The 253,101-nt window shown below is 40.9% G+C and overlaps 2 protein-coding genes, 1 long non-coding RNA gene and 1 other non-coding gene across 5 annotated transcripts; 1 reads left to right on the forward strand and 3 right to left on the reverse strand.

The window, feature by feature from the left end:
- Positions 1–19,953: 19,953 nt before the first annotated feature.
- LOC136794603 (uncharacterized) lies at positions 19,954–62,971 on the reverse strand. The gene is made up of 7 exons (XM_067039512.1): positions 62,774–62,971; positions 61,367–61,844; positions 49,952–50,073; positions 48,897–48,969; positions 30,688–30,853; positions 27,252–27,374; positions 19,954–20,137 (listed from the first exon to the last, which is right to left on the reverse strand). Exons 1-4 carry the CDS (start codon positions 62,969–62,971, stop codon positions 48,952–48,954), a joined length of 816 nt encoding a protein of 271 aa, XP_066895613.1. The 3' UTR covers positions 19,954–20,137; positions 27,252–27,374; positions 30,688–30,853; positions 48,897–48,951.
- MPPED2 (metallophosphoesterase domain containing 2) lies at positions 60,641–238,673 on the forward strand. 2 transcript variants are annotated; one of them, XM_059070869.2, is made up of 7 exons: positions 60,641–60,995; positions 66,414–66,663; positions 109,412–109,593; positions 149,656–149,881; positions 229,674–229,789; positions 233,343–233,456; positions 236,283–238,673. In XM_059070869.2, the coding sequence occupies exons 2-7, from the start codon at positions 66,536–66,538 to the stop codon at positions 236,399–236,401; spliced, it is 885 nt and encodes a 294-aa protein (XP_058926852.1). In that variant the 5' UTR covers positions 60,641–60,995; positions 66,414–66,535; the 3' UTR covers positions 236,402–238,673. The 2 variants fall into 2 exon arrangements, with proteins under 2 accessions (XP_058926852.1, XP_066894169.1); XM_067038068.1 differs by lacking the exon at positions 60,641–60,995 and adding an exon at positions 62,374–62,604.
- Positions 125,245–125,355, reverse strand: LOC131760703 (U6 spliceosomal RNA). The gene has a single exon (XR_009336803.1). It is a non-coding gene; the product is annotated as a U6 spliceosomal RNA (small nuclear RNA).
- LOC136794490 (uncharacterized) lies at positions 237,657–242,220 on the reverse strand. Its single transcript, XR_010841341.1, has 3 exons — positions 242,072–242,220; positions 240,821–240,919; positions 237,657–238,357 (listed from the first exon to the last, which is right to left on the reverse strand). It is a non-coding gene; the product is annotated as an uncharacterized lncRNA (long non-coding RNA).
- Positions 242,221–253,101: the final 10,881 nt, after the last annotated feature.

The following is a 253,101-nucleotide window of genomic DNA, read 5'->3' on the forward strand; positions in this document are numbered from 1 at the left end:
AATCCAACCCATTTTTGCCCTCTCCAAGAAAAAGTTACTATCGTAATGGTGGGAGCATAAGACTGTCTCAGCTTTTTTTTTTTTTTTTTTTTTTCGGTACGCGGGCCTCTCACTGCTGTGGCCTCTCCCGTTGCGGAGCACAAGGTCTGGACGCGCAGGCTCAGCGGCCATGGCTCACGGGCCCAGCCGCTCCGCGGCATGTGGGATCTTCCCGAACTGGGGCATGAACCCGTGTCCCCTGCATCAGCAGGCGGACTCTCAACCACTGCGCCACCAGGGAAGCCCTGTCTCAGCTTTTTGATGAATAAAAGGATCATAGAAAACCAACCTCACTGTGGGGCCTGCCGATGGATGCTTGACTGAGGAAGAAAGACGAGCAGGTGAAAATGGCTTGCAAGGGAGTCAAAACAGTTGATATGAAAAATAAGACAGGGGCTTCCCTGGTGGCGCAGTGGTTGAGAGTCTGCCTGCCGATGCAGGGGACACGTGTTCGTGCCCCGGTCCGGGAAGATCCCACATGATGCAGAGCGGCTGGGCCCGTGAGCCATGGCCGCTGGGCCTGTGCTTCCAGAGCCTGTGCCCTGCAACGGGAGAGGCCACAACAGTGAGAGGCCCGCGTACCACACACACACACACACACACACACACACACACACACACAAAAAAAAAAAAAAAAAAGACAGGACTTCTCTGGTGGCACAGTGGTTGGGAGTCCGCCTGCCGGTGCAGGGGACACGGGTTCGGGCCCTGGTCCCAGAGGATCGCACATGCTGCGGAGCAGCTGAGCCCGGGCGCCACAGCTGTGGAGACTGCGCTCTACAGCCCACGAGCCACAGCTAATGAGCCCACGTGCCACAACAAAAGCCCGTGCGCCTACAGCCTGTGCTCCGCAACGGGAGGGGCCCCCGCTTGCTGCAGCTGGAGGGGGCCTGCGCGCAGCAGCAAAGACCCAATGCAGCCAAAATTAAAAATAAATAAATAAATTTATTTTTAAAAAAGACAATCCTAGGAGCGCAGTAAAATTCTTCAGCTTTCATAACCCCACCACAATTGTGTCACATTCACTGGGTCATATAGCTGCCTACTCTATTTTCCTCTACTGTTAATAATGGGCAATATCCTCTCCCTTTAAAGAATGAAAATGAGGGATTTGTGGTTATAGTAAGCTATCATTAAAAGCACATGAATTCCTAAAAGCCTCTGAAAATAAATTAGTCTTCACATTACCATCTGCAACAATTTTACCTCAGCTAGTGATCGCATTAGCTCTGTGCACTCTAAATAGGAGAGGGCTTGGATATTACTTAAGGAAAGTTCTCCAAGGGAATCAAGTGGTTGCAGAGATCAAAAAGAGAAATTCCAAAGATGGCATCTGCACTCTCACATCGCTCCAGAGCCAGGACCCCAGTGCCACGCAAGGGACACCTACTGAGCCATCTCTCAAAGATGAAGACAGACTCTCTAGTACAAGTCATCAATAAAACTTAAGGATGACTGAAAACAAGAAGGGAATCTGTACATTCAGATTTAAGGATAACTCACTATAATTGTATCTGCAGATCTCCGCTTTCCAAGAAACCAGGACAAGTTTGAAACCATTCTCTGGACCTCTCTGCAGCATCACATGCTGCTAACACTGCCTCCTTTTGGAATTTATCTTTTCCCCTAGTGTACTGGGTTGGATAGTGTCCCCCTAAAATTTACGTATACCCCAAACCTTGACATGTGACTTCATTTGAAAATAGGGTCTTTGCATATGTAATTAGTTAAGATGAGGTCATACCAGTGTAGAAGGGACCCTTAATCCAATATGACTGGTGTCCTTATAAGAAGAGAAGAAGAGACACAGAGACAGAGACATATAGGGGAGAACTCCATGTGACAACAGAGGTAGAGATAAGAGTGATGCGTCTACAAGCCAAGGAACACCAAGGATTGCTGGCAATACCGCAGGCTAAGAAACAGGTATGAACATTCTCTCTCTGAACCCCTAAGAAGGAACCAATTTCTGCCAACACCTTGATTTCAGACTTGTGGCCTCCTGAACTATGAGAGAATACACCCCTGTTGTTTTACGCCACCCAGTTGCTGTGGTTGCAGCCCCTGGAAAATAATACACCTGGCTTCTGTAATGCCACATTCTTTGGTGTCACACACTGTCTAACCACTAAACTACCTGACCTTCAAATGGTAGAGTTTCTCCAGCCTCTGTTCTAGGCACCTTCGTTTTCTTTCTCTAATCTTCCCGCAGCTGACCTCATCACTTTTCATGACTTCCATTACAACCATCATACAGTTGATTCGTATTGGATGTTGAGTTATATTAGTTCTTTCCATATTTTGGATATTAATCCCTTATCGGATATATTGTTTGCAAACTTCTTCTCCCATTCAGTAGGTGGTATTTTCGTTTTGCTGATAGTTCCCTCACTGTGCATAGCTTTTTTACTTTGATGTAGTCTCAGTTGTTTATATTTTCTTTTGTTTCCCTTGACAGAGACACATCCAAAAAATATTACCAAGACCTGATGTCAAAGAGTGAACGGCCTATGTTTTTTCTAGAAGTCTTATTGTTTCAGGTCTTACATTTAAGTCTTTAATTCATTTTAAATGTATTTTTTGTGCATGGTATGAGAAAGTAGTCCAATTTGATTCTGTTGCGTATTTATCCAAGAAAAATGAAAACACTAACTTGAAAAGATATATGCACCCCTATGTTCATTGCAGCATTATTTACAATAGCCAAGATATGGAAGCAACGTAAGTGCCCATCAATAGATGAATGGATTAAGAAGGTGTGATATATATATATATATATATATATATATATATATATATATATACATACATACATACATACATATAATGAAATATTATTCAGACATAAAAAAGAATGAAATCTTGCCATCTGTGACAACATGGATGGACCTAGAGGGTATTATGCTTAGTGAAATAAGTCAGACAGAGAAAGAAAAATACTGTATGATCTCACTTATATGTGGAATCTAAAAAACAAAGCAAATGAACAAATATAAAACAGAAACAGAGTTATAGATAGAACAAACAGGTGGTTGCCAGACAGGAAGGGGATGAGGGGAGGAAAGAAATAAGTGAGGGAGATTAAGAGTTACAAACTTCCAGTTGCAAAATAAATGAGTCACAGGTATGAAATGTACAGTGTGGGGAATACAGTCAATAATTATGTAATATCTTTGTATGGTGACAGATCATAACTAGACTTACCATGGTAATCATTTAGAAATGTATAGAAGTAACAAATCACTATGTTGTGTAACAGGAATTAACATAGTGTTGTAGGTGAGTTATACTTCAAAAACAAACAAACAAACTCATAGAAAAAGAGATCAGATTTGTGCTTGCCGGAGGACAAGGCAGGGGAAGAGGCAATTGGATGAAGGTGGTCAAAAGGTACAAACTTCTAGTTATAAGATAAATAAATACTCAGGATGAAATGTACAACATGAAAAATATAAGTAAACTGCAATATGTTACATATGAAAATAAATCCTAAGAGTTCTCATCACAAGGAAAAAATTTTTTTCTATTTCTTTAATTTTGAATCTGTATGAGGTGAGGGATGCTTGCTAAACTGCTTATGGTAATAATTTCATGATGTATGTTAGTCAAATCCTTATGCTGTACACTTTAAACTTACACAGTGCTGAATGTCAATCATATCTCAATAAAACTGGAAGGAAAAAAAGAATGTCTCAATATGATTGACAGCCGTTAGCTAGAAATTTCTTTACCTCTACAGGGCTTCTGGGTCTAAAGCCAAAGCTGAGTCAGCAGACACCCATGCAGGAATGTCATTTCTACAGAAAGCAGCTGTGCTCGAAATTTGGAAAACTCTTGCCTTTTGTTCATACTACAAGAGTGTAAATTTTAAAATTTGGATTCTATTTTTTTTACCTCCTAATTTAATTTTTAAAGGCATGACAACTTTCATATTGATAAGTTTTTCACAACTACGAAAACATTACAGAGATTTTTTTTCCTACCCTAAAGGTCAAATGTCTTACTGGACACGGAATGACATTAGACAGTTGCAACAGTACAACACTTTTGAGAAAAAAACTCATGAAGAAGTTGAAAATATGAAGACAGGCCAAGGTGAACAGTGGGGATAAGATTTGATCAGATATTGAGGGAGATCAGATATCCAGAGTGGGATTTCTTGCTAAAGTGACTTAGCAAGACTCTTGCTACCATTGGGTAATGTAAAGAGGAACACAGAATTCCAAACATTGAAGCCTCCAGGAGAATAGGATTCGGAGGAGACTGACAAAGCTTGGTCAAGGAGGTAATATTGTCATTTGAAACATACACATCTAAGTCAAATGCAGAATACTAAGGAAAGATTGACAGTTGTTTGCTAAAATCTCAAGAAAACCACAAATGCCACTGTGAGCATTCAGTGATATCAAATGTTAAACATTCATCTTTGGTTTATATTTAGATATTTTTATGGAAAGTTTTTTTCCTGTCTTTCTGAAAGGTTCTATGAGTCTTAAGTAATTAAAAGCTGATCAATCATAAAAAAAAAAAAACTATCATCTTTCCGTGACGAGTTAATTTGTCCACTGTGCTTGCTTTGAAATGTCTATTTTCAGTGTAATGATGAAATTATGCACCTTTCCTCATAAAATCCTGGCATCATATCAAAATTAAATGTGTTGAGCCTGACAAAGTGGAAAATTCTACTGGAGTTCACTTTTTAACATTAAATATTATACATATGGTGATTTTTTTAAAAACTGACTTTTTTTCACATATTTATGAAAGCTTTTGAAGTGTCCAAGAAAGATCTCTGAATAGGAATTGAGACACTCATTCTCCACCCTGCCTATGCCACTAACTAGTTGGCTGGCCTTAGAGCCTCTTCACATATAATAATGATTAAAAGAGTACATTTCCTACCTCCGTACTTGGAAGGGTTGCTATGACACTACAAGAACATAACATGCGTGGAAGGGTTTAAAGAGTTAAAGTTCTATGCAAATACAAGGAATAATTATTGTTACTATTTTTCAGCAAGATTTTTTAAGAAGGCAAAGCATTAACACCAAGTTCATGGATACAGTGAACAGATTGGTGGTTGTCAGAAGCTGGGGTGAGGGGTGGGTGAAATGGGTGAAGGAGGTTAAAATAAAATGATTAAGTCCTGGGGATGTAACATACAGCATGGTGACTATAGCTAACAATACTGTACTGTGTATTTGAAAGCTGCTAAGAGAGTAGATATTAAATTCTCTAATCACGGGCTTCCCTGGTGGCGCAGTGGTTGAGAGTCCGCCTGCTGATGCAGGGGTCACGGGTTCGTGCCCCGGTCCGGGAGGATCCCACATGCCGTGGAGCGGCTGGGCCTGTGAGCCATGGCCGCTGAGCCTGCGCGTCTGGAGCCTGTGCTCCGCAACGGGAGAGGCCACAACGGTGAGAGGCCGGCGTACCAGGGGAAAAAAAAAAATTCTCTAATCACACACACAAAAAATTTGTACAGATATTAAAAAAAAAAAAAAAGAAGACAGAGCATTACATGAAGAGCAAGAAGAGCAAGGCAGGCACAATCTACAAAATATGGCTGAATCATAGTTAATTAATAAAAGGTTTCAAGTTATTGATGGATAACAGTTAATTAGTGGTCATGATCACAACCCTCAGTGATCACCAGTATGCAAAATATGAAACACTTCCAAATAACTGAACAATTGCCATAATAAAGGCAAAATATCCAGATGTTGGAAACCATCAAGTGAATGATTTAGAATAATTTAGACTTGTCTAAAAGGAAATGAAAAGCCAAAGTAAAAAGGATTCATATCACTGCTGATAGCATAAATCAGCATAACATTTCTGCAGTGAAGTGTGACTACGCATGTTAGGAGACTTCAGAATGGACAGAACCTTGTACACAGGAACTATGTTTTTAGAAACTTCACCTAAACACATAATCAGGGATATGTTCAGAGTTATGTACAAAAACTCACAAAGTGGAAACCACAAGGAGATTCTGCTTCATACCCAGTAGGATGGCTATTATCCAAAAACAAACAAACAGAAAACAGTAAGTGTAATAAGTATTGGCAAGGATGTGGAAAAAATGGAATCCTTGTGCATTCCACAGAGTAAAAAAGTAAAATGTGGCAAACAGTATGGAAGTTCCTCAAAAAACGCAGCATAAAATTACTGTATAATCCAGAAATTCCATTTCCATTCATACACCTAAAAGCGTTGGAAGCAGAGACTTGGAATAGGTACTTGTATACCAATGTTCATAGCAGCATTATTCACAGTAGCTAAAAAGGGGAAACAACTCAAACACTCCTCAATGAATGAATGGGTAAACAGAATGTGGTGTAGACATACAATGGAATATTATTTAGCTTTGAAAAGGAATTAGATTCTGATCTATGCTGTAACTTGGATGAACCAGAAAACACTATGCTAAATGAAATCAGACACAAAGGAACAAATATTCAATCAAAGTATGATTCCACACATATGAGGTACCTAGAACAGTGAAATTTACAGACAGAAGGTAGAATAGTGGCTACTAGGGGCTGGGGGATGGAGTTATTGTTTAATGAGTATAGAGTTTCAGTTTGGAGTGATACAATATATCTGGAGATATATCTAGGTGATGGCTGCGCAACAATGTGAATGTACTTAAGGCCACAGAACTACACAATTAAAAAGGTTAAATGGTAAATTGTATGTTATGTGTATTTACCATAATAAAAAAGGGGGGGCAAGAAAACTCACAAAGGTTTACACTGTAGCATTCTTTATGCTAGTGAAAATAGGAAATAATTTACTGACCAACAATAGGGGTTGAATTAATAGGAGTTGTATATATAGTGTACAGATTCAATGGTATACTACGCAACCACTGACAATCATTTATATGTTCCAAAAAGACTTGTACAAGAATGTTTCCAGCAGCTTTACTCAAAATAGCAAGAAACTGGGAAATAACTCAAATGTTTATTACCTGGAGAATGGAAAACCTAACCAAATTGTGGTATATTCATATATCACATGAAGTTCCACTCAGCAATAAAAAAGATGGAACTATGTGTAGCAACATGAACAAATTACAAAAGCATTATGTTGAGGAAAATATGCCAAACCTAAGACTAAAAACTGTATGATTCCATTTAAATAAGCTCAAGGACAGGTAAAACTAAACATGAGTTATCTTTGAGGTAATGTTAAGAACTGACTGGAAAGAGGATAGTTCTCTGTCTGCATTGTGTCGATTATGTGGTTGTATACATTTATAAAACTCATCAAATTGTACCGTGCATTGTAAGATTTACTTTAATACACTTATTGAGAAGGAATGTGCATTTATGTGGAAGCATTTTCATAGTATGTTCCTGAAGGTAAAACAGAGACAATAAAAACAATAGATGCTTCATGATGCTGGAAGGAAGGACAGAAGGAGAGAGGGAGGGAGGGAGGGAAGTAAAGGAGGGAGAAAGACTAAAGGACATAAAAGTGTGATAAGCATGGCAACTTTGGGGTGGAAGAAGTCACTTTTTCCCTTTCTATTTTCTGTGTTTTTGAAGTTTTCCCACATTACGCATTGATGATATTTTTGAAGAGAACAAAACAAATTTTTAAAAGTATGAAATGACCCCCAAAAAAGTGTGAGTTTAGGAAGATAGTCAGATTTTTCTTATAATTCAACTATGTATTCAATATATATTCAATACTGGCTTTTTTCTAGACTGTTTGTTGGAACAAAATTCAAAACATGAGTTAGCCTACATTTCTGCAAACTTTGATGTCATAGGCAGAGGGTAAGATTGTTCAAGCTATGTTAATAAGCTTTAAAAAAATTAACTGGGTGTCACCCTACTACAATTTTCAACATGATGCATAATTTGGGAAGTGCAACTTTCTGTTAGAACAAAGAGGAGAGATGCAGATGATCTTTTAGAGAAGGGTTGGTTTTTGTGCTTTGAGGAGACTTGTTTTCCAGGCTAGATTTGGGTTCTGCTTTAGGAAAAATCCAATGAAACAACAATAAATTTTTTTAAACTGTCATGGTATCTTCAAAATGGATTTACAGGGCTTCCCTGGTGGCGCAGTGGTTGGGAGTCCGCCTGCCGATGCAGGGGACACAGGTTCGTGCCCCGGTCCAGGAAGATCCCACATGCCGCGGAGCAGCTGGGCCCGTGAGCCATGGCCGCTGGGCCTGCGTGTGCGGAGCCTGTGCTCCGCAACGGGAGAGGCCACAGCAGTGAGAGGCCCGCATACCGCAAAAAAAAAAAAAAGGATTTACAATATGACATTTATGGGAAAGGAAAAAAAGCTCATGAAATTGAATGTTGGTTCCCTGAAATCTATATATCTGATAATGTGGTGTTTAGCCACATCAGAAATCAATTTTCCCCTTCATCTTGAGAAAATTCAATTTAAAATTTTTTTTTGGTTTCCCATGTTTAGAATTTTGAAAAGCAGATTAAAGAGAACAAATATCTCTCTTGACTTTTTTTCTAGAACTTGAAGTAATTTGATGTGAGTGGCCAGGTTATATGTAATATGCCACTGTTTGCGTCATCTCCTAAAGCAGAGATGGAAAGAAGCATTTAGATTTTTCCGTATTAAGCGTGATGAATTTTAATATTCCAAAGGTTGTTTGCGATAATTTAGTCTAGGGTAAAGGAAGAGGTTTTCATCTCAGATGTTACCTCTACTGTATTGATGGCTTTCCTGGATTGCTAGACCAAAAGAGATTCAGAAGCTACATCCAAGTTGAACAGGACAATGGGCTGTAACTGATTATCAAACTCTGAGCTGGTCATGGAAAGGGAGAGTGGTGGTAAGCATGCCAAAAACTTGCTGTCCCAGCTTTAGCCTAACTCACTGATTTTACAAAGGAGGAAAACAAGGCCCAAAGAGTTGAATTTATTGATTCATAAGATGGATGAAATGCCCAATAGACTCCATTCTTTTCAGCATCTTCCTCCACTGTTAATGCCTATTCTTCAACAATTTACGAGCTCGTAAAATTTATCTCCCTTCCCCATTATCCCCATATTATTTCCTTCTTTTTACCTCTACCACCACTTGAAGATTATCATTCCTATATCTCTTCTCTGGAAGGCACTGAAGTAGATCTGTTGGCATCTCATCTCTTCAGAACTCAAGGTGTCAATTATTTAAAAATGAAAAAAATTGATCATTGTCACACAATTGTTAGATTGAGTCCCCACAATTATAGACATTCTTGAATTACAGCCTATTTGAACCAAATCTTGTTCATTTTTTTGGCTTGAGTATTTATCAATATTTGGGGGAGTATGGCCCATGGTAGATTGAGGGGAAGATATTTTTTAGACAGAGAAGCTTGATTAAATTGTCTAGATTTGACTATCCTTCAACAGAAGGTTTCCAACTTGCCTGTCATCACTTCTGCTGTCCATCCAAAAAATATTTTAACTCTTTAGATTACAACTTTGAGACTTGGTGCCACTTCCCCTTATCCTCTTCTGCCTCTTTCTCCATGTCCTAACCATTAATGTTAGCGGTACTTTTTTTTTAAATGAAGGTAAAGTTCTTCAAAGATGAAGAAGCCAAAGCATGTAAGGAAAGCATGTCTGTAAAATATCTATATGGACACTGAAATTTTCAAGGATAATGATAGAATTTATATATAAAAAGGAAAAGATGATCCAAGTACCCCACAACCTAGTAGCTAAAAACCACAATTATTTAATATCTAGCTCATGTTCTGTGAGTTGGCTGAGATGACAGGGACAGCCAAAAAGGCTGGGGCAGCTCTTCTAGTCTAGGTGGAATCAGCTGACTTTTGTCGTTGGTTGGCAGCTCTGCTGGGGATTGATGGTCTAGAATGGCCTCACTCACTTGTCTGTGGGTGAGACAGTTGACAGAGGCTTTATTACCTATTAGAGAATGAACAGGAGATGAGAAGTTGTCCGCAGAGAAGGGAAGAGTGTGGTAAAGACACAGAATGGGCTCTCATGGGATTTGGAAGTTACAATGAGAATGTCCCCTCTGTGTCCTCGCTCCATAGTTCTTGGAGTGACTGACAGAGAGTGGTCTCCACTTAAGACAGCTACAAAGGAAGTAAGATCCTCAGGGAAGAACAGTGTTTCCATTAAGAGAGGAGGAAACTCAAACATGTAGTTAAACAATAATGAACTGTGGACTCCTGGACACACAGTGGGAAGAGTTGAGAGAAGGAGAGGAAGAGAGTCACTAATAAGGAGGGCAGTAGAAGGACAGAGGCGTTGAGGTATTAGAACACGAAAGAGAAAATATCTGCGGTGGTATCTAAAGATGACAGGGGTAAGAGGCAAGAAATGAACAAACCTCAAGGCTCTTAGCAGGAATTTGACCAAGGGGCAATTTTCAGACGGACACTGACATTGGCCCCATGTTTACAGAACCTCTGTATCTTCCTGCACGAAGTTCCAGATACCACTGTGGGTCAGGGTGATAGAGTTGCCAGACCTAGCAAAGAAAATACAAGATGTCCAATAAAATCAGAATGTCACATCAATATGGAGTACATTTTTTAGTATAAGTATGTCTCATGCAACACTCGGGCCATATTTTTACTTAAACATTATTCTTATTTGTCTGACATTCAGAGTTAACTGTGCACCCTGTATTTTACCTGGCAACCCTGGGGTGAGGGAAGGAAATTAAGCAGGTGCTGAGCAGGACTGATCACAGCTATCACCCCTGGCAGCTAGTTAGGACAGAACCCGATCTAGAACCACCAAGTCCTGTGATTTCTAGCTGGGTGCCATTCCCTGTTTCCATTTACCAAAGAGGTTTTCTTTTTCTTTTCTCCACCTCCACCCCGACCTCACCTCTCTCCCATTCGTCCCATCAACACTCCCACATTTTCTTCCTTCCCTTTTCTTAGCCTTCAAATCTCCGGGTGCCAAACCACGGCTCTCCCCTCCTCTCCACCATTCTCTGACCTTGCCAGTCAATTTCATGCTCCTTCTGAAATGAGCATTTCTACTCCACCATCCACATGTGCAGATTTGTGTCTCCAGAAGAAGGGGAGGGATAAAATTGCCATCTACTATAAATAGGAAGAAGGGGTACTCCTTCAATCACATCCTCAATCCCCAACCCTGATGCCAATGCTGAAAGGATATGTCCCTAATTTTGCAAATCAGGAATGAAGGTGACACCCACTAAGAAACATCAAATAAAACATTTAAATGTATTTAAATTTCATATCCTCAGGTTGAGGAAAGTTATAATATAACTGATTATGTAAACCCTCGGGGTTTGTAGGAAAGGCTGCTTCTTTTAGGAAGCAGCGAATAAATAGCAAAATGAAGTACTTAAAATTGGTTTACAATACACCTCAGCACAGAGCCAATAAATTAATAAAATCTGATAAGTTTTCAGATCCCTTGAGGGGTGAAATGCAGCTTGCAACACAGCAAATTTGCAGCAATATCACCGAACAGGGAAAGTTAATTTTTTCATTCTCTGTGTGGCAAGGTCTAGCTAATTTTTCACTGCCAACTCCCCTTTTAAAAAATATATAGTTCTTAGTACACAATGCTTCATCGTGATCTTCACATCATTCTTTTTTTTTCCAATTGTTTTCGAGGAATTCCAACTTACAAACGAGGTGAACAGCAGATGACTTTTATCTTTTTTACTCAAGTATTTTCAGTGCAGTCCGTAATCAGTGGGGTACACTTATTCTGGTGTTAGGCAGGGAATTGCATACCCAGCTCCTATTACTGTACATAAATTATTGTTCCCATATGCACCATCCTGAAAATGTACCTCAGTGGGCTTTGTTTGGGCTGTGTATACTCCTGTCATCAGTGGTGGTAGGAATCTCACCAGAAATCTGGAAAAGACCAATTAAAAGGCAAATCCACTCTTCCCAATCCAATAACACTGACCAAAGAAACAGAACATAAGGAGATAAATGTGAATTATTTTCCATGTTTTGCATAATTGTTGTAAATTTTAAAATACATTTCAGCATTGAACACAACATAATGTCCCCTGGAGAGTTCTGCTTACAAACCTTTTTAAAGGTACAATGATCTCAGATATTTTGCATCAAGGCAGTTCTGATGGTTGGTGCTTCAATGGCCACAAAATTAAGTAATAACATAAAGAACTCCCATCTTTATTTAGAGCACAAATCAAACACTTTGACACAGCTAAGAGCCATCACATAATGCCACAGCAGGACATTTTAGTTAACTGCCTTGTCTGATTAAATAATGTTACTATATGGTTATTGAGGATTTCCAGGATCTCAACTTGGGAGTGGGCCCATCTCACAGAGGCCCACAGGGGCATCCTATAAAGGTCTGTAGTATAAGATAGTCTTCAATTTATTGGCTTTTGAGTACAACGGATGGAGTAGGACACCATCCCTATCCTTAAGCAGCTCCCAATCAAGTGAGGGAGCTTGAAAGATGCATCTTGAGCAAAAAGGATAAAGATGCCTGGAGTACAGAGGACTCCAGTAAAAGAGGCACATGTGACCCAGGTTTTCTTTTTTTCTTTTTTCCCCTCTTTTAGGAGCACTGATCTTAATCACTATTTATAATTTATTTATAATTTGAAAATATTTCAAATGTTTTTCCTTTTGTTTTATTTACAAAAATTTTCTTTTCTTCACAGATAAAGATTTCTTTCAGAATAGGTGTCTTCAGTAAAATAGCTACCACTTCAATACAAAACAAAACAAAATAATCTCATGACACAATAATATACAATGGTTGGTCAAACAAAAATAAACACCCTAGATGAAAAATGAAACAGTTGTCACTCACATGGAGGAAGAGTGAGTTAGTTCTGTAATAGTAGCAAACCTGATGATCTAAAATATGCTGCCAGATTCTTGAGCAGTTTGCTTCTATCTCCGTATCTATTTTATCTTTATTAGGGAAGTTGATGAAGCCTTTGATGTTCCAAAAATGCAATATGGGATGAATTAAACATCATTTTCATAGTCATGTGTGAAGATTTGGACTTTTTTTTTTTTTTTAAACTCAGCCGACCAGTGTCCAAAGCAGTTTTCCTTATTATTAACATCTTCTCCCACCAATTTCTTTCCCAGCCTGATACCTCATCCTGATTAATGGACTAGTAGCAGGGACAACTTTTTTTAAGTGATGTTTTGCTTAAAGCATCTGTTTATGTTTCAACAAAACAAATAAAGTCAGGCATATTAAGGAATACGGTGTTTTAGAAACAAAGAAAACAACCAAGATTAGAGGAAAGTTAACTGTTCCCTCTGGAGAAACCCTGGTGGTTAAACTGATTCATCAGCAACAATACAGAAATTGTTTTAATGGTGTTTTGAACATCTTATTCTGGAAAAAGTAATACGCAGCCTCACAAACACAAAGGTTGAAATCAAGGCTATCCACTTGGAAGATTGACAGTAATTGAGAGCGATATTTCATAAAGTCTGTTAAAGCCAGTAGGGTGAGCCTATAGACACTTAATGAAGTACCTTCATCCTATCAAACATTTTTCATGCTAAACTGGTTAATACCACTGAGAACAATTAATAATGATTCAGGAAGGGGAGAGAGGTTTACATTTTAGGGCTGGGTTCTTTGGGCAAAAACCATACTTCAAAGCTTGTTTAATAACAATTGAAGAGAAATCACACAGGAAACAAAACCAAAGTCTTCTGTCTATAGATGAGCAGAAAGGCACCTATGGAGTTTATCTTAGATTTCTCTTCCCAGTTAAAAATACAACATTCCTGGGACTTCTCTGGCAGTCCGGTGGTTAAGACTTTGTTCTCCCAGTGCAGGGGACACAGGTTTCATCTCTGGTCGGGGAACTAAGATCCCACATGCGGTGTGGAGCAGCCAAAATAAATAAATAAATAAAATAAAGTGAAATTTTAAAAAAATACAACATTCCATTCTTTCTGTTTTTATTTCCCAGGCTCAATTTAAAATTTTAACTCTCCTAAATATTCTTCTGAAGGGTAGGGAGAGGTCCTTTCTTCACAGAGTGAAATCTGTGGCAGCTTTTCTCTGTCCTTTAAAAACTGTAGTCATTAAATACACACTGCCATCACTAGACTACGTCAGAGAAACTTCAAGATTTGTCACAGCAGCAAACTCCATCATGAGCACGGGAAGGTATAAACAGGGCAGGATCCACCTCAGGCAGAACATCCATATTAGAGGCTTTAAATTTGTTTTTCTCCCTTCGCCCAAACTACAGATTAGTGTCCTTCTATTAAAGGCTTTGGTTTGCCTTGATAAAGGCTGTTTGTTACAGCCCGTGTTGGGGGCAGAAGTTCTTTAGTAAAACTTGTCATTATTTATGTACCAGAAAGGAAAACCTTGTCTATTAAATTAATTAGAATGTGACCTGAAAAGGAATATTTTTGATCAGTGAAAACAGAAGTCTTCGGGGAAAGGGGAAAAAAGGCAGAAAGGTTCATAATACAGAGCTGCATTGTTTGCAGAAAGCCTGCTGCTTCCTTTATGCCTAGCTGAACCATGCCAGGAGCCCTCTTGAATTTCTACAAGAATACAGTTTCAGATCATCTGCATTCAGGGCCAGAGTCATGGCCCTGGAACCGATAATTGCCTCTGACAGGATTTAATTACCTTCTCTAGGACCTTTTCTCTGTGTGATTGGAGACCACCCCCTGCCTCCGATCAAATCAGACAGTAATAACACGCTGAAGCGCAGCAGCCAATCACGAGTCAAGTCTGAACAGTGACCTTGCTGAGTCGAAGCTGATTGGTGGTGTCAGCCTTGTCAACGGTGTCAGGGAACCGTCAGACAAGAAAGAGCGAGGGGGGAGCTGAGGAGAGTGAGGGGAGATAAGAGAACAGCATTAATGCTAATGGAGGTTGTCAGCATTCAAGACTCCAGGCCGCCTTGCAAGCGGCCTTGCACAAAAACAAAAATATGAGAGAACTCATACAAGTCTAAAATATTCAGAAGGGGGACATTTGCGCTTCTCCAATTTGGGGAATCTATTCAGATCCAGCGACATACACACGCGCTTGATGTGACAGAATAATTTTCATGAGAAGAAAAAGCCCCACAAAACTTAGCCAGATGAATTGGGGGCGGGTGGGGGGGAGGAATAAACTACTGCTCCATGACTTTCTGTTGTCTTTTTTTTTTTTTTTTAACTAGACCCCTGAGAATGCTGGTATTTAAGATGCACCACAAAACTCTGGTTTTAATAGTAACCTGCTTTTAATATTAGCAGTCGCTGTATTATTTATGACCACTTTAGTGTGGGATATAAGTCCACCTATAATGTTAACAAAGAGTAATACATTCATTAAATGGCCAATCTTTATGTACATATAGTTTTAAGATAATTTATAGCAATGGCATAATTCTGGTCATCTTCAAAAATTAGTTTAAGCTATAAAATTTGGTTAACCTTTATTCCATCAAAAAAGAAAAGAAAAAAAGAGTTCTTTGTCGCAGAAAACAACACCAAGGCATCCGTGAGTTATAATATGCAGAAAGTCTGTTACAAAATAGTAATCAATCGAGATTTGGAAGAGAAGTAGAACGCGTTATTAGGGCTGTACTAATTTGGAGTTTAGTTTATTCATTACATTTGTCTATCAATAACCTTCCCCATAGCATTTATTTTGTTTCTGACTCACCTACCTCTTTACAAATGTAGCAACTACTATGAAAAAATACATTTACAGAGGTGTATAGAAAGACAATGTTTATAGGGATTAACAGTATTTTTCATAAGTCTTTCAGTCATTTAAGAAAACTGGTCTAATTTAACTTCTCTCACAGCGAAAGGGACACTTTGTTACCTGATTCCTGGACTTTACCAAAAGGAATATTGTTTTAAAAAATAACACCAAATGATTCAAGTTTAATACAGACTCCTCCACATGCATACAAATACACATTTCTTCAAGTGGTTTCCAGCTTCACCAAGGAATTTTACCTAAACAGCCATTGCACAAGTGGATTCAGTGTTTTTGACTCCTATTCTATTCTTTACATACATCTCCCCAACAAAATATGTTTTAAAATTAAGAATGGAATCTTTTCCTATATATCTACAATTCTTTTCCTTTACAGCCATGGAATTTAAAACATAGTTAACATATAAATATAGCATATTTTTCTATACCAGATCAAAATTTATAATGGACTTGTTAAGATGATCATAGTTATTTCAATTTTTAAAAGAGCTATCTGCAACAACCGATAGAGATGCAGAGTTACTTTGAAAAGACTGAGTATTTTCAGAGACCCATGGTTAAAATAACTCATTTAGGGGGAAAATGTATCTTACACAGAAAATCAGAGGCTTAGAGTCTGATTCCAGCTTTGCTATTGACAAGCTGTCCAGTTTGAGCCAACTCACTTTGTCTTCATGTGTTTTGGTTTCCTCAGCTATAAAAGGCAGTTAATAGGAGGTTACCTAAAGAATCAAAAGTGTGTAGAGTATGCATGTAATTAGAACGTAGACAGGATAACAGAGTCTTTTCACTTCTTGGAAACACTCTTCAGGGTTGGTTTCTCTCTGCCTCTATTCCCTCCAGCTCCATCCTGTCACATGTGCTCACCACCACCCGACACACACACACTGACAAATATTTTGACAAATATTGAGAGATATGTAACATGTAGTCTAGGAGAGTCAGGACTAGAACCCAAATTTGCTAAATCTTATCCCTAGGTTCTTTCTGACTTCACTTTTTGCCACTTGGAACTAACACATTTTTTGGTACTCAGATAAGTGCTGATCTTTTACTGCACTGGTTTTAAGTATAGTTCATCGGTAGACTCCATATGCAGCATATGCATCATGCATCCTACTTGGGCAAGGGAGCAGATGCTTAACAAATGCTTTTAAAAGAGACTGCAGAAGTAAACAGGTCTAGTCATTGCGTGACTATCATCAACTTGAATTTTTGGCCACTTTGGCTATTATCTCTAATTCTAGCATATATGTAACTCTGAAAATTAGGACAAACTTTAGCTATTTTTCAAGTGTTAAAAAGAGTATAACAAATGAGTGTGTGTATATTCCAGACATAAGAAAGAAATATAAGAAGGTTTATTATGTCTCAAAGTGGATAGTCGATAACATTTTATTTCAATGGAAGATACTATGCTTTTCAAAGACAATCTACCCCCAGTTGTGAAGGGAAGGGGAAACTTTCATTCTGTCCCCCTGCTATCACATCTTCAGCCCGTTCAGATCAGAGCAGCAGCAACAGAAAGGAAAGGAAAGAAGCCAGTAGCATGCCTTATTCATTTCTTTAGCAACGCTATTCTCGCCTTGGAAAGGTGAATAATTAATATCCATCTGATTCCACCTAATTAAATCCACATTTGCTTGTTCTGTTCATTTGAAAATGCTTTCCTTTAGAGAAAATAGCCTTTGCTTATCTTCACAGTTTATATTTCTTAAATGGACACTTTTGGAATTAAAGAGATTCTGTCTTGGTTTTGAAAAGCCTTTCCCTTTTTGTGCTAATCATTAGGAATAAATGACAAAGCTTACTATTTTTTGAAATGGGAGACAGGATATTAACCAATTGCCAGGTTTAGATTCTTATAAAATAGATAGTCAAGCCTAGATTATGTCCTTTTTTTTTTTTTTTCTAGAGAGATGAAAAATAGTCTTTTGGTCTTTTAAAAACTGAATACACAACAACAAATAAAGAGAAATTAAAGAGAAACCATGCACTACATCCTGGGTTAAATCTCAGTTGCTGTTTCGGAATGATCTTTGCATAATCTGAGTTATACAACAGAGTGACTCTAATTGCAAATTCAATCACTCCTTGACTGAGCCTCAGAAATCAATTCCCAGTAACACATGACACTCAGTCATTCAAAACAATAGAATAGTCAATATTTCACCATCAACAGTCTAGTTAGGACCTATTTCAATACAATACAAATTCAATTTTTTTCTGTGCCTAGCAAACCTCTTCTATTCCATGTAAACTTGCGTAACATTTTTAGTAATTCAAACGATGATGGAAAGTTAAATAGAATCATGAGATTTCCAAGACTTGTAGAGAGAATTTCACTCAAAGACTTCTGATCCAGACTTCTGATCTTTTCCTTAATTAGTATTGATTGTCAACTTTACTTGCGTCCTTGTGGCTGGTCAATTTAAATTTAGACAGGGATAATCCAAGTGAGGCAGAGAGTACTGTGGACTGGGGGGAAGGGACATGGAGGGTAATGAAGATCCAGGTTCAAGTAGATGGTCCAGAATCAGATCTGAGACTGCAGAGTCCTAGAGTTTACTGCATTTACAGCAAACGAATGGAAATTGCAATACAATTTTCCAATAGACCTCACTTTGGAATCATTTTCTCTAGCTCTGAAAGACTAGGATAGAGGAAAGAGAGAACTCAGGTACAGAATTAGAAACCAAATCTAGATAGAAAACAGGTAAACAGTTTTCAGTCAGTCAGTGTTTCCAAGACTAAAATTCCCCACTTTTGACTTTTAGCACTAATTTTACTTCTCACTTGGTGATCTTATCAATTCATCTAACTGCCAAAAACTCTATTTCTCTTTTTCAACCCTGGACTCCCAGATATTAAGGCATGATTCTCATTTTTCAGCTTGAATTTTTACTATCCCTAAATAAAATACCCAAGGTTTAAATTGTTTTGTCTCACTATTGTTGTTACTATGAAAACAATATTGGGGTTTGTCTGTATTTGGGAAGGGGGTGTTTCTAAAAAAGAATACATCTGATTAAGTGCACTGTTTATTTACATTAGAATCCACATTTTAAAAGACCAGCACACAAAAGGCTTGGAAATGCATCCAAAATGAGAAACTCCAGTCAACGGATTATTCAGCTGGCAAAATGGAAATTTCAAGTTGCACAGACAGCTAATTGTGGCCTGCCTCTGGAATGACAGGTCTATAATTTTTAGTTTTGTGTTCATTGAAAGCCAGTCACCTTGACACTCAGTGCTCCATTATCCACCGGCCACCAACCATATGACGATATTCAAGAAGTGACGGGCACTTTCCATTATGGGTGGTGAAACACACCGAGTTTTATTTGGATAAAGCTGTCCTGAGAAAAAAAGAAATCCAGGTGTCCACTCCGCCTCATCAGCAACAATGACACTGAAACACCTTTAATTCCAGAGAATCAAACTTCTTTGTTCTTGTATCATAACAACCATCAGTTATTCTTGGTATTCATTGCTAACCTCCTGAAAGTGCTTTAATGTGTCACCATCCTAGCCTTTTAAATACAAATTTTGCCTTTTAACGTCAAGAGCTCTCCTCATTAAATTATATTATCTTAGAAGATCTTGAAACCTAGTTAAAGCCTGCATCCCAGAGAAAGTGCAAGATGTTTGTTCTTTGCCTTTTTTTTCCCTCCAAGTTATCATTTCAATTGTTCCAAGGCTTCATGGGTAGGGGAAATATTGTTGAACCAGGAGCCAGGAGATGAAATTGTAATCCTAGTTATGAATGAATTTTGGCTGTTGACTTTGCAGAAATCTATCAACTCTCTGAGCTTCAAATTAGTAATCTTTAAAATAAAGAGGCTGAACCAGATGTTCTCTTCATTCTCTTCTGTCTGTGCAAATTTCTGGTTCTATATTAATATTAAGGTCTATATTATTAAAGTCTGATCCACATAATATTGAAATAATATAACATTTTCCTGGCTACAAACAGCACTGAACTTCATTTGTCAAACGGAACCATGAGGATGTATTCAGCTGTAAGTAACAATACTTACTAACTGTGGCATCAACAGAAAAGTCAGTTAATTGTCTTCACTAAAGGAAATTTGGAAGCATATTGTTCAAGGTTCTGTGCAGTAGCTCAACATTGCTATCAAGAGCCCAGCCTCTCTCTGTCCTTAGTGTGGGGTTTTCATCCTTTGATGTCATTTACCAGTTATAAAATGGCTGCAGCAGCTCCAAGCATCCGAGCCTCCACAAAAATGAACGTGGGGAGGACATTATGCTAAGTGATCAAAGCCAGGATGAGAAAGAAAAGTGCGGTATGATTTCACTTATGTGTGGAATCTTAAAAAGTCACACCCAAAGAACCAGAGAGTAGAATGATGGTTGCCAGTGGCTCAAGGGTAAGGGAAATGGAGAGCCTGTTGGTCAAAGGGTACAAATTTTCAGTTATATGCTGATTAAGTTGTGGTGATTACAGTGAATAATACTGTATTGCATACTTGAAATATGCTAAGAGAGTGGATTTTAAGTGTTCTCAACACACACACACACATACACTCACCAAAAAAGTAACTGTGTGAGATGATAGATGTACTAACTTAATTGTGATAATCATTTCACAATGTATATGTATATTAAATCATCACATCTTACACCTTAAAGAAACATCACACTGTACAGTCTAAATACATACAATTTTTATTTTGGTCATACCTCAATAAGGCTGGAAAAAATTTATAATAAGAAACCATAGCTACAAAAAAAATCTCTCCCACAAATTCTTAGCAAGGAACGGGGAGACTGAAAAGAGAGCTCTCCAACGATCAGAAAGCAAATACTTACCCAAAGACCTGGTAGGTAGAATAATAGCCACCATATCCTCATCTTAGTCCGAGAACCAGTGAGTGTTACTTTATACGGCAAAAGGACTTTGTGGGTATGATTAAGGATCTTGAGATGGGAGATGATTCTGGATTAACTAGGTGAGCCCTATATGTAATCACAAGGGTCCTTATGAGTGGGAGGTGGAAAGAGTTTGACACAGAAGAAAAATAGGTCATATAATGACTGGCAGGAGGTTGGAGTGATGTGAGGAAAGAATCACAAGGCAAAGATGCAGTTGGCCTCTGGAAGCTAGAAAAGGCAAGGAAACTGATTCTCTCCTAGAGTTGCCCAAAGGGACAGCCCTGCTGACATCTCAAATTTAGCCCAATGAGATTGATTTTGGACTTCTGGCATCCAGAACTTTAAGAGGATACATTTGTGTGCTAAGGCACTGAGTTTGTGATAGTTTTGTAATAGCAGCAACAGGAAACTAATGCAAGCCCTGAGCATACTTTCCTTTACAACTGATTGGCCAGATATAGGCCATCCCTGGACAGGAGGGAGGCTAGGAGAATAAGTAGCTGGCAAACAGGAAGAAAACAGACATGATTGTATTAGACCTATTTTGATTCATGCCCTGGGGTTGGGCATATTGCTAACCTCAAACAAACTGGAGATCTGTTAGCATGTAAGTAGGGTCTGCCATATCAAGGTTCAAGGAAATTTATGAACTTTGAGATTATTTCTCAACTTTGAGATTATTGTGATATTCAATCACAATATTTATTAAGTGCCTAGTCACTCAGTTTAAAACTTCAGTGACTTCTAAAGTTCTCCTTGGTCTAAACCCTGCTTATCTTCCCAGCCTATCTCCCATCATTCTCTAGGGATCTAGCCTTACTGGTTTTTCAGCTTTTGTTACAAATTAGGCTTTCTTCCTCAAAGTCACCCCAGTATGCATTCAATTTGCTTTCCATGAAAATCTCCCCCACTCAACCCAACTCCTATATTCTTTACTTTGCTAAATTCCCCTGACTTTTCAATTCTCAACTTAAACAGCAATTCTTCAATGTCGTTCCCCTGACCACCCCTAAGTTAGCAGCCCTTATTACCTGTTCACTTAGCATCTTTTATGTAATCATAAGACTGACAACTACTCCTTTGATGTTGTATTCTCCACTAGTCCAGGGTACCCCCCTGGTTCTAATAGGAGAACATCCTTGGGTCTAGGCCAAGAAATGAAGTCAGCCCTATTGGCTTGCAAGGGAGAAAAACAGAAAGAAGGCAACACAGTTTTTCCTATCTGTCTCAGTGCTATGGTCTGAATGTTTGTATCCCCCCAGATTTCGTAAGTTGAAATCCTAATGTCTGATGTGATGGTATTAGGAGGTGGGGCCTTAGAGAGGTACTTAGGTCATGAGGATGGGGCCCTTGTGAATGGGATCAGTGCTTTTCTAAAGGGCCCCAGAAAGCCAGCTAGCCCCTATGAAATATAGAAAATACATCAGTCGGTCTCTGCCCCTGGTTCACGGCACAGAGCTCTTAAAACCCTCGTAATTTCCTAAGTGATAAGAGTACTAGGAGCATCTAGAATAGCATCTTCCGTTCTAATATTTGGTATTTCCAAGGAGGGGGAGTCATGGGAATCTCTGATTTGTAGCCAAGTCAGACAGAAGTTGTGGGTGACCTGGGGACCTGCTACTTGCCATTGGCATCTGAAGGTGGGGGGGGCTGTCTCATGGGACTGAGCCCTTAACCTATGGAGTCTGTGCTAACTCCAGCTAGTGGCAGAGTTGAATTGAATTGCAGGACACTCAGCTGGTATCACAAAGAACTGTTTGGTGTAGGGAAAAGACCCATACATCTGGCATCAGAAGTGCTGTCAGTATGGCTGTAGCATGAGAGTTAAGGAGAAAGACAGGATAAGTCAGTTTTTCCTTTCTACCCCACTTCCACCATGTGAGAACACATTGAAAAGTCACCCATTATGAACCAAGAAGAAGGCCCTGACCAGAACAAAACCAGCTGGTGCCTTGATCTTAGGCTTCCAGACTGCAGAACTGTGAGAAATAAATTTCTGTTGTTTATAAGCCACCCGGTCTATCGTATTCTGTTATAGCATCCCAAACAGACTGATATTTACCCTGAAAACACCAATGTCTCCGTTGTGCATTGAACAGTCTAACTCTTGGTTTCAACTATTTTCTTTGACATATTTCTATCATAGTCCCCACCAGAATTTCAGCCGTCAAAAAAGAGCCACTTTGAGAGAATGTCCTAAGAGATGAGGTGTTGAAAAGTGCTCCTTCCACCCACACAGTCAGAGCTCTGTCTGCCTTACTGTCCACTCTGTGCACAGACCTAGGCTCAAGTGCTCTTTGGAGAAACGATGTTTGCTCAGTGAAGGCACCAAGCTAAGTTTAGAGCTATACAAATGAACAAGACAGGGACCTGGCTGATGTGGTGGTCAAACACATCAAACTGCACAGGCCTGTGCTTCTTAAAATTTGGTCCACTAAAAACTTGCATCAGAAACATCTGCAGTGCTTATTTTAAAAGAATATTGTTGGGCTTCACCCTAGACCTATTGAATCAGATTTTCTTTGGGGATAAATGATCTGAGACCAACCAAAATTCAAGAATCATTGCCATAAATTGAAAACCAAAATAAACAGTTCTATTCTTTTAACCCAAGAATTTTTTTGTTCTCATTTAGTTGCTTCACATAGATACTCAACCTTTCTTCCACATATATTTATCACAATGCTTTATACACACCTACTCCATTAGCTATCACATCAGCTGAGCAATTCCATAATCCTCATCTATACAACTATAGAACTAACACACCATTTTTGCCACAAAATAGCTTGCACGTGGGGAATTGTGTTTCATCTAATTTCTTAAAATTAACGAACAAGTCCGATCAGTTTTAGTGGCGTTATCTCAGGCCTCCCTTTTGACATAAATTATTTATCCTACTAATTTAATGGCAAACAGTCACCAAGGTAAGCTTAAGTCAGTGATTTCACACGTATATTGGTTATAGTTTAATTATTTAGGTGCCACAACTAGCTTTGTGATAATGAACTCTCCTGGGCAGACCCCATAAAATACATTCCTCAGCTTTAAAAAAAAGGAGGTTTAATGTTTTAAAGTTTTTCATGCTGAGGCTTATGTAACTTCTGAGTTATAATGAAATTTTAGGGAAGAGGCAGGAAATGTTTGTGTCAAGCAAAAGACAGAGAGGAGGCCAGGATCAGGGAAGAAAGAGCAAGCATATTAGCAAAATCTTTACATGAAAGTTCTGAAAATTAGTGGCTGCTTAGGTCAGACAGTTATGGGACTTGAAAAATTAACTGTCCACATTTTAGAGCATGCCATATTTTTTTAAAGTCCTTTAAATTCTTCCATTTGTACTATATAGACTTAATATTTATAGTATCTTATGCTCAATTCAAATGATTCATTCATTTAACTGTAATAGTAAAAAAAAAAAAAAAAAGCCCAACGATTTTGATAAATCAGTGGTTCTCAGTCACTATGAGACATTGGTATACTCTGAATCTTCCACAGGCATGTGCCAAAGTTTGAGCACTTAAATCTTAATTTATTACCAAGTAGGATATATACAATGAGATGAAATAGGGGTTGAACAGTTTATGCAATGTGGCATATTGCAGGAAAAAAACCATGAGGAGTAAGAGATGCGATATTAAGCCATAGCTGTTGAGAAATTGTGCACTTTACTGAAAAATTTGAGAAGTTTTCCTCCTGAATGTATAAATCAGCAGGTTAAACGTCCCTCTCAAATAGCAACACAAGACTGAAGTGCTACCCAATGAACACAGTGATGTTGATAGATACGTGTTAATGTCTTCAAATATTCTGGCAAAAATTCTATGCTCAAAAACAAAAAGTTGAAACCTACTGCCATACAGAGTGATAAGGGCTATGACACAGATATGCACAAGTATTTAGAGACACAGAAGAGAAATTCATATTCTATTTGAGTTTGTGGACAGAGGTTTTGCCTTGAGGAGTTGAAATCAGGGAAGAGCATAATGCAATCTATGTGGGTAATTAACTTCTTTTCCAAATAACCAGGAAAATAGTGAGCAGAAAGTCAGGCAGTTCCCTGGAGAAGAGAACAGACACTCAATGTCCTGGGGAGGAAAATGAATGGCCGTCACCCCATCACTTGGATGTCCACATCATCTCCACCTGTTTTCCCTGCATAATAATTAGGCATATATTCCCTTGTCTTCTGAAGCTAAGAGACATATTAGATTAGCAGGCTGACATTTCACCTCTGCAAATCTGGGTCCATTTAGACAATGTGTGATATGTAAACTTTTCAACAGCTGATGTCACTATAAATCCAAAAACACCCATATCTGTGTCATTCTCTTGACCCATAATCTTCAGGAAATCCTTTTAGTTCTTCTTCCCTGGTGAGATTATTGTTTTCTTCGTTGTGCCTTTGCTCCACTAAACACTTAGAATGAATCTCAAACCTATGAACCCCCCCCTTTAAAAGCCCAGCTGCCTTTCATGCCTCTATACCACTCACTCATACTTATAGAAGTTTCTGTGAAGGTCTGATATAGTCTCAGTTTTCTGATGAGCAACAGATGAGCTCTGTAGTTTGTATGGTATCTTTGGAGCATTCTATATTCATACCTTGTTTTAGTTTTTTGTTTGCTTTGCTTTTTGCTCATGGGAAAATTTATGTTTTTCAGAAACTGTTTAAAGTGTTCTTAAAAAATGAACTATCATTTCAGTTCTCTGTGTTTTCTAAGACTCTCTCATTGTGACTTACTATAGAATTAACTATCTATGTAATTTTTTCATCCCATTAAATAACAACTGCTGTACGTTGAATATCTTATAATGGGCAGTAGGATCACATAAGATTTCAGCATTTATGTAACTTTAGACCTAAAATGAACATAGTTCTTTGATGAGCAACTATTGGTCTCAGAGAATGAATCCTGCCCAGCTTCTCTGTAGGATTTAAGATCTAATTTCGGCATGAATAATTGAAAAATTGCCTCCATATTTGCTTCTCTTTGGTGTATTCAGTTTAAATTATAAATGTATACATTTTCCATGAGATGAGATAAAATAATTTTCATTTTGAATGAAAAACAAATGTGTCTTTAACATAATTTTTTGAATGTCCTATTAACTTTGAAAAAGTTAATTACTATAGAGGGTGTAGATGTATTCATTACTGTATAATGAAACTGAGCCTCTGAAAATTAAATGTAAGGAGATTGAAAATCTTCATTCTAACAACAAGTAGAAAAACTGAACAAACTGAAAAATCAACAACTCTTCTTAGATCCATCAGAGAAGTAGAGTGACAGGGCAAACTACTGCCCCCAAACTGGAGAGACAAACAGGCAGATACAGAGAGTCATAACTTACCAGAGCAGACACTTATAAGCAGGAACCAATATTAGGGTAGGAAAACCTGAAGTATAATTGACAAATTGCTGGAGGCATTAGAAATTATCAAAACTGAAAAATAAAGGGAAAGAAGACTGAAAAAGAAAGAACACAATATCCAAGAACTGTGGGACAACTACAGAAGGTGTAACAATACATGTAACAGAAGGAGAAGAAAGATGGAAAGAAACAGAAGCAATATTTAAAGCAATAATGACTGAGAATTTCTCCAAATTAATGTCAGACACCAAGTTAAAAACAAAACAAAACAAAAAACAACTCCACCTAAGCATATTGCATTAAAACTTCAGAAAATCAAAGATAAAGAAAAATTTTTGAAAAAAGCCAGAGGAAAAAAACACCTTACCTAAAGAGAAGCAAACAAAACAGTTCTGTCTGACTTCACCTCAGTAACTGTACAAGCAAGAAGAGAGGGAGTGGAATCTTTAAAGTGTTGAGAAAAAAACTAGCAACATAGAATTCTGTACCCTGGAAAATTATCCTTCAAAAGTGAAGGAAATATAAAGACTTTTTCAAAAAAATTAAAACTGAGAGAATGGGCTTCCCTGGTGGCGCAGTGGTTGAGAGTCCGCCTGCCGATGCAGGGGTCACGGGTTCGTGCCCCGGTCCGGGAAGATCCCACATTCCGCGGAGCGGCTGGGCCCGTGAGCCATGGCCCCGGAGCCTGTGCTCCTCAACGGGAGAGGCCACGACAGTGAGAGGTCCGCGTATCACAAAAACAACAACAACAAAACAAAACAAAAAAACTGAGAGAATGTGTTGCTAGTAGATCTGCCTTGAAAGAAATGTTAAAAGAAGTTGTTTAGAGAAAATGAAAATTATATAGGTCAGAAACTTGGATTTACATAAAAGAAGAACACTGGAGAATGAATAAGGAAAAGTAAAATAAAACTTTTATTTTTCTTATTCTTAATTGATTTATAGAATAACTGTATGTTCAAAATAATGATAGCAACAATGTATTTGATTATGTATGTTCATGTATGTATATATGCTTATACATAAGTGAAATGAATGACAGCAATTATATAAGGGATAGGAAGGAGGAACTAGGAACATTTTGTTTTTATAAAGTACTTACACTCTATGTAAAGCAATATAGTGTCATTTGAAAGTGGACTTGGATTAGTAGTAAATGTATATAGCAAACTCTAGTGCAACTACAAAAAAAAAAAGAACAATTTATATGCCAAGAAAGGAGAGAATATGGAATCATATAAAATGTTCAATTACCCTTTCTCTCTTTTCAGAGTATCTGATATTTCTTCTCAGGTGCACGTTGCCTTCAGAAGCTTCAAGTAGATCATTCCCATGCCAAGAGTTGTTCGGTGCCATAAATTTTAATTTCTTGATTATCTGTTTAAGCATAATCTGTATTTCATTAGTATTACTTATTTCTCCCTAGAGAAAACTCCAGACATCTTACATCTGTTTCTCATAGTCTGATATAAATAATGATGATAAACCGTACATATGAAAAGACAGTATACTGTTTCACAATATTTTCTACTATAAGTCTTGTCAATTCAAGCTCTCTTTTATTGAAGTTAACATTCTATCTTTTATAATCTTAGCTGCAGCAGGAATAGTAGACAAATATTGTGAATGGGCATTATTTCCTATCTTTCATATTCAGCATCTGCAGACTGTTTATCCTCCAACAGGAAGTTAGCTAATGTAAATGTCTGGTGATTTGGATAGAGTTCTCCAGAATTCTTTCAACTGAGATTTGAATAATTAAACTAACCTCTACCTTAAGGCAGGGACATTATTATGCTGAAACTTGAGATAATGGGCTAAATAGAAATAATGTTACTTAACATCCTCCTGAACCTAAACACGAAAGAAAGAAATGTGGAGTCCAAGTAATGTTTTTTTTTTTTTTAAATGAAGTAAACCACATTTGATATAATTCTCTTTGAGAAATATTATCTGTGTGATTTCACTGCATGCTTAAAATTGCAGCTTGTAGGAATATGGAGAAAGGGTAAAGGAAATACAAAAGAAAACAAAGAATCTTGGTTTGTTTTTAATCCTCTCAGAAGTCATTAGTTTGGTCATAAAGCATAATAGGATCATGAAACAATCTGAGGGATAGTATTAGGGGAAAAAAAGATGAGCAGAAAAAATCCTGAGGACTGGCCAGTGTTGATTTCCAGAACTTTGTTTCCTGGGACTCAGCAAACCAGGAGAAAACCATAATTTGCCTTGGTAGAGAAGATAAGAGTAGTTGATAGGTTTAGGTTTTGTTTTGTTTTGACTTGTCTTGTTAAGAGGGTATAGAATAAGGTGTTTCATCTGAGATGGTGTCCAACCTAGAATTAAAATAGCTTCATCCATTCATTCAACAAAATGTCTATTTAGGAAATGGTAATTAAGCTGAGATCTACAGGATGAAAAGCAAGAATAAAAGCATTCCAGGTAAAAGAAACATCACATGTAAAGGCCCTATAGGTATAAAGAGTTTTGAGAAGGAAAACGATCAATGTAGCTACAAAATAAAGTCTAAACAGAAAATTGGCATGAGATGCAGTTAGGAATGTGAGAAGTAACCCTTGTATATAAGGCCTCGAAAGGCTTTACAAGAAGTTTGAATAATTGCGTCACAGCCACTAAAGGGCATTCAATGATGAGGTGCTAATGACTTACATACTTTTGAGGTTGAACTTTGTCTCTGTATAATGAATACAGTGGTTCTCGATGGAGGGTGATTTTGTTCCCAGGTGACATTTGGCAACGTATGCAGACATTTTTGATTGTCATAACTGGGGAGGGAAGGAGGAGAGTGCTACTAGCATCTAGTGGGTAGAGGCCAAGAATGCTGCCAAATATTCTATAATGCACAGGACAGCTCCTCTGCACCCAGCTCCCACAGTCCACAACAAAAAAATTATCTGGCCTGAAGTGTCCATAGTGCTGAGGTTGAAGAACCTTAGATTCAAGGAGTCAACCAAGGATACAGGAAAATTAAGTTAAATGACTATTTCAGTAGTCTAGGTAAGAGACAATGGTATTTACTCAAGGATGTTGGAGAGAATTGGATGGATTCCAGATACGGTTTGGAGAAAAACTGATGGAACTAGACTTCTGGTTTTGGTTATGGCAGACTTGATCATTTAAATCATTACTGAAGACTACTAATAAAGGTGGAATACAGGGTTTCTAAAAAAATCTTTGAAGGATAACCAATGAGCTAACAAGTAAGTGAGAAGTCAGTAGACTAAGATCAAAAGAGGATGGAAATCCAGAGAGGTAAGCCCAATATTTGAGGCTATTTTTGCCCTATATTTGCCCAGCCAGAAGAGGAGGTCTGGAGGTTGAGTTGTTCTTTTAACACCCTCAAGAGGATTAGAGAATAAAAGTCAGAGTCCAAAGTTTGCCAAGACTTGGAACTCTGCTGAGCCATTTCTACCTCAGCCTGGAACCCCAAAGAACTGTATTATAAGAGTTAGGTAAACTTGAAGTAAACCAGCACTTGCACAGGTAGAACCAGCTTCCAGTCATCTTGGAGACACAGAAAAATTTCAGGCAGGGAAATTGAATTAAAGATGATCTTCAATTGCTAATGCATAAGTGCCTGTGTAAGACAAATGACAATGCTCTCTAGAGAAAAACAGTGTCCTCTACAAATTTTCTACAAATACTGCTTCAAGCCCAGCATTAAATGAGATCTGATTAGACACATGAGAATACAAGACCAGCAGATGTAAAGTGACTAGAAATCGACCAACTGATACTCTAAATCCTGGAATTTTCAACCACAGACTGTAAATCAACTATATTCAAGGGGACAAAACTTAGGCTAAATAATTTCAAGTAGGAAATCAGAAGCTCTTAAAATGTGACAAGACAAACTTGAGAAGAAACCAAATAGAAATTCAGCAACTGAAAATTCCATCAAAATTAAGAATTCAATGGACAGTTGACATAGCTGAAGTAATAATTACTGAACTAGAAGAAAATATCCATAATGAAGCAGGGAAAGACAAAAAAATAGAAAATGCAGAAGACAGCATATGTGATATAGAATACAGTAGGAGAGGTTTCACATACATTTAACTGTCATCAGGAGAATAGGAAAGAGATAATAAGGAAAAGCAATATTTGAAGAGAGAATGGCTAAGAATTTTTCAAATCTGATGAAAGATCAGTCTACAGGTTCAAAAAGCCCAACTAATCCCATGAGGATACATGAAAATGCTTCATAGCTAGACACATCACCAAAGACCAAATGAAAGCCTAAATGCCATTCACTGGCAAGAAGAAAATTGGGGAAGGACTGATGAGAAGTAAGAATCTATTCCTCCCAGTATTATACAGCTGGAATATACTGAAATTCTTTAGCTAAGTCTGCATCATGACCAAACAACACAAGATTTTTCTTTAAAATAATGCCCCACATGAGTTTGAGTATCCCTCCAAAGTGCTCTCCTAACACACTAAGCACACATTACACATTATTATAGTCCTCTATTTGCTTGCAGTAGACTAAGTACTTTGAAAGCAAGAGTGATGTATTTCATTTATTATCTTCACAACAGTGCCTGGCAAGAGAAGTTTCTCAATAAATTTTCATTATGTTCCTTGTATTACTTACAAATAGTATTTAGTTACTAGGAACAAAGACCTCAAATATGAACAACCTGAACAAGATTCATGTTTACCTTACCTCATGAAACTGAAGTTTAAAGGCAGGAAGATTCAGGCTGCTCCCATTTTCACAAATTTTCCAGGCTTACTCTTTCTTCTTCTACATCTTTAGTACATGGATTCTATGCTTAAAATCAGCTCATGGCTATGAGATCATCACTGCAGCTTCAGCCATCATATCTGCACTTTGGGCAGGAAAAACAAAGAAAAAGAGCAAGTAGAATGTTCCTTTTCCCTTTCCTGGAATAGCTTTTCTGGAAACACTACTCAGTTAATTCTATTCACATCCATGGTTGCAACTTCTGCTGCCCCTGCCAGAGTCCTACCCTTGCAATTTCCTCTGTCTCTACTTCCTTCTGTTCCTCTAGTTTGAGACGTGTTCTTCATCTCTAAGCCTAGAAGACTACTAAAGCCACCTCCTCGATTAAGGAAAATGTATTTCTAGATTTCCAAGGAAGAGAATAGAATGCATTTTCTTGGAAACAACATTATCAATAGTGATTACATTGTATAGTATGATTATGTTATCAAGTTGTTAACTATTAAGTGGGTTTCTCTGGTATAAACTTAGAACACAAACACCTTTTATAACATGCTTAAATTAGCAAAGTTATTTCTGATTACACATATTTGCCCTAGAAACTAATTTCTGAAACACAAACCTTTGTTAGGAAGTGTCAACATTGTTAGGTGTGCTAGAACTCTGGTAGTGCAGAGTGGGGGCCAATGCACTTTTGCATATTTGGTCATCTTTTCTTTTCCCCTTGTGCTTTATTATCTTTCTTGCTATACTCTTATTGCAATGTGTTTGTTTTGTTTCATTTTGTTTGTTTTTTTTTTAACCCAAGGACATAACTGGGTGCCTCTTATGATCAGAGCCATTATTATTTATTTCTCTTGAGACACAACAAAAAATGATTCGCTGGTGTCTTTAGAGCGGCATACGATCCAAACTTTGGTTTCATGTCACAGAACTCAGCTAGTTTGAAATGACACCTGTAACATTTTGCATACCTTAGTAAACCCAGTAGTGAGAGTTTAGCTTTTCAAAGCAAACTGAATACTCTGCATAGTTCTATCTTGAAGTAGTGATGAATGAGTGCTAGTTTGATTGTGATAATTTCCCAGCATCTGAGCTGAGTACTTGGGAATTATTTGAAATAAAGCTAATCCTATATCTTATCAAGTCATCTGACATAGAACTTTCTGTCTTCATCTTTTTATTTTTACCTCATCATTAAGGCACATTGTCAACTAGTAAAAATCTCAGTATAAATGCTGAAAGCACAAAGTTAAAGGCATAATAACAAGTGGATAAACTACTTGTGATTAAAATAACAAGTGGATTATACACTCAGTATATTTTATCATTTTACAAACATGATACTATATTAATATTAGATAAATGCTTATACACATTGCTGTGCTTTGGAATGTAATTCTCCATTTCAGATGCTCTTCCATGGTTGAGAGCTTTGTTTTTATCATAAGTTCATAGAATTTTTGACTTTTTAAATTATGTAGTGTGACATATTAATTTTTATTTTCTAAAAATGGTATAAAAATAAACTGTTAGAATTTTTCTTAATATCTTCTCATAAAATTAATGGAAATAGTATGGATTTGGGAGCAGATGGATTGGGTTTGGTCTTGATTTTTCTTATCTATTTGACTTTAAATGTGTTATTTATTTTTCTGACATTCAGGCTTTTTGTCTACAAATTGGAAAAAATATTTCAAAGAGTCCTGGTGAGGATTAATGACATTATTATCATTAATGTCATTAAACAAAAAAGGTCTAGTAGAATGTCGACCCTTGAAGAATGTCCATTTTCTCTGCTTTTTCCTTGGGTATGTTGTGAGCTGCTTCATAAGAATTTATTTAATTCCTTAATGTTTGGAACAACGTGAGGTACACAGTAAGTGTTTACTAAATTCTCATTGAGATGGAATACCCTATAGAAATTTTGGAAGTGAATTGAGATTTTTTTTTTTCTTATTCATTCTTTGGTTTCTTAAATACCTCTGTGCTTTTGCTTAAAGGATACCTTTTAAAATAAACTTCTTACTTTAATACTGCCAGGCTGGGTTCGATAGCTGTGCCATGCGCTCCCACAAAGCCTCTAATGCAGGGGTCCCCAACTCCCGGGCCGTGGGATCGTACCAGTCCACGGCCTGTTAGAAACCGGGCCGCACAGCAGGTGGTGAGCGGCTGCCGAGCAAGGGAAGCTTCGTTGGCTACTCCCCGTCGCTCTCCATCACTGGCATTACGGCCTGAACCATCCCCCCTGGCCCCTGTGCGTGGAAATACTGTCTTCCATGAAACCAGCCCTGGTGCCAAAAATGTTGGGAACCGCTGCTCTAATGTGTCTCTATTATACTGTTTATCATGTTACTTTATATTTGTCTATGAATTGGTTGTACTTTTTACTAGACTGTGGGTTAGTCTTTGCAAATCTTACTCATTTTTCTTACATTCCTAGAACTTTGCAGAGTATCTGGCATATAGTAGGTTCAATAAACATTTACTAAGTAAAAATATGAATGAAGTTATGCTTCAGCATTTGAATCCAGCATTGCATATGTCATGGTCTCGCAGTTCATCAAATGAAACATCAAAGGAGGGACATTTAATACAGAGAGTTTTTAAGCACTTGTTCTTATCTTCCTCTATTCAAAAAAACATTGACGGGCTTCCCTGGTGGCGCAGTGGTTGAGAATCCGCCTGCCGATGCAGGAGACACGGGTTCGTGCCCTGGTCCGGGAAGATCCCACATGCCGCGGAGCAACTAAGCCCGTGAGCCATGGCCGCTGAGCCTGCGCGTCCGGAGCCTGTGCTCCGCAATGGGAGAGGCCACAACAGTGAGAGGCCCGCATAAAAAAAAAAAAAAAAAAAAACATTGACAACAGTGGGAGGGGGTACTTAATAAATTTTATGATGTAAAGAATATAGTGGCAAATGTATAAAGATTTTATATTAAAATCAGAGTTTATAATAATAGTAAAATCATAGAATAAAGCTAAGTAAAATGTATTAATAAAGCTAGGCAGAAATGTCCCAACATTAATCAGATTCCAGTAGAAAAAGAGAATCCACTCTGAGTATTTCAAACAAGAGGATTCTGAGGCAGCGAATTTTTTACACAGGTGACAGAGGAGCTGAGAAGCCAAAGGGGGAAAAAATGAGGTAACCCAGAAATTGACAACAACCGGGAACGTCTACCACCTCTGCTAGAGAGACAAGTGAAGGGGCTCAGAAACTGAGCCTAGGAGCTGAAGTCTCCTGTTGGAAGTTGGATCCGTGAAGGGTTATCCTGTGGGAGCTGGAACCACCAGGGAGATGCAGCTGCTTCTGGAGGTGCCACCCAGACAGAGAGGGAGGGGGAGAAACTCCCAAGCTTCACCCCTCCTCCCATCACCCACCTCCACGCAGTGGCTCCCATGAGCCAAAGCCAGCTGACATGGGAACCTGGGAAACTCAGGCTGCAGGGGATCTAAGAATCCTAAGGTCTAAGAAGAGGATTACCCCCAGAATGAAGTAGATAATAAAGGGAAAAATATAAAACTAGGCTTTGGCACAAAGCCTGTGCTTCAGCCTCTATCAACTCACTGAACTGGTCTTCAGTTTCATGCTTGATATTGTAGTAAGCGCAGATGTTTAATGTCTAAATGATTGCTTATAGGGCTTCCCATCTTCCTCGCTCCAATCAGAGGAGGATTTACAATGGAGCTAATGAGTCTTAAACCTCAGGGCCCTACCCTTGCTTCCAATGTCTTCTAGTGCTCTGAGAAAGATCTTAACTATTTTTTAAAATTTATGATTGTATATGCTTTTTGAAAACAGAGGATCCAAAGGGTTAAAGCATCTTGCCCCTTGTATAAAATCTGCCTATTTCCTACCTGCTCTCTCCCCCTCCCCTTATATCTAAGTTAGCTTCCTTTCTCAAATTTTCTTCTTTAACTCTTAGTTCAACAATTAAACCAGGACCCTGGATCAGGGGAGCTGGAAAAATTCTAATTCCATTCAGCAAGGTAAAAAAAAAAAAATTATTCCGCTTATGGAAACTTTCTTTACAATACGAATCACAAACTCAAATTCTTCCAGGGATCCAAGCAAATGACAAATGAATGAAAAAGGATCAGTGAGGGCTAGAATGGCTCACGCCCAGGTTGAAATGAGCAACTGTTACTCAGCTCCATCCAACGGTTGCATGAAATTGAGCTCACTGCATCCAGACTGTCTTCTTTTTTCTTTTAAAGAGAAATTGAAAATATAATCTCTTTTTTCCAAGTCAAACTGTGAACTCTTTTGAGTTTTAAATGTACACTGAAAAAAACTTTAATACAGTGCTGAGCAAAACAAATCACATTCAAGTGCTATATTGAACCCCTGGGCTGCCAGTTTACAACATTTGCTTTTTAGGAGATATGCATAACTTGAGAAATGTAGAACCAATCTTTGCAAGAAATCTGATTCTTTCTTTTCCCAAAGTCAAAATCAAGAGAAAGACAAGGATAAAGCTTCCCCAAGGGCTTCTCTGGTGGTGCAGTGTTTGAGAGTCCGCCTGCCGATGCAGGGGACACGGGTTCGTGCCCCGGTCCGGGAGGATCCCACATGCCGCGTAGCGGCTGGGCCAGTGAGCCATGGCCGCTGAGCCTGCGCGTCCAGATCCTGTGCTCCGCTACGGGAGAGGCCACAACAGTGACAGGCCCGCCCGCGTACCGCAAAATAAAAAACAACAACAACAACAAAAAAGCTACCCCAAGAAGTCTGTCTGAGCTCTAGAACAGGTTGATTATTATTTATTGTAGTAAAAAACTAGATTCAACAAAATCATTTTAGTGTCAAGCATATTGCTGATGCTGGTATATGTAAGTGAGAGAAATGGGGCAAAAAAATCGGGAGGCCAACAGATGTACAACTAGATAGAATACTTATGATAAAATAGCTAACAGACATTGAGGACTTACTATGTGTCAGCCACTGTGCTCAGTATTTTGTCAATCAGACTGTCAGTCAACAAACATATGTTCAACCAGGCACTGTTCTGTGTGCTGGGATAAAGCAATGACAAGACAGAGGAGCCTGCCTTTCAGAACCTTAGAGTCCAGAAGAGGAAGAGAGTAAATAAATGTGTAAACAAAGAGATATGTGCAAGATGATTGCAAGAGTTCTGTGATATAATAAAGAAAATGGGGTAATGGTATAGAGATTGACTGAAGTAGGGGAGAAAAAAGAGTTTTCAAAACTGGTCCAGGAAAGCCTTTCCGAGAAGCTGACTTTGGATAAAGACATGACTTAGGAGAAGAAGGCAGTCATGAAGCAAAACTTATGAAGTTTGTTCCAAGTAGAAAGAAGAGCAAATGCTAAAGATCCTGCAGTGGCTTCAAGTTTGGCATAATTGAGGGATGGAAATCAAGCCAGTGTGACTAGAGCAGATGAGCTCAGAGGGTGGGCAGGACCATATCACACTGTAGACCACGATCAGGAGGTTGGATATTCATCTATGATGATGTGCAAGGAAGCCACTGAGACTTTTCCGCAGCGCCCTAGTATGGTTTGTTTGTTTATTTTATTTATTTATTATTGGCGGTGCGGCATGTGGCATCTTAGTTCCCAAACCAGGGACCATGCCCCCTGCATTGATAGCGTGGAGTCTTAACCACTAGACTGTCAGGGAAGTCCGCCCTGGTACGTTTTGATTTAAGCATTAAGGTCAGTCTGGCTGGTCCATGGAGGGTGATATATTGATGTGAAATCTGGGGTGATGGAGGGCTAGACTGGATTGTAGCAGCGCCGAGAGTGAGATACTGGTAGATTTTTAAATCTATTTACTTATTTTTAATGGACTGGATGTGCGGTCTGAAGGCAAGACCTAAAACAAGAATGATATCTTGGTTTGGAGCTGACAGGAGCTGCACAGGCCACCACCTCTGGCATCACCTCCATTACCTTCACCCCTTAGCAGTCACTATCGACCACCTACATTCCTGCCAGCATTGTTCCTACGCCCCATTACTCTCTGCCGTAGCTGACCCTGCACTAGATCATTAGGTCTTTATAGAGTTAGTAGATTATTCCTCTTTACAGGCGGTGTGGAAGTATTTTAATATTCTAAAAACTGATACAGCCATGCCAGGTGATACCAGTTGAATATCAATCTGAGACTAAAAAGTCTGAAGTTTATCCTGTTGGCTGTAGAACATCAGCGGCGGTTTTGGCCAGGGGAATGACATGATCAAAGTAGAGTTTCCAGAAGGTTGAACTGGCAGCTGTGTGCAGGATGAGTTAGAGGGTGGAGGGAAAAGCGAGAGGCAAAAATCAGTTAGCAGGTTATTGCAGAAGACGCACAAGATCAGGAGAGGAGAATACATCAACTCCCTGAAGGATTTTGCTGCGAAAGTTAGACCTTGCCTTGATAGGAGGAAGGTAATATACTCCCTTCTCCCCTTTAAATTGATTTGTTGGAGCTTTGTTTTGTTGCTGAAGGTACCAAGTGAATATATCTTTGTCATCTACATGCCTTGTGGGTAAATGATAGAATGACCATCCCAGCTTCCTCTTTCCTGAAGGAATGAACTTTAGAACTCTATGGTATGAAGTGGGCTGGATTAGGAGTGAATTCCTGAGGTAACTTGGTACTTTCCAGAGACAGAATCTCTCTATGAATCTTTAACACATTGGTTAAACTGGGGAAAAGGAGAGATTCACATCCCACATGAAGAACATTCAAAAATCCTTGAAAATAACCCTAAAATATATCTTTGCTTATTTATGACTGTCAGAATAGATAGAAAAATTGAGGGAGGGAGAAAAAAAGCAGAGGGAGAGTGAACAAAATCATAACATTTGAGCAATTGGAGAACCTAGGTGAGTATATGGCTAATCACTGTACTGTTTTGCAAATTTTCTGTAGGTTTAACATATTTCAAAATAAACAATGGGGGAAAATATTTCATTAGTTTGCTAATTGTTCTTTCTGGGAACTAGCTGACCTTTGATTTTTAGTAATGATGATTTTAACGACTCACTTTATTTTCACTCTTGGAGACGTCTCTCTATATGTCTAAGTCAAGGGATTAAGGTCTTAAATATTTCCTAATGTACAGTGGTCTTTTTCTTCTTGTTTTAATTTCCCTAATTATTACTGATATAAGCAAGGGACCCTTTACAGATCTTCCTCGGAGGAAAAGCTATCTGTGTTTCTCTTTGCCATTTAATTGCTATTCAGGTTGACACAGAAAGCACTCAACCCAATAACTAGATGTTGTGCCTTATCTATTTATAATGTTTGTTTGAGTCTCTGATAATTTTGAAAGTGTCTGCTGTGTTGAACAAATCTGATATAGTATTTAAGAATGTGAGAGGACACTAAATTACAGTTAGACCTCTGTATCTGCAGGTTCCAAATCTGCAGATATGTAGGGCCAATTGTACTCTGCCATCTAATGTAAAGGACTTGAATATCCATGGATTTTGGTGTCCACAGGGGTCCTGGAACCAATCCACCATGGATACCAAGGGTTGACTGTATTTTTCAGTCCATCACATCAAAAATCCAATCATGAAGTAAAAATGTTCTAATCTCCATAGCTTCTGTAAAGTGGAACAAATTCCAGTGTAGCTCCAGCTATTGTTAGAATCCAAAAAATAATATCTTTGCCTGTGGTTTATTCACATATTAAAATATTAGGTTGTACCATATAAAATTGACATTTCATAGATCAAAACCAGTCAAATACTGGCAATACCATATAGTTAATCCTATTAAAATCAACACATTTTCTGTAATGGTGACATCAGGTAAAAATATGATTCATGGGCTTCCCTAGTGGCACAGTGGTTGAGAGTCTGCCTGCCGATGCAGGGGACACGGGTTCGTGCCCCGGTCCGGGAGGATCCTACATGCCACGGAGCGGCTGGGCCCGTGAGCCATGGCCACTGAGCCTGAGCGTCCGGAGCCTGTGCTCTGCAACGGGAGAGGCCACAACAGTGAGTGGCCCGCACTGCAAAAAGAAAAAAAAAAAAAAAAATTCATATTGCCTATTATATATTATTTCCTCCCTGAAGAAAGCTCACAGTTTAACAGACACATGGAGCTTACAGTTCATAGAACTTCAGAACATGTGCCCAAAGCAAGTGCTAGAATAAATATAAATTCACACATAAACTTACAAATGGTAGAGTTCCGTGTCATCTTATTATTATTGTGTTCCAGCATCTCTAGGCTGGCAGCAATGGAAGAAAGAAACTTTTGATTAAGGTTAGCTGGGTTTTTTGCATATTTTGCACATATTCCATACAAATTCTAAAAGTTATTTGAATGCCTTTGGATTTCCAAGATTGTCATCATCAAAATGTGTCACTTTTTTGGCTATCGAACCCCACTAAGGAGGTTGAAATTTCACTAAGTAGTATTAAACTATTGGGCAACCTACATATTTTCCTTTCATTTTTTTTCCCCCTGAATTGCAGCTTCCGGTAACCTCTGATAGGTGAAAAACAACTCATAAAATTCTCTTACTCCTTCTTTTTAACAGTGGGTATTTTCAATTAAGCATGTATCATACTTAAATACCAAATCCTGAATGTACCACAATGATGTAATAGAGCATAGATTATCCTAACTGCTCTGGTAAGTGCTATACAAAAATAGTCTGTGAATAATTCTCATAATTTGGCTCACAACACAGGAATACCTTTTCCTTGACATAGAAAATGTATTTTCCCCCTCAAATGACGAGGGTTTCCCTTGGATATTCCTCATTAATATCCTTTGATACTGTAGTCCTGAGAAGTGCCACTTTTCTAGAAGCAGAAAGTTATATAGACTTTTTTAACCAAACTCTCTTAACCGAAAATAAGAGCTTCTGTACAAATAGCTTCTCTTTCAGTTACCATTTGAAAATTATACTAGCAAAATGAAGAAAGAATTGAGATTCGGACTTCTTTACTCAATGAATTCACATAACAGTTTTCTATTCCAGTTGCTTCAAAAGTTCACTATTCCAGTAGATAGAGGTTGTTGTTTTTTTTTCTTTTTTGTCAGAAAACCCACATACTTCCTAATGCTACATAAAGTATCCCGATAATAAAAATACGCAGAGGAGAAAAGGAATTGGAGTCTAGAAGGACAAAAAGTCAACTGGAGAAAGAGAGGCATGAAGAAGAAAAATATTACGGAAGGAGGTAGCAAAAAGACTCAGGTTATGATAGGGAAGCTGCTAGAGAAATCCCTGTGTCCAGAACTGACCGATGCTCGGGCCTCACAGCAGTACTACCAGCCTGAATGCAGGTGTCACATTATCTGGGTCTAACTCTTAGCTGAATTTGGGTGATCTTAGATAAATTGTTTGCCCTCTGTGCCCCAGTTTACTTGTCAATGAAATGGATGTAAGAATGGCTTGGGGCTTCCCTGGTGGCGCAGTGGTTGAGAATCCGCCTGCCGATGCAGGGGACACGGGTTCATGCCCCAGTCCGGGAAGATCCCACATACCTCGGAGCGGCTGGGCCCGTGAGCCATGGCCACTGAGCCTGCGTGTCCGGAGCCTGTGCTCCGCAACGGGAGAGGCCACAACAGTGAGAGGCCCACGTACTGAAAAAAAAAAAAAAAAAAAAAGAATGGCTTACATAGGATTGGATTGAAAGGATTGAGTGTGATATTCCAAGTAAAGCACTTAGATCCTTAGATCTTGATTCTGATTAGTTGCCAACAAACATTAAGTATAAAAGCCATAGCTATATCTTAGTAATTTCTTTTCTAGCTTTCACAGCAGAACCCTTCAAAACATAAAACAAAATCATAATCCTTGGCAATAGTTTTGGGAAAGGAGTCTGAATAATTATATAGATTCAGCTGAAACCAAACTATAAGGTAATGGGTTTGTATAATGATTGAGCAGCTATCAAAACTTCATTAGATGTGCCTTCAGAAATGCATTGTGTTATAGTGGAAAGACGGCAAGCTTTAGAACCAGGTAGGGGTGGATTCTACTTTTAGGTGTTTGACCTTGGACAACTCATTTGACCTTCCCAAGGCTGTTTCCTGATCTTTACAACAGGAATAACAGCATCTCCACTGTAAGGTTGTTATGAAATAAGCAATAATAACTAGGCAGGTGCTAGGCATGCCATATGCTCTTCATAAATGGCAACTCTTGTTATTCTCAAGGGAGGGAGGCTATTTGATACAATCAGACCAGAATATCAGAAACTTAAACATATGACAGACTCAATTCAGCAAACCTTCACACTTGCTTTGAGATCCAACTTAGAATGCTTTTGTCATGAAGTAATATTTTTAATTTACTCACAGTTTCTTTTGGTCACCCTACAATTTTTTATTGTCTTAAACATTTCAACTTTCACAGCTCCAAGAAATTTGAAACTGAGGTCAAGAAAGATTAAAGAAATCCACCCCCAACAACAAAAAAACTCTCCTATTCTCCTAGTTATTGAGCTCTTACTATACATCCTATACTTGGGTCTGGTGGCAGACCAGAATGAGATACATCTGTACTCAGAGGATCTTAGACACCATTAAATTAAAATTCAAAAGCAACTACTGAGTTTCAGAGACTTGAAACAAATTACTAAAGCTAGTTAAATATATTTCTAATATTATTAAGCTCTTTTTCTGTACCAGTACTAAACTAAGTACTTTATGTGCATTATCTCATTTAATTCTCAAACTACACTCTGAGGCAAATAGTATCATGATCCTTATTTTACAGATGAGAAAACTGAGCCTTGGAGCTGCACAGTCTAAGTCACCACTAGCTACATGTTGCTATTCAAATTAAATTAATTTAAACAAAATTTAAAATTCTGTTCCCCAGATGTTCCTCAGGCCAAATTTCAAATGCTCAATAGTGGCTACTGTATCCTTCACCTCAGATTATACAGACATAGAAAATCATCACAGAAATTTCTATTAGACAGGGTTGCCTTAAAAGTCTAAGTAATCATCTAAGTTAATACAGCTAACACGTGGTAGAACCAGGACTCAAATCGAGGTGACCTGACTTCTGAACTTGTCCTTTTAAGCCCTCATTGCCAAAGTCAGAACCAAGATTTCCCAATATCCACACGAACTTTCTTCCTATTGTCCACTATTTCTTCTTAAGAATATCATTACCTCAGTGAATTATATGCTTCATGGTGACATAGCACTGATATTCATAAAACCAGAGTTTTCCAAACCTCAAGCATTCATGTATCACTTCATGATTTTTGGTACATGTACACACAGACTGTACTAGTATTACTTACTTTTAAAAATTTACTCATATTTTTATTTAAAGCTATTTATTAAAAAAATTTATATTACTATAGTAAATGATTTACTTCTATTACTTGCCTATATTTATGTTTAGAAAAATAAATACAAAGAAAGCAAAATATTTTGTTATGTTCTATCCAGATACTAAGAGATTTTCATTTCTATGTAAGGAGGAGTGTGTGTTATATAGGTATTAAATATAGACTAGTACAAAACAGATATGTTACTTGTCCTAATCCCAATTATTGAAAAAGAGTCAAGGAAGGAATACATTTCTCACAATGTGATATGATGCTATTCATTGCTACATCTGTAAAACCACCTAAAACCTCCTCTATGCTCACCAGGAGTTTGTGTCGCACATTTTAGGAACTCTGCACCAAACATTTAGGGAAACACCAAAGCGGCATATAATAAAGAACAACTACAACCACGTGCAAAAACTATCACACAGACAATGGGTAATTTAGAAAGGAAGTTGACTTTCAAGGAATAGCTTCATGGAAGGATGTGGAAATGGGCTTTAAAAGTGGAATAAAATGAGTAAGACTATTTGGGCCAAATGTGCACTGAAGTGGGAAGGCAAAAGAAGTTTTGGGGACAGTAAGACTATCAGAATGACTAGCACTACTGGACCACTTTGAAGAACTTTAGGAAATATAGCTAAGTAAGTTTGAAGAGGCTCAATTTGGAGACTTTTGATGCTAGATTAATACAAACTGAGAGGAAATCAGTTCAGAGTAGTGGCTTCAACTTGTGCACAGAAGGCTCAGGATGGGAGTGGCTGTGTTAATATCATTATGGAAATGAAGAGCAAGGATGAGCTGTATAACTTCATAGAACCAGAATATTCTAGCCTTCATCAGTTGTGAGTTGAAATTCAGTCCCCTTTGCATGGATATCCCAGTATCCCTCCATAAGCCAAATCCCCTTCACTTGACTTAACAAAGTCCAGGCTTCTAAAGAAACTCTTTCCCCAATCTAGTTCTAAGCCTCAGAGGTCTTATATGTCAACTTCTACCCCACTAGCCCCAAGTCTGGATGCCTGGCTCTGGGTTCGTTGTGAGAGCAATTCACAGCATCTGCTAACTGGAGGCTGGATGTGTGGAAATCCAGCCACAGCCTTTCCATTTTCATAATTGGTGCCCAGTGCAGTGGAGAAGAGAATGCACCTCCCACTGTGGTACACCCTGACACAGGCGTGGTTTTCAGAACGAAGTTAGCTGAGAGGGCTCTGGAGCCACACTGCTTGAGTTCAAATCCCAGTGTAACAATTCAATTGTATTCCTTTCTCTTATTTAAAATAAATTAATAATAAAACATATCTCATAATTGCTGTTAATGTTAACCAAAAGTATTCATAAAGCCCCTGACTGAATTCATACCAGATGTCTCCCTATTATTAACCCCAGATTATTATAGCTCTAAGTCACTCATACAGGCAAGTAAGCAAGCGCATACACACACATACCCATAGACCCCAGAAGGCTCACATCCCAGCGGGGTGACTGTTTTGGCATGTTTCCCAGTATTAGCCATATTAGTTACCCAAATATATCTTTAACCATCACCACCCTCTGATACCTGAGCCTTGGTGCCATCTTGCTGAGGCAGATTGCTTCACCTAATTGCCTTCTCACTCCCAGACACACTCCCTACATAGACTATCCTTTGCCACCAGTGTGCCAAGCTTTTTCTTATCTCAGGATCTTTGTACCTGCTAAAACTTCGTACTCTCCCTTCTCTGCTTAATTTTTACTCAATCTTCAGGTCCCTGAGAAGCCTTCCCCAAACTTCCATCTAAATGGGACACTTATTTATCCATTTATATGTATGTATGTATATCCTTCCTTTGTGAAGTACAACTTAAGAAATTCATAGACATTTGTATACACAAAGTTTTGCCTTGGAACAAAGCCAAGTTAATTCTGTTTACCAATGACTCAAGACAGACATGGTCATGTACAGTCATTTTAATCTTAGTCATCTTGTTTTCATTTTTTCTTGGTTCTCTGGAGCTTGCTATGTTTGTGTGTAATTTTGAGGTGTTTTATGAGCATTATTAATCTCATTATGCTCAATGAATGTACAAGCAGTGAGAATGATGAAAACTACTAATTAGTGGCATAAGATTATGATGAAAACAAAATGAAACCTAACATTAATTGACATGCATATTTTCATCACTTTTATGGCATCATTTTGGACTTAGGAACAAACAGACTTATGAATAGTCTTTGGAAATTTAACACATTTGTACCCAGAGGAGGTTCTATGTTTGGTTTTCTGGTTATATTTTTATCTCTCTCTGCCTGTCTCTACTCTAAACTCCATGAGGCTAGGAATCAATGTTTTGCTCACCATGGTATTGCAGAGTGCCTCAGGGTGACTGTAATGACACCAACTACCTAGAGTTAAGCCAAACTTCACAGATTAAGGGCAGAATCCTCCACCAGACTGCCCTCACTTCAGACACCAGTCACAAGTTCAGGAGTCCCCAGGCCACACTCACTTCTGACCAGCTGGCTGCAAATTCAAAATTTCCCACTACCCTCTCAGATTTGATAATTCATTAGAATAACTCCAGTAACTCAGGAAGGCACTATACTTCATCATTATAGTTTAATTATAGCAAAAGGATACAAATCAGAACCAGCCAAAAGGAGAGGCACATAAGATGATGTCTAAGAAGGTCCCAAATGTGAAGCTTCCTTGTCCTCAGGGTGCATGTTACCTCTGGTACACCAATGTGTGCCAGTACACAGAGTGTTTGCCAACCAAGGAGGCTCACCTGAACTTCAGTTTCCAGAGTTTTTATACAGGCAGGGTTGTTTGAATCATTGCCCATGTGACTCAATCTCCAGCCCCATCCCTCTCCTCAGAAGTCAGGCTTACATTACTTTTGGGGCTCAAAGCCCCAAAGTCTAATTGTGTGGTTGGTCTTTCTAGCATGGCCAGCCCCTCTCGTGACTCATCTCATTTACATCAACTATCTAGGAGTCCACCATGAGTCTCCTCATTAGCATAAACTTTTAAATGTGGCCTGAGGGGTGCATAATGAATAACAAAGATCACCTGTCACTTGGGAAATTCCAACTGTTTAGAGGTTACTTCCAGGAACCAGAGAGAAAGGCCAGTAAAATTGTTTATTACACAGTAATACATAGTAGATGCAATAAATACTTGGTAAATAAATGACACACCTGAGAGTTAGGTCACATGAAACAGGATACTGTGATGATTATATCAAGAAGAAAGATAAGAGAAAACTGATTGAATCTAGCAGTGAGGTGACTGTATTCAAAGCAGTTTCAGATGTTAATTGATTAAAGAAGTTGAAGTTTTATAGATTACTCTATTAAGATGTTCACTGATGACTAGAAGGTGGAAGATATAGGATATACAGACATGAACATGTAGAAGATGATGGGAAGGAGCCAGTGGACTAAAAGAGCTTAAGGAGAGAAGAAATGATAGGGCAAGTTTGAGGTGGCCTTACGGGTAACTGACTTACCAAACACTGCTGGTGGCCAAATACAGGTCTTAGGGATGAAGTAGAGATCATTTACTCAACCAGATGGCTTCAAATGTCCCTTCTCAACCTAAAAGCCCATGATTCAGTTCTGTGGAAATACCATTGTTCAAAGATGTTCATTCCTTTAGACAAGTGGTTATTAATCGCGGGTGATTTTGCCCCTCAGGGGACATTCAGCAATGTCTGGAGATATTTGACCCAGCAATTCTACTTCTGTCTATGTATTCAAAAGAATTGAAAGTAGAAACTCAAGCAAATATTTGTATATCCATGTTCACAGCAATATTATTCATAATAGCCAAAAGGTGAAACCAACCCAAGTTCCATTCAGAGATGAATGAATAAACAAAATGTGGTATATCCATACAGTAGAATATTATTCAACCTGAAAAAGGAAGGAAATGCTGACATGCTACAACATGGATAAAGCTTGAAGACATTACAGTAGTGAAATAAGCTAGTCACAAAAGACAAATATTGTGTGACTCCATTTATATGAGGTACCTTGAGTAGTCAAATCCACAGAGAAATAAAGTAGAATGGAGGTTAGCAGGGGTTGTGGGGAGGTGGGAAAGGCAAGCTGTTGTTCAATAGGTATGAAGTTTCAGTCTGGGAAGATGAAAAAGTTCTGGAGATGGATGCTGGCAATAGTTGCACAGCAAGGGAATTGTACTTAATGCCACTGAACTGCACACTTAAAAATGATTAAAATGGTAAATTTTATGCACATATATTTTACCACAACTTAAAAAAAGACTGAAGTGCTACTAGCATCAGGTGGGTAGAAGCCAGGCATGCTGCTAAACATCCTACAATGTACAGGTCAGCTACTTCAACAAAGAACTTTCCAACCTGAATGTTAATAGTGCTGAGGTTGAGAAATCTCACTTTCACAAATTATTGAAAGAACAGCAGTAAGAGACTGTACAGTGATACTGGTCTTTTCACTTTTACACTGCTTTTCCACACTCAAGTCACTTCCCTTATTTTGCTAGATTTCACTGCCCAGATCAAGCTAAAAAAAAAAAAAAAAAAAAGCAGAAGTAGTTAAAAAAAAAAAAAAGGAGAAAAACAATCACTTAAACCTCAAAACAGAATTTTGGAATTCTCAATTTCTGAGGTACATATTTCTCTCTCTCTCTCTCTCTCAAATAATTTCACCAATAAAGTTTGAAACTACGTAAGACTCCCAAGCTTGGCTTGAACCCTTCATATTTTGTTGTATTCCCAAGTCTATTCTATGCATGGTCAAGAAAAAGATAATAAACTATTTTAGCAATGATGTATACTTTCAGTATATATTGTGTGTAAATATATGTAATCTGATTTCAATTCTTGTGAAAAATCATGAGTCTTCTACAGATGTCTTTTCTACAGCAAAGAAGGCATCCTGGTTTAAAGGATGTCTTTATTTCTCATTTAAAGGCTTAGAGAAATCTCAGTGACAAAGGATCATTTTTTCTCACTGCGTGTATTATCATTTAAAAGGGAACAATGCCTCTTGTTAAATAACTAAAACAAATTAAAACTTGAATGAACCATGACAGTAAGGGAAAATTATCCTTTGCATTTTCTATCATGGGGCCACTGGATCAATGGCCTTTCAATTCAGTCAAATAAACCACTGATCCAGTCGAACAATCAGTGAGTCTTACTATTTTCAAGAAATTGAGCAGCTTATTTGATTGAAAATGATTGAGGCAATTGTGTGTGTGTGTGTGTGTGTGTGTGTGTGAGTGCATGTGTCATGCATGCATATGTTGAGCCCCACATTTGATACAGATTAAATACAAGTGGAAAAGGACCATAGTTTGAGAAACAATGGTGTTCAAAAATTTTTTAGTATTTTATTAATTTAGTATTTGTTTATTTCTCCATCTTGTTCCAGAAAAGGTTTAGGGCAGCTCTGAGGGCTTTTATATATAATCTGCAGGCTCTTGTCTTATGTTTGTGACTATTTTGTAGATTGAGTGCTAAATACTAAATTATTAAAGATTATGAAAGAAAGAAAGAGAGAGAGAAAGGGAGCAAGGAAGGGAGGGAGGGAAGGAAGGAAGCTAATATATAACACCCAATGAACTACTTTATCTTGAAGACTATTTCAATGACTTCAGTCAATAAAACCACTAGCAGACAAGACATCCTTGCCATTAATTTGTATTCAAGGATACTATAACTATAGAAAGTTGTTTATTTAAGTAGAATGAAATGTGACCTGAGCATACTCATTGTCTTTTTACTTTCTGTCTCCATTTACCCTTCTGAAAGACATCTAAATTCTTTTTGGAGAATTTCTTTCCCCTCGAGCCATAGTCTTGGTGGGGATGATGAATCCAGGTGCCTGCCTTCCTACTATGGAGTCACACCAGCTGCTGGGGACTCTTTGTGCCAAATCTTTCCTGAATCACTCAGATATAGGCAGGAGGTGGACTTAACAGTTTCAGCTTGGTCCAAGGAGTACACTCTCCAGGACTTTGACTCTTGAACAAGTGATACAGGATTGAAGAGACATTTGGAGTTGAGTCATCCTGGTGGCAGTACTGCAACCACACTATTCATGCTACAGTGTATTTCTCTAGTTCCTCCTTCCCAGCCCTTTCCATATTCTCTTCTTGATTCCTGCTTCCTGACCAAGTATTACAATCCATCTCTAATTTAGTGGTTTAAAACAACAAAAACAATAACGTCATTTTGCTCAAGACTCTGCATTCTGGGCAGGACTCAGCAGGGACAGCTTATTTCTCCTCTACTCATTTTTATCTGGTAGAATTTTAAAGGTAGGACTTGAAGGCATGCTCACATGTCCAATATCTGCTCAGAGAAGGCTGAAACAGATGGGGACCAGAATAATTGGGTCTCCTTGGGCGTGTCTTGAAACCTTTATATGGTCTTTCCATATATGATGACTTTAGGGTGGCCAGACTTCTTACATAGCAGCTCAAGGAACACAGATGCACAGCGAAGCCCTATCTCTTGTCCTGACCTAGCCTCCAAAGTCACGCCATGGCACTTCTGCTTCACTCTTGATTGAAGCAATGTGAAAGTCCACGCACATTCAAGGGGAAAGAACTTAAACCCTCTCACCTCTCAACAGAGTACCATCAACATCACATTGGAAGAAGAACATGTGGGATAGTATATATATTAGTGCAAAATCATTTTCAGAAAATTTAATCCACCACCCTGAGCCTTCGGATTGATGTAATCCTGTTAATGTTTCAATAAACTCCCTGTTGCTGATCTTAGCCCGGGCCAGATTCTATTACTTATAACTAAAGAATTCCAATCTAATAGAGGAAGGATCTGTTTTATTAATCCCTTGGCAATTAAACGCCACCTTAATGTTGGATATTTAATTAATATCACCATCCAAAGGTTGGTACTTATTTGTTAATTAATTAATAGACACACCTGCGTGACTCAGAAGCCAGCTTTGCTTCACTGATGAACGATTCCAACTATTTTATCAAGCTTCACTCCATCGCTGCAAAACAGACACGGTTATAAGAAAATAGCTGAGGCAGAGAGAGGTTATTTGGTTTATCACAGATGGCAATGGGGAGTGCAGTGCTTCTAGAAACAGATCCAGAAGTTTTCATTCCCTTGGCCAGGCTGGAACTATTAAATCACATAGAAATACCAGGAAAAGATAAGCTGCATGAACCAGTGATTGTTGGCACTAAATACTCCAGTGAGTTCAAAGAGCCCTAAGGGCCTGCTGTTTATTTGGAAAACCAGAAAAAAAAAAAAAAAAGTGGCGAGAGAATGGCAGGATAGAAGCCTAGCTACATATTAGATTATGATTTTATCTTCAACAGGCTTGTTTGAAGAATTTACATATTAGGGGTGCATGCGTTTATACATATATATATATGGGTTTAGAGCACTTTAATCCTTTTTTAAAAAAGCTCCGGGGCATGCATACACATATTAAATAAAAATGTATGTTCCATTAAATATTATCAGTCAGTCATCAAAATATCATCCTGAAAAGAATTTTAACATAAGAGCACATAAATGTCAAAAAACAAGTTAGAAAAAGAGCTAATGATATAATTAATATATAGACTATGATGCTGCTTTACTAAAGGTGAAGATGTTAAAATAAAAAATGAAGTAAGAGAATAAGCATGTTGTTTCTAGGAATATTCCATCCCTCCTTCTGGAACTTATTAGTCAATTTCCCTAAGATGCCAGAAGGTTCTAGAAGATTTTTTAAATGTAATTGTGTGATTAACCACCTATACTTACTCTTTTATTAATGAAGTCCTTGGAGATAGAAGAGAAAAATATATGCCTGTGGTTTTAGCCACTGATGTTTTTCAGGGTTCAAATATTATATTTTAGTGTTCAAATATTATAGTGTTCAAATGTTATATTTTCATCTTCTCTCTCTCTCTCTCTCTCTCTCACACACACACACACACACACACACACACACACGCACACACACACTCCATTTCCACCTCTTTTCCTCTTTGGTTCTCTTCCAGAGGCTGCTCTTTCAGTGACAGACATCTCCATGGGCTGTTCTTTGTGACCACCGGCTGCGCTGTGAGAACTGTTTTGGTCTGGCTTTTCTTCATGCCTGTCAAAGGCCACAGAGTGTTGGAGTCTGAAAACACAGCCCGAATCAGCATGGTCCCCAGAGACTCCCAATACATCTCAATAAAACTTTCAATGATCTCCATTTTACACATAGCATTTCTGTTGTGGATGACACCCCTCATCTGAACAAATTATATTGAATAGTACCTTAAGTGAAAAGGATCGTTCAAATAGGGATGATACAGAGAATTACCTCTAATACCTTGTTTTTTTAATTTCCCATTATGAATAAAACCACTACTAAAACCCAAGAAAAAATCATATACATTCCTTTCAAAAGCACAAAGGTCCTAAAACCTTTGATTTGAAAACCCCTTGTGGCCCCAGCACTTTAAGCCATCTTGCAGAATGTTTTATGTGTAAATACACTTGTTAGGACTATTTTTCCAAAGAAATGATTATTAAGGTCCATTAGTGAAACACCTTTCTATTGATGAATTTTGGAGGTATTGCTTTACTCTTTATTTGTTGGGTCTGTTTATCTAGTTTTAATAGCAACTTGTTGCTGGATTCTTATGTATTAATTCAGTGCAACAGTAAGGATTTTTTTGTGTTACATTAGTATGAGGCTACTTTTAAAATATATTTTTACCTCTGTGTAAGTACAATACTGAGGAACTAAAGGACATACATAACTCTCAATCTATCATCTACATTCCCTTTGCATTAAGTGTAACACTGGCACGAAAATCAGAGCCCCAGCTGCAATTTTTCCAGCTGTCTCTGTCACCCTGTGATTTTTCGGTACAAATTTTCTAGCCTGTTTGAAAAGGCAGGCTTCTACCCCCTTCTTTGATTGTGCTTAGGCATTTGTCCAGCCTGAGACATGGATTAATATGAACAGAATCACAGACTTTTCTGAACATAAGTCATTTACGTGTGTTTAGTGGCAAATACCGAGCAAGAAAAAGGCAGACCGCAGTTGCCTTTGTGCAGAGTCTGGGTAGGTTTTGATTTCACTCAGAGTCAAGAACAAAGCAACCTCTGACTTTTCCTCAAACTCAGCCCGTATGGAATGACTTCTAATGACTTCACGAACTGCTAGCCTTCAGATGACTGGAGCGTTTTCCGCTTTTTAAGTTTTCCTCCTTCTATGACGTTTTATGATTATACCTTATGGTGCAGTTCTATTTTTGTTCTTCATGATTTTCTGAGTGCTTAAAGTTTAGAGGGAATTTTTAAAAATCATTTGGCCACCATCAAACGTGCTCTTCAGTTTGGGGATGATGTGGAGCGAGACTTTAAGCACCGTGCCAACACCAAACATGGCATTCCCTATTGAATGAGCCAAATCCATCCTCTGAGTCTGAATAATTTAGAGGAGACGTGATGTCATTGTCTACTTAGAGATAAATGGAAAGGAGTCTGGGTGTAGACTTTTGGAGTGGCTTTTGTAATAACAGTAATTAAAAAGAGCATTACCTCATATATTTAAACTTTTTGTACATACCATGTGCTTTTCTCATTTTTACCCAATATTACTCAAAAAGGGCTAGCAGTCCTGTTTCATTATTTTTGAAGCACTGTTCGATGATACTGGTTTTAACAGTTTCTCACAGTTCACTGCTTCAGTTTTCATCAAATTATATTTCTAGTTACACTAGACACTTTCATCATCAATTTCCATATGCCTCAAAGATATGCGAGGACCAGTTAGCTAACTGTGAATCCGGATACCAGATAATAGCTGCTGTAGAACATGTTTTTCTCTTAGTACAACCTTTTCTAAAATGAAAATCTTAGACTCCACTAGGCAAACTCCTTGACATCCAAACACACTCATATTTCTTTACCTAAATTAGTTTGTGCGTATGGGGAAGGTTGAGGATCACCACAGACTATTTAATTTTGACGTGTGAATCTTGTAATAAGATAAACACTAGTCATATACACTTCCATACACTTCATATCCCAGCTGGTGGAAACACAGCAGTCATACGATTTGCCAAAGAAATGCCAAGTTCCAAAGAATTGCCAAGTTCCAAACAATTCTTAAATCCTTCCTCCTTTAAGTTCTACAACTTTCCCATGTTATTGCCATCACGTTTTGAACCTCCTGTTGTCAAATGAACACTACAGATTAGGGCCCATTATATATTCTAGACAACTCTGAAGTATGCAAATAAGTGTTATATCAACAATTGGTAGTAAAGTTTAAATATCAATTAGTCATCATTCTCAACAAACTATCAGCTTATTTGTTTTGCTTATGAATTTAAACAACATAACCAAAAACTGACTGCAGCTAGCAAAACATAAAATCCCTAATTTGCTTTTTAGAATATTGCTTTTGCCTCAAAAGTTATTTTTTATTAATAATATGACAATAAGACCATATCTCTTGGTCTTTCAAAGATCAATTTAATCATTCCCATAAATGTGAATATCAGAGAGATTTTCTTAATATGTTTTAGGACTATCGAATCCTTAAGGGAGCATCTTTTAAAGTAACCTCTATGGTTATAATATGTGTGCAGTGTCCTGAAATGGAATATGGACTGTTAGGTATTCTAAACTTATAACATGCATAGCACTTCTTTTAATGAAAGTTCTATAGAGCTATAGAAGGATGTTTAATGACATGGAAAGATGTTCACAGTTATCTATTCAGTTGAAAGAACAGGTTATATAGGTAATGGGATATGAGGAAGAAAGAGGAGAACTTTTACTTCCTAATGTACTTCAGTATTTATTTACAATGGCAGTATATTAATTTTGTATTAAAAATATTTAGAAATGTATTACAAAACTGTATTAATAATTTCTTAAAAAATACTAACTCATTTAATCCTTGTAACAACTCTACAAAGTAGGTACTTTTTTTTTTTTTTTTTTTTTTTTTGCGGTACGCGGGCCTCACTGTTGTGGCCTCTACCGTTGCGGAGCACAGGCTCCGGACGCGCAGGCTCAGCGGCCACGGCTCACGGGCCCAGCCGCTCCGTGGCATGTGGGATCTTCCCGGACCAGGGCATGAACCCGTGTCCCCTGCATCAGCAGGCGGACTCTCAACCACTGCACCACCAGGGAAGCCCAGGTACTTTTAATATGTCCTTTTTACAAACGAGGAAACCAAGGCACAGAGGGTTTAATTAATTTACCCAAGGTCACGCAGGTAGTAAGAGGCAAAGGTGGGATTCCAATCCTGCTTTGCTCTCAACTACTACAATATACGCTTAACTGTGTTCCCAATTTTCTTCCATTTTTGTAAAATACATTTGACTGAAACACTATATAACCAAGTGTTAACAGTAGATATTTCTGAATGATGAAATTACAGCTATTTTAAAATATTTTCTTTTTGCTTATTTGTATTTTCCAATTTTCACAAAACAATGACTAGAAAAAGAAATAATATTGAAAAGGAAAAAAATAATCTTTTTACAGTTCCTTCTCTACTGAGCATGAAATAGGGATTTTGATATATCACTGTAATTTTTTTAAAACTACCCTCCTGTAAACCTTCCTTTTATTTTAGAATCTAGTAAAACCATGTCCCGTAGACCTTGGCTATTCATCTTTTTTCTTGTGTGCAGATTTTGCTTTGTTTATAGATGGTCACTATGGGGAATCATGAGGACAGAAGAAGAAACTGATGGAACTTTCAAAACGTAGAAATTCCAAGAAAGGGGTAAATTTTGAAAACATGGTTGCCATTATAAATGTCCTTAAAAGTTTATATATGTTTCCATTGCAACTTTTCTTGGCAGCCTGACTTGCTAAGAGGGGCCATAGTGACTTAGTTTCCACCAATCAGGAACCCAATAATCAGAACGCCTTCACAGTGGGTTTGTGGGTTTGTGATTGGGTCCACATGGAATAATCCTGCACCAAAAGAACAATATTCTTACTTGTAATCAGTGTCTATGTATTTCCTCTGAGAGCATATCTGTTTCTTTGAATGTTTCACTTAAAAAACAACCATTTTTAAAGAATCACTTAGAATATTGTTTGGAATATTAAATAGAAGTGAACTAGCTACAATAAAGACAGATGTGGAATTGACGTAGCATCTAAAAACTTTAAAGGAAAACAGAAATACACTTATTTCTTGCATTTATATTTCATACAAAATAAGACAAGTCCACATGTGGACCAAAAATAGGTGTGGGACATTGAATGAGGGATAACGTTCTAGAATCTGCATGTTTGAAAAAAGTTAAAGACATTTTATGCCAGTACTGTATTTCATACTGCAGTTCTTCATGACAAGATGGGATTCCAAAAGGTGTGTATAGAATAGAATGAAGTTGCCTTGGAGACATGGGAAGGGTGCCCTGTAGAATGAGGGGTTTAAAAAAGTTAGTTGTTGGGTAAGTATAGCTCTCAGCCTCTCTGGCTGGGTACTACCACACCTTCAGACAGTATTTCAAGATTCTGGTAATCTTTGTTTTTATTACGTAAAATGTATTCAAATCTCTTAAATCCATTCACATCTCTCCATGTCTCATCTCCTCCAAACTGTTCTGCTGGAGGCTACCATCACCTCCAACCCAAAGACTGCAATAGCTTCCGAACGGCCTCCCAAAGTTCACTCTAGCCCCCTAAAATCCATTCTCCACGCTGGGACAAGAGTGACCTTTGCAAAACAGAAATCTAATCATGTTAGCCTTTCTACTTAAGATCCTTAAACAGCTTCCAGTTGCCCTCAGAATAAAGTCAAACATCTTCAACAAGACCTTAGTTGTGACCTTCAAATGTTTTTAACTTGGCCCTTCAGTTCTGGCCTCTGCCTACAGATCCGGATCCAGACCCCTCTGGAACTCAGGGACCCGCCACACTGCTTTTCTTTTTCCTATAACATCCTTGTATTCCTTTCCTCCATCAGGGAGTCTTCACTCAGAGGAGGAAAAGTACCCCTGTTTTAAGTTTTCTTTGTACCAGTTGCCTCTCCTTTTCTTAGATGCAACTTTTCTTTATTTATGTGATTATTTAAAGTCAGTCTCTCCCCAGGCTCATTAGATGACCTGCTTCATATGTGGGAGAAAACTCTTGCTTTTCGCATCGTTACACCATCAGCATGGTTTGAGTACTCTGCCTGTCACAGAGCAGAGCTTAAAAAGTATTTTTTGAATAACTGAACATTATTAATACTGAGAGAAATGGGGTTTAGATTCTGTTGGTCTCTCAAAGTCAATTTTTAAAAAAATGTATTCATTCATTTATTTATTTTTGCTGAGAGGGAAAATTACATTATACATTGCTTAATCAAAATATTGATATATCTTATACTAGCTTGTCAAACTGAATTATTAAACTTGAAAAACCCCACGTATGTTTTCTCTAATCTCGTTATTATGGGTTTTCCACACTGCTCGTCTTTCAAAAGAGATTACTTTGGCTTTTACTTCAATGAGATTGCTCATCTTCCACCATGACAAGCCTATCCCAAGTACCACTAAATTCTATCCCACTTTTCCAGAATTGGGACCATGATATGATATAGGGAAGGACTCAGCAAACACTAATTGGTAACAGAGATCATGCAAGTCTGTTAGGCTAGAAAGCACACTGGCACATGCTCAGTATCTTGTTAAGATTTTTTTTTTTGAAACTGATTATTAAAATTATTACGTAAATAATACTTGTCTCTTTTGTTGATACATGCTAAACATTAGCTAGTAAGTCTGCTAAGAATTAGTGAGTGTTTTGTAAAATTTTAAGATTTCCACTCTCTCCATGTTTATTATTTAAGCTGCTGGCAAAGCTGGATCAAATTTAGTCTTTCTAAGATAATGCCTATAAAATATATTTTATGAAATAAAATTTCATGGGTTCTAGTGTTTCTTGAATCTTTCTTAGTCATACACATTTTTATTGGATAACCAAAAGGAAATTTTAAATAAGAAGGACAAAAACCATAATTTATATATTTATTTTGAGCACTTCACAAAGGATCTATCAGAGAATCAGGTTAATCACATAATTTTCTTTTGAGACTATATTTTGGTATATTAGATCTGTAAATTTTGAGATACAAATTCATTTTTTTCTTCTGCATCCTGCTGTGTTTAAAAAGAAGGCTGCCTTTAAATGGATGGGATACATAAAAATCTTCAGCTTCTCTATGAGAAAATCAACTTATGAAGCAGTCTTATGTACCATTTCATGCTTTTGAAGACAGTAACAAACCCCTTTAATTGTACTATTTGAACTCTGTAGGAAATCCTTAGCTCTTATCCTCCACGCTGGTCTCATGATATCACTTCCGTTCCTGCATATCTGGTATGGATTTTCCTTCACTGTGTAGTAGCCTCAATCACTCATGCATTCTCTTACTCTTTTTCTCATTTATTGACTCATAAGATTGTTGAACAAACATTTCCAAGTTTCTACCAAGTGCATACATAGCACATAAGAATGAAAACCACAAAGGAATAGAGGGCATAGTTCTTCAGCTTGAGGGGGGTTACAATGAAAACATTTAAAACAATCTAAAAAAAATAAGTAAAAACTGTAGGAATTTAGAATAAAGTAAAGGTATTGGTTGGCTCAGATATTTTTCGAATTGTGTCATAATAGTTCTATTAACAGGCTCTGATTTCTGATAATATATATCTTAAGTTTTGCTGGAAAATGATTAAAATGCAACCAATTTAAAGAAAAAAAGAGGTAAAATAGTTGAATTTTTTTCTGAAGACGAGCTGCAGGATTGAACCAAGCTTTTAGTTATACACAAGTATCCCTGAAGTATTGGAAAACTATTCTCATAGGGAGAATGAAAGCCAACTCCATATAAAGTACTGAGCTTTCAAGGGAAGTAGCATTCACTTTCCAAGGTTCTACCTAAGGTTCTCCCATGCTCCTATCTCTCATTTTCTTCCCTAAATGCATTCTGAAATGATATTTTAAAAGATACTGCAGCAGGATATCAGGAAGTATATTTGTCAGTTCCTTCGATGAAATCACTGGAGAAAGGGTCCAGGTTTACATTCCATTAAAGGAAAAAATGTGTAATATTTGCATAGAGGCAAGCATAAACTTGGCATCTGATTTTTATCCTTCTTTTGTTTTCCATTAGAAGCAATAAAAATTGAATTTAACAACAACACAAAAAAATGGAGCTTACAGGCTCACTTATCTTAAGAAAAAAAACACCACCCAAACTCCCAGAATATAACATTTAAAATTTGGTATAATGAGGCTGAATGTTTCAAAGCTAATGTCAGGGGACAGACATGATTCACATCCAATCATTTTAAAACAATCTTTTAGTGTAGGTAGCTATGCTGGTAGAGAATACGATTTGACAAAATGCAATATGTTCAAAACCATGGGATGAGAATTATTTGAAAAGTGAGTTCCTTTTTTTCCTAATTTATTATTTAAATTCACTTATACTTCTCCAGCTTCTTTATTTTGGTAGACAAATGGAAATAAAAATTCATAACCCCAATACAGGTTGGTCACTAACTCTCAGTGGATAACTGATTAGCAGGGACACAGTAGAGGTTGACTTATTCCTACACTATAAGTTACGATTTTAACCTTTTTTTGCCTCAATTTTTCCCCACTCAATAAAATGATAAACAATTTTTCATCAACTTTGTAAAAGATCACTCACTTGATTTTTTTATAGCATTAAGTATCCTATAAAAAGTGCCACTAAAGTAGAACAGGTTATTATTTGTTTTTTGTGTGCACATTATTTAGATCCAGGATCATGTACAAACTAGTTTTCCTTTTTTGATTGACTATCAGGATGTTTTTCTTCTAAAGGAAGAAAACCACAGAAATAATTTGGCTGGTGCAGATTTATTTTTGACTGATTATATCAGTCAAAATCAGTCGAAAAGTTTTAACCATTTAGATAAGGGGTGTACTGCTAACTCATAGAAGAAGGAAAACAAAACCAAGCATTTCTTCAAAAACATGATTCCAGTCAGTGTTTGCTGCTGGGCTGGAAATCAAAAACAAAATATAAAGGAGCCCCTCCCCATCTTTGGCATTCTTTAACACCAGTGCCACTTGCTGTGGTTTATGCTGGGCAAGCAAAGTGACTGTCCTCTTGCTCCCAGCACATTTGACAAATGCCGACACTCTGGACATACTGTACAACAAAATAAATACATTAGCAAGCCCTTCATTTCTACTCAGGCATGAGACATCCCTTACTTCAAATTCAAGTGCCAGCAAAAATAAACTCCAAATGGATTAAAGACCTAAACGTAAAGGCAGACACTATCAAACTCTTAGAGGAAAACATAGGCAGAACACTCTATGACATAAATCACAGCAAGATCCTTTTTGACCCACCTCGTAGAGAAACGGAAATAAAAACAAAAATAAACAAATGGGACCTGATGAAATTTAAAAGCTTTTGCACAGCAAAGGAAACCCTCAAAAAGACAACGCTGAGAATGGGAGAAAATGTTTGCAAATGAAGCAACTGACAAAGAATTAATCTCCAAAATTTACAAGCAGCTCATGCAGCTCACTATCAAAAAATCAAACAACCCAATCCAAAAATGGGCAGAATACCTAAATAGACATTTTTCCAAAGAAGATATACAGATTGCCAACAAACACATGAAAGGATGCTCAACATCACTAATCATTAGAGAAATGCAAATCAAAACTACAAGGAGGTATCACCTCACACCAGTCAGAATGGCCATCATCAAAAAATCTACACACAATAAATGCTGGAGAGGGTGTGGAGAAAAGGGAACCCTCTTGCACCGTTGGTGGGAATGTAAATTGATACAGCCACTGTGGAGAACAGTATGGAGGTTCCTAAAAAAACTAAAAATAGAACTACCATACGACCCAGCAATCCCACTACTGGGATTCCTAAAAAAACTAAAAATAGAACTACCATACGACCCAGCAATCCCACTACCGTAATTCAAAAAGAGTCATGTACCAGAATGTTCATTGCAGCTCTATTTTCAATAGCCAGGACATGGAAGCAACCTAAGTGTCCATTGACAGATGAATGGATAAAGAAGATGTGGCACATATATACAATGGAATATTACTCAGCCATAAAAAGAACAGAACTGAGTTATTTGTAGTGAGGTGGATGAACCTAGGGTCTGTCATACAGAGTGAAGTTAAGTCAGAAAGAGAAAAATAAATACTGTATGCTAACACATATACATATAGAATCTAAAAAAAAATGGTTCTGAAGAACCTAGGGGCAGGGCAGGAATAAAGATGCAGAGGTAGAGAATGGACTTGAGGACATGGGGAGAGGGAAGAGTAAGTGGGGACGAAGTGAGAGAGTGGCATGGACATATATACACTACCAAATATAAAATAGCTAGTGGGAAGCAGCTGCATAGCACAGGGAGATCAGCTCTGTGCTTTGTGACCACCTAGAGGGGTGGGCTAGGGAGGGTGGGAGGGAGACGCAAGAGGGAGGAGATATGGGGATACGTGTATACATATAGCTGATTCACTTTGTTATACAGCAGAAACTAAGACACCATTGTAAAGCAATTATACTCCAATAAAGATGTTAAAAAAAAAAAATTCAAGTGCCCGGAAAGCCCATTGTAAAAGGGACATATTTTCAAGTGAATTCTGTTTGATCTTTTTTTATAGGGGCTCCAACCAGCCTCTCTCCCTTCCTCCCCAGACCCTGGAAACCAATTAGTCTCAGCACAGAGGCCACAGACCAGGCTGAAACGGTTCCTTTTTATTTTTAGGGGATATAATTTCAGCCAGGATGTCTAGTCAGTTGTCACATAGTATACCTAGCACACTTCTCCCTCTCACACACATCCATTGGATTTCCCTTTGGAGAATGCCTAGAGTTTTGAGTTTGCCTCCTGGAAAGGAATTAGAGCTGGTTGGCGTCCAAATCCTTCAGCTCTGACAATGGCATAACATCACAGGGCCACCTCATCTTTCACAGTCAACACCACCAACCAAGTTTTCTAAAAGCCTTCTCTTCCTTGTCCTCTGTCTTCTAGCATTCCAGCGGCTTTTCTTTTCCTTTCGCAGAAAGAAAGGTGTGTGTGTGTGTGTGTGTGTGTGTGTGTGTGTGTGTGTGTGTGTGTGTGTGTGTGTGTCTGGCGAGTTGAAAGGCTTGAGAAAAGGGAGCATAGCTCTCCCCCAGGAAAGTCTAAGCTCAGCGGACGGGGAGGGGGACCCAGGGTCGCCTTCCCTGGTTTCAGAGCAGGGCCCGAGCCGCTGCCCTTGCCCCCGAGGCAAGCTCTGCGCCCTGGAGCTGTGCCAGGACTGCAGACAGCGCCTGGCAGGTCGGTGGGTGGGGGGCCTGGGGCCTGGGTGTTCCTTTTGCAGAAGACGCCCATTTGGAGGGAAAACTCCCTTTATTTTCCTGGGGCTCCGTAGCCCCCCTCCCCGGTCCCCTATCATTTTTACGCTGATCGCACTCCTGATGATGAACTTGCAGCTCAGCTTCCTGCCGCCTGCCTGACCCGGGAGCACCAGCAGGCTGCCGGCCTCGCCCTCAGCTCCCTCCTCCTCTTGCAACCCCGGGGCCTCAGGGCGCCAGTGGGGGTTCGAGCGGGCCGGGGCAGCAGGAGGGGCGCGCGGGGGCGCGGGGTCCCGCCGGGGAGCGCGCACGGAGCGGCGCCTCGGCCGCCCTGCTTCCTGGAGCTGTGCTCCTTTGACCCCAGTGGCAGTCCCTGTCACTGCACCGCTCTCGCTCCCTCCGGCTCGCCGCGCCCTCGCTCCCTCTCCTCGCCCCCTCGCTCGCTCTCTCCCCAGATCGAGGCTGCTCCCGTCCTTTCTCCCCCGCGCTTCCCTCTCCCGCCGCGCCCCCCGGCCCCCAGCCCCAGCCCGCGGCGGGACCTCTGGGGTCGAAGGTTCTGGCCCGCCCGCGCCCCTCGCCGCCCCCGCGCGCCTCCCGCCGGCTCCTGCTGCTCCGCGATGGATCGCCTGCTCGCCGGGCGCTGAAGGCATCCCCGGGACCCGGAGCGCAGCCCGGGAAAGGTAATCCGCCCCGGGAAGGGAGGAGGAGGGCGGGGGAGGGGGAGGAGGCGGCCGGGCGCCCGGTGCCGCGCGCGAGAGGAAGGGAAAAAAATGCACACACAAAGCGGAGCCCGGGTGCGAGGTGCCTTGTCAGAGGCGCGTGCGAGGGGCTCGGAGGCTGCGGACCGCGGCTGCCCCGGTGCCCCTGACATGCTCACAAGCCGGCGCTTCCCGGGCAATTCGAAACCCGAGGAGGGCTTATTTTCAACCCCCGAGCGAAAGCGAATTCTTTTTTAGGAGATGTCTCCCTCCCACTCCCCATCTTGCCCCTCTGCCCTTCTCCCTCCCTCCCCCCACCCCGTCCTCGGCCCCCGACCTCCCGGGGTCCTCACCTCGCGGCTCCCTTCTCCGCCGGGATTTCTCAGGAGGGAAGGAGGGGGTGTCGGTGAGGGGCGGCGGCGAAAGCCCGGCAGCGGATGGGGGTGGGGACGAGGGCACGGCGAGCTGTTTACTAGAAAGTCCCGGGGTTATGTGTTCGAGCCGCCCCGGCCTAGGCCCGGGTGCATTGTGTTGGCCCGAGCCCCGGGCGCCCGCGGCGGCCCGAGCGAGGTGCGGTGGCCGGGAAGGCGCCGCGCAGCTTTGTGCTCGGGCTGCGCTCCGCTGCCGCCCGCGTGCGCGCCGCTCTCGCGCGGGGCTGTTTCTCACTCTCTCCCGGCGCCCCAACCTCGCTCTCCCCCGCCGCCTCGGGTCTCCACGATCGCAGCCTGCCGAGCGAGCAGGCGACCCGGGCTGGGCGGCGGGGGAACGAGCGGCGAGAAAAAGTAACCCTTGCCGCCCGATTTCTTCCCTCGAGAGGCCGGAGTTTCTTTGCTATTTACATGTAACAGGGTTATCTTTGTAAAGCCTTTGAATTCCGAGGTTTGCGGCCTAGGAGGTAGAGGGGGCATTTTCCTGGAGATTAGGGAGGGGACTAGAATCCACCAGCAAGGAAAGAAATTAAGGATGCTCCAGTGGGGTAGATTTATTACCACATTCCCCCCCCAACACACCCCAAATTAAGTGCAAATGCGGGTCATGAAAAATGTGTAATTGATTTGAGATGCTGCAAACAAACACAAACAGGTCACGGTGGAAAAAACAAACAAAACTTTAAGTGCAAGAAAAGATTTCCAAAGAGGGGGGGCAATCCGTGGCCTCCACACCCCCTTCCAACGCTCGCTGGCTCCCTCCCTTTCTTTCTCCGCCGCTCCAGGGAAGCAGCCCGCAGCTCCGGGGCAGAGAGCAGGGAGGCGGTGGCGGCTCCGGGCGCGGGCTCCGCTCTGAAGGTTCGGGGATGCCAACGCGCCCTGGAGGCTGACGTCGGGGGCGTGGGGCTGTGATGTTCGAGCGAGGATGGCGCGGTGTCAGAGCCATTGGTCGCCGGTGGTCATCAATCAATTCGGGGCTGGGGGAAAGGTAGAGAAAGAAAGACAGGCGCCCAGCGGAGCCTGGGGCCACGAGCGCCAGCGCCAACAGTGCCAGCAGCGGCGGCCTCAGCGGAGGCGACGGCGGTGGCAACGGGGGACTAAGCGAGTAAGGCGAGCTGGTGCTCCAGGAAGGAAGGGGGAGCTGTAGTCCGGACGAGCCAGCCGTGAGCCGGGAGGGCAGGGCGCGCGCGAGTGTGTGTGTGTGTGTGTGTGTGTGTGTGTGTGTGTAGTTGCTGACCACCCCCAACTGCCCACCCTAGATTTAAAACAAACACACCAATCCAAAGTAGAGAATTTCGCGCCCCCCCCCGCCCCACCATATATAGACTCTACGCGTTGCCAGAGGCGCGGGAGAAAAGTCCTGCCCTTTCTTTCCGAAAGAATGTGCCAGCCGGGTGTCCGCAGTGCTGGAGACAAGTTCAGGTGTAAGTGCGTCGGGAGGGAGGGCGCTCTGTGGACAGAGGCACGTGGAACTTTGTGCATCCGTCTAAAAACCTTGCTGGAGAAGCCGCCCGGAAGGATTCTGGGCATCGCTCCGGAATACAGGGATGAGTAACTGGAGATGGGCATGAAAGAGTAAGGGCGTGAGTTGAGAAAGCACTCGATCTGTGCTGCAGAGGGAGGAGAAAGCGAAATTTGGCGGAGTCGGAGCAGGCGAGTCCCAAAGTCCGGCCAGGCGGTCGGGCGGTCTTAGGGCTAGTGAATAAAATGAGCATCCTTGTTTAAACGAGGAAATCACGGGCTCCTTTCTCATAGGCTGTGCCGTGCGGTGCTCGGGCAGAGAGGTCATGAGTTGTTGCTTGGAAAACTTTTGGTAAATTGGACTTATGGTGTCTAGGAGGTGGAGACAGTTATTTAATTCCTCAGCTTTTAATCCCTTCATTGCCAGCAGACTTTAAAAGCGTTTCCCACTAGATTCCTGAAAAAGAACATTCCAAGTTGCACAGCTTAAGGCACAGGATAAGTGATTGCTGTCTAGGAACTGCAAAATGTGCTCACATGATTTTTTTTTTAAGAGAAAATCAAAGCACCAGCATGAATGTTTGGCATTGTCAATCCCTTTTACATTTTTCTTTAGAATTCCTGGCATTTAGTACTGGGTTCCTTTGTTTTGTAGAGCAAATGTATTGAAGTATAAAAATGGAAATTTAAAAAAAGAATACTGGCCTCTTTAAATATTATACATAAAGTAATGTTAAGTGTGATGAGGATGAGATGCTCCAAAATCTGATTATTTGGAAGGTTTTGCTGACTAAATATGTGAAGCAAGGTGATGCAGGTTCTTGGTAGTTTTAGGTGGTGTATCATTCTGTCTTGTTTCAAGCTTTTTCTAGGTTTCTCAGGTTAGAGGAGGGAGTTTACCAAAAAAAAAAAACAAGGCCTTTCCCATGTATTGGTGTTTCCTGTTCTTGGGATATGATCATCTTGTGATGTGAGTGAACACAGCATTTTTAAAAAATAAGCTTTTTCGTGATTTGTCTGTAAAGGTTCCTGTGAAAGTTTTGAAGCTCTCTGCCTCAGTCTGACATTTTCTTCAAAGGACTCCAGATTAAAGAAGATAGACACTGCAGGTGCACTGTTTCGATAAAACATTTGAAAGAGAACATGGTAAAGATGAATTCAAATGAGGTGCCAGCCACCCATTTAGCCTTTCTGGGTTACAGGGGCCTGCGCTTGCTGAAGAGGCACAGATCTCACTTGATAGAAAAGGCAAAATCCCATGTTGACTTTAGGGTACAGTGGATCATATAGGAGTGCAAACTGATCAGCTTCTAAGTTCCATATTTTCTGGGCTTCAAACGGGAGGGTCTGATGCTAACTACTGTACGTCATTACCTAGATATTTACATAACAGGAAAGTATCTTTCATTTCTAGGCCATTTTGCTTAGTTTAATTAGCGAGTTTACTCCAGAAACATTTAAACTGTTTCTGGCACCGGGTGCAGAGATTGTTACTGAGAGGTCACAATGGTCTAGACATGAATTTTGCTTCCCTTGCTTCCTGATGTTCTGAATTTCACACAATAGACATTGATGGCAGGAACATAAGAATTGCCATGTAATTTTTACACTACTCTCTAATTTATGCAAACACTAAGTTCTTGCAGTCTGAAAATGTGTATTTTTTCCCCTCTGTGCTTTGATGGCTAACATTCTTTTTAATGACAGTCATTTCTATAACAGGAAGATGTTTTCATTTGTTTTTACTTTTCAGCGTGGTGCAATTATGCAGTTTTGCGCTTCAGTCGTGTCTCTCTGTACTTTGTGTCTCAAAAGAGAATTACAGTACTTAGAACAGGACTGCAATTTGGAGCAGGTGTTGTGTTTTACTGTTATGCAAAATAACAGTAAAATATAATTGTGGGGGAAATTAAGGAAACAGCTGCAAACTTGGTATGAAAACTGCTACATTATGATTTGTAAGCAGTTCTTATAGATATCTTACATCAGAGGAGTGGGGAAAGATTTTAATTTGTTAATCCTACTGGCCTGGTTGTCTGTCAACTGGTGTTTAGAGGTCTCATACCTCCCATGAAGTCAGGAAGAAGAAAGAGAACCCAAAGTGACACTTTGTTTAAAATGCCAGAGCATGAAGGATTCATTTCTTGGCGGTGCTGTTGTGCATTAGGAATGCAGGCAAGGTGGGTGTTATTTAGCTAGCTTTGCTAATATGAAGAAGGCAATGATTTGAGTAGAATGCTGTGGAATTTCTTAGCCCAGCTAGCATACGGAGGACTACACAAGCCCTGCGTTGTAAAATAATAAAATACATGGCCTATGGCAGGCCATCTGCCTTTTGCTTGGTATTTAAGGTGTTTCATGCCAAATTTAAATCTAATCCTATTATTCTAAATATTTTTATTTGAGATAGCAGCTAAGATTCCCAGAGCTTCATGGTGCACATGGGGAAAGTATTCTAATGTGGAGCACTTAAAGTAAGAATGTGGGTTACCTAAGGGTTATCTAGGAAGCGCTGCCGGCTTCTTTAAAACTTCACTGATCAATTGCAACAGCAACCAAGCAGGAATGTGCTCTGCTCAGTCTTTGCACACTTGGTATAAAAATAAGCATCCTCATTTCCGAACCCAGTGCAGCAAATAATATATTGACATTTATACAAAGAATCAAAAAGAACAGAAACATTTTTTAAAGTATGAAACCAGCTACTGAGAATTATGCAGCACCAAGCAGGAGTGAAGTGGTAGATTCCATGGCCACCCTCCTTTACCTCTCCTTCTGGGCTCCAAGAGGGGTGATAATGAGTGCATCCAAAATGGTGGTCCAAGCCTGGATGTATTTGACTTTCGCCTGAGTAACTGGAGGGTTTAAAGAAATTATATTACATTTAGCAAGAAGGATTTGCCTTCCATAAAGTTCTTGGCCAGAGTGGAATCCATATATATACCAAGCTTTGAGTCCCTATGTGTGTTGGGAGCCACTGTGAAAGAAAAAATTATATGTGATGTGTGCATATATTATGCATGTATTATAGTTACACACAGGTGTCTGTTATGAGCACAGTATTTTAAATTTACATTTGGCATTGTGTTTTATGGCTGTGCTAAGCACCGGGATTTCAAATTATTCTGTGACACCAACTTTGTACAGACCAAACATTCCAATTAGCAGGGAAGGTTTGGAAGATTCTCCACTTCGAGCACAGACCATTTATAGTTAGACACCATGGCAACTGTGGATGTCCCCCTTCCGTAATTCACGTTAAGTGCCATAATTATAATTAAAGAGGAAATCTTAGTTTGAACACCATTGAAATGATTTGCTAGCAGCCAGCCGTATCATTTGGAGTGTCATGTCCATTCTGAAGTGCATGCTGGGTGGAGAATTGGGAAAGGTTTTATCCACACAGGTTAAGATTTTTCCTGAACCAATTTCATGTCTAGGTGTCCCATCTGACATCGCTTAGAACATCCTCTTTTTCTTTGTTCTCATTTTTGTCATTTGTTTTTTTCAGAAACACACAGCAGTATTGATGAGTAGACCCTTGGGTTCAGAGATTGGGCTGAAACACACCATGCCTGCTTCCATCCTTTGCTCCGGAAAGTTGTGAATTGCTCATGCCTATAGGGAGGAAGGATGGCACATGGGATTCCTTCTCAAGGCAAGGTTACCATAACGGTGGATGAGTACAGCTCCAACCCCACCCAGGCATTCACGCACTACAACATCAACCAGAGCAGATTCCAGCCGCCACATGTACATATGTAAGTATCACTCATGAACTTAAAAAAATTAGCCATCAGGAAACTAGAAATAAAATAAGAAATTCACTAATGACTTCTGCCCAGGAGAATAAAAGGTGTATGATTCCCCAAACAGATGGGTATCTATGGTTCCAAGTACAACTCAGAGGAATCCTCCACGTCGGTGTAATGCTGAACATTTCCAGAGTATGCACTTTCAACTACGATTTGGCATTAGATCTTCAGGGCCTCTGAGGATGGCCCGCATTTTGTGTATAACAACAGAGAGGTTAAGGTATTTGCCTAATGTCACACAGTGAATTTTGGCAGAGTCTCCTGACCCCTAATTCAGTTTGCTTTATGTTATACTGCTTGCCTCCATGACGAAATATCTTTACAATTTCTGTAATTTTTCCCCCCACACACCTCACCCCGCCACCCCTTTACATTCAGCTGGGAAACAGGCCTAATTGGGACTAATTGTCCAGCCACTGCTAAATCCATCGTCTTGCCTGTTGCTTGTAGAACGTGTGCTGCATGCTGCAGGACTCAAACAATATGGGGAACAAAGGATTAAGGGACAGTGGAACAGTTGGTTCCAGGAATTGTACTTTCCCCTCACTCCCTAATACTATAGAAGTCATGTCTCAGTTTAAACTGTTGCAGGAGCAAAGTGTGGGAGAAATCCAGAGGCAAAGATTTTGCAGCACCTGGATGCACACCAGCTTTTTTTCCGTTCCTCTGCTGCAGGATGTGCTGGGCTTTCAGCAGACGGGGCAAAAGGTCACCTTCTCCCTTGTTTATTCAAGGCCTGGTGCTCATTCTCGATTAGACTCTTCCAATGTCTAACATGAGTCTTTCATAGTAGGACTAAACCCCTTTGCAAACCATTATATAGTCAAGAGAGAAAAGGGGTTAGGGCTCTGTTGACTGTTTTTGCCATTGCTGGCAAAATTGAACGTGGGGCATGTCCAAGTCTCAAGCTCTTTTTTAAGTAATTGTTTTATTTGGGCGTTTAAAAAAAAAACAGTAGGTCTCCCCCCCACCCAACATGCACACACATACACACACATGCAGGCATGCACGTGTGCACACACACACACACACACACACACACACACACTCTCAACCTCCGCCCCCCCACCCCACCCCCCCACAAATTTAGAAACACTAACCAAACAAAAAGATCCTTCTCTTGACTGCCTGGGTAGTATAGTAAATACTGGGATGTTACTTTGCAAGTATGCATATTCTGTAGAGCTACTCAATTATCTATGATGGGAATTCTGCAACAAAAAAAAAAAAGGGAGAAGAAGAAAAAGAGAAAGAAATCCTTGCAAATGGTTAATGCTAAACTATTTCTAAGATTTTTCTACTTTCTTTAAATCAGAATATATTCATGATAATGAAGGATTCCTAACATGGTTTTAAGGAGAGGTTTTTAAGGGGAATAAGATTTTTCTATGTTAAAATGGCTTTTCTGAACAATAATTGTGTTCATTTCAAATATTCCTTTTATTCTTCTGCTTCTGATCATTTCTTTTTCTTCAAATATGTTATAGAATGTGTGCAAGCTGGACTTAGGATTCCTTTAGCTCTGCTTTGCTGGTGTGACGTTTTGTATTAAAGAATCACAAAGCACTTTGTGGATTCTGTTTCCTCCCAGGCAAAAGAAAGTATGTTTTGCCCCAGATTCCTTGGAAAATGACTGATAGGGAATCTCAGCTTATTCTTTGCTTGTTTGTAGCCCTAAGATTCCACTGGTGAACTGTGAATGCACAGAGATATTTTAAAAATCATGTAACTTTAGGACTGATGTGCTTAGATCTAGCCATGAAAAATTCGAAGGATCAAATTATACCTTTTATGAAAACAAGGCTTGAAAAATGGAGTTTGCAGTGGCAGCCTAGACAGCTGTGTAGCCCTTTTACCAGACTTCCTTCCTAGAAGTAGAGGATTCTTCCATGGTCAACTCCAGCTGGCCTTTTCACCTTCATCACCCACTAAGGGCTTCCCACCTGAAACCTTTGTTCCAGCCATGCATGTTGGCTCTGCCACCTGAGCACCCTGTGAGCCTTTTCATCTCAGTGCTTTTACTGTTTCTCACAGCTGAGACACTCACATTTACGCTCTGCTGAGAGCCAGTTCAGGCCCCTCTATGTCTAGGAAACCTCTTCTATCTCACCCAATCCAAAATGACTGTGCCTACCTACCCCCCTACCAACACGATGTCCCTCGTCATTTGGTATTTACTTCAAACCAGACCACCTCCATTATTATTTCCCTCTCTATCTCTCCCCTCTCTCCCACCTGCCCTCTCTCTCAACTATATCATTCATTTCTTAAAGGCAGGGATTGAGCAGGTAACAGGTGCTTAGAAATACTAATTGCTTGATTGCTTGATTGATCCATTGATTTGTGCATTGAGATGAGAAATTGTGATTGAGATTTGGAAATTTTCATTGGGATCCTTCTGTCTTGTCTTAATATTTTGAGTGTTTGTATGAATGTGTGTGCATGTTATCAAGATGCTGGCCGACCTTTTCCTTGGCCTTTCTTTTCTGTGCTTGGTGCCCTGGCACAGTGACCAGCCCATGCTGGGCATTCAGCTGTCTTGGTTAAATGGGATCATGTTATATTTTAAAAGATTGCCCTGAGTCTAAATAGAAACTTAAATTGGCTGGAAAATACCTATAAAATGTTTAGTCTAAAATGTCTTAAGTTTTTCTAAAATTTCTAACATGTTATGGTAGAGCTTTGCTCCTCTCCACAAAGATATTGTCTTTTCCACTTGAATAGTTGCTCATTTATTTTGCATGGGTTTCTTAAAATATTTGCTTTCCTTTGGCACTTAACAACTGAGGTCTATGAAGACCCATGACAGATCATCTGGATTGGAGTTACAATGCTGGGCCCTTAAATGATCTGTTATTTTCTTTCACAAAACCTAGTTGAGGTTTTCTTACCTTAGTTCAGGAATAGCTCACTTCCCATTTAATTCAGTTTGTCTCACCTCAGCTTTGTGACCCATATTGGGCAATTCACTTCTTTTCTCCCGGCCTCAGTAAATATAAACATTTGTACCAAATGATAGATATGGATCTTTTTAGCTCTGACATATTACGATTAAGATTGCAATTAAGACATTTATTTGCAAGGTGTTGCTGTGGAGGGAACACAGATGCATAAGGCCCGGTTCCCATCTTTAGAAGCTCATCACTGATTTCAGAGTTGTTGTTTCCACTGGCTTTAAGGGTTTACTCCATGGTCTTGGTTTGGTTTCGCCTATGAGTTCTGACCAGGTTGCCACTAAGCTTTCTAAGAGTCACTAGCCTATACATCTCTGCCTGTGACTTAGGGAGGATTTTTTTTTTTTAAAGAAAGCAATCCGATATGACCTTGGAAAAGAAAATTAAAGCACAGTTGGAGTTGACAGGGTAGACTTGAACCCAGAATTCATGAGCCCCTCTTATCCAGACCCTTGAATGTACTGACAGATGTGATAGTTGAAAACCAACAATTAACAGGGCTTCATTTTTCTACAACCCTATCATCTTCCCCAGCAGAATGTTATTTAGTATTTTTAATGATGAAAATTATTTAGTATTTTTAATGATAGTGGGAGGAGGTGCTCAAAGAGCCAGTGTAGGTCTGAAAACACCATTAAGATTTGGTATGATTTAGAGTATCTGAGACCTAATAAAATACTGTCAAACATCTTTAGTAGGGTACCGAACCATCTCCGTTTTTGCATCGAAAGTCCCACATTCCGGAAGACCCCTCAGTCCCCTGCAAATCAGGATGGTTGGCTAACCTACTGAGGTTAATTCCTCACCCTTTTCTTTAAGGTTTGGTTGCTAGGAAGCTCAAATCAAATTTTCTTTTCAGTTTTAGCTGCGTCCTTGTCTACGGCTTTAGTTGTCAACACCCCTGGAACCTTACTTAGCTCTTGTTCTTTTATACTTATTTTGAGGAGGCAGTGTAGTGTCGTGGTTGGAGTCTCCAGTGGAATCAGATTGTTGGATTTAAAACCTGGGTGCACCACTTACTAGCTGTGTAACCAACCGTGGACAAAGGTATTAACTTCTCTGGTTGTTTTTTCCCCGTCTCTAAAGTGTGGATGATAAAAGTAGTGCCTATCTCCAAAGGTTGCTGTGAAGGTTAAAAATATTATGACTTGTGAAGTTTTTAGAGGAGTGCTTAGTACATACTCTGTACTCAGTAAATGTTAGCTCTTTGCATTAATGATTCTTTTATTGATTCTGCACCTTTTTATTCTAAGCTGTCTCAGTCCATTTTGAAAATCACTGGAGTATAAATAAATGAATAAATAAGAAAATCACTAGTAAGTTTGTTCTGTCTTCCTCCAGGACTCATTACTAGCAAACTTGGCTGGGTGGGAGTTTTGGCTGTCAGGGCTGGAAGGTGCCCTGACTTCTTTTTAAAAAAAATTTTTTGGGCTTCCCTGGTGGCGCAGTGGTTGAGAGTCCGCCTGCCGATGCAGGGGACGCGGGTTCGTGCCCCGGTCTGGGAAGATCCCACGTGCCGCGGAGCGGCTGTGCCCGTGAGCCATGGCCGCTGGGCCTGTGCGTCCAGAGCCTGTGCTCCGCAACGGGAGAGGCCACGGCGGTGAGAGGCCCGCGTACCGCAAAAAAAAAAAAAAAAAAAAAAAAAAAATTTTTTAAATTTTTTATTGAAGTATAGTTGACTTACAAAATTGTATTAGTTTCAGGTGTACAAAGTAGTAATTCTGTATTTTTATAGGTTATACTCCATATAAAGTAATTATAAAATATTGGCTGTATTCCCAGTGTTGTACATTACATTCTTATAGCTTGTCTATTTTATACCTAGTAGTTCGTACCTCTTAATCACCTTCACTTCTTTTGCCCCCACTCCACCTCTTACCAATCTAGCAACCACCAGTCTGTTCTCTGTGTCTGTGAGTCTGTCTCTGTTTTGTTATATTTGTTCGTTTGTTTTATTTTTTAGATGCCACATATAAGTGAAAACGTATAGTATTTGTCTTTCTCTGTCTGTGCCTTGACTTCTTATTGCCTGTCAAGGAGTGTCTCACCTGCCTTCAGTTACTCCATGGGATTGACAGTCCCAAGGGGCCAAGGAATCCCAAGAGCTGAGTGTCGCCTGGTTGTTCTCTGCAGAATCACAGTGGCCTTCATTCACTTGTGCTCGTCTCAGGCCCTTGTACCCCCATCAGTGTCTTAGGCTCTCTACCTATGGCTGTGGTTACAACAGAAGCATCAAGAGTTAGCCATAATTAACTAGGACTGAGTACAAAGGGCATAGCTTGAGCTGGGGAATGCGGACAGTATTCACATGGCAGCTGAGAATGTGGTCTGAAATCAGAGATCTGTATACACATGCTGATCCCACCAGTTACTGGCTTGGCTAGGTGATGATGGACGGAATGACTGAACTTCAGTCTTCTCATCTGTAAAATGGGTTTGACGAGTCTCTAAGCCAGTTGTAAACAATATATGAGATGATGTATATGACGTAGTGCCCAGAAGATAGCACTTGATAAATAGATGCTGTGATAATATTTATGGTCTTGTGCATTGGCTGGTGAGCATGAAATAAGTGTTAACATCTTTTTGTTTGAACTGCTTTGCATAAAACTTGACAAGTCCAACTTGTTCGTGTTGCTTTGTTGTGTTTTACAGCGTCTGTCAGTGTTTGCTTGGGCATTGTTAATCCGAAATGATCTGAAGCTTTTAGGGTATCTGGGTGATCATTCCATGCCAAATTCTTACAGGATTTTGTTTGTCTGATCTGAAGTTTCATTCTTACATGGTAGGAAGTAAATGTTTATTTCAGGTCTGAATTAAGTATCCTTAGATGCAGGAAGAAAGTATAGAAGAGTGTTAGAGAATGATGCCATTTGGTTAAAAAAAAAAAAAAATCTCAAAATGTGTAGAAAGATAAATACCAACATTACATGTAGGGAGTAAATTTGCAAAAAAATCTGGGGGAGGGAGTGATGGGTAAAGATCTTCCGCTTTTTATTTTATATACTTTTGTATAATTTAAATTATTTTTATAAGAACCATGTAATACTTTTATGATAATAACAACATTTTTTTAAAGAATGATAAAAATGTGATTTGTCTACAGTCCCTTCTGCTTTGTTGGCAAGATTTTCATTAAAGGCTCGCTCTAATGTAAATCTTCGATTTTCTTTGAGCACCTCTTCCTTGGGAGGTACCTTCTTCTGTTTTATGTTATAATCAAGGTATAGACCAAAGGCTGTTCATCGGTTCAGTATAATTCAGCTTGGTCGTGTGTGGGAAGATGTGAGGCCGAGGATGCTGACTACTTCTTAGTCCTATAACTGGAGGGAAATTTCTTTAAGGAAGTACCTTCAAATTCATTTTTGAAAGCCAGCAGAGTATATAGTATCAGTAAACAGATAGCTTGCTATCGTGGATGACTCTGTCAGTGTTTCAGGGAACCTGGATTCTGGTCCTGTCTTGGTCACTAATTAGGTTTGTGATCACGAGCAAGTTGAGCCTCTTTGAATTTCAAGTTCCTCACTAGCCACTGGACTCGATACCCTTTAGCATCGTTCCTTCCTACTCTGGCAGTCTAGGGTTTCTCCTTTTCTTCTCTTTTCTTTAGTCTGTTTGAAATTAAGAACACAAATCCCTCATCATTAGTGATATTCTGTAGGGAAAGGCTATAATAGTGAGATATCATGGGGATGCTTTGGAGGGGGAAGACCAGTGACCTCTTCCTGACACAGAGGAAGAGTATCAATGAATGAGCGAATGTCTGTAAAACTGCACATTGCTAACAAGGTAGAAATTCATCCTTTGTCGCAGAGAAAAAAAAGAAACAATTTCTAAACATTTTTCTCTTGGTAAGCTGCTTTCTCCTTCTCATTACAGATTTATCACTGGCCTGAACATTAGCATGGCCATAATTTCTGCTAATGTTTTCAATCTGAAATTCGTCTTGGTGATGGCTGAATGGCCCTTTTGGTTTGTGCCCATATATAAACACGGGGTATTTTTCTTTTCCTCTCTCATTTCTTTTAAAAAATAAGTTCTTTTTCCTATATGCTCCCTGAGGGCACTGGTCTCGTGGTCCGTGGCAGTTAGACTTCGTTTTAGAACTGACTTATTTCCTATTCCGTCGATTTCTTTGTTTGAATTCTGGCTTTAAAAAGGCAACCTAAAATTAGATATACTTTTTTGTCCATATGGATTTGTTCTTAGAAACTTAGCTGTATGTTGCATAACTGGATAGTTTTGTTTGTTTGTTTGTTTTTGGTTACTTGACTCCCTGGGAGGGTAAAGAATTTTGACAAATAAAGTAGATTCTTTCTACTACGGTATGCCTGGGTTTCAAATCCTGAAGCAGTTATTTACATTTACAGAGAGAAAGATTCATACGGAAAGTGTGGCCAGTTCCTATCCTGAAACTGGAAACTCGCTGCTCACCTCTCCTTATGGATTAAATTTATCTCCTGCTCTAAGTACAGTTTTATAAAATATTTCTTTTAGGGAGACCTTTTGATAAAAATAGACAAAATGACAAGACTCGCTAAACAGGAAGTATTATAATAGGGAGTCTGTATTTGAAACATGCTTAATTTTAATTCTGAGATTTAGAGCCAATGAAGATGTAGATTTTAAGACATAAAAACAAAGCTAATGCCACTAAATCTGCCACATTTTGTATAACAAACTCTAGGTAGTTCTGAACTATTTCTGAAAAGGAGAAAAAGCTCACCGAGCCTGGGAAGATCTATCCACCATCAGCTTGTTTTTCTTCTTTTTCAGTATTTCCTTAGCTCTCTCCTTCCCATGTCTCTTCCCCTTTTAGACTTTCCTAGCATCCTGGAAACTGGATGTTTCAGGAGCTATCCTGGCATGATTAGGCTATTATTTCAATATTAGTACAGACAAAACTACCACACTTTTCCAGACCGCTGTGTTAGTCTGCCTCTTTTTTTTAATGTAAAGAGTACACTTAGAGGCTTTGTCTATGTAGAAACACTAACTCTGCAAAGAGGAAACTCTGTTGAATTTATTGGCCTTTGCAGTATTTGGGTCTGCATATTTTTCTTCTATTTTGCTTTGAAGATTTTTTTTCTTCAGTTTCTGTCCCTTTAGAAGGGTAAAATATATGCAAATAAGAAAATGCGATGTTGCAGGCTTTTCATTTTTTTTCCTTTACCACAAATCAAGAATATAATCCCCTCTAGTTGGTTTAAATTTTTGTATGTCTTGTATGACTTTATATTAAATAGCAAAGCTCTTGACACTAGTTGAGAAAAAAAAACAGGAAAAGAAACACTAGTACCATTTAATAAAGCAAACAAGTAAATTTTCAGTACTTGATATTCTTGCACCTTAAAATTCCAGATGAGAATTAAACCCTTCTCGAAGTTCATTTGTTGGTAGTGGCTTCGTTAAAAGATTACAGAGCACTACACCATAACATGAACTCTACTCAAATCCATTTATTTCTTTGGATAGACAGTCTCTGAAACCTTCCAGCTCAAAGATTTGACAATTCTTGGATTGGAAAAATATCTTTTCCCATCTTTGGTGGGCTATTTTGGCATTGCTGCTGATTGGCTAAGAAAAGTGGCTTACTTGTAGTATTTAGTTTTAGGTATTTGGGCCACAGACCAAGTTTCAAACCGTTTACATATTGTACACTTAGTTTAAAATGTGTTTTGCACAAAGACTTAAAACTGAAATCAAGAAAAAAAGTGAAATCTCCCACCAGCTAAGCAACCTCAGCATGTTTCTCTAATTTCCTGAGTTAGCCTTTTGCTATGACATAGACATTCTACCAGCTCTATTTTGGTCCTGAGTTTTGGAAATTTTTTCCCCCTTTTGTTTCATTTTGCTTTGCCTTAAGACTTCAGAGATAACCACAGAAGCCTGTCAGACTGCGTTAGACATTTTTTTAAAAAAATCACAAGTATCATACCCATTGCTCTTGGTTTTCCCTTACATTTAATATATTCCATTTTTTAAAAAAGTACCAACTTTTACATGTTGGTCCTGCTTGGGTGGGCAGCAAATATAATGTGGAGATACATGTTTTATGGAGAAGAGGAAAGATAGTGGTATATGTGAAGGAGAGAGAAAAGAGGAGAAGGAGGGCCTAGCAGGTATGTTCTGTTAGTTCATAACTCTTTCTTGCAATTATGATGTCCCTGGCCTTGGGCTTGACTTTGACACTAGGAGCGTGTCAGCATCCCTAAACATCCGTCAGCAGGAAGATAAGACAGATTTCACCTTGGCTTTGTGGGAGTATGCATGGCAACTCTGCATACCAATGAATCCAGCATTTGAAAGGATCAGAATAGCAATTTTTGATACATTGACCTGTTTTGATCCCTGTGAAGGAGCGATTCGGTAGGCCTTTTTAGGTAACTCAGAAGTTGAGGTTTGCATTTCAATATACAAAAAAAAAATCCATTTGAGAAATAGTGAACTATGAACTGGCTTTTGAGAAATGTAAAAGTATCTGAAACTTCAATTGCCCAAGGTCTGCAATCTGTTAGTATCTAGGAGACTTACCGTGTTGTGCTCAAATTCTGACTTTTACAGGTTAACTTGTTTTCACTTTGTTCCTGACCTTCACATTTTGGGCACAGCTGGATGCACTGAGACCTATTTTGACTCCACCAACTTAGAGAAAAGAAGAATGAGGAGGGGGGAGTCTTTGGGAAGAATAGACAGACTAGGAAGGAGGTATTAACTCCTAAAGGATATTAATTCCGAATTCTTCCATAATGCAGTTCAAAGAAGGATCTGTTTTCCCCCATGTGAAATATAAAGGCATAGGTAGGTGTCCTTTTCCTTACAGAAGAGTGAGTCCGCTACCACCCCCTTGCCAACTGACACTCCTGAGAATTCAGAAGGGAAATAATAACCCCGCGGGAGGTGGTTGGCCCCATGTCGTGCCCCTTGGTGGCGGATGGCTGGCCTGTTTTGCATCTCTCCATCTCGACCCCTCCACCACGTTAACGGCAGCCGGCACGCTCCACTGTTTATCTTGGAATTGGATACCATCATCTTGGCAACCAAACTGGGACCTTTCCTGCTCAGATTGTTTGTCATTTGTTGTTAATTATCTGTTACCATAAATTCTGCACTTTGAGAAAAAAGGGAATGTTTTGAAATATTTCCTCCAACATGTAAGTGGAGCTTCATTTTCTGTGGACAGAAGAGGGGAAAAAACGATCAGCCCTTTTGGGAATGGGTTTCAGGGAAATAAAATGCTCTGGTTTTTCAGACCAGCTGGGTTAGATCCTGCTAATGCAGCCAGGATTTGCAGAAGAACCTTTGCAATTCGGGAGTGGTCTGTATTTGTGAGAGGTACCCCCTTTTGAGGGAAAAAAAAATTTACCTTTACATAAGGAGTTGTGCTTTTATCGCAGTCTCTTTGTGCCATAATTGTGTGTTGTGTGTGTATGCTTGAGAGCCTGTTCCCTGCAGTCAGTTTCTCACTTTCAAAGGTTATTAAGACAAAGCAGTCCAAAGTGAGAAGTAGCTTCCGCTTACTTGCCTTTATGAGGCGTTTATTTTGTCAAGTATAGAATTAAAATGAGCTTTCTGGCCATTAGTGGATTTTAGTCATGCCCCCGCACTCTGCAGGGAAGGTTGCGTCACCTTATAAACAAACAGCACTGTTTTGTGAGGTGCTGTGTCATGAGCCGAGGGAGCCACCGCTGGATTTAACTGTCTTCACAAAGCGGTCAACAGAAAAACAGGAGACGGGAAGAATGTGTGCATACATTTTGGAGGGGAGAGTTTGGGAGTGAAGTGGTTATTGCTAAGCAGAAATCTAGGCACATTTAAAGACATAAAAACTGCAATCGTTTGAAAAGTTCCAGAAGAAAGTATATCCAGGGCTTCCCTGGTGGCACAGTGGTTAAGAATCCGCCTGCCAGCACAGGGGACACGGGTTCTAGCCCTGGTCCAGGAAGATCCCACATGCCGTGGAGCAACTAACTAAGCCCATGCGCCACAACTACTGAGCCTGCGCTCTAGAGCCCACGAGCCACAACTACTGAGCCCACATGCTGCAACTACTGAAGCCCGTGAGCCTAGAGCCTGTGCTCCACAAGAGAAACCACCGCAACGAGAAGCCGGTGCACCACAACGAAGAGTAGCCCCCGCTCGCCACAACCAGAGAAAGCCCATGCGCAGCAACCAAGACCCAACGCAGCCTAAATAAATAAATTTATTTAAAAAAAGAAAAAGAAAAAAAAAAAGAAAGTATATCCAGAATCCAGGCTGTCTCTTCACCCCGGGACCCCTTACATGTGTTCGCTTATAGTCTCTGTTGCTAGTATCTCATCTTTACCATGGGGATCATAACAATATATGCTTCCATAGGTAATGGTGAAGGTTATATTAGATGATGCTTAGTATTGAGTAAAGCACTTAGCACAGTATCCCAATGCTCAATGCATGGAAGCTACTGTTACCAATATTGTTTACCCACAAGGTCAATGATTGAACTTCAGCAGAGTTTTAATGGCGGCACATGGACCATCATCATCATAACTTTTTCTGGTTGCCATTAAGTTTGGTGTGTCTGTTTTCTTCTCGTTGAGGAGCTTTTATTTTTGTTTTCCTCTCACTGTTAAAGTTTTTAGGGTTGTGCTGTCTCCCAAGGTGTCCCCACACTGGAAGGGAGGGATTGAGTCTCTGAACCTGCTGATAGGGGCACAGACTTAATAAACACCCATCGCAGCTCCTGCCTGCTGCTTGGGACAGTGTAGCTCTCAGAGATGTGCCTTTTCCTGGAGTTGAGGAATTTGCCTGGGTCTGCTGCCTTTGGTTTCTGCACAGCCAGAAAATGTTCTTCCCAGGCTTAGAAGGAAGGAATCCTGACAATGGCGTTGCCCCTGAAATAAAACATCCTTTCTACGTATTCCACTTCCATTATCCTTTCATTTCCTCTCTCAGTGTCTTTTAAAGGGAGTACGGTAGGTGTGTGTGCATTATTTTAGAGCACAGATTACAATTCGATTTTAGGATGAAGAAATGAGTATTAACCTAGTGTCTCAGATTTAGGAACAGTTTGCGTATGAGCACAAGAGACTGGATGGAGGAGAATGGAGGTTGAAAAACGCACCCTCAGACTGCTCTGGGGGAGGCTGGGAAAAGGATTTAACACTTTGGATTCTTTAGAGGCCATTAAAACTCTGATGGGATTGGATTACCTGACTGCACATCTGAAACATGAAACTCTTGCCCGAACCGTGCAATCGAGTTAAGCTCAAAATTCAAGGCCTTCCCCTAAGACTGGCCTCTGGGTAAGCCTCACTGTGGATGGCAAAATGATTTCCTTTGAGAGGAGCAAGACTGCAGGGAGGTTTTTATGGCCAATTGAGCCTGTATATTGGTGCCAGCCAGACAGTTGGCAGCACTCAGAGCCAAGTTCGGTGATCTGTCCACCAGTTTTTCCCAAGGTCTTCAATTCCGTCTGGATTCAGGGCTGACATTGAAAAGAAGTACATTGTAAATCCAACTTCCTAGGCATATGCCTCCTGAATTTTTTATTCTCCCAAGTGGAGAGGTACTGAGAGGTGCCGGGAGAGCAACAGGCTGCTCCCCTGCCGTCAACTTTGAGGCTTGGAATGATGTCCTCCTCCCTAAATACACTTCCTTTCCTCTCTCCACCTTCGTCACTGCTTCAGGGGAGCCCCTACCCCTTTCTCTGGATTACGTGAACCCTTTGTGTGTATGGACTCAGAGCACGTACAAGTAATGCTTTCCCTTGGTCGCACTTTTTATAAATGTATTTTCTGAATGTTTGTGAAATGTCTGTCTTCCACTAGGCTTTAAGCTCTCTGAAGGCAGCAAACTCTTTTTATTTTTTGTTGCCCATCTGTATCCACAGCACGTATCACAGTGCTATCACATTCTAGATACTCTCCAAATACTTGCTGAATGAATGAATGACAGTTGAGTTTTCGGGCATTCCATGTTCTCTTACTATGTGCTTTCCCAAGACGGGCGGGCTCCCTTGGAATCATTCATTCATTTTGAGAGCATGTGTTTAGATGGTATACTTGGCTTTAAAAAGGGTAACTTATGAGTCTCCCGTGTTGTTTTCAGGATGGAGCTGGATGGAGCTCAGAGTGAGTATTTCTGATGCTCCTACAGTAAAGCTAAAATCTATCCTGCCTTCGGTTGACTCTTACTTTGACTGTAGTGGACTCTCATTTCTAACACAGGAAAAATATCAAAGTTTCACTTTCATCTTGACCCTAAAGATTTGGGTTTCCTATCCTGTTCTCTACCTTAAAAACTGAGGTGTTAGAAAGTATGTTCTCTTAACTCCTTGTAAAGTGCTTATTTATTTATCCTATTTGGCATCAACTATTATTGGCTAGAAGCGTGAAATTAATTAGGATCTATCTCAGCCCGATTACCAGGAGCCTGTCAGCTGTCCCGAATATGTGGAGTTTACCTGAAATGAAGACCATGAAAACGGGTCATCTCTTATCGTGGGAATCACACATTTTGCATAAAGCGAACCGATTTTATTCGGTATCCTTATGTTTTTAACAACTTTACTTTTTTTTGGTAGTAAACTCTTCTAGTTCTTATCCTACGACTATTTTCACAGAAACCTGTGACTTGGGTTTACTACAGATAACACCATTATAACAACATTGCTGCTATATAGTGATTGAAAGCCTTCTGAAATTTTTGTTTTAAAGGTGAAACAAATGAAATTTAAAGGAATTATGCAATGGATTTCTAATTACTGGTGACTAGACTATAAACTTCTTGAAACGTAAATGACAAAAAAAAAAAAATGCTGCTGAAGAGTGCCAAGCTTAAGGAAGAATTTTACAAGGGGCAGAGCATAAAAGAGGGGAGAGAATAAGAGAGATTTGCATGGCAAGCACTTTGGGGGCAGGAAGTTGTTAATTTAGGTGATGGGCTTTAGGTTTTCTCCCTGACTGTCCCCTTACTGTGTCTACTAAGAAAGGTGTTGTGTAATTAGGCTTTCTGGAGATCCCCTTTGGCTGAGGACCTAATTGAGTTTCAGGACTAGAGGACTGAGCTGGATGGAGTTGGGGAGCTTTTGGCCCTGCTGGTCGAAACCCATTGATGGACCTGCCTCTTTGATAAGTACCCGTAGTGACTGGCAGTGACATTGTTTGGGGAAAGTATGGTTTAGTAATTGAGTAGTCAGTGCTCCTTAGTATATGAAAATCTCTCTTTAACATAGGGAAGACACCAAAATCCACATGTGCAATTTAAATGAGCTTGTATTCTGCATTATAAATATGCACCGGATGCCAAGTAGAAAACCGGAACACTCTCTCAGGATGCTGTTAGGGCCAAGCGGAATCTCATTAGGGACGGCTTCAAAGATCAGTTCCTCGTGTCCATAAAAACAAGTGTAAATTATCTGGTGCGCGCCTGCTGTTAGCAGTTGCGGTGTTGCATTATGCATGATGCCAGACTGCACAGAGGAGCCGCAAACCGCTCGGAGCTCCGAAATAGATGTGGGGATTCCTCCACCCATACACAGATTTTTTTTTTTTTTGGTGCTGAGTCCTACATTTTGGAAATTTATTGGTGTGTTTCAGTTAATGGAGGGTGCCACATATAACCTCGTACATTTTTGATGAATTGGAGTCAGTTCGGAGAGGCGTGATAAGGCTCTAAATTGTTTATATGAACGACCAATCTACTCCGATTTATGTATTTTGTTCACATCTGGAGTCAGTTTAGGGGCATAGCACAGTGCCTGGTACAATAAATAGTTATTGACAAAGAAGTGAATAAATGGATGTCTTCTTGGGTCTAGCAGTCAGAATAATGTAGAAATGCAAACCACCCAGTCCTTGTCTAGTAGGGATGTTTTGCTTACTTAGGGAGACAATCAAATGTGTCTGAATTAAATAACACTTGACAAAATAACCGTGTGTGCATTGTTAGTAATAGAAGGATCGAGGTGTATTTTTGCATACCTGTGTGCTGTGTTCACTGTGAGGAAAACATGTAAAGACTTTTACATATGGACAGTTGGCAACCCAGAGAGCTTAAATGACCAGAGCAAGGTCACACAGGACGCCTGACTTACAGTGCATGGTGTGTGTCTTTAGGACCCTTTAGTGAGCAGAAGATGCTTAAGCATCTTACAGTTTGGGGCAGACAATAAATCCTAACCGATGTCCACTGAAAAAAAACTGCATAACGTGAAAGTTGTGAGTTAAGTTTTATTTGGGGCAAATGAGTACTGTAGCCTGGGAGACGGCTTCTCAGATAGCTCTGAGGAACTGCTCCAAAGAGGTAGCAGGGAAGGTCAGTATATTATGTATATATGATTTTAGTGAAGCACCAGTTCTGGCAGAGGCTGGCTGCTAGTCACGAGGAGCAAATGTCTCCGTTGATGATTTCAGTGCTTTTGTAGATATGAGGAGATGCAAGAATTTGCACTCATAAAAATCTTCTCCTGAAGACTAAACTGAATGCAATGTGAGATTCAGCAGAGGGGTTTGTTTGTTTTGCTGCTGTTGTGTTTTTGTTTATTTGTTTTCCATAATGGTAATTACATGGACAATTTGAAAAATCTGACTGTATATTAAATAATAGTTATGTATCAATGTTAACTTCCTGATTTTGATGATTACACTTAATTATGTAAAAGAATGTCCTTGATTTCAGGTTATACACTAGAAATAATTAGGGGTAAGTGGCATCATGTCTGCAAGTTTCAGTTTTTATCTTTTTGAGACTCTATGTGAAAGGTATAAGAGAATCCTTTGAAATTGTCTTGCAGCTTTTCTGTAAGTTTGAAATTATGTCTAAATAAAAACACATAAGAAAAAAAAAAAAAAAATCTTCTCCTGAAAATATCTAACTATCTGAAGTCCTGTTCTGTCAGTTTTCCCCAGATCACAAAGTTGCCTCATTCCTGGTCTCCGTCCTGAACTCCTTTCAGGGAGTGTTGAAGGTCAGTGGCTGTGGTGGATAGTGACTTAATCCTTGTAGAGGCAGATGGCACGTGCCAGTTTTTAGTTGGCAGTGAGTAGAGAAGCGGGGGAGAATTTCTTTAAGAACACATCTGAAATAAGCCTTTTACGAGTAATCTGACTTCATTCTATTAAATTGCTTTCCAATTTTATTTCCTAATTTTCCACTGTAGACATAGCCCAGGTTAGTCAAAGTGTCTTCATGTCTAATTCTTTTCCCAAACATGAAAGAAGGAAAGCTCCCTGTAGGAGGTACCCCGTTATGGAAAACTGTTTAAATGAAACAGGAGCAGCTATTTTCTGCCATAGAGGATCACACTTTGCTTTCATTTCATAATATCTCCTCCTTTTCTAACCACCCATGTGTCCCTTGGTTCCTCTAAAACCTGGCAGCGTTTTTCTGTACCTCAGAGTCCAGAAACCACTGACATTTCCTACTCGGAGACGGTGCATATTGGACAACACTTGCATCTCTGCTGGGATGTGGGAACTGCGAAGTGTGGAGCCATATGCCGTGGACTTGGGCAGTGGCTCACATTCCAGACAAGTGAAATGGTTTCTGGCCCACTGCTTGTGCTGTGTGGGAATGAGCAAACCTATACGCTTCTAGGTCTTTTGGAGACCTGAAGATAGAAGTTTAGATGCTTCAACACAGTACCTTTTACAAAGTTCAATTTGAGTACAGTTTTGAGACCTGACCGTGGTTGAATATCAAGGGTTACTTCAAAGTCACCTGCATTTTTGAGAATTTCTCAAAGTTTGCTATTTGGAAATAATGTCTCTGTCTGACCAAAAAAAAGTGGTGTTACTGCGTAGAAAATTGCTTGCGCGAGCTGTAATCGGTGTTGGCATCACTTGGGAGACCATCGAAGTGTGTCTTCTTCACTAAGATTGAGAAACCCCATAGCCACGAGTCACTCTGCAAGTAGCATTTCCAGCCACGAGCAGTTTTCCTCCTGGAAAAAAGCTCTGTGGTAGGTGTGAGGTATCCTATTAAACTTCTTTATGTTAAAACTGCAGCTGGGCCCAAGTTGGCTTTGGCGATGGTCCTCTCTGCCTAGGGTGCTGCAGATCTAGCTATCAGCCAGACTCTCACCAAATGCCTCGGATGCTGGTGCAGTGGCCTGCAGCTGGGCCTTGGCTCAGTTGCTGGTGGTGAGCCAGAAGTACCTCTTAGATCTTTAAAAATGGAGCAGCACAGACAAGTAGAAGAATTCTTCCAGCTCTGTTGCTTTTCTGGGAAATTCAGAGAGGGCATTTAGCAGCAACTTGTGCATTCAGTTCTAACTATTGAACTTCGTAATAGGAAACTTATCTATTAAAGCTCTAGTTTTGGGTGGTGATTAAAATGAGTAGTTCTGGAATGCTCAAGACCCCCACCTAACAGCACAGAGAAGCTCATAAAATATGCATGCTGAGGAGTCCAGCTAGTGAATATATTAGTTGTAGCAGTCTATACCTCCCTGTAGAAATTACACATCTCCATTGTTTATATACAAATGTGTGTGTATGTATCTGCACACATACCCACAGATAAATGAAGGTTTAAAATTAAACATAGATGAAAGTGTTTTCTGAGCACTGCTTATGGCTATCGAAAAAACAAATAAAGCATTGGACGTTGTTTGCATGTGGGTCGAACACCTCAGCTAACGATTACTAACACGGTTGACCTTGTTTTCTGTTGAGGGCACCGAGAAGCTACATTATTAAGCATATTGGGTCAACCCGGAGTTCACAGTTAACATCATTTTTCTTTCTGTGGAGATGAAAAGGTCTTCAGCCAGATTGTTTTCTTTTGGTTCCACACCAGGTGGGGGGTAGCATGATTTTTGCATGACTATGGCTCTGCTCTATAAATAAGCAGATTCAGTCTTTTGTTTTAAATGTAATCAGCAAGATTACATTTGCATTGCTTGTAAGTGAATTGCATAAGTGAAATTACATTGCCTGCATCTCATCTGGTATCATAAAATGTTATGGGATGCAGGCTGTTTTTCTCCAACTGAAGTGTCTTCAGTTGGTATTAGGGTGCTTTCTTTCATTTTCCCTTGTGACCAAATTTGTTGCATTCTACAGAGCTAGGGCTCAGATTTTCACTTAGGTTAGTTGCTGGAGAAATACTCATTCATGTTCCCTAGAATAAGCTAAGATATTGGTTCGGTAGGGGGTAAATGGGAGTTTTAAGACTATCTCATGTCGTGTAGCAAGTGATTGGTAATCACTTTCTGTAGTTTGAGACAAACTTCTGCTTACTAAGAGTAAATAAATGCCAGTCACTGTTGGTTGGAAGTATAATGCAATCTAAAGCTTTTCAGGCAGTTATGTAAACCACAAAGTGGTTTATATAAAACAAAAACTTCAGTAAGCCACTTTTTTTAAATGACCAGTATAAAATACATATCTTAATTGGCTCTTAGGATATTCTCAAGGCAGATGACTTAAAAGTCATTTTGAGATTCCTCCGCTTATTTCCTTGAAAATAAATAATTTAACACAACAGTAATAATCACTGACTTCAAAAGTCAGTAATTTCAGTGACAAATGAGAATGCTCTGTTTCACAGATCCCTCCCCCTTCCATTGAGGTTTTCTTAATTCATGAATTTTTCAGGTGGAAGTTGAGGGAAGGGTATGAGTTCTTAGATAACCTAGAACATGGTGTGGTTATCCACAAAACCGCTGTTTGTTAACTGCATTACTGATAAAACCCCACAAGGCAGCGGGCAGCTGTAGTGCTGATTAGGCCCTTTGGTAAATGTGAAAACTGCTTTCAAAAAGAAAAAGTATGCCAGTTATACTGATATACCAACAAAATCAAAGTGCTGAATAACGAAGGATGATCTTTAGTTATTTGGATAGTTATTGGTAGAAAAAAATGGGAAGAATTCAATGTGATGAATAGGAAATGTAAATATCAGAGGGTGCGTTTTTTGCCTATCAAAAGAGAAGACTTGAGAATACTAAATCCAAAAGCAAAACTAACGTTCTAAAACAGCTTGCAGGTTTTTTTCAGTAAGACCTTGAAGGAGAAGTACAGTTTTGTATTCTCATTACCTTAAAAAAAAAAAAAAAATGTGTCTAGAAAAACGTTTCATATGGAAGGAGAGGATTGAGTATAACTTCTTTCTAATTAGTAAATTTTTAATTGAAGCATGAGACACAGAAGTGTACAAATTAACTGTATTTGACTAAATGAATTCTCACAAAGGGAACATGCTTATGTGATCAGTATTGGATGTAGTTTTAAGGATCATTTGTTTTCGTCTGCAAAACAATATTCTAAAGTCATAAGATTTTAAATATCATAGTCTCTGATAAACTTGTATTAATAAAAATTGTAGACACCTTTGTTACTAGCACTGTGTGACTTACAAAGGAGATAATTGGACATGTTGGGATCCCAGTGGCCTCCCTAGGATTCCTCTGTAGTTGGAAGTTGCAGGGCTGAGCATATATGTGACTACTGTGACTTTTATTTAAACTGGTCTCTAAGGCATATACTTTCCATTTGTAGTCATTTAAGATTTCCTGAAGGCTCCTCTCTGTGATTTGATCATTCTCTGGATAACAGTTCCAAACTGATGACCTTCTTGAGTTAAAATAATTTTTTTAGTCTAGCTTTAAAGACATCTTTATTTTCTATTCCATTCATCACCATTTTCTCATTGAAAAAATTAACCATGCCTGTCCCACTTCAAATGAGCAGCTGCACTTTGAAACTAGATCCTTCTTTTGGCTGTAATTGTCCAAATGAGGAGGACTAGGTTGGCTAACTATTTTGAAAGGAATTGGTTGTGACTGTAAAGCATTTTTATGCTTTCAGTTTTTTTCTGTTTAAATTTTGGTGTGTTCCCAGCTAGGGGAAAAAAAAAAAAAAAAAAGGAAGAAGAAAGTTAACAAGGAAGGAGGGAGGGAAGAAAGAAGGACAGAAACAAAAGAAAGAGGAAAAGGAGGGGAGGCAGTTCAAAAAATACTTATAAGCAAGACAGCTCTTACATGGAAATGGCTTAACTCCAGCCTTGGAAGAAAGGGAAAGAATGACTCCAAAATCTAGTCTGAGAAAGACTTCGGGGCTTGAAGTATGACTGTAAACTACTGACACAGAGTTTTCTTTTCTTTTTCATAAATTCCCCAGAATAAATAAAATAGTAAAAAAATGCATATCTACATGCATATGTGTGTGTGTGTGTGTGTGTGTGTGTGTGTTTATTCTGTTGGGTGTCATTTTCATCTATTCCTGCAATACCTACATTGCTCAGTATGATTCTGAAACTATTTCTTTAGCGTTTGTCTTTGGAGCCAATTCATGGATATATAAGGAAAGAGTTCTGTTTTCCAGTGACAGATATCATCTTCATACATATTCATTCATACCTTCCTGGTGAAATCCTTAAGGTGCCCAAGGAATAAAATTCATCAGTGAGTTTTTACTTTTGACTTTCTCACTCTGGCCAGAGGGCACTTGAGAGTTACCAGGCTAAATGTCTTCTTTGGTTGCCCAAAGAGTTTTTATATACATAGTACCATGGCAGCCTTATACTTGTCTACAAAGGTACTAGACTGTCTACTGGAAAGCTGATCCTATGTAAATGGGAAATATGGTCTATCAGCTTACAGACCGAAATAATTGCAGATTCTGTTTAGGTGACCAAGATGGCTGATTAGAGATGTTTACTGATTGGTTACTTAACAAGTAGCCATTTTTTTCAAAGGAAACTAACAATTATAATAGATTAGCTGGCTATATGTGTATGTTAACTCTCATAATAAGTAGGGAAGAACACTTCCAAATGAACATGAACTATAGCTCTGTTTATTATACAATTGTGAAAGCTAATAATTTGTCTTGACATAATAGCTGCTTTGAGCTATCAAGGGTCACGAATAAGTGAAAATACATATAAATTTCCAAAAATATATTTGAATTCTTATATTTTGATTATACAAAATTATACATTGTCTCCAACAAAAAGTTCATATTGATGCCTCTAGTTAAGACAGAAATATTCTAAAACTCACTTAACCTTATAAAGAGAATGGCGAATACAATGGTCTCAGCGTTTTGATATGTACGTGCTTATTTGGCATGGTCATGCTTTTATTCATTCACTAATTCAAGTATTTATTGAATTCATGCTATGTCCCAGGCAAGCAAACTGCTTGAGTCTGGGACTTATTTAACAAATTGAACTGATAATCTCATAAATTTATTATGGGGGAAAAGAATTCAATGTAATGCACACTAACGATCTGTATCGGCCTTGAATCAAAACTTGTCATAGCCTAGAGTATAAAACTAACCCTCATTATTTTGATTACCTTCCATTTGATAGCTTTTTCTTCATTTTGTTGTCTTATTTTGCTTGGTTAAACACTCTTTTTAGGGAACCCTTTTCCCCTCTCTCTCCTTCAGGGCATCTTAGATCTTCTGGGCTTCAGGGCAGACAGTCTACGTTAGACCAAGGAAACCAGTTAAAATGAGCAAACCAGACAGAACAAGACAAAATCCACAGAGATTATAATAATAATAATAATAATAAATAATGGCTACCTTGTTTGAGTGCGTATTGTCTACCCAGTAAGTGCTAACTGCCTTAATACATTATTTTATTTAATTCTTAATATAACCCTTGGAAGTAGGTGGTGTTATTCTCATTTTGCAGATAAGAAAACCAAGGCTAAAAGAAGCCTCCTAGAGTGACCTGGGTTTCACAGTTGGTCAGTGAAACATGTTTACCTGAGTCTATGCATCATGCTAGTCTGTCAAGGAGGCAGCGATAGACCCACAGATTAAAGACTTGGATTGTGACTGTTTTCTTCTTCATGAAGAAGCATGAAGTAAATACAATCCAGATCCACAAACATATTTTTGGAATAGTTCCACTGATTGAGGCTTCTCTGTAGAGAAGCATGACCTAGGATGACTTTTTCTCTCAGGTAGAAACACAAGTATGGAGGAATTCATTATTAGGAGGCTGGAGGAATCCATGGAGAAAATCATATTGGATTGAGACTCAAGTGGTGTAGGCTTCAGTGGCCTCATCTGTAAAATGGAACTAATACTGGTTAGAGCAGATGGTCTTCAAGAATCCTTGCATCTCAAGCATTCTAAGATTTTAGTCTGAAGTTACTCAGAATTCCTTGTATTCCTGGACTTTCCACTCAAATGCTACGTGGATTGGAAGATAATGCAAAGAGAGGTACAAATGGAAACATTACATTCACAAGTCATGTAATTCCAGAAGAAATGCTCAAGACTGTTAACCCATTCAGCTAAACACCCAAAACTGAGTATAAGCATCTAAGAAGGAAAAGATTTTCTCTACCTCTAAGTACATTTGGGGGCCTTTGGAAGACAGAGATTTCCTCACAGAACACATTGATATGGAGGTATGAAATAAAGATGTGGAGACTGGGCCTTTTACTGACTGAAATGAAGAATTTGAGATTCCAGAGAAGTGTGTCAAGGATTTATTTCTTTCACTGGTTCTTAGACACACTCATCTAAGAATATCAGTGGCCTGAGCAGGCCTCTAGTTTCAGAATGGCTGCTGACTCACACTTTGAGATTGGACAAGTCTCTCCAGCCTTGTTTTCTTATCTGTAAGATGTAGTATAGGTCCCCCAAACTGCCAGAACATCTGTAAATCAAGTATATCTTTAGATGTCACACAAGCTAGAGAGTGACAATATTGAGATGGTGTTTGGAGTGATGGGGCTCCCAGGTGACTTGAGTTATGGCCGAATGACCAAGTCAGAGGGCCTGGACTCACGTCATTCCTATAGAGCGGAATAAGAAAATTCCAAAGTGAAAAAAAGAAATATGTAGTTCAGTGAGAATGGTTTGTCCTCTGGAATGAGTTAAATAGGTGATGATAATTCTGCTGTCGTACACAATGGCATCGAGGAGGATGGTGGAGGAGGCCAGATCGCTCAGTCCAGCGTTGCTGTGGAGTCCCGGAGACTCTGTGCGTTGGGGTTGGTGTGAGCTGCATGTCTAGAATGGACGAGAGGGCCTGTGACTGTGAAGAGCGTATACTAGTGCACTCACGTAAGGGAGACCAGGCTTCAGGGAAGGCAGAAGTGGGGCATCTTCTAGCCCAAAGGTGTGGCAGGAGGTGGCAAATCTCCAGTGGATATTCTTGAGTTTGGGGGAAGAAATTTTAAAATAGGAACCCAGCCTTAAAGGAACAGAGTGAGGGCAAATGGATTGCATTCCCTGGAATTGTAGGTTATAAAGGCTTATGGCAGGAAGGAGGAGAAGCTCATTTCCTAGAACTGAAGTGGAAAGCAAAGCAGAGGGAGATGCCTAAGTGGCTTGTCCCTGAGACGCTTGAGGAATGGATTCGGATTTTCTGGATGCCGTCTATGGTCAGGGTTGGTCAGGGTCAGCCCAGAAGGCTGGCCTGGGACTGAGCTGAGTGGTGAGCATGCAGCTGCCATAGCTCTGGGGAGAGAACTGGCCTGGGGACAGGGAACCTTGCTGTGTATTTGTTGGGAAATTCACAAAATGCCTGGAGGACCCTATGTTAGTTACGGTGCCCCAAGAATGACAAGAAGTCTGAGAAGGGTGTGCTTTTTCTCTCTACTTCTTAGTTTGCCTCATAAGGTTAAAGAAAAAGGAGCAGTAGTCCTCAATTTCTTAATCTCTAGGTCTTTGACTTACGTTTCTGATTGTTTATGGTCATAAAATGGTCAGTGTAATCTACCTGACAGCTTCCTCCTTGCTGTATAGACTTTTCTTGTCAGTAATACTGAAATCCTTACAATGTAAGACAGACCCACGCCAGAGATGGTCCTTGGAGTTGTAGATACCATATTTAACACTCAAAGAACCCTTTGAAGTGGCTACAGATCCTTCCTACATGAGGCTTGAATCAGGATTCAAACCCAGCTCTTCTTATTACAAAGCCCATTCTTTTTCATGAGGCCATCCTGACTTTCAACTTGAAGAACTTTCTTTCCTGTGTCTCGATCTTGTTTTTAACAGGAACAGTGAAGATTTTCAAAATTCCAGCTGCCGTGCCTAGAAATCTACAGAAACAAATACTGTCTTCTCTTTGTTCAACCTTTAAATGCTTCAGGCAAAAATATGTGTTGGTTTGTTTTTTAACTGTAGGAAATGCAAATGTAGCTCACAAGTTGTTTCTTGAGACCACACCATCCTTCCCAAATTTGAAAGGCATGGCACTGAATTTTGGATCTTAAGATGATGGTCGTGGGTGAGCATGGAGGTAGTGAGTGAGCCCTAATGATTGTGTTTTCTGACTTCTAAGCAAGATCTACATTGTTTATTTTACTACATAAGCCTTGCCTTTCTGCTTCTCTCTCTCTCTCTCTCTTTTTTTTTTTTTTCTGAAAGACAATATAAGGGATGTGGTAGTTTACTTTATAAAGTAGGTTTGATGGTGCGGTTGGCGGCAAATGGTGTTGAGTGGTGATGGAACAGTGATTTTTGGAAATAAACTGTGTAGGGGAAGAGGAAAGGAGATACATATGTGCCCTGTGTTCGCATTGGAGCAGCCAGAGCACAGGTGGGAGACGTTGTGCTTGTCCCTGGGCTCGCCGTGGGTGGCCAGGACTGTCCAGAACAGGATTTTATTTATCTTAGAGGAGTTGCTGTCATTTTTTTTTTCCCCAGAACTATTGGCATTTGGGGTTCACACATCACTGAACTTCTGGTCTGTTGGCATTTGAAGAGTAGGACTCACGGTGTTTCTCACTTATGGCGAGAAGTTATATAGCTAGTGCCCCAAATGGCTCAGTTCATGACCACAGGCAGCCCCAGTGTTAGGGCTGTGTGTCTAGAAATCTTGTCTGGGCTTGACAGCTTAAAAGCCTTTAGGGGGAGTTCAGCAATGGGAAACGGCTAAGAAAATTACGACGAAACTAACCCATGAAATATCCTGCAGCCAGTGAAAACGTTTATAAAGAGTCTGCAGTAACACTGAAAATGCTGATGTTATAATGACTGAAGTGGAGCCTCCAAATCCCCAAATATAACATTTTGAATGCAGAATGATCCCAATTATGTTTTAAAAATGCATAGTGAAAAGATGAAATGGAAAGAGACCAAAATGTTACTAGTAGCAATTCTTAGGTAAATGAAGCTGGCTTCATCTTTCCTTGCTCTGTATACACGTATTCTTAATTTTGTTGATGTTAGTTATTTGTGACTTTAGTAAGCATAATTTTCCAATTAGGAGGATAAAGGCTTTTTTTTTTTTTTTTTTGCTGTATGCGGGCCTCTCACTGCCGCGGCCTCTCCCGCTGCGGAGCACAGGCTCCGGACGCGCAGGCCCAGCGGCCATGGCTCACGGGCCCAGGCGCTCCGCGGCACGTGGGATCCTCCCGGACCAGGGCACGAACCCGTGTCCCCTGCATCGGCAGGCGGACTCCCAACCACTGCGCCACCAGGGAAGCCCTAAAGGCTTTTTTAACAGCAGAATAATAATTTCACACATTTGGGGGAAACTTGCCTTTCTGGATCAGGGAAATTTGCTTCTCCTTCGTGATTCTGGTTTCTCAGGTGACTCTTATTTGACTGAATTAACACATCACTTTGTGTAAAATAACACCTACTTGACCCAAGTACTGAGATGACCTAGAAGACTTGGCAATTGTAATAGTATTAGGTGAATAATAATTTTAAGAGATAGGGTTGAATTATGAGTCACAAAATGGTATGTTCTTTCACATTTAGGGTGCAGGCCGCTTTATTATCCATATAGAAGAGAAAGTTGGAATAATTCATTAAGCAGACTATTGGGTTTTGTCATCCTAGTGAAATGAGGGCTATCCTGAGAAATTTCTGTTGAGACAGAAATAATGACAAAACAATACTAATTATGATCATTATTGGTCCTTCACAGCATACTCAGTGTGTTCTCATTACTTCCTCACAACATCTCTATGAGGTATTTTTACCCCTGATGTAAATGCGGGAAAACTGAAGTATGAGATTCAATAACTTGCCCACGTTCCAGAGATTGTCCGTTTGTATATTGGGGATTTGGATGCATGCTGTTTGTCTCGAGAACTTATTATACTCATAAAGTATCATGAGGGATTCTAGTAAATTTCATGCAGGAATTTATATTCAACTACCTGTTTTTCTTTTACATGAACTAAGAGATGGATGTGAATGATATTTAGACCAGTCAGGACACCTGATGACAGACAGCACTTTATGGTTTTCAGGGTATTTTCTGTTGGACAATAACCAAGTGGATGAAACTCGAATTTCAGAAGCTTATTAGGTGTTTAAAAGTTATACCTAGGGCTTCCCTGGTGGCGCAGTGGTTGAGAGTCCGCCTGCAGATGCAGGGGACACGGGTTCGTGCCCCGGTCCGGGAAGATCCCACATGCCGCGGAGCGACTGGGCCCGTGAGCCATGGCCACTGAGCCTGTGCGTCGCAACGGGAGAGGCCACAACAGTGAGAGGCCCGCATATCATAAAAAAAAAAAAAAAAAAGTTATACCTAATATTTGAAATCTTCAGATCTAGAGAAAACTTGTATTTCTTCAGTTTAACATTGGATTTGTATAGAAAAAAAGTACTGGACTGGGAGGCAGTGTAATAGTGAATAAGCCAGGAGTCGGACAGACACCTCTTGTAACTGAGGCTTCACCATTTATGGCATCTCTGACCTTGGGGAGATCATTTAACCTCATGAAGCCAGTATTTCTTATTTGTAAAATGGGATTAATAATACCCACCTGATAGGGTTCTTGCAAGGAATAGAGGAAGTAATATTCATAAGATTCAGGCCCAGTGCCCAATGCCTGGCATTCACTGATGGGAGCCATTATTTTTGTTACTGGGAGTTGGGAAGCTTGGAACCCGGAGCCAGTTCTGCTGCTAACATTGGTCGGGAGCAAGTCACTCAACCCGTCTGGATCTTAGGCCCCAATGGCAATAATAACACTGTCTTTTTTACCTACAAGGTGAGGACGAAATCAGATTATACGTGAAGCAGATTTTTGAAAAAGTGTGAAGGATTGTGCCAACCTACAAGTTAAAGATGAAGGGGACAGTAAGCAGATGAGAAGGGGCAAAGTAGTTGACTTGAGTTGAGGTTGTAACTGGAACTTCCCACAGGAGTTCATTTTGCAGAGAACAAGTTGAGTGAGTTATACGCAGTCTCCTGTGAAAAAAAAAAGCTTTAATCCATAAACCCAGCAGCATTATTCACAGATTCGCCTGCCTCGTGACCTCTTATCGAGAAAAAGCCAGCCCCGAACTGGACATTGTGGGAAGCCTTATTGCATACTTTCCCCAGTGAGGGCTGTGCCTTTGGTTATTAGGGAACTCCCTGACAGACCTGCTCAAGTTTACTCTTTCACTTGAGAGTGAGAAAAAGAACAAAACAACCCATTTCTTCAGCCTGGCAAGCTGTGGAAGCATCAAGTGTAGATATGTGCAAGCTGGTCCATACCCCCCTCAGATCAATTTGTAAAAATTATCTGTGCGCTTAATTGCCAGCCACACTCAGAGAAGTTTTGCTTTGGCAAACTCACATCAAAATTCCTGGCTATTCTCAAATCTCTGCCCGCCGCAGGTCCTGTAGCAAACATGTAAGAGTCAGGACAAAGAGTAATTAAAATGTTTGCTACAGGACAAAGAGAAATTATATTTCCAGTCCCGCAGCCCTTATTGAGATGGGTTCATGATTCTTACTGTGTTTCCCAGTATGGTGACATGCTACAACATGGGTGGGAAAGACAACAGTAATTTCTTTGGAATCAGAAACTGATTTGTAGTTGGGGGTTATAAATGCTCTCAGTGACTTTCTCAGGCTACCACTCACCCTAGATTAAAACAAGAATGTAAACTTTTGCAAATGTTGACACAGACCTGAGAATTAGCTGAAGTTTATTCCCTATCCAAAGTATCCAGGAAAGTCACTGATTTGAAATAGAAAAGGGTAATTTTATATGTGAACTATCATGAGACCAATAAAAGAATGTAGAAATGACATATAACCAGGCGCTGAAAGAAATTGGATCTGGCCAGGATAAGGACTAGGGTGTAATTGGATTTGGGTGTTATCTCCTTGAGTGTTTAGGAGATCGCGCGCGCGCGCGTGCGTGTGTGTGTGTGTGTGTGTGTGTTTGCACTGAATGTAAGCTAACTGTTAAAAGTACATTGTATAAAGTTTGGCCTCTGTAAAATGTGGCCTGTACTTTGGGCTCAGTCGGTCTTGGTTAGTACCTTTTGCTGTTTTTATAAAGTTTGGAATAAAATAACCACTTGTTCCTGATGGGTACCTGGACTGGGTGAGTAGTCGTAACTGTAGTCATGATGATTCGTTTTCCAGATTTTGTGAAAATTGGAATCTGGATAATGCATTCCGACTTGACTTAGCAATCCTTACACCACTGTGAAGTAGAGAGGTACAAGCTTTAACAATTTTAGGAAAGTTTAGGTCACCTTAGAAATGCATTGTCTACCAGGGAATTACCTTCCTGTAAATTCAGCCCTCTGACTCACTTCCTCACCTTCTTACCTCTCTCTCTCTCTCTTTTTTAATATAGTGCTCCTTTTATATTGAATGACGTTACTGTGGCTCTCTGTTTGGTGAACTCCTACTGCCCCTTCAAGACACAGATAAAATATACCCACTTTGTGAAGACCTCCCCATCCCCAAATAAAACTAATTCCTTCCATCAATCCTTTTCTTGGAAGACTCTCAATAATGACGGCGGACGCTTAATGAGCACTTAATATGCACCAGTCCCTTTATAAGCAACTGTCATTTAATCTTCCTGTCAACTTTATGAGGCAACTACTATTATTATCCCCAGTTTACAGATGAGACACCTGAGGCTTTGAGAAATTTAGTAACTTGTCCAGGGTCTCAAAGCTAGGCAGAGACAGAGCCATGGCCTAATCCCATGCCTGGTTGATTCTCTAAGTGATATAAATGACTCCCGGACCTACATAGATATATGTGATTTATGGTCACATCAATTACAGTTTGGTATGTATGCCCTCCCAAGCAAAAATGTGTGGTTCAATATGGTAAAAATGACAACCCTTGTAAAAGAATAATTCTTAAATATTCTGACTCTCACACAGATATACAATGAATACTTGTTAAAAATTTTATATACATCATTAATAAACAAGGGAACCAAGAAATTTGTTATAACAGATTTATAGGAGGACCACAAATTTATATGGAATAAAAGAATGTTGAAACAAATTCACAAATGGTGCAAAATTGGAGGGGGAGTCAACTGAACCTCCGGTGGACAGAATTTATTTGCATCTGTAGATAAGAATTATTTGCATTGCCTTCACTTATCTACAAGTTACAAAGTTGTGTAATAGCCCACAGACTAAGGCCTATATCCCTGTGGGATCAGATAATGCCTGGAGGCTTTATCATTCCATGAAACGGATGCTCACTCCAGTCTCAAGTTTTTCCCTATACCTTTGAGAAACAGTATTACATAGCAAAGGGCAGAAGCTCGTGGTTTAGATAGGCTCTGAATCCAAAGTACCAAGCTTACTTGTGTGACCTTGAATAAAATTTGGAAGGAGTACAAAAAAGTTCACATGCTTGGCAGGTGTGTGTGTGCACACACACACGCATCCTGCAGAGAAAGATCTTGAGGGGATTCAATGTAATAATACAGGAAAATCCCCTGGCACATAGTAGATACTACTAAATTTCAGGTATTATTATTAGTAGTAATAAAGTGTCATGTAGTTGTTGCTTAATAAATGTTGAGTGACAAAATCAGGAGTGGATAGACTTTCCTGTTAAGGTCCAGATAGTAAATATTTCAGGCTTTGCAGGCCATATGGCATATGTCAAAACTGTGAAACTCTGCTGTTGTAGCTCAAAAGCAACCATAATAATATTTAAACAAGTAATATAATTGTGTTCCAGTAAAACTTTCTTTCAAAAAACATGCACTGGTCTGGATTTTGCCTTTGGGCTACAGCTTGCTGACCCTGGACTAAATGATTTAAATGGCTAATTCAGAAGCTTGGGGTGAAGCACTAATTGCTAGTCACACCTATTGGTAGACCTTGCCAATGTCACTCAACAGGGAAACCTGGGCAGAGGTTGGCCAGTGCTAATCTGAAGTTGTAACATGGGAGAGGGCATTTCCCTTTGTTATTATTCAAAATAAATCGACTACTGGATATGCAGTCAGACCTAGATTTTAATGTTTTCTCTACCATGTACTAGCTGGGTGATCATGGGCAAGTTACCCAACAGCTCTGTACCTTGGATACACCAACCCTGAGATAACCATGGGGAAATGTAAACTGTGAGATACCCTACCAAGGTAGTAAGTACTCACAGCCAGAGAGGGAAGTAGTCTTCTATTGATTCTACCATTGTGTGGGAACTATATAATTTCTATGGTTGAATAGTAGACTAGCTATTTCAGCAGAAGATAAAGATGTAAGGTAAAAACGTTCTCTCATTGTCACGAATCAGTCTCCAAGGTAACATAAATTGAGTCTGAAAATTATTGTATTGAATTAGTTTTGAAAGGTCTTTAGATGTTGGCATCATGTTAAATTGCCTTACAAATAAGCAGTTGTCTTGAAATGGACTTACATGATGTCCCTTTCTGCCTTAGGGACAACTGATATTTTGAAAGTAAGTCAATAAACTCAACCCAAAGTTGGAAAAAACATTAAGGACCATTAAAACCCAACATCTGGCTACACACTTTAAAGAAGGCCCATTAGCCATGCAAATATGAAGTTACCTGCACTTCTGATGAGCGCAATTAACTAAATAATGAATTCCATTAACAGCTACTTGTGAGACATTAAGACTTGGAAAACTTGGCTTTGATGAGTTGGAAATTAGAAAAAGACAATAGAATTTGGTTTTCTTTGACAGAGTTTTAATGCAAGAAAAACCCCCTTTTTATCAGTTAGATCCAACATCTTCTCCTGAATATCCCCCCAACATTTAAAAAGTAAATGGTTGTGTTTTTTATTTCTCTTAACATTCTTTCTACTGGACTGAGCCAGTTGAAGACATGTTTTCAGGTGGATCCGGTGTTCAAAAATGACCCATATTTTGTTCTTGAGGTTGTAATTGTAATTATCAATTATTAATTTTTAAAAATGTGTGCCCCATTTTAGGACAGAATCTGCTCTTATATCTCTGTGTTGTGTTGTGTAAGAGGAGGTTGTAAAGCTGGCAGATGACAGAGCAGACACTGAGCGGTCAGCTTGGGGCAGAGCCACCTACTGGCCTTGTGCCTTTGCTTAATCTGAGTCTCAGGTTCCTCATTTGTAAAATGGGAGAAAGACAGGGCCTACCTGCTGTAGGGATTAAATGAACACTGTCCAGATGAAGGAATCACATAGTATCTGGCTTCGAAGTGAAAACTGTTGCTGTTGCTCTTCATCATTACCATCATTATTTTCAAAAATTCTATGTCAGTATCCAGATGTCTTAGTCAGCTGGTATCACAAATACTATAGACTGGGTGGCTTAAACAACAAACATTTATTTCTTATGATTCCAGAGGCTGGGAAGCCCACGATCAAGGTGCCAGCCAATTTAGTTCCTGGTGAGAGCCCCCTTCCTGGCTTGTAGATGGCTGCCTTCTTGCTCTGTCAAGGTCATCTTTCTTGTGTCTCTTTTTATAAGGCCACTAATTCCATTCATGAGGGTTCCACCCTCTTGACCTGGTTACCTCCCAAAGGCTCCACCTCCAAATACTATCATATTAGGGCTTCAACATATGAATTTTAGGGCAGGACACAGACAGTCTGTAGCATCATATTAGTGAAAAAAAATGGGGACAGGATGAAGCTACAGGAGCTGTAATCATGTAGGATGTTGTAGTTCATTTTTGACTACTTCTCCAGTCCTCGTTTACAGTATACTCATGATAGTTTCTGTTTGTAATATCATCAGGTTTCCATTGCCTTTCCTTCATATCTTCTCCTTTCTGTTTTCACTGGGCTTGGCTTTATCATCATATGCCTAGATTTTTACAGTTAATTTCAAGTCAGCCTCCTTTCCTTTAATGACCCTCCCACCCCCATCCCCATCACCCTCACATCCTGCAGGGGCCACATCAGTTTTCCGAAAGCCAGCTTTCTTTGTGGACCCTTGCACCTTTCAATGAGTGAAGGAGGAGGAAGTTTTCTACAGCCTCCAGGACTGGTTCAGGTCCCACAGTCTGGCTCTCTGTGGTATGATCCCCAGTGCCACCAGCCTTTCAAACCTCCCACTGCTCTTTGACACAGCAACTCTGCTCCGGCCATGCCTCTTAACTCACAGGTCCCTGAATAAGCTCAGTGTTTCCATGCAGTGCCCACTGTTCCTTGGACAGCCCATCTTTTCTGCCTGACTTTCCAAGTCCTGTGCTTGTTTAAATCCCAGTTCAAATTCCAGTTTTAGGCCACTCTCATGCCTCTTCTTTCTGAGCCTAAGATCCTTTGTCCCAGGCATTTGAAATTGACACTTTACCTTGTATTCCATGCCCACTGTAATGTCCCCTGTCCTTCCTAGACCTCAAGCAATGCCAGGCATTTTCTCCTTTACCCCACAGTACCATGCACATGCTTGATTATAGTACTTTGCAAATTGTTTCATAAGTCACCTGTTTACATATCGCAGAGACCATCTGGGACTTGGCTTTAGCTGTCTCCCCAGCACTTAGCACAATCTATGGTTCAGAGAAGACACTTAACAAATGCCTGTGAAATAACTAAATGACTGAGCAGGAATCAGGCAGGCCAATAAACATTTGTTGAAGACAGGCATACATAGTTTTATTGTGCTTCACTTTATTGCGCTTTGCAGATACTGTATTTTTTACAAATTGGTGGTTTGTGGCAACCCTGCATTGAGCAAGTCTATTGACACCAATTTTCCAGCAGCATTTGGTGACTTTGTGTCTCTGTGTCAGATTTTAGTAAAAATTCTTACAATGTTTCAAACTTTTTCTTTATTATTATACTTGTCATGGTGATCTGTGATCAGTGATCTTTGATGTAACTATTGTAATTGTTATGGTGTGCCACAAACCATGCCCCATATAAGACAAGGAACTTAATCGATAAATGTTTTGTGTATTCTGACTGCTCCACCAAACAGCCATTCCCCTTTTCTCTCCTCCTCTGGTCTCCCTATTCCCTGAGACACAACAGTATTGAAATTACAACAGTTAGTAACCCTGCAATGGCCTCTAAGTGCTCATCTGAAAGGAAGAGTCACATGTCTCTCACTTCAAATAAAAAGCTAGGAGTCATTAAACTTAGTGAGGAAGGCATGTTGAAAATCAAGATAGGCTGAAAGCTAGGCCTCTTGCACCAAACACTTAGCCAAGTTGTGAATGCAAAGGAAAAGTTCTTGAAAGAATTTAAAAGTGCTGTTCCACTGAATACATGAATGATAAGAAAGTGTAACAGCCTTATTGCTGAGTGGTCTGGATAGAAGATCCAACCAGCAAGATTAGGCTTTCGCTTTCCTTTAAGCGAAAGTCTAATCCAGAGCAAGGCCCTAAACCTCTTTAATTCTGTGACGGCTGAGAGAGGTAAGGAAGTCACAGAAGAAAAGTTTGGAGCTAGCAGAGGTTGGTTTGTGAAGCTTAAGGAAGGATGTCTCCATAACACAAAGGTGCAAGGTGAAGCAGCAAGTGCTGATGCAGAAACAAGTTATCCAGAAGATCTAGCTGAGATAATTAATGAAGGAGGCTGCACTAAACAACAGATTTTCAATGTAGGTGAAACAGCCTTATACTGGAAGAAACGCCATCTAGGGTTTCCATAGCTAGAGAGGAGAAGTCGATGCCTGACTTCAACCTTCAAAGGACAGGCTGACTCTTGGTAGGGGCTAATGCAAGTGGTGACTTTGAGTTGAAGCCAGTGCTCCTTTAGCATTCCAAAAATCCTAGGGCCCTTAAGAATTATACTAAATCTACTCTCCCTGTGCTCTATAAATAGAACAACAAAGCTTGGATGACAGCACATATGTTTATAACATGGTTTACTGAATATTTTAAGCCCATTGTTGGGACCTACTGCTCAGATACAAAACAAAACAAAACAAAACATTCTTTTCAGAATATGACTGCTCATTGGCAATGCACCTGGCCCAGTGAGATTCATGTTGTTTTCATGCCTGCTAACACAGCATCCATTCAAGTTTGTGGATCAAGGAGTCATTGTAAGAAATACATTTTGCATGGCTGTAGCTGCCACAGATAGTGATTCCCGTCATGGATTTGGGCAAAGTAAATTGAAAACCTTCTGGAAAGGATTCACTGTTCTAGATGCCATTAAGAACACTTGTGTTTCATGAGAAGAGGTAAAAATATTAGTAGTCACAAGAGTTTAGAAGAAGTTGATTCCAACCTTCATGGATGACTTTGAGAGGTTCAAGACTTCAGTGGAGGAAGTAACTGCATATGAGGAAATACCAAGAGAACTGGAATTAGATGTGGAGCCTGAAGATGTGACTGAATTTTTGCAATTTCATGATAAAACTTTAATGGATGAAGAGTTGCTTCTTATGGATGAGCAAAGAAAATGGTTTATTGAGATGGAATCTAGTCGTGGTGAACATGCTGTAAAGACTGTTGAAATGACAACAGAGGATTTAGAATATTATATAAACTTAGCTGATTAAAACAGTGGCAGGGTTCGAGAGGACTGATTCCAGTTTTGAAAGAAGTTTTATTGTGGATAAAATGCTATCAAACAGCATTGCATACTACAGAGAAATTATTTGTGAAAGGAAGAATCAGTAGATGCGACAAACTTCCCTGTTGTCTTATTTTAAGAAATTGCCACGGCCACCCCAGCCTTCAGCAGCCACTATCCTGATCAGTCAACAGCCATCAGCATCAAGGCAAGACCCTCCACCAAGCAAAAAGATTACAGCTCACTGAAGCTCAGATGATAGCATTTTTTAGCAATACAAAGTTTTTAAAATTAAAGCATGTACATTGTGTTTTTATTTTTAGATATAATGCTATTGCACACTTTATAAAGTATAGTGTAAACATAACTTGTATATGCACGGGGAAACCAAAAAAATTCTTGTGATATTCGCTTTATTGTGGTGGTCTGGAATGGAACCCACAATCTCTCTGAGGTATGCCTGCCATGAACTGACAGATCAACTGTAGAATCCTTAAAGGAAACACCTTTGTTGCTTCTTTGTCTTCCTAGAACTTGCCATGGCACCTGGCACGTAGGTGGATGCTTAAGAAATCGTTACTGACTGACTACCTTACGGACTGACTGTGTGGAATGACAGGCCTTCAGTACAGTGTCATGTGCCTTTTTTTTCCCAATGCAAGGCCAGTATCCAGAAGTGTAAGCCAATTAACCTGGTTGTTAAGTTAAAAGAATAGGAAACATTTAACCCCAGACAGCACATTTCCAGTGGGATACTTATGACCCAACCATATGCCATCTGAGAGGCTTCAGTGGCTCCTACAGTAGCTATAGCCTGACGGGCACCAAAACCCCTCCAGTGCGGCCAACAGAAGGACCAGGAATTCCTATAGCGCGCAGTGCGCGAAGAATTACATTGTTACCACTTAATATTCATTGAATGTCAGCGCTGTACTTTTGTACTAGGAAAAAATAGATGAGACACAAGACACACTCCGTGCAGTGGGCTTTGTTAGCTCTAATTAGTTGGTAGTAGAACAGTGCTGATACAGCAGTTCAGCAGTTAAAGGAAAGCAGTGCCCTCGGTACAAATGTGAGTATATTTATGCATCTGGTTCTGTTATGCTTCCTTACTGTGTTTCAGCACCATTACTGTTCTGGAGCATGATGGCTAAACTGGGAGAGTTTTACCAGCTCAGAGTTGTAGAGAAACAAGAACAGCCCCATTTCTGAAAGAACTAGTGAAATCCCACATCCTTTAATTTTTGTTTTATTGTGGTAACTGGGTTTCCGGCTCCTTTGTTCTCTTTCACATTAGAAATACCTGGGAGCTCCATCTATGGCCCTAAATTGCAGTTTCACTTCTCTTTATATGTAAAGTCTGGCTAATACCGATTATATTTGGATGGATCTGGACTGTGTTCACCTTTGCATCGTCTGGAGACCAGAAAGTAAAATTGCAAAGAGAAAGAACATGTTTTAAGCTGCTTGTTTCTGAGGTCTTGCACAGGTTCCTAGTGGTGTAGGAATGAAGCAGCTAGTCATCTGGGCATCATTTGGTCCTGCCCCTCTTTTCATACTTGAAGAACAGAGGCTATAGGAGGGAAAGTGACTTGCCCAGGGTCACATAGCTAATTGATGACCAATGTAATTGAGGTTCAGGAAGGCCCTGGACACCACAACCAGAGCTTCTTTGTAATGAGGCTTGTCTCTCAACTAAAGTAGCCCCTCTAGCGACACCTGTATTGGGAAACATTCACAGTCAGTCTGACTTGACATGTCTGAGAATGAGGAACACTCTTTATCTTTACCAATATACTAAAAATCAAATTTTATGTTGCTTATTTTCCCTATGAACTATAATGTGTGGTTTTTAAAGTTTTAAGAGACTCCATTCAACTGGATAATGTACATAAGAATTGAGGGTGTCAGTGTATGGAACCCTAAAACTTGGATAGTTTTTTGTTTTTTGTGTTTTTTTTTGCAGTATGCGGGCCTCTCACCGTTGTGGCCTCTCCTGTTGCGGAGCACAGGCTCCGGACGCGCAGGCTCAGCGGCCGTGGCTCATGGGCCCAGCCGCTCCGCGGCATGTGGGATCTTCCCGGACCGGGGCACGAACCCGTGTCCCCTGCATCGGCAGGCAGACTCTCAACCACTGCGCCACCAGAGAAGCCCACTTGGATATTTTTGACAATTAATTCAAATAATTATGAGCAGTCTCTCTAGATATTAATGGCTACAAGAGTTTAGGTGGTTGATTTGCTCTCATTTTATAATTTTTGTCATCTTTTTCTCCAAGTGCAGATATATTTTTAGGTTCCAAAATTAAGTTGGTAGAAAGAGAAGTGAATTGGAAGTTAGAAAACTTGAGTTCTAGTTGTGTAGAGTGGACAAACCTGAAAAAATTTTAATACTTAACGTATTTCTTTTAATGTGTCATTGAAAAATACAACGTGTAGCCACGTCATGACTTCATAGATGATACTGTTTAGGGAAAAACTAAAAAAAAACTGTATAAAAGCTGTAAGGCGCTTAACAAAAATTAAGTAATAGTATACACAGAAAGGCAAAAACTGTAAAGAGGATATTCAAAGAAGAGAAACACAGGATTAGATCATCTCTGAAGCCCTTCCAATCTAAAAATTCTGTCACTGTACTAACTTAAGCCTGGTATTTATTTATTCATTGTTTTGCTGTCAGGTTTTGCATATCTTTACCAAACAGTCAAGTGGAGAAGGGACTGAATTCTTGTGTCTAGGGAGGATGGTGTAACATCACAAATCTCATTTTAACTCTCATGCCATCTGAATTTTCAGGGTAAAAATGAAAGCTTTAATGTCACATTCGAAAACTTTTTAAAGTCAGTGGAATGCATAAGCACAACATTGGGGTTTTCAAGTGGAATGAGGGATGATAAATACATAGAAATCCTGTTACAATGTTTTGTAAGGGTTATAGTCTACCTGGACGCTGAATTATAAGCTAACTGTGTACAATAGGCTTTTACTGCACTCTTGGCCTAAAGAAGAAATCCATGTCATAACAAACCACATGATTATAGCTTTTCTGAAGATCTGTCAATAGGACTTGCAACGCTGTGTACATTTGTTATTGGAAAAAATATCAAATATGGCCAGAAGAGGATTCCATAGTGGAAGCAATAATATTATCATATTAGTTTTTTATGGGTCAAAAACTCTAATGGGTCAAGATGGAGTAAATGAGAATGTTTTATTTGTTTGAATAGGCCATGGGATATATAAACATTTGAGCATCAACCTTTAAGAACAAGATTTGAGGCTTGGCACAAAACCTGGAGACTTAATTGGAAAACCATTTAAGATATGAACTCAGGCCTCTCCTAGGAAAGTCCTCCAGGGTGTCCAGCTCTGTTCGTTCTCCATCGCCTGTACTAGCATTTGTCTCAGATAAACAGCTCACTGGCCCATGAATCCATGTGGCCTATGAATTCTGACACTATAGATGGAGGGCTTCTGACCAATCAGATTGTATTCAGGAGATCACTAGGTTACTGGGGGAGCTTGACATCCTATCACACAAGGAAAAATTGAAGAAAATGTGGCCGCTCAACTAGGTTAGGGAAGATTTCAGGGGATTGTAATACATCTCCTCAAATATTTGAACAATTGTCAAATGGAAAAGGGACTGAATTCTTCTTTGCTATTTCAGAGTGCAGAACTAGGATTAAGAAGGAAGTGACAGGAAGGAAGTGAATGGTTTTATTGACTGTGGATTATGTGCCCAGTGCTGTGCTGGCTGTTGTTTGTGTGATCTCCTTTAATTTCACCAAGTTGTGTGGTAGCCGTTAGTATCTCCTTGTAACAGAAGGAGAGATGGAGGTCAGAGAAACTAACTACTACTACTGATAGTAGTAAAAATACTACTACTGAATTTTTTAAAAAACCAAAAACCCTAGCATATATTGTCTGCTGTGTGTCAGGCACTGTTCTAAGTACATTATTCTTGAGTACACTATTTGTCCATTATTCTTTTTCATCCTCATGGCAGTCCTATGAGTACCTCATGGCAGGTACTATTTGTATACTCATTTTATTGGTAAGGAAACCAAGGCACAGGGATTAAGCACATCGCTTGGTGTCACACTGTTAATAAATGTGGAGTGAGATTCAGAGCCAGATTGTCTGGCTTTCTAGCCAACATGCCCCACCCTCACGTCATTTTGCACCTTGACTTTCAGAGCATGTGCTGTGTGCCAATCTAGTGCCTGACAATTTATATCCTTATAGTATAATATAATAGACTAGGCATTATTATTCCCATTTTACAGATGAGGAGAAAATTGAGGCTAAAAGAATGAAATAACTTGCCTGAAACAAATAACTCGGCCAAATTGTTACTCAGTCTTCAGGCTCCAGGCCAAGTCACTTTGGACCATGCTCAGCTTTCTCAGAGTTTCTGGATCGGAAACTTTCTAGCAAGGAGAGCTATCAGTAGCCAGAATGGGCTGCCCTGTGGGAGGAGAGGGGACTCAGGAGCTCCCCTTCTCTGGAAATGCCGGAGGGAAAATTTATGTCAGCTAGGCAGGGAAGGGATAGAGATTCAAGCTTCAAATGAAGACTTGAACCCGATGCTCCCTAAGGTTTTGTCCAGCTCTGAGATTTTATGATGCTGTGTTTTCTTCTCATCTTCCCATGTCATCTTGTTTTCCCCTGGGTGTACTCAGATGTACGTGCAAATCTCAGTCTGCTGTTTGAATCTAGCTCTGGGGGTTAGATTGCCTTGGTAAGAGACTCACTTGCTAGGATATTTGACATGATTCCCTAGGGGAAATGTTAGGGCATGTGAGAAGTCAGCATAAGCGGTAAGCGGTAAGGTTGTTAACTAAGAAGGAAAATGCAGCGGGAGGGTCTTCCCACAATGTGAACAGGTAGATCTTCCCATAGCAGTCAGGGTCTCCCTTAAACTTGCTTTCACAGGAAAATGTTTGGCTGTCTTGCCTTTTTCAAGGCGTTTACCTAATGCCCAATTTGGAGACAGTCGTTTCCCTATAGGGTTGTCTCAACTTTCATTATATCCATGGCAACTTGCCTACTCTACTAGATATCTTATTTTCAGCTCTGAATGTCTTTGGGTGGAAATGCCTTCCTTCCTATGACCCCCCAGGTGATATTTGTCATGTTATTCAGTGTGGCTCTGACAGGCTGCACCATCTTGTCTTCCTGTACTCAGTCCTGTGCGAAACAAAGAACATCAGTGTCTCTGGGTCAGGGGATGTATGTACATTCTGCATCTGCATCTTTATATCCCCCAATTCCCCCATCTTCTACCTTGAGTCAACCCTCCAGATCTCTCCCCAACATCTACCAGTTGTTTCTCTTTGATGACATCAGGTTGGTGGTGTTGATGGGTGGGCTCTCTCAGCCCTCCTATGTCCCTCTGACTCATTGTTTTATTTCAGCTGAAAGCTGACAAGACATATTTTTCTTCCTTCTTCCGCTTCCCTCTTTTTTTTTTTTTTTTTTTTTGTTTTAATCCCTTGGCCTCTATTTCACTGTTAATGATGTTGGACATTTGAGTGTTTCTCTGGAGGAGGCAGGAAGGTGGGGAAGGATGTTGAAGCCACTCAAAAATTGACTGATGTTTCAATAGTCATAGAAAGTGATCTCCCAGCAGAGAGCTAAAACACGTATCATGTACCACATGATGATTCACTTCTCTAAACTGAAGAGGTTCATAGCATATATCTGTGCTCCTTTCTGCTTTATAAATTGAAAATGATGACTCTGATGTCCCTCTGATAAATTCAGTTGGACTCCTAAAGGATTTTTATGCAGTAGTTGTGCCCATAGCTTAGCTGAGTTGCGGAAAGAAAGAAACGGGATTGTCTATACTTTACCATCAGGATGAGAAATGAACTGGAAAATAAAGATATATAAATATTGAATTTATTCATATAAAGTCCAGTGGTTTCATTCAGATATTGGTGGTTTCAGTATAAATGTGCACAGTCCCATTCTAGCGAGTATCTTAACTTTAGGTATAAGAATAGAATATTACGTATCACTTTCAGGGGGTGACACAGCCTGCTGCAGCAGGGAACCGTCCTTCATTCCCTGGGAAAACTAGTTTTCGAAGATAGGCAGTATCAATTGATACAATTAGAATCACTGAGACCGAGTATAATAGAGTCTCAATAATGGAAAGGCAGACAAACATTTTTATATATATTTTATTTTTAATATTTATTTAGTTTTATTTATTTATTTGGCTGTGCCAGGTCTTAGTTGCGGTATGCGGGATCTTCATTGCCGCATGTGGGTCTTTTAATTGTGGCATGTGAACTCTTCGTTGCGGCATGTGGGATCTAGTTCCCTGACCAGGGATCGAACCTGGGCCACCTGCATTGGGAATGAGGACTCTTAGCCACTGGACCACCAGGGAAGTCCTTATATATATTTTTAAAAATCAACATTGGATATAATCAGGAGCGTTTCCAGGTTACTCATGAGATCTCAGTGGATTCGTGAATTTTCTCCATGATAACAGCATTGTTAATTTCTAACCTTTACAGGAAAAATCCATTTTTTTTTTTTTTTTGCAGAAGTTAAACTTTCTTTTTGGGTTTCCAATGAGACTCGCTGCGTTCACCAGTTCACAGTCCCTCCGTCCTTTCTGTCTTCTTCCAGCTCTCCTTTCTTCTCCCTTACTTTCCTTCTTCTCTGACAAAGATAAAATAAAATTAAAAGATTAACCATTAAAGAAATGCAGGACTATCCAGGTTGTATACTGATGTCTTTATTTCCTTCACAAAAATTGCCATTGTTCAAACAGATTGTTTCTTTTTTAAAAAGTGGAAAAAGGAACAAAAAACTAAACAAAGCCTTTAGAGGCAACATGTACAGGGAATCTTGTGTTGAGCTTTCCCTGTGTTCTCTGATGCATTTTAATGACCCAGGGTGGGGCGGTGATATGAAATATTGTTCCTTATTTAACGTTTTACACTCTCATCTCCACATTGTGTATTTGCTTGTCTTGTGACCTTTTCGTTGCATTGGTAACTGCTTGTTTTCACCCATAATCCAAAGTAAGTGTGCCTTCCTGCAGAGAAATTACAGGAAGCTGTCAGTGTAGAGTTAATATAGTTAAAGCACCCTTAACTCTGCTATAAACCCCTTAAATAATTAAAACTTATGCTTGAAGAGTCAGATTTGCATTTCTTTACCAAGTTTATTTAGCACACTTTGTTACACTCAATTAAATGAGAATGTTCTGTTTCACTTTCTTTGCTTCGGGTGGATCATTTTGCCTTTTGATTCTTGTGCCCTAGTGGTAATTTCACAGTGCTTAGGTCTCTAAAACTGAACATATATTAATGCATATGTAGATCTATACACACACCCATTAAAAGGTTTACTATTTGTACTGAATAGAATCTTTGCCCAATGCATTTGAGCATTCCAAGTAACCTAAGGTGTAACTGGGACAGCAGATCATTCATGGTGGTGAAGAAGGAGCTGGACAGAGTTGTTGGAACATCCAATGTTTTATTTAAAAAGTCCTGTTACTTCAGCATCACCTTCTGTCCCCACAACTTGATTTGTGAATCTCCCTGCGAAAACAAGAAGATAAAAGGTGTCGAATGGTTCTAGAAAGGAAATTAAATACAAGTACTACGACTCTTCACATCTCAGTTGGCAAAGCATGTGCAGAATGTTCTTCATAAATTAGTTCATTGCTTAAGTTATGCATGTTTAAGGAGGAATAAATTAGTTATCCATTTCCTAATGAATAGTGGGATCAATTGGAGCATGATGAGAGAGAAAAGTGCATCATTTTATTTCCCCAGTTGGGTTCAATATCCCTAAACTTCACCGTTAATCACTCTCTCAGTTTCCTGAGTTATTTCTGACTCTACGTGTAAGATCGTCTGGCCTTTTAATTTTCCTACCAGGTAAGTAAGACTTTTTGAATTTGCCCAGTGGGTTTGTAGATGGGAGATGCTGTCTCCTTTGCACCCAGAAGTGTTCCTTGTTACAATGGGCCCTTCTGTCTTTGCATCGGTTTGTCTGGGTGTGTTCACGGATAACAGTCAATATGTATGTGCGATGACAATTACGAGGGTTCTAATATGTTTAACTGTTATGGGATCTGTTATGTCTACTTTAGGGTCGACCCCATCCCATATGACACTCCAAAACCAGCGGGCCACACGCGGTTTGTCTGCATCTCAGACACACACTCCAGAACAGATGGTATCCAGATGCCTTATGGGGACATCCTTCTCCACACAGGCGATTTCACCGAGCTGGGACTGCCCTCAGAGGTTAAGAAGTTTAATGACTGGTTAGGTAAGGAATGATTGCGTTCTGGCGCCCCCAATTAACCTTTCCCGTCCGAGTGTCACTCACTGCGTCCTAATTGAATTAGAGCACTTGGAAGCTAGCTCAGCCATTTCTCGTATGAAATGCGGTGGTGTCTAGCTTTAATCCAATTCTGTTAATTAAAGATGAATTTTTAGATATTTAATTTTACTGTGCATCCTTTCAGTGCCTGGCCTCAGTGGCTCTGGGGCAAAGGGATGGAAAGCTTTGAAACCAATCTCATCTCACTCATTTTGCTTTAATGAGGGCATTCATTGGCACACATGAGATGTAGAATCATATTTTTAATTCATTGGCTCTGCAATCTTTCCCAGATATTATGAGTGAAGACCTACTAGTAAGAGACCATTTCTAAGGAATGAAGGAGGATGTAAACGCCCTTATATAAGGGGAGGGTCCTAGCACAGGGCTGCTTGGGGGCAGCTTTCCCAAGTGAACCAGAAGGGTGTCCTAAGACCCCTGAAAAGATAAGATGTCCTGCTGTAAAGCTCCACAAATTTGGAATACGAAAGGAAAGGGTAATAGCAACTCTTTGGTTTCTGTAGAGGCACCCATGGGTCGGGGTTATGGGAAAAATGTTGACTCCTGGGTCAGGCAGTTGCCAAATATTAGCATTACAAGGCAGTCATGGGGTTTTTCATAGCGAGATTAGATGACAGATCTTTTTCAGAATCCTCTTAGGTGAGGGAAAGGAGTGTAAGGGTTCTGAGATTTTAGAATCTCCAAAGACACTGAAGAATTACATAGTAAAGAGTAAAACTCACTCCACAAGAATAATGTCATGAATAATGTGTCAGCGAACAAAAATTACTCGGGAGATTTAAGCAGAAACTTGAAAATTCATTTTTCCATCAAACTAAAGCAGGGTTTGAGACATTTTAAAATAATTGATTAAGTGATAAAATATATGTGTTAATGGAAAACAATATTCATTAAAAACAGTTAAAATATTTAAAAAATAATGAGCCTAACTATAACATAACTATTTTGAGTTTTCCTGTGACCTTGCACATCTATCCACCTTTTATAAAGTTGACATCAGAGTACATATCTGCTCTTTTACTTTCGTCTGTTTTCATTTGATAGTATTAGTAAGATTTTCATTGATTTTGCATAACTTCCATATTTATCCTTTTTGATAGCTGTATGGCATTTGTATTGTTCTGTATTTTTATTTAATAAGACATCCCTCTAGAAAATGAACATTTAAATTGATAACAATTTTTCCTCTGAAGCTAGCACTGAAATGTGCGTTTTCATTTGTATATGTCTTTTTGCTTCCATTGACTTATTTCGTAGGGTAAAATACTGTATGAGTTAAATTACTAAGTCAAAGGATATGAAATTGTTTATGATTCTTGCTGTACATTGGCATCTTGCTTTCCAAGGGGATTGTAGCTGTATACTGAATATACCAATTTTACCACGATCTTGGCAACATTGGATATTGGAGCTTTATATTTTGTACTGTTTCAGTAGATATTCAGTCATCTCACTTAAAACAGCAAGATATCTTAATGTCATTCAGCATAATCTCATTTTTGCAAATGACTCCGATACAGAGAAATTAAATGACTTTCTCAGTGCCTCCTTGTGGTAGAGCTGGGCTTATAATCCAGATCTTCTCACTCCTCTTTTGCATCTGTCAAATTTGCTTTCAAGTACTATTATCTCTTCATTTTAGCAACTTGTATTTATAAACTATTAGCAGACAAAATTATTTGGGGTTGAATTTTGACAGTCTTAAACTATTCTGTGACAACTGAATCTCAACACAGAAATGATCTCGCTGCATTGACAATGTTGATTTGTAAAGGAGTAACCCTGTGGGAAGCGTTTACAGAAATAAAAGACAGGATAGATCCTGGTTATAATCTTGTTTAGCCACTGACCTTGGGCAACTGAGTTAACCTCGCTTTTCCCCTTGGTTTCCCTCTGTAGAACCAAGGATTAATACCACCTGTCTTTCTGGTTTGTTGTGCAGATTAATCAGTAAATGATTGCAGCTAGGAAGTTTTTGTGGGCCATTAATAACTGAATGGGGAATGTGGCGAACGAACCATCAACAGATATTAAAGGGTGAAAACAAGAGGAGGTCAGAGGAATTATTTAGTAGAATGGAAGTAAACACGGGGAGATTTTATAAGGGAGTGTACTCCATAGATGGAAAAGTGCCATAACTAAGGAAATAAAAATGTAAAGAAATAAAATGCTGAGGTCCAATTGCAAGGTCAGTTCCTTCTTGTCCCATTTCCCCTCTGATCTCCTGAGGCAGGAGGAAGAGGTCTCTGCAAGGGACGCAGAATGTGAGGCTGAAGGGAGCCCACAGCAGGGTAAGGATAGAGAAGTTTGGAATCCCATAGGGAAAGCCCAGAGTAGCTCAGTTACCCCAGCAACCTCAGGGTGCTCCAAGGGTGAGAGATGGTGTGTGATGACACTCTACCACTTGGCTCAGTTGGGAACCTCTCACCTGAAAAGAGTGCTTCCAGCAACAGCTGCCAGGTGGTCTAGGAGAGTGGAGTCAGGGGTCATCAGTCTAGGGCTTTTGCCATAACAGGGCATTCAACTCTCACCAGAATGGTTCCTCACAGGTTTGGCAGGCACTGATATCCAGTGAACCTCTAACTGATTTCCATCTCTCTAATCTAGGCCACCCTGATTCTTGGAAACAGCCTGACCATCCCCCAGGCTCCCTTACTTTCCCCAAAGGCTAATCTATTTCGGCTATAGGCTAGGCACTCCTTCTATCCCTATAATATCCTTTGAAGGTTGCTTATGTTATCTGCATTTTACAGATGAGGAACCTGGAGCTCAGCTGGGCTATCTTACCCGAGATCATTTAGCAGAAAAGAAACTCAGAGTGGCTAAGAAATCCACCCAGATTCACTCAGTGAGTAAACTTGGGGTTGTCTGACCCCCAAGTTATGAGCCCTTTCCCATTCCGTCATGTTATGAGTGGGTTTATGGCAGCTAGGAAGCTTGCAGACTTTAGGCTTGAATTAACTGTGGTAGCTTCCAGCAGCTTCGTGTGGAAGTTGAATAGCTATTTGACCATGTGCTGTTATTTTAAAGATGTAGTTAAGCTCTGCCCATCTCGAATCTCACGCTGACCTACCAGCTACAGGGGCTGAGAATCCCATCACGAGTTCTGTGTTGGTTCAGACACAATGGGTGCCTGGTTAATTTGTACATACGCCACCTGGCAGGAGGAACACACAAAGTTACTAATACAAAGTAGTTTATGAGATAAGCAGGTGGCACAGGGTCATAAGATGATAGGACCCAAACTAGGTACAGCCAAAGGTTGGAAAGGTAATGCAGCCTGTAATGATTATGAGCGGCTGGGAAGAGCCTGTGTTGAATTCCCTGCCTTTCATAAGTTGCTTCAACTCCTGAGCCTTGATTTTCTCATTTGTAAAATGGGCGTAATGATAATAATATACCCCATGGTTGCTGTGAGAATATACTCTGTGATAAAGCTTCTACCATTCTTAACACACCCCTTGGCCTCTGGACTTTCACCAGATAGTGTAGAGGGAGACAACCGAGCCAGCGGCATAGAATGCAGAAGGCAGAGACTAAAAAGGACTGGCGCCATAGATTTAAGAGGAATTTAGAGAGGCTGAAGACAGGTCTCCCTCTTAACAGTTACACTAGTGGTACTGTAAGAAGACTTGGAGGTCCCACCTCTTCATTTGATGGAAGGGAAAACTGAGGCCAGAGAGATTATATGAATTACTCAAGGTCACTCAGATAATTAATGGTCTTGTTGGGACTGAGACTTGTATTGTCTATGGGTGGCAGGGGCTAGACGCCATACCTCTTCCCCCACCCCTCCGTTACAAGTATCATTTCATGCAGTCCTCAAAATAACTTGTGAAGTAGCTTCTATGACTTACGAGTAAGCTATCATCAGCTTCTTTATTCCTTAGGAGGAAAACTGAGCCTTGGTGAAGTGAACTTACCTAAGATCACATGACTAGGAGGTGACCTGAGGATTTGATAGTAGGTCTATCAGACTCTACTTCCCATTTGTGTTCTCCTGTCTTTCTCTATTCCCAGTCTGGGGCTTGTAATCCCTGCTGGAGGGACTGTATCCTGAGTAAAATGGTGGTTTTTTAATAACTACCTTTCTAAACATACACACTAACACATATATCGGCTCAGAACCTAAGGTGGGTCTGTGTCATTTCTCATATGTCAGAGGTGTGGGAAAGAGGTACAGATAGGTCTTTGCTCAAGAACTACTTTTTAAGGTGATAGTTAAATCCTATAGTCCCATTCAGTGTTAGTTCAGATATGCTCCAGGGGTGTCATGACTGAATAGGCTTTGGGGAGATGAACTGGGATCCTAGCCACTCAACCATTATGGCATTTTCTTTTTTATCTTGGCACAAAAGTATCTCAGTCACAGACTAGGCTTAAAAATAAACTTGCCAACTATAGATTAATTGCCATTTAAAATGTAGTTGTTTTTATTGTTGGTAAATTCTAAACCGCTGAAACGCCTGAAGGCACCTTTTGTGAGGCAGTGGGTCGTGTGTGTGGTCTTCCTTCACTTTGCCCCTATGGTCTTCCTGTGTGTCTTTGATGTTCTTTACTGATCACTTGATTTCATCGCTCCTGTCCTCTCATCTTGAGAATATCTGTGGTAACCTTCTTCTTGAATATGCATCTATGCCCATGGACGCTGCACAAATGGAGGTCTTATCATTGGATTGCACACCCACCTTCATATTTCCAACTTTCAGTTACACCCACACCAACTTTCTTCCCATCCCGCGAATGCACATGCCCTTCCACACCGCTTTCCTGTTGCAAACCCTGTTCCCACTTCCCGGAATGACCTTCTCCTCCGGGAGAACTCCTTCATCCTTTATGACTGGTTCTTTTTCCCTTAACACTTTGGTCAGGCATCTGTGCAGCCCTTCCCGTGGTTGTTATGTCATCGTTTCTTTGTCTGTCCCCTGCCTACCGAGTGTTCCTTGTACACCCAAGTTCTGAGTAGGCCGTAGAGCATAGTCAGTACACACAAAGGATTGTTCAATCACTGAGTGAATGAATGAACACAAAGGATAGGACTGTTCTTCTGCCTGCACTTTTGGCCAAAACTTTAAAATTATGTTGTGCTGCATATAAAATGTCTTGCCCTGCCTTTCCTTTTCCTTTTTGTCTTCAAGGTATGTATCCAGTTGGCTGTTGTTAGTGATTCCTATATACTGTGCAGAAATGCTTAAAAAGGGTTTGTGGTGGTTGTTTTGTTTCCTGTATTATAATTAGAAAGACAGCTTTCTTGGGTGTCCTGTTCTTTTAGCTGAAAGTTGATGTTTAACAATCTAGTCACTCAAAATCCCTTTTAACACAGCACCAATGCCATGAAATTAAAATTATGGCTTTTCTTGGGTCTCAGTTGTCATTTAATAGCTCTGAGTTTCAGTTTCTCCAGGCCTAAAAGAAAGAATGAAAATGCTTCCTTGGAAGATCTCAAGAAAAGGGTTCTTTGTATTTGTAGGAGCACCGTTTTAGGCACAGTTATAACAGAGTATGACTGTAGCAAACATCCCAGATCATAGACACACAAACTGATTTTGCCCCTTTCAGAATAATCATACCGGGAGAATGTGTTCCTCTTCCAGTGATCTTGCTATTGGCCCAAAGCTTTGGAGCTGGTCTTTGGGAAAAGCTTTCACAGCCTGGTCTATTTATTTTATTCTTATAATACATGTAATGTTCATTCCTGATAACTTAGAAAATAGGGATAAGTGAAAGAAGATAACAAAAGTACCCATGGTCAGAGATACCACTGTTAACATTTTTAAAGAATGCTTTCTATTGAATAGAATGGGGTGATTCTATACAGAATGTTTTCTATTGATACACACGTACGCATACATACACGTGAGTGCTTTTTACCAAAATAGAGATCTTACAGTAACACTGTTTTGTAGTCTGTGTTTCATCTTAACAATATATCAAGAACAACTTTCCACATCAATAAATATGGCTAAAATAGTTTTTCCCAAAAAAGCATACTTTCAATATAAATAGGATACACATGTTATAGAAATTCAAGTTTTTGACATGTGCAAAGTAGGAAATATACATTCCTCTGTATAATCCTGTCTCCAGAGTAATTACTATTCGATGTGTAGCATTTGAGAAGTTTTTCTACTTTCTATTTTGAATATCCTCAATAGCAGCAAGTCTTTACCCTTTAAGTGTTTTTGTTTAAGGAATTTTTTTTTTTTCCTTTTCACAATTTGTTGATTTTATTTTAACCATCCTCATCCATGTTCTCTGCTGTTATAATAGTCAGTCTCTACACAGATGACCATTTCTCAGCAGCCCATTTCTCAAGGTACACAGCAGATGGTTCTAAAGACTCTGGCCCTTGCTCTGTAGTTACTGGCTACACTGGTAATTACTTGAAGTGGTGAAGTTGTCCAGGGTTCTTTTTTTTTTTTTTTTTTTTTTTCGGTACGCGGGCCTCTCACTGTTGTGGCCTCTCCCGTTGCGCAGCACAGGCTCCGGACACACAGGCTCAGCGGCCATGGCTCACGGGCCCAGCCGCTCCGCGGCATGTGGGATCTTCCCGGACCGGGGCACAAACCCGTGTCTCCCGCATCGGCAGGCGGACTCTCAACCACTGCGCCACCAGGGAAGCCCCTGTCCAGGGTTCTTGGTCCTGGCAGGACTGTTTTCATTCAGTTTCTTATTCATCTTGTGATAATGGCTGGAACACTGTTGTCCTTCTTGTTCCTTTAGGATTTCATGAAACGATGGTAGTTATTGGAGAGGCTTTTTTTCCCCCTGAACTCCCTTGAAGGGCCCTGTTTAATTTCATGTTGCCTTAGCCTGGAAGGGCCACAGAGTGAAATCAGAGGACATTGTTTTAGGGGAAGCGGTTAGGGACAGGATGGAAAGGCAGGCTTCGCCAGAAGGAGTACAAGATGAGAATGGTGTGTTTGTACCACCAATGGCAAGCAGGAACCTTGGAGGGAAGGGAACCCATGGGGAAGAAGAAGGGAAGCATGGGTAGGGTCGTTTGGCCTTGCCACCATCTCTGTTTAAGGAGTATTTTTTTTTTTTTTTTTTTTTTTTTTTTTGTAGTACGTGAGCCTCTCACTGTTGTGGCCTCACCCTTTGCAGAGCACGGACTCCAGACACACAGGCTCAGCAGCCATGGCTCACGGGCCCAGCCGCTCTGCGGCATGTGGGTTCTTTCCAGACTGGGGCACGAACCCGCATCCTCTGCATCGGCAGGTGGATTCTCAACCACTGCGCCACCAGGGAAGCCCTTAAGGAGTATTTTTAAAAGTTAATAGAGCTATGCATATTGTCCTGTAACTTAAAAAAAAAAAAAAATTACAGCAGAGCATTCTGCTGAAGGGGTGCACTCTGGCTTATTTAGCTAGATCTTTACTAGTAGACACCTATGGTGTTTTCATTTTTCTTTATTATTATCTAAACTGGTGTGATGAGCATCCTTCTTGCTCTCTCCTTGCAAACATCCTTAGTTTATAGGATATCTTCCTATAAGTAGAATTGTTGCTTCAAATGATAAGTACTTTTAATAAAGGTTTTAATATGTATTGTCAAATTTCCCTATATAAAGATTGTAATTTCTTTCTAATACTCTAGTAGTATTTGGGAGTTGGTGTCACATATTTTTGAATATCCTCAGTGGCAGAAAATCTTCACCCTTTAAGGGCTTTTTATTATTTATTTATTTATTTATTTACCCCAATAGAGAAGGTTACCTTCCTCCAATAAGGGTTTTTTAAAAATGACTATAGGGGCTTCCCTGGTGGCGCAGTGGTTGAGAGCCCGCCTGCCGATGCAGGGGACACGGGTTCGTGCCCGGGTCCGGGAGGATCCCACATGCCGCGGAGCGGCTGGGCCCGTGAGCCGTGGCCGCTGAGCCTGCACGTCCGGAGCCTGTGCTCCGCAACGGGAGAGGCCACAGCAGTGAGAGGCCCGCGTACCGCAAAAAAAAAAAAGAAAAAGACTATTGACTCTTTTTTTAATTGTGAAAGCCTACGTACGTACTCATTGTGAAAAAATGCAAATGACTGTACAGAAAAAAAACAAGTTAACTACTCTTCACAGCGGGAGTGTATCCTGTCATGTGGTGTATGAATGCATGTGTGTGTGTATTGATGTATGAAAAAACAGTATGGTGTCAAGTTAAGAGCATGAGTACCAGATTTAGTCTGCGTGTGTTTAAATCCTGGTTTCAACATTGTTAATTTTGTGATCTTCAATTTATTCATCTGTAAAAGGAGAGTTATTAATGCTTAGTGTATCTTACCTACAAGGATTGTGGTGAGGTTAAATATGATAGTGGGTACCCAATGTGTACAGGTAGTGAATGGTCACTAAATGTTACCTTCTACCCAAGCTGCCATGAATCCTCCTTTCTGTCCTTCTGGTGAATTTCTCTTATTCCCCGGGACGCCAGAACTTCAGGGTAGGTAGCCCTACATTCTCTTGTGGCACAGTGACCTCTGGCCGATGGCCCACTCTGCCTGTGGGGCATAGAAAAGGATGAGAACCATGGCCTGTCTGGTCCCCGGAAACCTGGCCCTGTCTCCTTTCCCACACACAACACACAAAGACGTCTCCTTGGATTCGAATTAACCTGTGAACCACACACCTGAGGAGGCCAGGCTTCAGTCTCCCGTCATCTCCCTTGTCTCCCTCCTTGAATCTGGCCCACTGACTCGCCACCCCTACACGTGCACACAGTGTCACAGACTCTCCTGAAAACCATTCCTGCCCAGTAGTTCCTGTCTTACAAACTCCAGCACACCAGGCTTTAGCCAGGTTATCGATGGCAGATTTCAATTTATTTTTTAAACTCTTACACATAATGCTTTCTAGGTGTGGTTTGCACATTTAAGGTTGGAGCTTGCGACGTGGGCAAGTTGAGATATACCATTTTGAATAAAAAACAATTATGTGACATAATGGCAACAAAATAAATAAGTCATGGGTCTGTAGAGTACAGCACAGTGACTATAGTTAATAATACTATATGCTATAGTGTAGTATAGTAGTATATACTATAGTATAGTTATACCCATAATTATTGCACATTTGAAAGTTGCTAAAAGAGCAGATCTTAAAAGTTCCCATCACCTGAAAAAAATTTGGTAACTATGTGTAGTTACAGATATTAACTAGGTTTACTGAGGTGATCATTTTGCAATATATGCAAATATTGAATCATTATGTTGTACACCTGAAACTGATATATTATGTCAATTATGCCTCAATAAAAATAAATAAGTAAAAACAGAACAAAACAATAATGTGACATAAGGCAACTGCTTTCTAGTAAAGTGCCTAGCAGTTCCCAAATAAAAGTTTCAGAAATGATTTGAGCAGGGTACCCTCATTGGAATGTTTACAGTGATATAACTTTATGATCACTTAATAGTCATGTCTAATAACGAGGTAAAGGTAAGAGGCTTTAAGAAGGGCAAACAAGATGACTTTTCCCATGATTTATAGAGGAGAATGTGCGAGACAGTTTCTTAGAGCCTAGAATTCCCTGGTTCTTATTGTTTACAGTTTTAGTATCAAAGAAGTTTCTTAATCTTCAGTTTGTTCACAAAAACAGTATCTGACATGCTGTACTCTTCAGCTTTTGACTCATAACTTGTTTTCCCCAGTTATCACCCTAGAGTTATAGTTTATTTAATGGCTTCTCTTTCTGTTTAAATTTATTTATAGCTTCTCTTTCTAAGCCATTTCCCTAGGTTTATTTTTTCCTTAATATGACATTCTAGAATAAAAGTGTCTATGAGCTGCCTATATATTCTATCAGGTGGATGCAGAGATCCTGTTTTCCTGTCTGTAACAGTATAGGGTGAGTATCTGTGTAATCCAAATAACAGTTGATTCATGCTTACTATTTACTTGTCCTTTATATTGAAGAATCTTTTCTCCTAAAGTGAATTACTTCATGAGTCAATTCATATATAAATACATTTTTCCCAATAAGGATAAAATTAACTTTAAAGTATAGGTCATTTTATTAAATACAGTACTTAAAAAAAGAAACAAACAACCAAACACAGAATAGTTGAATATGCTCAAATAAGTAAGATTGGGTTTTGTTCCAATGGAAAAGGATCATCAGTGACCTGAGGACACAAAGGCTAGGTCGTTTCGTGATCCATGTGAACCTAATCCTCTCTGTTATGGGCCAGCCATTTTCTTAAATTACATTAATTACACTGCTTCTAATTTATATGACATCTTTCCTCCAAAGGACTCAAACTACCTTCGAGTATATTAGATCATTGATGCTTATAATGGTCCAGGGAAGTTGATATGGGCAGACAGTATTACCCCTGTCTTGCTGATCAATGGATGGAGATCCAGAAAGGTAGAAGGACAGACTGGGGTCATACCATGAGCCAATCCAGGAGCTGAGATGAGAGCTTTGAACCACTCTTTGAACCTTCACTTCTAAAGCTTCCTGCTTCCTCCTTTGCTGAAATATCCCCATCTCCTAAAGAGAAATAGACATGGCCAAGACACATATAACCATTACTTCATCAGTTTAACTGAAAAAAAACCACATAAACACTGTCCTGAAGTGGGTGAATCTTTCCTCACTTTACTGTTTGAAAATTGTATCACTATTAAAAATAAATAAATGAAATTTTAAAAGGAGCTCTTTGGAAATAAAAAAAAGTCCCCAACTTTTCCAAACTGTCTGGCTAAGAGGCAATATTGAAGCCCCCAAACTGTATAATCCTAAGTCTGGACCAGGATCCTTGTATCCCAGAAAGTGAAGAGACTTCATCCTCAAAGGATTATTTGCATGTGATCTCCTCTGGACCAGGTCCTGCTTTGTGGTAGGCGCTGAGAATGGAGAAGGGAACAAGAGAGCAGTGTCACTGCCTTTAGCATCCAGCCTTGATGGTCAGGATTATTTCCCTGATTTTATAACTTAGGCAGCTAGAACTCAGGAAGTTTAAACATCTTCCCCAATTTTGCACAGGACTAGGGGCTTTATCTTCCACGTGGGTGTGATGCCATTTCTCATCCTGCACTATTTCTACATATCAAAACCTGGGAGATTATTTTCATTCTCTGAGGTTTTATTTGTGTCATGGAGTCCTGATTTTATCTCAATCTGTTTCTTTTTCCGGATACTTGCACTTAACTGGAGACTAGGTATTTTGCCACAGATGGTAGAAGGTACACAGATACCTCAACGACGATATATCTCAAACCGAATTAGTATCTCCTCCATTCTTCTGCTCATTCTTCTGAATTCCCGTTTCTGATTCACATGACCATTAACCCAGGCACCTAAACCTCCTCTATCTAAATGTGACTGTGTTTTGTCAGTTTTCCTTCTTGAGTGTCTGTTGTACCTAAAGAAACTGCCAAGGCTCAGCCTACCATTCATTTTCCTGGAACTGTTGAATAACTAATGCTTACTGAGTACTCACCATTGCCTGACTATTTACAAGAATGAACTCATTTAATCTTCACAACATTCAGGTGGGTTGATACTGCTATCACCATTTTCACAGATGCGGTAGAGGCACAGGACCCTTTTCCCATGGATTATGCCTTCAGACTCATATTTTCTGGAATGCATCTCAGGAACCATTTACTGATGGAATAAAGTCTGTTATGCCATTCAAGGCTCTTCATGAGCTGGTCCAATCTCTCTGCCCAGCTTCCCTCCCCAACATACTTCTCTCCACCCTCTCTTTATTTCTTTGGGCTTATGTCATATCTTTTCTCTCTTGCTAGCCCTCTGGCCACAGACACATGCTGGTCCAGAGTCGTTCCCACCTTATCCATTTCCTGGGTCTGTTGGTCTCTGCTCAAACCTCTTTGGTGAGATCTTATTTTTCCTACTTCTGTGTCTTCTTATTTATTATCAGTCTTGCTCCACTGAATGCAAGCTCCGTGAGGGTCTGGACTTGTCTCATTTACCATTGTCATATCCTCTATACCTACAAGAGTATACCTCTGCGCAGGAGCTGCTCAACACGTGTGCTCCGGTTGGATGGGTAGAGGAAGGAAAGCAAGCTCCCTGAGAGCAGGGGTGTGTCTCTCTGCTCCTTGTCGTCGATGAGGTCGCAAGCATGGTGCCATGTGCATAGTAAGCGCTCAACAGATTTTTGCTGAATAACTGAATATTTGCTCCTATGGCTCTCACTGCCTGCCTGCAAACCTTGTTCCCTTTCTTCTGTGAATTTTGTCCATTCTTTAAGGCCCAATTCAAAGGTTACCTCTGTTACGAAACTGGCCCTGCTTTCCCAGTCGGTCGCCGTCTTTTCCTGCCCTCCGTATGGTGTTTAGACCGTTAGCACACATTACGCAAGGGCTTCTCATCTCCTCTTTTGATTATGAGTCTCCTAAGAGCGTATTGCCAGCGAAGTCTTAAGCAAATAGAGACTCTGTAATAAATGTTTGGTTTCTTCACTTCCTAGTTGTATTTCCATGAACAAAATGCATTGCTTCCCTGATGTTCAGCCACCTCTCTCCTCCAGCAAGGAGAAATAGAGTTGTGAGGGTAACGTTTGAGGGACATCCTCAGAAGATGTCAAGTGCCATGTAAACGTTAGAGATGATCATTTTATTTTAACATCACATCACGTTCTTACATCAGAAACCTTCGAATGGATTTCCAGACCCCACCACACGTTTCTGGATAAAGACAGCCATCCTTGTACCAAAGTGACTCCAGGTTTGGCTTTGAACTTGCTGATACTGCATAGGTCGTTTCCGTCTCAGCTCTCCCACCTCCTCCCAGCCCGCCTGCATATTGTCTCCTGGAATCTTTTTTTCCAGCTGTCCCCTGGGTTTTTTGACCATTTTCCTGGCCCAGAAGCTGCATGGAGAGTCAGTTCTGCTTTTAGTCTATCACTCGACTTGCTAATTCTTGACGTCCTCCCTCTCCCCCTTTGACTGATACATTTTTATTACTGGTTTTGCATGCGAGTCTTCAGGTTTTCACTCTGCCTGACCCCTGTGGTCACTTAGTGATTACATGCACCAGCTGAGGTAATTTATTCACTTTGTTTTGGTGTGAACACGTCCCATGGGTCTTGTAACTGCTGTAATCACTTGACCCTACTGACTGTTAAATGCCTTAAACACAGTTATTTTAAATTTATAATTGTTTTCATTAAAAATCCCTTATAGTAACTTAGCTGACCTTGCTGTCAACTTGGCATAATGTGCAAGGGGGGGAGAAATGAAAATAATATAGTACTCATCAGAGATAACACGGCAAATCATTAGCTCACCCCACGCATGCTCACTTGGAGTCATGCAAGGAAGACGAACGAGAAGAGGACATAATTGTAGAACTGTCCACGTAATTCAGTTCAGCCATTCCTGCACACGGGGCAGGCCACTGGCCTACGGAGCGGAAAGTGGAGTGCAGTCCAAGGTAAAGTACCAGAAGGGCCATTAAGGTGTAGACAGCGCTTCTCACACCAGTGGGTGGCCCCAGTTGATTGATCATTTTTCAATGAACATTTTTATACTTCTTATTTTGAATCTAATTTCAAATTTCAGAGAAGTTGCAAGAATAATACAATGAACTCCAATATACCCTACACCCAGATTCCCCAACTTAGTTTTGCCTCATTTGCTTTATCATTCTTTCTTTCTCCATCTCCCTTCCTCCCTCCCTCCTTCTCTTCCTCCCTCCCTTCCTTCCTTTCTTTCTTTTCTTCTGAAGCATTTGAGTGTGTGCTACAGATGTCAGGCCCTTTACTCTAAATTTTTCAATGACTCTTTCTTGAGAACATGGCTATTCATTTACATTAACCCACTACAGTTTTCAAAGTCAAACATAAATTGATACAATTCTATTATTTAATCTCAGACTTTTTTTTTTCAGATTTTGCCAATTGTCCTAGTAATGTCCTTTATAGCATTTTTTTTCTCTATTCCAGGATCCAATCCAGAATCATGCCTTGCAATTAGTTTTAAAAACCAAACCAAATCAGACTAAATCAAAATACTGTTTCTCACTTTCTTACCCTTAAAGAGTGAGGAGGTTATAAAGGAAACTTGACCCTATAAAATTAGCCTATTTATACCTACATTTCCAAGTAATATTATAAGAAGAGTTGTATATTAACTGACAAGATGCCACGCTATGTGGGTGTTTTGTAAACACGTTTGTTAATCTCATTCAGTCCTCTGAGCAAACATACAAAGAAGTTATTCTTGATCTGAAGCTACAGATGCTGCATCTACCGTAACATAGATCCCCAAATTCTAAAAGGCAGCGTCTGTGTTGAGTCCTGCCTTCTCCCACGCATTCGGGGAGGGTGGGCCTCCAGGATCCTAGAGATTCATGGCAGTGGGGACTCAAGTGATGTTATCTTTCCTTCATTTCTCATTTTTACAGTATACTGTGAAAGACCAGAAAATATGTTTACCGTAGAGTGTTATCTAACATGTTTTTTTTTTGCTCTGAGAGATACTGCCTGGTATCTTAATTAATTTTAAAAATTGGTGAAATTCTTAATGAATGTCAAATAAATAAGTTTTGTTTGATGGAAGGCTCTTAGACTGCTGGCCAGAATGTGCCAGAGTGAGACCGTAACAGCTTGGATAACCTAGCTGACGGTACAGGAAACTCGCACACTCAGATTTTCTGTGTGTTTCTGGGATGACCAAGTTAGTCCTGGTGGAAACTTGAAGGCACAATCCAGAGCTATCGATGGAAACATTCCTCCAAAGACAGCTGGTTAGTAGCATTCATAATTTAGCCTAAAAGCGGGGGGGGGGGGGGGGGAATTCATTTTGAAACTCAGATTCCTACACTTGGTTTTGTTTTTGTTTATTCTTGTTGTTTTTCTATTTTATTACTTGGGGAAGGAAATGGGAGTAGTTTTGCATTTTCACTTAAAATTTTTTTCAATCTTTCCAATATGGTTGTTCCTGATCAGGACTGCTGCTTGTCCATAAAATGCTTTTGTACGAAGTGTGAAGAGGTATCTTCTGAACCTGGTGGGTACGTGCTTGTTGAAAAGCACACAGCTCCCACTCACCCCTTTGGCTGTTGCTCTTTTGCAGTCAACAGCCTTTGCAACCATATACAGCAACCTTCAATTAGTCTTCTATTTTGATTTGCCCCCCCAAATGAACATTCTCTTTGTTTGCTTTTTTTCACTTTTTATTACCTATCTTTGAATAAGGTTTTTAGACTCAAGTTTACTTGTTTGTCACCTTGTAACCTTTTGATAATGTAATATATGCCATTTTTATGTACAGTATTTTGAAATGGAGGATTTAAGGCATTTGTTTTTAGCATTTGTAATAGTCCATAAAACATACATAATTGTAAAATATATATATAAAGTTCTTAATCAAAATATCTCTTTCTAATTTTGAAAACTAGAGGAGACTTTTATAATCTTCCAGATAAGAATTACACTGGGGAAAAACTTTTTTCTTTTTCATAAAGATGTTCTGTTTTTAATTTTTGAGGAACCAACATACTTTTCACAGCAGCTGCACCATTTTGCATCCCTACCAACCATGAGCAGGGTTTCTGATTTCTCCACATCCTCATCAACACTTGCTGTCTTGCTCTCTCTCTTTGTTTTTCTTTTTAAAAATATGGAACGCTTCACAAATTTGCGTGTCATCCTTGTGCAGGGGCCAGCCATGCTAATCTTCTCTGTATCGTTCCAATTTTAGTATATGTGCTGCCGAAGTGAGCACGACTTTTCTTTCTGATTACACTACCTGTACTTCCTAGTTCTTTTCACATTTGGAGTTTGCTTTAAAACCTATTTGGTTACATCCAAAATGAATAATTAAGCAGCTAACTATAACATGCATTATTGATCTATCAGATTTAGATGTTATCACAGAAGGTTTTATGTGCATTATGAAACTGAAATAAACTTTTTTCCTGGTATTTCTTAAATTCTCCTGGTGCTTCCTGAAATTTTCAGGAGCAGGAAAGAAAGAGCACATTTTTGTCTTCTAATTTCAACCTAAAGTTGTACATTAAACTGTGTTGTCTCCCGTCTTTCTGCCATTGATATGAATCTCACTTATTCTCTACTTTGTATTTTTCTCCTTTATTTGAAAATAAGGTTGGGAGATAAACTTTCCTATTTTGAGGAGACTAAACATGCCTGTGAGGACAGACATCTGATATAAAACATACAACTTCCAAAGCTTTGATTTCTCTATAAAATACTGAGAATGAGATTGTTAATTCTTATTACCTACAGACTCTGAATTATTTCACATTACACAGTCTTTTGTGATTCAGTGCCTGCCGTATATCAAAGACCTACGCATTTATTTCCCTTTATCACCTGCATTTGGAATTGATAGTCAAACAAAAGCCTGTGGTAATAGTCTTAGTGATAGTGGTGGTAGTCCTAGTGATTGGACTAGTGTTACTAGTAGGAACGGTGGATGGGTTAGCTGTACTTTGTGAGGTCCTTGGGGGTTTAAGAAACAAAACTGATAGTTGCATAGTTTCATATTCTTCATTTTATGAATCCTTCCTTCACAGAAAGCCTGGATTTAGAAAGCAATGTAACAAAGCCTAAAAATGACTTATATTGAGTTGACAAATGAATCTCTAAACTTGAATATGTAGCACTGTGAAAGCGAGGAAACTTGAAACCTATATCTTCAGATATAGGTTTTGAGTCTGGATGTTTTGTTCTTTGAAAAGGCCGCGTGAGGGTTAGGGGTGGGGAAGGGTGTGATTTCCACCTTCACAGCTGTTTGCATGTGCAATTCCTACTCCAGCTAAAGCCCTCTTGTCCAGTGTGACGGGGACTGGAAAGTGTGCAATTAATCAAAAAGTCAGCTAGAGCGGGAAACTATAACTGTGATAAGCATGTAGCTAAATATTTTTCTTTTAACTTGAAACATACAGATGTTCATGTTTTGGCCAGTCTTCTGATCTCTAGCTTCCGTGTCTGAAGGCCTTTCTTTGAATATAGACATTGTGATTTGGAAACTGCACTATTATTCTTGGGTAAATCACACATAGAGTTTATCACCTTTCTCTAAAATGTATCATATTTATCACATTTCCACTTTCGTTTATTTATTGGCGAGTAGGAACGAAAACTTACTTGCAAAACAATCTGAGTGCAGAATAGTTCTAGATTATTATGATTCTTTTCCCCTCACTTTTTAAAGTGGTGTCACATACCCTCATGCAACAGTGAACTTATACAGTCTTTTAATGTTCATATCTAGTCATTTTAAGTCTCCTGGAAGTATTTTATACATGGCTTTAATAAGGTCAGTTTGGAAACGCGTTTCTCATGACAGGACAAAGAAGGATCATGAAATTTGTTAAGGTGGTTCCTGCCATCCCCTTTTAGATGATTAGATGATTATGGTAAAAAGTACAGCCGGCATACACTAGTTTGGGGATAAAGGCACGTAACTCTGGGATGCCGTATGTTGGAGCAGAAGTGCACAGAGGTCACCAGGGATAATTGTGACTGTTATTAGTCAGTACACTGTGGGCAGCAGCCAGTGTGTGTCTCAGAGAGACTAGAGAGTGTCAGTTAAAAGAGTCTAGGATTTCTGGAAAGATCTAAAACAGAAACTATGTGCGGTTTCTGTCAGTTGTTTTGTAGCTCATGACTTGCCATATGCTCTTTCAGTAGTCCTCAGATGTAAGTTTTTATTCTTATGGACGGTCTCTTTGCTTGCCTTGCAAATGTTAAAAAAAAGGAAAAGGTCATTGAGAATTCCCTGGTTGTCCAGTGGTTAGGACTGCACGCTCTCAGTGTCGAGGGCTTGGGTTCAATCCCTGGTCGGGGAACTAAGATCCCGCAAGGCGCGCGGCACGGCCAAACAAAAAAGGTCACAGACGGGAATAAAACACAGACCTACTAGAGCATGGACTTGAGGATATGGGGAGGGGGAAGGGTAAGCTGTGACGAGGTGAGAGAGTGGCAGGGACATATACACACTACCAAATGTAAATTAGATAGCTAGTGGGAAGCTGCCACGTAGCACAGGGAGATCACCACTGCGCTTTGTGACCACCTAGAGGGGTGGGACAGGGAGGGTGGGAGGGAGGGAGACGCAAGAGGGAAGAGATATGGGAACATATGTATACGTATAACTGATTCACTTTGTTGTAAAGGAGAAACTAACACACTATTGTAAAACAGTTATACTCAAATAAAGATGTTAAAAAAAAAAAAATAAAAATTTTTTTAAAAGACCAAAAAAGGTCACAGGTACAGCTTAGTGATACGGAGCATGCATGTGTTCACAAGTCAGTGTATCTGGGTGTGTCTTTCATTTTTACTATACATAAGCCACAATGCATTACAGAGTAAGATTCCATAGTCTGAGGTGTCTGAAAAGAACTCGAGTTTTAAGAAGGGTCCAGTCTCCTGAAAGTATTTTATACATGGTTTTAATAAGGTCAGTTTGGAAACTCGTCTCTCATGACAGGACAGAGAAGGATCAAGAAACTTGTTAAAGTGATTCCTGCCATCCTCTCTTAGTTTACTTTGTCGGGATTAGAGCAGGTGAAGTCTGAAGTTGTCCATGCTTATAGAACATGCTCTTTCCCCTTACACTGGCACCCTGCTCCATCACCTAAAGAGTGAGAGAGACACACCAAATGAGCAAGAACTCAGCCACACAGGCAGGCTCATCCTTCAGAAAAGTTTGTACTACTTCTCGACTTGGGTAGTTCAGAGTTTCTGAAGTGTGCTTGCTTCATCAAATATTCAGTATGCAGGATTCTGCACATTCTTTTAAAAAATTTAACAAAGCTCCTCAATAGTGTCGGTTTTAAAAATCTCTTCTACCATATGTGTATGTTTGAATCCATCCTTTTTTAAAATGTGCGCTTCTGGTATTAAGAAAATAGGCCCGGTGTTCATAATACTGTTTGTGTATATTCTGGTGTCAAATATAGATGCACACCAACTAACAATAGCTGTAAAAATGAAATCTTGCACAAGCTGTGCCCTGCCTTCGCAGTCAGCAGGAACAATGCTTTTGGGCTTAGAGAGAGGCTTTATCACCGAGGAGGTGTGTGTAGGAGTCTGTTAGCTCAAGAAGTGGGGAGGGGGAGGTTCTACAAATTTTAGTATAATGCATAATGTAGAAAGAAATTTTATCCCATCATAAAGATTAGCAGGCTGTGTAATTCAATTTAAAATTGGTCGGCGTGTCCTGACCATTATAATAGCCTTTCTTTTTTTTTGTTTTATCACCATTCCATTATTTTAGGTTGTACACCAATGTAGAATGGAGCATACAGCTGAACCATAGAAAGTCTCTTTCTGTGGTTCCACCCATTGGAGAAATTGTTGGTGAATGCAAGAGATTATCTTAAAATGAGTTAAGAAAATGCTTGCTCAATTGAATGCCTCCTTGTTTTCTTTCTTACTTTTTTTTTTTTTTTTTAACATAAAATGAATTTCTTCTGGGCAAGCAACCATTGAGAGTGAAATTCTTTTAAAAGCAATTGCTGGACACGGCTTGGTTCTCGAAACTCCAGCGTTAGCACTTATCTGCAGTATCATAGGCATTACTGTGCCATTGAAAACCAAGATGCAGTAGCTTATGTTAATGCAAGACTGACAGACCCACATCTGATGGCAATTACCCATACTGGGGGGTTAATAAATGTCCTTATAATTACTGTCTTTATTTTCTTTATTACAAGAAAAATGGGCAGCTTCCTACGCCGTACCTCCTGCTTCTTGCTCCAGTTTTGGTGACTTGCTAATTAACTGTTTTGCTTCCAGTGCTTCATGGGCTCTGCTGAGTTTAATATTCATGTTAGGGAAATGCTAAATTCTTTGGCCAAAGTAGTAGGAAAAAACTAAATTACATTCAGCAAACATTTATCCAAGTGCTCTTTATGAACAAGAAACGAGGAGCTATAATAATAATGAGACTTGGATGCACCAGAAGAGCGTATGGGAGATGAATACATAATGTTTTCACATCTTTTTTTTCTTCTAGTTGTGAAAGATCTTAATTTTTATCCATGTTCTTAGGGAATTTCAGCCCTGAAGCACTTTGTTAAGAAGGAACTTCATGCCACATCCAGACTCAATGGGAAAGACATCGTGATCAGTTAGCAATGTTTGCCATGTTGTAGGATGGGGGAGATGGTTACACACATACCATGTGTTTACAGGTCCTGGTTTAGTGTCATTCATCTTTTATCAAACTCATGCTCTCTGACCGTGATAGAGAGAAAATTGCCATAGTGAAAATGTATGCCTGCTTTATTTATTTATTTTTTTTTTTTTGCGGTATGCGGGCCTCTCACTGTTGTGGCCTCTCCCGTTGCGGAGCACAGGCTCCGGACGCGCAGGCTCGGCGGCCATGGCTCACGGGCCCAGCCGCTCCGCGGCATGAACCCGTGTCCCCTGCATCGACAAGCGGACTCCCAACCACTGCGCCACCAGGGGAGCCCAATGCCTGCTTTATTTTAACTCTCTGGCCAATCCAGACTTTCAAATATCTCTACTAGAAAGTTTCTGAAATGACTGTGACCTTGGCTTCGTGGGATTTTTAACTATCTTTCACATTATAGGCAGTTTCATGTCTGTTGCTAGAGGTTCTTGGTGTATCGTGGGGCAAGTTGGGGCCATTATGTGAATCAGGCAGTCAAGAAGAAAAAACACAAAACTGTTTGTGTTCTGTAGGATTTAGGAAGCAGATTAATTTTGGTTTATGATCCTAATCTGTAAAGAATCAAGGTTATCTAATCACTCTGATAGGAGTTAACTTTTGAGCTTTTTGCATACTTACTTAAAAAGGAGTTAATAGACCACCTCAGTTGATCCTATTATGTCCCCCAAATCTTGGGCAGCTCACTTTTCTCCAGTTCCCTATCTCCTAAAACTGACTGCTTATCCCAGGTAGGTGGTTAAAAATTCAGATTCCTGGAATCTAGCTCAGACATATTGAATCAGATTCTCTACTGGTGAGTCTGAATAATTGGAGTTTTAATGAACTCCTCCGTGGCTTTCCTGCCAATCCAGTGCCACCATTCTCACTTACGACAGTGTCCCATGGTCAAGTTCAGGGATACGTTCTGCAAACTCTCATCACCCTTAACAATAGGCCATTCTTTTCCATTGTGATCTCTGTTTAATTCAGTTACCTCATCTGTAAAAGGGGATAATAGTTCTCACTCCATAAGGTTGTTCTAAGGATTAAGTAGGTTAATGTATAAAGGTTTTTAGGGCAGAGCCCAACAGAGGGTAAGTGTTTTGTGTGTTAGTTCTAAGCCTTATAATGGTCATCATCATTTGATTTTGTTTACAGTTATCAGGATCCCTTTCTAGGCTGTTGTAAGGAGGAATAGAAGGTATACAAACAGTATTATTTGGGAGAAAGATTATTAATTAAACATGTGGACATATAAACATAGTGAGTTGCATCGGTTAGGAGGCTTTTGGCTGCAAGAAACAAAATAGCTTAAACAACAAGGGGCTTGTTATCTCATACAACAAGAAGGTTGGGAGTAAAGCATTTTTCGGGATCTGGTAGTTCAGGGATTCTTTCAGTCTTCCTTTCTCTGCTTCTCATATGCTATTAGTCTTGCTACTAAGGTTGGAGAGTAACTGTTGAAGAACCAGGCATAGAATGAAGGCAGGACAATGTTCAGAAGAAGAAGAGGAGGGCCATTTCCTCTTTGTATTATCTCCTTGTACAGGGGCTGACCCTTTCTCAGAAGCCCATCAGCAGATTGGCCCTCATGTCTCATTGGCTAGGACTGGGTGACATGCACCTTTTTAAACCAATCACTGGCAAGGGAAATAGAATTGCTGATTAGTCAAGATCCACTTGCCTGGGTCTTCCAAGAATAGGCCCTTCTTTCTTGAGCACATGGCTTTGGGGGTTGGGGGGGAGGCAAGGGGGATGAATATATGAAAAAATTGGAGGCTCTGCTATCTTGGAAGGCTGGGGTGAGGATTTGAATAGACCATCAACAGTGTCTGCTTCATGAGTCAAATAATGAGGGATCTTTGGATGGCACCTTGGAGAGAGTCACCTACTATTTTCCTAGAATAGAGTTCATTTAGTATGACTTACTGTAATTCAGGAGACAGCTGTCGTGGCATGGCAAGCTGGTGACTGAGACACCTTGTGTAACACTTAAAATGTCATGCTTATCACCTGTTTCCTATTTTCATCTTGAAATTTTTTACTTTTCTCTTTCCCTTTTCCTTTGATTCTTTTTCTCTTTTTTTTCTTCTGTTTCATCTCTTGCCCTTCGCATGGAACAGCTACCAGGCCCCATATATTAAACAGGATGATTGGCTTCTAGTCACCTACGTCTCTTTCCAGTAGAAATGATGTCCAGAGAGAAGATTCCTGTTATGCAGTCAGATTCCAAAACTTTGAGAGGCTCAACCCATAATCGTGTATTATGTTTGATGGCTGGCTGTTCAGAGTAGCTTAATCTTCTTTCTCTCTTACCCATCTAAACTTGACATGTCAAGATTCTTAACGATAGCACAGGGAGTATCCTTTGAATAATCCAGATGAATTAGTTGTCACCATCAGTTGGTCATCAAGAGATGGTAAGACCCTTGGTTGGAATCTACATCCACTGATATAGGGTAGCAAGGATGCCTGTTAAACCCTCAGTAAAAGAGACATGCACGGCAGTCAAAGCCTGGCAAAAGCAAAAATAAAAGCAAGAACAAACAGAAATGAATGATACCATTGTTCAGTTCTAGTGATTTTGAGCTCAGTTTCCTTTACAGGTGAATTAGCCTGAACCATGGGTAGACTGAGAACTTCCTCTGCCTCTGGACAAGAACGAAAGTAGGACAAGAGGCCTCCAATACCCCTCTTGCTAGGGTCATGTTGGCCACGGAGATCTTACCTAATTGCTAGAAGACGCAAACAAAAAGTGGAAGTGAGAAAAGAGAATATTTTTCCTTAAGATCATGGCCCACTCAGACCTAGAGAATCAGAGTCTCCCAGGAGGGAGCCTGGAATCTGATTTTTTTTTTTTTTTTTTTTAACTCCCTGCCTAATTCAGAACATCAGACAGGTTTAGAAGCCACTGGCCTAGAGTAACTATCTCAGACCTTATAATGATTAAAGGGTTTGCACAATCTGACTTCTAGGGCAGTGATGTTTCAGCCGTTGTTGCAAGGGGCTAGCAATGGGGGCCAAAGGGGCAGAACTCTACCTCTCGCCCCCCACCTTCAGGCTCTCTTCAACCACAGCAGACGCATTTTGACTCTTGTTCTTTAATTCAAGCTTCTTTATAAACTTTTCTTTGAACAAAGTTTTCCCTTCGCTCCACTTGCTCCACCACACAACAAACAAAAATGATCTGCTTCTGGACCAAGACACAGGCTGGTACGACTTCCTGTAAAGCCTTGTCCACGGCATCTTTGGAGAGCTGAGAGAAATCCTATTAAGGCCTTTAAGGTCTGAGTTTGCATGAATAGAACATGGAAAGTCAGTGGTGGCCAAGTAGAATGACCGTGGTGGGGGGCGGGGAGCAGAGCCCCTGTCAGGAGTCAGCCCTAGTCATCCCCTCCCCCAGGTCTCCTGCGGCTCAACGCCAGTCAGCACAGTCTTCGCGGGACAGTCTGTTACCTCCTGTTTGACATCCCTTCAGTTAAGCCATCATGCTATAGTAAACCTCAACTACCCAGAGCCCAGTTCCCTATAATAATGAGGAATTTTAAGATGACAAAGGTAAAGCCTAAGAAAATAAGCAAATACATCAGCTTTGTTGAACTGCTCCCAACCACCCCCAGACAGCAGCAATAACTAACTTGCAGGGTATGTGCACATCTAGCACCATCTTGTGCCTTTTTACCTCCTGCACGGCTGCTTCACCATCAGGCCCTTAGTATGCTTGTCTTCCCGGGGCAGGAAGTTGAATAAACACGTTTTAGAAATATGTTTGATCACAAAAGTAGGTTTAACAAAATATTCTCTAGTTAATTTTCTGCTAATTGACAATAGAAGATTGGTGTCCTCATGAAAATTGAGATCTTAAAGGAACCACCTGGTTGATAGACTCTTCTAAACATCGCGCGCACGCGTGCGTGTGTGCATGTGTAAGCCTGCATGATTGTGCTTCCTGCCTTCTTACATTATGTTACACATGATCGGGGAAGTCTATTTCTTATGTACCTTAACTTATTATTGAAAAAGTGCTGGGCAGACTGAAAATGTCCACTGATCTCCCTCAAAGACACCATCCTTGAATGCCATATCTCAGTAGATTTCCTCTGTTATTCTCTGTCATAGCACCTGCTAATACCCTTCCTAGCACTTACCATAATCTGAGTTATGTTAGTGGGTATTTACTGCTTTATCGTCTCTTATTGTCTCTTTATTGTCTCTTACTCCCAGCTGAGTTTAAGCTCCATAACAGCAGAGACCTTTTCTGTTTTGTGCATCATTACGTCAAGCACACTGCCTGTCATACACTAGGACCCCAGGAAATAGCTGTTGAATGTCATAGGGAGACTGATCATTCCATGGGCATTCGGGACCCTATTTCATTATCAGATCTCATTCTAACTTTGAGAGGGTCAGGGATCTAATGAGATTTAATGGGATCTAATAGGATATCTTTTCCCCGGGGCTGCTGGATTAGGAAATCAGGTTGTGACCCGACTTTGCAAGAGCTTTGAAATGATCCCAAAGGGAAAGGAAACCACAAAGTGGGTGAATTTAAGAATGTGGCATTTAAAGTGAAATGCCACACTACAGAGTTAAAAAGTGAGAAGAGGTGAACCCGAAGAATTGAAATCTGGCCAGACCTTCTTAGTAAGGAATCAACTTTACAGTCTTTGGATGGGTTTGAATAGCAATAGTTGTAGTTCTCTGTTGTGGGGAATTGTTAGACCCTGCAAAAATATCTTCTTTTCCTACTAGTGTATCTAATTTCCAGTTTCGGGCTAAAACACTCCAAAAGAATTCATCTTAAGAAAGTAGTCTTTTTCAAAAAATGTTGACTGCCATTTTCAGCATTTAAGAATCAATGATACTGCTTTTACCTCCCACTCGGAAGAGAATAATCCTAGTGACAAATGCTAGTATTTCAGAGACAGGCAGACACGAAATACCATGGTTGAGATGAGCCTATGCGTTATAAAAATATCAATCTAGAAAATCTTTTGCTCAGAGCCTTGAGAAATCATCTTGGTATTTTATATGAAAAAAGGGTGCTGAATTGGCTGAGAGTCAACAAATATAGCTCCTTAGCTACTGAAGGAAAAATATAAGTAAAAATGGCGATGTTGCTCTCATGGAAGATCTTTACTGTTGGGTTTCATGAAAGATGCTTCAGCAGTAGTGTCAGAGACAGAAGAAAAGTCTGGAAGGATAGTGGCTGGATTAATATTTTTTGATGTGGACCATTTTTAAAGTCTTTATTGAATTTGTTACAATGTTGCTTCTGTTTTATGTTTTGGTTTTTTGACCCTGAAGCATGTAGGATCTTAGCTTCCCAACCAGGGATCAAACCCACACCCCCTGCATTGGAAGGCAAAGTCTTAACCACTGGACCGCCAGGGGGGTCCCAAAGCTGTCATTTCTATTAAGTTACTCTCTGATTTAAGCTCACAGTTAAGGTGGCTAAACAGATGCCCTTATAGATCAAATGAAAGAAAATAGTCTTAAACTGTAAGAATAGAAGTTTTAAAAAGAACAGGAAAGAGTATCCCAACAATAAACTCTGAGCAGTCCTGAGTGTCCATGAGATACAAAGAAATTAGTGGCCATATGCCCCGGGGTTATTGGTTGGTCCTTGCAGGTAGTGGCAGATTGATTTTAGTCAGGATTCATGATTGTAGGCACCGTCTTCAGAAAAGCCTCTCCATTTTTCAGAACCTGAATTCCCTAATCTTTAAAGCAGATCATTTAAATGATCTCCAACTCAAAAACTCTGACCCTGCCATTGTATGATGTGGTAGAGAAGGAGAGGATTGGTCTGCAAAATAAGGAGTTTCACCTTGCACAAACTCACTGGGTGACCTGAGTTGTTTAACCTTGCTGGGTCTTAGTTTCTTGTTCCATGGAAGGAATGATTCTGATCTCAGAGGACTCGCCTAGGTTGGAATCTCAGCGAGCCTGGAATTAGAGGATAAGAGGTCAGGAGCACCCTGCTGCCTCTTGATTTTCTGTTGGAAGCAAAAGGAAAAAGCTGGCCCTCCAAGTATGTTAGCCTGGATTCTTTCATCTGACCCAGTGACTTGGGGGCCTGAGAAGATGCACACACATGTCCTGTTTGGCTTGGTCAGTAGACTCATTCGTGAAGAGTGGCCTCTGCAAAGCCAGCTGTCAAAACATCAGTGATTTGCCTGAGAGGCCTAGGAGTGAAAACATTCAGATGAAGGGATACAATGAAGAAGAAATACAGGCACCTTCCTCAAATAATGAATGGCTGTTGCATTAACTCCACTATTGATTATCTCCTCTGAGCTCCCTAATCCTGGGAACAAAGGCTGGAAAAAACTTTAAACGAATAGTGTTAATCATGCAACAATAGTAATTCCCTTCTCTTTTGAAATTGAAGCATTATTTGCGTGATGTGTATAGCTTATTCATTCATGTATTTGTCCATTTATTTGTTCACCCATTCAACAAATTTGAATCCTTCCTATGTGCAGACCAGTCTCTTTGCTTCCATCTGCCTTCCCCAACAAAAAGTCCCCTTATAACTATTTTTAAAATCAGATTTGGTTTCTCAATGACAAATGAATAGAATATCTTGTGATGGATATAACTGGTGCCATCTTAAGATAAAATAAAATTGGATTTGTAACACTTTAAGGCCATCTGGAGTCCAAAACTGAGATACTAGCTAACTCATATTCACATTATTCTTAACCAGGATAAAATTATTTCTTCATTCATTCATTTGATAAATAATTATTGAAGCCTGCTGGGAATGCAAAGAGGAATAGAATAGAGTCTGACCCTCCTGAAGTCCGTAGTCAAGTGGGAAAGAGAGCCCTGTAGACAGATTCTTCGTTCTATGAACTGCAAGCATTTGGCAAGCTCAGAGCCCAAAATACGAGTGGAGGAGTGACTAATGGGGGCCAGGTCACAAAGAGTTGTACACTTCACACAAGGAGTTCAGCTTTTTGTCTATAGGCAATAATAGGGAGTCTAGGAGGATTTTAACATGCATGATTGTGTAAGTGAACAGAGGAATATATGTGAATAGTTTTCTATTCTGATAAGATCACTTTAGCATTAGTGTGTAGGATGGATTAAGCCTTATAAGAAGGTATATTAGTTTGCTAGGGCTGTCAACAAGATACCACCCACTGGGTGTCTTAAAAAACAGAAATTTATTTTCTCACAGTCTGGAGGCTAGAAGTTTGATATCAAGGTGTCTGTCAGTTTACATTCCCCTGAAACCTCTCTCCTTGGCTTTCAGATGGCTGCCTTCTTGCTGTGTCCTGACATGGTTCTCTGTGTGTACACATTCCTGGTGTCTCTCTGTGTGCCCTTATTTATTTATTTTTTTCTTATAAAGACATCAGTCAGATTGGATTAGGACCTATCATATGGCCTCGTTTTAACTTAATTACCTCTTTAAAGACCCAATCTTCAAATACAGTCACATACTTGAAGTACTGGGGGAGATGGCTTCAACATAAGAATTTTAGGGGGACTCAATTCAGCCCATAAAAGTAGCAAACCAAAAGGTAGGGAAATCCATACCTTGTTAGAAGGCATGGATGTGTGTGATAAGGGACAGAAATGGACATGTATTTTAATGAACAATTTAAGGCTAAAGCAGTATGTATTCACTTGACTTCAAATGTTCAGGAATAGGGACCCTCATAGAACAAGACCACCTGTGCTTTTTTTTTTTTTTTTTTTTTTCCCATTTTACTGTCTTGTTGTGAACAGTGTTCCACAGACTGTATGTTCTCCAACTGTGGCCTGGTTATCTGGATTCCTTAAAAATTTTAATTGAATCATTTAAATGAGAGCTTTAAAAAACACCTTATACTTTAAGCATACTCCTTATGAGAAAACAGATTTAAGAAGTCACAATGCAAATTTGTCTCTTGAACTGTAGCTTTAAGATGCTGGGGGCTAGAGCTCAAGAAACTAGTAAACTATAATGTCTCAGTCCTTTCAGGCTGCTATAACAAAATACCACAGACTGGGTGGCTTATACGCAACAGAAATTTATTTCTCACAGTTCAGGAGGCTGGGAAGTCCAGAATCAAGCATGGTTGAGTTCTAGTGAGGGCCCTCTTTGTGGTTAATATATGGTGTCCTCTTTCTGTGTCTTCACATGGTGGAAGGAGAAAGGGAGTTCTGTGGCTTCTCTTTTATGAGGGCGCTAATCCCATTCATGGGGCGTCCACCCCCACCCACATGACCTAATCACTTCCCAAAGGTGGCACCTCCAAATACCATCACATTGGGAATTTCAATATATGAATTTTGGGGGGACACAAATCTTCAGACCATAACATATGGGTAAAGAAGAAAAATATAGAAAGTGAAATAGACCTCCAACTCTACTTCTTGGAACCTTGGGCCCCAGGGGCCATGATGGACTTTCCAGAAATCCTTTCTTCCTGAGAAATTATACTACATGTTTTGTACTGCTTCATCCCAAAGGGGAGGCTTGGGGCATTAGGCCACAAAGCTCTTCCCAGGAGAAGAGGTCAGAGACTGTTGGAACTAGTGTTTCAGTGAAACCAAAACCTTATCAGCAGGAGACTTCGTGATTTCATACTACCCAGCAAGTCTTCTTTGTAGCTTCCGATTATCTGGAGTTCTTAGTAGAAAATTTTGCCAGCTGAGGGGTGGGGGAGAAGCAAAAATGGAAGAGGAAATGAATGAAATCTTCATTCTCTCCATCTCATCACTGTCACTATTGATCAAAATAACCTTCCCTGAGAGATTTCTCTTAAGTTTTTACCCTTAGAAGGCTTCATTAAAATTTTGAAATATAAAATGGGAAAAGTCGATTTTATTGGATCCTAAATTTTGCTCTATGTGGCTTCCTGTCCACAGTGCAAATTATTAAAATTGACATAGGATGTGTGTGCAAGGTAATATCATTTTTTGTAGACTCTTGTCTAAATTTCAAGATATCTGTAGAGTGGATTAGATTATATAGTGAGTAGGCACTCGGAAAAGAAAACAGAATTGTGTATTGATACCTTCAGAAATATTATGTGATGGCAATAAAATATTCTCTGAGATTCCCTTCAGAGGGGAGAAAATGGAGTTTGTTTGCAGTAATTGCATTTTCTAGCATTTGCTCTCACAATTTCCAATATAAGCCGATTGAAACCTGTGATTTGGTTTTGCTTATTGGCAAAAGTACCATGTAAATTCATCTGTGATGCATTTAAAGAAGATGCCTTTGAAAGTTTGGAAATTGAGATGGCTTTTTCTTATTAGATTTCAAGAGTATTAGGGTTCATTTCTATATTTTAGTCTAATGTAATATTAGCCAAATATGTTCTTTTTCAATTTAGTTTTAATCAAGTTCTAGAAGACCATTTTCATCTAGCCCCAGTGGCGCTGTTAAGGCAGAGATTTTATTTCCACTGTCAACCCTCTGTTCTGGCTTCTGTGGACCAGCCCCTTGGAATCACTGCACACTGAAATCCTGCATTCATCTGCCAAACATTGTTTCGGCATGCAAAAATCGTAGTAGTTATTACAAAAAGATTTTTTTAATTATTATTTGGGGGGTTAAAGTGGGGAGGGAATCTAAAAAGCCTCTAAAATTATTATTTTTTTTAAAAGAAGATGGCCTTTATCCCAGCATTATTTTTATTTGATTTTTTACCATAATTAATGGTTTAAAATGCACACACATAGGATTTGTATTTGTTCCTCTAATTATTCAGTAGAGTAATTGCCACTTGTTTTGTAATTATTGCTGGAAGGAACACCTTTTTCTTAGTTGCTTTTTTAAAGGCTTTGTGGGGAAAACAATCCCAACATATTATTTTTCAGCTCACCATAGACTTTGTCAGTCAACACTACTAGTTTGTTAAAGATACTCATTGAATACTCTTTTACGATGGTAAGAAGTAAGAGATGAACCCCTTATCTCGAATGAAGTTACAATGCAGAACAAGGACAGGATAATAATAATGATAATAATAATCGTCCTTTATATGTCAGTTTTATATTAAGTTCTTTATCAATCTCACTCAGTCTGCATGTCCACTCTGTAATATAGGTTGTGTAATTATCCTTATTTTTTCTGATGAGTAATATGAAGGTTAAATAACATGTTTTGAGTTTCAGTTTCTCAGGTAGTAAGTGACAGAATCAGAAACTTGGTCCCAAATCTGTCTGGCTCCAAAGCCCATGATCTCTCCATCATGGCATTATTTCTACATTCTATTATGCTCCAGTGATATAAACATGTACACGGCTGGTTGAGATGAGACTTGACAATGTTGTTACCAATTCTTCCTGTGACTATCCAGTGAAATCCTGATTTGGATCCAGTTTTCTGAAACTTGAGGAAGTTGACTGAAGGGTCTTTAGGAGATAGTCTGATTATTTCAGATCAGATTTTTTGTATGGCGTATCAATCTTTCTCAACAAGCCAAGGGTCTCATTTGTAAGGAAGAGGTTGGACAAAATAAACAGTGAAGAGACTACCCCTGGTTCCAGTTACATAGCCAGGTGGTAATACTCAAGTATAATTGGAGCCATGCTTCCTTTGACAGTTACCATCACGGCTTTACATATAGAACATGCCATGTTGGTCTGGGAAGCAACTTAGAGGTACTCAGTTGGGAAACAAGGAGGATATTGTCATTCATTTTTAATACCTTGTGGTAGTAAAGTGTATGAATGTGTGTGTGTGTTTGTGTGTGTGTTTAAGTCACAGAAAACTGTGTTGGAATAAGGTTATGGTTGAGACGAGAATGCATGCAAACAAGTTGCTGCTGAGCAGCAATCAAATCTCTGAGATGTCTTCAGGTCCATAATAATTATGGGTACTAATGGGCTTGTGGTTTATGCTTCTTAGTCACGTTACCTGTCCTCAGTGCCATATACTGGTGACTACTCAGGTCCAGAGGGGGGTCTGCTTTCCTGGGTGAGGGATGGACTTTTGTCTCCTTCGTGGATTTAGGCTTATAACATCTCCTGATGCCTTGTGATTCTTTTTATGGAGGAGGCTGAAGAGGAGGAGGGAGCATTTCAGCTGTGGCTTCTTAGCACTAGACCTAATTCCTGCAGCAGACCACTGGGCGTTCACTCAGCATTCCTTACTTTCTCCTGGGTTTCCAGCTCAGCCTTGACATTATTGTAATATAGTTTTCTGTGTTTAATATTTCTTAGACTTGGTTTCCCATTGCAAGCATGGAAGAAACCCTAATGCATGAGTTTCAGAGGAGAAGGTAGCAGTCTGAACCTGCTGTGTGGCTCCATCAGCAAGTGTGAGTATTAACGTTAGAGCTGTCAGGACTTGTGAAAATTAATGGAGCCTGACGGGGGACAGACTGAGGTCAGAGACGGAGCTTGCCCTGATTGAATGTTTCTGGTGGCTTTGCAGCCGAGGCAAGTGAGTGCAAACCGTGGAGCCGAGAGGGAGTGCTGGAGGTCCATTCATTCATATAACATGTAGGCAGTGGGCACCAAATATGTGTCAAGCACTTTCAGGGAAAGGTGGGCTCTACCTGCTTCTAGCTTCAGAGCCCTCTCCCTGCCTCCAGGCTGGACTCAGCCTTTCTCTGCTATTGGCCCCCAGCATTCATCAAGGAAGGAATTTATTAATTTATTTTAATTTTTATGGAAGTATATTTGATTTACAATGTTGTGTTAATTTCTGCTGTACAGCAAAGTGATTCAGTTATACACATATATATTCCTTTTCATATTCTTTTCCATTATGGTTTATCACAGGATATTGAATGTAATTCCCTGTGCTATAGAGTAGGACGACCTTGTTGTTTTATCCATACTATATATAATAGTTTGTATCTGCTAATCCCAAATCCCAATCAAGGAAGGAATTTAACTGACACATCTCCTTAGTCCATCCAGAGCCTCATAGTTCTTCCATCCTCATAGCCATTGTTTTTTTTTTTTTTCCTTCCATCCTCCTGCAAAATTTTCTGCTTGGCCAATTTTCAAGCCCAAGTTATTCTTATTTAGTCCTGAGTGGAATAGAGAACCTTCAAAAGTTTAACCATTTCCCTCTCTGCTGGAGTCATGATATTAAAATATAATAATAATTTTAAACAGAAAAAAAAATGCCTTCTATTATCCACCTTGGGGCTATAACAAGGTCCCTTTATAACATTGGCATTAGGGAACATCAACAGAGCCCCACACAGACCAAAGGTTTCAGAAATGTGATAGAATTGCAATATGTCTCTTTTGTGCATAACAGTCCCATGATAATAGGTCTGAGTGTATATCTGTTTTCTTCTTTTTAATCTCAGAAAGTTCATTTTTTCTAGCACATTGGCAAGGGAAGGTGAGACTGAAGGTTGTGCCCTGTGAGTTGTATTTTCCTAGGTATCTGGGAGCCATTGCAGGTTCTTCTGACTTGTTATCTCTGTGTTGTTTTCTTCTTGCTACATAGTGAGCTTTATTTTATGTGAGTGATATGCTAGAAATATTTTTGGTTTCCTCATATATTTTCACAGTCTGGAATTTAGGAGTATGGAGGGGAGTGTGCATAGAGATTGGAGATATTTAAATTAATTTGTCACCTTCGTATAAGTAGGTTTTCCATTACCCAGGAAACCCAGAAAGCCATGTTTGCTTTGGGATGATCTCCTCCACAAAGAACTACTATTGTACTCTGGGTTTTTTTCCCCCTGGGTTTTTAGCAGAAATAAATAGGAGATAGCAGTCAGTTAACCTTGCCTGTCAGATCCCTGATAAAAATTGAGCATGGTGAAGGTGGTATTTGTCGTAAGTCACAACCTGATGGCCATTTTGGTTGCCCCTATTTCCCATACTCCCCATTCATGACAAACGAAGAGTATGGGGCAGGAGCCAACTCCTAGTAGGTGGCAGGCAGATTCCCAGGAAAAGAAAGTATTCTGGAATGACCTTGGATTCTGATCTGACATGAACTTGAGTTTTCAAGAGGAATACATTCTATAATGATTTTAAAAAATAGGTTGCAGTTGTGTGATGATTTTGAGGAACATTACTTTTATTGGTGGGTGCGGGGCAAGCTAGCAAGGAATCGTGTTTGGCCAGAGGAGTGCTTATATATGTTTATTGTAAAATGCTGATGCACACGTGCCCTAGTCCTCACCACTCTCTCTTACTTCTACCTAGTTCAGTTCACATTTTTGTGTTATTTCTCTGGTCCCTGTAGACATTTTAGTTTATTACCTTGGACTTCTATTCTCCTGTCAAAGCCTCATCTTATTTCTCATAATACCGTCAACAAGTTTTTAAATTCTGGGACTCTGCATGACAATGGACAAAGGAGCTTTTTTTACCTTCTTCTCAAGTCTATGACCTTCCCTTCCTTGGGTAGGCTCCCAAATCTTCTGGGAGCTAGTGAGTAAGAAATTACACCCATAGCTGCAGTAACATTTGGGGAATGCCTAAATTGAGCCAGCATGTGTGGTATGAGGAGGACTCATGTAAGAAATAGGTCTTAAGCCAAAGTCCATGAGGCTGTTAAAAATTTGGGCTCACCTCCACTTAGAGGGGTGGGATAGGGAGGGTGGGAGGGAGAAGCGAGAGGGAGGAGATATGGGGATATATGTATATGTATAGCTGATTCACTTTGTTATACAGCAGAAACTAACACACCATTGTAAAGCAGTTAAATAAATAAATAAATAAATCATGTGTCAAAAAAGAAAAAGATTTGGGCTCACCTGACAGAATACTAGCAGGGGAGGAAAAGAGCTTTTCTTGTCCCACTTTTGCCACCAGCTTGACTTGTGACTTTGCTTAGCAAGTGACAGCACCTCTCTGGCACTCACTCTCTTCATTAGTAAAATTGAATTGGATACATCAGTGATTTTTCCTTTTAATATTTTTAAGCCAGGGCTAACTTTCTTTGAATCAAATCTTTCCCCAAATCGTAAAATAAAGGAAAGCAGTGCTGCCATGGTGAACATGGGAGCAGGCCCCTCCCCTCTCCCCTTGTCTCTTTCCTCACATCGCCCTGCTCCAGCCTCGGGGAGGGTTACAGAGCACAGCTTTCAAATCACTCAGGGTGTGAAACATGGGAGCCGCTTTAAGTGACACATTAAACGTCCAGAGTTTGGGAAGGAAGGGAGGCTGACCTTGACACAATCCACTGTGTGTCTGCTTTAAAGTTGTCATGGCTTTATCAGACATGTGCATAGCCAAAGATCTTAGTTTTTCTTTTTCTGTTCCTCTCTATGTACTCATCGAAGAGTACCTTCATCTGATTCTATGAAGATATTAGGGGTATTCCAAATGAGTAGTCACTCTTGAGAGAAATAGAATCTGGGTGTTACTTATAACAGGTTACACTATTCATTTGTGAATGAGGGGTCGATCCTGTCCCATTTTTTGGCAATCAGTAAGTGTTAGACGAGGTGGGTAACTGGACGTTAGAAGGAGGAAAGAAGTGATGTGTCGAGGGCACACATTTTCAAGGTTAGAAGCCTCTCGACAGAGGCAGCTAGGTTTGCACTGTGTATTGGTTGAAGGCCTCATAGGTCCACCCACCGTCACCTCAGATCCAGATATCTTAATGACCCTAGTAATGTTTTTGTTAATTTGAAGGATACATTGGACCATGCCAGTTTCTGCCTTTGGAAAATCCAAGTTTTCTTTTTTCATCTCCAGATGCTTTTCTTTGAAGGCAATGACATTGTGCAATGTGACCAGGGAATGATCCAATTTGTGGATTAACTAATATTTTCTTGGTTGGCAACTGGGAAGGGCAGTCATTATCATAATTATTATGACACAGCTAATATCTATTGAGTGATGAGAAAGTGTGAGAAACTGTGCAAATCTTTACATACAGTATATTGTTTCATGTGCATCAAACCTTAGGGGTAGTATTTTTATTTTCCCCCCATTTATATTTGAAGAAACTGCAGTTTAAAAACAGTGTATTGGAGAATATTGGGCTAGACTGGATTGGAGATGCTTCCTCGTTTCACTACTAAAGTTCTGGAAAGAGAATTCCAGAAGCTTGCAGCTGGTAGGCCAAATTAGATGTATTAGAATTGGCCCTCAACTGTGTTTGTTTGTTTTTAATTGAACTAGCCATTCAGGAGGGCCTAAACTTGGAGGACAGCCCAGTACTGGTTTAAGTCTTGTCATATAGCTCAAGATGACAAGCCCATTCCTGGAATTCTTTTTAGGAAGTTCCTGGTAAGTCTTGCAGAGGTTCATTCATTCCTTCAACAGATACTTATTGTGTGCCTGCCATATGGGAAGGTATTGAACTGGGTACTTTGGGTCAAACAAGGAACCACAAGCCACAATCCATGCCTTCAAGGACCTCACAGTCTAGGAGGAGACAAGTCACATGCAAAGGGTAAAACTAAAAAAATGGAGTAAAATAATAAAGTGCACTGATTATTTACTCCATACCACACATGTGCTTTAGAAGCTTTATGTCATTTTATCTTGAACACAACCTATGAGGTGGATGCAGTTATTATCGCCGTGTTGCTAACACACCATAGAGAACATAAGGGCTCTGTGCAAGGTCATACAGCTAACATGTCGTGAAGCCTGCAGAGGCCCCACTCTTACCCTCTTGCTGCCTCTACAGTTTAATTTGTAATAAAATTTTAAAATTTGAAAATTAAATTGCAGAGAATGGAAGTGTGACACATGCAGTAAGAAAATATTAAATAATATTCATAGAAGTAAAGACGAAGAGGGTGAGTGTAATGGGTCACCTGAGAATGAGGTGGGACGCAAAGGGAGTTGAGGAAGAAGAAAGGAAAGGAAATACCGGAGAAGGAGGGGGAGAAGGCAGAGTCCAGCATCACTAATCCAAGAAGAGATACTTTGTCAGACAGGGATGTCACTGTGGAGACATCCATGGAGATGAGGATGGAGAAAAAGCCTTGGCTTTGGTTTTTAGGAGGTTTTTATTGACATTCAGGGAAGCTTTGGGAAGAGTACAGAAACAAAGGCAGATTGCATTGGGTAAATTCTGAGTAGCCATTTATGTCTAAGTTGCTGATTCTAATAGTAGGGTAGCCCATCAGGCAACACAGTCGTGATAAGTGGGCCAAGGTGTGAGAAGTAACAGGGAATGAGGAGGTCTGCAGCAGACTGAGGTCAGTATTGCCTGATTTTTTATCTTCCAAAAGAAGCCAGAAACCCTGAATTTTTGGTGTGATAGTTCCTGATTTCTAAATGTTAGTTCAACTTAGAAAATAAAATAAAACACAGTTGAGGGCCCACTATAATACATCTGTGGGCTGAATTTGGCATACCAACTGCAAGCTTCTAGAATCCTCCTTCCAGAAGTTTAGAAGTAAAATGAGGAAGCATCTCAAAGAAGAAGTAAGGTTAGGGATAGTTTAGGATTGCATTTGAGGAGTGTGTGTGTGTGTGTGTGTGTGTGTGTGTGTGTGTGTGTGTGTCTGTGTGTGTGTGTCTGTGTATGTGTATGTATGTGTGAGTGAATGAAGAACTGCTTGTTTTTATTTTCTTGGGGTGGGTAAACATAAACTCACTAAGGAGGAGAAATAAAGAGACCCAAAATATCATAGAGAGATGTCTGAAAAATTAAAGTACCAGTGGCAGGAAATGGATTAAGAGGCCAATTATTAGAATGATGAGAAGATGTAAACAGTGATTGGAAAGTGAAGAGAAGGAAATGAAGAGAGTCTATCTTGAGGTGAGGACATATTGTATGCTAAGTGCAGAGTCAAGAGGAGCCTGGAACCTAGAGAAGAACTTGGAAAAGTTTTGTGATAGCGGCTTAGGGAATAGACAGTGGCAAGAGTGTAGGATGATTTGAATTGTAGAATAGCAATGAGGACCCAGCTGACTTCCATTATCCATTAGTTTTAAGTGAGCATCTATTTATGTGATACAGTGAGGTGATACAGATACAGTAGGAGATACAGATTTAAATAAGACTTAATTGCTGCCTCCAAGAGCTTATCCTCTTACTTATGATCAGTAGCTCTAAACTGAACTGATTGATGGGCTAGTTTCCCACATTACATTCATTCACTTTCTAGTCATCACTTTGCCATACCTGTGAATTATCTGTATTATTATTTGCTCAATAGTTTTCTCTGAATCATCTCTTAATTTATATACAAAAATAGAAAAATGAAAATAGAAATGAAAAATGAAGCCATATATCATTACTTGCATTGTTGTGTTTTTCCAAATATGCATTTTTAGAACATACAAAACTACTTGACATTTTGTCAGAAGTTCATCTCTATTCCACCTAAAATAATCTTGTATTATCTTACCTATAGAACATATACCGTGTCTTAGGAAAGATAGAACTGGTTAGTTGGTAGAATTCTTTAGATCATTCAAAGCAAGAATTTTTCCACATTAGAATAACTGCACTATGGCTTTGGTTTTTTATTCAGGCAGGTCAGCTTCGATGGCCTGATCTGAATAAAATGGATAAAGGCAGGTACCTCTTTGTCTGACAATTTTAAAATAATGCTATTTGAATAACAAGAAGTTAGAACTTGACTGCAGAGCCTTCCAAATTAATCTAGTCTGGAAAAAAACCAAAAATGCCATCAAGTAACAGGAGATTTGTCAGCTGCCCTGCTTACAATTTTCATATAAAACACAAAGGTTGGCAGATTATAGATGAAAGGTCAGTTCAGCAAAAAAAATAATGTCAGACAATCTCATAACATAGGTAACAGAGGATGGAAGTTGGAAACTACTATTGGATTCTCAGAAAGAGATGAGTTTGGTGGCAATACGTAAATATCATCATGATTTTCTGTGGCTGTTCATTTTGGTGGCTACTTCTTTATGCTGAGTCTCCAAACTTTTGATTTAAAAGACACTGAAGAGGCTGTCTTCCTGAGAAAGACTTTGTAGCAGTTTTACTTTTTTTTTTTTTTTCTTAACTGATCTGAAGGAGAGAAATGTACTTCCTTCACCTTGTTTCCCAGTCTCACCCATTCCATCCCTGAACCAAAGCTCTGAAATGGAAAAAAACAAGAAGCCAAGGCCTCTTGCAAGAGCAGTGGTACATAAAGACAGGGTTTACAGCGAGTCCATCGTCATGAATGATTAAAAGAGGACCAGCAGCTAAAGCATGACTTGTACAAATAGAGTTGCTCTAAGGTTCATTCAGGTAGGACCTGCCTTGGAGCAGATTACTGTCCAGGAAAACATTTCAGCCTGTTCCAGCCTTGGGAGCACAGGTGAGTCTGGGGAAGAGCCATGATGTTGAAATTGTGGGGCATCTCAGAAATTTCCAGCGTGTGCAGTGCTGGGAATTTGCAGGCTTCTTAATACATCTTTCGTCTGTATTTTAAGTGCAGGGAATTGTGCAAAATATCATCATTCTATCCAAGTAGCTTGCAACATACATCACAGCCTTATATTGCGTTATGCTAGTGCAGATTATAAGCTCTGCGTGCATTTAAGAGAGGCTTCCTGTTTTCTATGAACTCTTCACTGTAGCCTTGCAAATAACTGAGGCCAAAGGCATTTCACACAGCATTGTGGGCTAATAATCAAGGATATCTATTGATGCTTGGCCACAATGTTTTCAGTTTCATCTTCCTGCAGTGTTATTTTCTGACTGCTTTCACCTCTCTCCTAAGTCTCCCCCTTAACCCACATGCTATATATACAATTTTAATACTGTTTACCATTTGCATTGCTGAAATCCAAGTGGGCCTATGACAAAACTTGCCTTCCCTTACAAACAATATAATTCTCTCCCCCGCTATAAGCTTCATTAATTGAATCATTGATTCTGGCTTGCTGGTAAGGACCAATTCTTACAACAAATGTATCCAATTTCCTGCTAGTGGTAACTTTCATTCTTCCTGGAATAGCAGGCAACATTAATTTTGCATTGGACCTAGGAGTCTCAGGAAGCTGGAATTATAGGCACTGTCGTCCCGCCCTTTTCCTCCTCAAAATAAAATGAAATAAAATAAAACGAGCAGCTGCCCAGTGGTGAGGCTTGAGGGATGGATAATGACAAAGAAGAGAAAAAGGCATTAATTTCAGGATGGGGGCAGCTGCCAAGCACTATCTCCCTTTGGATTTTGGTTCTTATCGCATCACGGTGAGTTATTAATATGTATGGTCCGTACTTTATTCAAACATTATAAATCTATGCAGAAGTCTGGTGTTTGGGTTTTCCTTTATAGCTTTCATTCTTCTTCCCAGAATTATCTCATTTTGATCGGGAAACTTCTGCATAAAAAACACATGGAGAACTCACATTTCCATACCATAAATATTAAAAGGAGGTTAAGCTTTACAGTTTCTTCTCCCATCCCAATGGGAGGAAATTTAGCCTTCTAATCAGGGGGGCCATTCTTAATGTTCTTTTTATTCGCAAACCGAAAGGTAAACTTTAACTTGCCATGTGAAATTGTACTGTGTAGTTCCTTTCATTTATGCAAATCGTGAAATGCTTGGCTATGCCACGTCTTTTGTATGAAGCTTATACTAAAAAATCTAGCAGTTATCTGAGTTGTTAGGAATAGTTGGTCGGCTTATTTTTTTAAGGGTCAAAATCAAGTCAGGACCTTTTTAAGGCTCATGATTAAAGTCCTTTTTGCTGGATAATTATAAAGTATGGATTCGTCACAGTGTGGATTCATCACAGTGAATCTGTAGCAGACCGAAAAGGGAAATGGAACTAGCAAACTTAATGTCTCCTTAGTAGCTTTTTAGCTTCTGAGCAGCTTCCTATCTCCCGTTTATTGTCATTTTTGTTAGCATAAAAAAGTAGTCATAAATTTTGGTTCCCCTGGAAATATAAAGGAATGCGTGAGCTATTTCATTTGGGGATACCGTCTGCTAATCACGCAGTCTCTGCTGTTGTACTTTGTGATGGGAAATGAACATGCTAATCGATGCTTTTTTTTTTTCTTATTTCAGGAAACCTGCCATATGAATATAAAATAGTGATTGCTGGGAATCATGAACTGACGTTTGATAAGGAATTCATGGCAGACCTTGTTAAACAGGACTACTACCGTTTCCCCTCTGTGTCCAAATTGAAACCAGAGGACTTTGACAACGTTCAGTCCCTCCTGACAAACAGTATTTACTTACAAGACTCGGAGGTAACAGTGAAGGGATTCAGGATATACGGTGCACCTTGGTAAGTGTTCATTCCAACAGTCTTCCCCTCTGTTTTGTTAGCTCAGCACTCAGAAAGCATGGTTACGGCTTAGGTGCCTTAAACCAAAAGGATAAAGATGAAGAGAAACCTTTTGGCTGTATTTAGAACATGACACGTATTTTGGCACTGCTGCAAAACACGATGCTTGTTGTTTTCATTGTGATGCAGATTTCTTTAGGCAAGATCAATGGGAGCGTGGCTTTGGTAGATAGATAACATGTCTGTTTGTGTGACCGGGGCTGCATGTGTGTCTGTGGGACACAGAAGGATCTGGCGGAAGGTCACTGTGTTACCCTTCACGCAGATTCAGCCACTCTGAACGTTCCATCAGCCTACGTGACTCGTTTCCTTCTCGTTTTACATTGCAAGCACTCATAAAATATCTTGCTTACATTAGAGTTTCTCAAATCTTGCTACACATCAGAATCACCTGACCAACTCGGAAGAAATACAGATTTCGAAGCCATATCCCCCTGAGACTCTGATTCTCCTTCCTGAGGTGGAACCCAGTGACCTGTATTTTTAAAGCTCCCCAGACAAGACTGAAGCACAGACAGTTTGGAAGTTACCGGTTGAGGGCTCAGTTCTAGAATTCTCAGTACTGAAATTCTCAGCTCTAGAAAACTTGAAGCAGGCGCGTATTCCTTGGGAGCAGACAAGGAAGCATTTTGACCTTGGCTCTATCAGTTGCCAGTTGTCTGGTTTTGAAGAAGTTAATTCTTAGAGAAAGAACCTCAGTGAAAATAATACCTACTTTTAGAGGGTTATTATGCAGATTAAATTAGGTGATGTTTGCAATGGATTGAGAGGAGCTCCTGGTGATTTGCTTAGAATAACAATTACCATTTTTCAGACCTTAGCTCTGCCACAAGATATTTATGTGAACTTGAGCAAGTCACTTAGCCTCTAGAGCCAGTTTTTTCATCTCTAAAATGGGAGTGTTAGATCAGTAGCAGAGGAGTCTTGGATTTTTATTTATTTGCTTTCTTACTTTTCGAGAGCCCTATGTGTATATAGAGCAGAAAAACTAATCTTTACTCACTTAACCTGGAAAAGTATCCCAGTCCTGCCTTAGGAGTTGTGGATAAAGCTGGAAAAGGACAGAGTGAATTCAGATTGGCCACCCCACTCAACAGTTTGGATTGTCTTCTGTAAAATAGGAAGTTGAGATATTTCCTGTAATTTGGTTTTCTAGCTTTACTAGTTGGTATCCAGAAGGACTGATGAGTGGATACAGGAAGTATATTTCCATTTAAAATCAACCTGACCGTGATTCTGAACTCTTAATTGAGTACTTACCAAATGTCAGGCACTAAGTCCTTTATACCTATTATCTCATTTTCTTCAAACTACCTTTAAGAGACAGCCACTATTGTGATTCTCATTTGGCAGATGAGAAAACTCGGGCACAGAAAGGTTAAGTAACTGCTCAAGAATCACACAGATTCTAAGTGGTAGCATCCTAATTTGAGTCTGGCTGCAGGATACATGGTATGCCTGAGGTGGTGGTGGTAGTGCTGTGGTAATTGGTGGTTATAATCTGCAGTGTTTATATCCAGCTTTATGAATGCATGTCAATTAGTTCTTTTTATATGTGACAAGGCGGTAAAGGGCAAGAGAACAAAAAGCAGAAATTAGTCCTATCAAGCAATAATCGAAAAGCTGATCTTGGGGTAATGTAGGATGTCGATATCAGCATTTCTGGGTAAAGGGCAGGAGAGAGAGAGCTTTTTCAGCTTCACAGCTCGCTTCTTAATGACTATGCAGTAGTTGAGGAATGACCTGTAACTGGCAGGGAAGCTCTACATGGAGTTGAGATGATGTTTTCAATAATTCAAGATGATTTTTGAAAAATCTTCAGAGCCCGGAACATTTAAGGCCATTCCTGAACAAACAGGACTTTCAGAGATTCCCTGGATTGACTGTTGTTGGTGTGATGACAGCAAGTTTCCTCCATTATCTGAGCAGGTCCAGACCTGTTTAGGATAGGGTTTAGCTCAACCAGATTATGGCTGTGATGCATGAGGGAGTGATTTTGGATTCCGAGGCAGATCGTGTAGCATCTCAAGAAGTAACAAAACATAGAAGTTCCAATCTGCGAAGTGATGGGGCATAATTTGGTTTTGGTGGTGGTACAAACTTCGGACAAAGTTTATGTCTGAACTGGATTGATCTCATTCAAAATGTTTTATTTTAATATTGGAGAAACTGGTAAAGTCAAGAAAACACGCAGCATTAGTCGTCTAAAATGTTACCCTGAAGTTGTTTTTTTACACACAGTTTATTGGGATTTCTAGAAAGTTTGAACTATTTCCTTTCTTTTTACAACGAGGGAGATCTTTAAATGGAATTTGTCTCACCCACAGGAATTTTGATACTTTGTCTTTTGACCAAGCATACAGGGGTTGTTGAAAAGGAAATTGCAATTTCATATTTTTATGATGAAAATTAGTATTAATAGTAAAACATAATAATTAAAATAGTTAAAAAAGTAATATTCCCAGAGCTGCTGTAATCTGAACATTGATTTAGGAGTGCCTATGTTAGCATTTCTATGCAAGGAGAACAGATTTTCCCATTTCTACTACTTATTCATTCAGCCTTGGGACCTTGGGCATTTTTCTGAATGTCTCCATGCCTCCGTTTTCTCATCTCTAAAGTGAGAAATAGCAATATTACTTGTCTCTCATGGTTGTTATAAGTGAGTCAATGCATCCACAGCCTGCAGAAGACTTCCTGGCATAGAGTAAGTACTGGATAAGTGTTAGCGATTACTGATGTAGTAGGGTTGATGTTTCCAATGTAGTTTATACCTTTGTCCACCTTCACATGGAGACAATTGCACTAGGAGTCAGGTGGGCTGGCTTCCAGCTGTAGTTCAGTCTCTGCTGATTGCAGAACAAATCCCTTCTCTAGTTTGTACAACACGGGTAGTGAGGTCTGCCCCACTTTCTCTCCGACGCCACGCACTTCAATAGTCACCAAAATTAGAATCTTTAAAGAGCATACATATTTGCGGGCATGCTTGATTATTTTAATATCCTGTACAATTTTTAGCTTCTTTCACTATTAAGAATTCGACTGGAAGCAAATCTGGCGGGGTAGGTGGGGGGATTTATACTAGAGTCGCTACTCTTCTCCTATGAGGAATAAGGATTTTCCATCCTAAGATTCACACATAGGTGGACATCTGCTTATCTGCTTAGTAACCCATTAGATACTCCAACTCCAAAATAATGTGAACGGTTTTAACTTTGATTTCCATGCTTTTCCTATACCTTTTCTGGAGGGCATATTAAGTTCTGATTTACTGATATTGCTAGTGGTTTTCATTTAAAAACAGAAATCCACATAAGAACCTTGATACTGAGGATTTCCATCCTGTCACAGGTTTCTCAAAAGTAATTGCCATCTCTGTGATAAACCATAATGGAAAAGAATATAAAAGAAGAACATCTATATGTGTATCACTGAGTCAGCTTGCTGTACAGCAGAGATTGCCACAACTTTGTAAATCAGCTAGACTGCAATCCAAAAAAAAAATTTTTTTTTTAAGTAATTGCTGTCTGACCAGGGAGAGAGCTTATTAACTCATGTATTTACAAAATGTGGATTGTGACTCAGTTTCACTCCAAACAAGGTATATTAGCTCATATGCATTGCATGTTTATAACTTGTAGCGCCGCTGACAGCTTCCTAAAGACCAGAGAGAATTAACACAGTGTCTCCTAACTGACAATTTAGGAGGAATTTGTATGTGGAAAATAACTTACAACAATCCTGAGCGCTCCTGCGTGTTTGCAATTGGAGCACACTGTCATGCTAATTAGATCTGCAAAGAAGAGGGTTTGGATGTGGTTTGATGGGTCTGGGAAAATCCAATGGCCTACACTGAAGAAGTTGTAAATGGGGTGCCTTATCCTGGAAGAAAGGTGCTCCCTTGGAAGGAAGGCAAGAGTTGACCAGTTCTCAAGGGGCAGCCCGGCCTCAGGAGGCCTTCCGCTGGGTTCTGTGGCTTCTGTATGTATTCCTTAACCACCTCATTCTTCCAAGAATGGTGAAGAAAGGAGTCAGGCGTGATGTATTGTCATGGGACTAACAGTTTAGTCACAGCTTTTCTTAACTTCTCCTATTACAGTTTTCCCTCCCTCTCTGGGGGACAGAAGAGGGTCTTGTGTGGCCTAGCAGTTAGATCTGCCCAGGATTTTGCTCTCATAGCAGCACAGCTCGTGGATTTCTTGTATCCCTTGTGTTGATTTTCTGCCACCAAGGTGTTTCCTGATCTCCTCTGTGATCACTTTCAGCTTTTGATCCCAAAAATGTCTTTTCCAAAGGCTGATTGTGGTCAGAAAGAGGAGACAAAATTCTACTCTGTCAAATATCAGCCAATGATATTTGTGCTAATTCACTGCTTGTCTGGTCAGCGTGGAGGGGAGGTGGTATTTTGAAATCATCTTTGTATTTGTGGTTGCTGGATCTGTAGCCAGCATTTTAGTGCAAGTAGACTTCTATCAACTCACTCGTGGGACTGGGCATCTAAAAATCGACTAGCCCCTTCTTTTTTCTGATTTCAGTTGCTCTTTGGCTACTAAGATGCTTATGTAGAAAAAAAAAATCCAGGTGCAAATGGATCAGTAGCCAAGCCACAAAAAGTAAAAAGTCCGTCTTGCTCCGACCTGAGTGTGGCAGTTGTATTGTTCAGCAATGCACCTTGTTCACCTCCTGAACAGAAACGCAGAGCTAGTCTCCTGTGACTTTTAATGAATATGAGCGGGGCTTTCCAATGTCCAGGAATTTGATCTCTATGCTGACCAAGGGGTCAGGAACAAAGAGCACACTTTCTCATGTTAGAGTAGACCCAGGTGTAATTTGTCAGATTTAGTAATTGTAGAGGAAGTGCCTTAACTTCTGCAGCAGGAAAATTAGATCGAGCCTAGGCAATGTAATTCTAAAATGGCTGAAATAGCAAGAGAAAGTCCATTGAGCTGCATTTTCAAAGGAAGTGTGTGCAGGATTTTTTTTTTTTTTCCTTCCTCTCTCCCCCTCATTTTGGATCATCAACATGTTGAGTTTGTCCATTCATTCAGATGTAATTTTCTCAGCGTTTTTCAAAGTGGGAGTTAAGCGTTGATTCTACTCTCTGCAGCCTTTATAATTGTGTTTGCATCCAAACAGCTACAAGGTTGCTCACATTTCCTTGTTCTGATCAGCACAATGGTACTGTAAGTTTACTCTGTCAGAAAGCTTCAGATATTTTTATTTCCAATTATAAGGTTTGTAATGCATCATGTATTTCGCTGACAGTCTTCAAGTTCTTGCAATAGTGAAAAAATTAAGAGCAGATACTGAGTGAGAGGATGAGAAAACCAACTGGCAGCTCATGATAGAATTCAGATCTGGGGATGGGTGGAATGGGCTCATTTATTTTATTTTCAAGTCATACTTTGTAATTAACTTGGGCCAAAAAAAAAGGGGGGGGGGAAGAAGCAGAAGAAAAGAAAGAAACATCTCCACGTTCAGCAGGAAAGTCCTTTCACGCTAAAGAACAGGACTGTACGAACAAGACTGATTCTGTGCCACGATTTCAGGGATTCCAGCTTTTATTCAGGAGGGCTCAGGAAGGTATTGGCACAGAAATAGGTCTGTGTGTGTGTGTTAAACAAATACGCACTCTCCTTCTACATGATTCTGTTCCAGGGCCCAGGCTAACGTTTCATTTTTCTTGGCGTGAGGCCCATGGACTCTCCCATTCTGAAACCTGTGGCGGGTCTGTCCTGCTCTAGAATTACAGGCTCTGTTTACATTTTCTCCTGCTTCAGAATGCAGCTGACTGCTCTGAAAGCTGCACGGGATCAGCTTCATTTCTGGTTTAACAACCGTGCTGTTTATTTGGAAAAGGAGAAAGCAAACCCTGTCCGCTTGCTTCCTACCTCCCATTGCTAGCCATATCAGCACATACCTTGGCAAAAGCTGGTTTATGTGGAGTTTAGGACGTTGGATACAACTCATACCTTTCCGCCTGCTTGTCGTGTGCCTTTAGCTGGTGTGTTGGCGGTGCTCATATAGACGAATGTGGAGGGGGGTATAGAAGTGTTCCTGGGCATTCAGTTATGCTTCATATCAGCCATTGGCATAATTTAAATTTTTGCCGGCGCATTCTGAGAGACCAACTCAATTAGCAAACGACGATAAGAAACTTCTATTTGGATGATATATTTCACTTAGAGAACTTTTACATGTGTTATCTCCTTTGGGCTTCACAACAATTCTAAATAGTTAAAATTTAAAACCAATTCTAAACAATTAAAAGGCAAAGGGCATGTATTCATAATAATTATTAATAATAGCCAGCATTGACAAGTGCTTGTATGTGGTGACAGTGCTGCCCGATGTTGCCTCCTATTGACAGAAGAAACCAAACCAGCTTTTGGCAGAAGAGGCAACTTGCCCAAAGTTAGTTTGGGGAGAAATAGGACTAGAATCTAGCCTTCCTTTGCTGAGCTCTTGAGGCTGAGCCGGGATATCCTAGTAACTGCACACGTCACTCTACTCCTTGACCTGAGGCAACTCAGGAAGTGGCCACTTGGAAGCCTTGGCTGTTCCCATCTAGTTGCCAAAAGGACACACAGAAATCCAGGCCAGTCCTCTCAGGAGCTCTCAGGCTTCAGTGATGGGGTGCTTGAAGCGGGGGGACAATGGGATGTTGTGGGGACAGAACAAAAGAATGATCCTGATCTTCTGCATGGTGTGCTCCAGAGCCTAGGGTTTAAAAAATGAGGATCTATATACCTGTGCGTCATAAGACATGGATGAGCTCCTCTGGTGTTTCTTTTCCATGGCGACAACTTCCTTTTCCTTTGCACACACGTCAGAGGGGCAAGTATCGGGTGCACGTGGCTATTTCCTTCTGAAGCACCAAGGAGCAGCTGAGAGAGACGGCAGTCCCGGGCACATGCACCGAGAAGGAAGTGCTGACCATGCTTCCCCATGGAAGTCGGGCTGGTGTGGACCCACACACCATGTCCCAGGCAGACCTGGACTTCCACGATGAGACCCTGCCGGCTCGCTGCTGGGTGTTCTTTCATTTTCGCATGTTACACTGACAGGTTCCTTTTTAACCCAGAGTTGCTGCTGGTGGAGGGAAGGAGATGATACAGTGGCTCTAAGCTCCACAAGGGCGGGGACCCTGTCAGCTTTGTTCTCCATGCATACCCTAGGCCAGCCCAGGGCCTGGCACACAGTGGGTGCTCAGTCCGTTTCTGCTGAATGAATGAATGAGGGTGGTAGTGGTAAAGATGTGTCTGTGGCTGCCTGATTGAAGGTCCACACCTATGAGACACCCAGTTGCAAAAGAAAAAATATTTCCAAGACAAGATCAAGCATAGCCATGAATCTACAAGGACAGCTAGAGATGGTAGAACAAAGTGGAACCAAACAAAACACTAACCTATGTCCCTGAGCTCTTCATGAACATGTCTAGATCCTTCCCGAATATTCGGAAAGATAGAGTGCACGGCATCTCTCCAGGTGAGCAGAGTCTAATAAAGGTGAGGAGAGGGAACAGTGGGGCAGACCTACCTAGAAGGCAGTGAGAATTTTCAAAGAAAGGCTCAAATAGTATTTTTAGACTCTTAATTGTCATTTCTGTACCTCATTTGCCTTATCCCCATGCTCTGAGTAGCTACAGAAATTTCTATTAGATTTGGAGACTACGTCTTCAAGCTACAGTAAAAGCAGCCAGTGTAAAGTGTGAGTTTGGTGGGAAGCTAAACCGAGTGGGCCCTCAGAATGTCCTTTGGACGTTAGAAACCAGTTATTAAACATGTAGTATTCTCTTTTCTTAATGGTTGAGTTCTGAGTTGCATTAAAGCCGTACAGCTTCTGTACCATTTATTTTCAAGCTATTTGGCAAAGCACGTATTTCTTATTTAATCCTTTGAATTGTAAGTGTAATGTGAATTTCTCCAGATATTACCAGGTGGTGAGCCCATTGGCGTCCCTTTGACAGTTGTGACCCATATTTGCCGGGTTCCAGGCACTGCTGCTGCTTTGCCTTCCTGCATACATTTACCCTATAGCTCAGGTGTGCTCACCAGGAAGTCCAGGTAACTACACAGGTAGGTTCCTTCAATCCTCCTGATGATCCGTAGTGAGGGTGAATGGGCTTCGGAGCCCACAGCTTGGAGGTTGCCACTTCTACCTAGTGCTCCGTTTTTGCCAGGCACCTCACCTGCATGGCCTCAGGTCGCCCCTTTGCCCTTTTGGTGAGTCTGCCTGCTGCCAGAGTCGTTTCACAACAGAGTCACAGTGATCAAAGCCATGCTGTGTTCTGCGCTCGACAGGGGAGAGGCCCTGTGCCCTTCTAGGCCGCTCTGTAAGAGGGCCATCAAAGGATGTCACTCAGCCTCCCAGAGAGTCACCTGTATGGCCGTGGGAGGCTTGTTGGGAGACAGGACAAAACATGCTGTGCTCAGGGAACAACCCTCTGAGAGTGAAGGGTTTGTTGAAACTGGCTGAGCTCTTCTTGCTGATTCCCTCTTTCCTTAAAACATCAGTTCCTCAGGTTAACAAACTTCTGACTGGACCTGCCCAGCAGGGAGACACCCCCTGAAAGGTCTGATCCCCAGGCTGGACATAGCTTAAACAGCTGCAGCCCTGTCCTACCTACTGTTGGGGGAAGCAGTGTGTGTATAGAGGCCACAGGCTTTAGCCTTTAGAAGCAGCTGTCCCCAGCGAGCTTGTGTCTCAGTTTTATCATTTAGAACTCACTTACCTTCTTAAGCAAGTTGTTTCATCTCTGAGCCACAGTTTCATCTGTGAAATGGGTATGCAAAGAATAACAACCATTCTTCCTTGAGCATCACCCACATACAGGTATTTTACATTAAATAGTTTTTAAGCCTCACAGCCACCCTGTAAAGAAAGTAATATTTCCCCATTTGGGAGATGACAAAATTGAAGTTTTATAATGAAAATAGAGAAGTTAAATAACTACACAAGGACACTCATTTCCTAAGTAGCAGAACTGGAAGTCTAACCTCAAAGCCTTAATTTTTTCACTGCTATATGTATTTTTCGTGGGATTAAAATGCGATCGTGTATGTTAAGTTCCTGGCACTCAGTAAATGCTCAATAAATATTATTTTCTTCCCTGGAAAGTAACAGTTGTGTAGTTTTGTGATGGCTCTTTTTGTTTGTTTGTCTGTCTGTTTTCTTGTCTTTTTTAATGATGGTATATCAGGGTGGAAGGGGAGAAGCAAAAAGGGACAGAAAGGAGGTGAATAAAAAACTTAGTCTAGGAAAATAGTTACCCCTATGTGTGTGTGTATGTGAGGGAGGTGGGAAGAGAAAAGAATTTTTAAAAGCAAACATTGTATGGTTTCATTGCACGGCAAGTTGCTAATGATCTGGATAAGTGGAAACCATTTAGGAAAGGTACCCCATATATCGGCAGCATGTGATCAAAGGACGTGGAAGAGTGAATAGATGTCTGTTAAATGAAGACATATGGGGCATTTTAAGGTCACTTACTTGGAGCATCATTTTAAATGTATGAGTAACGCTTGGTACTGCGTTTTCACCCAGGAAAAAAAATAAAGGTAATCTTGGATGGGAACTATAAATTGAAAGTGGAATGTTCCGTGAGGGCTGCTCAAACAGGAAGTTAGTGGCAAATCGGAAAGCTTTTGGATTAGCAGAATGTGTCTGCATTCTGTAAAGAGCAGAAAAAATGAGTTTGAAAATCTGCTTTAATTCAGGAGAGGATATAGGAAGATTGTTTTGCACAAATATTAGAAAAGATCAGCTAGGTTAAAGTGTAAACACAATTACTGTGACTAATAATGTCTAAGTATGAAATTTGCAGCAAAAAATGAAAAATAAATGAAGAGAAGCACCTGGTATATAAAACCTAATGTCTGGCATGGTGGGTTTAGGATGGATCACATTTTTTTTAAAAAGCAGTGCTAACAGGGAGATCAGCTCGGTGCTTTGTGACCACCTAGAGGGGTGGGATAGGGAGGGTGGGAGGGAGACCCAAGAGGGAGGAGATATGGGGATATATGTATATGTATAACTGATTCACTTTGTTATAAAGCAGAAGCTAACACACCATTATAAAGCAATTATACTCCAATAAAGATGTTTAAAAAAATAAAAACTTAAATTAAATTTTAAAAAAAACAGTGCTAAAATTTCATAGAACCTACAGTAAATCAACATTGAAGACTAAGTAAAACCAATGCTACGTGTGTAAAGGAAAAAAAAGAGGTCAGAGCTGACACACTGATTTTCCATCTTCTCCTAAAATTTGTTATGAAGTTCTTTTACATATGATGCACAAAATGATGGCACATAAAACTAAGTGCCTCTGATGCCTGTCTGGCTTTATAACTGGAGATGACTGTTTCTCTCACTACATTTCAAGCTACTTTATGCATTGAAATGATGGGACATATCAATTTTAATTCTAAATCCAATAAGGTATGCTGACTTTCCGTGCCACACAAGACTCCATAAGCAATGGGAAGTAGCTTAAAGCATAATTCCAGAAATAGGATTATGAAAAACAGAAACTAGGGGAAAAAAGAGTTTTTAAAGTCCAACCCCTCAAATCAATAGGCCATAATTGGGGCCTCTATTTTCATTTTGAATCAAGAATTAATAGAAAAAACCTTCTTGCTTTGATCTTTTCAGAACGAAATAAAAGCTGCCAGACTAAAACCTAATCAGAAATGGTTGATGGAAAAGTTAGCTGGAAATAGGCTGTTGGACTATGATTAGTCACCTCCCCCCCCTTTTTTTTTTCTTTCCTTGGGTGTTAGGACTTAAGGGGAGAAATTGTGGAAAGGACATTTGTTGAAGAAATTCAACTCAAATTTGTGAGTTTTGCTTTTATACTTCAATACATTAATACGTAGGAAGCACTTGAGAATGCGGATTCTAGGCTGTGTTTATGATGCCTCTGTTACTAAACATTTTTAATGCTTCCCTATTTTTCAGAAACAGCAAAGACTAGTTATTTTTCTTACCCAAAGTCAGCTTCTCCCTTAAAAAGAGGTAGTAATTCTGTACAGGGAAGTACTTACCTGTAGGTCCCGCAGAATGAATATGAAAAACGGGAGACCTAAATGTTTACATATAATGCTGGCCCTGACCTTTGTGCTTTTAAATAGCTCTTACCAGAGGCGAATTCTGTGCGGTTTGCTGGGTTACAGAGTAGCTTCAGAGGCAGACCCAGGAGAGGTGAGGGAATTTTCAGGGTATTGAAGTGCCTGCCTACATTCAAACACACCATATGTGCCATTCAGTACTACTCTTAAAGGGAAAATCTGATATTAAGGAGGGTATTGGTTTTTAAGGTTATTTGTTATAGAAATTACCTCTGTAGAGTTTGAACTCTGTTCTGAAAGGCCTGAGAGAAACAGGATCACTTCTTTGGAAATGTTGAAGTCTGGCTGGCCTGTAAACCACAGGCTTAACCATATGCTAAAGTCAGTTCTGAGGTTTTGATACTTATGATTTTCATTATAAATGTGTTTTCACTTTGTTGATTGTTGCAATAAACAGAATCATTGGATTACTGATAGAGCAGAATACAAATATGCCAGAGAAAATCCATTTTCTTTGTCCATTGACTCAAATAACTTCTTGTGAATGAAACCAAAAAAACTTGTCTTTCTGGGTTTTCTACAAGAACAGAACAACAACAACAAAAAAAAGGTGAAAGGAAAATAGCTATTGCAGACTATCAAGGGTAGAAATCATGCAAAAAGTAGACTTCTCAATTCCTAAAGATTATGTTTTCCAAGCTGTGTAAATTCTCTTCAGTTAATCGGACACTCACATGAATAAAAGCTTTACAATTCCAGTGAAAATTCATCCATTCACCTGGTTTTGGTCATTCAAGAATTAGCATCAGACATCAGAGAGCAATGGTATGTTTTTCTTCTTACATTTAGCAGTAAGCTCTTCACAAGCTATATTCCCTCCAAAAATATACAGAGGTATCAATAGCATCACAAAAAAATGTATATACATATATAGAGAAAATGAAAACCGAAATGTAACACACCACAAGTATAACAACGGTTTCTCTTATGAATTGTTCTTTCTTTCATTCTACTTGTCTGGGACTTTTATGTGTTCTTGTAGTGGGTAAGTTTTATTTTTACAGTCAGAAGAAAAGGCCACATTCTCTAGCTGTAAGATGTATGCTAGGGGTAATTTGGACATTGACTCTCATTTTTTTTCTAGCTTTGTGCCGTCGTTGTGTATCTAGTTCTTGCAGAGTTGTGGGCCTGCACATATGCACACACTTCAGGGATTACCTGTGTCACAGGCCATTGCCAAAGATTGGGGGGGGGGGGAATGTCTGTCCTCATCAACAAGTTCTGTGTGTGCCCTGCTGAAATGGAAAGATTCCCAGAAAGCACCAGAGCTATGCTTCATTCTGCTGAAAATTTGTGTTTCCTGTTTTAAATCAGTCTCTCCCAAAGAAGGTGGAACCCAGATGGCTCATTCGGTGCTGGGGTGACTGATGGAACCCGGCCCTCTTTGGTGCTGCATTTTTGATTCACCCCCGCCCCCCGTGTGACTTGGGTCTGTGGGTCTGGCTTTACAGGATGTGACTTCAGTCAAGGAAAGCCTGGTGCCTACCTTTGCTTATTTGTATTCCAGTGCTGTACGCTCCCCTCTTCTCGTGTGTCTTTGTTCTATTAATCTGCAAAACAGGGCTCGACTTGTGATTAGTCCTTGGAGCTTGTTTCTGTAAATCAGCCTGCAAAACAGGTCGACTTGGATGCTTTTGTTCCAGAGCTTAATGTGTTCTCCTTGTCAGGCTGTGGTTCAGAAAAAAAAAAAAAAAAAAAAATGGGACCAAGCAGTGAAATTTGGTTTTTGTATGCTGATTGCATTGTCAAGAGAGAAAATACCATTTGAAAAGACAACGAGAAAATGCTAATGTAGAATGGTAGAGATGTGTTTTAGGAAGAGGAAAAGTTTACAGAAAATATAACGTGTAGCCTGGTTGTGTTGTAGGATACACTGCAGAGTGCAGTTGACTGGAACAGAAAGTAAAGCATCATTTATATTATATGGTCGAGAAGTATGGTGTGTAGCAAAGGTTGCCTATTAATAATAATTTTATGTGTATTTATATGTAATTTTATTTTGATAACTTAAAGTGGGAACAGCATCCTTTTAGCCACAATATTGAGGGATTATAAGAAGACCCAATATGATTTTGTGAGTTTCCTTGCTCTTTTCTTCCCATTCTCCCTTGTGCTGAAGGACCTTGGCACAGATTAAAATTATTCTACCTGTTAGGTAGGGGGAAACTCTGTATCTCAATTTTGTTATCTTCATTATCAAGGGACAGGCATTGACCTAACTGTGTGAGATAGAGTGTGGGTGAGCTGAGTGATGATTATAAATTGCTTTGTAAAATGCTCATTTATCACCATTTTAAAAATTCTGCTAACTCTACTTTGCGAAGGATAAGATTGCTGGAAAATAATTTTAATGTGTAACTTTTCCCAGTGACGGTGATGCTATTGGAGAAAAACAGTTTTCTACTGGAAGCCATCTTTTACGTCTCTAAAAATCTCTAGTGAATTTCAGCCTTCATTACTTGTGAAATAATGCCCCCTCTAAAAATAATAATAATAAAGAAATCTGTTGAAGTATATGCAAGGAGCAAACTGTCAGAGTCCCAAATTAAATTTGTCATCAGTGATAAATTCAGTGCTGTAAGATACTTTAATAAGTGCTTCAGCTTGATTTATTGGTTTTGTGAGTTACCAAGAGTATATTATGTCTTGCACAGAACTTAGCAGAAGCAATTTCTGACTAGACCTTCCTTGATTAAAAAAAATGAAGTCTCATTTTAGTCGCGGTGGTAATTATTTTAGTGCCAAATTGGAAGGTAAGCACACTGCAGTTCTGTCATTAATATAAAAGAAGGAAAGAAAAGAAAAAGAAAAAAATGTCAAAATGCAAAAGGGAAAACATCTGAAAGGTTCTGGTTCTTTATTTTTGCACATACTTTATTTCCTTCGTGTATACTGGGTGTCTAGGCTGTTTTACTGGTTGGGACTTAAGTTGCAGCCATCACACATATAATCACTAATGAGTGTCAGGATTCAGCTGCTAATTTGAAAGGCTTTGTGGCTCTTTCACCCCAGACACTAGCAGCTTCATTAGGCTCTGCTTTGTCCAACCTGACCTTTGCTGGCCTCTAGATCACAGCTAAATACCAACATTACACCAACACTCTCCCATTGAAACAGTCCAGACCTGATTCCTTTGGTGCATATCTTATCAGAATCTGCTCCTGACATAAACTTGGGTGTCTCATGCCACATAATTAGGGTTACATTCCCCCAAAGAGGCCCTATTTCCTCACACCCATGGGAGTGTTCAGTTTGATTGGAGATCTGAATTTTAGAGCAATTAGCAAATTTCTGTGCTTTTTTTTTTTTTAATGTTCTTTTAAAAGGCGTAACTTTTTAAATGTGTTTTTATGTGAAAAGCAACAAAAAAAAATTTTTTCCCTTGTGGGAGGAAAACTCATACAATTTATTGTTAATGGCATCAGATAAGAAAAAAAGAAAAGGAAATTTAACGGTGTTTTATTTTTTCCTTAGAGGTTTGTCTTTGGGGGTGCACTCTCCTTAAAACTCAAACCAGTTAGCAAGCAGGTGGAGGAGAGCTTTCTACTTGTTGCGCTCTTTTAAACATCCTGAGAAATAAAACTTTGCCATGATTTGTTAAGCTTTAGGTTGTCGGGAAGGAAAGCCTTTATTTCTCAGTGACATAGTTTGTAGATTCTCCGCCTGCTGTTCTCAATTCCCAGAGAAATTATTCTGCATTAGTTTAAAATTTTACCCTATGTTTGCTCTAAAGCAGTAGTCAGGTGGTGGTGTCTTTTGGCATTGGTCTGTGACTATCAACTAGGAAAATAAATCCTTATAAACTTCTTTCTCATCAGATCCAGTCTTCCAAGCCAGGTCTCCAGTGATCTTATTTTGAAGTGGTTTGAGTTCTCCTTCCTTTTTACGGAGAGTCATAAAATTAGAGATGGGCAGGAGCTCTCTGATTGCATCACTTTTTCCACCCCTTTGGCCAGTGGCTCCCCTCCCTCCAGCGTATTCCCTGATGTTCCATTCAGCCTCGGTTAGGATACTAAGACCAGAGAGGCTTCTTGTTCAGTCCCCTCTGGGAAAATGTCCCACGGTCCTTGACATGTGGGTATGCTTTCAGGCATGCAAGCTGAAGTTTTCTCTGTTTTAAGAATCCTCTGCATTCTTACCTTCAGTCTCTCTTCTTATTCCTTGACCTTCAGGAACTTTTCCTGTCTCAGTCAAACAGCCTGTATGTATTGTGAACAAAGAAACAATCCACACATGCATGGCTTTGTCTTTTTATCCTCCTCATTCAAAATGACAGCATTATTTAGGGGATTTTTCTCATTATTAACTATGTGTCTAAGATGTGCCTAAATTTGAATAGTCCATAAATTTTACCTACAAATGAATCTGATAAATCCTAAGCCATTTCATAGACCTTGTGACCAGAGCTTCTCAGAATCTTGTTGGTATTGAGACCTCTCAGGAATCTAGGATCAGGATGAGGACTCTGTAAAGTTTGTTTTTAGATGGACAAAATTAAATTTATCAAAGTCCTTGGTTCATGACACACTATTATCATGGGCCTGTGCATATCCCTTATTATTATCATGTTATTTATCCATTTATTAATAATGTAGTGAACATCCGTTGACCCACACTACACAGCCAGAGAACTAGACTACTGACAATAATTTGTGTTTGTCTTTGTGCTTTCCCCTCTCTTACTGTTACGCCTTCCTTCTCCAGGTATACATTAATTTGAATTTTGTCTTTTCAAATAGATACAGGAAAAGCGTTTGACTAATTTCAACATTCATTCATAAAAACTCTCAGCAACTGGGAGTAGAAAGGAACTTCATCATCTGATACAGGGTCACAACAGAGTTCATGGTAAATACTGAATGCTTTCCAACTAAGATCAGGAAAATGTAAGGGTTCTTGGACTCACACTTCTAGTCACCAATTTTTGGAGGCCCTAAACAGTATAATAAAGCACAAAAAAGAAAAGGAATGAAGATTGTAAAGGAAAAGGTAAAATTGTCTCTTTTTTGCATGTGACATGGTTGTTAATTTAGAAAATTCTAAGGAATCTCCAAAACAACAGAATTCTAAGGAATTTCTAAGAATCAAGAAGTAATAAGTAAATTTAGCAAGGTTACAGGATAAAGGGCTAGTATATAAAAAGCAACTGCTTATTTATATACTAGCAACATAAATTGAAAATGATTTTTTTTAATATTAATTACTATAGTACCAAAACCATAAAATGGCAAGGACAAATATAACAGAAGATCCGGAGTATCTTTTCACTGAAAATTAAACAATATTGCTGAAAGGATTAAAGAAAACTTAAACAAGTGAAGATATACTGTGTTTGTAGACTGTTCAGTCTTCCCCCAATTAATCTATAGGTGCAACTTAGTCTACCGGCTGAGTCAAAATCTCAACAGACTTTTGATTTTTGGAAATAAACGAGTTGATTCTAATATTTTTTTGAAAATGAAGAAAGAAGATCTTGAATAGCCAGAAGTAATTAAAAAAATAAAAGTTGGTGGACTTATATTATCTGATATCCAGACTTACTTTAAATCTTTTAATAATCAAAACACTGTGATAATGGTGAAAGATAGACATATAGATCAATGGAAGAGAAAAAGGAGTCCAGAAACAGACTCACACATATATGGTCAAATGAGTTTTGACACAGTGCCAAGGCAATTTAAAGGGGAAACAGTAGTCTTCAATCAGCTTGGACAAATAAATGGCATATGGAAAACCTGGACTCATACCTCACACCATATACAAAAATAAATACAAAATAGATATTATACTGAAATAGAAAAAGTAATTCTATAAAACTTCTAGAATAAAACTTAAAAGAAAATATTGGGATAGGCAAAGATTTCTTGGGCACATAAAAAGCATGAATCTAAAAGAAAAGATATGACAAATTGAACTTTATCAAAATTAAAAACTTTTCCTCTTCAGAAAACACCATTACAAAAATAAAAAGGCAGTCCACAATCTGGGAGAACATATTCTCAATATATAAAGCTCACAATTATGTAAATCTCCATCCAGAATACCTGAAGCACTCCTACAACTCAATAATAAGAAGACAAATAACCCAATAAATGGTCAAAAGTTTGAATTGTCTCTTCATAAAGAGATATATACAAATGGCCATTAAGCATACAGGAAGATATTCACCATGATTAATCATGGTGGACATGCAAACTAAAACCACAGTGAGATACCACAATGCACTGTGTAGAGTGACCAAAATTTCTAACAATACCAAGAGTTACAAGTATGGAGCAACAAATAGAACTCTTATACACAGCAGGTGTGAATATAAAATGGTACATCTTTGGAAAACTTCTGGCTGTTACTTAAGAAGTTAACTCACACCTACCATAAAACCTGGCCATTCTGCTCCTAGATATTTACCAAAACAAGTGAAAATATATGTCTAAGTAAAGATTTGTACACAAGCATTCATATAAATTTTATCCACAGTAACAAAACCCAGGAAATAGCCCATATGTCCATCAACAGGTGAATGGATAAACAAGCATGATATAGCCATACATTGGAATACTACTCAGTAGTGAAAAGGGAGTGAACTACTGAATTATGCAATAATATGAATGAAGCTCAAAATTTATACTGAACGAATGAAGCCAGACACAAAATAGTATGTAAAGTATGATTCCATTTGTGTGAAATTCTAGAAAACACAAACTAATCTAATTTGACAAAAAGATCAGTGGTTGCTTACACTGGGTGTAGAGGGAAGGGCATACTGCAAAGGGTACAAGGAATATTGGGGGCGGGTGATGGAGATGTTTGGTGTCTTGATTGTGGTCATGTTTCATCGTCACAGATGTGTATACATATCAAAAATTTCCATCAAATTGTATACTTTCATTGTATGTAAATTTTATCCAAATAAAGTTGATTTTAAAAAAGGATATTAGGCTGCATGTAGTCTTCTGGGGCTTTCTTATTTCATTCAACACTTATTGGTATGTTTAATCAAATATTTGAGGAAAGGAGGAAGGAAGGAAGGAGCTAATGAGATGTATTTATGCCAGTTATTTCTTCCATAGGAGAAAGATGGGAAGAAGTTCATCTTCTTAAACAAAACAACCCAAATTCTAGATTCCATTATCTGTCCATCTTAGATATAAGAGAATGGCCTTTCTAGAGCTAAGTTTACCATAACTTATAGCCCAATGCTATTGCTGCTTTTAATAATCAGAAAAAGTTCAATTTGTATCAGCAACATTCTTTGTCAAGTTACACAGCTTTGTGCGTGTATGTGTGTGTGTGCGTGTGCTGGAGCAGCAAAGCAGGATGAGGGTATTCGTTAAAACTCTTGGTTACAAGTAACAAATCTATTCAAAATAACTCAAGCGAAAATGGGAAATTATTGACTCATGTAACTTAGAAGTCTATGGAGATAATGGCTTCATGCATGGCTTGACCCAGATACCCAGGCATTATTATAGGAATCCAGCTCTATTTCTTGGCGAGGTCTTTAGGTGTTGACTTCATCTGTAGACAGACTCTCCCTTGTGATGGCTGCTGACACGTTCAGCTTTATATTCAATAAAGGGAGTCTAACCATCTCAGCTTGATTTACATGTCCTTCCTAAAACCAGTCAGTGTGTGAAGAAAGATGGAACGCTCTGATTGGCTAGGCCTAGTCATGCGCTCCTTCCTCAGGCAGGCAGTGGGTGAGGTGGGCCCCACCTGTACCACTTGAATTAACAATGGAATAGAGGTGAGTTTTCCAAGGAAAATTGATGTGCTGTTACCAGAAGAAGGTGGACTGAATGTTCCACAGACAAAAATAATAGTCTGATCATCCAAACGCACACACAAAAGATACCTGATGGGGCTTCCCTGGTGGCACAATGGTTGGGAGTCTGCCTGCCGATGCAGGGGACGCGGGTTCGTGCCCCGGTCTGGGAGGATGCCACATGCCGTGGAGCGGCTGGGCCCGTGAGTCGTGGCCGCTGGGCCTGCGCGTCCGGAGCCTGCGCCCCACAACGGGAGAGGCCACAGCAGTGAGGGGCCCGCGTACTGCAAAAAAAAAAAAAAAAAAAAAAGATACCTGATGTGGGTAAGAAGAGAAATATCTTGCCAGTGGTAAAGTTTTTAAAGTTTCTGGTCCCACTTTTCTTGCAGCCTATTTTTTCATGAACCATGGTCATTTTTTCATCCCAGTATCTTTGCTTCTGGCACTGGAAGCTGGAAACACTCTCAACAGTGGGTGGTGGCGATGATGAATTGAAAATTCTGGAGTGGCACATGCCCTTATTTATAATGAGCCCAGCAATCTGAGATTCTGACGTAGCTGTACTGGTTACCTATAGCTATGTTAAAAAAAAAAAAGAAAAGTCACAACATTTAGTTGCTTAAATAACAGACATTTTTAATCTTACAGTTTCTGTAGGTGAGGATCAAGGCACAGTTTAGCTGGGTCCTCTGGCTAAGGGTTTATAGACCATACAGTCAAGGTGTTGTTCAGAGCTATAGTCTCACTTCAAGACTAGACTTGGGTAGAATTCACTTCGAAGATCACTTTAGTGGTTGTTGATAGGATTCAGTTCCTTTCAAGTTGTTGGACTGAGACCCTCAGTTTCTTGCAGTTTCTTGTTGACTTTTGGCCAGCGACCTTCCTCAGTTCTTTTCCATGTGGGCCTCGCCATAGGGTAGCACACAACTTGGCAATTGGTTTGAATGAGAGAGAGAGCAGAAGAGGACCAGCAAGATGGAAGCCAGGGTCATTTGGTAATCTAATCTCAGAAGTAACATCCTATCATCCTACCGTATTCCTTTCATTAGAAGTACGTCACTAGGCCCAGCCCGCACCCTTAGCCGAGGTGGAAAGGATTACACGTGGGCATGAATGGCAGGAAGTAGGAGCATTGGGAGCATCTTAGAAGCTGCGCATGACAGTGACATTGGCAATGGCTGTAGAGGAAGGAATTTGCCCATCTCCCTTGCCATTGAAAAGTTTTCATTTGGGAACTTCGAATGGTGGCCTGGGTGCATGAAAGGAAATTCTTGCAGTAGGATGAGGGCTTTGGCAGGAGGGGGTTTTATGTTTATGGTTAGAAGTTGGATTGTGGGGTACAGAAAATTATTACGGAAACAAACAAAAAATAATTGCACGACAGGAGGTGAAATAGAGATGCATACAAAGAGTTATGTTTAAAAATGTAAACTTTTTTTGACATTTGATTTTTTAATTTCCATATGCAATGTAATGTTTAGGCATGCTGCTTGGGATGCTATTTCTAAAAAAATCTTTGACCATTTTTCAGAATATCCTTTTGGTTTTAAATACTGGTCAGGAAAAACAAATGATGTAAAAATATGTGAATAATTTTCTATTACAGAAATGAAAAACTGATTTGCATCTAAAAGTACAGGAGGTGAAGTAGTTTAACCCTTTCACCAGACAGTATGGCAATATACAATATATTGCTTCAGCTGTTCGAGAAGGCTGTGATGAATTTTTATACTGACATAGGAAATTATAAATTACATTGAATTAGTATCCATAATCACTATATATGAAACAAACCAGTTCTAAAAAAAATACACTGGTTTAGAATTTACAAGTGAAAACCTCACAAGGTACAGTAAAACAATTAACATGCTTAGGTGCCAGATTTTGATTTCTAGTTTAAAAATACTAGCCTGTAAAATGAATGCACTCTAATTCCATTAGCAGCACGAGCATTTTTCCACTGACTTGCCTAATATGATTTAGGTATGTTAAATATGCAGATTTCTCTGAAACTTTCATTGGTGTTGTCAAGAAGGTAAATTTTGGTGAATGGGTTAAAAGGCAGATGCACAAGCAAAACAAAACAAAAACAAAAAAACCCCAAACAACAAGCCACGTACACTACAAATATTCTAGTGTTTCACCTGTAGGGATAATCAGTTCAAGCAAACAAGACTTTAACAGAACATATGGCTTCACAATAACATCAATTTATCAACTAAGTTATAGCAATAAGTACTCAATCTCTACCAATAGACTTACATCTTTTGATCTGCTTTAAACAATACAGAAAACAGTTACCAATCAAAAACTGGTTATAAAAAGAACACCAAGTATTTCTTATTCAAAATCACTTTTGTGAGTTAGAACAACCAAACTAACACTTAGAATTTTAAAAAAGAAAAAAAAGAAAAGAAAAAGAAGAAGGGAGTGAGGGAAGGAGGGAGGGAGGGAGGAAATAAATGACTTGAATGTCTAAAAGCAGGAGACTGATTTAAAAATTGTAGTATATTTATATGATAGAAGGTCATGTAGTGATTAAACATAATTTTTGGAACAGTAGTTTTAAACTTTTTTGACCACAACTCACAATAAAAAATCTGTTTTACATCAAAAATAAATATACACAAACTTTTACTTGAAATTAAAATTTCATCTTTTCCTTTGTATATAAGATGTTCTTTTATATTCTTTATTCTATTTCATATTTTAAATTGTGGTAAAATATACATAACATACAATTTGCCATTTTAACTTTTTTTTTTTTTTTTTTTTTTTTTTTTTTTTTTTTGCCGTACGTGGGCCTCTCACTGTTGTGGCCTCTCCCATTGCGGAGCACAGGCTCTGGACGCGCAGGCTCAGCGGCCATGGCTCACGGGCCCAGCAGCTCTGCGGCATGTGGGATCTTCCCGGACCGGGGCATGAACCCGCGTCCCCTGCATCGGCAGGCGGACTCTCAACCACTGCGCCGCCAGGGAAGCCCTAACCAGTTTTAATTGTACAATTCAGCAGCATTAAGTGCATTCACATTGTTGTACAGTCATCACTACTATTCATCTTTGGAACATTTTCATCTTCCCCAAATGAAACTCTGTACCTATTAAACATTAACTCCCATTTCCCCTTCTCCCAGCTCTGGCAACCACCATTCTACATTCTGTCTCTATGAATTTGACCATTCTAGGTACCTTGTACAAGTGGGATAATAAATGTAAGTGAAATATACCTATATATTTACATGCAATACTTATCCTTTTGTGACTGGCTTCTTTCTATTTATTTATTTATTTATTTTTGGCTGCGTTGGGTCTTCGTTGCTGCACATGGGCTTTCTGTAGTTGCAGCGAGTGGGGGTTACTCTTCGTTGCAGTGTGCGGGCTTCTCATTGCAGTGGCTTCTCTTGTTGTAGAGCTCGGGCTCTAGGCGTGCAGGCTTCAGTAGTTGTGGCGCGTGGGCTCAGTAGCTGTGGCCTGCGGGCTCTGGAGCGCAGGCTCAGTAGCTGTGGCGCATGGGCCTAGTTGCTCTGCAGCATGTGGGATCTTCCCGGACCAGGGCTTGAACCTGTGTCCCCTGCATTGTCAGGCGGGAAACTTTGGCTTATTTGCAGTTGGCATAATGTCTTCAAAGTTTATCTATGTTGTAGCATGTATCAAAATTTTCTTTTTAAGGCTGAATAATATTCCATTGTACGTATATTCATCCATCTGTCAAAGGACATTTGGGTTGATTTCACCTTTTGGTTATTTTGAAGAATGCTGTTATGAACATGGGTGTATAAATACCTGTTGAAGTCCCTGCTATCATTTCTTTGGGGGTATATAGCCAGAAGTGGAATTGCTGGATTACATTATATTTAATTTTTTGAGGAATTGCCTTACCACTTCACGGTGGCTACACCATTTTACATTCCCATCAGCCACGCACAAGGATTCCAGTTTCTCCACATTCTTGCCAACACTTGTTTTTTTTTGATGATAGCCATCCAAATGGGTGTGAAGTAGTATCTCATTATGTATTTCATTTTTTAAATGCAGGTCCCTAAAATCTTTTCATGACCTGCTAATGGGACATAATTCTCAGTTGGGAAAAGAATTCTTCTCTGAGATTGTTGGATGAAAAAAGTCAAAGTATGGTCCCAACTTAGTGGCGGGGCCAAAAAGCTTTGTGCAGAATATGAAGACTGCTTCCAACTAGTGGTGGTGTCAATGATTTTTAAATTTTCTTTGTGCTCTTCCAAAATCTTTGGAAGTGAAAATGTGTTTACTTTCTTTTTTAAAAAAAGAGGTTGTTTTTGCCTGTGTGTGATGGGTTTTTGTGAAGGGACTGTAAGAATTAGAAAATTTAGAAGAATGTACAGGAACATGTATATTCCCAAAGATATGAGCCCCAGTGGGTCAGTGAACAAGTATTTAGTGCGTCAAACTCTGAGACTGTAGTAATGAGTAAGAGTGTGTGGTCCTTCCTCTCTGGAGCTTACGTTCTAAGGCACACAAAAAAAGATGCATTCAAAGCAGATTGAATATGATTTGCATAGGCTGTTAGATACTGGGAAAGGTGTCCTTGGTGTGCTGAGAAGGAGATTCAGAGGCTCTGTGTGAATGTACTTGGAGCAAATGTCTGAATCCTCTCCATGAGCATCAGGTTGAAAATCGCTGTTGTCTCACAGCATCCTGAACTGCATCCAGGGTTCTTTCCTCCCTTGGCTTTCATGCTTCACCTGAGGAGCATAAACATAGTCTGTACAAGTACCAGATACAGTCCACAAATGGTGGGCATTGTATATAGGATTAACAAGAATCACACCTGACCTTATCAACCCTGAAAAGAAAAATGCTATTTGTCCATTGATTGCATGAGGTTTATACAGGTTATTCTGAATCTGTGTTTTAAACTGATTCATTGTCCTTCAGAGATCCTTGGATTCTGGGTCCGTGAGAAAAATAAAGCAAATTAGGGAAGATGGACATTCTCAGGGCATCCTTCTAGAGCCCCTTCTCAGTGGTAAAACTTATTTTTATCCTGTCTCGGATTTCATTTTTTTATTAGTTTAGTGAACATTTGTTGAGTTGCCTGCTCAGTGCACAGTGCTAGACGCTGGCAATATGAGAATGAACGAAACAAAATACTGACCCTAGAAGACCTCATAGGTCTCTTACTAAAGAGAGAACAAGTCGCTCATTTAACAGATTGTCACAAATGCTACAGCTAATTTTGTAAGATTCCTTTGGAGACAGACACAATGAGTACCCGATTCAGCTTTGGGTGGGTAAGGAAATCCTTCAGGAAGACTGAGAAGAATCTGTAAGAAGATGTTTCAGGCAGAAAGAGCCACACATACAATGAATAGAAGCAATTAAGAATTTAGGATCTGCAAGTAATTCCATTTTCCTGAAATGCTGGGTGTGGTAGGGTAAGAAGGCCATAAAGGGCCTGATGAGCCAGGTGAAAGAGTTTGGACTTTATCTTCTGGTTCTGATAAGGCCATGGAAAGGTCTGAAGTGGGAGAATTATTTGGCTCTGTTGATCTTTTGGAAAGAACTCTAGCAGGTGAAAATGAAGGGAGCGAGGAAGGAAATGAGACTGGGAACAATAATCAGAAATGTTGTAATTGTCCAGGAACAAGAAGTTGAGAATCCTCCTTAAAACATTCTCAGGAGGGATGAAAAAGGACAGCAAGACTCCAGGAATGTTGAGAAGATAGAATTGAAAGATTTAGGACCAATGGGCCGAGGGTAAGAGAAAAATTTAGATTTCTGGCTTGCCAACTAATTAAATAATTCCAGTAACCTGAAAATGGACATTAACATTAACGGAGTCATTTTCCAAGGAGTCCTATTTTGAGAGATGTTTGATTATTTGCCTTGGATATAGCTGGGCACCTTCCTATGTGGCGCATCCTACAAGCTTCCTTCTTTCATTGTCCTGGGAGGCATATTCATGTAGAGTGTCAGAGGTCGGAAGCCTACTCAGGATGACTTGAGGTGGATGAGGTGGGGGAAGAAGCAAAGAGAGAAGCATCCATTGAAACCAGACACTGGGTGCCACGTGTTGGGCTAAAGTGGTAGCAGAGTGAGTGTTCAAGGAATAAGCTCCCAGGTCCTCAGCTGGGGGAGCTGGGAGATTTTTGGAACTTAGATACAAGTAGCTCAGAGCACGGATGATTTAAATAAGGCTGTGAATGATATGAAGATGTTGGCACTCTACTTTTAATGGGTGTCTGCTGCTGATCACATGGGGTTGTTGGTTTGAATGTCTATGCTGGGTGGATAGGGTAGGAGATAAATGAAGGGAGAATGTTTTCTAAAACTTCTTGTGTTTGAATCAGGAACTCTTGTGTTTCAATCACGAACTGTCTATCCACTGACCACTCCATGATGGACCATCCTACTTACATCCAAAAAGGAAAACGTTAAATAAAATTAAATTTAAAAGTTACATAAAGAAACATGCTAAAATAAAAGTGAATAGAGTGATTCAAATGGATAGCTGAAAGAATTCAATCACCAAGCCCAAGTATAACCACTCACAGGCAAGAGAGGCTCTTTGAGTTGAAGTGACTGCCAACCATACTTTGAATGCTGCTGGTTAAGGGACATGGTTCTAGTTGGGCTCAAGGCACTCCCCGTGGAGTTCTCTGGGTACCTTCCAGGACATCATGACAATGAGCCTGAGCTCATTTCCTTGGAGAGATCCTAGGTGTTAGGCCATGTTCCTTGCATTGAAATTTACTTGTTTAATATCATTAGATTCAGAGAGAGAGAGAGAGAGAGAGAGAGAGAGAGAGAGCATTATCTTCCTAAACAGTGGAGGATATGGAAGAAGGAATGATGGTGATGATGATGATGATGATGATGATGATGATGCATTGCTTTTGAGGCTTACTCTGTGGCCAGCTCTCTCTGAAGGACTTTACACACCTCTCCTTCAGTCCTCATAGCAACCTGCATCTTAGATAGCTCTCACTACAGAGGAGGCTGGGAAGAAGCGATGTTAGGGAACTCTCATGCTAATGTACTTATTTGGAGAAGCAGGGCTAGACTTGGATCTCTCTGCTATGCTGTTGCTACAACTCTGATTCAGAGTTTCCTCATCTATAAAAAGGGAATAGGAGTAACTATGCATCCCTATTAGGTTATCTGTTGTGCGGATTGGATGAGATGGTACATGTAAACTTCTTAGAACCATGCCTGCCATCTAGTAAGTGCTCAATAAATATTAGCCATTATTTTATATTATTATCATTATTATTCTACATGACTTTTAATATTTAAAAAAAGAGGGGCCATATTTTAAGAAAAAAGTACACGGTAAGGGCACAGAAATGTACACACATACAGCCAGTGAAAACTGCACTCCTTTTCTGCTTCCATCAAAGGCTATTAAAATTGTAGGGCCTGCTATTGTATATTTATTCAGACATCAATCTTAATCAGCCCCTTTGCTACTTTGGCAGTAAGGGCATTGTAATTCTATTTTTATCGGTTCCTTCCTGTGCACCAGACATTCAAAATAGCATGAGTAAGGATCAAAAATATCTTAATGGATTTGGTTCCCAGAGATATCAGTGACCAGAGGAAGAGTTTTGCAGAAATTTCTTCCTGAGCCGATAAGGAAGGTAAGCAGGGAAGGCTGGAGGGAGGGCTGGACGAGCAGCTAGCTGTAAGTCTCTGCAGACGAAGAGGCCAAGATCAAGTGTCGGCAGGAGCTCCAAGGGAAAAATCTGGAGGATTCGAATATAAATGCGTCCCATTTCCAGGTTTGTGCTTGGGACCAGCATTGGATAATTGTTCAGGATAACACTGCCCCTTCATGAGGTAACGTGTTTTTGATAAACAGACTTACCGGTGTGATCGTGTTGTTTACACACACATACACAAATATAGAGGTTCCTAGGCTATTCATATTTTTGTTTGGATCTCTTGCCTGGGCATCTTTTCTTTCTCTTTCTTCTCCTTTTTCCTTTCTGCTTCTCTCCTCTTCCTCCTCCTTCTTTCTTTTTCTCTCTCTCTGTACCATGTTATAGTCAGACCATTCATCATCAGGAAGTTGTCCAAGTCTGGAAACTGGGATCGAAGGGAAGAGAAAATGCGATCAGAATATCCAGAACAACTGTATTTCTCGCAGAAATGCGTGTGATGCAGTTTCCCAAACAGTGCTAAGTTATGCCACTTAATGAAGCATGACATAATCTCAGGCAGTGCACAGATGAACATTTGTCCTTTAGTAATTTTGTATTTATGGCATGCATATTGAAAAGTGAGAGTGTATGTGTGTGTGCGTGTAACACACCAAACTTGTGATTTCATGGATATTATCGTTTAGGGTGAGGATACATTTATTTAAGTAAGTACTAAAAATGAGGCCATATGTAGAGAAATATTTAGTAAATATTAATACAGGTGGTACACAGATGTGGCAAATGAATCATGACTCTGGTACACGAGGACTGAAACTTGGAAAACACTGTTGTAATACACGTCATCTTTTGCTTGTACCCGGGGCCTCTGAGGAGCTCTGGTGCCTTCTCTGTAGAGACTGTGGGATCGGCCATCCCTAAGTTACTCTAAGAGACGCCCCTGCCATCTTACCGTGGTTCTGTCATACCATCAGCAAGTCTATCTCTGAGGTCAGGATTCTGAATATAACCAACCCATTCCCACTCCCAGCAATTCCACAGCTGCATCTACTGATGAAAGCCCAAGACATGAGCAATAACTCTGTGCCAGCAACTTCAGTTTTTAAGGTGTGAATGTTATTCCACTAGGATACACAGATGCAAGAAATTGCACATCGACTTATTTGTTTGTTTGCTTTTAGAGTTGAAATAAATTTAAATCTGAGTCCTTACCCCATGGCACAGGAAGAAATTAGATCTCGCTCATGACTGAGGCTCCCAGCCCTGGGCCTTGGAGAGAAGAACCTGGATATTTGGAGGGGGCCCTCTGGACTTTGGTCCACTGCCAAAGGGCCCTTCGGTGGTGTTTCAAGGCCCTTTAGTCCCTTGAAAGCAGGTGATGGCTCTGTTTTCCCTGAGTCAGGCTGGGGAATCTCTGCCCAAGCTGGGGGTGAGGGCATGATTTGGCCTCCTAAGGGACGTCACACAGCTGTTCCTGCCGAGGGCTTGTCACTGCCCCGCCCACCCTGCCCCCTTGCCAGGAATTCCAGCTGAGTCCTCACTACTCCAGACAGACCTCCCATTTCATTGTAGAGGAGCTCCCAGTCCTGCTTATCCTGACTTTGCTGGTCATCCTTCACCCGGACCCCTGTCCCCAAGGGCACTCACCTGGCTGACCTCCCAGGGTGTTGACCTAGCTTCATGCCCTCAGTGAGAACAAAAGCCAGGAAGGGTGGGGGTAGGGAGTGTTTCTGGCAACTTCCACTTAAACCATGATCTGCAAACACCCCTGAGGCAAAGGAACACAAAGGCCTTCTTGGAATAAGGGAGAGAAAAACAGAGGAAAACAAAACAGAGATTAATATTTCTGTTAACTATTCTGTCATGTGTGAAGGTAAAAATTTGAAATATGTGTATGTGCTGAAAGTATTTGTTATAATATTACACACACAAACTCTCTCTCTGTCTTTCATCTCAGAGACTCAGAAGGGTGTTCAAATATGTACAGTACTGAACATGGTTTCCCATTCTTATTAAATAGAGTTGGCTCAAAAGTAGAGTCAGAAAGACATGGTCACATAGGCCTCAATAGTTCAATAATAGGCCTCTGTCAAATGCATTTTATCGAAAACTTCAGTAGGTTTTGGGGGCCAAAAAGTACTGTTTCAGTTGAATTTGCAAAAGCCTTTAAAGTGGGGGAAGATAACAGAGAAGCAGCTCAGTCCCTGGCATATGATTAGATCCAAGCACGTCATTGCCCCTTTGGTATTAATGTTTTAAAACTCACAGGCCACGCTGATCCTTTGTTCTTTGCATTCAGATCCATTCTCTGCCCTTGCCCGGCTCCTGTCTGCATCACAGGGCAGACTGACTGCTGCCAGCTAGGATTCCAGGCTCCTTTGCCAGCTGGCCTCCAATGGGGCTCTGGAGTCTAGCTTCCCCTGGAGAGCCCTGTCCTGAGGGGTTGCAGCTTCTGCTGGGTGGGCCGTTATGGCCCCGGGGTGGTCCTGGCCGCCAGCAACAGCATCTTCTCTCTTTGTCATTCCAGCCCCATGGGAGGGCAGTGGCATCCTACAGTTGCTAAATCCAAGTTCCTCTTCAACACCTTTGAAACTAACTCTTCATATTAACATGAATCCTTTTATTAAATTACCTGTTTACCGTACATTGATGTCCTAGCTGGGTCTTCGTTCAAAGCGGAAGATAAATCTGTTGAATTTCAGAAACTGAAATTCCTCATCTGAAGGTAATGATACTGTGTGGAAACCCACAAGACCAAATCATAATAACTTTCCTTTAATCATTCAACAAATACTCGTGGAACACCTTATTTTGCCGGGGTTAGGAACAAGGTCTGTGCTCTCGTGGAATTTTCATTCTAGCCAGAGATCAGCAGACCCAAAATAAAAATAATGTAAAAGAAGAATGTCAGAGACTGATAAGTGTGGTGCACAGGAATAAAACAGACTGATGTGTTAGCAAGTGGCTACTTTAGGGAAGGTATTATAATTACTACAAATTTGGGTGTAGCTTTCTAAGATATTCCATTCACTGAAACATTCTCCTTTTCACTATCTTTTCAGATTCTACCTGCCAAAGACCCTAAACTAGGAATTAGGGCTACATTTGGACCCCAAATGTGTGGTTTTCCCACGTATGGTATTTTGCTTAAGCGAATAAATAAATAAGTTTACGGTCTTCTGAGGTCCATGGACCCCATCACTTTTTCCAATTGCTTTCACATTCTAGCTTCACCTACTTACTATACCTACATGAACTCTAAACGCAATCCCAGCCCGAAGCACTTGAGATCCTTTGTATTTCCTTTTTTTTTTTTTTTTTTTTTTCCTTTTGTGGTACGCGGGCAACTCACTGTTGTTGCCTCTCCCGTTGCGGAGCACAGGCTCCGGATGCGCAGGCGCAGCGGCCATGGCTCACGGGCCCAGCAGCTCCGCGGCATGTGGGATCTTTCCGGGCCGGGGCACGAACCCGTGTCCCCTGCATCGGCAGGCGGACTCCCAACCACTGCGCCACCAGGGAAGCCCTGTATTTCCTTAGTATTGCTCTTTCTGTTTGATTGAGAACTTACCATGTGCCAGAAACGGCGCTGAACATTTTATTTCATCTTCACAACCTAGTGGGAAAGACATATTACTCGTCCCTGTGCTGACCCCAGAGCCAAGACTCGCAGGTGACTTGCCTAAAATCATAGAGCTACTGAGTAGCAGAAATAGTAATCAGACTCAGTCTGCTTAATAGCAAAGCTGAGTGCTTAGCTGAGTGGGATGGTCCCAGAGAGCCTGTGAGGTACCCAGATGCCTCAGGGGTGTTCCTGCTGGCTTTCTCAGCAGATAACTTGCTTGAGCACTAACCTAAAGCCTTGCACCCTCACGATAGAAACTCAAACGTAAAATAAAGTATAAGATTGTAATTTTATAAAATTATAAATCATAAAAGTAGACTGATTGAAGATGAGCAATAGGAAACAACTTTGAATAATCATGCGTTTTTCTCTGAACTTGATCAGAGACTCTCCTGATAGGCAAAATCATCTCAAATTAACAGGTTTCTGCCCAGGGGCACAGAAGAGACTCATGAAATGCTGTGTATCCAGACAGCTGAGAAAGAGCCAGTCTGAGTTAGTGAAAAGGCTAAGTTTCAAAATGGTTTATTATAGTTATGTATATTGAGGGACTGAAGTAAACTTTCATGGTGTTATTATGACAGTGAGAAAGACAAACTGTGTATGTGTGTCATGTTTCATTGTATGGAATCAACTTTCCTTGGGAAGGGGTATTCTTTATTCTGAAATTATGTTCAGCCTACATTTGGGGCTTTAATTTTATTTTTCAATGAAACGTAGTAGATGATAGTCAAGTGTGGTGTGTTTGTGAGTGCATGTGTGCATGTTTGTGTTTTAGTAGCCTTTCATGCTAGAATAAAAATTAACTTATTATTAGTACCTTAAACATTCCTTGAAATTTTACAAGTCCATGAGATCCAAAAGTCTGGTTACCTCTGGCTTTTTATGATAAAGATCAAATCAAAGAGGCTGATATGTGTTTATTTCCTTTCAGTTACTTGTTATGAGTATTTGCATAGTTGTTAAGATAGCCTAAAAAAATTATAACTAAATCAAATTTTTATTGAATGCTTACTATATACCAGCTTATAGCCTACTAGTTTAAATGTTCTCTTTTTGCGGTAGGCGGGCCTCTCACTGTTGCGGCCTCTCCCATTGCGGAGCACAGGCTCCGGACACACGGGCTCAGCGGCCATGGCTCACGGGCCCAGCCGCTCCGCGGCATATGGGATCTTCCCAGACCGGGGCACGAACCCGTGTCGCCCGCATCGGCAGGCGGACTCTCAACCACTGCACCACCAGGGAGGGAAGCCCTAAATGTTCTCTTTTAACCTTGTCTCTTTAGACACTGCATGGGTAAATTTCAGCTTAGCCTTTCCCTGACTTACATTTTTTAAAAAATTCACCAATATGGGTTCCATAGGATTGATGTTTTAATATATTAAAATATGTATTGTAACAGTTTAGGCATAGCTCCATCAGTGAGGATTTTTATGCTGCAAGTGACAGAAAACCCAAACTGGCTTGAACAAATGTACTGGCACACGTATTTTGAAAGGTAAATATGGCTTCAGAGGAGGTTTTAACGTGGCCTTAGCCATGTATGTGACTGAGGCACTGTCTCTCTTTCCATTTCTTAGGTTGGCTCTATTCTCAGGCATACCGTCTCCTCATGCTTTCAAAACAGCTGCCTGTGGCTTTGGGGGACTGAGGGGAAAAGAGACAGCATATAGGGGAAGACAGACTCAGTAAAATCCTGAAGCTAATCCTGCTGGCTGACTTGGGTCATAAGCCCAATCACCAGGGCCAGAGTGATGGAAACTGACAGCCTTAGCCTAAGCTGCAAGCTCTGTCTTGCTGGGCCTGAAGTGCAGTCAGCTTACCATGGATGCTCAGTGGATGCTAGGGCAGTGGGGGAGAGAAATGGAGGAATGAGTATGGGAAGGCAACCAACAAGTGTCCACTCTGAGCTGTTTACTGGGGGTGGGAAGTGGACAGCTCCCCCTTTGAAGCTCCTTTCCTTTACATAATTACAATTATTTGGTGTTTATATTTCTTTCAGTAGTTCTCAGTAGTTTATTGGAACTGATATTTCAAAATTGGCCTGAATAGATAGCAAAGAAACCTTTCTTAGTGACGTAAATCTGTACAAAGAAAAGATGTTCAGGATTTATTTTTTACCTCTTCTCTCTCTTTTAAAAGTTTACCATTTTGAATAAAAATGGACAAATTCAATTCCAAAGTCACTCAACTCTTCTTAACTTCTGTATTTCCTTTTTGTTCTACACCGCAGGTTCTTGAGGAAATTCCTTCTTTCTTTCCTCCAACAGTTAAAACTCTTTTCTCCAACCAGTTCCCTTCTGTATGATTCTTTTCTTTCCAGATTTAAAATCTCTTCATATATGCCTTTTTAGATTTCTTATTAAACTTTTCATCCATCAAAGAAATACCAGATGATAGGAACTGTGCCCTTTTCCATACTTTTTGCCATGTGGGTAATAAATACATCTATTTATTTCAGTTTCCATCAATGAAACACACTACAGTGGCTTTTTATTTAATCAGTTATATGGACATTGGAGTGGATGGGAATGGGATATTACTGGATTCCCTGTTTACAAGTACTTGGACGTTAGTAAACGTCTCTTGGAGATCCAGTCCAAGAAAATAGACTGAGGGCCAGAAATAGAAATAGGATTTTATTTTCCCTTAAATGAAGGAAGTCATTGTTTAAAATAATACTTAAAAGAGACTAACTTCCCCCCCCCACTTCCTTTTTTAAAAAGTTTCTGAACATACTTTTAAAAGATTCTTGGTTTCTTTATATTATTATAAATAATTTGGATTATTTATGCAGTGAGTTTTACGCAGAGCATACACTGAAGTCTTGTTATTCCTTCATGCCCAAGTTGAACCTGTAGTCTGTGAGTGATTTTTTCTCTCTTTCCAGATGGGTCAAAGAATAACATAAGTGAGTTCATGCTGGTGGTTGGTACTTATAGTTGGTTTTGTTTGCATTCTGTTTTTTGCTGTCTTTGGTTTCTTGTTAAGTTAATGGAATGTTTATATCTTTGATTATTCCCTGGTACAGGGGTATCTTTACCCTGGAAAGGGGGGTAATGAAGGGCAGGTGTTGCCTGTGAACTTTGAGTTTTATGTCCTCAAAATGTGCCCAGAACCAGGGCGGAGCTTTCCTAGTTCTTTAGTGTGGATCAGTCTGTCGGTACCTGCAGAATTTCCCCCAGCATCCCCCCAACGCCCCACTTCCCAGCCCTCTGGATCTGGCAACACCTGAAGGAGGCATACAAACTTGTTGAAATTACAGTAGATAAGTTCACCAGATGAGCTTATGCATGACAGTGAGTGCCCGGCAACTCTGCCCGAATGTTTACACAGGACCATCTCCTGAAACATAGCGGAGTTTCCATTTGTTATAGGAAACGTCTGACGCTTACCTTCAGAATCTGAAATAAGAGTGGGGAAAAAATTCTAGAGATCAAGTTGTCAGGGTGATTTTTCACTTATTTATGTGAGGGCCAAAAGAACGTTTGTTCCTCATAAAGATGTAGCCATTGTAGTCAGCTTTCAAGGAATATTCTCTCGTTTTTAAGGTCTTTTTTATCATACGCCTGCCTCATGGTGCCAGACTTTGCGCCGTCGGGTCGTGTGTAGCCATTTCTTTATCCCGTAGCAGCCCTGACAGCCTTTGAGTTTTCTTCACGTGATACCGATGTTGGAGTGTGACTTGCAGAAGGTAGAGCATCCTTTCCCCTCCAGGAGGGGTAGACAGGTTGGCGCTAGACTTTGCTGTGGCTCAAATGAAGTGCTAACTGAGTCCCATTCAGTGGTATCTCTGGTGCAACATCTCCTTTTTCCCATCAGTGTTTTACGTTTTTTTATTATGTTAACATACATAACATAAAATTTACCATTGTAACCATTTTTAACGTACAGTTCAGTGGAATTAAGTACATTCATATTGTTGTGTAACTAGCACCACCACCATCTCCAGAACTTTTTTATTATTCCAAACGGAAACTGTATACCCATTAAATAGTAACTCCCATTTCTCCCTCCTCCCCAGCCCCTGGCAACCATTCTACTTTCTGTCTCCGTCAACTTGACTACTGTAGGTACCACATGTAAGTGGAACCATACAGTATGTGTCCTTTGGTGTCTGCCTTATTTCACTTAGCATACTGTGTTCAGGGTTCATCCATGTTGTAGCATGTGTCAGAATTTCCTTCCTTGTTAAGGATGAATAATATTTCATTGTGTGTGTATACTTCATTTTGTTTATTCATCCATTGATGGACACTTGGGTTGCTTCTACCTATTGACTATTGTGAATAATGCTGCTATGAGCATGGGTGTACAGATTTCTGTTTGAGTCTCTGCTTTCAGTCCTTTGGGGTATACAGCCAGATGTGGAATTTCTGGACTCTGTGGTACTTTTATGTTTAATTTTTTAAGGGGAAAAAGAATATCATTTCCATGGTGGCTGCACTGTTTTACATTCCTACCAGCAATTTATCAGGTTCTTTTTAGCACACCCAATTCCCAACCATCCTACACCCCAAAATATGGTACTTGGAGATGACTAATTCTCATCAGTAAAGGTTTTCTCCACTTGGGGTGGGAGGTGGGTGAGAGTGGTGATTGGACTCCACATTTATATTATGGCCAAGGGAAGCAGAAATGTATAAAAAAAGAGGAAAAGAATAAAATGTTAAACCTATGACATAATAAATGCAGAGAAGCAAAGCGAGCCTTCACAAAGAATACAGGATCCTGTAGATTTAGACAGAAAATGCTGTAAACAGGGTGTGAAACTCTCAGCTGTCCAGCACTCTTTCATTTCAGGGCACACCTGGTCTTTTGTGTGCCAAGTACAGGACGCCCTATGTGCCTCGGTGTGACCGAGCCTGCGGTGTTTTCTCTTCTACACCCGTGTCCGTGGGCACTGCAAAGTGGAACAGACGCCGGTCTGACTCCCTTGCTGCCATTTGCCTCCAGATAGTTCAAACCGTGTCCTCTCCTTTCTGGAAAAAGAGAATGTCTGTTTGGCTTTCTGAAAACAGTTGCCACCCTTGGGCAAAACTAATTGTCACAATACACATGTTCTCCTCAGGATGTCTAGAAAGAAAGACATGTTTGAGGCCGGTATATACAACCCAACCTAAGCAACCGCATGTCTGGCAGGTTTCGGGTTGGGGAAGGGGTTTGAGGAGACGTGCAGGAGGACATTGCTTCCAGTTTCATGTAACTCTGTTAGCTTGACATACCTCTTGGAATAATATGACCCAGAGAAAGAGCTTCTATGTGAAACTTTGTGGATTTGAAAACTGCTCTACTGAATATTTTATGATCTTCTTGTCAAGGCCTCGCCTTATAACAGTGACCTACAGGCGCTACAATGGCTTCTTTCTTATGAAGACTTGAACATTTCCAATTGCAGAAGAGCCTCAAGAGATGCAGCATTTCAAAAGCCATAGTTTAGGTTCTATTTTCTCTGCTGGGATGTTTGTGGATTTTCTTATTATAAAATTAGAGTTGTCATAGTGACTTTGTCTGTTTCAAACCAGATATTCCATGGTCCCATAAAAGCCCCACTTTAGGAAATTGGGTTTATTTATGAATGTGCTGACATTGGGCACAGAAAATAACACTTCCCTGATAAACAGGCATCTTTGATAGATGGAGTGGTTGGGTAAATTTAAATTTCTAAGGATTAAACAAACAACTCTTTTATTTCAATACCTTTTGGAAATTGCCCCAGGGATTTTAAGTCAGCCTCGTCCAGGGTCTCCAGGTGACCATAATTAACAAAATTTTACTGGTCCCACTCATCTAGGTTCAGAACGCGTGGTTCCTGAATACAGGTCTCAGCCTTGACCTCGGTTCTTGTTAATCCAGTGGCTGGGCCTTGCCCAGACTTGAATCGGAACCTTTGACGGTAGGATGGAAATCTGCACTTTAGCACCCAGGGTGATTTTTATGCCCCCTAAAATGTGAGAACAACTGGCTTTGAAGTTACAGTTGTTTGAGTTGGCAGTGTGTTTATTCCTCGAATTTCTCCTTGTAAACTGACTCCTGATTGGGGTATATTTTTGCCTCTTTCCTGGAAAGTGGAGGGCAAAATAATTTAAAATCCAGTTCGTTCAGGACTCTGGGTTTATTGAGGTATGGATAATTGTGACTTTTATTGATTTTTAAAATACTTTCCCCTTAGTTATATGTTTCATTTCAAGCTCGTTCTGCTCTGTGTTGCAGCAGAAGGGTTGCTGCTACAACTCAGGGAACCCAGTTATACACATGGTTCACTCTGTAGTCGTGTAATTTGGGGCATCACCTTGTGCCTTTAGCGCTCACTCTCTTCATGTATAAAATGAAAATATTGATTGATTTCTAACTGACCTCCCGAGTTTCTTTCCATCACTAACATCTCATGGTTCCTTATTTTATTTTTTCACTTTTTCTCTCCCAACTGAATAACATTTTCTCATGCATGGAACAGGAAAGGATCGTGTAATCTTAATCGCTCATTTAGCACAAGAGAAAACAGACTGAGAAGCAGATGGGAGGTGCTGCTTTGGAGGAGCCAGAACGAGAGCCCAGGGCTCCCTCCACTGTGACATGAATTGTGTGTTACAGGAAGGGCTCCATTTCTTACGTTCCAGGAACACCCCATGTGCATTAGGTGCTGTAGCATCAGAGGTTGCCCTGGACATTTGGATATTAGGAATTGAATGCAGATTGGTTCATTAATATCATTTTTTAAATTGAGGTAGAGTTGATGTATAATATTATATAAATTTCAGGTGTGCAACATAGTGATTCACAATTTTTAAAGGTTATACTCTATTTAGAGTTATTATAAAATATTGGCTATATTCCCTGTGTTGTACAATATATCCTTGTAGCTTATTTATTCTATACATAATAGTTTGTATCTCTTAATCCCCTACCCCTATCGTGCCCTTCACCCCACCTCTCTCCCCACTGGTAAGCACTTGTTTGTCCTCTGTATCTGTGAGTCTGTTTCTTATTTATGTTCACTAGTTTGTTTTATTTTTTAGATTCCACATGTAAGTGATATCATGCAGTGTTTGTCTTTCTCTGACTTATCTCATTTAGCATAATACCATCCATGGTGTTGCAAATGGCAAAATTTCATTCTTTTTATGGCTAAGTAGTAGTACCGTGTGCATGTGTGTGTGTGCGTGTGTACATCACATCTCCTTTATTCATTCATCTATTGATGGACACTTAGGTCGCTTCCATATCTTAGCAATTGTAAACAATGCTGCTATGAACTATGAACATTGGGGTGCATGTATCATCGAACCATATCTTCACTCTGAGAACCTAGATTCTGGGAAGACCCAAATATGGATGAAGACCCAAATTAGGAATATGGCAGTCCACAAGTAAACCCCAGATGACGCTTGTTACTAGGTCTAGAATGCCAAAACAATGTAGACTGCAAACTTTATTGGAGCCTCTGGTGCATTGGAAAGAACATGGCTTTTGGACTTAGAACTGTGTCTGAACCCTGGTTCAGTTACTTAGTCATTGTGAGATCCTGAGCAAGTTACTTTACCTCTCTGAGCCTCATCAGCACAAAGGTTGTGAAATAGCTGATTTGCAGATGAAATGCAACCACCTATGTAAAGATTCCTGGAATTCAATGGGCACTGAGTAAAAGCTGGCTTTCTTCCATGGACTTTTATTTACTTTTGGGTATTATTAGGGTCTGAAACTTTACAAATTTGGGGCAGCAATTTGAAAATGACAAGGGGCCATTTTAAGCTTCTCGGGTGACTTAAGGAAGCTATCAGTTTCCAGCCTTTGGAAAAGAGAGGACCATTTTGAAAACTTAGAAGGTTGAAATGCCAAATCAGTATATGAGTGAGAAACTTCTTTTGAGCTGTCTTATTATGGGTTTATGTCATCATTAAGCATCCAGCCCCTGAAAGAACCCTGTCCCAGACCAGGGCAGAAAACCTCGCTCTCCTTCCGTCCCCACCTTTTCTGGTTCTCAGCATCCCTTTCGAACGTGTTCAGGGAGCAGAGCTGGTGAGCCTTCTCAGAGCATGGTGGTTTACTCCATAGATGCCAATGAGCCTTTTTCACAGAAAGACTAAAGCCTTCTGAGTGAACTCCCTCGTCTTAAAGGATGGAGAGTAAAATGTATCAAACAAAGCCTAAGGAGACTGATCCCCACCAGGGGTTTTTTTCTGCAACTTATTCCTCTTGCAGAGGTATTAATTTTTAACAGGGGTATGGATCACTGTTTTTCCACGTGTGAATTAATTCCTACTGCCATGTATTTATTGGTCTCAACAGTTTTTGTCCATACTGCTAGCTGTGTGGTTGAATGGATAATTAGTGCTCACATAGTGTTTTAAGAGCCTAACCTTCCTGGAAAGACAGTGCTGGTATAAAAGGTCTTAAATATGAGACTGTTACGGCACTGTTTACGAAATTGGAAAGGCCCCAAATAAATATACTGTCCCCATGAAAAAAATGTGAGTTGAAGAAATAGGAGGCTAGGCCATTTCTTTTCATTCCTGTTTTCATTTGATTCTTGGGATGACAGAATCTCTGGTTTGCAACATTCCTTAAAGTTTAGTTAGCCATCCAGTGCCTCTACAACCGTCCTTAACACAGGAGAGAAAGAGAGAGAGAGATATTAAGAATGAGAGAGAATGAGAATGAATGAATTCATCCACTCTCAGCTTAATCATCTGAGTAGTATAAAGGATGTGGCCAGGCCCCCCGTTACCACATGTATGGTCAGGATTGATTTTGCTGGTTGGGGTCTGGTTCTCCTTCCACTTGCACTGCAATGCTTTTGTTCCTCTCAGCTAAGGGCCATTCATCAGGCAAGGCTGTATGCTCTCCTTTGATTGAACCTGTATCCATCTATGCCTCAGTCCACATGTCAGACAGCTCCTCAGTTATTCAAAGAGAATTGGGAGTTTTCCTTAGCTGTTGTCTCTTTTCCAGGTGAATTTTCCCCCAGATTCTTTTTTTTTTTTTTTTTTTTTTTTTGCGGTACGTGGGCCTCTCACTGCTGTGGCCTCTCCCGTTGCAGAACACAGGCTCCGGACGCGCAGGCTCAGCGGCCATGGCTCACGGGCCCAGCGGCTCCGCGGCATGTGGGATCTTCCCGGACCGGGGCACGAACCCGCGTCCCCTGCATCGGCAGGCGGACTCTCAACCACTGCGCCACCAGGGAAGCCCCTTCCGCAGATTCTTTATTTGCACCTCATTATTGGGAATGACAAGCAAAACTAAAGGAACTGCTACAAGGTTTCCTCTGTTACTCATCCTAGTGCAGGTTTTCTATAGAGAAACAATATTTATTAAGAACAACTCAAGTCATGCCTGGAGAGAGTTTTCAATTTTGTAGAAATTATGCTGTACTTCAGACGTAAGACAATAGAGGCTTTGAATTCAGGATGAAACATTATCCAGGCCAGTGTCCTGTCTGTGTTAGATTGGGGAAACTGAGGCACGGAGCCTCGTGGTTAGAGCATCAGTATGTCAGTCTCCAAGGGCAGAGTGCATGGCAGATTAATGAATTCTGGATATGCCCAGAGGCTGTTCTGATCTGGGCAGGAGTGTCCAGGTGAGGGATCTTTACCTTTGTGAGTGGGGAGCTCCCATATCTCATCATGTTAAGCCAGGCTGATCTGCAAACGGATGGCTTCCTGGGGGGGGGACTAGCGACGCTTAATTGATTTACACTGTTGGTGAAGCGCGCAGCCATGCCTTCTGATCGCCTCGCATCCCATATGGGGAGGAAGGTGTAGGTTGTAGAAGCTGCCTTTTGGTATTAAAAAGAAGAAGAAAAACAAGACACTGGAGTAACCTAAGGATATACGCTGAGCTTTTTTATTTTTTTAACACTATGAAAACTAGTTTTATGGAAAACTGGTTTTCTGTTTTAAATGTATATTCTAATAATAAAATCAGAGCTATTGCCAAAACTCACTCCAAAGGGCAGCCTTTTATTTTTAAAGCATGAAGAGGGAAAGAGACAGGGAGAGATCGTGTCCTTTATTTTCAGTAATAAGTGTCCACAGTCTCTCCTAATTAGCCTTTTGAGAAGGTCACTGGCAAAGCTTTGGATCCCCTTTGGCAGAGCTGCTTGGTGGGACAGGACATTCCCAGCGCCTCCGAGGCGAGTGGGGCGGAGGATCTTAGGCTGGTTCCCAGGCCTCTTTGCTCTGAGCACCAGCCAAGCCAGGTTTGGCTTTTGCTCACCTGTCATTCCAGCAATACATAGTGACATTTCAAACTGCTAGAGTGGAAACAAGGTAAAAACTTCTTGGGGCATCTGGGAAATTTCATTTAGACAGAATGTCAGACCTTAGTCTCCAGTGTAAATACTAGAGGCTTTGCTCTGTCCAGTTATGCAATAGCATTTGGTGTGAAATTAAATCGGAGGCCAGTGAAAATCTGGGTAGGATCTAAATGTGATAAGTGAATTTGAGTTTCTCCCCTAAGTTAGGAAACCTTATGCTTCTCCACTCTTTGGCCCCCGCAAATACCTGGAAGAGGCCTCCACAGTCTTGAATATGAATCCAGCGGTTAAATGCTCTATCACAGAGTAAAAATACAGCGTTTATAGAACTTCGGATTTTTAAAAAAACTAGTGCTTTAGAATCTGGCCTGCTACTGGTTGTTTTAACTTGCCCAGCAACCTAACCCATATTCTCAAGTAAGCAAACAAGACTTCAGCTTCTAGAAGGGTGAGCTGTGTATATTCACAAGCCATTCTGTTCATTTTTCAGATATAGGATTTTTGAAAAAGAAGAACAGCGTCATTTTCAGTCTATTGCCAACCCTTTTTATCTTTCAGAGATCAAATTATCAAGTTTCAGGAAAACTTTTTTTAAACTATCATGAATTTCAAAGGTCATCTTTACTCTCTCCTCAGCAGAAACATTAAACTTGTAAAAAAAAAATTATAAATTTCCCTCTAGTAAATTTTTTTTCTCTTTTTTACCCCCCAACACATACCAGAAAATGCTTGGGGAAAATGTTTGCCTTCACTTCCTGCTATTCAGCACTGTGCATTGTTAAACTGGCTGTGTTTATACACATCGTGGCCATGGCTGGAGCCCGGCTATTGTTGAAGGATGTTAGACAGCCATTTATCACAGTGCGCCAGTAAACCCATTGTAAAAAATGTCCTACTAGTTAAATGAGGCTTAGATTTAATGAGGCTGTAAGAATGGACCAGGTTTTTGTCATACTGTAAATAAGGTTCCTATAGCAATGTCATCAGGATGAAGGTGCAGATTCCTTTTGTTTTCAAGCGGCAGTAGTCTCCTTGCCAAGGTAAAAAGAAGCCCCTTCCTTTTTAAAGGAATCTTTTGAAGAAATTGTTGCTTGCTCAAAGCAATTCATGAAACAAAGGTGTGTGGCACAGAGACAAGATCTGGGATGACCTCTTTGGGAAAGGAATGACTCTTCCCTGACCTCTTTTGTGTCCTGCAGCGGCCGGGAGAGCACCGGAAGTTGCCTTGTTGACGCCAGTTCCATGCAAATGCCATTCAGATGCTGTCCTGGTCCCTCCTCAAGGAGGGCAAAGCCAGCCCCACAGAGAGCAAGTCTGAGACTCCTGCCAGCCTTTTAAGGGAGTAATCAAGTTAGACATAGCGGGAGGGCGTCTGCCCTTTTTTGAGCCAAGTGGGGGAAGCTCAGGAGAGAAGAAGCAGCCTCCTTTGCTTGGTTTTATCCAAGCACAGTGAAATCTGCCATTTCAGAATCACAGTGCACACTGTAGAAAATGACCAGAAATTTTGGTGCGCTCAGTTTTCCCCATGGGAAGGGAAAATCAGTTATTTTCCTAATATCGGAGGAAACAAATTCAGTGAGAATGTCACCACGCAGCCAGAAGCAGGTGTGCAGGGTGTGGTGTTACTGGTGGGCTGCAGTACGCTATTTACAAAAATAGCCAGTCTTGAAATTGCCCTATTGAAGAGAAATTTGATTGTCTCAAATAAAATAGAACGGTCTCCATCTTCATTTTGTCATGGCCCCCGCAAAGCCTCATTTCAAAGAGATGGGTTTTCAAGACGGCTAAATGAAAGGATGCCGGAGGGCCAATGGGTAACAGAGGCGGCTCTTCCACCTCTGCAGGTCCCCACCTCTTTCTGGACCTGCAGTGCCTTCAAGGTGTGGAGCTTCTTAGACTGAGCCTGCAGCTGGGCGGGACAGTGCACCCCTTTAGTCTTGGACCCTAAACTCTCTTTTCAGTGAAGAGGTCATCCTAGGGAATCCATTACTTCTACTTTGGTGGTCACGAGAGGCTACATGTTAGCTGCTCATAATTTAGCTTTTTATATTTATTTTGCCTTTATTTTATATTTATATGAAACATAAATATATACAAACATATATATATATATATATATATATATATATATATATTTTTTTTTTTTTTAATCTGTTTCTGGGTAGAAGAAAAAAGTTCAGAGAGGTGTGTTTCCTCTCAGTGCCCACAGCAGAGAACTGGATTGATCGTGCAACCTTGCAGGGAACGCCTGCTGACTCCACCACGGAGTCACTCGTGGACAAGGGGGGCAGTCCGCTCCGGGCCTTCTCAGCCAGCAGGGTCTCTTCCGCAAGGTTTCCATCTGCAGCAGCTTTCCCTGCCCCAGGTTCTTCTTTCCCAGATTCCACTTTTGTTGTAAGTCCCCACCATCCTTTTTGCAGAGCAACGTAGAACAGTGTTGGCAAAGAAACATGGCAATTCTCTCTGAGCTCTTCCGTCCCAACAGTGGTTTTTATAGCCCCACTGCTAGACAAAATGTGTTTCTAGAGACATCTTAAGGCAAAACATCTTCATGCCAAACCCTCAGGACAAAAACTCCACTTGCCACGTCTTCTTTATCCATTCATCTGTGGATGGATACTTAGGTTGCTTCCACGTCCTGGCTATTGTAAATAGAGCTGCAACGAACATTTTGGTACGTGACTCTTTTTGAATTATGGTTTAGAAAGAGAAAAACCAATACTGTATGCTAACACATATATATGGAATTTAAGAAAAAAGAAATGGTCGTGAAGAACCTAGGGGTAAGACGGGAATAAAGACACAGACCTACTGGAGAATGGACTTGAGGATATGAGGAGGGGGAAGGGTAAGCTGTGACAAAGTGAGAGAGTGGCATGGACATATATATATACAGTACCAAACGTAGGGTGGATAGCTAGTGGGAAGCAGCCTCATAGCACAGGGAGATCAGCTTGATGGTTTCTGACCAGCTAGAGGGGTGGGATAGGGAGGGTGGGAGAGAGATGCAAGAGAGGAGCTATGGGGACATATGTATATGTATAACTGATTCACTTTGTTGTAAAACAGAAACTAACACACCATTGTAAAGCAAGTATTCTCCAATAAAGATGTTAAAAAAAACTCCACTTGCCTATGTCCTAAGGGCATAAGTGATTTATTCACTCACAAATGTTTATTGAGTGCCCGCTAGGTGCCACCTATACTGTGCTAAGCCCTGGAGATACACAGGGGATCAGGCACGATGCCCACCTCTCAAGAGCTCACGCACAAGCCCGGTGATTCTTTTTTTTTTTTTTTTTTTTTTGTGATATGCGGGCCTTTCACTGCTGTGGCCTCTCCCGTTGCGAAGCACAGGCTCCGGACGCGCAGGCTCAGCGGCCATGGCTCACGGGCCCAGCCGCTCCGCGGCATGTGGGATCTTCCCGGACCGGGGCACGAACCCGTGTCCCCTGCATCGGCAGGCGGACTCTCAACCACTGCGCCACCAGGGAAGCCCGAGCCCGGTGATTCTTAAACTTCAGCATGCCCAAGACATACCCTCCTCCAGAGGTGTGAATTCATTGAGTTTGAGTGGGACCCAGGAGTCTTCATTTCTAAGGAGCATGACAGGTAATCCTGATGCAAGGATCACAAAAGAAACACTGATAGAGTGAGGGGTGAGAACATTGAAACATCATTAATTACAAGACTGCAGAAACTGCCTACATGAAGGTCCTCACAGAGGGCTGTAGGAACAGAGGAGAAAGAAGGTGGTCGCGCTAAAGGTGGGCCGGCGCAGGTTTATGGACCCAAAGACAGGGTCGTGTTCAAGCCAGATCTTGAAAGATGACCCAGCCACGGCCACTTGGCAGTGCTAGAGAGGGAAGGCCTTCGGAACAGGAAATAGCAGAATCAGGGAGACTTGAGGCGAAAGAGTAAAGGGCAGAGAGAGGCCAAAGGACCACATGGATGCAGGTGAGGGTTCTGTGTGGGGAGGGTCACAGATTTGGGGTTTATTCTTAGATAATGAAAAGCCTGTTAAGAATTTTAAGCAGAGAAGTGAAACAACCCGATTTCTGCTTTTATTCTGTAGTGACCAAGTGCGGTGGTTTTAGGCAACATTAAATGAACAGAAAGGGCAAAATGAGAAGAGGCAGGAAATGGGAACTGTCTCATGGCTCCATTCTACTTTCCCGTTCCTTTGAGGCAAGCTTAATTGGTGTGATTCCATTCTCAATTTACAAAATCAAGGTTAAATGACTTGCCCATGATTGCACTGAGTTACAGGGAGAGCGGGAACTAGGGCACAGGCCTCCTCCAAATCTCCAACTGGCTCTCTCCCTGCGGGCTGTCAGTCAGGGAGATGATAGAAAACCATCTGTCCCCCACCCCTTTAAATTCTGTGACAATGAGGCCCACTGCACAAAGCAATTGTATTCTTTTGAAAGTTCCTCTAACATTATAGGAACACACATGAAAATGGTAAAAGTTAAATGGACATTTGTGGTAGTAGGCTTCTTTTAACATTAAAATAACATCTCCCATGGAGCGTTGGGGAGGTTCCTGATAAGATTCTAAATAGACGAAATTTCTGTCCCTAAAGTAAAGATTCCTCAGCAGCAAAGTCCCCGAATCAGTCCAGTTTAAAATATGAGACATGGGGTACTAGGAATCCCCATTATCCATCGTAACAAATGCTGCCTTATGACAAAGGCCACCGCCTCCCTCCGAACTGCTACCTCACCCTGCACGAGGGGCGGCTGTGTTTCTGAGATGTGACAGCCAAGGTCCTTAGTCCTGAGGAGACAACCTTTGACACATCCAATTCCCAAACGTTATAAAAGAACCTAAAAGATGAAGAAAGGAAGCCAAAAAGGAGAAGGAAACAAGGGGTGAGATATAGCTTCCCATTGTGTCAGTGCTGGAAAGTAACTTACAGATTCATTGTCGTCAGGGTCCCCCTTCCCCCTCTTTGCCGGGAAGCAGCAGAGCCCAGAGAGAGTAAGTGATTCACTCAGACCCCGCAGCTAGTCAGCGGTGAGGCTGGGACAGAGAAGCCAGGTGGCTCTTGCAGCACAGTAACCTGCTGCTCTCCTGTCGCCTGATCCTGTGACGCCCACAGATTGTTTTCCAAAGACCCACTAGGATAGTTTCTGAACCCTTGAAATGCAAAAACTAAAATGATACTGGGAACCAGAGAGCCTCTTCACTACTGCTTACCAGCTGTGTGGCCCCAAACCAGGCCTTCCCTGAGACTGTTACCTCTTCTGAAAAAAGAGGCTAATAGTCTCTTTTCTCTCCCTACAGAGTTTCTCTGAGGGCGAAACGTGTCGTTTTATGGGGACGTTCTTTGCAAACTGAAAAACTCCATTAAGACATATGACATTAAACTCTGGCCTGTAAAACCTGGGTAACAGAACAGGACGCAAGGAAGTTCACATATGTAGCTAATATTTTTCTGGGTCTGTTTCCTGGATGTTTTATTTTTATTTTTTTTTATTTTTATTTTTTTTCTTAATTTATTTATATTTGGCTGTGTTGGGTCTTCGTTTCTGTGCGAGGGCTTCCTCCAGTTGTGGCAAGCGGGGGCCACTCTTCATCGCAGCGCGCAGGCCTCTCACTATCGCAGCCTCTCCCATTGCGGAGCACAGGCTCCAGACGCGCAGGCTCAGCAATTATGGCTCACGGGCCCAGTTGCTCCACGGCACGTGGGATCCTCCCAGACCGGGGCCCGAACCCGCGCCCCCTGCATTGGCAGGCGGATTCCCAACCACTGCGCCACCAGGGAAGCCCTCCTGGATGTTTTAGAAGCACCTGAGCGTGACCCTATTGCTCATCCTAGGAATCCAGGCTTCCGAGTCAGACCCAGCTGATGTCAAACCCCAGCTCCCCCATTTGCCCCCTGCTGGCCATTGCCAGCTTACTTCACCCCTTCAGAGCTCAGATCTTCATCTGTAAAATGGGACCAATAACAGCATTTCATTTATAAGATAGTTACGAGCATCCATGAGATACGTGCAAATTACTTTGCGTAACCTGAATTATAAGAACAATCTAACACCTATGATTACTAATATAGTTTCAGTCGTTATATTTATTATTTATTCTAATCTAGACAAAGAGTGAGAATGTAGAGCTTCTTAAAGGCAGTGTCAAGGCTCTTTTGGTAACTGAATCCCTAGGTTCTAACAAGGGCTGGCAATATTATTAGATGCCCAATGCATTTTTTTTTTTTTTTTTTTTTTTTTTTTTGCGGTACGCGGGCCTCTCACTGTTGTGGCCTCTCCCGTTGCGGAGCACAGGCTCCAGACGCGCAGGCTCAGCGACCATGGCTCATGGGGCCTAGCCGCTCCGCGGCACGTGGGATCTTCCCGGACCGGGGCACGAACCCGTGTCCCCTGCATCGGCAGGCGGACTCTCAACCACTGCACCACCAGGGAAGCCCCCAATGCATATTTTGAAGTGAAGTAATGAATTCCTATTCAAACACAGATTCGTGGTATTCTGATTACTTTTATTTTCAGCTGAACTTAGGGACCTACACTCATTCATTCATTCTGCAAACATTTATTGAGCACCTACGACGTGCCCGGCTCTGTGCTTGGCAATGGATATATATTAGGCATAAAATAGACTACAGATCCTTCTGTGGTGACCTTAAAGTCTAGTAGGGGAGACTAAAGAACAAGCAAGTAAACAGGTGAGTAAAACAAATACATCCAGTCTTGAATTAGAATAAGTGATAAGAAAGAAACATAGAAAGGGGGGTTAAAAAAATCAGGGGAATACATTCAAAAAACAAAAGACTTAACCCTTTGCATTTCTCCCTTGTTGATGAAAGTTGTCTAAAATGGTTTAGTCCATGTCCTAGTCATAGATCAGCTTGGACACATAGCAGTAGCCTCCGTAGAGGCTGTTATAAGAATCAATGCGATAAAGCTGTAAACCTTTGGGGCACATCTTGATCCTCTATGGAGCCCAGGAAACCATCAGAAGCCTGGTCCCCTTCCCAGAGGTCGAGAATGGGGCTGCCCTGTGGGGGCCTGGCATCTGTGCCAGGTTTATGGAACTCCTCAGATGCAGCTGCTGTGCCCTCAAGTCTCAGAGCCCCGCTCGTTCTAGGAGCTGTTGATTCCTTTACTGGCTGACGCCTCTGAACACTGCAGCTGCTTCCACAGCAACAGAGATGTTGCTGCAGAAAGAATAAGATGGGGTTCAATGTGAGTGATGTGAAGATTTTGTCTGGTTTTCTGGTGGAAATCCTGTTACAAAAATGGTGCCCTTGTGGTGTGTCTCCTTCTCCCCCTCAAATGATGCTCATTCACCTCTGAAAATATACCTCCTCTGTAGTAAGTGATGACAGCAGACAGGGAACCCTTAAGCCAGAACTCCCCTCTGAAAATGCCCCTGAATGGGCTTCAAGTCTGTAAAAGCCCTGAAAATGTATGTTAATTCTGTGTCTTTGGTGTAAATGTGAATTTTCTCTTTTGAAGGTCTGTAGCTTTCATCACAGTCTTAAGGGAGGCTGCTCTCCAAAACAAGCCCAGCAAGTAGGGGTGACCTCTCCTGCATCTTGGCATCACAGCACCCAGCCCAGGACTAGTGCAGACCAGCCGGTGGAGAAATACTGGCTGAATGAAGTAAAGTTTCATTTCAAGTGTATGTACAATGGAAGATAACTCAGCCATAAAAAAGAATGAAATTCTGCCATTTGCAGCAATGTGGATGGACCTAGAGAATATTATGCTTAGTGAAATTCGTCAAAGACAAATACTGTATGATATCACTTATATGTGGCATCTAAAAATACAAATGAATACATATGCAAAACAGAAACAGAGTCACAGGTATAGAAACAAACTTGTGTTTACCGAAGGTGAGAGGAAAGGGGGGAGGGACAAATTGGGGGTATGGGATTAAGAGATGCAAGCTACTATGTATAAAATAGATAAGCAACAAGAATACATTGTATAGCACAGGGAATTGGAGGCATTATCTTGCAATAATTTATAGTAAAGTATAATCTGCAAAAATACTGAATCTGGGCTTCCCTGGTGGCACAGTGGTTGAGAGTCCGCCTGCCGATGCAGGAGACACGGGTTCGTGCCCCGGTCCGGGAAGATCCCACATACCGCGGAGCGGCTGGGCCCGTGAGCCATGGCCGCTGAGCCTGCGCGTCCGGAGCCTGTGCTCCGCAACGGGAGAGACCACAGCAGTGTGAGGCCCGCGTACCGCAAAAAAAATATACTGAATCACTATGCTGTACACCTGAAACTAATATAATATTGTCAATCAACTATACTTCAATTTAAAAAGAAAAAGACTCATTTTCAAGCAAACCCTTTCAGCCATCAGCAAAGGACAGAACCTGCACTCTGCCTTTTCTCCCTGGCCCCTGCCTAACTGCACACCCCTCTTGGCTCCGCCACCCTCTTTGATATGCCCCCCTGAGCCAGGCTTCCTATTTATTAGCTATCAATATCCGCCAGGTGCTGGCTCTTGTCAGTCTAATTTCAAGTTGCTGCTGCTGCTTGACACGCCGTACTTTATCAACCACACACTGCTTGGCTCCTATAACCACTGATCTCAGCATTGCAAATAAACAGCAACACCAAGGCCATATTTTCTGGTCCCTGTCAGGCCTCTGCTTTCCTGGGTGAAATACAAGTCCTATTAACATGCTCCTCCTCATTGCCTCTGACAGTTTGATTAATTAGGCCTCCTCTTTGGATGACCTCTGTACTAACACGACAAGGAGGTGAATATAAAATGAATAGTTTGCCCACATAATGGGCTACTGTGGGTTTGGGATATTTATCAAATCAGTCAAAAGTTCCGAACTTGTTTGAGATTCCATGGCGAGCAGCAGCTCAGGAGGATGGCTTCTGGTCCACTGGGCTCTGTCACTTAGAGATGGGACTTGATGCCGTTTGCTCCAAGGCAAGGGAGAACCCTACCTGACAAACAGCAGCCTGTCTGCCGAGAATGACCCTTTGTTTACGCAGCCCAGGTCGTAGAGTACAAATCTAATGTTCTTTAAATGCTATCAAACAAAATGACCTTTTGTTTTCAACAGCTTTTCTCTATCTCTATCTCTCCCTCCTTGCTGGGAAACGCAATATGTTAAGTTTGTTGCTGCTTTGCCTCACAGAATGCTAATGCAGGACCATTACGAAAGAGCACTTGAGTCGAACGTCCACCGTTTCACTATCACTGGCTGTTTTCAGGGAAATCAGTAACTTGGACAGGAAAAGTCGTTTTAGACTGAACCTTAGCATGGGGGTGCTCCAGCAGTCTTGGCAAAGAAGTTGGCCTGCTTGTTTTCCATTGCAGGAGGGCGGAGGGGGGCGGAGTCGAGGGATGCTCCTCGCTGCCTGTGCTGGGAAGCACTTCCTGAGCCAGGCAATGGCTTGCGAAGCCACTGACCAGATTGAAATGTAAGGGGTGCTCTCTAACTGCTTTGCTGAGCAGGCTCTGTAGATGTTTTAAATCCTGCCTTCAAGGAAGAGTGGAACAGCCAGGGAGAGTATGGAGGCTGCAGGAGGGAAGCAAACAGGGACAAAGGTGCCAGGAGATGGAAAGGTGTCTGTTTCTTCTGCATACTTACACTGTTTTTTTCTTTCCTTTGCAGTGAGTTAATTTATTCTTTTTAAAGTCACAACTTGTAACGGCTAGCACTTTTTAAAGTATGCTGTTCCATTACAATGTCTTCCAAAGAAAAGTAGTTTGGTGATGCTGAGATCCAGCCAGTGAATACCTAGCACAGAGCTCAGTGCTTGCTAGGTGCTCAATAAATGGTTGTCGGGTTGAACTGAATTGAATCTTTGCACAGGATGAATTTCTAGAGGGTGGGATGCTAGGAGCAGGGAGTAGGAGAGGGAACTTGCCAGTGGTCTCTAGCATATTTCCTTTTCTGTGCACAGTTGGAATTCCCAGGGCCAGGGAGGAACTTGCCACCTTTAACCTTGACCTCAAAGCTACTCATTTTGTGGCAATCCAAATTTAGGCTGGGTTAACAACAGCTCTTTGCAACCAGCTTAGTAAAATACTGGGTGGTCCTTGGAGAAATGATTGTACTAGTAGCAAATGGGGTACTCAAGAAGGTGCATATCCTTCTACCATCATTTTAGAGATGATAACATTGACACTAGGGAAGGAAGAAATTGCTTGATTAAAGGTTACATTAATTAAAGCAGATATTTGTACATCCATGTTCAGAGCAGCACTATTCACAATAACCAAAGGGGGGAGGCAACCCAAGTGTCCGTCAACAGATGAATGGATAAACAAAATGTATGTACCTACATGGAGTATTATTCAGCCTTAAAAACGAAGGACATTCTGACACCTGCTACAACATAGATAAAACTTGCAAATATTATGCTAAGTGAAATAAGCCAGACACAAAAGGATGAAGATTCTATGAGTCTGTTTAGATGAAGTACTTAGAGTAATCAAATTCATAGAAACAGAAAGTAGAATGGTGGTTGCCAGGGGTGGGGGGAGGGGGGGTGGGGAGTTACTATTCGATGGGTACAGACTTCCAGTTGGGGAAGATAAAAATGTCCGTAAGATGGAAGGTGGTGAAGGTTGTACAACAATATGAATGTACTTAATGCCACCAAACTCTACTCTTACGACTGGTTAAAATGGTACATTTTATGTTAGGTATATTTTACCATAATAAAAAAAAGGTTACATTAACTACTGACAGATTGGACCGGAACTCAGGTCCCAGGTCCCGATTCCTAATCCAGTAGTGGAAAGGAAAGATCTTTGCCTAGGGGTCCGAAAGTGTGGACGCTAGGTCCGTGTATTAGTCAGAGGTCTTCTGACAGATCACGTCAGCCCTTTGAGACTTATTTCCTATCTGTGATGTGCAGGGGTTGGACAGTATCCCATATTATGCCAGCCTTACACACCCAGGGTACCTCCTCATCTACTGGTTCTCCTGTGGATATTTTAATGAGGCCAGCCTGGTTTTTGCTCTCTGTATTTTCTCTTTGTCACAGGTCATTCAGGCAATGACTGAACACCTAGACTAGGGGTTGTCAAGGGAAAAGAGTGGAAGAAAAAACAAAAGCTTTAAAGGGATTGTTCATCTCCCCCAAACTTAATTTCACAGTTCCCAAAGAGAAAAAAAAAAAAAAAAAAAATTAATGCAGTTGCTGTCAAGAAATTGCTGTGTGTCCTGTTCTTTCATCCCAATGTGGGTAGTCACTGACTCTCAGAAATCCTGACAAATACAGTCAGAGGACATGGTTAAATTTATTTAATTAAGGGGGTACAGGGGCTGGTTCCATGTCATACACAGTTAGAGGGATTTAAGAACTTAATGTTGTCATGAGTGCATCTGATATTGTTTAATGTTTTGGTGCATTACTGAATAATTAAAGCATTTTTAGACTAGAATAAATTAAACAAGTGGGAAAAATCAAAATAAAACCAAAAGGAAAAGTGGAATGGAGCAAGATTACAATAAATGTCTTTTTTTTTTTTAACATCTTTTTTGGAGTATAATTGCTTTACAAGGGTGTGTTAGTTTCTGCTTTACAACAAAATGAATCAGTTATACATATACATATGTTCCCATATCTCTTCCCTCTTGCGTCTCCCTCCCTCCCACCCTCCCTATCCCACCCCTCTAGATGGTCACAAACCACCTAGCTGATCTCCCTGTGCTATGTGGCTGCTTCCCACTAGCTATCCACCCTACGTTTGGTAGTGTATATATGTCCATGCCACTCTCTCACTTCGTCTGAGAGTGAAATAAAGCTACAGTAAATGTCTTTTTTAAAGTGAGTTAATTTGTTTATTCTTGTTAAATCTTAACGTGTAACATTACTTGGCATCACAGTAAATGTGCATTTTATTTCTTATATCAGCCCTGAGGTGAGTTTATTTGGAATGCTGATTTTAAATAGATTTAGCCATCATGGAAGTTAGGTCATCTTGGAAAAATGTGTTCCGTCTTAAAAAAAAAAGAAAAGGATGACGTTTTGTATGTTTGAGAGTAATTCAGAAACCACTATTAATTTCCAGTCTTGTTATGGACTACTTCTTCAAAACAGCAAGTGCATTTGATATGTTTGAAGCACTTTGGGAGACAAGCAAAACAATTTGGAGCAATTGAAAGTGACAGCCCTGCCCCAGCACAAGGCTTTATTTTCATTAGGTTAGAATGCAGGTGGAATGCAAATCACGCCTCTCATCAGTTGCCTCTCTCAATTTCATACGTTCTACCTTCCTGTGCTTGAAGGGCAAAGTTTTCACCTAACATTCGGATTCCATCCTGTTCGGTTTCTTTTTGACTTTCCCAGCCATTTGGTTTTGTTACTTGCTTTTGAACTCATTACCAAAAGCTTTAATCGATTTCCATTCCAAGTCATTGCTTTTGCTTTAACTCTCACAAGATGGCAAGAAGACAAACACGTTTATTTGGCTTTGAAAGGAGTGCTTCTTCCAGAAAATTCTGTGTCCCTTAGCAACTTGCATTCATCCATATATCAAATGTGGACTGAGAGCTGTACGTGGTTCCGAGCACCTGGGTGGGAGGGAGAAACATATGGTGAGCTCATCCCTGCTTAAGAGGAGTTTTTTATTTAGTTAGGCAGTCTGCCTTCTGGTGAGAAATGTCACTGATTCGAAGTGTTTTCAAGCAGACAGAATTCCATCCAACTAGTTACTGGTCATTCTCTTGAGACAAAAGATCCCTGAGGAGGTGTCTGCTATTGATGAACCCCAACTGCATGCAAAGCGTGCTGTTCCACTCTCCCTTGTCACCTCTGGGAAACACTTGGCCTCTCTCGCCTGTCTCCTTTCACTCTGTCTCTCCTCCACCTTCTCTCTTTCCCTCCCACCTCCTGCCTCTTCTCGCTCCGGCACTCCCCTCCCACAATGTGAAAGGAGCTCATTGAGACATAGACACTGACCCTGAAGTCAAGCAGACCAGAGCTTGACTACCACCCGTGCTGCATGACCTTGGACAGATTATTTAACTTTGCTCAATCTCAGATGCCTCCGGTGAAAGCAGAGATGGTACAGATACTGAGAAGTCATTATCATAAGCTCCAGCATGTAAAGCACTCTGCCTAGTGCCTGACACAGAGGAAGCTCTCACTAGTGTTAACTATTTTTACTGTCTTCTCATCGTAAATGCCCTTTCTGGTTTACGGCTTTTTAAAATATATTATTTCCTGCTAGATCCCCAGCAGAGTGGATAGGGAAGCAGGTGTCGGAGGTCTGGCTTCAGTGGTCTGTGAGCAAAGGGATGTATTAATACTGCATCAGAAGAATTTCTCATGTGATGGATCCAAAGCAGATGAGAATCAAAGATTAATAATAATAACTATTTTTTTTTAAAAAAAAAGAGCCCCATTGGATAGTCTGCTGAATTATCACCTTGCATGTGATGTTCTGGGACTCTCCCAGTGGCGGTGGTCATTTCAGTCTCTACACGTAGTGTAGAGTAACTTTTGTTGTGTGACTGAATGAGTGAAGTAATGAATGAATGCCAGCACTTTCCACATTGTTTTTAAATATTTTCTTATCTGTTTCCCTTATCAGACCATGAAATTGGTCATATTCAGAGCAGTTGGTCTGTCTCTTCGCCTTTCCCTGCTGCCCCGACATAGTATGCAATCAGCCAATGTTTCTTTGTTGCTTTTGTAGACTCTTCCTATCAGAGACGATTCTCCAAACACTCACAACTTCATTCCACTAAGTTCTCACATCATCCGTCTTAATTAGTTGGACTCCGTTTCTTTTTTCTCTCAAACACCCCTGAAGTATTTCTGTCTCAAGGCCACTCCTTCTAGTTTTCTCCCCTTCCAGAGTCTCAGAATTTTCTTCTTAAGCTGCCATGCTTGAGAGGTCTTCTCTGTGCTTCTTCAGATTCTTCCCACTTCCTTCCACAGCTTCCCAACAATTCTTATATTTCTACTGAAACCAGGTTACCTTGACCATGTATGACCTGCTCCCTTCCCGCCATCTTGAAACAACTTATTCCACAGAGCCAGAGATCAACAAACGGAAATACTTGTTTAACGTCTACTAGGTGCCAGGCACTGGACTAGGCTGTGAAGATACAGTAGTAAACAGGATCTGCCTCGTGGGACTTAGTCTCTAGTAATGCAGCAGTTCAAGAGTGATTGGATTGCACTCTGAATGTTGCAGAGTGCTAAGTTGGCAATAGGAGGGCAGCCTAGCCTAGCCCGAGGGAGGGTCTCTGAAGACTGCCATGTTCCCATTGGGTCTCAGGAATGGGGAAACATGCAAAAAAAAGTAAGGGAACAGAGAAAATACAGGCCATGGTGCTGGAAAAGCATGTGGGGACCAAAGCTTTAGAAATGTTTCCCACTTTCATAGTTGGGATTGAATTAAAAGACAAAGTGGGAGAGCAACATGAGACTGAACCGCAGAATCGCAGATGTGTTGCCAGGCTCCTGGAAGGAGGGGGCATTTTTTTTGGGGGGGAGGCCTAATTAAGCTATTACCGCAAGATTAGAGTCGACTGTAAGTACTTCATACATTACAGATGTTTCTAAAAGTGATTGGTTTCATAGAGAGGGTGGTGGCAGATGTTTTACAAAACTATGATCTCTCACTTGTTCCACTTCTGATTCCCACATGGAACAGATGGTCTTGATTGTCTCATGGTCAACCCAGAAGTATGAAAGTCTAGGAAGATTAAAAGGAGCATAAACTGCTACTTAAATCTTTTCTCAGCAGCATTGGAAAGCATGTGTTTCTAGTAATAACTCCTGGGAACTATTTGGTCAATAAATGCTTCAGCTGTCATTAAAAGGGCATTGCCTTCGTTTTAATTTCTTTTAATTAATTAAAAAATATGTCATCTGGTTATGGGGAGGTAGAGTAGAGTAGAGTAGGTAGAGAGTCCCTTCCTAGAAACAGGGGAACAGTAGGAGGCCAAGAAAGCAGTATTTCCCAAAGAGTGTTCTGAAAAGCAGCAGTCCTGCTGGGTAACTCACAGGATGAGGAGGGAGAGGAGGGAGAGGTTTGGGAAGTACTTCTCACTGTGTCCTCTTGGAGTGTATCAGTGCCAGTGTGGGCTGATACACTGAAGGCTCTAAGTCCTGCAGCAAAGAAACTTCTGTAGTTTCACTCAACTTTTCACAAATATGCTTGACTACAGCACCCTGTTTTTAACCCAAGACCTATTATCATTCCACAGAACACACTTTGGAAAACGGGGCTGCAGTGGGGTCTCTTAACATCCTCTGGCTGCATCCTTGTGATGAGCCCCAGCTGGCAGGACTCACAAGCGTGTGTCCTTCATACAGAAGTCAACGGCGAGGCTCAGCCACTGATGTGCTGGCAGCAACGACTCAGCCCTGGTTGTTTATCACGTGAAATGAACGTGTCAGTAGAATGTAGTAGGAAAACATTTGGGCTTGGAGGCAGACCGTCAGGGCCTCGTCTTGGCCTGGCACTTACTAGCTTTGCTACCCTGAGTCAGGAACGTAACCCTATGGAGTTTTTCTTCTTTCATCTGTAAAAGGCTGTCACAGTACCTGGACTTCTGCCCTCTTAACCATCAGTCACTCAGTGCTCTAGAGTCTAGAACAGGGGTAGGGAAACTTTTTCTGTTAAGGGCCATATAGTAAAATATCTTAGACTTTGTGGACCATATGGGCTCTGCGGTGACTCCTTAACTCTGTCACTGCAGGGTGGAAGCCACCACAGACAATATGCAAAGGAATATGTATGGCTGTGTCCCAGCGAAACTCTATTTACAAACACAGTCACCACGTGAGACTTAGCAATAGACCATAGTTTGCTGACCCCTAATCTAGGGTCTGTTGAGGGCTTTACATATATTGCCTGCAATGAACCCTGTGGGGTAATACAATTAATACCTTGCTTTATACCTGAGGACAGGGAGGCATAGAGATGCCAAGTAACTTGCTTAAGGCAGTTAAGTAGTTGCTAAATAGGATTAAGAGTTATGCTCTTACCTTCCATACTAAACTCCCGTCCTTATGACATCACAAAAACAGGTTCTAAATTACAAAGGTATATCCAAATAGGATGTTAGTACTATCTAAGGAAATTCCCTTTTACTTGGCTGTAGGAAGCAGTTCAGGAGGGAAAGTGTGTATTATATAACAAGCTTACCATTTCCTCTTATCCTCTCTACTCCTACTTCTGTACTATGTCCTAGGGCCCCCACCTATTCACCTCTTCTCCTTTGACAGTGACTGGGATTTCTAAGGCACCACCGTTGACAGAGATCGCCTTTTTCTGGAAGTTACCAAAATCCACCAGCAGTCTATTGAATGTAACAGTGACACTGCAAATGTGCCCGAAACGTCAAACATAAAAGTATTGGGATGCTGTAGACTTGGATTTACAATACGAGCCTAGAGTTCCAGCAAATGCAGACTACTTCTTAATAAAAAATAACCCCGTGTACATTCATTTATATTTTTCTTCCTAAGTGGAGTAAAACTAGCCCTAGGGTCAAGTTTGAAATTATTTTCATAATTTTGGGTAATTAAGACACTTCCCAGATCTCATTAGCAAAAGCCCAAAATAGAATAATTGCCATATAATTAGTGATTGGCAAACCTCTAGAGGTTTAGAGAGTTTGTTCTTCTCTGAATCTGGAAGTACAAGGGCCTAACCTGAGTTTATCTGTGCCTGGGATATCTCAGAACCAGACAATATTCCTTTCTGCATTTATTTGTTTTAGTCCTCTTGACTTGTTCTACCAAACCCCTTATCCTTCTCTGATTCCTTGGACACATTTTGTCATTTTGTACTGAAATCTTTCTCTCTTGCTGGAGTTCTGCTCCTTAACAACTGATTAGTGTGTTCCTTCTTTGTGTCTAACACCGGTCAGAAGGCTACAGGATTACAAGAAGGGGAGATGCTGTCCCTGCCCTCAGCGAGCTTCCAGCCTGGGGAAGGAGATAGGACTGCATGGTAACAGCTCAAGAAAGACAGGATGACAGATCATTCCACCAAGGCTGCTGTGCTCTGAGGTTTAGAGTTGGAGCATCCTACTTTTCTCCAGCGTTCTAGATGCTTCTCAGGGCTGCCCTGGTTATTGCTGTTGATCTCACACTAACTCTTAACTGGCAGTGCAGGTAGGACACAGATGAGCACTGTTTTACACCTGGAGAAGCTGAAGCACAAGGGAAAATGGTAATTGCTCCAAAGTCACACAGTTATCTATGGGTTGAGAAGAAAAAAAAAACGAGTCTCCTGCCCTCTGGCCCCACCTGTTTCTTCTGGGATGCAGGGTACATGGCACATGGTTTCCTAGCGTCTCACCCCTTTATCTCGTCAGGAGGAAGAGCGTGAACTTTGAAGTCGGGCAGGTCTGCATCCAAATCCCAGCTCAGCCACTTGGTTGTGACTAGTCGGTCAGAGACTTAAACTTTCTTCATAGATATCTTGAGACTATAATTCCTACCTTGCAGAACTCTTAGAAGGATTAAAGGGAGGACAAATGTAGAAAGCACCTAATAGATGCTTAATAAAAGGAAGCTGCTATATTTATCCTCCAACTAGAGTTCATCACTCCACACATACTTGCACCACTTACTTCTTCCCAAGCTTGTCTCCTTTACCAGACCATGAATTCCTTAAGAATAAGAGCCATTTCTTGGCCATCTGTGACACATAGCAGGGCTCCATACATCTTATTCATTTAACAAACACCTAACACTTAATGTGTGTCGGGAACCATTCTGTTTTACGTATTTGAACTAAGCTTCCTAATAATCCCTAATAATAGGTAGAAAAACTATTAATTCGATTTTACAGATGAAGAAACTGAGGCACGAGGAGGTGTGCCAGAGTTCACCCAGCTAACAAGTGGTGGAATAAAGATTCAAACCCAGTTGTGTGGCTCCAGAGTCCATGCTTTCCCCCATCGTGTGCTTCTGTCAGATGGACTGGGCGGCCAGGCCTGTCAGCTCTGCCACATTCCTGCTCCTTGACCCCAGTGGCCCATTTTGTTAACAAGTCAGAGATTCTCCCATGAGGTCAGATTCCCTCAAACTGCCTCCCTCTTACTGCCCTTGATCACTTGATTTTGATCTCTTGATCCTGAAGTAGCAAGTAAAGATGATAGCTGAACCGCAGGCCTGAATTTCAGTGCAAAATCTGGAGGTGTTTTGAATAGAGGGAGGTTCTCATAGGCCAGCTGGGTCAAGGAAGGCTGGAGACTGGACTGGGTCTAGAATTCAAGTGAGTGTTGATCGGGAAGAGCCCCAGATCACGTAGCCCAGATAATAAGGCAGGTTCTCGTTCTTCTGCAAGGAAAGGACTTACTTAGAAACAGAGAGCAGTCCCCTCCAAGCACCCTCGGAAAGGACTGCTCCATTCTAGGGTTGGAATGTGATGGAGAAGAGAGAACTTTTCAGATCTCATTTAAGAGAAGGTGGCAAAAAACGATTCCATCTCTTGGTTCCCAGTGGAGCTTCCGTCTCAGGTAAGGTGTGCAGTCATTTGCAAAGGTTTGTGATCAGTTTAACAGAATCATAGAAAAGCTTGAATGAACAGGGAGAGGAACATATTAAAGCAAACATAAAGTAGTAAAGACAAGATTCATCATGAGTTTGCGGGTAGGTAACTCAGTGTTTAGGCCTGGTTTTTTATTGCATCCCAACGCTGTGAACCCAGCAACTCTGAGGTAGGCCTGGTGATGACAGTATCCATTAAAGTTAATTTCCTGATAGAGGCCACTTAAATCTGATGGTTGTTTTAATTTCCTCCAGCTTAAATAGAGGAAGTTCTCTGCACCTCCCACAGCCAGCCCAGGCGGTCTCAGAAAGGTGATATCCATCACGGCCTTGACCATCCAGAGATGAGCGTCATGGCCACTCTCTCTAGGCAGAAGGTGACCTCTTTATTTATCGCTGGAACCTAGATGTTGCCTGGTTTGGGAAATATAGGTACTCACCTTAAAAGGCTAAAGGTACATTGACTTCTTAAGTGGGAAATCTCTTTCTGTTACTCAGCATAGGTCCAAATCCATATAGATCTTAACGGGGAAAAGCTGGTCCCTAGTAGCGTGCAGAATAACTACTGAGGTAAGAACCAGGATTTCCGAATTATATATCCTCATTTTGTTGTTGGAAGAGTGAATATAAATACAGACTAAAACATCAAAGCTGGAGGGGAAAATCTCCCGATACTACTAGCAAACACAAGGTTTTTTGAAATACCAGGCCCTGTTAGAAGTATTTTACCTACAGGAATCTTGTGAGGTCGGTTCTTGTTGGTATCTGCATTTTTACAAGTGAGGAAGCTGATGTTCAGAGAGGTGAAAGAAGCTGACAGCCAGGATTTGGATGAAGGAGACCTGCCACAGAAGCCAGCTCTTTCCCACAACACCAGTAGGTCTCAGAACCCACAGAACAAGCAGCCGCCCCTGGGACCTTGTTGGAAAATGCATATTCTCAGGCCCCACCCTAGACCCCTGCTCAACTTTGAAATGGGCCTTTCAGGCGATTCTGATGCAACCTAAAGTTTGAAAACCACGGCTCTATACCACGCTCCCTCTCCAGACTTTTTTCTTGCATTCCATAAATAATTCTCAAGTATCTAATAAGGGGAAGGGACTGTTGGAATTACAGCAAAGACAGAAATGCCTCCCCTCATAGAGCTGACGGCTTAAGAGAGTGAGACAGACACGAAAGAAAATTAAGTAATTGATAGACCAAGCTCTGTGCTCTCAGGTTGGCAGATTACATTGTCAGACGGTGAAAAAAATGATATGCCGAACCTCAGCCTTCTACCCGCTGACGGGCAGATGAAGGAACGCTGCATCCAAGGGTTTAGCAGCTGACCTCACGTGACACAGCCGTTTATCATTCAGAGGCAGGTTTAAAACCCAGGTCTCTTGGTCCCTGCCTGGAGTGTTTCGCTACACTGCTATGCTGGACATGCTTTCCTGAGCTCCCCTCGTCTGTTATCTTGTCAGGAGAAAAACATGAAGCTTATAGACAGGCTGACTTGAGACCAGATCTACAGATTGATCCCACGTGGATTAACATGGGGACTCTGACAGTCGTTGGTAAAGACAAAGCTGGAAATGCAAACCCCCAGTTACTTCTAGCTCACAAAACCCCGAGAAACTCCAGTCTAGGGAAGAGAAAGGAATGACGTGCAGGCAGGCTGTGCTGGCCAGCTGGGCGTCACCGCTCCTGGGCTTGCAAACTTCCTGTCCTTCACCGTTGTGGTGGTTTGGGGGAAATACATTTTCCCCTCTTTCTCCCTGTGGTGTGCTTAGCCAGCATCCTCAAAAGCAGCCCACATGTGTGTATACTAGGTATTCTTCCACATGTAGAGCCACTGTGACTGACTGTCACTGCCACGACTGGCTCAAAGCTTTTTGTTTTAGGGAAAGCGAGCAAAACTCTACTGCTTGCAAATTTCCACTTGTTGAAAACGTCAGACAGTGCCGCTTTTGACACCGTTCATTAAAAGGCTTTGAGAAGAAGGGATTTGACTAGCTAGAGGCTGGGGCCGTTTCTCACAGGCGATGGTATGTCACTGGAGAGGAAAGGTGACCTGAGAAGAGCGGGGGGGATACCAGTTCTGGTTCCCTCATCCCGTAAGACACTGGCACCAACAGGGAAGTACACAGAAGTGTGTTCTTTGCAGAATTACTAACTCAGAAAGCCTACAAACAAGGGCCCCTTAGGAACTCACACGGAGGCTCTGCTAATTCTGATTTAACTCGTGGTTGTGACATGCTCTGCTGGCCCCAGAGGAACCGGAGCAGCAGATTTGAAGGAGAGATGCAAATGCTTAAACTGTGGGCTCTAGAGGGAGAGTCGGGACCCTGACTTTACCAGTCAGATGTGTGACCCTATGGAGTGATTTAAACACTGTAGACCTCTCCTCATCTGATCCTCTGTCAAACAGAAAAAGTAGCAGTTGTATCTCATAGGGTTGTTGTGAGGCTACAAAGAGGCAGTGTATTGAAAGCACCTGGCAGATGACTGTCATTGTTTTGGTACTGGAGTAACAACAATCACATCGAATTGTAACACTTAAAAAAAATAATAAATTTATTTATTTATTATTTTATTATTATATTTTTGGCTGCGTTGGGTCTTTGTTGCTGTGCGCGGGCTTTCTCTAGTTGTGGTGAGCGGGGGCTACTCTTCATTGTGGTCCGTGGTCTTCTCATTGCAGTGGCTTCTCTCGTTGCGGAGCACGGCCTGTAGACACGTGGGCTTCAGTAGTTGTGGCATGCAGGCTCAGTAGTTATGGCTTGTGGGCTCTAGAGCACAGGCTCAGTAGTTGTGGAGCATGGGCTTAGTTGCTCCACGGCATGTGGGATCTTCCTGGACCAGGGATCGAACCCGTGTCCCTAGCATTGGCAGGTGGATTCTTAACCACTGCGCCCCCAGAGCTTCCTATGTGTCAGGCACTGATCCAAGCACTGAATCGGTATTTATTTAAACATCCCTAGTACCACTGAGGTAGATGGTGTTATCTCATACACTCTGACAACCAGCAAGATTTTTAAAGTGTTGTATTTAAGCAGAACCGAAAATATGCCTGTGCTTGTCATATTCTGAAAAAAGTGATTTCAATTTTGAAAATCTCAACATCTTTAAAGAAAATTATTGCTCCAGAATGATAAATCCGGATGGTCTATGGATTCAGGTGTTCCCAGCATAGAACCCGGTCCCCTGGGGGTAAACACGCGCCTGCTTGGGAAGTGCAGCTCTGCCTTCCTTTTTCATCTCTCCTCTGCTATTCAGGGGCCATCATAGCTGAGCTGGTGATGTTGAAGGGGGCAGGTGAGGAAGGGAGAAGCCCCATGACCTTGTCTCTTCCCCCTTCCCCTGTAGCAGGAGCTCGGGGCCCCAAAGGAATCTCCATCTCCTCCCTCCCACCGCCTGCCAATTCCAGGTCCCCATTTTCCTCTTCAGCTGCCCAGCAGTGCAGAGCCAGTATGATAGCCAGACGTACGGTAGGCAGACTAAGGGCACCCCAAAGATGTCCACATCCTAATCCCCAAAACTTGTGAATGTCACCTTACAATAGCAAAATTGATTTTGTAGATGTGATTATATCAAGGATAGTGAGCTGGGGAGATTATCCTGGATTATCTCGGGGGGCTCAGTATCATCACAAGGGTCTTTACCAGAGGGAAGCAGGAAGGTCAGACTGGGAGAAGATGTGACTGCAAAAGCAGAGGTCAGAGGGACACAGGGCCAGCAACCAAAGAATGCAGGTGGCCTCTAGAAGCGAGAAAAGGCCAAGAAATGGATTCTCCCCTAGAGCGTCCAGAAAAAGTCAGCCGTGCCAATACCTTGATTTTAGTCAGATGAGAATGATTTTGGACTTCTGACTCCCAGAACTGTGAGATAATAAATGTGTGTTGTTATAAGTTCGCAGTAATCTGTTATAGCAGCAGTAGGAAGCTAATACACCAGGATAAAGTTAACCTGATTTTCTCTGAAGCATGGATCTCTTTTGTGAGTAAAGACCCATTGTTAGACTTTGTCTGTCTCTGTTGCAAAAGAGGAAAACTTGTAACCCTTAGAAGATTTCCAAATCCAGCTTTTTAAAGACTCATGGGCTGGGACTAATGTGAGTGAGAGACTAATATAAGAAAGGAAAGGGGTAATGGGCTACCTGAGGCAGCCTGGACCTGCCCCTTGCACAGTGTTTCGAAAAAGGACTTGCAAGGAGATTGGTTTCCAGGGTTGATTTGGCATGGTCATTAAACACGGGTCTCTGTGTGACTTTGGGAATCTGTCACCTCTCTTTGCCTCAGTTTCCACATCCATAAAATAAAGTTAATCTTAGCCTCCACCTCGAAGGGTTGGATGTGTGGGCATCAAGTGAGTTCATGCATGTGAAGTGCTTAGAACAGTACCTTCTTCCCACATCGTAAGCTTTAAATAAATGTTAGCTATTATTAATAGGCATCATAGAAAAAAATGGGACAGGATTCATAGGGGCCTGATATGTTTGGGACATGTTCGGTTATATAAACATTTCTCTCCTGCTCGGTTTCTCGGAGCTACTATGTCAGCGTTCACGTTACAGCCCCAAAGTGGAGGGGGAAAGCAGTAGCATTTCTGAAACTTACTTCACCTTAAACCCTTTGTGATCCAGAACACTCTCAGCGAATCAGCTCTATTGGACATAGTATGGGAAATACTGCCCTGGAAAGTTACACCAGAAAACCTCAGTTCACTTCTGTCTAACTCATAGTCTCTGCCCCTGGCCCCCAGAGCCACCACCGAACTGGGGACTGTCCCATCAGGGCAAGGACACATGAATCCCTAGCATCCAGAGCTGAAAAGTAGGCTTTTTTCCAAGTTCATGTTGTTCTAAGCAGTGATGGAGCTCTTAGCATTGTCTGTGTCATTGTCTGTTAGTCATGAGTTAGCTTGGCTCCCGGGATCTTGCCTGGGAACGTGGCGTTGTGGAAACAATGCTCCAACCACTTAAGCTCCAACCAGGCTACCTAGAAACAGTTTAGAACACAGTCCGTTCACAATTTGGGGACCAGTGGGTTCAGCTTCAAAGTAATGCTGTCAAGATGTGAGCAGATAACCTAGAATTTATATATCAAAATCTTTATTGTACTCTTCAAAGTGAGCATTTTCAAAGAGGACTTGTGTGAGTACTGTATAGGATGGAAGTATAGCATTCAGTTTTATTCATGCTGGGGCAGGTGTTTAAAACAAAACAAAACACCATTGTGTCTGAAAATAAAAACCACTTTGGTGTCATTACTTTACATAGGCACACCTTGTATAAACATAGGAAATCTAATTTCTGAGGAATTTCGTTTCAAGAAATCAGGCCTGGCTCACATAAAGATGCCTTTCAAAATAGAAATATAACACATTTAGTTAAGCTCAGGCTTTTGCGTTTTGTTTTATTTTGTTTTGAAAGCTATAAAGAAGTAAACTGTAACCCTCTTTATTTTTAGCAGACACCTCTAGAAAACCTTGAACAATGTTCTATTTATAAGACAAAGTCTGTTTTTTTAGGCAAACTTGCTTTGTCCCTTATTAGAGAAAGAGCAGGACGGGGAGTATCAGAAAAATGAAATGTTTCTTTTTCTAGATTTCTTGACTTCATCAGCAACTCTTTAAGAAACAACAAAACAATTGACCTGGTTTTGTTTTTGACTAAGAGAAGGTCACCTGGAGATTGATAAATTGTGTTTAATATTCTAAGTAGATTGGAACTGAATGAATAACATGCTGGAGGGGAAAAAGTGCAATTTGCGTGAGAGTACAGCCTGGCTTTTGATAAGAGTTATGCTGCTGAGTGAGAGAGAGCAGATCTAAGTAATTCTCTGGTTAAATTATTTCACATTATATAGAACATTTATAATCTCATCAGCCTTCAAGGCATTAAAAACGAAGAAGAGACCTTGGCTGAGTAAATTCGATGGCTATAGAAGATTCTAGAAACTGAAAGAAGTGACCCAGTACAACCAGAATGGAGTGTTAAGAGCATGCAGGTTCCACCCCTCTGCTTTGCCATCCTGCTCAACTATGTCGTGCTCTTCCTCTAATTTTTACAATAATAATAATAGTCAGCATTTATTTAGTGCTTATTGTGTACAAGGCACCCTGTGAAGAACTTTACATGGATTATTTTATTTATTTCTCAGCCACTTATCGATGAGGTAGATACTATAATTATTTCCATTCTACAGATGGGCAAACTAAGACTCAGAGAGGTGCGGCGGGAGGTGTTAGCACCGTTTCAGACACAGATCTGACTCCAGAGCAAAGCTGTTGAGCACTGCCCGGTTCCTCTTTGAGACAACAGTATAGACCTGTTCAGGACCAGAGGCTCGCCAGAGATGCTGATCTCCATTCTGCTTTTGTATAGTAAAAATCCAAGAAAGCTTGGGAACCCGAGGAAAACTCCATACCATTCTGACCAAAAGAATAGCTTTCTTGTTTTTCTTCACATTTTTCCCAGTCATTGCTCATCCCAGGAAAGCTTAGGTACCTGCTTCAGACGGCCACCTCACCTGTTATACATTTCCATATATGATTGTTTTTCTTAACCATTCTTATTTTTTTTACAGAGTTTTGGATATACTTGCTTCCAATATTTTGCTCTTATAAGTAACAGTGAGGTGAACAATTTTGTATGCAGCATTTGTACTTACTTTTAGATTATTTCATTAGAATCTAATCCCTAAATAGGGGTTACTGAATCATAGTACAAACATTTGTATGGCCTGTGCTAGCATTGTCCAATACAAATATAGCATGAACCATGTATGTAATTTTAAATATTCTGGTAGCTTAGATAGTGAAAAAAATTCATTTTAATAATATATTTTCTTTAGCCCAGTACATCCAAATGTTATCATTTAAACATGTAACCAATATAAAAGTGATGATAATTCTCCATCCTTTTTTGTGTGAAGTATCCAAAATACAGTGAAATATCACACTGATGGTACATGTCGATTCACACTGGCCACATTTCCAGTGTTCAGTGGCCACATGGTAGCTGGCGTATTTGGCAACACAGGTCTGTGAGGTTTATAACCCAGTATTTTTTTTTTTTTTTAATATTTATCTATTTAGGCTGCTCCAGGTCTTAGTTGTGGCACGAGAGATCTTCATTGCAGCATGCAGGATCTTTAGTTATGGATTGCAGACTCTTAGTTGCGGAATACATGCAGGATCTAGTTCCCAGACCAGGGATAGAACCTGGGCCCCCTGCATTTGGGAGTGTGGAGTCCTACCCACTAGACCCCCAGGAAAGTCCCAATCCAGTATTTTTAAGTGGCCTTTGTTTTTTAAAAACCCAAACCTTAATCTATCTTGCCCTACTCTAACCTCCAGACACACTTATTATCTGGATCACTCCCTTGGGTACTTATTCTAAACTCTTCTTGCTTTTGTCATTACTATGAATATTTTCTTGACCTCTGTCATGTACCATGCACGGTGCTAGATCTCAGCGTCCCCAATATAAATAGGACATGGCTTACAATCCATATTCATAGCACAACTTTGACTCACAGGCTTGTTGGAATGAGGTAGGAAATAAGTTCAACACACACATGTACACACACAAGCCAGGAATAGCGCATAGTATGAGAAATTCCACAAATGATGATTAAAGAAAGTGCTGAGGGGATCAGGGAAAGCTTCTTAGGGAAAATAACGAGCCTTAAGGGCTCAGTAGAATTTTAATGGGCCAAGATGGGGAGAACAGTTTTGCTGGTGACTATCTCGTTCGTTATCCCTACCAGATGGCAGGTTGGGATGGTCTTGCATTGTATTTAGATCCCTGGAGGCCTTGCCAGAGCCTTGCAGTGGAAGGTGCTCGATAACGTTTGCTGAGCCCAATTAATAATACATGGTTGGCTGGCACGCAGCAACAGAGACACCGGGGTCTGTCTGCTCGCTTTAACCTCTGAATTGAAGGGGCAGCTTAAACTCTCACTCATTCCTCTGATTGTGTGTCCTGCCAGTTTGCAGCCACAGTTTCCTCACTTTACGAAATCGGTCTGGACTGAAACTAGTCGTTTAGAGCCAAAATGGTAGATAAATGGAGGCCAGCACTTTAACATACATCTGACCTACTTGTCACTTATTCTGGCCCCTCTGAGATTTTCAAACAGCACAAGCAGGCAGCACAGACAGCAGTGATATGGGAATTCGAAGGCACTTCATCAGAAGGCACTTTTTGTACAGTTGCAAACTCGTTTATGTAGGCATTTGTGTGACAAGCTTGCAAGTTTCATCGAAATCGTTATCCCCCTCGCACAGTTAAGGAAACAGGAGATCGGAGACGTTACTTGCTCAGGGCTTTGTAGCAAGTAAGTTGGAAGAGCCTAGACTAGCACCCAGGTCTTCTAACGCCAAGTCAGTGCCTTCCCGTTCCGTATCCAAGGCTGGTCCACCTGTATCCAGATGCCGTCACTCATTGCTTTGAGATAGATCCGCTCAGCTCTTTGGTATCTACATTCTAAATCTGAGAAATGGAGAGAGAAGGTACACTTTGTGAGGGTACGAAGAAGATAAATTAGGGTACAAACACCTAAGGGTAGGTGATATTAATATTTATAATGACATTAACATTCATAATGATGAAACAAGAGCTAACTTTGAATTCTTTTTTTTTTTAAATAAATTTATTTATTTATTTTTGGCTGCGTTGGGTCTTCGTTGCTGCACGCAGGCTTTCTGTAGTTGTGGCGAGCGGGGGCTACTCTTCGTTGCGGTGCGCGGGCTTCTCATTGCCGTGACTTCTCTCGTGGAGCACGGGCTCTAGGCGCGCGGGCTTCAGTAGTTGTGGCACCGCGGGCTTCAGTAGTTGTGGCTCACAGGCTCTAGAGCACAGGCTCAGTAGTCACGGGCTTAGCTGCTCCATGGCATGTGGGATCTTCCCGGACCAGATATCAAACCCGTGTCCCCTGCATTGGCAGGTGGATTCTTAACTACTGCGCCACCAGGGAAGTCCCACATTGAATTCTTAATATAGGGCAAACACTCTGGGAAATGCATTACATACATGATCACAGTCAGTCCTCACAACAAACTTGGGTGGGTGGTCCTATTATCTCCACTGAATAGATGAGAAAACTGAGATCAGACAGATGAACTTGCCCAAGGTCACATTGCTGAGTGGAAAATAGTCAGAATTTGAACCTAGACCTGTCTAACTTTTAGCTGTTCATTTGAAATCATTGGACTACAGAATTATGTCCATGCCACCTCAGCTGTAGGTGACCTTGTGCAAGTTACTAAAATTCCTATTTCTGTGTACCGTTTTCTCTATAATTAATACTTTGCCCACCACTTGGGGGTAATTGTGAACTAATAAATGTGGAAATGATTTGTAATGAGTAAAGTACTATGCAGCTATATAATGTTATCTACAGTGAAACTGAAATCCCTCAGTAAGATGAACCACCCTCATCAGACTGGTGCCTGGCATGTAGCAGATGCTCAGTAAATGTGGATTGAATTACTTGAATGAATAAAAGACTCTGCTGCTCAGGACGACTTTCTGTCCCCACAAATGGTAATGGGGATGGGAGAGAAAGAAGGCAAGCCGTACGTCAGCTTCCTGAGCTCAAGTCCCCCAAATCCACCAGTTTCTTCACCCGCTGGAAGAAACTGCTTTGAAGTCTAAGTAGATAAGGAATCCTCCAAATTTCTCCATCCATGCTCAAGTTGCATTTGACTGCATGGAGATTTTTACACTGGATAAATTTTTTCCAAATTATAGGTGGTCAGTATAGAAAAAGTAGAGAATAATAGACAAATAGAAAGAAGGGGAAAAAATCACTCCTGGCTGTCCTCCCACTCCTGAGATAACCATTCAGCAGCTTGATCGCTTTCTTTTTCTGAGCATTTTTTACATCCTTGCGTTCATACTGGTCTGCAAATTGGCTTTTCCACTAACCATCACGGAATGCACATTTTCTCATGAAGTTACAAACTCTTCATGAACACTCACTCTTAGTCAGTTCAACTGACAAATACTTAAGCATCTGCTCTGTGCCAAGTGCTAGGGGCACGGTGGTGAACCAGGCCAAAGTCATTGAACTTCTAGTCTTCCTTGTTACGTTTAATGACTGGCTGCCTAGTATTTTATGGTCCACTTATCACTTATTCTCTTTGGGTCTATTTTTTCAGGAGCAGGCTTTCTTACCCTTGCAGTCCTCCCCCTGGTCCCCCCAAATATGAAATTGTATAAAAAGAAACCAGCATTAGCAAAATAAATGTGTGACAACACACGCTCAACACAGGCACATTCTAAACTAAACTAAACATAATAAAATATTGTATTATCCCCTGTTTCAGGGCAGAGATTTTATCAGTCCATCCCTGCTGTCAACATCAATTCTTAAGAGTTCACTGTGTAACAAGATCAAATCCAGCTAATCCTGAACCCACCTTTCCTCTTTTTCTTACTCTTTTGGGAAATCTAAGTTAGAAAAATACTGTCTTCTGGCTAGGTTTCTGTGACATGTCTACAGGGTAGGGGTGGGGGCAGGTGCTCTCTGCTGAGTTTGCTGAGTACCTGGCAATCTTCCTGCCTCCTTCCCTGTCCTGTTTGTCCCATGCTTTAGAGCCAGCCAGGAATGTGACGCACGCTGCCCTCGCAGGCTTATTGTCTAGTAGGATGTGGTTCTGTGTTTCATGGTCCTGGTGTTGGCTGCAGAGCTTTCTTAAGGAGTGTGCAGGAGGACGTGGAAAGAGACCTCCCTCCAGATTCCTGCCAGCTGTACCCCAGGTCACCTCCTATCCAGTCTGCACTTGGAATTGCTGGGTTCATTCTCAGATCATTTTGATGTTCCCCAAGCTCTTTGGAAATTAGGTTATTTTGGAATGAAGGCCAGCATTTAAAGACTTCTGTCCAGGGCACCTTTACCTATGAAATGGTGAGCTGTGGGTTTATCCTGGAAACTGTATTCGATTTTGTATTCCTAGCAATGACCTTGCTAGAACCCGGCTCATAACAGGCATCCAAGTCATGTCTGTGGAATGATTAAATGCCCCAGAAGGACCATACTGATTTCATCCTCTGAGCTTTCAACCCAGTACCTGTGTACCTCCTGAAGGAAGGGTCTCAGACTCATCATCCATGATGCCTTATGGCCAAGCTTAGTGCCTGGCACATCCTAGACTTACAGAAACCTTAGATGGAAAAAAAAGTGAATGTTGTATGCCCATACAGTGGAATACAGTGGAATATTTTTCAGCCACACAAAGGAATGAATTTCTGATACATGCTACAGCATGGATGAACCTTGAACATATTATGCTAAGCAAAATAAACCAGACCCAAAAGAACAAATATGGTAAGATTCCACTTACATGGGGTACCTGGAGTGGTCATATTGATGGAGACAGAAAATAGAATGGTGGTTGCCAGGGGCTGAGGGGAGGGAGAGATGGAGAGCTACTGTCAATGGGTACAGAGTTTCTATCAGGGATGTGAAAAGTTCAGGAGATGGATAGTGGTGATGGTTGTGCAACACTGTGGATGTACTTAATGCCACTGAATTATACACTTAAAACGGTTAGAATATTAAGTTTTGTTATATATATTTTACCACAATAAATGTTAGTGGACAAAAAGATGAATACTGCTTTTCTTTTTTCTACTCCTCTCCACCCATTGAGCCTTCTTTTCCTTTCAAAGTTGGCCGTGATGTCCCTCTTTGAGGAATTCTCCCTGCTGGGGATTAGATATCAATCAACGCAGGTCCCATGGAGGGCTGCTCAGATCAAGGCCCATGCTGGTCAGGGTACCCTGGTACCTGGTCCTCTGATTTCCTCGGTCACAAAACAAAGAGCCATTTCTGGAAGCACCAGGGCATAACCACAAGTCCACTTCACCTGCCCAGCAAGACAGAAGTCCTGCCGTGGTCTTCCCTCTCCCCCGTCAGGCTCTTTGCATGATGGATAGGAATAGTCTCCCTCACAAGCCTATGGGAAGGAAACCTATTGGAAATCTTTCGCTTCGTGCTGTGAACTTGTTTATAAGATTAAAGGCAGGTATGCTTGGGAGGACCAGGCAAATGCTGTAACATTATTTTTAATAATTCAGGGCACACCAAGTTCAAAAACAGGTCAGAGTGGTTTGTTGTTGTTGTTGTTTTTTTTTTTTTCTTGGCTCCTAAAGCAAACTCTGCTTACACCATCTCCTTTCCAGCAAGAGAGGAAAATGGGTAACGGAGGCTTAATTCCGACACTTGCTCCTCATTAGTTACAAAAAGGGGACACCGTCGGCGTGTTTGTAAAGACAGTGGTGTGTGCCGCCTTGGTTTACGAAACCCCTATTTGTAGCTCATGGGCCTCAGGTGACTACTACCTCGGGTATGATTTGTTCCTATCCTGTCTATGGCAGCAGACCATATTATTCAACCAGGCCTTCCCTTTATCAAAACAGGATTTCTTTTCATCCCAAGGACCTTATGATGAAAGACCAGGCTACAAAGCCATAGTGAAGTGATGGGACTAGACAGCTGGTGTGAGAGAAGCCAGCACTGCCCTTTGGAGGCAGCTGAATCCTGGTTTGGGTAAGGCAGGCTTCCCAGGCAGCTGCCCAGAGGTGTCAATCTTGCCCTGAAGTTAAGCTTTGCATCTCTCTCCTAGTGATGTCAATTACCATGTGCGCCCCTTTGCTGCACAAGATGTGACGTTCTTCCGTGGGCTAATGCGAGACAGCCTTTTAATTGCATGGAAGAGTAACTTCCAGGCTGCCAAGTGGAGGGACTTGGGGAGGGAGAAGGCTGGCTTCTTAAACAAACTCCAGAGCTATGGAGAGAAAGGGAAGCAAGGAGGGGAGCTGGGCAGGTGTCTGCCTTTCATCTGGATATTCAGGATGACACATCTGGTGCCAGGGAAACTGCTATTTCTAACTGACGGGAAGCTTTGCAGTCAAGGGAGGGCTGAGCTGTCAGGTGAGCCAGAGATCAAGAATTATCATGACAGCTTCATGGCATGTGAAAGGCGCTGTGAAGTGCGGTGTGATTTTAACCAGCGGTGGTTAAATTAGCTTCCCTTGGACCCGGTGTGATGTGTAGTCGGAGAGGGGCCGATGGTGGCTGGCAGTGCCGGGCGTGGAAGAGGTTGCAATTCTGAAGCACCACCATTTAGAAAAGAAAGGGATTGTGGAAACTGGCTCCTGCTTTCTGAATTTTGCTTCACAGAGGTGCCAGGCGGTGGTGATGGCTTTAATTAGTAGTGTGTCGATCCCTCCAGTGAACCTCTCTGAGCCCCGTATTATAAATATTCCAAGGACCCAAAGCGAACCCCTTCCTTGAACTTCCCCAATTTAAAATCCTGTCAAAATCTAGCCACCTGTACTTGCCGGCTAAGCAGCCTTGACTAACCGTTTTACCTTGTGCTCTCACATTCCACAGGATTAGCTATGCAAGACTGAGCCAGCCGGCAGGCGAGGGAGTGAGTGCCTTTCTGAAAAACTTCCACTCAGAAGTGAGCTGAGGAAGTGCCTTTTAATAAGTAATCAGCCAGAGGAAATCAGGCTCTATCTAGCCATCTAGTAATGCTCGCCTCTGCACTGGGGACTTTTCCAGAGTCTGGAGCAGCAGGGTCTATGATTTGATGAGCCATACATAGCTTGAGAAATTCTAGAGAGAAAAAAATAACATGAGCAATTGTGTGTGTGTGTGTGTGTACACACACACACACACAGCCAATGTATATCATATATAAATTAGAAGCTGCACATTAATACTCTATGGCAGTTCTCTGCCAAAAGTTTTACATAAATTATCTCACTTTATCCAAGTGGGTGGATATTTTCCTTTTTTTTTTTTTTTCTTTTTTTCTGTACGCGGGCCTCTCACTGTTGTGGCCTCTGCCATTGCGGAGCACAGGCTCCGGACGCGTAGGCTCAGCGGCCATGGCTCACGGGCCCAGCCGCTCCGCGGCATGTGGGATCTTCCCGGACCGGGACACGAACCCGCGTCCCCTGCATCGGCAGGCGGACTCTTAACCACTGCGCCACCAGGGAAACCCTTCTGCTTCTTTTTGAAAGATGAGGAGACTGAGGATCAGAGAAGCCAGTAAGTCGCCGACCTACTGAACATGGGTCTGTTTGACTCCATAATATATACTCGTACCCACTGCCTCCAAAACAAGAATGGCTAACTTTTACAAAACCCCCAGGTTCTCGTAGTTTTAAGTGGCACAGCCAACGCGCCAGCCCTTTAATTAAGTCTGGGTGTTCGTGAGCTTGCACTTGTCCCCTTCACAGCTTTCATGCAGAATCCCAAGCCCTGCGCTTCCCTGGTGGCGCAGCGGTTGAGAGTCCGCCTGCCGACGCAGGGGACGCGAGTTCATGCCCCGGTCCGGGGGGATCCCACATGCCGTGGAGTGGCTGGGCCCGTGAGCCATGGCCGCTGAGCCTGCGCGTCCAGAGCCTGTGCTCCGCAACGGGAGGGGGCACAACAGTGAGAGGCCCGCGTACCGCCAAAAAAAAAAAAAAAAAAAAAAAATCAGAATCCCAAGCCCTAATCTCTGCAGCAGGCACCCAGGAGACTGTATTCAGAAGAATCCCAAGTCTTTGTGATGCAGTCCGTCCAGGACCCAGGGTCCACGGGGAATTTGTCGGCACTGACCGACACCAGGGCAGTGACCCTGAGTGGCCCATCTGAGCTGACCAAGTACCAATTGCTCATTGCCAAATCCTGCTTTCCTGGGGTGCACCGAGCCCCCACCGACGTTGGTCGGGGAGTGAACGGCCATTCACCTGTCCAAACCTGGGATTTATGCTCCGGCAGCTCCCTTCCGCCCACACCACAGCATTGTGTACAGCAAACACAGATGACCTTTGCAGTGATTTAATCTCAACGTGCTTCCAGAGAGCAAACCTGTTTTGTATTGACATTGTTTGGAACAAGTTCTGCCTATGTGAACTCCCGCAGCACCTGCCCCTGGACTCTCAGCCCCGAGAGGCCAAGTGCCTCTAATTCTGAGAATATGGGGGAGGGCGCCTTGAAAGCATCCCCAGCTTCCATCCATCTCAGTCTTCGGTCCACTGGCTTCGGGCAGCTGAAGTACTCCCCTTCCTTCCAGGATTTTCTAATCCCTGTCTAGGAGGGGCGGTCGTGGGCTCAGATTGGCCCACTGGCAACAGGGTGCTTTGTGGGACATTTTCTTACAAGTCGGTTCCCATGTGGCATTCGTTAGTCACAGCTAATTATTAAGTCCTTGGCCAAGGCAGTAGACATTGTTCCCTTGGATTCCTCCCTCCTCCTCCTTTCCCCCCCTCACCTCCCCACTGCTACAGAACAAAACTCATTGTGGGGCTCGGGAGGTTGGCTGTGCACACGTTTTCCAGTGAACTCCTGGGGGGCTCACTGCTGGGGTTTCGTGTTTCAGGTTGAAACTCAACTGGATAAAGCATTATTCATTGATGCTGACACAATCGGTCTCTGCTCTGTGCAGCTATTCCTCCCACACTGGACTTGGTCCTTTACAGGCAATTTAGGTAATTCATTGAGAGCAATTCACAGCATTTACTCAGAACATTGATAGCCTGCACAGAATGACAGAATTTGGGGATTTCTAGATCACAGAGAGATTATCAAGTGTCAGGCTTTGCCAGCTGTGCTCAGAAAGGAGGAGGGGGCTGAGTGAGTGAACAGGTTCAGAGCCCCTTCCTCCCCGTCCCCTGGCAAGAAACACCCCTGCCCATACCTGCTTTGGGTCTGGGGCTTCTACATAAGATTTCTGCAGCCTAAAAGCAATCCTGAACTCCCGTAATCGCATCCACCCATTCATTCTTTGCTCAGATGAGGAAACTGGCCCACTGAGGACCTTCTCTTATCCAAGGGTCTTGTGCATTAGCGAATTGATGCCAGAATGCAAATTAGCACATGGGTCTCCCATTTCTGTATGCCCCATTTATTACACCATGCTGGGATAATTCTGGAGCCCATCACTGGGCTGCTTTTCCCATTTCCTGGTCCCTGTATTATGGAAAAGGCCTGATCTAGGGGATCTAGAGGAACAGAAAGCATCCCAGAGAAGCCGTACTAGCATTGTTGAATTCACACTGCATTTTCACTAAGCCACCTCCATCACACAATGCCGTGGAGCCCTCTGGAGTTGCACAGTGCACAGCCTCAGAGACGGTATGGATCAGCCCTGTTTACTTTATGTATGTGAGAGCCAAAACCAAAACTGGGCTGGAAGGTTTTAGTTCAGCATTGTGCAAAGAAGGAACACCGGCTTTGCAGCCAGCAGATCTGGGTTCAGATCTCAGTTCCGCCACTTACTAATCCTAGGAAAGTGAACAAATTACTTGATATCACTGATCTTCAGGTTTTTTATCTAAAAACAGAGCCGATAATACCTAGCCCAAGTACTGTTATGAGGAGTTAAATGTAATAGCCTATGTAAAACCAAACCCCTACGTAAAAACGTTATCAGGGACTTAATAAATGTTCGCTTTCGTATAACTTAACCTCTCTCTCATGCACAGACAGGTTTGAGTCAAAAGAAAAGTCCAACATTTTCAAAGTTTACCCTTAACTTGGAAATGTCTGGGCTTTGTCACAGGCTTAACATTAACCACATAAAATTTAAGGGACCTCTACACCATGGACCTGCCTTAATCTTTTACAGAGCACTTGTAAAACTGAGCATTTCCTGGGGGAATAGGGCTGTAGGTTTCCAAGAGAAAATTCTATGAGGGAAAACTGGAAAGAGTGAAAAAAATAAGTCCCGTTCTTTGACTCTGGAAGCCCCTGGGATATCCTCGGGGTTCAGGGGCTGACTGCCCTCAGACAGACTCTGGCAGTGAAATCAGAGCCCCTCATTGTACCAACTACTTAGGTGTGCTTGGGACTCTTTCAAACCCTCCTTTATTCGCCATTCAGACAGGAACCATAGGCCCAGAAGCTTGTTTGCAAAATCTAGGAAAACAGATGTTTTTGCTTATTTTTCTCTGTCTCATGCCAGAATGCTCACTGAGTCTTCATTGGGTTCTGAACTTGCCTTTTTTTTTTTTTCTTTTTACTTTTAAAACAAATCTTGAAAGAGGGTTATTATTGTAAAGTAAAGGGGAAAGATGGGTATCCCAAACTGGGAAAACTCTATTTTAGAGTCTAATGAAAATGTCTGAGACCCTGCAGACCGGGAGTCCTAGAAGGCAAGAGAGAACAGGGTTGACTCATTAAGCTCTGAAAGGGTCTACGAGGCATCACCCGCATACCCACGATGCCTGGTGCATCCCTGACAGACTGGGATAAGAAAGTGAGCGCTGCCGTTTCCTCAGAGGAAACCAAAAGCATTGCACCTAGCTGAGCAAGACAGTGTGGCTGTGGAAGGGCTGTGTTGATTGAACACATGCTGTGTACCAGGTGAGACTCAGGCCACTCACAGTCCGTGGATTTTATAACCAGCTCAGACGGTTTAGAGACCGTATTAGTTTTCTATTGCTGCTGTAACAAATCACCACAAATTTAGTGGCATAAACCAACATATATTTATTTTTTAATGTATTTTTTAACTGAAGTTTAGTTGCTGTACAATATTATATATACAGGCATACAATATAGTGGTTCACAATTTTTGAAGGTTATATTCCATTTATAGCTATTATAAAATATTGGCTATATTCCCTGTGTTGTACAATATATCCTTGTAGCTTATTTTAGACCTAATAGTTTGTACCTCTTCTTCCCCTCCCCCTATTTTGCCCTTCCTTCCTCCCCTCTCTCCACTGGTAACCACTAGCTTGTTCTCTATATCTGGTGAGTCTGCTTATTTTTTGTTAAATTCACTAGTCTGTTGCATTTTTTAGATTCCACGTAGAAGTGATATCATACAGTATTTGCCTTTCTCTGTCTGACTTATTTCGCTTAGCATTAGACCCTCCAAGTCCATCCATGTTGCTGCAAATGGCAAAATTTGATTCTTTTTAATGGCTGAGTAGTATTCCATTGTGTATATATACCACATCTTCTTTATCCATTCATCTAAAATGACACATTTATTACTTCACAATCTGTTGGTCAGAAACCTGACATGGGTCTCACTGGGCTGAAATCCAGATGTCGGCAGGGCTGTGTTCCTTTCTGGAGGCTCTGTGGGAGCATTTGTTTTCTCTCCTTACCTTTTCCAGCTTCTTGACACTGCCCACATTCCTTGGCTTTATGCTCCTCTTCCTTCCTCTTCAAAGCCATCAACAGCAGGTTGAGTCCTTCTTACATTGCACCTCTTTAATTTCCTCTTCTACCTCCCTTCTCCACTTTTAGGGACCTTGTGGTTTCACTGGGTCCTCCTAGGTAATCCAGGATAATCTCCCTAGTTTAAGGTCAGCTGATTAGCTCCCAAACAAACTTTCAATCCACCTTTGCCATGTAAGGTAATATATGTATAGGTTCCGGGAATTAGGACGTGGACATCTTGGGGGTTGGGTAATCATTGCCAATAGGTACATAGGTCGTTTCTACACTAAATACAGGAACTGTATATATTAGGACCCTTTCGGTTGCAAGAAACAGGATCTAACTCAAGCTAATAAGAAGAACAGGATTTTGCTGGCTTATATACTTGGAAGAAGAATGTGATTGGCTTCAGGCACAGCTGGTTCCCCATGTCCAACAAGGTCACCAAGGCACTCTGTTTCTTGGCTTGGCATTCTTTGTGGTGATTTGCTTCTCAAGCACAAGCTATCCGCATGGTGGCTGAGATAGCCCCCAGGCAGTAGCAGGCTTACGTAGTTCTCGAGATAGGAGAGAGAGGAAACTATGACTTGTCTTTAGGTAGCAGCAACAAAATCCTGAGGATGACGCTCATTGGCCCAACGTGGGTCATATGCACATCCCTAGACCAATCACTGCTCACAGAGAGGCCATACGTACTTCATTCTGAGCAGGGATGAGCCAGCCTTACCAGAGCACATGTACTGAGTGGGGGAGGGAAAGGTACTCCATAAGAAATTCAAATGTTGTTACCAAAAGAAGGCAGAAAGAGCTGGCTAGGCAAAAACCATTGGTGTGCACTTCAGCATCTTATGGCTGTTATTATTCTAGCCCAGTGCTCATTTGGCTTCAAGCAATAAGACACTCAAACTTGAAAGAGTACAGAGGGGGCTCACTCAGGGCAAGTAGTAAGTTAATTCAGGTAGTATATAAGAAGGGGAATTGCATGCAGGTTAAGAGTCTGGGTTTTGGAACCAAACTGCTTGGGTTTATGTCCAATTTATTGGCTGTATTTACTTGACCTCTCTGTACCTCATTTTCCTCATCTGTAAAATGTGGTTAATAATAGCACCCACCTCATGAGCTGGTTGTGAGGTTTCAGTGTGTCAGTACAAATAAAGTACTTAGAATAGTACCTTGACATAGAGCAAACACTCAATAAATGATAACTATAATAACGATTACTGTTGTTATATAGCTATTGTCATTACAAGTAAGCTTCCTGAGGATGGCTTAGGGACTTGGAAAGTGGTTAGGGACCAAGTCAGGTACTTCCTTGGTTTCTCTTTTTCTAGCTGAGGCCACACAGTCTCTTATCTCTGGAACTTACTCTTTCAGGCACCTCAGTGGGAACTGCGGTTCTTACCTGTAAGGTGGATTTTCACATGGCTTTCAGGGGCCATCCTTTCACCTCTGGCCTTGACTATGCATGCCCACCACCAAATGAATGATGGCTAGTGTTTCTGAGTGCAGAGTCTTGAAAGACACTGGTTAGTCTGGGCCATGATTGGCTTTAAATAATAATGCCCCCTGTTTGATTAGCTGTGACAGACCAGGTGCCCTTGTATACAGGGTTACCTCTCTCAGTAGGCGTGGAAGGGGCAGCTTAAGCTGAAGGGAAAAGTTGGGCTTAGCCAGAATATTGACCAACTTGTCTTTGACCCATATGCCCTAGCAAATTGGAATTTTCCTCCAGGACAAAGAGAGTCAGTTTCAAAAAATAATGGTTACATCTAGATGTTTGGGAATAGGACAGCACTGGGAACTGTTTTGTTCTGATGTGATGTATGTAGCCTGTAGTATTTGTAGAGAAAAATAGATCATTCTCCCGTTATTGTAAATGGTAGAGAAGTTTTCAGCTCCAGTTAGAAATGCTCACTGGATGGACAAAGCCGCTACTCGTTTCTACGTAGAGCATCGATCTCAGAAACTTATTCCTGGAGCAGAAGTTCCCGAGAGGGTGGAATGCTCACATTCACTGTCAGGAGATTGGAGTCCAGAGTGAACAGGGGTGTCCCCAGAAATCTTCCCTTTGGTGACCGGAGGAAAGTTCCACTTTGACTTTCTGTTCAGTGTTCCATCTCGCTTTTCAGAGCCCCCCCCCCCCCACCCCGCCCAACATTTTTTCAGCATTCTCAGTCCGGGATGTCCAGAACATCTCTATGTGTGGAGGTTTCTGCCTTCGGAGCACTCGTCCTTTTCCCCAAGGATTTCAGTAATAATCTTTCTAGTGAAGCCATTCCACAGTGATGGGGAGGAAGAAGGAGGACTGGTGGAATTTCTTAGCCCTGAGGCAGTACAGGAAGAATCGACATGCGGATCTGGGCTGGGCATCTTTAGGAAGCACTGAGATTTGGGGGAAGACAAAGCATTGTTAAGATTTTGATAGAGGTCTGCTGGGAAAGTCTCCACTGTAAAGGCTCTTGTGCCTTTTTCTAGTTGAACAATCTGTAGGCTCCACACTTGCTTTCAAATGAATTGGTTTTGAAGCAGTCAACAAAAAAGCATCCCGCTGCCAGGGCCAACCATCAAAAAGAGAAAAGAGAGCAATGCAAACCGTGGGGGAATGTGCGAGAGAGAAGTAGTGTAGAGCGGAAACGTGGCTCTGCTGGCCTGATACCATGTGCATTATCTCCCCCAAAGGACCCCGTGGTTTAATGGTTGGGGCTTTAACCTGCCCAGAGGTCAGTCTCTGCTGGACAAGTGGAACCTTATCCCCGAGGGCATCGACATACTCATGACACACGGACCTCCTCTCGGTAAGTGAAGCAAAGGTGTGCTTTCGTCATATGTGATGCCTTTTTTTCCCCAAGCATAATGAATAATGCTTCAGGGACATAATCATTTTCCTCCAAAAAAAAAAAAAAAAAAAAGTGAATACGAAAAGAAAAGTCAGTGTCTTTAAAGAAACCCAGTATGATAATTGAACTCAGCAGTTCTGCTGGGCTTACAGGTGTTCTTGAAATTAAATTTTTTGATTTAGTCAGTCCAGGGAAAATCAAATGAGTATAGAGCACCACAGTCTTTAGAGCTTGATAATTTATTTTAAGAACTATATTCACTTTGGAGTGAGGGAGTGGGATGGGGAATGGAAGGAAGACACAGACGTCCCAATCACAGGGCTTTTGAATGGTAATGAAATGATGGAAACTTTCATTCAAAGTAGTTCATTTTCCTTTCCCATATAATAGTGGAACCTAGGAGATCTTTAAGTATAACATCGAGCTAATTATACAAGAAAAGAATCCTTTTTTTTTTCTTTTTTTAGCTAAGGTGTTAAGTAAGGACTTATGTTGAGTATTCCTTAAAGATACTCATCTTACAGATACAGTGAACCTGCATCCAGGTTTAGATTGCCAATAGGCTTCAAAGCTACCTTCAGTCACCCAGACTGTAGTTCAGAAGATGATTGTTTGATTTATATAATAATCTTCTAATTATTCATGAGCTTGTTAGTGGTTTGGTTTAGCCACAGAACATTTTTCTTTTTTTTTTTTTGCGGTATGCGGGCCTCTCACTGTTGTGGCCTCTCCCGTTGCGGAGCACAGGCTCCGGACGCACAGGCCCAGCGGCCATGGCTCACGGGCTCAGTCGCTCCGCGGCATGTGGGATCTTCCCGGACCAGGGCACGAACCCGTGTCCCCTGCATCAGCAGGCGGATTCTCAACCACTGCGCCACCAGGGAAGCCCAGAACATTTTTCAAACAGGACTACCACCTTGATCTTCCCATGTACTGGGTGTCTATTACACCAGCAGCCTTCCTTGTCAAACTGAGGTATGCTCAGGCAATCCAGATGTTTCCCTTTTAGTAGGAGAGTTTCCTCTTTTAAAAAAATGATATTAAAAACCACATAACATGAAATCTATCCTCTTAACAAATTGTTAAATGTACAGGGCTAGAAAAGTTTTCGTGATCATCTTGCTTTGGAGAGAGGAGGAAAACAATACAAAAATAAATGATGTTCATCATTTTGTTTCCTGTGGTTTGGGGTTACTATCCATGTTCACGTCCCTCCTCTGTCAGCCTGAAAAATAAAAAATCTAACACGCATCCCCTAATGTGAATTTAATCTTTGTAGGTATTTTCCCCTTCACGCCACTTAGTGCTGCCTTCCTGCCCTTACAAGGGAAGTGCTCTGTGTTTCACAAAGAAACAGCGGAAGGGAGGACCAGGGCATGAGCCACAGTGGCACATTTTCATGATGGGGGTGGGTGGGTGGGAGGGAAGCAAGAGAAGGGAATGCAGTTCTGTTTGCAGACAGGGAAATGGCACAGATTTGTACAAGATCAGCACTTCCTGACTTTTTTCAAAGCTTCAGAATCACCATCCCCACCCTGTTTCCCTACCCCATCCTACCCCCTTCATACTTTACAAGATTATACTTATCAATAACCTTTATCAAGTCATGATTAATTAATTTCCCTATTTTGCAATCATTAGAGACTAAACAAATCATTAAATTGCTGGTTAAATATTCTGCTCAGCATGAGTTACACAGTGAGACCCTACAGAGACCACATCCCAGCCAAATTGGTCCTTCCCCTGAGCAGCCTAGCTGGGTGCAGGCTTAATCCTCCTTAGGCTGTTTACTGTGAGGGACCTGGGCATCCTCAGCATAGAAACATTTACATACCTGAAGTATTATTTGGAATATAACTTTGAACACAACGGTTCATTCACAGACTTCATCAAGTCATTAATTTTGGTACAAAAGCAAGTGGCATTCTGGCCCCCAAAGAATTCAGACATTCCAGGAACTCTTAATAGAGAGGCTACCATCCCTCTCTTTGTAGTAATGGTGGAGTAATCCAGAGAGGGGCTGTGCATATAGCAGAGTAAGATCTACATCAGGGGGAGTTCCAAAACAAAATGTCAGGCAAAGTTTTCATAAGGTAATGTTGAGCCTTAATCAGTGTAGTTATTGGGACTCTTGTGAACATTCTGGACTAGGAGGTAGGGGGCAGGCGTGGGGATTGGCCTTGAATTCTCTCCTGCTAAGGGAGCCATGGCACCTGGGACTTCACTATTATGGTACGAGCAAGACACTTTCTTAGGTGATTGCATGTGAAATGAGATGTTTTCCCTCTTCAAGAAAAACACATCCGTGAGGGAATATGCCAATCACTGTGGATTAGAGATTTTTCCCTCTAATTAACAAAGTTTTCAAATCCCTGGTTGGATTTTTATAGGGCCCCTACTTGTATCTGGTGTTTTCCCCATATTTTCTGGCCACTCACCAGCCAACACGTCTTTACAGAGATGCTAAACCTTCATTTTTACCGTTTGTCAAACAAAGTGGAATAAGCTGGCCTGTTCCTTTCTGCCTGATCATTTCTGAATAGTAGAAATCAACTAATGGAGCTATGGAATGGGTTCCCACTGATTATGATTTAGCCTTTTGTCCTCTCTGCTTTCTTTATACCCCATCCCACTGAGGTGATTGGATTCCATTCCGGGCCATAATCATTCAGATAGCTGACTTTTGCTATAATTGATGTCAGTTTTTATGGATATTTTGCATTAGACTTAGAACTAAGTGGCTTTTGCGTAAAGGTAGTCAATCAGCCCCAGCTTGCTGCATGCCACCACAGGGTCACCGTGGTTGCACTATTGTTAAAGAGGAGACTAGAGGAGGAACTTGGCATTCCCAAGCTTGGGTCATCAGGAACCAAGGGTTAAGAGTTGATGTGTCTAAAGAGAATAAGGTGGGACTTCACTGGTGGCACAGTGGTTAAGACTCCACGCTTCCACTGCACGGGGTGCGGGTTCGAGTCCTGGTCGGGGAAGTCAGATCCCACATGCCACATGACTCAGCCAAACATTTAAAAAAGAAAAAGAAAATAAAGAGAGCAAGGTATCTTATGGCCAGTTTACAGGAAGCCCTTGCTAGCCCTTCTTCTTTGAACCATTTAGAAATAGACTGCTATAAGAGAAATAGAATTAAAAAAGAGAGAGAGAGACAGTAACTGAATTGAGAGAAAAAGAGAGCTTATGGGATTACAGGGAATAAATGTCATTGGGCCCATGAAGAGTTGAAACCCAGGGCTGAATAAATCAAATCCCTCACAGAAAAAACATGTTACTTAACAGGAAGAAAAAAAAAAAAGGGAAACCAAAAAAAACCTCAAGAAACTAAAGAAGACAAAGTGACGAGTGAAAAGTTCCTTAAAAGCCATTGTGAGCGTTAATGGAGAGGCTAGGATTACAGATCATGTAATAAACCTCCTGTGAGTTATGGCTTCCTGAAAGTCTAAATGAAACCTTACCTGGAGACAGAAAATTAATAGTATTGATTGCATTTTACTCTTAGGTTTTCGAGATTGGGTTCCAAAGGAGCTTCAGAGAGTGGGCTGCGTGGAGCTTTTAAACACAGTCCAGAGGCGAGTCCGGCCCAAACTCCATGTGTTTGGTGGAATCCATGAAGGTAAGACCGGGAGACAGGAGTTCACAGCATGTTGGGTCATTGTGCGTGATCTCATTCACAGTGGGGACCTTAGTTACACCAGGAGTAATTGGCGTGGTGGTTTCCGAACTCTTTTTCCCAGTGGAACCCTTTCACGAGATGAAATCTTAGGAGAAACATATATAAAGCTGAGAAGTGTCTTGTGTGGAGCTGGCTTTTTTTGCGGTACGCGGGCCTCTCACTGTTGTGGCCTCTCCAGTCACAGAGCACAGGCTCCGGACGCGCAGGCTCAGCGGCCGTGGCTCACGGGCCCAGCCGCTCTGTAGCATATGGGATCCTCCTGGACCGGGGCACAAACCCGTGTCCCCTGCATCGGCAGGCGGACTGTCAACCACTGCACCACCAGGGAAGCCCTGGAGCTGCTCTCTTTTAAGCAGAGTGGAGAGTAAGAAACCACCTTTTGGAAAACCCAGCACTAACCTCAGACAATTTCTGGACTCTCAGGACTCCAGTGAAGAATGTTTGATAACCACTGCTTGTAGAGAAGCCCTGAGGGAATAAAGGACAGATTTTCTCTTTAAGAGCATCAGAAGAGATGGCCTGGATTTTAGACTAAATAACTTCTATGTCTTCTTCTACCTAAATATTGTGTTTTATATGGAATGCACACAAAGACCCAGGAAGCCAAGACTTTGTCTAAAAAATAACTTTGGATGTGCAACGAAAGATACAGAACAGAAGTGACAGAACCCACACATTTGCAGGCATTCACTTCCTTACTAATCTCAGAAAACCATTTCAGACTTCTCAGAAATCATCAGTGCTATAAGCTCGGGCTGAGGTTAAACAGCATAATGAAATCTCCCCTAGGTGGGAACTGGTCCAGTTGCTGTTTTCTGCTTTCCCAAGTAATCTAGAATCAAGTTCACAGAACCGGAAAGCCTCACAGGAACCTTCAGGACTCTAGTTTTGTCTCTCCAGACTTTTTCAAACCAGGGGTAACTGGGCCTGGGGACATAGCCGAGGCCTCTTTCAGCAAGCCTTAGGTTTTCTGGCCATACCGGCCTCTCTTGGTTACAGACATTTGTGTAAAGTGGGTGCATGTATGTAGGCAGCCTCCATATTCACTCCAGCCCCTGCTTACGGCTGTTCTCTGGAGTTATTTATGAACCTGCAACAGGTGAGGAGTTTAGGCCTGACACAGCAAAAGGTAAAGTTTGCTTTTCAAGGCCCTCAATCCCGTGGCTTCCTGGCTAGGCAGGTAATAAACAGCATATTGAAAATCATCCTACAGAGGCCAGAGAAACTCCATCTTGCTCCAGGTCAGGCATGAGCTGAGTGGATGGAAAGCAATGGCAGCGGGGGGCGGCTCCCCAAGAGTGGATATCATCCTGCCCTGACTTTATGCCATACGTCCTGAAAAGGAGGGCACTTCTCTAAGGCATGATACAGGCTGGGGGGAGGGAATAGGATGGGAGATGTTGTCTAAATAGCATTTCTGGGGAGCAGTTATCAGGTTTGAATTCCTGCATCGTGCCTATAAGTTTGCATTTCATCTTTTTTTTAAAAAAATCATTAATTAGCTTTAAACTAGCCAGACAGTTGGGGAATTCCACTGAAGTCCCAAAATAATAAACTTGCTTAAAAGAGAGGAGATCATATTCAAATAAACTTTGTCTTGCTTTTATTCTCTTAAGACAGCTGAAGAGGGCAGAGAGAGGGCAAATACCAACCACTTGATGGAGAGAGATAACAAGACTTTATGACCCCAGAACTGAACAGTGCACATTTGAAATGCTTCTTTTCCTTTCTTAAGACATTTTTCCATTGACCCTCATTAAGCTCTCCACAGGCTTACTTGGAGAAATTTTAGCAAATGGAAGAAAAAAAAATCTTATCAGTTATTTCTATAAGTCCTGACAATTTTCTTTTTTCACAGACATATTTTTCTGTGCCATAAGAGCCTGATACCAACATAGAATTACAAACTTAATTGCAGAGGCTGTAAGACAAAATAAGGTATCCAGGGAAATGTGCAAATTTGCAAACCTGCTAGAAATTTCAACATGTTAAAACTTATAAAAGGAATGTATGTACCAAACACCCAGAGAAACTTTCTTAGCTTTCTTCCAATAGGTCACAAGAGGTTTATATACTGCCTATGGGAAGTGTTTTTGCTTGATCCAGTGTCCAGGTAAGCGTAGGAAGCAGTGTCCTATGGTGTCCAGATCACTTGGACATTTGATTACCTGATTCTTTTGAATGAAATGGAACTCAGCATTAAAGCCACACAGTTCAAGTAAGATAAGGTCACTTATTGTTAACTTTCATTGAGGCAGTTTAGAGCTTATTTTATAAGTAAGGAAGCTAAGCATTCACCTCTCCCAACTCCCAATGCAATACTCTTTCCCTTCTCACCTGTCCTGAAGCCCATTTGAGGTTTGGATGATGGATGTGTTTGCCCCTGAGGGGTTTCTTATGTTACTCATTCTTTTCCCTGGAACTCAATGGTTAATACAAGGGCTTTGAAATGAAAATCATATTTTAAAAAGAGGAAAAGCTGGTTTTTCTTTATTTTCACTAGTAAAGAAATCACAGCCTCTCCCCAACAAATCTAGTGTTGAAATAAAGAAAAAAGAATCACTTTTCTTTGAAGTAGAGGATTCTCCCTTTAAAGAAAATAAAATCGGGAGGCAGCTTCTGAAAGCTGTAATATCTGGGGGATGCTCTACTGAATTTCATCTCACTGCCCACTGGCAGACTTTTTGTTTTCCTTGTCTGATGGCCCTGCATTGAGTCACTGTCATTTGTATATTTTACAGTAAGTGTGACACTCTATCTCCACAGGTTACGGCATTATGACCGACGGTTACACAACGTACATCAATGCCTCAACGTGTACAGTCAGCTTTCAACCTACCAACCCTCCAATTATATTTGACCTTCCAAACCCACAGGGTTCCTGAACCTCCAAATGCCCAATTGGAATGTGAGGGAAGGTTTAAAAACTGCCATTTTTCTAATTATAAACTTACATTCTCTTCCTTATTTCCAGATCATGTGAGTTCTTTTTGTAAATTGCTGGAACACAAATGATGCTAGAGGTTGTGCTTCTTCTTTATTTTATTTTTTTTTTAAATGGGGCATCCATTTGGAATCAAAGGAGCATTGTGAATTTGTAAAATGACTTCTGTTTTCTCAAAGGCCACGCCATTGTAAATTGTTAGTGTTCGCCAAAGGACAGCCAAGCTTTCTTTTGAAAAGGTGACAAAAGTCTTATTTTAATATGCTTTAAGCTGGAAAAAAAAAAAAAAAGACAAAAAAAAAAGAAACAGGTAGTCAGTGTTTTAAAAACCACCCAGATTTGCACAACTGTTTAAGAGTATTGTCTGAAGTATTTTATTTTTTGATGTTTTGTCGTTGTTGTTGTTTTTCTTGGGAATGCTTCTTTTTTGCAGACGTGGCCCGGATTTAGAACAATCTTTTCAACAAAAGTAGGCGTGGAAAAGGCTTCTCTTCAACACTGTCACTATAAAGAAAGCTGTGTCGAGGGAAGAAAACGGCCCTCTTTTAGAGGATGGCTTAGCTAGTGAGATCCATATTGTGGTTATACAAGGATTCATTGTATGTTTGTTTCTTTTAAATTATTTTAGCTTTAAAAATATGGAAATGGAATCTGTCAAGAGCAGGTATTTCATGCAGTAAAAAAAAAAGAAAAAAAGAGCGTGCAGACTCCTTTTCAATATGGGTTTATATATATAAATATTTTTTGTGTATTATGACTAAGTTAGGAGTTTAATATTGCCAAGGACAGTACAACTGTAAAGGGGTGCTTGAAGCAGGGCATCAAAAGTCTGAAGGAGCTGACACATTTTCTCAGAACTCAAGGTCTTAAAGAGCTTGAGTTACTTCTAGGTACAGTCGCAGGCGTGTATAGATTTAAATGGATGCAACGGAAGCTGACTAAAATAAGGCTTAGTTGTCCTTTATATTTAAATACCCTGAATTGTCTTCTTACTTCCTTCTCCCCACCCCACCCCCCCATTTTGCACTGTGTGTCGATGCAATCTGCGCTAGCACAAAATATTGTCGCTAATAGTCATTTCTGTTTTCCCATTGTAAATGCTGTTGAGCTTTATTCTATTTTATGTTATCTTGTTAATGAAATTTAGGAAAGCAGTTGTTTCTTTAAATTTATTGTGATATTCTATATCTAGCGGCCTTTATATGCAAATAAAATTGCAAGATTTTTCAATCTGTGCTGTTTGGAGGGTTGGCTGATTGGGAGGATGACGGTTTCAGTTTCGTGCTGGGGAAGGAGGGATTCATTCATATGCAACACCAGCACTCCCTTTCCGTAGAATCAGAATAAGTGACATTTCTTTTCTAATTTTCAATAAATTTTTATTACCCGCCATTCACAGACTGGCAGGTAGATCGATAAGACACTCAGTGTACTTTTTCCTTCCATCATGCTGTCATCTATCTGGCTGTAGATTTCAGAGAGTGAAGATTTCATCTTTGGCCATAGTAACTTCTACAGCAACAGAGGGACCGTGCAGTGGAGGCTGAAGATGCTATCGTGGACGTGTGTGTGGTAGTGAGAGGGTAAACCAGTGGCTCACGGAGTAACCCCTGCACATTCCCTTTTGTTCCTAGGAGCAGTCACCATCTCCCCGTCACTGTTCCTTTAATGATGTCCTCAGCTAGAATGCTGTGGCAGCCAGGAGGTGGCAGAGGGTGGGGTGGAAAAAACCCTGCTATGTCTTTTTGATTTTCTCTGGAAGAGCCATTGAAGAAGAGCAGCATGATCTTGAATCTGCAGTCTGTCCCCCCAGAAGTCTTCATTCCAGGATCTGTTTGCTTGCATTCTGACACATCTTCCTTCCTTCCTATGCATGGTGCATCCTTTGGTGTAATTCCTGCAAAGAATTCTTGATTTCAGTACCAGTAGAGTACAGAGAATGTTCTAGGACAGAATTCCAGCTCAGACTCCTACTTTTAATACTCATTCAGTGTCTTGGACGGCCACCCAGAGCTGGAGGTGGTCCATGACTGTAGTAGCTGAGATGTGCCATATACTCCCTTGACCTGACACATCAGCAGAAGAGGGTCGGGACTTCAGTCTCATTCGCAGGGAGCTGGACTGAGAGTTGACTGAATGGAAATTTCATCTGGTTACTGTACAGGGAGTTAGGCTCAGACTTCTGGAAAAACAGGCTTTCCAGAGACAGGTGGGTGATGATGATGACATGTGTGTGTGTGCACAGCCCTTGAGAGCACATCTGGACACAAACTAATTAAGCTAAGCACTTACTAAAATTGCTTTCCATTGTGTGGGAGCAGGAAGCAACCCAGTCTGCTAAATCTACGGGGTGGACTGGCTCAGACAGACCGTCCTTTGGCCGGTCCAGGTTCACCGATCCATATGTGTGAACTGCCTCCATGGGGGCCAGGATGACTGTCCCAAGGAAATATCGGAAATAGCTCGTAGATACCAGGCACTCTCTATCCTTCTGTCACCAGTGATTCTAATGAGTGGGTCTCATATTTTGTTTCTAATCCTCACAAAATCCTGGGAAAGGTCACATAAGCCCCACTTTTTCGATCGGAAACCGAGGCTCCAAAAGTTAAATAACTTTCCCTAGGAAAATGGAAGGTCTGTCTGACTCCATGGCCCATGCTCTTTTCATCACCCTGCTTCTGGGGCAGAAAAGTTGGCGCCCTCCAAGAGCTGATAGAAGACTGATGCGGGCCTGGAGGTCCTTCCTATCCCTCACCTAGTGGCCTGCCGGAGCACACCGCCTGGGGCCTTATGACCGCACCAAGTCGAAGCCCATTCTCTCTGCTTGAAGCACAGCACAGCGTGGTGCAGAAGAGCACAGAGCCTGGAGCCAGCGTGCCTGTCCGGGTCCTGGCTCCATCTCGAACTGGCACTGATGCCTTTGGCTGGGTACTTACCCTTCCTGTAAAATGGGGGTGATGAGGATGATGTTGAAGTTGTAAGTCAGTTGTTGAAGCTGTTCTAAGTCTCCACTCTCAAGAGCATTATTTCCGAGAAAGTGTGTTTGTTTGCATTCCTTGGAGACTCACAAATCTCTCTTTATAAGAATATGAAGGACGCCAAGGGCATTTGCGAGAGGCAGATAAGGGAGACTGACTTTTCAGTGTGGGTGTCATAGTTTGCAAACTCCCGTCTAATCTCAGAAGAGGAAGGGGTCTGTACTCTTTCAAGTGTCATTAAACAGCAACCATGGATCTCAGCCTCGCTTGCCCTTTGGGTCTTTACGTTTCATCTCACCATCTCTTTCAAGCTCAATGAGTGAATTTTTTTCCTCTACGTTTTCTCCCCAGGCCCTTTTGTCTTATAAAGATGTTGAGCGGTTGCTGAAATCCCCTTAAGAGGCAGGTCGCTGTTATTCTGACAGGTGGCCAGCATTAAGCCTGCCTTCATCTCCATCACTTAAGTAAATAAATACTGTGACCCAGGTCTTAAGTATCGAGAAACAGAAGCTGGGAGGATTGAGGATTTGTCAATTGCAGATGAAACGCTTGCTGGGCCCTGAATAATGTCCCCCTCCCCCAGCCCTCATCCAGCAAGGATGTGCTGCTTCGAAAGAGTTAACAACCCCATATTATTGTGGTTTTTCCGGTGTCTTCCCATGCCCTATTCCCACTTTCCTGAAAGTTTTAAGGTACTTTCTGTTTAATTATTAAACCAACGCGACTTAAGTGATTAAGCGAATTTTGAGAATTTGGCTACGAGCTGAGGCATTTGGAAACACTGCTAGGCACGAGGCAAGAGGTCATGGGATGTAGGGACGGTTCCTGGACTGGACAGTCTTAGTGGGTGGCTTCACAGAAAGCTCTAGGTCCACTTCTGGATGCCAGCTTCTTAATACAAAATGTTTTTTTCTCCTACTTTGTCGTGAAGTTAACAGGATTGCTGCATGTCTGTCCACTCTCTAGTATGACCCTTCCAGAAGCTTAAAGCTACTTTCCCTTCCTTTTCAAAATGTCACCTCTACCTTTCTGCTCCTATCCTGCCTTGCCACGGGAGACAAAACGACACTGATTCAAAAGCCTCCCCGAGAAGCCTCCCTCCTCCCTGGTGCCCATAGAGTCAGTCTCTGCAGCTTATGAGAAGTTCAGAGGGTCAGTGGCACCACCATGGTTACACAGCAATTCAAAGAGATAGCCCCACATTGGCATTTGGACTCTCAGTTTTGAACATGAACTGCTTTTTCAGCTTGACATTCAGGAATAATGGAAGATGGGGAGATCAGTTTGCCAGACATAATATGATTTTGTAGCAGAGAGAACAAGCTGCCTATATGGGGCTTATTAAACCAGATTAGTTGAAAAAAAAAAACTCAGACTCTGACCTCCAAGGGTTCCCATGAGGGTTCACCTCCTTTCACTTCAAGCAGTCCACCTCCTCTGACGGGCAGCCAGTTCCTCCGACGGGCAGGTAGTTCCTCCTCCTGCAAAAGAGATGGGTACATGCTGGCTGCCTTTGCTACCTCTGAAATTTGACAGCTCTTTGTCGCGCATTTTGACATGCATGTCTAGTCTGGAAGACACTGGGAGCTGATAAGAGCCCCCAGCTTTGGCATCAGTCATGCTTGTTTTCAAATCTCAGCTATGCCATTTACCATCTGGGTAGCCTCGGATGTGCTACTTCACTTCTCCCAGCCTCGTGCTCCACACCTGTGTAATGGGGATACTTCCTACCTGACAATGGATTCATCAGAGTTGATATAAATAACATCAGTGGGGTGCTGGGCCCGGTGAGCTATTATTAAAAAATGGAAGGTTTTATTACGCTGCCCATCATACTTTCTTAAAAAGAAAGGCAGAAAGAAACATTTAGCTTATTTTTCTCTGTTAGTCAGAGCCCTTCCCAAGTGAAAGTGAATTCCTTGAACTGAACTGAGTCAGGGTAAAGGAGCTGCAGACCCAAGCCGTACATAAATCAAGCTCTTTAAATTCCTCTCTCTCTCTCTCTGAGCTACCCGACAAAACATTTGTGGTAGGTTCTTCTCGACTCCTTCTCGTTTCCTTCCTGAATTAGGGATGCCTTACAAGACAAAAATCTTGCGGTAAAAGGCCTTTCATATCTGAGAGCATCTGTATCTGGGTAATGGTGAGAGAGAAAAATGCATTTCCATTAGGAAGCATGGCCACAGTGGTACTAAAAGCACAGGTAGACTAAACACACGAAGCGGAGAGCCTGCGCCCATCGATCAGCTTTGATTTTTATGAAGCCGCAGTTACCATGAGGTGCGTCCGAATGCTCTCAGAGCCCGCTTACCAAGGGAAAGGGCCTGTGGTTTCATAGCCCGTTCCTGCCCCGACCTTAGCAGCTGACCTTGGGCATAGGCTGAGATTTTCAGTAGGAGCTCCTGAAATAGCAAACGCCTCGGAACCCAAATGCACCATGCTTGGGTTCACCGACATGCCCTCGCACATATCGGCAATAATGCCTCGGTAACAACTTAATCCTTAAAGGGACTCATATTTCCTAGAAGCCTTCCCTGAGCTCCCTTATCCTCACCCAGAACATCCCCCCCCCACCCTTGATACCGTCACAGCTCCTCACCTGCCACCCCTGCCGTGCACACACATACTTCTACCTGTGCCACGTTCTGATTGCTGCTTGTCTGCCTGTGAGCTTCCTGAGGTCAGTGACCAGGTCTTCTGTCTCTGCATTGCCAGCATTTAGGTCCAAAGAAATGCTTTCTTAATAAATTAATCAGTGTTTGGCAGAAAATAGCCAGGTCTATGAGAAAGATAGGAGAAATTAATCACAGATGAAATCAACAAATGTTTACTGAACACTGTAAGCCTAGTGATGTACTAGAAAGCTTCATTTGTAAGACCCAGTTCTTGCAGTGAAAAGTCCTTCTAATTTGGTCCAAAAAGCAAGATATTGACACATGAGGTTAAATAGCAATAAGAGATTTAATTAATAATTCAAGACAGCAATAAAAGAAAATCAGGGTGACCTGTGATACACAGGTTTCTCCAGTTATGTGAGTGACCATCGTCACAGGGAAGTGTTCACTGGGGTGTAAGTCTCAGACAAGCACAGGGAGCTACCCTAGGAAAGGGAGTCTGAGTGATAATGATAATGTCAATGCCATGCAGCTTCATTCCTGGAGGAGAAAAAAAGGTCTGGCCAGTGGCAATTCCGAGTGGGTCACGTAGCTGGTTTATTTTCTTAATTTACTCTGTGAAATGGTTTTCTCTAATGGCATGCCATTGACAAAATGCACCCTAATGTCTTCATCCATCACCTCCAAATGCTTTTGCATGCATCAGTTGTTGACTTGTTTTCTCCTGTTCAGCACATAAATGAAAGGAATGATTTATCCAAGGCCACCAGTTACTCTTATGTGGAATCTGAAATAGCTCCCTGGAGAAATACTGCCCTAGCAGGTGTTTCTTTATGCTGCTCTGAACTTGTATGGATGGGTGACTTTGGCCTGGGCTGCACTGAAATCTCCTGACCAGTGTTTCCTGGGGAGCTGGTCCAGGGGTCCGTGGCGGTTTGTAACTCTCGGATATAAGAGCTTGTATTCCTGTGGGTGTGACCATTAGGGTTGGGTTATGGGGGGGTGGAAACTAGGGTTTGACAACTGATGCTGTGTGTAGGCATTTGAACAAATAATGAGATTCCCCTATGAGCTCTCCTGAACTCCTATTCACCAGGAAGAGAAACGGTATTACATGCATGAGTGCACTTCCCTTCCTTCTTTTAATTTGTCCTACTTCCTTGAACTTTGCTCCCCAGACTGGAGACATCTGGCCCTTAGACCTTCAGAGTTTTGCACATCATTGGAGCAGAAATGGAAGATAAACAGGAACATCAAGATAATTCTTATCAGACCTGAACAGACATTTCTCCAAAGAAGACATACAAATTACCAACAGACACGTGAAAAGATGTTCAACATCACTAATCATCAGGGAAATGCAAATCAAAACCGCAATGAGATATCACCTCACCCCTGTCAGAATGGCCATCATCAAAAACACAACAAAAAATAAGTGTTAAGAAGGATGTGGAGTAAAGGGAACCCGTATACACTGTTGGTGGGAATGTAAATGAGTTTGGCCACTACATAAAACAGTAGGGAGGTTCCTCAAAAAATTAAACATCGAAGTACTATACAAGCTAGCAATTCTACCGCTGGGTATTTACCAGAAAAAAAATTACTAATCTGAAAATACATCTGTACCTCCATGTTCATAGCAGCATTATTTACAACAGCCAAGGTATGGAAATAAGCTAAATGTCCACTGATAGATGAATGGATAAAAATGATGTCTCATATATATATGTGTGTACATTCCATTATATATATAATAAAATATTACTCAACCATATAAAAGAATAAACTATTGCCATTTGTGACAATATGGATGGGCCTAGAGGGTATTAGATTAAGTGAAATAAGTCAGAGAAAGTCAAATGCTATGAGATTTCACTTATATGGGGAGTCTAAAAAACAATGCAAATGAACAAACATAACAGAAGCAGACTTACAGAGAGCAAACGGGCAGTTGCCAGAAAGGAGGGGAGTGGAGGGTTAGGTGAAATAAGTGAAGGGGATTAAGGACGGCAAACTTTTAGTTATAAGTCACAGGGATATAATATGCAGGGTAAGGAATAGAGTTAATAATACTATGATAATTTTGCATGGTGACAGATGGTTACTGAACTTATCACAGTGATCATTTCATAATGTATTTAAATGTGGAATCACTATGTTGTACACCTGAAACTAACCTAATAATGTATGTCAACTATACTTCAATTAATTAATTTATTAATTTTTTACAAAAGATCACTTTTATCTGCCAAAGTTTCCTTGAGAGAAGGCAGAGAATGGCATTTTCTAAACAAGATCTGGTACTGACCCAAACACCACAAAGTTTCCGTCTAATTGAATGATGATGATTGTAAAGATTAAAAGTTTGAAGCATCAAATTGTACAGAGATCCTGGAACGTTAAACACAGTACTCCTATCTGCAGCATTAACAATTGGGGCAAGATTTGAAATAGCATGTTTACCTTCTTAGTTCTTATCTCAAAATGTTGAAAAATGTAATTTGGAGGGTTTCTTTCACCTGAGAAAATTTGTTGAAATCAGTTTTATGGAAATAAGAAAAATAGTGATACTCATCACAGTTTGTTTCTGCCTTACAGGAGAAAGAGAAAGAGACTATATATAATACCTCAACAATACTATGTCCTGTATATAACAAATTAACCATTTTCCTTGACTGGCTATATTTCTGGGTACAAATGGAATTGAAATAAGGTGTACAGAAGGATAAGAATTTTCCTTACATTGTTTTCTAAAGGTCTGAAAAACCAAAATAAAAAATCTGGAGCTAATCATAAGACCATTGGGAGTAGTGGGAAAAATCTGTTGCTTTCACATCTTATAAACGGAAGCTGTGTGTTCTGAGAAAAGTCAGAAACTGTGGTAGATTGGCATTGTATGTCTCTTGCATTTGTATTGAATAGATCATCTTCCCAAAGAAAGCTGAGGTCTATGGGTACAGCATCCAGGGATAGCAATAAAACATACTTGAGTTCAGAGATTATACAGAGAAATGTACTCAATAAAGATAAAGTGGGGGTGAGGGAACGAGACGAAGAAGGAGAGAAAGCAAGAGGTCGAAGTCCAAAACTAAATGAACTTTTTTTTTTTTTTTTTTTTTTGCGATACGCGGGCCTCTCACTGTTGTGGCCTCTCCCATTGTGGAGCACAGGCTCCGGACGCGCAGGCTCAGCGGCCATGGCTCACGGGCTCAGCTGCTCCGCGGCATGTGGGATCTTCCCGGACCCGGGGCACGAACCCGTGTCCCCTGAATCGGCAGGCGGACTCTCAACCACTGCGCCACCAGGGAAGCCCCATCACCACCACTTTTGACCAATGTTAAAAGCAATTCAATAGAAGCATTCTCCTTTCATAGCCCCCCAAGTAATTGTTGCTGACCTAGAGGCATTCTGGATGGAGATGTATGTTGGCCATTTTTTAATCTTATGTGGTTCCCTTTCATCTGAAAGTTTTGTAAAATTATAACTGTCATTCTTTAGTTGAATGTATGCACAGTTCTTTTCGTTTGTTAGAAAATGTCTCTACTACTCACCAAAAGTCAAAGAGATTTTGTTTTAGTCCTCATTCTAGGAATGAGGTTTGCAAGTGGCACACACAGTACATAACTTTTTGGGTGTTAGTGGCCAGTAACATGGACCTGGGTGATGTTAGATGGAGGGCAGAAATGCATATCTGTACCTCTCTAGCCATGTACCAGGTAATATTTCTCATGTGGCCACTCTGCATCAGGCACTCTGCTAAGCATAATATTCAGTCCACAGTCAGGCCAAAGAGAGGCTCCAACTGAAGCCTTAACCACAGTGGTCTAACCTGCATCAGAGCAAATGAGTCTGTTTTCCTCCAAGTGACCTGCATTGAAATAATTGGTGCTACTCCCTTTTCTCTACCTGCTATCCTATAACACAGAGTCTCCATTTTCTGTAGTGATTTTTGCAGACCACAACTTGTATTTCATAACTTTTATTCTGTAGCCATGATGTATACAAAGAGCAAAAGGTGCCAGTAAATTCATTTATTAATGTTTGATGACAAACATGTTTTATTGGAAAAAAAGAAATGAATACGAAGTAATTGACCTTTGGACCATGTGGTTAGGAGTGCATGTGTATAAGCTGGAGAGGTCTGGCTAATGTTAAATCTCAGAAATTAAAGTTTTAGGCCTTTTAAACTTTCATTGTTTGGATGATACAGCTTAAAACAGGCTAATGAGTACACTCTCTACTCTTCAAGGATTTAGAACTTCTCTGGCTAATATTAACATTGACATCTGCAAAGTGATGTTGAAATGGACGCCCAAATAATAAGGAATGGCATATCTCTCCCATGGGCCAGGGCCTTGACTGCTTGAAAGTTTTGGGGGATTCCTGAATGTTCCTGTAGTTTTAGGGTTGTCTCCCTTTTATTCCAAGTAAGTCAGCCAAAAGACTTCTCTCCACAACTATGTTTCTCTAATTACAGTTAAAGAATTAACTACAAACTCAAGACTTTAAATATTTCTCCAGTACAGTGCTGAGTTCCACGACTCTATTTGTTAGGCTGATATATCATAGATAGAAAGATATAGATATATACCATATCTATATATATATATCAACTGATATATATGGTATGTATATAAAGTATTTATATATATAAGCAGATAGCTGTATCTCTGTTTAAAAATATATACCTTTTAATATATATTCATTTTTTTCAGAAATTTTGTCTCTTCTGTTTCAAAGCAGTATCTAAAGGTTAGAGATTATGACCATAATTTGATATCCACAATTTATAATCTTTAGCTGGTAGTTCAACCATTTTTTGTTTGAGATTCCATTGAAGTCTTCACTGAAAATGAAGCCTCTCTAATCTTCACCCATTGTCCTTTACACATGAGTAAATATGTTAAACTGCTCATAAAATGATAAAATAATTCTGAAGATAAATGCAAAATGACTTTTACAAAGACACGAAACAGTACATTGCATTCTACTCTGGGCAGTGCTTGCCAACATTCCAGAGGTCAGAGATTTGATAGAATACCAATTTAAAGGATCGGAAGAAATGATTCCTTGAGTGAAGAATTTTAGTTCCCCAGGATGGGAGTCTCAGTCTGGGGGAAAGGCGAAACATATAATTTTTTCTTACCTTTGAAATTCTTAAGCTAATAAATTAGAGCAAGTGGTTAGTCTAAGACATGGAGAAAATTGGATACAGCATGAAAAATTAGCAATAGTGTTAATGAGAAAATGGTCGACTTATAAGTTCTGTGCTTGAATTTAGTATGCTGGGGGATTAGGTCTTCATAAAGTTGTTTATTAAAAAAAAAGAGTATTTGATCTTTTTTTAATGTTTCCAGATCCTGCCAAGGTCAAAGAAGACAGTCTTTGCTTTGTCACATTATGTTCTGGTGTAAGGGTTGATGGTTTAATGAAACTGTTATAGAAGAGCCAGCAGCCAGTGTACATCAGACTTATGAGTGTCACTTTCACAAACGATTAGCTCTTTATAAGACATACGATAGTCCTCACATTTATCACATGTGTCCCATGCCTCCTGGATAAAAACACCATTTACAACCCACCAAAATTAATCTGGGCCCCACTGAAGAGAAGGAAGTCAACCCTTTAGTTCTTTGTGGGCAAGTTAACTCTTTCAAGTCTGATACATACCATTTTATGCTCTTTAGCTGATGGACTTTTACCCATTTATACTTCCAAAGAGTTCTTTCTAATATTAAAGAAAGTTTAAAAATCTCTCTTGTTTGGGTGATGTTTGATTGCAAGGAACCAAAACTCACTCAAATTCACTCAATAAAAGGGTTTAGTGTAGGATACAGACATAATAAATAGCAAGAAACAAGCCTAAGGAGGGAATGAACCAAGAATCTCCAGGCACCTCAGTAGCAGTTGTTCATGGATCTTCTATCTGATGCTTAGTAAAAAATCATCTGATCAGCTTCTTCTTGGTCAGTGTGTCTACTCCAGGTCATGTGTCTGTCCTGATCAGTAGCCAAGGTTATGCAGGACCTAGAGCTGCCCGCTTTGAAGAATGAGTGGAATAGGTTGAGTTTAGGTCACAGCAGTGTGTTCATGAAGACAAGTATTTATTATTCTTGTTCAAGGCCCCAAACAATTTCACCCCTACCACCTTTACTAGTAAGTCATCAGCCTGACCATGGAGATTGCTTGAAAGTACGTAAGTGAACTGAGGCAAATCTATCTCTGCTACTGAAGGGGGGAAAAAGTTGCAATAATTCATAGCCCTTGATGTACTGATAGGAATCCGTAGTACCATGTTTACCTACAAACTGGAGAAATGAATTGGCCAACCAAGATAAGCTATGAAGCATCTCTTGCAAGATGTTAGGCCCTGCCCACATTAAAGACTCATAATAGACCGATTTAGTTACATGGTTAAGCAACCTCACAAAGTGTGTGGTTGAAGAGATGAATCTGAGATGGTAATGGTGGTGAGTAGCTCACATTTTTGCTATCATGTTTGGAACATGGGATTTGAAGTCAGGTCTGGTTCAGGACAGGATTCCACCACTCACTTCCTGTGAGATTTTGATCAAATGACTTAATCTCTTTGTGCCTCAGTTCCTTCATCATTAAAAAGAGCATGATAACAGTACTGATCTCACAGGACTGTTGAGAGCAGTGAGAAGAAAGATGCAAAGAACTTAGCATGGTACCTGGTACGTGTGCGCTACCATTATCAAATCGTTTAAGTAGACCTTTCATACATGTTAATTCTTGTTTTATGACTTATCTCCCTTGTAGTTTTTTATACTTTCTAAATATAAATTTTAAAGTAAACAAGGAACCTTCAACTAATGATCGAGATGGAGATAATTTTATTCTGGACCCTCAAATCAAAATGTTAACAAAGAAAGAGTGGAAGCAGATCAGATGTTAAGAAGGTATGACTCTGAGCTTGAGAGTAAACCTGGGATTTCCTTCATTAAAGGTGGTTTCCACCTCTGTCTCCTTGTCTTGTTGAGATGAAATATGGAATTAGAAGGCACATATTCCAGGCCAGCTCTGGGAAGCAAACCACCAGCTGCTTACAAGACTTAAATTTATAGCACCTATAAAATGTATCCTTACGTACCTGCATAAGGAATAAGCAGTCCAGAAGATAAGGAATTTAATAAAAATTGCAGATACACACAGCCAGCTGATAAAGGTTGGAATGGGAGTATTTTCAGCAGTGGATGTGCACTGCCATTGAATGCTTAAATCAGTGCAGGTGGGGCATTCAAAAAGCTTCTGCGGGGTCAGGTTGCTCCAGGTACTTTGCAAGATTATGAGTGAATGGTTTTGTATAGGGGAGTCAGAGTACTCTCTTAGTCCCCAAGGATTCTCATCTGTTGTGACTAGCAAAAACCCAAAGTAGGAAGGATGGGTCACAGATCTGAAATCCAGAGCCTTGCTGGAATGCCTTGATCCTTAGAAGTAAGTGACCCAGTATGATAAATACGAACTCCTCAAGCCCGTTAGGGAATGGAAATTTAAGAACCAGTTAGGTCAAAGATCAGGAAATTTATGACGATTATCTGCGGTTACAGTGTAGAGTGTTTGAGAATGGTTTAAGCCAAAGAATCCAGTGCCTGTAAATCTTGAGAGTGATATTAATACCTCTGTGAGCATGTGTGTACAACGTTTCTGAAAAGATTAATTGCAAAGGCCAGTTCCCAGGAAAGACAAGCAGGTAATTGGCGTTTAATTAATGAGAATAAGTTATATTAAATTAAAGACTTATAATCCTTGATTATTTATCTTCCTGTAGCCAGTGTGACAAGCTACTCTTAGATTATTAACTGGGCACTGTTTTACAAGAGGTCAAACTAAACCTTCTGTTCAGACTGTATAAATAAGTATATGTTTGCATCTCAACCATGAGAACGAAATGACTTTTAGGAAACCATGGAGGGTTGTTGTTGTTGTTTTTTTTAACATAAATGATACCTTAAAAATTAAATCCAGCAGAGCATCCAAGGTATTCTCAGGCATATTCCATACCTACAGAATCGAGAAGAGTTGAACTATTATGTAGTAGAAGGGGCATGAGCTTGAGGGCCGGTCTGACCTGGGTTAAGCCCTAGCTCAAGTCCTAGCTCTGCCTCATATTAACTCTGTAGCCCTGGGCATGTTACTAAAATTCTCTGAGGTTCAGTTCTCTTATCTTCATAAATGGGGAAAAAAATATCTACCCGGAATACATTGTTTTAAAAATTAAATACTTTAAATTTCCATGGTCCACTGCCTCTGACATGGGCAGTGCTCAGTAAAAGTTTTTTTTTCTTTATTTTCTCCTTATTTTGTAGCACAGGATGACAGAGGTTAGAAAATTATTCCAAAACAAAGTTGAAAGATTCATTCTATTTGATTTTGACAATTACTATAAAGATACATTTATCCAGATGTAAAGATACATCTATCCAGAAGGGATAGATATATGCTTCAAAGGAATAGAATAGAAAGTCCAAAATAAACCCATATGAGTATGACCAGTTCATTTTTTTAAACTTTTTATTTAATATTGGAGTATAGTTGATTAATAATGTTGTGTTAGTTTCAGGTGTACAGCAAAGTGGTTCAGTTATACATATACATGTATCTATTCTTTTTCAAATTCTTTTCCCATTTAGGTTGTTACATAATATTGAGCAGAGTTCCCTGTGCTCTACAGTAGGTCCCTGTTGGTCATCCATTTTAAATATAGCAGTGTGTACGTGTCAATCCCAAATTCCCTAAGTATCCTTCCTCCCCACCCCTCCCGGCTGGTAACCATAAATTAAAACAAACAAAACAGACAAAAAAAGGTGAAAAATGAAAACCTGATAACACCAGTGTTAAGGAGGATGCAGAGCAACTAGAACTCTCGCGCATTACTGATAGGCTTACAAAAGAGTACAGCTATCTGGAAAACAGTATGGTAAGTTTCTTATGAAATTAAACGTACATTTACCATATGACCTAACAATCCCACTCCTGGGTATTTACCCTAGCGCAATGACAACTCAGATTCACACAAAAACCTGTACACAAATGTTGATTGCATCTCTTTTCATAAGCACCAGAACTTGGAAACAACTCAAACGTCCTTCAGTGGGTGAATGGATAAACAAACTGTGGTACATTCATACCGCTTAGCAATACTACTCGGAATACTACTTGGCAATAAATCAGGCAGTAGAAAGGAACAAACCGCTAAGACACATGACAACACGGATGAATCTCAAGGGCATTATGCTGAGCGAAAGAAGACGGTCTCAAAAGGTTACATTCTGTATGATTCCATTCATGTGATATTCGCAGAAAGACAAAACTATAGTAATCCATGGTTGCCAGGGGTTATTAGGGTAAGAGGACTATGCGACTCCAAAGGGGCAGTATGGGGGAGTTTTGGGGGGGATGATGTAATTGTTTTGTTCCCTGACTATGGTGGTGGTGGTTACAAAAATGGATACATGTATTAAAACTCAGAACTACATGCCAAAGATGTCAAATTGACTGTATTTTTTTTTTTTTTTTTTTTTTTTGCGGTACGCGGGCCTTCTCACTGTTGTGGAGCACAGGCTCTGGACGCACAGGCTCAGCGGCCATGGCTCGCAGGCCCAGCCACTCCGCGGCATGTGGGATCTTCCCGGACCGGGGCACGAACCCGTGTCCCCTGCATCGGCAGGCGGACTCTCAACCACTGCACCACCAGGGAAGCCCAAATTGACTGTATTTTTAAATGCGATAAAATAAAAAGAAAAAACGATTCCATCAAGAAGTCAATCTGACTTATGATAAATAAGACATAATACCCAGGAACTCTAAGACTCTTTTTGTGAGTATAGTTTATTCATGTATTGGAAAAGTGTTCATTGAGCACTTCCTATGTGTCCACAGTGTTCTAGGTGCAGGAGATGAAGTACTAAACATAAGGAACACTCACGGGAGCTTGAATCACCATAAGTAATAACTATATGGTATGCCAGATGGTATAAATACTATGATAAGGGAAATAGGAAACTGGGGCAGGTAGTGTTGCCATTTTATATGTGGTGGTTGTGGAGAACAATTCAACCACAGACACAAAGGAAGAGAAGGAGCAAGCTATGCAAATATCTTGGGATGAATGTCGCAGACAGAAAGAGCAATCTTAGATGGAGCTCCAATCCAGTACACAAGACAGGTCAGGGGAGAACCACTCTCCTTAAAACCAGGTCGGGGCTTCCCTGGTGGCGCAGTGGTTGAGAGTCCGCCTGCCGATGCAGGGGACACGGGTTCGTGCCCCGGTCTGGGAGGATCCCACATGCCGCGGAGCGGCTGGGCCCGTGAGCCATGGCCGCTGAGCCTGCGCGTCCGGAGCCTGTGCTCCACAACGGGAGAGGCCACAACAGTGAGGCCCGCATACCACAAAAAAAAAAAAAAAAAAAACCAGGTCGGAGGTTCCCAGAGAATCCTTTGCAGAACACTAGGGTTTGGATGAGGAACGCAATGTGACAACCACCAAGCCAACCCATCCCTGTACAAAGCTTATTTGGTTTGAGGTCAAGAAGAAATCTATCTTGGGTAAAAAAAAAAAAATCTCTTACCTGAGGCCAAAGATAGAACTCCTGTCAGTTGGAGGTATGCTTTAGGCCTAGCTGATAAAGCCAAAGTCACCTAAAGACCACAGAGACTATGTCCAGCGTGTGGTGAGAGCAGAAATCCATTTGTCCATTAGCAAAGACACAGAGGAAAGAAGACTGACCACTAATATCTTTCAGTGATGCTGTGGGTACTCAACAGGTGTGGTGGAGTGTCAAGACTGCAGCCCAGATGGTTCATAATTAACCTGAGAAAGAGAAACGACTGTAGATGGGAGGTGATCCCCCAGACTGACTGCACACTGAAGGTTCCCAAACTCAAGGCGTGGATGTTCAGAGAAGGGGAGCCTGAGAAGAACCCTAGGGTTGACAGAGGTCAGCAGGAGGGACAGAGGGAAGACTGTGGCTAAGTCAATAAAGCCAGAAACCCAGTACAGATGGCAAGATAGTGGATAATGTGAC

This window comes from Kogia breviceps, chromosome 7 (genome assembly GCF_026419965.1).
Source record: "Kogia breviceps isolate mKogBre1 chromosome 7, mKogBre1 haplotype 1, whole genome shotgun sequence".
NCBI classification, from domain to species: Eukaryota; Metazoa; Chordata; class Mammalia; order Artiodactyla; family Physeteridae; genus Kogia; species Kogia breviceps.

What these genes read in the sequence shown, in the direction of transcription:
- LOC136794603 (XM_067039512.1), bottom strand. Translation starts at nt 62,971, where the DNA reads ATGCCCAGAATCCTTCCGGGCGGCTTCTCCAGCAAGGTTTTTAGACGG. An exon ending in TCCCGCGCCTCTGGCAACGC is followed by an intron (nt 61,845 to 62,773) that starts GTAGAGTCTATA and finishes ACATGTAAATAG; the next exon opens with CAAAGAAACTCCGGCCTCTC. An exon ending in GCGGAGAAGGGAGCCGCGAG is followed by an intron (nt 50,074 to 61,366) that starts GTGAGGACCCCG and finishes GGCCTTTGACAG; the next exon opens with GCATGAAGAAAAGCCAGACC.
- MPPED2 (XM_059070869.2), top strand. Translation starts at nt 66,536, where the DNA reads ATGGCACATGGGATTCCTTCTCAAGGCAAGGTTACCATAACGGTGGAT. An exon ending in CAGCCGCCACATGTACATAT is followed by an intron (nt 66,664 to 109,411) that starts GTAAGTATCACT and finishes TGTCTACTTTAG; the next exon opens with GGTCGACCCCATCCCATATG. An exon ending in GAAGTTTAATGACTGGTTAG is followed by an intron (nt 109,594 to 149,655) that starts GTAAGGAATGAT and finishes TTCTTATTTCAG; the next exon opens with GAAACCTGCCATATGAATAT.